The sequence below is a fragment of the Myxocyprinus asiaticus genome, chromosome 3 (genome assembly GCF_019703515.2).
Source record: "Myxocyprinus asiaticus isolate MX2 ecotype Aquarium Trade chromosome 3, UBuf_Myxa_2, whole genome shotgun sequence".
NCBI classification, from domain to species: Eukaryota; Metazoa; Chordata; class Actinopteri; order Cypriniformes; family Catostomidae; genus Myxocyprinus; species Myxocyprinus asiaticus.
Window position 1 is genome coordinate 47,139,955 of NC_059346.1, and position 288,358 is coordinate 47,428,312.

The 288,358-nt window shown below is 39.0% G+C and overlaps 5 protein-coding genes across 19 annotated transcripts; 3 read left to right on the forward strand and 2 right to left on the reverse strand.

Moving 5' to 3' along the window:
* Positions 1 to 14,771: 14,771 nt before the first annotated feature.
* LOC127425693 (regulator of G-protein signaling 3-like) lies at positions 14,772 to 59,182 on the reverse strand. 4 transcript variants are annotated; one of them, XM_051671925.1, is made up of 23 exons: positions 59,157 to 59,182; positions 55,029 to 55,079; positions 54,454 to 54,512; positions 52,309 to 52,403; positions 51,875 to 51,943; positions 51,431 to 51,491; positions 49,012 to 49,102; positions 47,096 to 47,163; positions 41,384 to 41,465; positions 40,892 to 40,997; positions 37,937 to 38,300; positions 37,531 to 37,579; positions 36,715 to 36,971; positions 35,968 to 36,051; positions 31,766 to 31,877; positions 27,654 to 27,697; positions 26,601 to 26,723; positions 21,428 to 22,222; positions 21,222 to 21,292; positions 19,946 to 20,050; positions 19,305 to 19,366; positions 18,340 to 18,506; positions 14,772 to 16,643 (listed from the first exon to the last, which is right to left on the reverse strand). In XM_051671925.1, exons 3-23 carry the CDS (start codon positions 54,490 to 54,492, stop codon positions 16,449 to 16,451), a joined length of 3,039 nt encoding a protein of 1,012 aa, XP_051527885.1. In that variant the 5' UTR covers positions 54,493 to 54,512; positions 55,029 to 55,079; positions 59,157 to 59,182; the 3' UTR covers positions 14,772 to 16,448. The 4 variants fall into 4 exon arrangements, with proteins under 4 accessions (XP_051527885.1, XP_051527905.1, XP_051527894.1 ...); XM_051671945.1 differs by lacking the exons at positions 49,012 to 49,102; positions 51,431 to 51,491; positions 51,875 to 51,943; ... (2 more) ...; positions 55,029 to 55,079; positions 59,157 to 59,182 and adding an exon at positions 47,255 to 47,287; XM_051671934.1 differs by lacking the exons at positions 47,096 to 47,163; positions 49,012 to 49,102; positions 51,431 to 51,491; ... (3 more) ...; positions 55,029 to 55,079; positions 59,157 to 59,182 and adding an exon at positions 43,771 to 43,952.
* An 8,819-nt stretch (positions 59,183 to 68,001) lies between these two features.
* LOC127427691 (dynamin-1) lies at positions 68,002 to 164,122 on the reverse strand. Of its 7 annotated transcripts, none has more exons than XM_051675453.1 (22): positions 163,750 to 164,121; positions 143,302 to 143,375; positions 142,998 to 143,147; positions 142,334 to 142,537; positions 141,038 to 141,136; positions 137,671 to 137,831; positions 116,359 to 116,501; positions 113,616 to 113,751; positions 112,570 to 112,637; positions 112,354 to 112,492; positions 111,386 to 111,472; positions 111,185 to 111,255; positions 108,783 to 108,834; positions 102,172 to 102,183; positions 101,406 to 101,519; positions 80,460 to 80,569; positions 80,194 to 80,305; positions 79,551 to 79,724; positions 78,301 to 78,542; positions 74,900 to 75,097; positions 72,284 to 72,320; positions 68,002 to 70,105 (listed from the first exon to the last, which is right to left on the reverse strand). In XM_051675453.1, exons 1-21 carry the CDS (start codon positions 163,908 to 163,910, stop codon positions 72,299 to 72,301), a joined length of 2,529 nt encoding a protein of 842 aa, XP_051531413.1. In that variant the 5' UTR covers positions 163,911 to 164,121; the 3' UTR covers positions 68,002 to 70,105; positions 72,284 to 72,298. The 7 variants fall into 7 exon arrangements, with proteins under 7 accessions (XP_051531413.1, XP_051531421.1, XP_051531404.1 ...); XM_051675461.1 differs by having other exon boundaries at positions 68,002 to 71,097; XM_051675444.1 differs by lacking the exon at positions 72,284 to 72,320 and having other exon boundaries at positions 79,551 to 79,721.
* Positions 164,123 to 165,465: 1,343 nt separating this feature from the next.
* On the forward strand, positions 165,466 to 180,022 carry ciz1b (cdkn1a interacting zinc finger protein 1b). 4 transcript variants are annotated; one of them, XM_051676944.1, is made up of 16 exons: positions 165,466 to 165,544; positions 166,097 to 166,298; positions 169,729 to 169,823; positions 169,939 to 170,102; positions 170,234 to 170,345; positions 170,497 to 170,572; positions 170,687 to 170,775; positions 170,906 to 170,967; positions 171,155 to 171,334; positions 172,781 to 172,905; positions 173,191 to 173,284; positions 173,391 to 173,504; positions 174,521 to 174,646; positions 174,737 to 174,806; positions 174,898 to 175,019; positions 177,792 to 179,803. In XM_051676944.1, exons 2-16 carry the CDS (start codon positions 166,159 to 166,161, stop codon positions 178,371 to 178,373), a joined length of 2,151 nt encoding a protein of 716 aa, XP_051532904.1. In that variant the 5' UTR covers positions 165,466 to 165,544; positions 166,097 to 166,158; the 3' UTR covers positions 178,374 to 179,803. The 4 variants fall into 4 exon arrangements, with proteins under 4 accessions (XP_051532904.1, XP_051532913.1, XP_051532897.1 ...); XM_051676953.1 differs by lacking the exon at positions 166,097 to 166,298 and having other exon boundaries at positions 165,469 to 165,544; positions 177,792 to 179,804; XM_051676937.1 differs by lacking the exons at positions 165,466 to 165,544; positions 166,097 to 166,298 and adding an exon at positions 166,313 to 166,916 and having other exon boundaries at positions 170,497 to 170,565; positions 170,683 to 170,775; positions 177,792 to 180,022.
* Positions 180,023 to 183,671: 3,649 nt separating this feature from the next.
* polg2 (polymerase (DNA directed), gamma 2, accessory subunit) lies at positions 183,672 to 194,085 on the forward strand. 3 transcript variants are annotated; one of them, XM_051676460.1, is made up of 8 exons: positions 183,672 to 184,369; positions 186,307 to 186,424; positions 186,597 to 186,702; positions 187,305 to 187,490; positions 190,866 to 191,006; positions 191,131 to 191,211; positions 191,902 to 192,002; positions 192,115 to 194,085. In XM_051676460.1, exons 1-8 carry the CDS (start codon positions 183,898 to 183,900, stop codon positions 192,125 to 192,127), a joined length of 1,218 nt encoding a protein of 405 aa, XP_051532420.1. In that variant the 5' UTR covers positions 183,672 to 183,897; the 3' UTR covers positions 192,128 to 194,085. The 3 variants fall into 3 exon arrangements, with proteins under 3 accessions (XP_051532420.1, XP_051532412.1, XP_051532427.1); XM_051676452.1 differs by having other exon boundaries at positions 192,086 to 194,073; XM_051676467.1 differs by lacking the exon at positions 187,305 to 187,490 and having other exon boundaries at positions 192,086 to 194,084.
* Positions 194,086 to 195,659: 1,574 nt separating this feature from the next.
* On the forward strand, positions 195,660 to 204,916 carry LOC127427069 (surfeit locus protein 4-like). The gene is made up of 6 exons (XM_051674420.1): positions 195,660 to 195,870; positions 199,349 to 199,535; positions 199,673 to 199,749; positions 200,743 to 200,786; positions 200,885 to 201,071; positions 203,529 to 204,916. The coding sequence occupies exons 1-6, from the start codon at positions 195,823 to 195,825 to the stop codon at positions 203,793 to 203,795; spliced, it is 810 nt and encodes a 269-aa protein (XP_051530380.1). The 5' UTR covers positions 195,660 to 195,822; the 3' UTR covers positions 203,796 to 204,916.
* Positions 204,917 to 288,358: the final 83,442 nt, after the last annotated feature.

Consider the following 288,358-nt stretch of genomic DNA (forward strand, 5'->3'; position numbering starts at 1 on the left):
ACATGGCAAACAGGGGAATTGTTTGGAAAATATTTTTGAAAACCATGATTAGTTTTCCAATTCTATTTGGTGACAATAGTGTCACAGAAATTACACATTTTATTTAAAGAGTAGGTTACTGGCATGGTTAACAACACTAGATGAAATCTTAACAGACTGTAAACTCCACACCATTTCTCAGGGGGCTTTCACACTTGCAGTTTAGTCCGAAACAGAGCTCGGTTCGCATGAAAATTGGTAATAATGAAAGCTGACCAGGGAACTAGCCGTGGTACCGAACCCGAGACTACATGTCGGAAGTGGACTGAGCTCAGTTGCATTGGAAATGTGGTACAGTTCGCATGAGTGAGAAAGCAACCTGTACTCAGGTCCGCACTTGTTTAGGAAGTAAAATAACTTGCGCATGTGTTTTTGTCAATTTAAGCATGACGACATCATCAGTTACACATAAGTGTACCATGAGTGGCAAGGGAACATAAGCAGCGTTGCAAATATTGTTCGCAACCAGCTGTCCCCTATTCTCCTAGACCTGTGTATCTGCTGAATTGTTGTATGCGAAGCACAGAGGCGTAAGTGTCGTTCACTCTGGTGTGCATAATGAAATAAAAAAAAAATAATAAAAAAACACAAATATAGCGACCCACGTTGTGTTCTCCATCATGTGCATGTTTGTGATGATGCAAGTTGATGACGGAAAATCACCAGGGTTCAACAGAATCTGAAGAGTCTGAAACCAGACCAACGCTGCAGGGGGCGCTGGGAACAATTGCACTCGGATTCAGACTGCAGCAAATATGCCCAGTATGAAAACCACCTCAGTTTAGGCAGCTGTGAATACTTTCAGTGTAGTCAGAAGTAGATCACTGTCAAACATAAGGCTTGATCCACTGATCTGGACAGCTGCCAAATGACCTAAAATAATCTATTGATGGAATTCTCTTTGAATAATAAAGTAATGAAATAGTGTATATACGCTGTGTCCTCATGTAGCTCAATGTTGAGGTGGTCGGAAATGGCACTACAGTCTGTCTTACATAGGGTGGCCAGATGTCCCATTTTTCCCATGACAGTCCTGTATTTAAGCACCTTTTCTAGTGTCCCGATTTTTCTGAAAAAATTGTGTTTTGTCCCATATTTCCCCTCTCCTAAAATGTCTCTATCGCCTATGCAGCTTTCTCAGACACATGAGTATTCTAATCAAAGGTAGCCAAGGATACGGCTTGTAAAACCAATAAAATCACACTGTGTTATTTGAAGTACATGATTGGATTAAACTATCCAATCACAATCCCCTATCAATAGACGTCCAGTTAGTGAACTTATTGAAGAGTCAGTTTGAAAAAGCACACAGATGAAACTGCAGCTGGAAAAATGTCAAGGAAGCTTGCATGTACATTTAATGAGGATCTTCAAAAAGAGTTTATATCTTTAAAAAAGAAGTCACAGACAGAGTCTAGTAAAGTGAGGTGTGAGATTTGTGGAGCTCGCTTTTTTATCGCCCATGGAGGCCGCACCAACATCATGCAGCATGTTCATACAAAAAAGCATGTGGATGCTGCTAAAAGTAAGTGTGCCACATCAAGTGTTAGCGATTTTTTTTGTGAAGCAAAGTTCCGAATCTAACAAGGTGCATGCAAGTGAAGGACTTTTTGCTTATCATCCTGTTGTGCACAGCCATAGTTTTCGGTTGGCTGACTGCACTGCAAAATTTAACAAGAAATTGTATGATCTGAAATTTTCTTGTGCCCACACCAAATCTGAAGCTGTCATATGCAATGTACTCACTTTTGTGCTGCTGGACTATCAGAAATTACTGCAGCATAGCAACACACATTTCCTCTCTCTTGGTCCAGCTCTTGAAAGAATACTACACATTTTCAATGGTCAGAGTGCATACTTTCTTTTTCAAGAAAAATGCCCAAAGTTTCTAAGAGACATTTTCAGCGATCCTTGCACTTTGGATTGGCTTCACAGTCAAGCAAATAGTCACTTTTAACCATGCACTGGAGACAGTAGAGCAAGACCACACATCAGCCACAGAAGTGGCTTTGCACATTCATGACCTGAGAAACGTCTTGCAGGCCAGGCTGGAGGAATCATTCATACCCTCTGACATTAAAAAGCAGTTGGATGCCCTGGTTGATACTGGTGACATGCGAATGGATGATTTCTTTTGTGCAGTGAGAAACTTTTATTCAGCATCAGTGGATTACCTCCAAAATTGGAGCCGCTCATTGGATAACACAGAAAAATTTGAGTGGGCCCTACTGAGAGACATCCCAGAGTGGAAAGACATTCAGAGCAGCCTCAAACACTTCTACTCCAGAATCCCTGCTCTCAGTTTGATAGACGAAACCACTCTCTTTGATGAGTGGGCTTGCACGAAAAACATTGTCACTCAGGGCATCACAGAGTGGAACATGAACAAGATGGCCATGTCTGAGAGATGGACAGGTGTTTTTTATGAGCTGGAGAGCAAGACCATCAACTTCGTTTACTTCAGTTACAGATGCGGATGCACCCTTTACTTCGCATTGATCTGCGCCTAGGTAAGGATATGTCAATTTCATTTTAGCTGGGAGGGGGCAGTCCTTTTTTCCACAAGCAGGAATCTGGTCACCCTAATCTTACAGTGAATAATTCTCTATCATCACTATAAGAGCAAAACATGCTTCATATTTACTCAAACTAATCATTCCCTCTCAGACATTTCAGTTGTTTAAAGTGCAACTGGCTTGAGTTGGATTCATTTCATAACATACCCATAGAGATCCAGCTCGGAACAAAATATGCCTCTGCCTAATGACTCTTAATGAATTTTATAGCAAACAGATTACTTGTGTGTGTGTGTGTGTGTGTGTGTGTTTATATGAGCAATTCTTCTGTGAATGGTGTGTATGCATTTTTGTAAGCAGATACCTGTGCATTTGTAAAAATTCCATGTCTGAATGTGCGTAGTTCCTTACTAAACAGTATTCAATAAACAGTATTTCAAAGGAGTAGGATGTCTGAATACGAAGTATACATAATGTATTGCATCCTGAGATTCTGAAGTGTGCAACCAGTGGACACTTTACCATTCCATAAGGCCATGGAATGATGTTACAACTTTATTCTCAAAAACAAATTTTTTTTAATTATTATTATTAATTCAACATGGCACAAAATGCTGTCGTAAAAAAGCCATCAGATTTGAAAAGTGGAAAAATAAAAAATGGCCACGAACCGTGAGACGGGCAGCTCTTTTCAAGCATAATTGCTAAAGGTATTAAGAAAGTTGTTCCTTGTGGTTAAATTATAGGCCTATTTGTTTATCTACACTCGACTACATTATTTTTGTAGTATGTAATAGGTCAAAGAACATACAAGTCAAAGGAAAGTACTAAAATGGCGGATGTAGTATGTCCAGGAATGTACAGTATTTATACTACACATCTGCATACCTGAAGAATTTACTTTATTAAAGAAACATTCTGGATTCGATACAAGTTAAGCTCAATAGACAACATTTGTGGCATAATGTTGATTACCACAAACATTAATTTCGACTCGTCCCCCTTTTTATATATATATATATATATATATATATATATATATATATATATATATATATATATATGTATAAAAAAGCAAAAATCTGGGTTACTGTGAGGTACTTACAATGGAAGTCAGTGGGGCCAATCCATAAAGATTAAAATACTAAAGTTTATAAATTTCAAAAGTATAGCCACAAAATGTAAGCAATATGCATGTATGTTAACAAGATTTTATTGTGATAAAATCACTTACAAGCCTTTTCTGTGCAAAGTTATATCCAATTTTACAACTTTGTTACCATGATGATGTAACGCTATACACCCTAAAACCCTAAAACGACTGTAAAATCAACGATTTAAACAACTTGTGTTAAAACCCTCTAAAAATTTCATTCCAGTCTTCCATTGTAAGTGCTTGTGCCTCTCTGTAACAACCATTTTTGCTTTTTTAAGAAAAGGAGGGACGAGTTGAAATTCATTTTTGTGGTAGTAAAAATTAAGCCACAAATGCTGCCGATTAAGTTTAATTGTACTGAACCCCTAAATATTCCTTTGACAGTTGAGATGTTCTTTATCAAATTCAATGCGTACTCTGAAAGCATGGGTATTCGGATGTGACAAGAGAGAAAACATAAAGAGATGGAGAGAGAGAACAAAGAAGAGGGCTGGGTGCCTTTAAGAGATGTAGAATCCTGGCTCATCGCCCATTCTCCAATCTGCTGATGATGAGGCCTGTGATGAGGAAGGAACCAGGATCCATTTTTAGCGATGAGTTCATCCTTTACAGCAGGAAAAAAAAAGCGGAAGAGTGCAGCCATAAAAATTGCAGTCAACGTCGTTCTGACATTCAGTCTGCCAATACCTGACAGGACGTAGCATCTACACTTATGTGAATTTGGTTATCAATCTATGGCACCTTCCAATCCTGAACACACACTGCATAAGAACACATTAGTTTCAATAATGATGGACCTAGGGGAACAGTACCTTTTCTAGAATGTTCTACACATCGCCTGTTGCATTTCTGAGTAAGAAACCGAGAACTTTTGGTTCAGGGGCATTTCTTCTTCCATCATGTATGTATGTATATCAGTGGGGACAATTCTTCTATTATCCCTGGCATATTAGGGTATAATTATTATAAGTTTATATAAACAATAGGGGTCTTTGGTATGTCCCCATATAGATAGCTGTGTATGTGTGTGGGTGGGTTTGGGTTTACGAGGACATTTTTTTAGGTTACAAACTGGTAATTACAAGGGTATTTGAGGACATTTCTAGTGTCCCCATAATTCAAATCACTTAAAAAACATACTAAACAATGTTTTTTTGAAAATGTAAAAGTGCAGAAAGTTTTTTGTGAGGGTTAGGGTTAGGGGATAGAATCTATAGTTCGTACAGTATAAAAATCATTATGTCTATGGAGAGTCCTCATAATGATAGCTGCACCAACATGTGTGTGTGTGTGTGTGTGTGTGTGTGTGTGTGTGTGTGTGATGCAACTTGCATACTTAATTTAGTGCTCTTCTTTTCTAAGAATGTCAAGGCTTTATTGATGTTTCCGAATAAGTCAAGTAGGGATTGAGCTGATGAATTTAGAAGTTAGGAGAATTTCTGTCACATTCTCTCCAAACTGAGAGTGCTTTCCTACCCCTCAAATGCAAACAGAGAGAGAGAGAGAGAAACACAGAAACACATCCCCATCATTTCCCTACCATCCCTCTATAAGTCCAAATGTAGACTGTCTGGTGAGACAGTACAGCGCTTCAATAACAGCTAAACTTATGATTGTAGCACCATCTATGGGTATGACTTAATGTTTCCTGAAATCACAGACATTCTGTGACATTCAATACTCTATCTTACAATATTTTAAACAACATTATGATAAATCTTTTGTAATAATTATGCAGTTTCTATGACCAAATTCACTGACTACATGGAATATTTGTACTTTTAAAAATTTCTTTGTCACACCACATGACCAGTTTTAAAAGTATAGCCACAAGATGTAAACAATATGCATGTATGTTAACATGATTTTAGTTGATAAAACTGCATACTAATCTTTCCTGTGCAAAGTTCTATCCATTTGTACAACTTTGTTAACATGATGATTTAACGTTGTAAACCCTAAAACGACAGTTAAAATGACAATTTTGAATGAGGCCCCATTCACTTCCATTGTAAATGCCTCACTGTAACAACAATTTTTGCTTTTTTTGGTTAATTTAAAATGAACTAATGAAAGCAGAAGGGTGATTAAAAATGGTGAAAAATGTGAAATTGTGACCAGTCAGAGCACCTAAAGAATACACATTTCCTATACATTAATTTCAATTTTAAGCTAAAATCTTGATAAAAAAAAAAAGGTTAATGGACATGTTATATGTCAACAATATCTAATGGCAGTGATTTAATGCCACCATGCAAAGTATAACAGTGACTTTATTTCTTTTTCAATTCATGAAAATAAAATATTTTTTATTTTATTTTTTAATATTTATTTAAGTAATGAAGAAATAATTAATCTCAAATATTTACTAGATAAAATTGCAAGATAACATGATTGGCACTTTTTTCTTTCTTGATAAATACCTAAAGGGAAGCAATGTTTATTTTTAGCAGTAGAACACATTTTGGTTGACATTTCTGGATCTGGATAACCAGCCCCTTTAAATACTAGATTTAAACCATCTTTACATCACAACCTCCCTGTGAAAAAAGCATCCTCCTCATTCTACAGACATCTGGATTGTGTGCGTCATCACTATCGTCTCTTTGACCTCCTGCCTGTCTGTGTCTGAGACAGCGTGTCCTGTGTGAGTCCTTTCCTTCACCTACAGGATCATTAATATAGCTATGACTCATCAGTGCAGGTAATTTGTGCTCAGTAAACATCTGCTTTTAGAAGCTCATAATACACACAAGATTTTCTGTGACTTAAAGAGGCTTTCTTATTGATTGACTTTCAAACTGCATTTTTTTTATTATTTATTTAATCTGTAAAATACAAATGCAAAATCCAGTAGTCATGAGTGCTGTGCTGCATTTACTAACAGCTCAGTAATTCAATGTCAGTGGCGTGCCTACAGAGCTGCCTTAAGGAAATAACTCTTACAGTAATTGTAGATGAAATACTTGGTAAACATGTTAAGGTGTAAAAACACTGCTGCACTGATGGTCATAAAACGTATTCATACACTAAATAGTTGTGCTGACGCAGCTGCGTGTATCAGAGAAACGTTTGGAAACAGAGGTAGAGCGAAATCAAAAGCTTTCATTATAGCCTACATAACGCAAAACATGGTTTTCACTTTCCTCCAATTATGTAGCTGTTTTCTTACACACGGATAATTTCCTTTAATTTGTTTTTGTAGAACATTAGCCTCAAGTTAAAAGGAGTGACTTCTACACCTCCCAAAACTGCATGAAGAGGTAAAGTTCAACCTATAGAAGAGGAATCTGTTCTTGCACTAAATATTTACACACCTCTCAGCTTTCATGGGACATGTTTAGACAGTGAAAGAATGAATGAATGAATGAATGAGTTATTTGCACTATGTTTTTTCTAAGTTCTGATATTACAAAGTTATGCTAAAAATGACAAAACCTTCTGACTGACTGACTGACTGCCATATTTGTAATGTACATAAAATGGCAGTGGCCCCAGAAATATTTGGACACTTAAGCTGCATTTGAAAATATATGTATATCAACATATCAACACTTTTTTCTCAGACCTTTTTTAGACATTTTACAATTCCTTTCAACCTCGTCCTAGGTTCACACAGTTCACACATGTCCTAGCAAAGTAACCACTGGTGTTGTTCAATCTATTATTAATCTACTAATAATCTATATATTAGTAATCTGTTGTTTTATCATTTTAAACCTGACTAACTTGAAAATGTTAAAACATGTGCTTGTGCTTATTGAATGTAATTAATTTTAAAAAAAAATAGTTAAATCAATTGACAGCTCTAGTAAAAAGTGAAAACACTGATGTGCAAAAATTAGGTGATTGTCATTACATACCAGGGGCATGCACACTCCTGGGCTGAGGAGAAAGTAATTTCACTTGTATATAATTAATTTTGCAACTGCTTTTTATGCAAAGCGTCAACGCGATTTATATATGATGAACAGCACATGCTGTACATGAATAGAGCATAGATTAATAGTAAAATAATTTTCTGCGTTCACTTTACACCTCTCTAATCTTAAATGAAATGCCAATTATGTCACTACCACTCCACACCCCACACAACACCCCATTCACTTTGCAGAACTTTCTCCCCAGAGTCATCTCCTCACCTGAAGACAAGCAAACCTGGTGAACACAGGCTTTATATAGTTGACAGACGTTCCATCACAAATTCCAAACTTTATGATGTCACGAAGGGCCAGCTCCAAATTCTATGACAACGGATGTCATAATAGTGGTGGATGCCAAAGCTGAATGTGTGCGCGCGTGAGCAGGGTCAGTGTAATCAATGAGCAGACTAGAATTTTCGACGCAAAGTCGAAGACGTATGCTCCTATTTACAAGAATCGAGTAGCAACGAGAATAAACAGTCCAGATCTACTCTGCTTAAAAAAATAATTTGGACACATTCTGAATCATCATGAAGACAGCCTCTCAAGTTTTTATGTATTAAATAAAGCATTGTGGGCCTAATTTAAAGGGATAGTTCACCCGAAAATGAAAATTCTCTCATCATTTACACTCAAGCCATCCCAGAAGTGTGACTTTCTTAAGCAGAAAAAACCCAAAGATTTTTTAGAAGAACATCTCAGCTCTATCAGTCCTTGCAATGCAAGTGAATGGTGATCAGATCTTTAGTTCCAAAAATTACATAAAGAAAAAAAAAGCGACATATATTCAGAAGCGATATGATAGGTGTGGATGAGAAACAGATCAATATTTACATCCTTTTTACTATTAATCTCCACTTTCACTTGGAAAATAAAAATGTATCTGTTTCTCACCCACACCTATCATATTGCTTCTGAATATATGGATTTAACCACTGGAGTTGTATTGATTTCTTTTGTGTTTCCTGTGTTTATTTTTTTATTTTTTTTTTTATTTTTTTTAGCTACATCTGGTCACCATTCACTTGCATTGTATGGACATACAGAGCTGATATGTTCTTCAAAAATCTTTGTTTGGGTTCAGCCAAATAAATAAAGTCATACACATCTGGGTTGGCATGAGGGTGAGTAAATGATGAGAACATTTTCATTTTTGGGTGAATTTGGTATCAACCAAAACAACTTGTACAGTGATATGAGCTCTCAACAATCACCACATAACAAATAACTGAAAGTGATGCAACAGCAGTATAAATTACAGTAAACAGGCAAAACGTAAAATAATAAATAGTGCACAGTAATCTGCATTAATTATTTATGCTCCGGTGCATTGCTGGGAATCCTCTTTGGACTTACTGTCCACAGATTCCACATCTTGCTAAAAAATGCTTCTGTATGACCGATATCCAGAAAATAAGTCATGATATATTTATTTACTTTTTGGGGGCAGTGCCCTCTCAGCCAGACCACTGTTCCCCCTCTGTCAAAATGTTATATCTGAACCAATTTTGATAATTTAGTTATCTTTTAAATTAGTTTTACTTTTTTTTTTGACAGCCTGAATATTCAACTCAATTGTAAAATAAATTAAATAAATAAAGCTAATTAATTCTTAAACTATTTGTGGTGATTACTTGAACATTTCAGGTGAAAAATGACTATCAATTGACTGCTCTCTTCTTAATTAGAAATATGTTGTCTGCCATATAATTCAGTCAGAGCTCATAGGCTCAAAGGCTAAAAGAAGGAAATGGATTTTAGAAAAGGAATTTAACTAGGATAAGGATTTAAATAAAAGTGCAAGCATGAAGAGATGTGGTCCTCAAGAAAAGAGTTTTAACACCAGCACACGGCACATTCAGTTGTTCTAATGGCACTTTTCCACTGCACGTTACGGTTCAACTCGACTCTGCCCGCTTTACTTTTCTGAGCTTGCTTTTCCACTGCAGTTTAGTGCAGCCTCAACGTGGGTGGGATTATAGGCTGATCGTCATAGTTGCGCCGCCTCTACTGCTGTAGAGCTACTAACTTACTCCTCGGCTACTTACGAGAGGAACGTCTGCACCTCGTTTATTGACCACGGCGTGGTTTTGTGCACAGCCATTTCTTTTTACAATTCGAAAGTCGCGTGAACAAATGATACTGCTATCGCTGTTGCTAACTTTAAAACTAGTGGGTTGATGTCCCGTGTCGCAAATCTAGTGACGCTGGTAGTGACTATTCTCTCTGACCAATCAGTGATCTGCAGGGATTTGACGTCACATTTAGTATCGGCTCGGCTCGGTTGGAACCTCGACCGAAAATTGATTTTATTTATTTTGAATGTTTGGTGATGTTTCAGTTGAGCTTATGCATGTGCATATCTATCAAAGCCATGACTCGCACTGCCATTCAGATGACAACAAAGGTATTGGGGGAAAAAACTTCATTTTCACTTCTTAGGGTAAAGTAACAAATCTGTGGCCCCTTTGAAATTTCAAATGCCCCCTCGGGTAAATTATCTTTGCTCCAACTCTGACGGGAGAGTCGAACCACTCTGTAAAGCCTTCTCCAGCACATCCCAGAGACTTTCAATGGGGTTAAGGTCAGGACCCTGTGGTGGACAATTCATGTGTGAAAATGATTCCTCATGCTCCCTGAACCACTCTTTCACAATTTGATCCCTATGAATCTCGGCATTTTCGTCCTGGAATATGCCCGTGCCGTCAGGGAAGAAAAAATCCATTGGTGGGATAACCTGGTCATTCAGTACATTCAGGTAGTCAGCTGACTTCATTTTATTGCCGCATAACGTTGCTGAGCCTAGACCTGACCAATTGAAGCAACCCCAGATCATAACACTGCCTCCAGAGGCTTGTACAGTGGGCACTATGCATGACGGGTGCATCGCTTCATGCATTTCCCTTCTTGCCCTGACGCGCCCATCGCTTTGGAATAGGGTAAATCTGGACTCATCAGACCACATGACCTTTTTCCATTGCTCCACAGTCCAATCTGAATGCTCCCTAGCAAATTGAAGTTGTTTTTCCGATTAGCCTCACTAACAAGTGAATGAATGTTACATTTATATAGAGCTTTTCTACACTCAAAGCACTTTACATGAACAGGGGTCTCATCTGAAGGATGGCTTTCTTGTCAGTTGGCTTTCTTGTGGCCACACAGCTGTTTTAGTCCCAATCCTGTAAGTTCTTGTCGCATTTTGCGTGTGGAAATGCTCTTAGTCTCATTATTAAACATAGCCGTGAGTTCTACTGTCAATTTTTTACCAGTTGACTTCACCAAGCGTTTTAGTGATCTCCGATCACGATCATTCAAGATTTTTTTCCGACCACATTTCTTCCACGAAGCTGACAGTTCACCACCATCCTTCCAGGTTTTTAATAATGTGTTGGACAGTTCTTAACCCAATTCTAGTGATTTCAGCAATCTCCTTAGTTGTTTTCTTTGCTTGATGCAGGCCAATAATTTGCCCCTTATGAAACATAGTAACATCTTTTCCACAACCACCGGATACGTCTTCTGACATGGTTGTTTAAGAAATGAGAAGCTACACACTGTATCAATTAGGGTTAAAAGAATTGTTGCCAACTGAAACATATCAAGCACTGCAATAAGTATCTGTATCTGCTTATTTAAATCCAAACGGTGACTGTTTTTTTGGCCAGGCTGTGTATTTTAAGCCTCATGTTGCAAAAATTTAAAGGTGATTAAAAATGGTGAAAACTCAACATCAATGGTGACAACTCCTTTGTGAGTCCTGATTTATTTTTTTATTTTTTTTTATTTTTTTTTTGTCATCTGCTCACCCTAACCTTAGGAAATTGAGGAATTAGGCCAGTGATAGGCAACTGTTCAATGATATGGCATTAAAAAAAAAAAAAAAAACCAATCTCTGTCTGTCCTTGCAATGCAAGTGAATGGTGACCAGACCTTTAGTTCCAAAAATCACATAAAGGAAACATGAGGGTGAGTAAATGATGAGAGAATTTTCATTTTTGGGTGAATTATCACTTTAACACACAAGCCACAATAATGGTATCAACCAAAACAACTTATACAGTAATATGAGCTCTCAACAATCACCACATGACAAATAACTGAAAATGATGCAACAGCAGTATAAATTACAGTAAATAGGCAAATGTAAAATAATACATAGTGCACAGTAATCTGCATTAATTATTTATGCTCCGGTGCATTGCTGGGAATCCTCTATGGACTTACTGTCCACATCTTGCTAAAAATGCTCCAGTTTGACTGAGATCCAGAAAATAAGTCATGAAAAAAATACTTTGTGACTTTTTGAGTTTTTAACTGCACAAAATATGCAATGATCTGCTCATTAAAAGGTATGTGTAGCCTATAGTTATTATTTATATTTGCATTTGTTTATTTGTTATATATTTTTGAAGCGTTGTGTTTCTATGTATAGGCCCTAATTAAGTAATTAAATGTTGTATTTTTTTTTTAATTCACATTTGCACATAGTTCTGCCTCACCTTTCATTTGCCTTGCGCTAAATAAGCATTTTTACATAGTTGTAGTATTTGACATGGAATTTCAAGCATTGTCAGGACTTCTAAATCCACACTGTATCAATTAGGGTTAAAAGAATTGTTGCCAGCTGAAACATATTAATCACTGCAATAAGTATCTGTATCTGCTTATTTAAATCCAAATGGCGACTTTTTTTTTTTTTGGCCAGGCAGTGTATTTTAAGCAGCATGTTGCAAAAATGTAAAGGTGATTAAAAATTGTGAAAACTTAACAACTCTATTTTTTGTTATTGTCATCTGCTCACCCTAACCTAGGAATTAGGCCAGTAATAGGCTAATGTTCAATGATCTTGCAATAATAATAATAATAATAATAATAATAATAATATTATATATATATATATATATATATATATATATATATATATATATATATATATATATACACACACACACACACACACACACTACCGGTCAAAAGTTTTGAAACGCTTGACTGAAATGTTTCTCATGATCTTAAAAATCTTTTGATCTGAAGGCGTATGCTTAAATGTTTGAAATTAGTTTTGTAAGACAAAAATATAATTGTGCAACCATATTAATTTATTTCATTATAAAACTAAAATGTAATTAAAAAAATATATATATATTTTTTTTAAATTGATGACTTGGACCAAATAATAAAGAAAAGCAGCCAATAATTGCCCAACATAGATGGGAACTCCTTCAATACTGTTTAAAAAGCATCCCAGGGTGATACCTCAAGAAGATGATTGAGAAAATGTCAAGAGTACATGTCTGCAAATTCTAGGCAAAGGATGACTACTTTGAAGATGCTCAAATATAACACAGTTTTGATTTATTTTGGATTTTGTTTAATCACAACATAATTCCCATAGTTCAATTTATGTTATTCCATAGTTTTGATGACTTTACTATTATTCTAAAATGTGAAAAAACAAGTGTTTCAAAACTTTTGACTGGTAGTGTGTGTGTGTGTGTGTATATATATATATATATATATATATATATATATATATATATATAAAACAGTTAGTTCTGGTCCTCGAATCTGATTGGACAAAAGACGTTCCATGAGTACTGATGGTCTCACACCATCAGTGTGTATCACTCCGCTTGTATTCGTGCCATTCTAAACTAAAGTGTAAGAGCAGTGCAGATGTGTTAAGAGCTATCTGTCTCTTTATATTTAATTTTGTGACATTACATATTTTAGTAAGCAGGTGGTGGCAAAATACCATATTTGTGTGTAAAAAGAGTCAGTTAGGTGATGTGAAGTGAGTCAGAGTCAGTCAGTGTTTTTATTCATCAGCACTCCGTGATCGCTCGTATTACTGCTACACTACTAAAGCTAGGAAATAGCTTTAAATGGCTTTAAACTAACAACTTCAACATAAAGGCTCATCACAGCTGAGAGACACAACAGACATTAATTACACAAAATCAAGGCACTTACCTCTTACTTGACTTTCCACATTCCACATACTGTTCAAAATGTATAGTGAATGACTCTTGCGTACCTGGGTAGGGTTGCACCAGCTGTGCGTAAGGTTTCACGTAAGTTGGGACGTAAAGTTCACACTAAGGGCTTAGTAACTATTAGTTAGTTTGTAATTAAGTCAGTGCTTAATTTGGTTGCACCACCTGTTCTTAAGGCAAGACTTAACTAGTAGGTCATAAGCTCTCCATAAAGTGATGCGTAGTCGCATAATATGACGTTTGCCTGTATTGATCGAATAAGCAGCCTTCAAATTTGACACAGAAGTGTTAAAAAGCCGTGACTTTAGTTTTATCTTGTTATGGTTGATGTTCAGACCTTATTTGTTCACGTAACTGTCAGCTGTAATAAATTATATCGCCATTAAAATACGATACATAATAAAAGTAGATTTGATAAATAGCATATTTGCCCTGTGTAAATAACAATATATAGGAGCTGTATCTAAAAGAAATAAGTAGTGATAAATAAATACTAATACAACAGGCTGGAAAAATAGACATTTATTCATTTTAATATCCTATATATATTTTTGAATGTGTTGAAATTTGACACCGGTCGACGCACCCTGAAAACGGCACCATTAGATCGCTTTCATGCTGAAGAGCCGCTTAAAAATCTTTTTTTTTTCTCTCTCTCGTAAAAGTAAATGAGTGTAAATGTCAATGTCGGCTATTTTTCCACTGAGAAAATAGGATGAATTTCACCAAAATGACATTATCTTCAGAAAGCTGACTAACAGCATCATCGACAGGTGATCGCACATGCTTCATATCTCTCTCTTCTCTCTCTCTCTCTCTCTCTATCTCTTTCTCTCACACACACACACACACATCCTTGTTTCTCCAATAACATGTTAGAAACAGTCCAAGCTGTGATACACGTAGTTCTGAATTGATGTTTTTGAAAGGCTTGGACGCATTTGTTTTCAACCAGCAATGGTAGATTCTGGTCCGTGACGTAAGAAAACAGTTCCATGCACAAATGCGTTTTTATGACCGTACACAGTTTTTCCAAAAACTGTTGCATATAAGCAATATCATATATATATATATATATATATATATATATATATATATATATATATATATATATATATATATATATATATATAAAATATATATATATTCTAAATCATTTGATTATTAAGCGTGAATTAATGATTAATCAACAAATAAATGTTTCCTAGAATGTTTTCCTCTTGCATTATTGTGGCGCTTTGCTGCCCTCTGGGGATTTTTAGTGGGACACACATCCTCTACATGAGGAGGCTATCATACAATTATTCCCAAATATGTGTCAAAACAACAACAATATAATGAACAGACCAGTTTTTTTTTTCTTTTTTTTTTTTTTTTTCTAAAGTGATATAAAAATGTGGAATTAACTTGCCTGAATGTATTTTTATTCGATCATTGTTATGTTACAAAGGCAGCAATGAGTGTAATATGAACCCACAAATAAATACAAGAAATAATTATTATTAGAGCAAGAACGATATTGTTAGGATGAAGGCAGGAGAAAACTCTCCCTCTGAACTGACTAGTGCCTTGTAGATCAACATGAAATACAGACTTCTGTTTACAAAACATGCTCCTCTATGTTCAATCACTACACAGCTACTACTAAATAGAAATGTGGGTTTTCTTTTTTGTTTCTTTGATTTGTGACCAATTGTCTAATAGCAATGACAACAAACAGAATACCTTTAGACTTTTAACATCACAACAACTGTTAGTTCATATATTGTATCTCAGTCTCTATTTACAGAAGGAATCACTTCTTACTTTTGAACCCAGAAACTGACTGTTATGATGCATTATGGCAGAGCATTGATACAATATGTATATAAAGAATGAAGTTCTGGTCTCTTGTTTGATATAATGTTTTTTTTTTTTTTTTTTTTTTTTTTAAAGAAATACTACTGTAATAACCAACTATATATTGCACTTCTAAAACATGAGAGGGTTAGATCCAAGTCCATTATACTAATAGAAATGGGTGTTCTGTTTGTAAATATGTTTTTCCAGAGTAATATTGAGAGCATATAAAGAATACACATTAAAAACAATGGTGAGGTGTGGTCTAAACCTTGTTGAATTCCACATATTTGATGTGAAACAACAATAGTTGTTAACAAAAAAAAAAAAAAAAAACTGTAGTTTATGCAAAAGATAAAATAAGAATTTAGACTTACATGTCATCTTTTACATACTGTGTCGACTGCCTTCCAGAAAAAAAAGGACATTAATGTTAAACAATACTTAAGCAATCCTTTTCCCCCAATATCATCTCAACATGTAACTGGAATTTATCTTTGTAATGGCATTTATTCTCTGGCGTATGTTGAGGTATAGTGTACACAAGAAAATCTATCTGAAATAACGAAATATCTTGGTAAAGCTAAACAAAACAGTACCAAATTGTCTCTTTGCTCCAATACTCAACAACTTTGCATCTTCCATGATGTTGGATCTTCCATTGTTTTGGGCACTGATAAATTGACTTCAGTCAACCCTTCCGGGCACATTCATGACGCATCACTGTCTCATAGCCAAAACCATCCAACAGGGTGCAGCAAAGCATCATTCAAAAGCAAATAGTACAAATTGACGTAAAAGATCTAACAGTCTGAGCTCTCCAAGGTGCTTAGCGACTGACGTGTAAACATGAAGCCGTGCATGAAATGGATAGTGTGAATGTAGACACGTCCTGTTGTACTAAATCCACATTTCATACATCTGTTGCCTGTCTCCAGCAATACTGATCTGAAAAGTTCTACAGTTTGTTTTCATAGCTTTAAGATAAATCTGTGGAAGAGTTGGGTCTCTTTTGGTTGGATAATTCCATGTAAATGTCAGATCGGAGGAATCGAGGGTACGAATCTCTTTCCATGAGTCCAAAGATTCTGCTTTGAGCCAGGTCAAAGCAGTCTGCACAGATGTTCTCCATCTTTTCCTTGATGTGCTCCCTGGTGTATGAGTCCAGATTAACCTTGGAAACAAAACAAGAGTCTGCTTAGGATACATCACATATTCATTTTGGACTCGGTTTCTAACTCATCTGCTCCCTGGAATCCATTAAACATTGGAAATGTCTGATCATTGACTGCTGAAAATAAGCAGACTAAAGAGTTTAATTTTAATTGCTAACATTTGAATAATTTCTATATATTTTATGTACATATAATAGCTTTCTCTAACTAATATCTATAGTATTATTGATTATTTGCTTTGCTCTACTGCCTTGTTGTTACAAAATATTATTTTCTTAATCAGTATCTTTGGATTGTTTCCAGTAAAAATAACTTAAATCAGAAAGGTGCACAAGATATCAAGACTCTTTTCAGAGAATGTATTCTGTTTTGTTCCAGTGGCCATTTATTTACTTTAGCATAAACTTCATTAAATGTACAATTTTATTTCTCATTTTCAATCATCAATTTTTGCAGTGTGGTTCTATTACGCAGTTATGGTAACTTATAAGAAAAGAAAACATTGCACTGTCTTAGAGGTTGAGCATGTACTCAATACAACTTTGAACTTTTCATTGTGAATTCTGTTTAAGCCTTCACAAAGGTATTGAATGTAGTGCTCATTGTCTTGTGACAGATCTGCTTTTAAAGATACGTTTCATCAACTAATACAGAATTAATAATATCACAATCTGCAAAATGATAGCCCTTCATATTAGTGACCAACAACTACTATAAATAAACAGTCAATCTCATAATCTGTTGGTAGCTGTTATTAAAAGAATCATAATTTACTCACCCTCATGTCAAGAGATTCCATTGTTTAGGGCTAAAAACAACGCAAGTTCCTGCGTGAACATGCGAGCCACTGTAAACGAGGCTCTGTCATGTATCATGAAAGAACGCGGAATGGATTTTTGTTTATATTTTTGTTTGTAATAGGCTGGTTGTATTCTACTCTTTGAGAGCTTTGCAATGACATATGACACATGGCTATTTGATCAGTTTTATGTTTTTACTGAATACAATAATCTGTACAGTGCAAAATTATTAATAAATTATCAAAACGGAACACTTCTGATTTGTCTGCAAATTTTTTCATTTTGGTCAGTTTTGGTCATAATGCCTACGTGCATTGTAAAGTAGAGCTTCTAAGCTTTAAAAACGATACCTATTTTGTGTTGGTCAAGACTGTAGTTATTCATATTTTGATCATAATTTTTTTCTCGATGGGCCCGAGTTTAAACGAGGGACGTGTCGAAGTTATTTTTGTGGTAATCAACATTAAGCCACAAATGCTGTCGATTGAGCTTAGCATGTATTGAACCCAGAACATTCTTTTAAATTTCAGTTATTTCTCATCAAAACCTATCGTATGCATTCAGAAGACTTGGAATATGTAGTATGGGACGTACAGACTACTTTTATGATACTTCTGGGTCATTTTTTAAGCTTTAAAATGACTAACTATCAGCTGCCATTGTTTTGAAAAGATGGACTGGGCTATTCATTAAAAATTCTCCTTTTGTGTTCAGCATTAGAAAGAAAGTGATACAAGTTTAGAACGACAGGAGGGTAAGTTAAGAGAGTTTTCATTTTTGGTTGAACTATTCCTTTAATATGAACATGACTTGATAACATAAATCCGTTATTTGATATGTATATATATATAGAGAGAGAGAGAGAGTAGGCACTGTAAAGACTTTTTCAGCTTACCTCTTTACAGGATTGTATGGAGATGTACTCAGTGAATATCTTCTTTGCTTTGGATGCCATTTTGGACAGTGATTTGATCCTCTTGAAGTCCTCACATGCCAGCCAGAAATCCAGATTCTCTTCGCTGAACTCTGTTTGTAGGAAAGAGCGGAACACTGCCAGGCCATCTGAAAGAGGACAAAATTATTCTTAGTTTAGTTTATTTATTTCCCGTTATACAACAAAAAGACGTAAATTAATAAATAATCATAGGTTTATGCAAATTGACGGAAAAAGGTGTATGCTGAAGCCTTAGCTTATTACACCTACCCTTTATACATATATTATTTTATGCAGATCTCTTTAGAGATATACACATTCTAAACATTTATTTACCCAAAAAATCCAACAACAAAAATTTACTTACTAGTATTCATACCTCAGTTTGATATTTGTTAATCATCTTATTTTTAAGTTTTTTTTTTTTTTAATCTGTTTAGTGTTTTACACATTTCATTTCTTTATCAAAACTATTCCACAAATTAACTCCTTTAACTGATATACATCTTTGTTTTACATTTGTTCTAATCTTAGATTTTGTAAACATGCAAAATCCTCTTAATTCATAATGACAATTTGAAACAACCTCTGGACACAGTCTGGAAGCATCTTATTTTTTACTTTATACATTATTTGTGCAGTTTTAAACTCCATCAAATCTCTAAATTTGAGAGCATAAGAGTTTATAAATAAATTGTTTGTGGGTTCATAATAATCAGCTCCATTTATAATTATTTTATCTTAGCACTATATAAGTCTGAAAGAGAATGAGAATCTGGGGTAAATCTTTGAAAATCTGGATTTGGAATACAGTGTGAATCCTGATTTGAAAAACTCTGCTGACTACAATTTTAAAAAAGTAACATTTGCTTCAGTGCAGAGATCAATATAGCTGTCATTTCAAATAAGAGAGAGGCAAATCTTACATTTGTGAGAAAGCAGTGCATCGAGCGACTCTGCCCATTTGAGAGCTTCTTCTGGAGATGCTCTGTGAACGAGAGCATACAAAGTGGTCAACAAAACTATTACTCACACTAATGAGCCATACAAAGCTAATTATAGTACACAAAGTAGGTCATCTACTCAATATCTCAAAACGTCATTATTGTTTTATTAGCAGAGATCTTTCAATTCAATTATTAGGCTTCACCTAATATAATTAAACAATAGATAGATAATAAATAGATTCTGCTAAGGCAAGCATCACTATTACCATTTCAACAAATCCCTACCCCTAAATATTAAACTTTGTTCTACGAACATAAACAGATGTTTGATTGACACCTAGCAGAAGATAAAATGGGCAAAATAATACCATAGATTTACATTGAAGGAGGCGGTCAAGTCGTATCTAGGGTAAAGAATATCATAGAGTGTTTGGGATGGGCTCTTTTGACATTTTGTCAATAAACAACCACCCAGAACACACTAGAATGCACATTAATGTTGGTGTTTTTTGCATTGGCAAGCACCACTAACATATTCTTCCAACATTTAAATGAGACACAGTATTTGTGCTGCCCTGAGGTCAGTTCAGGTGAAAGAGGAAACAATCACGTGTACTCACTTATCTGACTTGAGGATTTTCTCAAGCTTGATGACTGGATTGCTGCCATGTCTGTCGTTGCTCTTCTTCCGCAGGAAAGTCAGTCGATTTTTCATGTCTTTGGCCCTGTGTGAGGAAGACAAAACACACTATATCAGGTGACTAATTGGCTACCGTAATTGTGTTCTTAAAGAGCCAATGGGAAGAGATCAATTGTCCGTGTATTGTGGCTACAGCCGTGAGATTTATTGTGGAAGGAATACTTATAGTAAAGGCGTTGTGCTTTTGCCCAATAAACATGAGAATGGAAAGTATTCTGTTAGTATCTCTTAAAGGAATATTCCAGGTTCAATACATGTTAAGCTCAATCAACAGCATTTGTGGCATAATGCTGTTTACCAAAAAAATAATTTCGACTCGTCCCTCCTTTTCTTTAAAAAAAAAAAAAAGCAAAAATGGAGGTTACAGAGAGACACCTACAATGGAAGTGAATGGGGCCAATTTTTGGAGGGTTATAATTTTATAAAAGCACTTACATTAATGCTTCTGTTAAAACTCTTGTATTATTTGAGCTGTAAATTTGTTTAAATCATCATTTTTACTGTCATTTTACAGTTTGTTGACTTCACATTGTCATGGCAACAAAGCTGTAAAATTAGCTATAACTTTACACAGAAAAGGTTAGTAAGTGATTTTATCACACTAAAATCATGTTAACACATGTTTACAATATATTACTATACTTTTGAAATAATTAGTATTTTAATGTTTACAGATTGGCTTCCATTGTAAGTGCCTCACTGGAACCCAGATATTTGCTTGTTTTAAAGAAAAGGAGGGACAAGTCAAAATGTATTTTTTTGGTATTTAATATAATGCCACAAATGCTGTCGATTGAGCTTAACTTGTACTGAACCCGGAATATTCATTTAAACCAAAAAAAAAAGAAAAAAAAAAGAAAAACACATTTATTTATATATATATACTGCATAAAGAAGCCTATTTTATTTTTGCATTGTGAATTATTTTCATTGCAATTAAGCACATTTCCCTCCAAAATTATCACTACTGTAATGTGGAAAAAATCTCTAATACAGTAATGAAGACCATCCAGTCCATCCACAATGAGCAGCATCAGGTAAATTCAGTGCTTTAAATACTACCATGGTGTAAACTGGAAAAAATATATCCAGACAATTCTTAACAGTTTTTGTGAGATTCAACCAATAAAACTGCAGATGGAGTTCTTGGTTATACATATGGAAAAAGAAGAAAGAAAGAAAGTGGTTTGACTCACAAATTCTTGGATTTCTTCTTTTTAAAAGCACTTTTTCCTGTGTCACATTTACAGTTTGGCATGCCACAAACCTGTGGAAGATATCCAACACCATGTTATGTTGTTACACTGATATTTAAATATACTGATATCAAGTAATTCTTGAACTCAGAATGCATTAGTATTTGCAGTTTGACTTTGTTGCGGTGTATAATGAAGATACACACCCTCCTCCCAGTGAAGAGCAGACAGATCTGGTGAACAGATCCTCCATTCTTGGTCAGCTCTTTCCTTAGAGTCTGTGGCGAGGGGATGGCCCAGCGCTCTGGAGTCTCCCGCTTGGCCTCTATACAGTCGATGGCCTGATCGGAGATGAAGCGAGGAGATCTGGGCTCTTGCAGCAAACTGCCCTCACTGTGCGTGCGTCTGTGGAGAGACCTCTGCACACACAAGCCTCCACTCTGCTGCCCACCAGCAGGAGATGGTTCTACCATACTCCTCCTCTTCAGAAAGCCTTCATCACTGTCTGCTTCCTCATCATCTTCCTCATCATCTTCATCATCATCATCAGTGGATGGTGAAGTCAAAGCATCTGCGTTGAAGGAGCGATCCAAACACAGCTTGGGAATGACGAGAGGAGATGAAGAGGATGATGAAGATGTGGGTCTGGCGCCAACACTGATCGTCTCGGATGCGCTCTCACCCTCCCCCTGCTCCCTCTTCTCCAGATCTGACTCCTCTCCACCTCCTTTCACCTCCTTCGGTCTCTCCTTCCAGATCTCGGAGGTCTCCATGTGTGCAGGTTTGCAGCTGTCTTGTGAAGGTGGAATAGCTTGGCTTGCATCTCCAGAGCTGCAGTGCAGGTCTGGGTAAGAGAGTCGCTGAGCTGGAGAGCTGCAGTTGGTTCTTCTCATAATGGGCGATGCAGAGGGGCATGATGGGGAACAGGGCTCAGACACACTGTGAGAGCTGAAGCCCAGCAAACCCAGATCAGTCTGTTCGGCTGCTTTTGGTTCCAGCATCTGTTAATAAAGAGATTAATCTGAAATTGAACAGATGGCTTTAGATTCAACAAACACTGAGTACGTCTGGTTGTGACTCTGAAGAACCATTAGAGGAAATCTCTGTAGCTTGGTGCAAAAAAGCATTTACTTATTCAGAGTTTTCCTGTAAAAATATCTAAACATCATTACATCAAAATATAAATGTACTTAAGCAAAGATATGGAGTTTATTTTTTTTTTTATCACATTAGCTCATATTTTGTTATTATTTTAAGTGTTAAATTTAACAAAATTTAGTGAAATTTACACTTAAAGGAATAGTTCACCCAAAAATGAAAAAAATTTCATCATTTACTCACCCTCATGCCATCCCGGATGTGAATGACTTTTTTTCTTCTGCTGAACACAAACAAAGATTTTTAGAAGAATATCTCAGCTCTGTACGTCCTTTCAATGCAAGTGAATGGTGACCAGACCTTTCAAGCTCCAAATATCACATAATGGCAGCATAAAAGTAATCCATACGACTCCAGTGGTTTAATATATGTCTTCTAAAGTAATGCAATCACTTTGGGTGAGAAACAGATCAATGTTTCAATCCTTTTTTCCTATAAATCTCTACTTTAACTTTCCGTTTCAAGTGAAAGTGAAAGTGGAGATTTATTGTAAAATAATATTGAAACATTGATTTGTTTCTCACCCAAAGTGATTGCATCACTTTAGAAGACATATTAAACCACTAAATATGCTTTTTGGATTGTTAAGCAGCCAGCAGGCATTAGATTTCATTGTATGGACAAACAGAGCTGAAATGTACTTATAAAAATCTTCATTTCGGTTCTGCTGAAGAAGGAAAGACATACACATCTGGGATGGCTTAAAGGCAAGTAATTCATGAGAGAACTATCATTTTTGGGTGAACTAATCCTTTAAATACACATTGAGCATCACCTTTGCCTTTCAGAGCATGTATGCACATAACACGAGACCAGTTGTAGTCCGATAAACGTATTACTTTCTCTAGGTCTGTTAGTCTGACTTCACAAAAATCGGACTAGTACGATGTCAATCGGACTAAAGTGTTTACATGACATTTTAAAAAGAATAATTAATATTAGTTTGACTGAAATTGAACTATTAAAGTGCATATAAACAAACGAAATTATTTTTTTGAAGTGCTTTACACAAAACATCCCAATAAAGAAAATGTATCCCATATAAACCATTTTCTTTACACAAACTGAACTCTTTGTCAGCTGTGGAGGTAAATCACTTGACTACTGCCTTACACGATATCACTTTATTTTACTGTGTACTTGTTATACATATTACATGTAATGGCTATGGTAATAACAGTAAATTATGCATAATTACAAGCAACTAACCCTAAATCAAACCATAACCACAAACCTATAGTAAGTACAGTACATGATGTTACTTAATATTACTGAATACTTACGTGTGTAATTGCACTGTAATAAGGACACTGTAAAATAAAGTGACCCCTTATACTTTACTATGTAAAACCCTATAGCATTTTAGATTTTTAAATTTTCTGAAGAAAATTTGTGGTGCTTGTCCTTGCAAATCTCTGTGCCACGACGCTAGGGTGTTGTGGGTGGTTGCCAGGGCATTGCTATGCAGTTGCTAAGGTGTTCGGAGTTGTTTTCAACACAATGCTATGTGTTTTTTAAAGGGGTTCTCAATGGTTGCAAGGTAGTTGTCAGAATTTTTGGTGGTTGCTTACTGGTCCAAGTCAAAAGAGCTCACTCCCAAGTCTCTATGATATTCTGGTCCCTAGATTGGGTCGCTTCTGTAAATCTATGGGATTTTTTCTTTTCTTTTTTTGTCCGCCAGGTGGAAATTGAAAATAGTACATCAGATTGCTTAGAAAAGTGATAGCACACCTCTCCTCAAGAGGCTGCATGATTTGAGGTATAAATCATGTCTGTAACACAAAGCGTGCAGGTTGAGATTTTGGGCAGAAGAATAATATGGATCATAAATAATTCTGCTATTAAATTAAATTGCTAAAGTAATTAAATTACAAATTATATATATTAAGTAAATGAAAAAAAAAACAACTATCATTTATATATATAAAGTCCCTTGCAGTTACAGGGGTTTCACAGAAGATGTAAGTAAATCAATAATCATCATAAAAGCAGCATATTAAAAGACCATGAAATGTGAAAACAGCATTTACAAACATCTAATATCCTAGACAACTGAATAAGAAAGCATATCATCAACGCTGCAATATTGCATTATATTGGGTATTGCTTTCTAAAGCAGTAGGGGTAAAGGAAAGGTGAAGAGAAAGAAAATTAAAAAGGGAAAAATTCTTTTAAGTGGAAAAGGTTAATGTATTCATGCACTTTACAGACCTAATAAGCTCATAAAATAGTTTGCTGGTGGAGAGACTGACTCACAAGCTTTTAAAAGAAACAGCACAGAATATGTGGCACAAGGAGGTAAACAAGAATTCCTGACATGAACCAACATTAATGCATTAAGCAGGCATTTCTACGTAAGCTCATTCAAGTGTATGGTAAACATTACATGAACAGACATATCTATTATTAAATATTAATATTCAAGATTTAGTTTTCACAGTCCTTAGATCAAAGTCACGTTGTATGTCTTGTGTCAGGTTAAGATACAATGAAGTGTTTAAACTTACATACATCAATAATAATTAATACATCTTACTCCACCACACCTTCTCCAATATCACGCACGCCAATCAAATCAGAATGGAGGTGCTAAATATAAATAAAATCTTATTTCCGGCAATCAGACAGCAAAAGCAATTCTGTTCTGTTCCTTATTTGTTAGTAACTTTGGAAAAAAATTGTCTGCTAAATGTAAAATGTAAATGTAAAAGGATGAAACACACAGGACATGCACAAAAAACATCTATTCCATGACCTTACCTTCACAAAGATCCAATGTTTCTCCCTTACAAACAAATAATGTATTCCTCCATCATACTAGCATGCATTACAACAGCCTTGTTCTCTCTCTCTCTCTCTCTCTCTGCACTCTCTTTCTCTCTCTTTCACGCCGTCACATGTGCGTGTCTGTTTGTGCTAGTCTGATGATGATGCCGCTGCTCTCCCGATGTCACTCGCCCAACGAGCGAGAGAGAGAGCATGAATAAGAAACAGAAGACCAAAGGTCTTCACTACACTATGTTTAAACTTGTATGTACACTCTATTGAGTGTAGTGGAGAGAGCATCTGTCCCTTAGACTGTTAGAAAGTCAACATGAACTTAAAATTGATCCTGTTTACTTTCTTAATATACATTCATGTTTTTTTGTTAACAATTCATCCGTACACATTATTGCAAAGATAAAAAAAACCTCTTGTATTTATCTTTCTTAAAATTGTAATAACTTGCTCTGCCCAGCTTTCCTTTTTTGATGACATTGCCAAGCCCTCTTATTTTTCAACCCCTCCCCTCAAATTATCTGTCATACAGTATACACAAAAAAGTGCTAACCTGCAATTGTTATCTCAAGGATCTATTTCTACCTTATCTAACCCATAAATTTTACTTAAGTTGGTGTAACCTTACATTCTCAAGTAAATTTTGTCCGATTAAATGAAATTTTTAATGTTACTGTAATAAATTTAGAGGTTACTATACCTCATGACATACATGTAGAAATAACAGCTCATGATCAAATCAATCCCTGATGATAATATTAAGTAGGGTAATATTGAGTAATATTACAGGTTTTTTAATTACTGTATTGGTCTGATTAGGCTGATATTTTAAGCAAATAATATCAAAGCTTATTGTTTCCAATTCCAACAATATACTCTTTATTTTTAAGGCAAATTTCAAAAGTACTAAAAGGTTATCCATCTTTTCTACTATACATTAACATTTTTTGTTGCTTTATTTACAACTTTGCATATAAAATTCTCTAAAAGTGCTTTAGTGGGAACATATTAAAATAACTGGAAAAACAGTGTAGATTTATAATATTCTTCAATATAAGCATTTCTTTAAAATAATAATTTAATCCGCCAACATTTTTAAGCTGTTGCATCCCTAAACTCAAGTCCTATCCTTTTAGCTATTATTTCTCATTTAATATCCTGTTTCACTTTGAAATACATCACATTACGAAAGTAAAATATGTTGTGAATGCCATTTCACGTTGACTTTTGAGGAAAGAGCAAAGCTACAAGACATTTGAAGGTAAAATATGGAAACAGCCCTCGGGAGGCAACGTCAGATCGCATATGTTAGCCCTATTTATGAAGCACTACCTCTCCTAAGCTATTATACTCCATATCTGCTAGAGAAATGCAGACAGGCTTTGGCTAAATGTGAAATCCAAGCATGTGTGTGAGTGTTTGTACACGTGTTTGATTTTGTACCTGATCAGGGCCGATTCTGTCCCTTAGGGCAAGCTGCTTGTCAATATTGTCTCTTAGACACTGGACAACCCTCCTCTTCTGTTCAGCTGAAAAGGCTTCCAGGCTGAAAAGACACTCAGTTCTCTACAGAGATACAGAAACAGAGTGTGTAAGCGACACTGAGGGAGTGTTTGTGAAAGAATGTGTATATTTGCACGAAAGGAGAGAATTACTCATCACAGTCTAATTTATTTGGGAAAAAGGAGAGAATTGAAGGTTCTTTCATCTTTAAAGGTTTATTCAAATAAACCTTTTAAAGGTGTGGCCTCCTTCATGTTACATCCATAAAAGACCATCTTTTAAAGACACATCAGTGTCATATGCTGTTATGCAGGAGAACGTCATAAAAGATACGCACTCATACACACTCACACATTCATATCAGTGTGTGAGTGTGTATGTGCGAGGTGTTGTCAGGGAGATGGGCAGATGGCTGGGTTGATGAATGTGTTTGCTCAAATGAGCTGGCTACGTCTTTCAGGCACGTTTACTCTAGAGAGAAATAGCAGCTTTAAGGGCTTTTACATGTGACGTAAACCCTGAGAGGCCCTCCATTTAACAGCCTCACACTATTTACTTCCCGTAAATATTTACCGCAGGGGCATCCTGTTGGGTCACTGCTTCGGGAAACACATTAAACCGCATATGATTTTTATTGCAGTGCATTGTGTTAAAGAGATTGTTCACTCCCAAATCAGAATACATCATCATGACTATTTTTTTTCCCATGAACGCAAAAAAGGAAATGTTAGGCAGAATGTTCAGTAATATTTCACTTTCATTGTGGAAAAGATGCAATGATAGTGAATGGTGACTTAGGCTTACATCCTGCCTAACATTACATCCTTGTGTTCCACAGAAGAAAGAAAGCCATACGGGTTTGTAAAAACCTGAGTGTGAGTTAATAATAATAAATAATGACATAATTAACATTTCTGGGTGAACTATTCCTTTAAATTGCACTGTAGACAAGGATCTGGGCTAAATGAGTAGGTTGGTGGTGCAGGATCTCACCTCTATCCAGTAGGAGATGTACAGCCGTAGTTTGTCAGCAGGAACTGGAGAGAAGGAGAAAGAGGTGTGAATTTCTTCATCCTGAAGCTGCTATGATATGAAAATGGCTGTCATGGTGTATGTGTGTTTTTTTCCCCATTTCCTGACTCTTGGGGTATATATGTGAACCCCAACATGTACATCGATATATGCCACCCATATGTAAATTAGATATACTAGAATAATTTAAATTTACTAGAAAACCTGAAGCACTACAAAACACACATATGCTTTGAAATGAATGTGTAGTTGATATGCTAAGCAGTGATAAAAGTGTCCTGCAGTGTGACATGCTGTTAATCATCAAAACTATGTAATATTTTTCTAATTCTTTATAAGTGTTATGCCTGCAGATTATTGAGATACTACATTGAATATTTGGACAAAAATGCATATCACATCACAGGAAATCAAAAGTGAACTTCAAAAAAGATAAAAGATTACACATTTTGAAAACTTAAAAGAAATGGTCACCAGTTAGAGAACACCAGTTACAAAAAATATACACATTCCCTTATACAAATATACATTTTAACCTAAAATCTTTATGTTGAAAAGGAAGGTTCATATGTTATGGTAATTGTCAACTACCCCAAATAAATACAGTTGTGCTCAAAAGTTTGCATACCCTGGCAGAAATGTTTACATTTTGGTCTTTTATTTAAGGATAGCGATCATATGAAGCCATTTATTATCACATAGTTGTTTGGCTCCTTTTTACATCATAATGATAACAGAAATCACCCAAATGGCCCTGATCAAAAGTTTACATTCCCTTGAATGTTTGGCCTTGTTACAGACACACAAGGTGACACACACAGGTTTAAATGGCAATTAAAGGTTAATTTCCCACACCTGTGGCTTTTTAAATTGCAATTAGTGTCTGTGTATAAATAGTCAATGAGTTTGTTAGCTCTCACGTGGATGCACTGAGCAGGCTAGATACTGAGCCATGGGGAGCAGAAAAGAACTGTCAAAAGACCTGCGTAACAAGGTAATGGAACTTTATAAAGATGAAAAAGGATATAAAAAGCTATCCAAAGCCTTGAAAATGCCAGTCAGTACTGTTCAATCACTTATTAAGAAGTGGAAAATTCGGGGATCTCTTGATACCAAACCAAGGTCAGGTAGACCAAGAAAGATTTCAGCCACAACTGCCAGAAGAATTGTTCGGGATACAAAGAAAAACCCACAGCTAACCTCAGGAGAAATACAGGCTGCTCTGGAAAAAGACGGTGTGGTTGTTTCAAGGAGCACAATATGACGATACTTGAACAAAAATTAGCTGCATGGTCGAGTTGCCAGGAAGAAGCCTTTACTGCGCCAATGCCACAAAAAAGCCCAGTTACAATATGCCCGACAACACCTTGACATGCCTCACAGCTTCTGGCACAATGTAATTTGGAGTGACGAGACCAAAATAGAGCTTTATGGTCACAACCATAAGCGCTATGTTTGGAGAGGGGTCAACAAGGCCTATAGTGAAAAGAATACCATCCCCACTGTGAAGCATGGTGGTGGCTCACTGATGTTTTGGGGGTGTGTGAGCTCTAAAGGCACGGGGAATCTTGTGAAAATTGATGGCAAGATGAATGCAGCATGTTATCAGAAAATACTGGCAGACAATTTGCATTCTTCTGCACGAAAGCTACACATGGGATGCTCTTGGACTTTCCAGCATGACAATGACCCTAAGCACAAGGCCAAGTTATCCCTCCAGTGGTTACAGCAGAGAAAGTTCTGGAGTGGCCATCACAGTCTTCTGACCTTATTATCATTGAGCCACTCTGGGGAGATCTCAAACGTGCGGTTCATGCAAGACGATCAAAGACTTTGCGATGACCTGGAGGCATTTTGCCAAGACGAATGGGCAGCTATACCACCTGCAAGAATTTGGGGCCTCATAGACAACTATTACAAAAGACTGCATGCTGTCATTGATGCTAAAGGGGGCAATACACAGTATTAAGAACTAAGGGTATGCAGACTTTTGAACAGGGGTCATTTCATGTTTTGTTTTATGATTGTGCCATTCTGTTTTAACCTACAGTTGAATATGAATCCCATAAGAAATAAAAGAAATGTGTTTTTCCTGCTCACTCATGTTTTCTTTAAAAATGGTACATATATTACCAATTCTCCAAGGGTATGCAAACTTTTGAGCACAACTGTATGTATAAATATTTACACACATATATATATATATATATATATTGTAATAATGTTATAATGTTATTATATTTATTGTTATTACATTTATCCATTGTAAGTGTGGCTTAGTGTATATATATATACACTACAGGTCAAAAGTTTTGAAACACTTGACTGAAATTTTTCTCATGATCTTAAAAATCTTTTGATCTGAAGGCGTATGCTTAAAAGTTTGAAATTTGTTTTGTAGACAAAAATATAATTGTGCCATCACATTAATTTATTTCATTATAAAACTAAAATTTAATTAAAAAAAATACGTTTTTGAAATTGATGACTTGGACCAAATAATAAAGAAAAGCAGCCAATAAGTGCCCAATATAGATGGTAACTCCTTCAATACTGTTTAAAAAGCATCCCAGGGTGATACCTCAAGAAGCTGGTTGAGAAAATGTCAAGAGTACATGTCTGCAAATTCTAGGCAAAGGGTGACTACTTTGAAGATGCTAAAATATAACACAGTTTTGATTTATTTTGGATTTTGTTTAGTCCCAACATAATTCCCATAGTTCCATTTATGTTATTCCATAGTTTTGATGACTTTACTATTCTAAAATGTGAAGAAAATAAAATATAATAAAGAATGAGTGTTTCAGAACTTTTGACCGGTATTATATGGACACTTAAGCCACACTTACAATGGATAGATGTAATAACACTAGATAACAAATAGTTAACCAAGTGGCAGCTGCCAATGTATATTAAAAATGGTCACAATAAGGGCTACACAGTTAATCAAATAAATAATCGAAATTACAATTAGAGCAGCCACAATTATATAATCATGAAAAGTGTCAATTACAACATTCCAGTTAGGTCTACTCCTAAACAGCATGTCCGTTGCTCAATTTCTGTTTATAATATATAAAAAAATTCAATAACAACTTTGGTTTTCATGAGGGACAATTTGAAGTTGTTTAGGCAATGTATTGATTTACTTATGTATAAAACTGCAAGAAATGACCTTATCAGTTTATTTTGGATGCAAAGCTTACATAAAGTGGGTAGCATCAGGATGCCACACACAAACTACGTATTTTGATGTAAATTCTATCAATCTAAATTACGATACAAAGGGACTTCAGCAATTACGATTTTTGTCCTATTACATCTAGTAACAACATTAGTAACAACAATGTTATTAATACATAACATTCACAGGCTGAATAGACTTTCACTGTAAGTGCCTGAATCACATATTAAAGGGCAAAGTTCAGCACAGTGATGGTTATTTCAGAAACTGAGATGTCAAATAAAGACTGGTTCAAGATAAAAATGACCTCTGTGCCACATGCTGCTGTACAGTATTTCTGTCTGCAGGAAGGTAAAGAATACACAGACCCGCCCACCCTGCCTATAACAGGCTATACCGGAGACATGACCATTGTTCACAGCAGACAGAGAGGGTGAGGAGAGCTGGACTTTCATAATACACATACACACACACATTCACACAGCCCTGACACCTCCTTCCTGACTGTCGCTACTAACACATAGTCACAAATAACACAGGGTGGAACTCCTTAACATCCCCTCCACTCAAAACAATCAACCCAGGGAGAGATACTTCACACACACACACACACATATAAACAGACAAACAGAGGGATGGATCAACAGACAGACAGATACTGTAGAAGATAGACAGACAGACAGACAGACAGATCGATAGATAGATAGATGCTGTCCGACTTCTGAACCCAGTAAATTTGAAGTTTTGTGTATTTCCATATGTTTATCTTAGCCAGATGTTATGCTGCCTTTGCTTTCACTCTAAATTATGCAAAAAACATACAGTATACTGTACAAGTGTCCTTATTTTTCACCAAATAATGCAGTAGTTATAGTACAGTAGAGCGTACCATCCTGCAGGTCTATCTGATGGAGGTAGAGTGGACTCTGCAGTACATTACAGCGGCCTGGTTCATCCTCCCTGGTCAACAGCATCAAGTCTGTGTAGATGAACACTGTTGCCTATAGGGGGCGATACAGTCAACAGTCAGTACCACACTGAAACATCACCGTCTGACCTTCATGTGTCACTCAGCTTCTGACCAGGTAAAGACAAAGATGATTCAGTAATATGAAAGACATGAGGCTATTTCTTTCATTAATTACATCTTTAATTTAAACTAGAGTCAGCTAATGCAGATATATAATTACACAAATCTAACATAACAATAAACTGTCCTTTCCTCAGTGATCTGCTGGTAATTGTGCCATTCTGCTACAGTTTTGTGATTTTTGTAACTGGGTGTCACAGTCTGTCTCCATCATGTTCTTCAAGGACTCTTATTTTGAAGTGTTACGTTGAGTTATTGAAGTGTTACGTTGAGTTATTGAAGTGTTACGTTGTGTTAAGTTTTGATGTTTAGATTTATAGTTTGTTCTTCTCCAGTGTTTGTTCCATTCCACAGGAACATCCCCGTAACCACGCTCCCTGCTGGCCGGAAGAGGAGGAGAAGGAAAAGGACTCCTCCTCCCCAGTCTCTGCCTATGCTCATTACCACGGTGGTCGTTCCCCAGGCTCTGCCAGTGCTCACGACCACGGAGGATGTTCCCCACTCTCTACCCAAATCAGCCCCGAGCCTTCCACGGCTCTCAGCCCCGAGCCTTCCATGGACTCTTCTCTCGATCCTCTCATAACTCCGCATTCCATGGCTCTATCCCTCGAGCCTCCCACAGCTCCGCCTTCCATGTCTCCGCCCCTTGAGCCTTTCCTGGCTCTGCCTTCCACGGCTCCTCCACCTTCCATGGCTCCACCCCCAGAGTCTTCCACAGCTCCGTCCCAGAGTCTTCCACAGCTCCACCTTCCATGGCTCCACCCCCAGAGTCTTCCATGGCTCCGCCTTCCACAGCTCTGCCCCCAGAATCTTCCATGGCTCCGCCTTCCACGGCTCCGCTCTCAGAGCCTCCCATGGCTCTGCCTTCCTCAGCTCTGCTTCCCTTGGCTCGCCCTCAGAGTCTTCCATGGCTCCACCTTCCATGGCTCCACCCCCAGAGTCTTCCACAGCTCCGTCACAGAGTCTTCCACAGCTCCGTCCCAGAGTCTTCCACAGCTCCACCTTCCACGGCTCTGCCCCCAGAGTCTTCCACAGCTCCGCCTTCCACGGATCCGCCCCAGAATCTTCCACGGCTCCGCCTTCCTCAGCTCCTCCCTCAGCTTTGCCTCCCTTGGCTCTGCGCTCAGACTCTTCCTCGGCTCCGCCCTTAGAGTATTTCACAGCTCCGCCCACTTCCACAGAGTCTCCTCCTCCAGCGGTTCCGCCTCCTGATCCATTTCCAGGCCTGAAGCTGCCCCCCAGGCCCCCAGATCCATTCCCAGCCCTGAAGCCACCCCCCAGGCCCCCGGATCCTTTCCCAGCCCTGAAGCCGCCCCCTAAGCCTCCTGATCATCCTCCTTGGATCTTTCTTCTTCTGCGTCACCCTACCCTCATCATCCGTTTTTGGGCGCCAGGAGTCGCCCTTTAAAGGGGGGGGCGGTCATGTCACAGTCTGTCTCCATGTTCTTCAAGGACTCTTCTGAAGTGCTACGTTGAGTTATTGAAGTGTTCCGTTGAGTTATTGAAGTGTTACGTTGTGTTAAGTTTTGATGTTTAGATTTATAGTTTGTTCTTCTCCAGTGTTTGTTCCAATCCAGCGATTACTACTGTTGAGCTTTTTGTTTGTTCCACTCCAGCGTTTATTCTACTCCTACGAGTATAATTAAATGATTGAAAGAATCTACTCCTGTGTCTCCTCTCTTCCTCTTACATTCCTAGACACCAACGTTACACTGGGTATATAACATGTCTGGTATATATTTTTCTTTCAATAAAAAATTAGGCTTCATTTTCTTATTTTTTTCTTTTGAATTTGGGGAGAAATATGGCCCATACATGTTCTTAACATGCTTTGTTAGATTCACCCAGTTAAAGTTATAATCAAGTCTAGTTAAAGGTAAAGAGTGTAATTTTTTCACCATCAGCAGCACCAAATAGAATTGCAAAAATAATCATTATTTGCAAACAAGTTTCCCCAAATACTCCCCATATATCATTTAGCCGGTTAGAACAGGTAGTCCCGCCCCAAACACATGCCATTGGTGGATCTAATGTCACTATGTTGGTTTGCTCAAACTGTTGAAAGTGCCAATCTTTAAACTCTTCAGGGGAAATCAAGCCACAAATGGCTTATTTAAAATTGTCTCTACACATTAAGCTGGGAGAATTGAAAGTCAAGTAAAAAAAAAAAATCACATACTGCTTTCACAATGCATATTTTTACAAAGCAGGTTTACAAAAAAACATGCCTCAATGCCCTCAGTCAGCAAAAAACAATAAAAAAATTAATAAAAAAATAAATAAACTTCCATAAGATTTTTTTAGTATAAAAAAATATGCACAGCACCTTTAAAGTTACAATTAGGACCTGAAAAGCCCAATTTGATTCATTTTGGAGCCAGCAGGCTGGTTGGGGTGCTTTGCCTCAAATGGTGCCCATTGCCCAGGCCTGGAATTTGTCCAACTTAATAAAATCAGCCCATCTAAACCTCAGTAAAACACACGCACTCGTTCTTGGACACTGAAGGAATGTGGTTAGCGATGAACAGCTCATCCTTCTTAAACACTCTGATCTTTAGAAACTCTTGACTGCAAGAGTTTGACTGCATTACTCAAACAGGTCTCTAGGCAAAATTGAGGTCAGCAGGCATACAGACGGAGGCCCTGACAGGGAGCACAAAGGATGTGACAGACTCCTAAAGAGAATTGCTATAGATACGAAGTAGATTTTAGGGGCTATTGTGGCACTCTAAGATTTATCTTTGCACAATATTGCTCATGCTGAGGAAGCCAGAGGTCAAGTTATTCCCAAACTGCAGGTTTCTTTAAAGCTGCAGCTGAAAAAAAAAAAAAAAAAAAAAAAAAACTCAGATCAAGATATCTGCTTTTCCTCTATGAGGAGCACATATTTTGTGTCGGGCATTACGGTCACCGAGACAAATATCCAACAATCGTTCAATGAAATGGATCTAATAGAATAGGTAGTGTTTCTTCTAGTGCAAAACTGCTTCAGAGTCTCTAGACTTAGAGGCTTTTAGAGTGGTATTATGAGAACAATCTAAAAACCTTACAGAGCAAAGAAAAGTCAATTATGCTGAAAGGGGACACCAGTTCTTTACAGATACAGGTCACCTTCAGAGCTCACAAACAAGATATTATAAGAATCCCTTCTGCATATTTTATCTAAGACAAGAGATGTGTTTTAGAGTCCCGGAATTGGATTAAGGCCTTACACTGAAAGGATTTGAAAGGCCATGCTATCAATAATTAAAGCAGACAAGTTACATAGAATAATCATGACAATGGGCTACACTGAATGTTGACAGATTCATCACATATAAAATCTCGATCTGCTCCTCTCACAAAGCTATTGTATGGCTTCAGAAGTCATATACACTACTTTTATGTGTCTTTTTTCTTTGGTCATTTTCATTTAATTTTCAAAAAAGAGACAGTCTGCAAAACATCTTTTTTGTGTTCCACTCTATATAGTCATACTCTTGGTGTGAATTATTGGGTGTACTATTCCTTTAATATCTCAATAGTTTTTTGCTAGACAGTAATGAGATTAAAAAGAGAGCAACTGGAGACATTTTTTTAAAGCTGAAGTGCATAATAAAATGTTAAAATATTTTCCCCTGTCCTAGCTTACAATGCAGAGACAACTGTATGTAACTTTCATAGGTTTTCATAAATGTATAGGTTGATTCCCCACAAAAATTTACACATTGTGACTCTGTCGTGCTAAAAAACATTGCTCTGTTTCACCATCCCAACCAACCTAGCATAGGTCACTGGCTCAACAAATAGTGTTAGTTTGGGGCAGGGCTACAATGCAGATGGGGCAAGTGTTTGGGAAACCTGCTTGAAAACAGTTTTATTTGGAGATGCTAGTGGTGCAGACATTACACACTTCAGCCTGTCAGGTGTTTTTCAGATTTTTCCATCAGTCCTCCTGAGATATGAAAGAGCAACCTCTGAGCAATAACATTTTCCACAGGGAAAAGCGAGATTGCTGTTACCTTAAGAGCTATGTGTTTACTGTCATGAAGGATCATTTCCTCTGATAATATCAGGATTTTCTCAGGGCTGCACAGGTCCAGTGGCTGAAATACACCATAGTTAAGAGGTTTAATGACATGATTGGCTGCCAATCACACACAAAATTCTGGCAGAAATGGTCCTTTAATGACGTTACATTGGCAAAAGGCTGTGTATTTGTAAAACTTGTCAAAGATGAAGCTGTAGGGATAATCACATTTACCAGCTCAAATATGGGTCATTGACAAATAAGGTTTTCCAGGGTGATAAAAATGAGAAATATTTTAAAAATTTGATTTTTTTTTAAAATAAATAATAATAAAATATTATTCCAAACTATTTATGCCAACATTTCTTTTTTCAAAAATTTCAGCTTTTACTGTATTGAGACTTCTATTTATTTATTTTTTACTCTCTCCAGACTTTTTTTTTTACTTTAAACCCCATTTAGAAAGAAAATATAAAAATGAATTTGAACTTAAAAATGAAAAACATTTTCATCATAGTACTGGTGTATTAAAGTCATTATTTTGCATGAATTGCATTTTTAAAGTATTTTGAATAAATAATTATCGTTGACCCATATATAAACATAACAGCATATCAGTCATTAGATTATAGTTGATCTTTTAGATCAACCAAATTTAAGCAGACATTATTATGAATAATAAATACATTAAAAACATTAGACAATGTGATCCAATATTAAATGAATAAACTCAATGCACCTGCACAAAAATAGGGAAGATGAGAATCTTAGGGGCCAGACTAACATATGTCCCATAGTTAGAGTGGGGCAGGTGGGACTGGACGATGGTGCAGTTCTGGTAGTTGGCAAAACTCTGTCTATAGGATGAGGGAGCCATGGTGGCAGTCTTACTGCTCATAGACCTGCATAAGGTGGCTTGTGCTTGCAGTTCCCCATCTTGCAGGTATCCTGGACTCTGCTGCAGCTCTCTGCTTGGATGAGTCTGATAGATTCTTCCTATGAATTGACATTATATGTGATCAAACACTTACAAAAAAGTACCAAAGTACTATTACCATTTTGGACATATTCAGTATCATTGAAATATTGTTGGTTGTTTTTTATTTTTATTTTTTTTTGGACATGTACCATGGTAATACCATGGTATTCTTTGGAGTACCATGTACATTTCATGGTATGTGCCATGGTATATATCAAAGTACCATGGTATTACCATCTTGGGGAGTTTTTCCTTGCCAATATTGTCTTTGGCTTGCTCACAGGGGGGCTTGTAAGGCACAATTTTTCTTTTTTTTTTTCTATAAAGCAACTATGGAACAATATGTATTCTAAAATTAACTGAAATTCAACATTGAAAATGATACTCTACCATGGTAAATCCACAATTCTATTTTGTAAATGAAGACTGTGCTTGCATACTGTTTATTTACAGATACTGTTTTCTTTCATTATTTCCTCTTAAAAGCAGACTTGTGTAGAAATGTCAATTTTACACTAATCTTAGATGAGTCTACTAAATTTGTACAAGAGAAACGGACAGCTCTAAATGTCTTACCTAGAGTTCCCAGCGTTCCATTGCTGTCAGAATACACCGGCTGCAATATCTGCAATGTAAAATATTCAAACAAGTAGGATCAGCCTTCACAAAAATGGGTCGGTTAGAATAAATAAGAATATATCTCCTGGCTACTGTTAGTGTGCATGAACTGGCGTGCTGACACAGAAAGAAGCCATGGTTCCTAAAGACCAGCATCATGCTATGATGAATGATCTAAGCATCTGGATGCCAGATAAAGTAATAGCACTGCTTCCACTGAAGAGTAAAGCTCAAATTGAATGTTTGGCAAAGGCTACTGACAGCTGCTTGCCTCCCCAACCTCTAAGAAAAGCACTCAGAATCACTACATGCGATATGCACATTTAAATAAGTTGAACATATATACTGTATTTCAAATTTGTACCTGGTTTCCAGGGCTGACAGGAGATAGGATGATGTAGTTGTCGCCATTTGATGATGTCACACGTGTACCTTTGAGGGTCTGAGTACGTGTTTTGTAGTCATTCTCCTCTCGTTTCCCAGTCCAAGACCACAATGACTCTCCTACTCCATTTCCTGTGTTATTGTGACCACTACCTTTCTTACGCCGACTCGGTTTGTGGTTGGTGGGTCGAGAGAGCAAAGGTGGGGTTTTGTTTTGTGTCTTTGTAATAGAAGTGTCAAAACCGGAGGGTTTGTAAGAAGGCCTGTGGATGAGTCCCTCATAGTAAGGCTTCATAACAGGCACTGTTCTCCATACCACCACTGTGATCTCATCACGACAATTCCTACAAGAAATAAGATCATGTTAATGATCTGTACTGAACGCATTGCAAGAGAACTGTTAAAGTGACCTTTCACCCAACCTTGTTCCAAACGTATTAGACTTTCTTTCTTTTGTGGAACACAAAAGGAGATGTTTGGAAGTATGTTAGTCCCAGTCGCCATTCACTTTCATTCAACTAGTCTCATAGAATAAACTTTACCAAACCGCAGTTTGATTAATTCATCAACATGAGTACAAGCGGTACTGTAACTAGGAAACAACTCAAGAAGTCACTGTGTTTAGTATTAAAGTTTATCTCTTTAGATTTTCCACGAAAACTTGCCATGCACAGAATGACACTTGTGTTTGTCTCCCGTGGATGCATTGTATGTGCAATGATGTGATGAATGATAGTGTCTGTCTGCCGCGAGCCCGTATGCGTTGCAAGTGTTATAAAGAATGTGAGCTGCTCTCTGAACGGGATTTATTTAAACACAAGCAGGTATGAGAAATGCATTATACCATAATAACTGCGATCATGAGCCTGCAAAGACACTAACTGTACGTCATCACAAGCAGTTCAATTACGCGATTTGGTACGATTGCGTTCATATTAGCAGTAGGGCTGCAACTAACGATTATTTTGATAATCGATTAATCTAACGGTTATTATAATGATTATTCGACTATTCGGCGATTATTGCAACGATTAATCATTAGCTATTAACGGATTATTCAGCTTGTGCCCTGACTTAAAAGGTTTTATTAAACATGCTTACTAACAACAAAGAGGATAAAATCATCTTTTAAAAATACCTCTAAATGACATTCACTGAATAAAAGGGAAAAAAAGACTTTTACTAGGTTTAATTCAGTAAAGAAATTCACTGCAAAATAATCCTATTGTTATCAAGTGTTTTTGTCTTGTTTTCCATTTAAAATTGTCTAAAAATCCTTAAAACAAGATACATTTACTTGAGAAGCAACATATAAGATATTTAGACTTGCTTTAAGAGAATGTATCTTAAATATAAGTGTATTTTGTATAAAAGTGTATTTTTTCACTTGGTTATACTTCTGCGAGTGCAGTAAAGACAAAATGTACTTATATTCAAGATCTATTCTCTAAAAGCAAGTCTAAATACCTGATATGCTGCTTCTCAGGTGAATTTCATCTTTTTTAAAGGATTTTTAGATATTTTAAAATATTTGTATTTTTAATATTCAACATTCTCAGATAACAATTTTTTCTTCTTCAGTAAAGCTCCTAAAGAAATGTACGTTGTTTTAAAGGAGTTTTAGATGTTTATATTGGAAAACAAGCCAAAACAAAAACAAATCAAAAACATATTTTGTTGCAGTGTATAATGGGGCGAAGACTACCCTCTCCCACCTTTTTGTTCACTCCAATCCATCTTTAACTCACAAAAAAAACAAAAAACTCTCACTTATTAATAAAGCTGCATATTGACAAATTTCTTCATGATAAGAAACACACAGTGACACATATATTATGATTCAATAAGTCACGAGCCATCACGTTATAATCTAGCTGCATTAAGCGCGCGCGCTCGAGGGATGAGTGCCCCCTCGACAAGAGTGTGCATCAGCTGGGTGCAGTTTCAATCTCTCCCCCTAAGATCAAGACACTTCACGCAACTCATAGAAGAGGCTCTGACCGCACAGAGAAATGTCAGCTTCGGAGTTTGTAGTTATTTACATGACCTGCTTCCATATTATTTTAACTTAAATGCAGTTATATTTAATGCGTTATAGCTTTATTAAAGATGCAACCTAAAGGAGTTTCCTTTAAAGACGCTCGACACGCAAGTTTTGCTTCAGCGGAGCGGCAGCTCCAGCTCCACTTATTCCACAACGAGTGGTTCTGTATTTACTTATTTAGTATTTTTGCATTATAATTCCCTCATATTTTGCGATCTACATCACCTGAAGCTGTGAAAGTTTAGATTGCATCTGGACTGTGAGCTGTGTAATTCTTCGTCTCCTCAGTCAGGCGCAAATTGCAGTGCTGCACTCGCACGTCATCATTACAGTTTAATGTGATCTCATGTTACGTTAAATGAGATCAAACGACTATTCGACAACAAACATTTTTGTCGACAATTTTTTTGTTGTCGACGTTGTCGATAACGTTGACTAATCGTTTCAGCCCTAATTAGCAGCGAACCGTACCAGAGTTCACATGAACCGTACCCCAGACCACCTTTTCAAGCAGACCCGGGTGCAGTTCGTGGGTGCGCACCCGAGTTCGGAAAACAGCGTTCACATTATCCAAACAAACCGAACTTTGATGTCATTCGACCCTTGGTGCGCACCAAAAGTGCTAGTGTAAAAGCAACCTTAATGTGTTTTGAGAGGCTGTCATTCTGCCTATAATCTCCTTTTGTGTTCCATGGAGAAAATAAAAAATCCTACAGGTTAAGAACAACATGAGGTTGAGTAAATGATGTCAGAATTTTCTTTTGGGGTGAACTATCCCTTTAATACTTTTTGACTCCCCAACTATTACCGTTACAGAATCGAAGTGATTGAGACTGTGTTGTGAAACCTATGGCCACAGAAAGGAAAAATAATCAAAACAAAACTACAGACCTGATGGCATGCGCCAGTTCCACACACTTCCAGTGTTCAACTGGCTGGCCATTCAGTTGTAATAATGTGTCCAGCTGTTGTAACCCAGCCTGATGAGCTGGTCCGCCTGAAGAAAAAAAAAAAAAACAACAACAGAGAAAGACACTCGAGCCAATCACACCATAGTCAAATAAAGCATAAGTATACCCATAGGAAAGAACAACCACAGATGGGTTCTCTTTAATATCATAATGAACTGTGCTCAAATTTGCCAAGATACCAAAGTCATTTACCATCAAATTCTTCCAAGACCAAATTATCTGAGCTATGATATCTACACGAATAACTCTATACATTAAGCCCCCGATCTATAAAAGAGCAACCTCTGAGCAATGCAATTTTCCTCCTGGTAAAACATATGCATACATTCACTACATTACATAATTTACAGCCCACAGTACAGGCTAATTATGGAAGTGACATGAAATTTTTATAGAATGTGTTTAAAGTTACCTGGATCAACAGCTTGGACCCGCACAGGTGAGTCAGAGCAGATGGTGAAACCAAAACCATCTTTTCCTCTCAAAATGGTCACCTGTTTGAGAGACCATATTGCATGTTTACATAAGAAAAGTGTGAGAGTTTTCAATCAAAGGTTGGGGTCAGCTCATTTCTAAATAAAGTCGTAAATTGAAGGGACAGTTCACCCAATAATGAAAATTAATTAAGTCATCATTTATACTTCTTCATGTTGTTCCAAACCTGTATGACTTTCTTCAGTGAAATACAAAAGGAGATGTTAGGCGGTATGTTAGTCTCAGTCACCATTCACTTTCATTGCATCTTTTTTCCGATACAATGGAAGTGAAGGGTGACTGAGGTTAATACTTAGCCTAACATCTCCTTTTATGTTCCATGGAAATAAAAAGTAATAAGGGTTTGGAACAACATGAGGACGTGCACAGTAAATGATGACAAATTTTAATTTTGAAATGAACTATCCCTTTAAATAAAATGCAATGTGTTACGAAGATAGCATTTCTCCAATAACAAACCCTAATAAATTGATCATTTGTTTTTAATGGAATATAATGAAAGCTTCAACCTTTAAAGAGACATTCAGGAAAAAAAGACCTTCCATAGTGTCAGAAGACCTACCAGTAACTGGTTCAGAGAGTGTGCCTATATGTGTGTGTGTGAGTGTGTGCTGAAGACACAAACATGGATGGTGCACTGTACCCCAGCAGTGTGAAGACAGAAATGCCAAAGCAGCAAATAGTCAGGGATATTAAAAACTACAAGCTGAGAAATTAGTCAGGGTTGCTGAGTGACCAGGGAGCCTTTCTTTTTCCTGGCAAGAAAAGGAAATGACAGGGGCCGAAAACTGCCCTGGCACTGACAAAACAGCAGAGAATGAATATTTGGACAGTAAAAGTTCAAAATGGCAACAGAACCTGGAGCCAAACTAAATAGGAAATGTAGAGGGAGGGGGGTGTCTCGCATTTAACATGACACTGACCGCACAACAACAAAGAGCCTTGTTTAGCAAGGGAGAGCGAATAAAAAGAGTGATGACAGCTTTAGAACTTTCACTGCTGTTCCTCTTCTCTCCTCTGGGTCGACGCGGATGCCCTCCTTACAAGCTCCATTAATTACTCTGATGAAATAATTATCCAAATCAAATTCCACTGAGTTTCCTCTTTTCCATTGCTCCCTTCTGCTGTTCATTTGTTCTCAATTGTTTCTAACAATGATATTCACCTGTTAGAACATATAACAATGTTGGCAATGCTGAATATAAACTAGCTCTTGTTATGAGAATACTCGTGCTTGATGCCGTATTCCAGTTTAAAATGTAGTAAGGTGAGAGGTCTTGAGTAATCATTATATGGAGATTTAAACACAAGTTTGGGAGGAGCTTGTTCATCTAGTCCTGTCAATCACAGCACAAGGATATACAGTGGGGTCCAAAAGTCTATGACCACTAGTGCTTCAATTTTGCTTCTATTTAGTATTTTTAAAAACAAAACAAAACTACAAAATTACAAATCTTATTATATGCATTACATTTTAAGTGAAAAGTTCAAATTAACTTGACAACAATTTCTGAGTATATGATATGTCTCTCTTTTGCTTCAATGACAGCATGCACTCGAGTTGGAATGGACTCCATAAGTTTGTGCAAAACCTAATGTGGTAATGTTTTTAGAATAATTTTTTTTTTAAGTGTTTCAATGGACGCTACCTTTTAAATACTAAAAAAGTCACATTTACTGACATTTGATTAGTCACCTAGAAGTGCAGTAACATTTCTTCTTCATTTTTACATCCTAACTTTTTTGTTGTTGTTGTTGTTTCAAATTTTTCAAATTCCTAAACCTTAATGTTTATTTCCAGGTTTAAATGACAAAAATCCCAAATTTTCAACATGGTCTTTCAGACTTTTTGACCCCACTGTATATTATGCCATATTCAATCCAGCTTGTTAAACTAATCCAAGAGGTCTGACATGTAGAAATGTTATACCCATCATCAAAAGCATGTTGTCAACCTACATAATACTGAGTTCTGAAGACTTACTACTACTTTACCACTTTGTCATTTAGCTCACACTGTTATCCAAAGTTTACACACTTCACTTATAACAAGTACCCTGAAGCAACCCAAGTGCCTTACCCAAAGGTGAAATCTCATGGATCACCCATTGTGAAGTTCAAACCTGCAACCAGTTCAGAACTTCAACCATTAGGCTTCACAGCCACAATGTCGACTAATAAGAACATTAATATCCCAAAACATTCCCAGACATTCCTAATGACTATCTCAGACCAAACCTGCCATAACTCCTTAAAAACTTTTTCTAACTCCAAAACCAAATAAATTAAAGTAACGGAACAAACCTGTGGCAAGTTTCGTTCGATGCAGAGCCTGCACAGTCCGTGGATTGTATGCATAGCTCACCGTATATACATCCACCTACATCTACGCCACTGTACTCGACTCTTGGTGTCTTCAATAAAAGTAGTCACACAGGTGATGATGCTTCCCTTCGTTGTTGCTGTAGCACGGCTATGCATGCCCACTCATGGGAACTGCTCTGAGTAGAAGAATTACAGGAAGCCACCTTCCAACCCCCCAGTCAGTGGCCAGGCAGTATGTCTGCTCTCGATAAGCCAACATGTTTCCTGAGTAGCTCATAACAGTAGTGGCTAAACTCACTCTCTCTCTCTGCATTGAGATGGAGCTCACACAGCTTAATTTATTGTAAACACAAACATTCATTATGAGCCAGAGACATTAAAGCGTGTTTAATGTTTGTTTAACGAAGAGTAGGACTGTAGACTGAAAGACATGGACGTCTTAATATCTAAAATAAACTAAATTCTGTAACACAACTAGAGTAGTATCTGTGTAAAAAGCAGCACAATTAGGCAAGGACGTAACCAAACATGATTAGAGGGAATCACAGGTAAAATTGTAAGAATTGTTCATTGAAAAAAACTATACTGATCGACCACTAAACTGAATATTGGGGAGGGATCTGTCCCCTTCAATGTCTGAGGTGGTTACAGACCTGTAATCAGGTAATTTGTGTCAAAAATTTCACATTTACAAACTCTACAATAGTCCATATCACTGTAAAAAAAAAATAAAAAAAAAATAACCATATCACTGTAAACAAAAAAATAACCTAACCTAAAAATGTTCTTTATGCGGTAACATAATAACTGGTTTTATTCAAGGTGCCTTAAAGGGATAGTTCACAGAAAAGGAGCATTCTGTCATTTCACCCTAAAGTCACTCAAAACACGTATGACTTACTTTCTTCAGAGGAACACAAAAGGAAAATTTTTAAAAAGTCTACACAGGGTTTATTTGCCATATATTGTAAGTGAAAAATCACTCTGGTCTGTCAAGCTACAAAAAGGACAAAAAACACCATAAAACTGCAGTAAAAGCAATCGATATGACTCATGCACAATAATCCAAGTCTTCTGTAGACATCGATCACTTTGTGCACTTTGTCAATGATTTGATTTGATTTGATTTGAGAGTGAATAACGACTTAAATTTCATTCTGTTTAACAGAAATGGAATGGCTTCAGAAGAATTGGAATATAGTGCATTAGTCGTATCAATCACTTTTACTGTGGTTTTATGTTTTTTGTTTTTTGTGTTTTTCTAGTTTTTTGTTTTTTTCAGCTTGACAGACCATAGTCACTATTTATTTTCATTATATGGTGAATAAACCCTGTGAAGACTTTCACAACATTCACCTTGTGTGTTCCACAGAACAAACAAAGTCATACTGGTTTGGAACAACATGAGGTTGAGTAAATCATGCCATATTTTTTTTATTATTATAATTATTAATTATCCCTTTAAGATCACAATTGCACAATTTCACTTTTAATAGTGTAGTATGCTGATATTTTCCCACTTACAAAACCCCATTACTAGAAACCCTGTAAAGTCACCTACATATTTTGAAAAATGGATTTCGGGAAAAGAGGAAGGAAAGAAAATAATGATTAGCAGCGTATTTGACCGGCCTCCACGTAAAAATGCAGGGAACCAGCAAGAGTGTCAATGAGACGGGAATCAAACAGGGATAAATAATAAGCACCAAGCGGGATTGGGCTTCCTATTACAGCCACTTTGTTGGCTTTCCCATTTCCCAGCTTTGTCTGAGGAGAACAGAGCGGGCGGAGAACAGTCCTGGGAAAAGTTGCTCCCTAAAGTGGATGGGAGGGTTTGATGAGTGAGTGTGTGTGTGTATGTGTGTGTGTTTACGTGCGTGTGTGTCGGAGGTGTGGGCTGATGGCTGGACACAATCATGCAATATCCAAAGCACATCCTCATATATCTACAGTCCGTCTCATTAGTGAATGCAACAGAGGCACTTGTATTTCCAAGCCGATGGAGTCTGTCGCATCACTGATGGCTCTCTGCTGAAAAAATTATCAGCCTGCAAGCAGCCAGTCAAATTAGGCTGGCATTTAAAAGGCCTGCACTTAAAAAGTGAAACTTTGCCTTTGTTACAGCAAATGCAACCTTTATCTGGTCATTAAAAATTACTTTAGTTTGCATAGCCTAATGTAGTCAGGTTGATTATTTACTAGTCATATTTACTTGTTTTTCCTGACAAAACAGTGTGGTTAAATCTAATTTTACTAAATTCAGAGTTTAATCCCATCACATCTGGCAAGTACAACAGCACCAAAGAATTGTGAGAAATCAAACATGAAATATAGGAAACTGTAACTGAAATACTACATAGTAACTGCTCAGTCTATGAAAAAGATGTTACCTCTTCACTGATGTTCATCATGTAGTAACATCTAGATTAACTGGTTTTATTCAAGTCAAATATTATTTAACATTAATGAATCAGCCTGAATTCAATACACAAACAAAACTCATTATAAGAGTTAGATCACAAAGAAACAGCTCCCTAAGGTAACAATTGCATGTTACCATTTTTTTTACAGTGTTCCCCAAATAATGCTAATAGGGCACGACCTTCCGGAGTCATCAATATTTCAAATATCTGTCTTGTTTGTAGAAATTACACAACATTTAAAATTCCAGCAATTCATAGGTCTCAATATACAACCTACACTGTATAATGTAATACCATGCAGATGTACATTATTTAAGTCAAAAATATTATTTAATATGAACCTGACTACATTAATTATAGTAATATTTTATGGGTCAGATCAAGATGAAATACCTCTTCTACCCGATTTGACCAATAAAACTGAATTCCATTGATGCAGACAGGGCGATTCACTCATCTATTCACTTATAAATAATAATTTTGACTTGAATAAAACCAGTTCATTTAGATGTTATTGCATATATGTTTTTTTGTTTTAGTTAACCTGACAAAACACACTGTAAAAAGTGGTAACCTGCCATTTTTACCTTAATGTGCTATTTCTACCCGATCTAACCCTAAAAATTACTTTTATTGGTGTAAACTTCATGTTGATTCAGTAATGCTAAATAATATTTTTACCAGTATAATATATATACCAGTTAATTTAATGTTATCACATAAGGCAAATTTTTAGGTTAAATTTTTTTTTCAGTGCGTTAAATAAAAAATAAAAAAATCAGTTGTTTGCATCTATTTACTCATATATTTATTTTTTTAAAAATCAAAGACTTAAAAAAAGAACAATTTACAATCAAAATAAAAATTCTAATTACACTTACTGTATATGACTGCATGTTCTTTGGACTTGTGGTCTCGGGTCCAGCTTCATAGTTGGACACGGCGGCTTCTGAAAGATACACAAGAGAGTCCCACGAGTCCCAGGATGACAGATTGCTCTTTGAGTACATCTTAGCCCTGGGTATAATTGTCTCTCTAACCTGACACTCTTCCAGCAGAGGAGAGAGGGCAGCAGAACCCGGTCAGCACCGTCTGCAGGCTTTAAATTAAAGTGATTCTATCTACACCATGATGAACTAAGCCTGTATCCATGTGACACAGTGCTTACTACCCCAGAAGAGAGAGACAGAGGGGGAGTGTAAGATAGAGAGAGAAAGAACAAGAAATCTACTCCCCTAAAAACATTACCCCCACCCTAACAACCAGCGACAGACTCCCCCACTTTGTAACCATAGAGATTACGCTCCCAAGAAACAATGTCTTTTAAAACATTCTTCGTGGAAACAGCATTCAAGAGAGACACAATACAGCTGGCTCTTACTCTTAAAGTCAGCACAGTGCCTTGAATTAAGTCCTCTCTCTCTCTCTCCTTCATTCCTCCACTTCTCTCTCTCTAATCAAACTTAATCTCGGCTGAATTTCTCACATGGCACACGTGTCCTTCCATCCACATCCCAGGAGCAAAATCCTCCCTGTTGTGAGTTGGAATTAAGATGATCACTTACATACATTGAATGAAATGCACATTTAGATCTGTCCTAATATTTCAAAAGTTTTCTTGGTAAAGGTCATTATAAGAAAATGCATTGGGAGGGAGAGAAGATCTCTAAAGTGGATTTAAACTGACTTAGACATGGCATGATGCTTTAGCCTTTTAATTCTCATCTCATTCCGACAGTTCATCACAATAAGCCAGCCCCCGGCCCCCAGATCTTTGTTACTTCTCTCTGCAGGGATGCTGTACGTTTCAACACCAAGTCCTCTATAAAAGGCAATGCTTGTTAATTTAACATAGCATTTTCTGAGTAAGTAAATACATTCAAATTCCATTCAGAGCACCTGGTCGGATACAAATAACTTTCGTGTACTTAAAGGGTTGGTTCACCCATAAATGAAAATTCTGTCATCATTTACACACCCTCATGTTAATCCAAACCTGAATGACTTTTTTTCTATGGAAAGGAGATGTTTTGCAGAATGTCTGAGCTTCTCTCTTCCATACATTGAAAGTGGATGGTGACTAGGGGCTGTCAAGCTACAAAATGGACAAAAAAGTAGTCCAAACGACTCATGCACTACTTTCCAAGTCTTATGATGCCATACAATAGTTTGTGTGAGGAACAGACTGAAATTTAAGTTGTTTTTCCACTTAAAATATTACTTTGAAAACCTTGACAGATGTAGTCACCATTCACTTCACTTGTATGAAAAATAGCAGCTTGGACATTCTGCTATAAATAAATGTTTTTGTGCTCCAAGGAACAAGGAAAGTCATACAGGTTTGTAACCTCATAAGTAATAATGACAGATTTTAATTTTTGTATGAAATATTCAGTCTTATATTGCTGAAGAAAAATTATTATGTGGAATTTGTCCAGCTTAATTGAATTAATCTGTCATCATGTTCTCACCCTCATGTCACTGCAGACCCATACGCCTTTTTTTTTTTTTTTTTTTTTTTTTTTTTGGTGGAACAAAAAAAGAACAATCTAGCAGAATGTCTAATGCTGCTCATTTCCATACAATAAAAGTGAATGATGACTACAGCTGTCCCTGGTCCCCATTCACTTTCATTGTGTGGAAAAGAGCAGCTTGGAATTCTTCTAAATATCTCCTTTTGTGTACCACGGAAGAAATAAAGTCATATGGCCTTGTAACGACATGAACTAAGAAAAAACAGAATAAGAAAGAGAGCAAGACAAGAGAGAGAGAGATAGAAAGCAGCATTGAATCTTACCAGCGGTCGGTCTGATGCGACGTGAGGCCACTTTCAGATGTTTGCTCCTGCCCAGCTCTTCTCCCAGGAGATAATACCAACCTTTGATCTCCTGTCAGTATACAATGTGAGAAAAACAGTCAGACAGAAAGAGGAAGAGACTGCAAGCTGCAGCCATGGGAAAAAGCTGCTCTTTTCTTGCAACGTTTTTCACAATCCCAATATCTGTTGACTTGTTCATGCATCCCTCATAGGGACAGAACCTGTGGTTGTTCGCAGCTCATAGCACTGTGTGTGCGTGAGTGTGTGCATGTTTTTGAGACCTTTGCGGGTCAGCACCCGATGCCCCGTTTCTCTCCTGCTTATCCAGATGGTAGCGTGTTATATAAAACCATCCATCTGCCTAAATCTAATTTTTCAAAAATGATCACCCTCCGAGAAATGTTTTAGTGTCTTATTTGATAACGTATGTGCATAGCACTCCTGCTTTTGACAGCAGGACAAAATGCAAACGAACAAGGACATCAGATGCAATATTTCACTCTTTTCCAGGCAAGCGTGCAAAATAAAGGCAGTATGCCAGTATGTTTGCAGTGTGCTGCTCTTGGTAATTTTAGGTCATTTTTCAAGCCTCAATAAGCTGTCCAACTGCAACTTCCCCCACTGTAAGATTATATGATGGTGTGGAGGAAATGCATTGACAAGTGGAGAATGAAATGAAGAGAATAGCTTTAAAAAACAAGAAATTATATCTTCCTTAAAATATATATATACTTAACTATGCGCATAATTATCTACACATGTACTTTATATGTAATTATCATATGGAGCTTCTTATGATTACACATTATTATTGCTTTTGTAATTCTTTGCCATGCATTATTTATAACCTGGAAACTTTGCTACATCTTTATCTATATAATTATTATAATCCACAATTCTTTCATATGCATATACACTCACCAGCCACTTTATTAGGTACACCTGTACACCTACTTATTCTAATTATATCTAATCAGATAATCGTGTGACAGCAGTGTAATGTATAAAATCATGCATATACGGGTCAGGAGCTTCAGTTAGTGTTCACATCAACCATCAGAATGGGGAAAAAAGTGATCTCAGTTATTTTGACCGTGGCATGATTGTTGGTGCCAGACTGGCTGGTTTGAGTATTTCTGTAACTGCTGATCTCCTGGGATTTTCACGTGCAACAGTCTCTAGAATTTACTTTGAATGGTGCCAAAAACAAAAAACATCCAATGAGCGGCAGTTCTGCGGACAGAAATGCCTTGTTGATGAGAGAGGTCAACGGAGAATGGCCAGATTGGTTCGAGCTGACAGAAAGGTTATGGTAACTCAGATAACCCCTCTGCACAATTGTAGTGAGCAGAATAGCATCTCAGGATGCACATGTCGAACCTTGAGGTGGATGGGCTACAACAGCAGAAGACCACGTTGGGTTCCACTTCTGTCAGCCTAGAACAGAAACTGAGGCTGCAGTGGGCCTACCATTTGTGTACCTCAGCAGAAATCCAGATTTGTCAGACTGTCTACTCATCAATTGTCTACTGTCCAGTTTTGGTGAGCCTGTGCCCACTGCAGCCTCAGTTTCCTGTTCTAAACTGACAGTAGTGGGACTCTGAGGGGTTTTCCACCTCAATGTTCAACGTGTTGTACGCTCAGAAATGCTTTTCTGCATAACACTGTTGTAATGTGTGGTTATTTGGGTTACTGTCACCTTCCTGTCAGCTTGGACCAGTCTGGCCATTCTCCTCTGACCTCTTTCATTAACAAGCCTTTTTCACCCACAGAACTGCTGCTCGCTGGATTTTTTGTTTTTGATTTTTGCACCATTCTCTACACTCTAGAGACAGTTGTGCGTGAAAATCCCAGGAGATCAGCAGTTACATAAATAGTCAAACCAGCCCGTCTGGCACCAACAATCATGCCACGGTCTAAATCACTGAGATAAAACTTTTTCCCCGTTCTGATGGTTGATGTGAACATTAACGACATTAATGATTTTCTACATTACACTGGTGCCAGTCTGATTGCTTATTTATTATTACAAGACTTGCTAAATAAATGTACAAAAATGGGCATGAAACATTGATACGAGTTGAAATAATTGTATTAGCTTACTTGTAAAGATCACGGTGATACGAGATCGCAATACCCGGATGACCGGTCTAGTAATCCCTGGATATGTGGATATTATTCCGAAATATCAGACCGCTGGATGGGGCAACTGACCAATCAGAATCAAGTATTCCAGCACTGCGTAATAACTAATGTTAACGTATACTTCATTGTAAAGTTTTACCATAAATATTGTCCAAACCATTTTTCAAATGCTGTAGGTGAAGCAGTATGGATTAATGTTCAGTGAGTGAGTTCATGTAAACATTAAAAAGTGCATTGACAGTGGGATATTTACCTTAGATGAGGTGATGAGAGAGTGGACGCCAAAACTCATACAGCCCAGGAAATCACTGCGCCTGTGGGCAGAATCAAACACTCTAATATACAAAAACACCACAGCAGACAGGAAACTTTTGAACTCCTGATAACTTTGCATTGATGATATTCATATTGGTTATTCTAAATAACATCATGTTCCCTGCCCAGCGACACAGCTGGTATAGAAAATCCAGCCGATAACATATTGATTTTATATTGTATGTTGCACTGCTAGTGCTTCAGATATAACTGTATTATTGTACACCTGAAAAAATGTTAACCTTTTGGTAACATCTAAATCAGCTGGTCTGATTCAAGTCAAAAATATTATTTAACATCATTAAATCAACCTGAATGCATTAGGTTACACCAGCAAAACTAATTTTAAGGGTTAGATCAATGAAAGAAAATAAAGTTTTACCTGGATGTCCGATTGCGATTCCACACTGTCACCAAAAACCTCTTCTTATGATCATCATCATCCACATTTCTGGAACATAAGGGCAACACTTGAAAAGCTCATCCATCAATGTCCAGCTTCATCCAACAACACAATGGCCTTCTCCTCCAAAGACTTCAAAAGTCTTAAAAGAGATTTGCCTTTATTCAACAAAAGAGAAGCAGCAGACCCAAGCCTAAAGTCTCTGTTGATTCTCAAAGGCAGAATGACTGAGTGAGATATAGAGCCTGTCACGCAAGTGGTTAGGAAGCACGTAATGTTTAACATAAATTATTCAACTATAAGATAATAAGACACTCCTCTACTTCCTCATTTTAAATCCCAGAACACAAAGTGTTCAGTTTGAACATCAAACATTGTTTGCTAAACAATAAAACTACAAGATAATCACTCACAACATAAAAGTCTCATTGAAAACAGGACTCTTGCAGTCTAGAACGGTCCTGGATTTCCATCGCTTGCTGTGGTCAACATATGGAGCAATGGCTATCTGCAATATACAATAAACACATGTTAGCGGTTACTATCAAATTCATTAGTTTAACATTGCTAGAGGACATCTTCATCATATACAGAGGGAAAATCAATCAACACTTGTATCTGAATACAAGTGGACAGCTGCCAACACAACTGATGCTTTCTCATGCCTGAAACCTGCCAAAGATGACATGAACACAGGTTCATTTGAAGGGCAGACATTTAAAGAGAATTATGTGACAAATAATGACAAAAATAATATCCTATCATCACCAACTGTGACCAGGACAGTTATCGTTGTTTCTCTATTTAAATATTGTGTCTGAGCTGTGGTCCACTAGGTTGTGCACATGCTCATGACAAATGAAAGCTGTTGGCTCATGGAGACCCAGTTTCGAGTTCGGTCTGTGTCATGTCCTGATTCCATTTATGCTTTCTCTCCCCTACTTTGCCTTCTACTCTGTAAGAACTTGGTTACATGCAGTTGTTATCTTAAGGTGCAATTTCAACTTGATCTAACCTTTAGAAATTACTTTTGTTGAATAAAGCCAGTTCATTTAAATATTACCACATAAAGCAAAATTTTAGGCTACCTAAAATATTTCTTATGATACATGCAGTTGTTACCATAAGGAGCTTTTCTACTTTATCTAATCCTTAAAATTAATTTTGATGGTGTAATCTAATGTATTCAGGTTGATTTAGTGAAGTCATTCAATTATTATAATTTTTTTTACTTGAATAAAGCCAATTAATTAAGATGTTAACACATAAAGCATAATTTTAGGTTATAAATATTACATATATTCATATTTTTGCTGCTTGTTCAGTTTACTTAATTAAAATACAATTTCAAAACAATTCTAGAACATTTTGTCACAACTTTGTTTCATTGCGTTCTATCCATTTAAAATGTTAAAATGGAAGTTTACTTAATCCATTTGAGTTGGGACTACATGAATAATTTTGTGATGTTAATGTAGCATTGATAAAACTGGTTAAAAGGTTTATTTGAGTTACATTTATAGGTCTAATTTTGTTGCGTTTACACAATTCAACTAGGTTATTTCTACACAAAGTATTTGTGTTGAGATTACATAGTAATTTTAAATTATGAACCACTGTCCATGATTTAATCAAGTTCATCCAAAGAGCTATTTATTTTTAGTGTACCTGACCATTTTATTTATTTTTTTTAAAGTGGACATTGTTAAAAGGGGTTACATTTGTTAAAAATGTGCTTCATGTGGTAGCATCTAAATTAACTTGTTTTATTCAAGTAAAAAATTTTATTTAACCACTGAATCATCACATTACGTTTTATCAACAAAACTAATTTTTAGGGTTAGGTCATTAAGAAATAGCTCCTTATTTCTACTAACCTTTAAAATTACTTTTGAAGGTGTAACGTAATATTTTCAGGTTGATTTAGTCATATTAAAGGTGTACTCAATAACGTTTTTGTTTTTGTCATTTTGGACTTACACTGACACTGAGCGGCTTTCATGCAGCATAATTTAAAATCAATAGTTTTCTGTTACAGATGCCATTGTAGAAATGTAGTATTCACAGTCAGCCATGATTAATCAATGAGTGAAAGTGTCAGATAACAGGACAGTTACTGAGATTAAGCGAGTAGTATTTGGCTGGTCATGTGATTCTAACATGGCAGCCCCCATGTGCGGACCCCCTCCATGTAGAATAAAACAGCTTTTATAAGGTTACTGATATGACTGGAGTCTTCATCTCATGTAAATTGTCATGATTTTATACATATGTTTCAAAATTACAATTTATTTCTTTAGGAGTAAAGCTTTTTAAATTACATTTAAATAATATTTTTGACTTGAATAAAGCCAGTTCATTTAGTTCTATACTATACAGCAAAGAAATAAAAAAAAACTGTGGCAAAGAAATAAAAAAAAACTGTGAAAAAGAAAAAAGAAAAAAAAAATGGTTTGAGTAATTTTTTAGGCTCCATCAAAGTCACATGAGCTTATGTGCCATGCTAAATATTGCCTGCACAGTCATAAAAACACACTGCTTATCAAATGTGTACCCACCTTGACATATGAGTCACATGGTCTGTACTCTCTTCCCATAAGTCCCCTGGCTTCCAAAACTGTGAAAGACATCAGTATATGACAACATTAGTGAAAAATACTGCCTGCAGTGTAAAAAGTGGATGTAAGTCATACGTCTTTTATTGTCATTTGCACAGATCACACATGATGGAAACTGAGCATTGAAATTTGTGAGGGTTTGTTAAAATACAAAAAGTATAATGACAAATACTTCTTTGGATATGTGCATTTTTACTTGATCTAACCCTTAAATATTTGTTGGTACAATCCAGTGAAATCAGGTTGATTCATTCATAACTTTATTGAATTAGAACCAGTTCGTTTACATGTTTAGGTTTAAGTTACCTTACAAAACATATTATAGTGTAAGGGATTCAGATTGTTGTTAAGAAATTAAAGTATAAAGATTTCCTGTATGAAATCATTGCAAGCAGAACCTATTAAATACAATTTTATATTGACGCATGAGAAGAGCTTCATTTAGAGCAAACAAACTGTTAAAATTCAAAAGTACAAAGTACAAAAACTGTTCACAGACATGTAATAGTGCTTACTTTGAACACAGAACACCCCATTGCCAGGAGTAACTATCAGTTTCAGTTGACCTGTGTACACAAGATACAAAAACTAATTATATAAAGGGTTCACACACCTTTTGACCGATACATTTCTATGACTGAAATAATTTTATAAAGATTGCACTCACAAAAAGCAATGTCAAGAAAGATTAAGAGCTTTATATTATATTATTTATCATTATATTCATTTCCATGATTTCCATAATAACAGTTTAAAATTCTGATATTTCCAGGTTTTCCATAACCATGGTAAAATAAATAAATACATTTGTAAAAAATGTAAAAAGCTAAAAAAAAAATCCTTTCATGTGAAGCATCTTGCATTGGACATATAAGGAATTGGACGTGAAATTGAAAACATGTAGAAGTACCCGACCAAAAAAGTTTTCCCAGTATTTAGTGCAAAATAATGCTCATTCCAGCAGTAAGAGCGCAAATTATAAGAGCATCTCTTAAAAGAAAAACAATTTTTTACTCAAAGCCTGACACATATATTTCTTCCAAAACATCAGCAAAGCCTGTCACAAACAGGTCATCTTGTGCCACAACGATATGAGATGTGCAGCCAAACAAGTGAATGTTAAAGTCTTTGCCTCAGGATACATTTGACATCAAAAAGCAGATACAAAAATGTTATTGATTATAAAGAATATTTAAGCATGTATCACTTAAACACAGTAGGTCAATAAAGAGTTGAGCCAGTAAGACTCACCATGAGTTTGTAAAATAAAGGACGATCTCTGCCATTGGCTTAAACAGCCCAGTGTCTCTCTCTTTGCCCTCTTACAGTCCATATCATAATAAAACAGCAGCCAAAAATTTTAAAAATGTCTGTAATTGTATGCATCACACATGAATTTTCAAAAGAACTGGTAAATTCATTCAAATTTGATGCCTCACAGCTATTCATGAACTTAACCCCACTATGCATATGTTGCAACTAGAGAATAAAGCACAGCAAGAGAAAACAGGCATACATTTCAACCGCCTTTCATTTTGAATAGCTGATAAGACAGAAAGAGCTGTGATTGGTCAGAGGGCAGCACTGAATGGAGTGAAAGGGGGTGTGCCATGTGTGGGGGAGGAAGGCCAAGTCCACCTGCTGTATAATAATAAACAAAGCCTTTGGCTGAGGTTGCTCTTTTGTGCTTATCTGAGATCAGTTACATGGTTTCGCTTATTATGTTTTAGTGCATATTAGCAAATAATTTTAGAAAAAGAAACAGAACACAAACACCTTGGACTACCCCTCTCCTTTCTTACAAAACATATTAAAAAATAAATAAATAAATAAAAAACCAGGCACAAATGTATTATCCTTATAGTGGAAGACTTTTTTTTTTTTTTTTTTTTTGTCCTGAAGAGAAAACAAAGAATAAATTCCCAAAATACATATAATTGCTTTAAAAGCAGCCTTAAGGGAAAGTCTTTTTTCTTGTCCGTTAAAGGACTTTAATCTCTACGAGTCATTCATTGACACACCATGCAGGAAATTAAATGAATCATTGGCTCATTAATTCCTAGATCTGGCTATCCATCTGCAGTTGTTAAATCTAGATTGACAGATTTCACTGATGAACAAATGGTGCTGCTGTGTAACCATGCTAGCTGGACTCAAAATAACTCAAAATGTTATTATCCCTTGTGTGGCTGTGGATGGTATGCATCCCTCAGGAAGAGCAAAACCATGTTGATTGCATAAAGCATTTCATAGCCTCCTTTGGGAAAGAGAAGCCATGGAAAATGCATGCAACACATCCAGACAGACAAAAATAACAATAAACAGCTGGCAGCGGAGCATGCAGTAATGCTGTCAAATTAATTCGGAAAATGATATTCCAAAAAATGTAACAGACATAAAATGCATAAAGCTTAACATTTGTGAGATCACTGAGATGGGACACTATAACCCCAGATTTTAGCTTTCTTTCTACAAATATACAATTGTTCTGCTATTGTCAGGAGGCATTTACAACATCTGCCAATGACCATTGTAGCAATTACTGACTGTCCTTTCAGTGAGCACAAATGATTTGAACAGAATGTACAGAAGTAGGGATCCATGCATAACAAGATCATGCAATGAATGCTTTATTCATTTAAAATATTAAAAAATATATAAAGGGTGACGTGTTGTCATTTGGATAGTTTTGAGCTTTTCACTAAAGCTTTACAATGTTATAACCAAATGTAGAATTGCTGAGTTTAGCAGTAAGGTCTTAAAGGAATATTCCGGGCTCAATTCAAGTTAAGCTCAATCGACAGCATTTGTGGCATAATATTGATTACCACAAAAAATTATTTCACCCCTCCTTTTCTTTGAAAAAAGTGAAAATCTGAGTTACAGTGAGGCATTTATAATGGAAGTGAATGGGGACAATTTTTGGAGGGTTTAAAGACAGAAAAATGATGCTTGTAATTTTATAAAAGCACTTACATTAATTCTTCTGTTAAAACTCAAGTATTATTTGAGCTGTAAATTTGTTTAAATCGCTGATTTTACTGTCATTTTAGGGTTTGTTGACATTACAATGTCATGGCAACAAAGTTGTAAAATTGGCTATAACTTTACACAGAAAATGTTAGTAAGTGATTTGATCACACTAAAATCATGTTAACACACACATTGTTTATGTCTTGTGGCTATACGTTTGAAACAGTGAGTATTTTAATGTTTACAAATTGGCCCCATTCACTTCCATTGTAAGTGTCTCACTGTAACCACGATTTTTGCTTTTTTTAAAGAAAAAGAGGGACGAGTCGAAATTAATACTTGTGGTAATCAATATTATGCCACAAATGCTGTAGATTGAGCTTAACTTGTATTGAACCCAAAATATTATTACAATATTTACATTTATTCATTTGGCAGACGCTTTTATCCAAAGCAACTTACAAAAGAGGAATAATACATCATAAGCGATTCATCTTAAGGAGACAGTAGTACGAAAAGTGCTGCATTACAAAGTTTCAATTGCATCAGAATAGAAGTATCCAAGACAGATTAGAGTGCAACAAGAATATATATATATATCACTTACTCATTCTTTATTTTATTTATTTATTTGTTTCACATTTTAGAATAATAGTAAAGTCATCAAAACTATGGAATAATAAAAATGGAACTATGGGAATTATGTTGTGACTAAATAAAATCCAAAATAAATCAAAACTGTGTTATAGTTTAGCATCTTCAAAGTAGTCACCCTTTGCCTAGAATTTGCAGACATGTACTCTTGACATTTTCTCAACCAACTTCTTGAGGTATCACCCTGGGATGCTTTTTAAACAGTATTGAAGGAGTTCCCATCTATGTTGGGCACTTATTGGCTGCTTTTTTTCATTATTCGGTCCAAGTCATCAATTTAAAAAAAAAAGTTTTGTAATTAAATAAATTGCATAATATGGTGGCATAATTATATTTTTGTCTACAAAACTAATTTCAAACATTTAAGCATACGCCTTCAGACCAAAATGTTTTTAAAATCATGAGAAACATTTCAGTCAGGTGTTTCAAAACTTTTGACCGGTAGTGTGTGTGTGTGTGTATATATTATAAGTGCATGGTCAAGTGCTCATGGAAGTAATTACAGCAGTGATTTTTACTTGTTATTTGATACGACTTTTAACATCTCTATTTTAACTAATTATTTGATCAGCTATATATTTTATTTAGCTATACAGCTATATATCCTTTAGATATTTATATTTTTAACACAAAAATTGAATTAAAATAGCAAATTAACTATCATAACTGGACACTACTCACACTGAGGTCATGTAACAACAATGTAGGCAGCATACTATTGTTGAAAACGGTTATCGCACAAAAATGCCTGCTGTAAAACAATAGTAGACAGTAGAGAGTGTATCCTGTACCACTTTCAGTAAGCCAGAATTTCATTTCAAACATAGCCAATTACTTTCCAGATTCTCATGCTCTGAGAATTCCAGCATTGCTATCTAGTGGCTGAAAGTGCAAATCATTCCTGTAATAAATGTTCACCCGTCTCTGCCAGAATGGTCTGGGAAACACCAACAAAAATATTGCATGTGTCATTAATGTGTGAGTAACCAATGCTTGCAGAAAGATGAATCTCTTACTCTTTCCTCTGAAACTAGAAGGGTGAATCTTCTTCCTCTTCTTGGGAGCAATTTCTGTATTGTTTCTAGCTGTGGTTCTGACCACTGCAGCCACTTTAACCTGTGCAGATGTACTCTGGCTCACAGCGTTGCCCCATTCCCTCTCATTTGGCCTACCAGCACTGACACTGCAGAAATCACAGGAAGCAGTAACAGAATGAATAAAAGAACACAATGTGTGTCTAAATGATATTCAATATGACACATTGAATGAGTGAGATGAGATTCTATGATTCTATTTTGTATGAGAGCAAATTAACCATCACCTCCATCATCCATGCTATTTGTTTATTTTTACATAGTGACTCTTAACATTAATAACATTTCCATTTATTCATTTAGCAGATGCTGTTATCCGAAGCATCTTTCAAATGAGAATAATATAACCCGCAGTAATTATGTTAAATCTAGATTAGAAGTGTATGTGCAGAAAGTTAGTTATTAATTATTGTTAACATGGAGGACCATACATGGATACGTATTATTCCATTGGTCTGATATATCAAAGCTAAACAGTGGACAGTGTGTGGTTTGTTATGGTCACGCAGCATTAAACAGAAATGTTCCACTCTGGCTCACAAGCCTCAAAGACACAGAGGTTCTTTACTTTGCCTGTTGGCTAGGTGCCAATGCCCTTTTGTCCCTGACAGATCTGATGTATCTCGCAGAAGATCTCCTCTCTCTGCTGTCTGTAAGTCTGGTTCTCTCTCTGCACGGTTTCTTTGTTGATGGGCCCTTGGGGAGGGACAGGTCCTGTAGCCAGAGGGTTTCCCTCTGAAGTCTCTTCCTGCGGGCACAGCCAGAGGTGTTTATGTGTTTGGCAATAACATCTAATGACAGAGTGATAGACAAGTGCACCCAGCAGGAGGCTCTGAAATTATCTTAATCCACTGACAATCATGCAAGAGCTGTCAGTGCTGGACGGCCGTAAAGGTTATGCTATTTTAACCTTAATTTTATATGTGAAATTGGTACAGTTATTTGGCTGATTGTACACACTAAATGTTGTTAATTTGCTATTTTATAAATGATTTAATACCATTTCAACAAGGAATGCCACTCATTAAGTTTAATTAAGGTATTCTGGACAAGTTGAAGGAAATTTCTCCTGACAGCCCAGCAGGAAATCAGGTGCTTGCAGGAGTGAGAGGTCAGGGACACTGTTCACTCCAGACAAAACATTTTAATCTTTAGGTTTTATGGTTGACATGTAATTTTGATTCAATTTAGGTTGCTATTTATTACTTAAACAGACTTTTTACATATTTAAAACATTTTTAAACAGACCCAAAAATTAAAAATGTCATCCCATATGTTAAAAGAGACTTAAATATTGATCTGTTTCACACCCATACTTATCATATCGCTTTTAAAGACATGTATTTAACCACTGGAGTCATTTGGATTACTTTTATGCTGCCTTTATGTGATTTGTGGAGCTTCAAAGTTCTGGTCACCATTCACTTGCATTGTATGGACCTACAGAGTTGAAATAGTCTTCTAAAAATCTTAATTTGTTCTCAGCAGAAGAAAGACAGTCAAACACATCTGGGATGGCATCAGGTTGAATAAATGATGAGAGGATTTTCATTTTTGGGTGAACTATCACTTTAAAGTACCTCATTATAAAGACATTTACGCTACAGTGGCCACAAACATTTGGACACTTACTTGAACAATGTATGAATGTATTTTGCATTAGATAGCAAACATTTCACAAAAAAAAGACTTATAGGTTTTAAATTATGAAACAATGGATATACTATACAAATCAAGAAATAAAAAATATTTGGACATGTCCGTGTGATGAGCTGTGGTTGTTCTGCATGGACGCTGACTATCTAAATTCACAAAAAAATACCTTATGAAAGAAAGAAAGGAAGAAAGAAAGAAAGAAAGAAAGAAACGTTTAGTTAGTTCTGAGAAAAGGTTTATTATAATTTACAGATGGGCTTTTGGGGACACTGTATTGAGTGTTTAACCACAATAATGTAAAATTAGTTTCACGTCAAGTTATATAACATCGTCGAGGTATAAAATGCAGTTGTTTGTGCCAGACAAAAAACAGATGTAAACTTTACAACTTTATCCTGTAATCATGAACTTGCTGCATGAGTGCATCAGTGATCACAGAGGAAGCACAAGAGCGTAAAAGCCACAACATTGATGTGGCACTCAGTTCTATTACACTGTGCGTTTACAGTGGTCTGTTAACATTTAAGTTAAATCTTGAACCGTCACAACTAAACTGAGCTTGAAAGATAGTATCTCTAAGTAGGCGTTTCCAAATGGACTCTGAAATATTCCAAACAGAAAACGTCATTTACAATAGTTCAGTAAAGCTGGAAATGTATTATGAAAAAAGGCTTTTGCATAATTTCGGGGAATTTTTATTGGGAAAAATATTCAATAACTTTACTCTTATACAGTGTAGTGTCACCAAAATCACTTCACACATCAGTGATCTCCTGTTGGTTATACTACAACACTTAGTTTGGAAAAAAAGGCTTTTGCATAATTTTGGGGAATTGTTACTTTTGTGAAGTGTGTGAAGTGATTTTGATGGTACTACACTGTATAAGAGTAAAGTTATTGAATATTTTTCCAAATTAAAATTCCCCAAAATCATGCAAAAGCCTTTTTTCCAAACTCAGTGTTGTAGTATAACCAACAGGAGATCACTGATGTGTGAAGTGATTTTGATGATACTACACTGTACAAGAGGAAAGTTACTGAATATTTTTCCCCAATAAAAATTCCCCAAATTATGCAAAAACCTTTTTTTTCCCTAACTAAGTGTTGTAGTATAACCAACAGGAGATCACTGATGTGTGAAGTGATTTTGGTGACACTATACTGTATAAGAGGAAAGTTATTGAATATTTTTCCTAATTAAAATTCCCCAAAATTATGCAAAACCCTTTTTTTTTTTTCCAAACTAAATGTTGTAGTATAATCAACAGGAGATCACTGATGTGTGAAGTGATTTTGGTGACACTACACTCTATAAGAGGAAAGTTACTGAATATTTTCCCCAATAAAAATTCCCCAAATTATGCAAAAACCTTTTTTTTTCCAAACTAAGTGTTGTAGTATAACCAACAGGAGACCACTGATGTGTGAAGTGATTTTGGTGACACTACACTTTGTAAGAGTGAATTTATTGAATATTTTTGTAGTATCGCTTTTCGGTGTTGCACTTTATAGACGGTCCCTGCGCAATCATCTCTCAGCCGGCTACATGTAGAGACCAGTCTTATTTATCCAGCTTGTTTTTATGAAAATTAGGTTGTAGCTCGTTGTCTACCTTACTACAGTTGGAAAGAGGCATCGTTTGTGTTTTAACAACGTTTCGCTCATGAATTACTGATCCGGGAAGTTCGAAGCTGTAAATGTATTTCCAACTTTACCGAACTATTTACACTTACCTTTCTCGGATATCCATACAGCGGGCGTGTTGTCTGCCATTGTCCATCTCTATAAACACATATGTCCTGCTATTCTGTTTATTTTTGTACCAGCTCTGAGAAGTCCAGATGTTCCGCCGAAAGCATTCAAACTTCAGAACTCCCTCATCAGTTCTTCTCGCTGAAGAGGAAGAGTGTGTGTGTGTGTGTGTGTGTGTGTGTGTGTGTGTGTGTGTGTGTGTGTGTGTGTGTGTGTGTGTGTGTGTGTGTGTGTGTGTGTTCTGCGACAGATGGGGCTGTATGGATTTAACCACCAATCCGAGCGCTGCATTTTAAACGCACGGGGTTTGAGTAAACTCACACTACAGAAGTAGTAAGGATGAGGGAGTAACGGTTACTGTATAGTGTTTTATGTGATTCGTTTTATCAGTTAATTACATTACTGTTACTGGTTTCCAGTCATCCAAATTATTATTTGGTATTCTGCATATTCAGACAGAAATCTTAAAGGGATAGTTCCAGCGGCGTAGCTAGACCCTTGCTGACAGGGTTGAAGCCCCAGTTTTTTTTTTTTTTCTTTTTTTTTTTTTGGATGAAAAAAAGTAAGGCTTAATGTTCATTACATCAGGGTACACAAGCAACAAGGCAGGCTTCAATTCTGGTTTCAAATGTAAATTAATTCTGATCATTGAGCCTAACTTGCATTAATTGACAGTTCACACTTTGATTTTTACCTGCTGTTCCTGCTCAAGTTCATCAGATGAATTGTTATGAACGCCTCGTGTGGGAGCTTTCTATTTTCTCTCACAGGGGTGCAGCTTTTCTGTATCAGAGGCACTGAGGTTTTATTATGCAAGCCATATTTCTAAATATATAATCTATTAGCCTCATTTCTAATTTTTTTAACAATCCACACACCAAGTAGATTTTAATGCTTGCACCAGTGATCTTGTTCAGTTAGTCGGGAGTCGATACACGAGAATAAAGAATGTTTATTGCAATGGAATTTCCTCAAACGCAACTCAAAATAGCAGAACAGTGAGCTAAGAGCCTAAATAGCACAATACATGGGTCTTAAATTGATAAAATCTCACATTAAATTCAAACAAACATGACTGCCTGTATATGCGCTCTGCCTGTGCTGGTTCACATTTCCATGTCATGTGCGTGGAGTTAAACTGCTGCATTTAAATAGCCTCTTTGTGGTGCCTTGATTTTTAAATGGTTTAAAATCAAATGACATTGAACTTGTCAAATTATTGTACTTAAGTCTGCAGAGCAAAAGTGGGGAAAAAACACTGTCTTACCATTTTCCAAGCGTTGAAACTTTACTTTGTTAAAAACAACCTGGAATCAAGTTTAATAGCAGTCATGAAACCCAACGCAGGTGTTTATAAAATTAAAGTGATTTTTTACTTTTCTCTGTAATCCCATGATGGCGTTTTATTGCCACGTTAAATAATAGAAATTAAGATTTCAATAATAAAGTCGTAATATTTTGCGAATAAAGTAAAAATTACGAGAATAAATTTGTAGCATTATGAGATTAAAGTCGTAATAGTTTGAGAATGTCGTAGCATAATGATATAAAATTTCGTATGAGAATAAAGTAAAAATTATTAGAATAAAGTCTTAGCATTGTGAGAATAATGTAGTTGTGACAAGGAGGGCGTGGCCGGGCCGTAAGTTTGGATGCCTGGCACTGAATTACCCCAATCAGCCGGGAGAGGGATAAAGAGCAGCCAGAGACGCCAGTTCCAATCCCGCTCGGAGTGGGTCAAGCAGGACCGGTTACAGTGGTGCCATGACCCAGATGGGAGTGATGTTTAGGGGGGTGAGTGTAAAAGGAGCCAGCTGGTACAGTACGCACTCTGCAGAGTGGCAGATCTCTGCCTTCCTTACAAAGGAGGAAACGGGAGCTGGGTGAACAGTTCACGGAAGACTTTAATTAGACACAGTTTCACTTGGACACAACATAAAACTGCTTTTCAGCACACACTCACCGGCACACACACACATAGATCTGTGTGTCGCTCACACTGTTTGTCTTCCCGGCCCACCGCAGAATGCACACGTTCGTCGGCTGCATGCATATATCTCTCTCTCTCTCCAACTGGTGTCTCTGGCTCCTCTTCATCCCTCTTCCAGCTGATTGTGGTAATTCAGCGCCAGCCATCCATCTTTACAGCCTGGCCACACCTTCCTCGTCATTGTAGTATATTGTGTGAATGAAGTAGAAATTTTAGAGAAAAAAAATCTCAATATTAGGCTAAACAGAGCATCATTATCACAATGATAGAACGGATGCCGAGCCAGCAGTTTCATTAATGCAAGAGATGGATGTGGAGGACGTGGTTAAATCATACTTTAGGATAGGATTTTACAATAAAGAAATCCTTGGTCTTTTGGCGCATCAGTAAAGAGTTATTAGTATCCGGACTCCGCAGTGGTTCAGTAGGAAATTTAATTTATTCAGGAGAAAGAACCAGACAGATTCGATCAATCCCACTCGGCATTGTTATTGGGTTTTCCTCTCTAAACAATACTGTAACTGAGAGGATGTTACCACATATACAATATCTTGATATGAACTTATATAATTCACAGCAGTTTCAATTATTCTTCGCTTCACTTGAGTGTGAGCCTATATCTCACGCCTCCCTTGACAGACACCCACATGTTGAATACTCTTGTACTAATGCACACCTCATTCATGAACAGAGAACATGCAAAAACTTCCCACAAATTCAGCTCAGTTGTAAAGCCAAGTTATCTCCCTGGTTAGTGGTGTTGTATGTCTTTACTCACCCTCATGCCATCACAGATGTGTATGAATTTCCTTCTTCTGCAGAACAGAAACAAAGATTCTTAGAAGAATATCTCAGCTCTGTAGGACCATACATTGTAAGTCAATGGTGACCAACATTTTTAAGTTACTAGAAGCACATAAAGTCAACATAAAAGAAATCCATATGACTCTAGTGGTTAAATACATGTCTTTTGAAGCGATCAAATAGATTTTGGGTGAGAACAGACCCAAATTGTATGAATTTTTTACTCTACATCTTGCCATTGCAGTCTCTGGGAACAATTTCTTTATTTCCGGCCAGATTACACTTCCTAGTGCTTGACGCATGCGCAGAGTGCTAGGAAGTGTAATCAAGCTTGGAATCATGATCGCCAAGGAGACTACAGATGTAACAGTTTATAGTGAAAAAAGAGTTGGTTCGCTTCAGAAGACATGGATTAAACCACTGGAGTCTTATGGATTACTTTTATGCTGCCTTTATTTGCTTCTAGCAGCTTTAAAGTTTTGGTCAACATTCACTTGCAATGTGTGGAACTTGTGCTCAGCAGAAGAGAGAATGTAATACACATATGGGATGGGATGAGGGTGAGTAAATTATGAGAGAATTTTCATTCTCAAAATCAATTATTGTTAGGTGACATTTTTTTTTGTTGGGAAATATTTGTATGAAAAATAATGCTTGCACACATTAATATTTGGTCAAGCCACCTTTTGCTGCAATAACTGCTTTAAGTCTTTTGGGGTACATATGAACCAGCTTTGCACACAGTGACGAAGTGATTTTGGCCCATTCTTCTCGGCAGATTTGCTCCAGGTTGTTCAGGTTGGTGGGGTGACGCATGTGAACTGCAATTCTCAAATAGTGCCACAGATTCTCAGTAGGATTGAGATCAGGACTTTGACTGGGCCACTGTAGGACATTTATCTTTTTGTTCTTGAGCCACTCCAATGTTGCTTAGGCCTTGTACTTGGGATCATTGTCACGCTGAAAGGTGAATTTCCTCCCAAGCTTCGGTTTTTTAGCGGACTGAAGCAGGTTCTCTTGCAGTATTTCCCTATATTTTGCTCCATCCATTCTTCCATCCATTCTAACAATATGCCCAGTCCCTGCTGATGAGAAGCATCCACACAGCATGATACTGCCACCACCATACTTCACTGTAGGGATGGTGTGTCTTAAGGCATAGGAAGTGTTAGGTTTGCGCCACACATAGCGCTTTGGGTTTTGGCCAAAAAGCTCTATCTTGGTCTGACCACAAAACCTTCACCCACATCGCAGCTGGGTCACTTACATGGTTTCTAGCAAACTCCAGAAGTGCTTTCAGATGGTACTTTTTGAGTAACGGCTCCTTTCTTGCCACCCTCCCATACAGGCCAGCATTATGCAGTGCTCTTGATATGGCTGACTGGTGCGCCATTACTCCACTCCCAGCCACTGAACTCTGTAGCTCCTTCAAAGTGATTGTTGGCCTCTCTGTGGCTTCTCTCACAAGTCTCCTTTTTGTTAGAGTGCTGAGTTTTGAGGGACGGCCTTTTCTTGGCAGTGCATGGGTGGTGTGGTGCGGCTTCCACTTCCTGATTACTGATCCAACTGAGCTCACTGGGATATCCAAACATTTGGATATTATTTTGTTCCCTTTCCCAAATCTATGCATTTTTATTACTCTATCTCTAACTTCTGTGGAATGCTCTTTGCTCTTCATTTTCTTTCAGATTCACAGCCTGACCAGTGATCCTTCAACAATGGGTTTTTTTATCCAGAAAATGTGATTCCAACTTTAATGATTCACAGGTGGATGCCAATGGTAAAATAATTGTGTCCGCGTCAGGGCAATTTCTTTCATCGGTGTAACCTGGCAGCTTCCACAGCACAGGGGTTGAATACTTATGCAAGCAAGATATTTCAGCTTTATATATATATATATCCTAACATAAAACCAATGTCACCTAACAATAATGGATTTTGAGTTCCAGTGTTTTAAAATAAAATATCAAACAGAATGAAATTTCATTGCACCATTTGTAATTCAGTAATATGAGATAATTGGTCAGGGGTCTGAATACTTTTGCAAGGCACTGTATATATATATATATATATATATATATATATATATATATATATATATATTATTTACACACACACATACACACACACACACACACACACACATATATATATATATATATACTGTATATATACTCTGGTGCATTTTGGGCTGCCACCTGCAGTTTTTCACATTGCAATTTTAGAGAGTTATTAATAAATAATATTGTATGTGTTTATAATATTATGATAAATGTTGTTGTTTTTTAAACAAAGTCATAAATTTGTAAACATGTAATTCTGGTTCTGTTCACTCTACCTCACTTTGAAAAGTCTCATTTTATTCCGCTAGATGGCAGCAAGCAGTAGAAAAAAAAGTTTTTTCTCTCTCACATTCCATCACAATATACAGATCTGAAATGTAGGTGGCGCTGTAGCTCATTTTAGCCCTCAAAGATATGTTCGTCCATAGATATTCAGTATAATTTTCAAAAGTAATATAACAAAAGATCAAGAGAATATAACACAGTCTCATTGTAATCTACACAAAGACACTTTTATTTCACCAAGAAGCTTTGGCCAGTTTTTGACACCACACCACAATAAGATACAGATATCAGCATTAAGATTCACACATACACTCTTTCCATTTAGAGTCGAGATTTTGGTGATGCCTGTAGACCCCTCTATATATGTATATACACACACATACAAACCATACACTAATATTTTACAATCAGTTCATTTTCAATACAACGACTTAGTAAATGTACATGTCGACACAAAGCAACAGAAGAGCAAATCCCAAAGATGCAGAACAAATATACTAGTGTTGGGTTCGAGTCCACCTTAGTCGAGTCCGAGTCCAAAAGGGTCCGAGTCGGACTCAAGACCGAGTCCATAACAGGCCGAGTCCGAATTAACCTGTTCAAGAATCTGAATTAAAATTGTAACTGTAAACTCAACATCAATATTTTAAGCTTATTTTAACCTTCACAACTAAGAAAAACAATTTGTCAATATAAATGCAAAAAACAAATGATTAGTATCCTGCAGAACAAATTTCAAAGTGGTTTCAGAATGAAAGCATATGCTTTATGTATATGAAGACAAAACTGTCCTTCAACACACTTCTTATTGTGTTCTGTTGACATTTCAATTATTTGTTGTTTTTCCCCTCCACTCAAACATACACCAAAGTAAAAGCTGCATTAGTCATTACAATTGTTATTATTTCTACTTCATTTTCAATTTGTCCATTTAATTTTGTTTAGTTTTATCAAATATTATGGGTGAAATACATTTAATGTAATTAATTAAATACATTTAATGTGTTTAATACATTTAATAAATGGTCATATTTATATTATATAAATATATAATATAAATGGTATATTTAGGTGAATAGAGATTTCTCCCCTCACTTGTGTTCATTGTATTTTCTGTCTTTTTTGGCATTGAAATGCAAATGCCAGTTTTACAGGTATCACACAGAGGTTGCGCTTCAAATTTGTGATGGACTGAGTTGTACAATTTGGTATTGACGTATGGTCATCCTATGTTACATTATTTATTTACTTTTTGTTTGTTTGTTTGTTTTTCATTGCGTCACAAATGCCATGGACTCGGCCAGACTCAGAAAAAAAATCCCAAGTCCGAAAGGCTCGAGTCTGAGTCAAGTCCAAGTAAAAATGCATCTAAGTCCGTGACAAGTCCAAGTCCATTAAAATTGTACTCGTGACTCGGACTCGAGTCCGAACTCGAGTACCCCAACTCTAAAATATACATCAACACATTAAGATAATTTTTTACCATATTCATATACCATATCTGTCACAACAGAGGCTATATTTACTCTTAAACATGTGTTGGGGTAAACGGATGCTTGAATGTATTTTTCAATTACATTTTACCTTTTATTTTATACTAACTAATCCCTTTGGTCTTTAAAACCCCCTATTCAGACATTTTCCACTGTTGCATCAATAAATAAATTAATTGCACTACATTAGGTATTCCCAGTAAACAAAATTGACACTTTTCTCCTTACCAAACACTTCATAATATGCTGTATTTCCTAATGTATATACAGTTCAGTCAGATATTATTAGTATTATTGGGAAATACAAAGGCTATAGTGAAAAGACACTGTGGATGGAACAAACATTGTGGGATCAAAGTATTTTTCTAACTTTCAGAGTTAGAATACATTCACATACAGTAGCACATAACAAGTCTCACAAATCGGTGGAGTTTACTTTGTGTTTGTCCACTATCCCATAGTGCTGAGTAGACAGAAATATACTGTAAGTTTAAGTACGGTAGACACACATTTAATTCGAGTGACCTCTATAAAGAATATGCTGACACTGTCTAGTGTGTAAACACAAACATTACACAGTATCTTCAGTCTAACTAACATTGCCGTGACTTCAGATATTGACACATAATTCCACAATGGGCATGTCACTCAGAGGCCGATAACAAACTGATTAGTGTATACAGTAGTACAGATGGAGGGAGTGATTAACCCAACAGCCCTCCAGAATTCTTCATTTGTATCTTTCAATACAAACTGGAGGAATGGTTCTATGTGTCAAACGAAGGATGTGAACTCTCACTGTGAGAAGGGCTTCCTTTGCTTGGACGGCTAAAAGAAAGAGAAAAGAATTGCAAATAAAACAAAAATGAGTGGGATAGTAAGAACAAATTGTTAACAAAAATGTTAATGTCCTGTATAAAGGGCCCCCCCCCCTTTCTTTTTTTTTTTTTTTTTAAGTAATATTAGCATTTGGTAATTTGTGGTGGGAAACATTCATGTAAAGAATTGGAAAAGATTAAAGACAAATATACGAATATATGAACTACCCAAGAAAAATCAGAGAATTAAAATACATCATATTAGATTTTGTAATTCTGCCTTGTTGATTATTAACAAGTTAAATCAAGAAATAAAGTATGTAAAATCAGAACAAGAGCTGCTCTCCGAAGGACCCTTTTCACATGTGGAAAGTAAACTATAAGAATACATGGGAGACCATAGCGAATATTATTTTAACACTTCCATTTGCTCCAACAGTAAAAGAAAAAAAATCCACTATTACGATTCCATGACTTTTAAAAATAGGAGGAAATAATTGAGAGAGATTTATTATGGCAGTCAGAAGAGAGACATTTAAAAAAAAAATTATGTCACTCACCCAACAGCTGTATTTGAAACCCCAATCACATAAGTGGAGACTTTTATTATCATTATTATTAATTCTATATAACACAAATAACTATTTTATAAGTTTACACAAAATAAAAATAAAAATGAAAACCGTTAAAATGATTGCTAGATTTACACTGTTAAATTAAGGTGGAAATGCGTCATCATTCTGTGAAAAGGGTCCATGAATTTAAATGAATTAAATTCAATAGTGTAAATAAAAGATGAAATCCAGTAAAGATGTAGACAGTATTGTATAGATGGCAGTATAGAAATGCAGGGGAGTAAGATGAAACTTGTCTAAATGTTAAAAAAAATGTGAGAATGTAGCAGTCAGTGGTTATCATCTGTCAGTTCATTGCCAGTGTTAATGCTCAGTGAGCGAGTCTGTGGTTCTGTTGGATCTGGTCAGGGAGGCTGGTGCTCTTCGACTTCAAAAATGACAACAGACAGATTGATGGATGCAGACACACAGAGGGACAGTCAGACAGCAGGGGAAAAGACACACAATTAGGAACAACACATACGAATTTTGTCACTGGACACAAAGACATATGCAGTTGCAATGAACAGTGACGGTATATTGAAAATTAACAGATATATAATAGACACAGTGGCTTTGTCAAAGAATTCATGAACAGCTGAAACTCATGTCTTAAGCTTTAGGAAGCACTTATAGGACTAGGAAATCAGAATATTGCTATTATATCTAATTCAGTGTGAAAAGAACACTGAAGTTATAATTTAAGCAAAATAATAATTTGAGTCCTTCAATGAATAATCCATCTGAACTCCACAAAATTTGCTGTTAATGTAAACTGTTAAACAAATAAAAGAATGTAGTAAAAGAATGTAATCAAGTATTAAAAGCACATGACACACAAAAACAGACAGCACATCACTGAATCAAAATCAACAGTTATGGAAGGACAAAAGTATTAAAATTAGCTAGATGAGTTCCATTGTGGGATCTGTTACACACACACACACACACACACACACATAAGCAAAATAATAAAACAAAAAGCAAAATAACAAAGCAAAAAAGCAAAAAATAACAACAAAAACAGAGCAAAAAAAAAAAAAAAAAATTTACAAAGAGCAAACAAAATGAAATAAAACTGTCGGACTATCCCACATTAGCTTCATTTCTAAGAGTGTATGGGTGTCTTTAAACCAACATTACACTAGACACAGACACATCTGAAATGGGAGGCTGACAGTCTGGCTTGGTGGACTGGGATGAGATTTAATTTGTCACTGAAATGAAATATTAATTTTTGTAAACCTTAAATGCAATGCTAGAACCTAAATACACACAGCAACATACATTAAGACAGATCTGTTTTTGTATAAAGATTTATTACCAAATACATTACCAAACATGGTGGCACATCTTCTTTAAGGATTATGGAAATTAAATGTCAGTACTACACATAGTTAAAATAACATTAGAAACTAAAATACTCAGACGAAAAGAATTGTTTAACAATTGGTGGACTAATTACAATGGACATATAAAGAGAATGAGGGGACAGCAGATGTTAACACATTTAAAGATGGATCCATGCAAAAGAGGGGGTGATGTCACATAAGGACAAAATGTGTCAGACATACCATTTGCGTAACTCCTCATTGGTCACTGATAGAAATTCTGAAAGAATAACCGGAATCATTGTGGGAGCGGTTTAGTGGGACTGAGATTGAGGAGAAAATGGTCAACAGGAAAGAGGCAATGGGAGGAAGCAAAAACGTATTATCTCCATGGTCTGTTCTTTAATTAGTCTGTTTAGGTGACTTTTCCTCCCAAACACTAAAATGCATCACGAGAGAATGATCTCACAAAGCGGATGCAGTGATGTTTATTTATAAAAAAAAATAAAAAATAAAAAAAATGAATTTAATGAGTTCAAACATTATTTGAAAGAATGTGCATGTGGATTACCACATAAATGGATGCAGAGGACATTGGAAAAGAAAACCAGCATAAGTGAGTGGTTTGTTAGTCCAGGTCTGTAGGTTTGACTGTCTATAGGGGTGTGAAAGAGGAGTGAAGGAGGAGAATTGCTGATCTTTCTTGTGTTAAGGATCAGGTCAGGGCAGAAGGGCTGGAAAGGGTGTAAATGGAGGGTAGTTTGTAGATCATTGCTCTCAACCATTAGCACTTGTATTACTCCTCAAAAAACCTGGAGTCTGAATCTGAACAATTACATTGAAACATCATAACTGTGTCAAACAACTCATACATGGCAAAATGGTGATACTGTACATTTTACAGGGATGCAAACTCATGAGAGGTGAAAAAGGTACATTTTCAGTTGATTTGTTTGTTGTATTTAAAGGGAACGTGACATGAGGAATCAAATTTTCCTTGATCTTTTGACATATAAGAGATCATTGTACTATAAAAACATACTGAAAATTTCAGAAAGTAGAAACTTCCTCAATAGAAAAAGGGCATTTATTTAAACCAAGCTGCAAAAACGGCTCGTTTGGAATTTGTGGAACTTGTGACGTCACAAGGAATAAATACATCTGCATATGCAAGCCTTTTTTTCATCATTGCACCCTTTGCCCCATCCACTGTTGCTCAGCCAGTCAGTCACACAGGTGAAGAGAGATTGAGCCTGTCATGGGAGATTCATCCTAAATGGACTTACACAGGAGACCTTCATGTGCTTGTCTGAATTTAAATGTTTTTCTACATAAACATGTACAGACAGACGTCTTTGACCGCTTGATACATATCTCAGGCCGCTTTTAAAAGACGCGGTGTCAAGTTACAACTCTGAAAAGGAGAAGCTCTCTGTCATTCAGCTGAGCACAAATGCATCATGGATGCATTCTTTTGCTCATCTGCACTATTTTTAGTTGCTGGTGTATGAAAACATGAAGAAATGATACTGGAAACAGGATGTGGATGTGTCTTCAGCATATTTTAGAGTGGATTGTATGTTCGGCTCATTACATACCAGCCAATTCAAGCTTTGCAAAGGAACTGTTATTGAAGGATGGGGCAGTTAAAAACACTTGGACGCGATCGCGAAAAAACATGAGTAAATAGTTTAATTTATGAATATTTCATGTCATGACTGTGTGATAGTTTATGGTGCTGTCATCCTGTTTACACCGTGTGAGTCTGTTGTCGCGACGCAACGGCTTGAGGCTGTCTACACTGGGTGCATCGACACAAACTTTCTAAACCATTTATTTGTGTTGTTGGCAGTAGTAGCGCCACCACATGCAGCGCAAAATGTAATAGGTCGGCATGTTTACTGTTGGCACAACGCAATGCGTTGCAACAGACACTTCCAAGGTAGACAGCATCATTGATTATAATGGGTTCTACTGCTTTTTACACAATGTGACTCTCGTGTCTGGTGTAGACAGGGTGTGTGAGTGTTAACATTTGTGCCTGAGATGAACAGTTTAATATATTCGGATGCAATGTGTTGGATGTGCATTATGTGTAAACCCTGACATTTAGTTTTATAATGTTGTTGAGCTGGTTCATTCTCTTCGGACTGAGTTTCAAATATGGCTGTATTTGAGGGGCTGCATGATGTTAGCCAATCATAACATTGGGCGTTTACGTTGATGTTTTAAGGAGGCGCTTAGGCCAAAACTGAGCGTTTCAGACAGAGGGCCAAAAACAGGGTGGAAAATTACAATTTATTACTAAATTTTAATGAAAAAAACAAAAAACAAACACATTTTACTAACAGGGAACCTCTTGGAAAATAATAAAACTATACAAAAAACTTTTAAAATATATTTTTTAAGTGTTTAAACTTAAAGTACCAATTTCAAGTGATTTTATGAGTAAAATGTAGAAAATTGTACCAAACAATTGGGCAAACTGGCTTAAAAAAAAAGTGACTTTAGCCAAAAGATGAGTAGTTTGCATCCCTGATTTTAAATATTTTAAGTATGTTTGACACCATCTCTACAGGGTTCCTACACCATTTCACCAATGAATTTAAAACAAACCAATGGAAAATAATTTTTAAAATAACTTTTATAGAGATTTCTAGCTGATTAACTATTTTAGAGCTGAACTAAAAAATAATAATAATAATAATAATTTCATTATTCCAGGAGATTTTCATGACTTTTCTATGACTTTTTATGATTTTATTCATTTCCATGACTTTTCCAGCCTAGGAAATCACAATTTAAAAATTCCCTGATATTTCCAGATAAACTACAGATAAACTGTCTGCTTTGACTCACCTAGGTACACCTGGTGGGGCACGGTTGGGACGAGAAGGGACCTGGGGTGGAGGCCCACCGAAGGGGTCAGGAGACGCACCAGGTCTGGATGGTACAGGAGGCGCTCCAGCAGTAGGGTGGCCTGGGGCAGTGCGACCACCAGGACGAGGGGCCCCAGGTGGGGCCCGACGCTGGGGAGTGGGACTAGACATTGGAGACCTGTTCAGAAAATGAAAAATAAAATAATAAAAAAAATAAAATAAAATAACATGTCTATAATTTTGCGGCTAATTTTGAGGAAAAATTGAGGCCATCTATATGGCAGTGTACTACTAGAAGTTGACCAAATACTTGTAGAAGATATAAGCATTTAATAGAAGTCTTTCTCTTCTGGGAAAAATGTAACAAAATATTGATGGCTCATCTTATATGCAGGGCCGTATACAATTTTATGTCCAATAAAATGTTCTCTAGAATGAGAATGTCCCCTCCCCCTATTTCCACTGTCTTACAATAAGTAGCAAATCATGGTTTAACCAGGCTATAAACCAAAGACTATTGACTTTTTAAAGAAATGTCCTGCCTTAACCTCCTGTTTCAATAGGAAATATGTCAACACAGGAACTAAAATTGCATTAAAAGGATAGTTCACCCCAAAATGAAAATTCTTTCATCATTTACTCACCCTCAAGCCATCCCAGATGTGTATGACTTTCTTTCTTCAGTAGACCTCAAATGAAAATTTCTAGAAGAATATTTCAGCTCTGTAGGTCCATAAATGCAAGTGAATGGGTGGCAAATTTTTAAAGCTCCAAAAAGCACATATAACCATCATAAAAGTCATCCATACAATGCCAGTGGATCAATTAATGTCTTCTGAAGCGAAACGCTAGGTGTGTGTGTAAGAAATAGATCAAAATGTAACACTTTTTTACTCAAAATGTTTGTTTCCAGCCAGCTCGCTGAAAAGGGTTGAGTTCAAACTGCCTCTAGCGTGACGCAAGCGCGAAAGCCTCCTCTGCATATACAGGTGCATCTCAATAAATTAGAATGTCGTGGAAAAGTTCATTTATTTCAGTAATTCAACTCAAATTGTGAAACTCGTGTATTAAATAAATTCAATGCACACAGACTGAAGTAGTTTAAGTCTTTGGTTCTTTTAATCGTGATGATTTTGGCTCACATTTAACAAAAACCCACCAATTCACTATCTCAACAAATTAGAATATGGTGGCATGCCAATCAGCTAATCAACTCAAAACACCTGCAAAAGTTTCCTGAGCCTTCAAAATGGTCTCTCAGTTTGGTTCACTAGGCTACACAATCATGGGGAAGACTGCTGATCTGACAGTTGTCCAGAAGACAATCATTGACACCCTTCACAAGGAGGGTAAACCACAAACATTCATTGCCAAAGAAGCTGGCTGTTCACAGAGTGCTGTATCCAAGCATGTTAACAGAAAGTTGAGTGGAAGGAAAAAGTGTGGAAGAAAAAGATGCACAACCAACCGAGAGAACCGCAGCCTTATGAGGATTGTCAAGCAACATCGATTCAAGAATTTGGGTGAACTTCACAAGGAATGGACTGAGGCTGGGGTCAAGGCATCAAGAGCCACCACACACAGACGTGTCAAGGAATTTGGCTACAGTTGTCATATTCCTCTTGTTAAGCCACTCCTGAACCACAGACAACGTCAGAGGCGTCTTACCTGGGTTAAGAAGAAGAAGAATTGGACTGTTGCCCAGTGGTCCAAAGTCCTCTTTTCAGATGAGTGCAAGTTTTGTATTTCATTTGGAAACCAAGGTCCTAGAGTCTGGAGGAAGGGTGGAGAAGCTCATAACCCAAGTTGCTTGAAGTCCAGTGTTAAGTTTCCACAGTCTGTGGTGATTTGGGGTGCAATGTCATCTGCTGGTGTTGGTCCATTGTGTTTTTTGAAAACCAAAGTCACTGCACCCGTTTACCAAGACATTTTGGAGCACTTCATGCTTCCTTCTGCTGACCAGCTTTTTAAAGATGCTGATTTCATTTCCCAGCAGGATTTGGCACCTGCCCACACTGCCAAAAGCACCAAAAGTTGGTTAAATGACCATGGTGTTGGTTTGCTTGACTGGCCAGCAAACTCACCAGACCTGAACCCCATAGAGAATCTATGGGGTATTGTCAAGAGGAAAATGAGAAACAAGAGACCAAAAAATGCAGATGAGCTGAAGGCCACTGTCAAAGAAACCTGGGCCTCCATACCACCTCAGCAGTGCCACAAACTGATCACCTCCATGCCACGCCGAATTGAGGCAGTAATTAAAGCAAAAAGAGCCCCTACCAATTATTGAGTACATATACAGTAAATGAACATACTTTCCAGAAGGCCAACAATTCACTAAAAATGTTTTTTTTATTGGTCTTATGATGTATTCTAATTTTTTGAGATAGTGAATTGGTGGGTTTTTGTTAAATGTGAGCCAAAATCATCACAATTAAAAGAACCAAAGACTTAAACTACTTCAGTCTGTGTGCATTGAATTTATTTAATACACGAGTTTCACAATTTGAGTTGAATTACTGAAATAAACTTTTCCACGACATTCTAATTTATTGAGATGCACCTGTATATTCATATGTAGATCCCTTATTAGCAGCTGTTCCTATGGCTGTTACTCTTTCCACTCAAACACAGTTTATGCAGCAGTCTGAGCAAGGAGCTCAGTCTGAGGCATCTTCTCCCTTCACTTGCATTCAAACTGATTCAGACAGCTCTCCTTGTTGACCGTTCTAAGATGGCGCCACAGTTGACTTTTCCAAACCAGCCAAATGAGGCATCTATGTATAAATATCTATGCTCCTCTGTTGTAAACAACACTGTGCTTCCGCGCTTAGACTTATGCACTTACGTCACGTGAGAGGCAGTTTGAACTCCACCCTCATCAACGAACTGGCCAGAAGTGAAGATTTTTAGTTAAAAACATTTTAAATATTGATCTATTTCTTACGCACACCTAGCATTTAGCTTCAGAAGACATTATTTAATCCACTGGAGTCGTACAGATTACTTTTATGTTGCCTTTACGTGCTTTTTGGAGCTTCAGACATTTGGCACCCATTCACTTGCATTTTATGGACCTACAGTGCTGAGATATTCTTCTAAAAATCTTTGTGTTCAGCAGAAGAAAGTCATACACATCTGGGATGGCAATGATGAGAGAATTTTCATTTTTGGGTGAACTAATCCTTTAATCATACCATTTCCTGGGGTCTGTAACTAATAACCAGACCAACATGTAGACAGGCCTGACCCGAAAATTCAACTGGATGAAAATGTGAAAATGAACAGCCCTGTAATTTATATCTTATTTGAAATGTAGGTGTGCATTGAAATTCACATTCAAAAACAAGTTTTATTGATTAAAAAAAGAGGACACAGTACCTGCGCCCTGAAGGTCCTCCTTGTACCTGCAGCCAGGAGTCATCCACTGGTGGGGGCATGGCAGTGGACACAGTGGTGGTGCTAATGTCACCGATGATGTTGAGAGCTTCTCTCAGAGCGTGGTACATGCGCAGCATCTCCTCCCTGTGTTGAGCCTGTTCTGGTGATTCCTCCATCAGAGTGTTCTGGTCTCCACATGAGTACAAATTAGCCAGCAACTCAGCATGGATGAACTCCTTAGTCTATGAGAAGAGGAAGAGAGGCAGAAGGCAAAGAGAAAAAGTGCTGTGTCAACTGCATTTGTCTTATTGCAGGGATAAAAGTATAGTTCACCCAACATTGAAAATTCTCTCATCATTCACTCACCCTCATGCCATCCCAGATGTGTATGACTTTCTTTTTTCTGAAGAACACAAACAAAGATTTTTAGAAGAATATTTCAGCTCTATAGGTCCATACAATGCAAGTGAATGGTGGCCAAATCTTTGAAGCTCTAAAAAGCATTTAAACGCAGCATAAAAGTAATCCATAAAACCAAAATACAAATCCTTTTTCACTATACATCTTGCTATTGCAGTATTTAGGCACGATCATAGTTTCAAGCTCGATTACACTTCCTAGTGCTTGACGCATGTGCAGAGCGCTAGCTAGCTCTAAGAAGTGTAATCAAGCTTGAAATCATGATTGTCAAGGAGACTGCTAATGTCAATATTTATGCTGCCTTTATTTATTTTTTGGAGCTTCAAAGTTTTGGCCACCATTCACTTGCATTTTATGGACCTATAGAGCTGAAATATTCCCCTAAAAAACTTTGTTTGTGTTCTGCAGAAAAAATAAAAGGCAGACTCATATGGGATGACATGAGGGTGATTAAATGATGAGAGAATTTTCATTTTTGGTGAACTATCCCTTTAAAGTCATACCAAGAGCAGGGGTAACAGTCAAAAACAGAATTCTAAAAAATATTCCTAATGAATCATTGTGGGATTTAAATAGGAACCCTTTGTGAACACTTTCAAATTCAAATTAAATTCCTTTTTTTCATCTTATTTTTTAAGAATGTCAGTTAATCCAGTAAGATCTTTTTTCATTCTTAGAGGATTTCATATTTGAACCCATTAGGATCTTTTAGGATTGATTCCAAATTATTATAGATAGATAAAAGGAATACTGATAGGTGAAAGTGGATCAAAAGAGTAAACCAAAACCCGAACAGCAGATGCATATAGTCATGGCAAAATGTTGCTTACGTTGTTGATCATGAGATGCATGATGGTCTTGGGCATGAGGTCTCGCACAGTCTTGTTGACGATGGCCATGTAGGAATCCACCAGGTTCCTGATGGTCTCCACCTGCCTCTCTAGCTGAGGATCCATGGAGTGCATAAAGCCTTCCGAGCTGTTCTCCTCACTGGCATCACTCTGCTGATGACCATCAAAACATACAGATATTTACATATGACTAGGATTAAGAACACTAGTGATATGTTCAAGAACAATAAGTGGAATAATAAAGCTAATATAATTCATCATATCATTAATTACCCAACTTTTCACAAATCATGAAAAGTAGTTCTATAGGCATTGATCAGTGGTGGGAGTGGTGGTGTTTTCATTATCGAATGAAAGTTCTGTGAAATGCAACACATATTGATGTCCATAGAAAATAAGTTTCCATATGACACTGAATTTTGAGACAGTTATCAACTTACCTTATCTTTATCCTGCAAATTTAGGCATGGACCAGCAAAGAAAGGGTTCAGTATTAATGGAATATATAAATCTTGGCAAATCGATGTAGTTTGTTAACATGGCTTTGTTAAAAGTCATTTACATGTGGCAGTTGTTAAGTTACGTGAGTAATGAGAGTTGATCAATGATAGTATGCACGTACAATGATGCGCTCTGGGTAGACACCTGCACGTAGGAAAGATGCTTTCCAGCTGTCCACCTCCTCCTGAGTGTCGCTAGCCAACTCCAGCTGCCTGTAGTCTTTATACACGTTTCTGAGAGACAACAGTTCAACAATGTATGTGAACAAAAATATTCATGATTTCATGCTATGCTGTTCTTAAAATTAGCACAATACTTTCAGAGTAATACATTAGGCATTCTATACTTGCTTACCATTATTTTTTAAGAGTATGTTTTTTCTCTAACCTTTGTTCAGTGTTAAAGAGGGCAAACACGTGCTTGCTGGACATAAAGCTCTTTTCAATGTCTCTGAGCTTCAGGTTGTCCAAGGGCAGCATGTACTTCTTCTCTTTCTCCTGCAGGCGGCAACAAAAACAATTAAAAAAGGAACAAAGAGCAAAAGAGAAAATTTGGAGACCAGGCCCCAATTGTTTCCCTTACATTTAATGACTGTAATTTGCAGTAAATGCCTATAGCAATAGTGGTTAAAAAAAATAAATAAATAAATAAAAAATGCTTCAATGATGTTTGGAATGGAATATGAAAGGGATGGTTCACCCAAAAATGTAAATTCTCTCATCATTTACTCACCCTCATGCTATCTCAGATGTGTATGACTGTCTTTCTTCTGCAGAACACAAAGATTTTTAAATGAATATCTCAGCTCTGTAGGTCCATACAATGCAAGTGAATGGTGATCAGCACTTCAAAGTGCCAAAAAGCACAGACAGTCATAGTAAAAGTAATCCATGTGACTCCAGTGCTTTAATATGTTTTCTGAAGAGATGCAATCACTCTGGGTAAGAAAAAGATCAATATTTGTATAATGTTTTACTATAAATCTCCACTTTAAATTTCACTTTCAGAATATTGATTAAATATCGATCTGTTTCTCAACCACACCTATCATTTAGCTTCTGAAGATATGGATTTAACCACTGGAGTCGTATGGATTCATTTTATGCTGCTTATATGTGATTTTTGGAGCTTGAAAGTTCTGGTCACCATTCACTTGCACTGTATGGACCTACAGAGTTGAGATATTCTTCCAAAAATCTTTATTTGTGTTCAGCAGAAGAAAGAGTCATAAAAAAAGTCATACACATCTGGGATGGCAAGAGAGTGAGTAAATGATGTGAGAATTGTAATTTTTGGATGAACTATTCCTTCAGTGTACTGCTTTCTGCATAGTACTGTAAATTGCTGACTATTTAAAAAAAGTGAAACTATTATTATCTTGGAACAAAAATATGCATATTTTTGCATAAAAAAAATATATATAAAAAAAAAAAATGCATGCGTGTATAAAAGTCTTGGCGGTCCATTCAAATAATGTGTCCAGAAAGAGGTGTTAAAAATCATGGTTGATATTTTGTCACACTGGTCAAGTCATTCCATGTATACAGAGAGTTTGCTTACTGTGTAAAGTATGTATACTGCAAAATTATGAGCATTATGGTAATGCGTTATTGTTATAACCAGACTTAGCACTCTTTTATACTTGTATCATGTGTTTGTGTGTATGAAAAGTCAAATTCAGAGGGATTAAATGGTGCTGCTTAAGTTGTTATGCTTTGGTCTAATCAGCTTTCATACTAAAGGGTTAAAAATAACTTGTGATGCTGAGTATTGATTTCACACTGGAAGCCTGCAGTGGCACACTTAGCATCATGCTTTATGACTCACACAGTTAATCAGCATCAGAGAAGCTGCAGATGGAAACCTGTAGTAGAAAATGAATTAAATAAACTATGCTCTATTAAAGTATGTTTCTCTCATTTTTCTGCGGGGGACAGAAAGAGAAATGATTCATCATTCTGATTGATGCTTATCCCTTTTAAAATTTATACAGGATTTAAAAGCTATAGAGCAGGAGAGATAACAGAATAAAGTGAGTAGGAGGAGAAGAGGCAGTGAAGATGAAATTGTTTGCATGTTAAAAGTGTGATGCATGCATGCAGCTGAAGAGTAACCTACTTGCAAACAACCAAAGGAATGCACTACAGCATCAATGCAAGATTCTGTGTAGTGCTGAACTATTATCAGTTACAAGACAAAACTTAACAAGTCTGTTTTTGATGGGAATTTGTCCTCCTCTTTTTTCCACAACCCATATGGACCTTAGTTAGTGTAGATGGCATATTTTATTTTACATAAAAGAAAACAAAGCTGTGAAGAAAGAAGCAGTGATGGACCAATATATCAGCCAGGCCGATAAATCGGCTAATATTTGGCCATTTTGAGATTATCGGCTAATAAGTCAACAAACAGCTTTGGCAAAAGCTGGGAAAAGTGGGAAAACTCCCATATAGACAAGTCCGCCTGGCTTAGTTAAGTGAAGTAAGCCGCTAGACCCATTTTGCAGTCAGTTGTTCTGTAACATTCGATGGAACGTTAGCAAGGAAGTCACGAGACCTGGATCTAGGTGCGGCAAAACAGTATTTAATAAAAATAAACAAAGTACAGAATAACGGGGTAAACACAGGAACAAAGGAAACATCAATGATGGGCAAAGGTAATAATGCATCTATCTATAATGCAAAATATCATCTGTGTAAAGCAAAAGCTTATGCGCCACACCTCCCGCCACCACCCCTGGAAAATCATCTTCCCTTCTTATCGCGGCTGCTAATGGTTCCAGCGCAACACCTCGCTGGTAAAATGCAAGAGCTGTCCATGGTACTAAAGCAGCTATGCAGCGGCGGGATATAGTGATGCGCATGCGCCCTTGGTGCAAAGCATGTTGTGGCACGCGGTGCTTCAGCCAGCACTGCAGAGGTCTCATGTGTAAGAGACCTAATGGAATGGATGCCACCACCATTAATCCCAATGCTTTCTGAAACAGCTTCAGTGGAAGTGTTCTCCCCAGTTTGAACTGAGACAGACACTGTAGAATGGCCTGAACGCACTCGCTCATGAGGTGCGCGCACCTGCTCGTGGAGTCGAGACAGACTCCCAAAAAGATTTGTTGGCTGGGGAGAGCATGCTCATCACATTGTTACTCGCTGGGCAGAGGTGTGCCGCTACAGCCTCCTCCACAGGGGGTAATTGGGCATAACAGTTTTCTTCCCCGTGATCCACATTAAAGAAGATGGTGTCACTGCGTGAGCTGGCCGAGGCTGTTCAGGTTCTTCTGGGGGAGATTTCCAACAAATGTTAAAGGCTGAAATCAATGTTTATATGGAGACCAACTGGTCCTCAGTATCCTCAGTGGGCATGGCTTGGGAGGCGCTTAAGGCAGTTCTTAGGGGTCGGATCATACAGTATGCCTCATTCTTCAAAAAATCCAAAGCACAAGAACTCGTTGAGTTGGAAGGGAATATTAAAAGTGCGGAGGCAGAACTTGAAGCTCCGAATGTCATCTGATGGTCTCAGAGAATTGACCCAACTGAAATATAGATATAATACTATTTTGTCGCGGAAAGTGGAGTTTTGGTTATTCAGGGCAAGACAGTCATATTTTGAGTCGGGAGACAAGGCAGGGAAGCATTTGGCTAGATATATAAAGCAGAGAGAGTCTTTTTCTACGATTCCCTCACTGAAATCTGCTGGTGGTGAAATTTTTACCTCGGCCATTGATATTAATAATGCTTTTAAAGAATTCTATCTTGATATCTATAGTTCCACATCTTCGTCTGCTGATGTGGATATTAGAAATTTTGTGGAGCCATTAGAACTCCCTAAACTGACGACTGAGCAAAGAAATTCTCTTGATTTTGCGATAACCTTGAAGGAGCTTGGCGAGGTAATTAAGGCCTTGCTCCAGGGCCAGATGGCTTTGCTGCTGAGTTTTTTTAGATCTTATACTACAGAACTGGCTCCACTTTTGTTAGAAGTTTATACAGAATCATTAAAGAATGGAAAGCTTCCGCCAACCATGACACAAGCCCGGATCAGTCTGATTCTTAAAAAAAAACAAAGATCCAAGCGAGTGTAAGAGTTATCATCCAATTTCCCTGATAAAGCTAGACATTAAAATATTGTAAAAAATTTTGGCTAACCGATTAAGTAAAGTTATGACATCGCTTATACATATAGATCAGGTGGGGTTTATTCGGGTCCACAGCTCTTCTGGCAACATTAGGCATCTCATCAATATTATGTGGTCAGTGGAGTATGATCACACTCCGGTCGCTGCCATCTCACTTGACGCTGAAAAGACGTTTGGTATGGTAGAATGGGATTATCTTTTTAAGATTTTAGAAATGTATGGATTCGGGAGTACATTCATTTGTTGGATTAAGTTACTTTATAGACATACTGTAGCAGTGGTACAAACAAATGGACTAATTCAAACCCAGCAGGGTTGCCCTCTTTCCCCAGTATTGTTCTGTCTTGCCCTGGAACCATTAGCAGCCGCGATAAGAAGGGAAGATGATTTTCCAGGGGTGGTGGCGGGAGGTGTGGCGCATAAGCTTTTGCTTTACACAGATGCTATTTTATTATGCGTCTCCGACCCCACTATGCCTTGCCTCCACAGAATTATTAATTCCTTTTCTAAGTTCTCAGGGTACAGAGTTAATTGGTCTAAATCCGAAGCTTTGGCTCTGACAGCGTATTGCCCAGTAATGGCTTTCCAGCCAGGCGCCTTCCAGTGGCCCAAACAGGGCATTAAGTATTTGGGCATTTTATTCCCAGGAAATTTGTCTGATTTAGTTAGAGTTCATTTTGATCCCTTAATAAAAAGGTTTTCGAGCGATGTGGGCAGGAGGGCTTCATTACATTTATCTATGATTGGGAAGGTTAATGTTATTAAAATTAATTGAAGTCCAAAATTTAACTACCTACTCTCCCTGTAGATGTCCCCCTCTCTTATTTCAAGCAATTTGATAGCATAGCGAAGTCCTTCATTTGGAATGGCAAGTGTCCCAGATTACATTTTATTAAGTTACATAGGCCGATTGACAAAGGTGTGCTAGGCCTACCCAAGATTTTGAGTATTATTTGGGAAAATAATACTCAAGTAAAAAGTACTGTTAATTCTTAAAAAATGTAGTTTGAGTACGGTTGCAATGGTATGAGATTTTCACGGTACAATAACCGTCTCAGAAAATATCACGGTTTCACGGTATACGGTATTACACAATTATTATTATCAGTTACAATGAAAACAGAAGGTTTTTTTTGTTTGTTTGTTTTTTTTTTTTTTTGGTTGAACAAACACTTTATTATAATTGAAACTTGAAACCATTTTTACCACAACATTTTTTTTAATTGAAGTATGTGTAAAAAAAGTCTCCCTTTTGAAAATAAATAAAATAAATAGAATAAATAAGAAAGCTAACAGAATTATAATAATAAACCGAATTATAAACATGATAAAAAAAAATAGCATGTAACTATAACAAGTTATATAACTAAAGCATGTTAGTTTACATGTTAGCATAGCATGTTAAATTAACTACTAAATGAAAAATAACATCAGCTGTGTGAGCTTTTAAAGTAATGTTCTATGATTATTAACAATTAACATATACTGTAGGTGCACGACAGCGCAGCCAGACTGCTCCTGTCTGTACCTTTATCTCAGTGGTTTTACATTGGAAATCAAGTGGCGACACACCATAGTAAAAACGTAACCTGTATTTAATGTATCCAATTCCCATTGGCCTTTTCTCAAAGATCAGATGTGTTTGGGGCTCCCAAGAGTGACCCCTAGTGTCACTACATCGACACAACGTCTCGTTCCCTCCATCAGGGAATGGAGGTTACGAAAGTAACCAAGACGTTTTATTCATTTAAGTTTGTTAAAGATTACTCAATTTGATTTGATGAAAATTTGTCATAAAATTTAAATGCATAAATCTTTAAAATGGGCTAAAATATTTTTCTGAGTGGAAGATAAACTTCATTAATTTACAAAAGACCGAAAAATATGTTGCATGTTTTGAAGTATTTCCCATTACATGACACACAACTGCTGCTATTGAGGCCCTATGGCACAATGCAATTTCAAATCCAATTCATAATAAGATCACACATACAATGCCACGGTGGAAATGCCAAAAAATCTGTCTTACCTTCTAACTGTAAATAGTCGTCGATGGAGATTGTGATCCGGTTGATCAAGTCTTTTTTCAGGAACTTCAGTGCAAACCTCCTCTCACATGCCACTTAGGCAATGCCAGAGTTAGGAACTTAAGAACTTGTAGGCAAGCCTTATGACATTTAAAGTTTTTGTGTCTGTTTGCGCTGTTTTTAAATAGTTTTTCTATGTAAACATGCGTTAGACCCACGGTTTTCAGGGGAGGCGGTGGAAATTGATGATAAGTTCACCAAGTAAAATCAAAAGATACATAAATACAATAAAAATTTATTGTTAAGATAAATGAAAATTAATAGCTTAATGGACCATAGTCCAGCTTAATAGACCGCAGCTTTATGACGTTATAATACCATTAAATGTTGTGAACGAATGCATATCACGCGAGAGCGCATCCATCTCTCCGCTCGCATGTGGATATCCTTTGTTCTTGCACAAAATGTCTCGGTTACGTACGTAACCTTGGTTCCCTGAGACGAAGGGAACTAGACATTGCGTAGCAAAGCATATGGGGAATACCTTCTCATATGACCTAGTTGAAACCTCTCTACAATAACGGCAATATTCTAATATTGGCTATGGTGTTTGAGCCTTGCCTGTTTTGGCACGAAACTGTCCGCTATAAAAACAAATGCACAAACACCATTTTCTCAGAATTTCTGACTGAGAACAAGGAGCGCATCGCTCGTACCTCAAGAACACTGAGTCTTGTGGTGCAGCTAGCGTTTGCAATGTTTCGTCCCCTTCGTCTCAGAGAACCGAGGTTACGTACGTAACTGAGACGTTCCCTTATGACTCATTACACTCGATATTGCGTAGCAACGCATATGGAGAACAGAATCCCATCACGCCGCACTACATAACATAACTTCCCAGAGAGGAACATGACGCCGCAGTCTCGTGGGACGGCGACCAACATGAGTATGCTGCAGTGAGTGATCCTCGTTTTGGCCAGGAGGGGAGCACTCATAACACTATATGAACTATAGTCAAATAGTATGAATTAACTCCTTATGAACCTAGTTGGGAAAGGAGTTTATTTATAATGGTAATTTATGGGAAATTATAATGGCGTTTGTGTAAATGATGGCCCGTACCTTTTGTAATTACATTTTTTTTATTGATTCTTACTATAATAAAGAAAAGCAAAAACATATATACGGTATATATATATATACACAATCAACATTTAAACTCCACAACCACCCCTCCCAATCCCCAACCCCGCCCGGTGGTTACACATGAGTTTCCCAACAAACAAATCTAAGTTACCCAGACTTCCAAATGACACCTCTTCAAAAGCCACCACCCTCCCCATCTCCGTGCACCACTCCCGAAATGAGGGTGCACCAGCTGACCTCCAACCCCTCGAAATAATCTGCCTGGCGATCATCACACAGGTCAGAACCCAATTCTAAATGTGACTATTCCCCACATCAATAACCGCCCCATCGCCCAAGACCAAGCCTATACAATCTAGAGGGGGTCCAATAAAATCTATGTAAAATCTTGAATTGCATAAGGCGCACCCTTGCATCTTTAGATGCAGACTTAATGTTTTTTAGAATCCTAGCCCACACTCAGGGGTGTAAAGTAACGAATTACAAATACTCACATTACTGTAATTAAGTAGTTTTTCCCAGGAATTGTACTTTAAGTAGTTTTAAAATGTTTTACTTTTACTTGAGTACAATTTAAGTGCTGTAACTGTACGTTTACTGCGCTATTTTCCCACTGTCTGTGTTTGCTACTTCCCTGTCCTGATTTTATTTTTATCCATCAACATGATTGGATAGGGAGAGTGACTCCCGTCAAATCAAATCACATGTAAAAAACTTGAATGGCAGCTGCAGATCGGCGCCAACTGTTATGGATGTGGAGGATGCCTCAAACACAGTTCAACACCTGAACATCACAGCAGCACCTGAAAGGTCTTTTCGCAGTGAAAAAGGCCAAATGCTTGACTGTGTTATGTGAGTTTAACTTGCTCAAGCCAGATATCAGCATTAATCCTGCCTCTAATTTGAAGAAACATATCGAGGTAAATTTCCTATTTCTGCTTACTAGATTCTGTGTCTATAATGTAGCCTGTAAATTAACTATCTATCACTGAGATTATTGGGCTGATGTGAGAGATCAAGGCGATGTTATCAATAGGGCTGGGCGATAAAATAATGTTGATGTTTATCTGAAAAAAAAAAAAGAGACAGAGAGTAAGAAAGAGAGATGTCCTTGTAATCGATGATAAACTTTTGAGGATCTACACCTTGAACAGGGGTGTTCATTACATCGATCGCAATAGCAAGACAACCACTGGTTGGTTGATCTAGATAAAATAATAAAGATTGACTTTTTATTTCCTGGTGTCTGTAGCTGCGTGCTGTTTGATTGACAGGCAGCTAATGTTTGTGCGCTAATGCAGGTACGCGATTAAATGGTCAAATACACTTTATAATTTCGCCAATGCCCGTCTTGATGAGGCATTAATGTAAATGCAGTCGGTTTGGTCTAAAGTGAACGTAAACAGTGGGAAAAAAAGCATATTTGCATCAAAATGTTGGACTTGAAGTGTGCACGTAACCGAATTGAGCACTATCTAGTAGGCCTATGTCATATAAAGGCTATTAATCAAACAATACTAACAAGGAAACCAGAAAAACACACTACTTTTGGCTGAATAACTTGAGTAGCTTTAAAAGTATTAATGTAATAGAATAAAAAAGTGACATTTTTAATAATATTGTTAGTTTTTTTTTTTTTTATAATACTGACCCCCTGATGTAGAGATTGTGTTCATTTGTATAATAAATTACCAGGAAAGTAGAGATGATAAAATATTTTATAATTATGCTCAGCCTTTATCATGTTTTTTCTAATGCCTGATAGAAAAGTATCAACATTTGTAGAGCAATACTTCAGGCAGAACATTCCACCAGTCACAAACTTCAGAAAATTGTGCATCATGCACTAAAATGAAAACACAACTATTTCTGGACTTAAAAGAAACAATGTTCCACACTGATTTAGTCCTTGTATCTCAAAAGGAGGACAATGTGGCCCCCCATGTGCTACTTAAAGAAATCGTTTTCTCAAAAATAAAAATTATCTTATCATTTACTCACCTTCATGCCATCCCAGATACACTATATTGCCAAAAGTATTCGCTCATCTGCCTTTAGACGCATATGAACTTAAGTGACATCCCATTCTTAATCCATAGGGTTTAATATGACGTCGACCCACCCTTTGCAGCTATAACAGCTTCAACTCTTCTGGGAAGGCTTTCCACAAGGTTTAGGAGTGTGTTTATGGGAATTTTTGACCATTCTTCCAGAAGCGCATTTGTGAGGTCAGACACTGATGTAGGACGAGAAGGCCTGGCTCGCAGTCTTCGCTCTAATTCATCCCAAAGGTGCTCTATCGGGTTGAGGTCAGGACTCTGTGCAGGCAAGTCAAGTTCTTCCACACCAAACTCACTCATCCATGTCTTTATGGACCTTGCTTTGTGCACTGGTGCGCAGTCATGTTGGAACAGGGAGGGGCCATCCCCAAACTGTTCCCACAAAGTTGGGAGCATGGAATTGTCCAAAATCTCTTGGTATGCTGAAGCATTCAGAGTTCCTTTCACTGAAACTAAGGGGCCAAGCCCAGCTCCTGAAAAACAACCCCACACCATAATCCCCCCTCCACCAAACTTCACAGTTGGCACAATGCAGTCAGACAAGTACCGTTCTCCTGGCAACCGCCAAACCCAGACTCATCCATCAGATTGCCAGATGGAGAAGCGTGATTCGTCACTCCAGAGAACGCGTCTCCACTGCTCTTGAGTCCAGTGGCGGCATGCTTTACACCACTGCATCTGACGCTTTGCATTGCACTTAGTGATTTATGGCTTGGATGCAGCTGCTCGGCCATGGAAACCCATTCCATGAAGCTCTCTACGCACTGTTCTTGAGCTAATCTGAAGGCCACATGAACTTTGGAGGTCTGTAGCGACTGACTCTGCAGAAAGTTGGCGACCTCTGCGCACTATGCGGCTCAGCATCCACTGACCCTGCTTTGTCATTTTACGTGGCCTACGACTTCGTGGCTGAGTTGCTGTCATTCCCAATCGCTTCCACTTTGTTATAATACCACTGACAGTTGACTGTGGAATATTTAGTAGTGAGGAAATTTCACGACTGGACTTGTTGCACAGGTGGCATCCTATCACAGTACCACGCTGGAATTCACTGAGCTCCTGAGAGCGGCCCATTCTTTCACAAATGTTTGTAGAAGCAGTCTGCATGCCTAGGTGCTTCATTTTATACACCTGTGGCCATGGAAGTGATTGGAATACCTGAATTCAATTATTTGGATGGGTGAGCGAATACTTTTGGCAATATAGTGTATGTATGACTTTCTTTGTTCTGCTGAACACAAATGAAGATTTTTAGAAGAATATTTCAGCTCTGTATATCCATACAATGCAAGTGAATGGATGCCAAAATTTTGATGCCCCAAAAAGCAAATAAAGGCAGCACAAAAGTAATCCATATGACTCCAGTGGTTAAATCCATGACTTCAGAAGTGATATGATAGGTGTGGGTGAGAAACCGATCAATATTTAAGTCCATTTTTATAGACATTCTCCTCCCTGCCCAGTAGATGGTTACATGCATGAAGAATGTGAATCATCAAAAACAAAAGAAGAAGAAAGTGAAAGTTAAAGTGGAGAGGGAGGAGAATTTATATTAAAAATTGACTTAAATATTGATCTGTTTCTCACCCAACCTATCATATCTCTTCTGAAGACATGGATTTAACCACTGGAGTCACATGCATTAGGCTACTTTTATGCTGAAATATGTGATTTTTGGAGCTTCAAAATTTTGGCACCCATTCACTTGCATATTCTTCTAAAAATCTTAATTTGTGTTCTGCTGAAGAAAGTCATTCACATCCAGGATGGAATAAGGGTGACTAAATGATCACGAGAGATGACGTAAGCCTACAGGACCTGGATGGGAGTTTTGGGCGGCCCCGCCAGGTGGCGGCGCTCTGCGGGCACAGGTGCACCGCAATCGCCTTATCCACCTGTGGAATCGCCAAACACCCCCTGGTAGATCCACCATCGAGGGTAGTGAGAGCGGGGGAGCTGAAAGATCGGAATCGGGTAGTGAAAGGTGCCCTCCACGACCTCGTCAGCTCCTCATGCACCTCCGGGAAGAAAGGGACCGGGGCGGGGCGCGACCATGAGCGGCGCTCTGGGCCAAGGAACCAATCATCGAGCCGCAAGGGTTCAGGGGAGAGTGGAGCATTCCACTCCAGCCTGACGCTCGCAGCCGCCCGGGCAAGCATGTCTGTCAGCTCCGCGTCGGCCTGCGACTGGACGACCATAGCCGAAGGTGGAAGCCCAGCCAAAGCCTCAGCGTCGGACTGGACGAGCCCTCTCTCCGATGCAGCGATCGACAGCTCATCCTCTTCACGATCTCCGAATGAGAGCGCGAACTTGCCCTGAGACAAGCCGGCGGTCTCATCCCAGAACCCAACGGGGGCAGACGAGCGTGCTGGGGAATGGGAGGTCCCCAAATCGCCCCCAGTGCTAGCCGATGCGGCCTCATACCCGTAGGTAGAAGGACCGAGGCGGGGAGCCGCTGGGGTGGCTTTCCCTCTTACGAAAGAAAGCCACATCTGCAACGATGCCATAGTCATGTTCTCGCAATGTTCTCCCGTCCTGAACGATGTCTCCGCGTGGGTGGCGCCCAAACACGTAAGGCAGCGATCGTGGCCGTCAGAAGTGGAGAGGTAACGACCGCAACCAGGAATTATACACAAACGGAAAGGCATCTTTAAAAAGACATTCCCGTAAGTGCCACTCTTTTAGTAGAAGAAAATATACTCTTTTTAGGAAAAGAATATACTCTTTTAGCCTGCCGAAGCGCCCAGGGGTGTTCTCTGCACTCCACCGGTGCAGAGGGGGAGAAGCCGCTAAAATGCGCCGTTAATCCAGCAGATGAGGTGAATGAACTCGGCGGATGAATTCAACTCAATGAATGGAACCGCTCGGCTCCGAACTCAGTTTAATTTGATGGAATTTTGTGTAACACCCTGCCATTCATAAGACTTATTTACTATATTTAAGAATTCGATAGCCATGGTGCCAAGCCTTTGTCATTTTCCCATCTAATTCACCCTCACTCTCTCCCTTCATGATTTACAATCTTCTGTCAAATAAGTGGTGAAATCGCCAATATATATATATAAACTAAACTACTTCAAAGAGTTCTCATCAAAAAATCATCCACGTGCAGCAATGGATTTTTGCAGATCTTTGGCATTCTAGCTGTCAGTTTGTCCAGATAGCACTTGCCATAGATGTGGCTGTCTTGTCGGGCACTTCTCACGCACCTTACAGTCTAGCTGATCCCACAAAAAATCAATGGGGTTAAGATCCATAACACTCTTTTCCAATTATCTGTTGTCCAATGTCAGTGTTTCTTTGCCCACTCTAACCTTTTCTTTTTGTTTTTCTGTTTCAGAAGTGGCTTTTTCTTTGCAATTCTTCCCATAAGGCCAGCACCCCTGAGTCTTCTCTTTACTGCTGTACATGAAACTGGTGTTGAACGGGTAGAATTTAATGAAGCTGTCAGCTGAGGAAATGTGAGGTGTCTATTTCTCAAACTAGACACTCTGATGTACTTATCTTCTTGTTTAGTTGTACATCTGGCCTTCCACATCTCTTTCTGTCCTTGTTAGAGCCAGTTGTCCTTTCTCTTTGAAGACTGTAGTGTACACCTTTGTATGAAATCTTAAGTTTTTTGGCAATTTCAAGCATTATATAGCCTTCATTCCTCAAAGCAATGATTGACACGAATTTCTAGAGGAAGCTGTTTCTTTTTTGCCATTTTTGACCAAATATTGTCCTTAAGACAAGCCAGTCTATTGCATACTGTGGCAACACAAAAACAAACACAAAGACAATGTTAAGCTTCATTTAACGAACCAAATAGCTTTCAACTGTGTTTGATAAAATGGCAAGTGATTTTCTTGTACCAAATTAGCAATTTAGCATGATTACTCAAGGATAAGGTGTTGGAGTGATGGCTGTTGGAAATGGGGCCTGTCTAGATTTGATCAAAAATGACTTTTTTCAAATTGTGATGGTGCTGTTTTTTACATCAGTAATGTCCTGACTATACTTTGTGATCAGTTGAATGCCACTTTGGTGAATTAAAGCACCAATTTCCCTCTGAAACAGCAAAATCTGTACATTATTCCAAACTTTTGGCCGGCAGTGTGTATATACAGTATATACACACTGTAAAAAATTTCTTAATTTTAATGGTAAAAGACTGTAAAAATGCTACAGTAAAAAAACTTAAATTGGTTAATGAGTACTTACTATAAAATATACTTATTTTAAAAAATATATATATTTAAGAAGACAATGCATAATTTTTTTTTAGATGTAAAAATATGATTTTCCCGTATAATTAACGGATAAAATTTATATTATGTTTAACAAGAGAGTTAATTTTAAGGTAAATTATTGTTAGAATTACAGTAAAAAACAGTAATCGGGTGTTCCCAGAATTCCCTGCGTGACCCATTACATTTAATTATATTTTATGGGAACAGTTATATTTCTTCTTATTTTTTTTAAGAATTGTATTATTCCCTTTTCTCTCAGTTTGGAATGCCCAATTCCCACTACTTAGTAGGTCCTTGTGGTGGCACGGTTACTCACCTCAATCCGGGTGGCGGAGGACAAGTCTCAGTTGCCTCTGCTTCTGAGATCTTATCACGTGGCTCGCTGTGCATGACACCGCAGAGACTCAGCATGTGGAGGATCATGCTACTCTCCGCGATACACGCACAACTTACCACGTGCCCCATTGAGAGCGAGAACCACTAATCACGACCACAAGGAGGTTACCCCATGTGACTCTACCCTCCCTAGCAACCGGGCCAATTTGGTTGCTTAGGAGACCTGGTTGGAGTCACTCAGCATGCCCTGGATTTGAACTTGCAACTCCAGGGGTGGTAGTCAGCGTCAAAACTCTCCAAGTTACCCAGGCCCCCGTTTCTTCTTATTTTTTATATCAGTTATGTACATTGGGGTGTTCTGTATTATATCTGATGTATGTTTATTGCACAAGTTTAATTTCACATGTGTTACCCTGATGGTGTTTAGGTTTTGTATAAGTGACACTGAGCTCTGTCTCTACATGTTTATTGGTCATTGCTCCTGGAAGAGCCACTATTGGTGAACTTCATGTCATCATGTGCCCTTCTGTAATTACTACGGTGATTAACAATACATTGTAAAGTTTTTTTTTTTTTTTTTTTTTAATAAACAACAGGATTTCTTTTTTACAGTGTGTATATATATAAACCTCCTTTATTGTCTTCGTATTCAGTATTCAAATTCTTTGGTTCAATAATTTATCCTGTAATTTGTTATAATTTTCCTTCACTACACGATATCCAATAATAACAGACTTCAGAGTGACTCCCAAGTTTGGAAAAACAAAAATGTTGAATCACTCGCACAGTCTCATAAAAACACACAGTAAGCTGTGTCTGGAAAGCCCAGGAACAGAGCTGCTGTATTTGCTTTCTTAGTGAGTGATCATTAGACATTTTTGGCAGATTTGCACCAAACCTCACATTATAAAGATGACTGTACCAAGACTGTGGCTTATTGGTTATGATTCATTTAATGAGCAAACATTTTGTATCTGTATTGCCACAAATACTGAATGAAAATGAGTCAAAATGACACAAAGTGAAATCTTTTTGATTGAAAACACTTGAGTCATTACCACAAATATAAATTGTATATACTAATATAAATATACAATTATAATTATAAAAATACAAAAAGCTTAAAGCAATGTTCCGAGATCAATACAAGTTTAAGACTACTGTGACATAATTCCTGTGGGTGAATTTATATCTATGTGGACAGTCCCTATAACCCTTTAAGCTCTGTAGGTGTTTTTAAAGATTTCCTGTTTCAGTGGCATGCCCAAAATTAAAGGCTTATAATTCGACAAAAAACCAAAGAGGGTCAATTGTTTGATATCATTTTAAAGAAACCTTTTAATTTTTTTTAATGATATAGATTATGTTAAATTATAAGACTCTCAGTCTAAGAAACTGCTGAAAAAAACACAAAAATACTTTAGCCAAAAATGTACTTTTTATTTTTTATTTTTCTGATTTGACATTATATATCTTAGGGTGTAAATAATGTAGCTCCAAAATAAAAATAAATGTTGTGTTGATACAACAAAGCAATCAAAAGTTATAGCATTACAAAAATTATTTATACTAGTTATCAAAAAAGTCTCCAAGTGTCCAAAAGCCTCTCCAAACAAATTAAACATAATAATTGTACATAAAAACTAATTACATATGCAAATACAACAATTACTAAAGGTATGCTCTCTCTCCAAAGCATGCAGGCATGAGTAACGAGATCTCATTCAGTTCCATTTTGTGTCATTTGAACCATCATCGCATCTGTGTCATGTACTTGGTGCCATCTCCTGGTGGCCATATGTAATTAGAGTGAACAATCCTCTCTGCCCATATTTGGATGACTTCCACCTCTGGTTGCAGTGATCTGAATTGGTTTAGCGTTCCATGATGCTGGACATCATACTACATAATTTCCAAGGAAGTCATCTGATCTAGGAAAGCTAACGTGTGTTTAGCCAGATTGCACATTATGTGCTGTGTATCCGAATACATTGTGTGTGGGCTCGTTTTAAAGATAATCACCTTATTTAAGTAATGGTATGTGATATTTTATATTCTATTTATTTTTTGTGAAGTTATAAGCAAAACTTATAAGTAATACCTGTTTACATGTAACATGTATGTCAAAGACATGTACTTCGCTATTACTCGCAAATATTTTGTCTGTAAGTAAAACAAATAGGCTGATTGTATTCTACTCTTTGAAAGCTTTCCTACGACATATGGCACAAGACTATTTGATTAGTTTGTTGCTTTTACCAATTACAATAATAAGTACAGTGCACAATTATTAATAAATAATTAAAATGGAAAACGTATGATTTGTCTGCAAATTTCAGGAGTACTTGTTCAGTTTTTGTCATAATACTTACATGCACTGTAAAGTACAGCTTCTAAGCTTTAAAACTATATCTATTTTGTGATGGCCAAGACTGTAGTTATTAATATTTTGATAATTATGTTTTTTTCTCTGTGGGCCCATTCCGAGCTTAAAGTGTTAAGGATTTACTAACTTTACATGGTCATGATGGGAGTTGATTGATTGGATACAAGTTTAACACTACTCTCAAGATATATTGAATAATGTATAAATAGGGGGCAGTGGTGGCTCAGCGGTTAAGGCTCTGGGTTACTGATCAGAAGGTCCTAGTACTGCCAAGATGCCACTGTTGGGCCCTTGACCCTATCTGCTCCAGGGGTGCCATATCATGGCTGACCCTGCACTCTGACCCCAGCTTAGCTGGGATATGTGAAAAAAAAAAGAATTTCACTGTATATGTGCAAAATGTATAATGTGTGATAAATAAATATAATTATTATAATTATAATGTTTACATCTTGTGGCTATAGTTTCAAAACAGTGTGTATTTCAGACTTCAATTGTAACAGCATAACTAAAATCACAATTTATGCTTGTTCTTACAAACTGATGGATGAGTCCATATTCATTTCTGTGGTAATCAACAGCATGCCACACATGCTATTTATAGAGCTTAAATTGTATTGACCCCATAACATTCCTCTAAAAACCTCACAAATTCTAATTCATTTTCAAAAACAGGGCTTCAGAACCGCTGACTAAGCAGAGAGCCATTACAATAGTTCTTTCTCCAGTAACACAACACTGTGTCTCGTGACGGAATAATTTCTCCATCTAAACTGTCAGTATGAGAGATGAATGTCCACACAAGCCAATGTAAGGGGAGCCCCCGACCCCAGGGACAGATCAAACAGTGTAAAGTTGATTTATGTCTCCTGGTTATAGGTCATCTTTGTGTCAGTGTCTTTAATAAGAACCCTCCTGCATTGTAGAAGAATGTTCTGCGGTGGGACTGAACTTTAGTCCTGATGTGAACTAAGCGAGACTTCCCGTCAGTCACTAAAGCACCATAACTCTTGTCTGCATGCATGTTTAAAAGCACGCATATGTGTGTGTAATCGTTAGGGGGGCTGTAAGCCAGTATAAAAGGCCCTTTATCCAGTATGCAGAGAGGAACTGAGCTTCAGAAGAAATAGAAGCATGAAGAGAGGTACAGGCCACGGGACTGCACATCTGGAGATATTACAATTCCATTTCCATGCCAAGAAACTCAGTCAGCACCACCACCCACACCCTCACTCACACACACACACACACACACACACACACAAACATACAGTATATAAACACACACAGATGCCAGAAATACATCACAGTCTGACAGGTCTTCATTAGTACCAGCTTTCTCTGTGTTACTTTTTTTTTTTGACCTCTGACCTTTTACTTCCTGTTTAACAAGAAAAGTAGCATAAACCAATGGCGGAGGAAAAAAGAAAAAAGCTCCACCTCTTTCGTTCCCTCTCCCTTTTTTCATCTCTAACAGGGGAAAATCTAAAGTCTGCCACGTCGATTCTGAAAAGTCCACTTTTGAGAGTACGAAAATGTAATTATTTATGATAGATCTCATGCGTTACAAACCAGGCTTGCAATGCAATTCAAAATGCTGCATCACTTATAATCTTGTCTTTTTGCAAAATTTCTGTTTTCAAAGACTTTGCTGATGATTTTTAGAGGGATTTATGAGTCGACGGGGGTGAAAGGGCCAGGAAATCCAATGCTTCTTGCCACCCACATTCTTTGCCTTCTACCACCTTCAAACACTCTGAGGTTTAAAAGGGTCCTCCTCTCCTCCACCTCCCCCACTCACCCACCACTCTTTGGCATCTCACATACTCGGACGTCCAGCCCAACAGAGACAGAGAAAAAGAGAGACAGAGAAATGGATGGATGGATGGAGGTTTTCAGAGGACAATCGGATGGTCTGATCACTAATGCCAAATCTGATTGGCACGGATAAGAGAACTTTGAGGTATTTCCTTTTTTTTTCTTTGAAGTATTTATTGTTTGCATATGGGAGAGATGGATCTGAAAGTTAAAAGTTAAGTAGGGACAATGTACTGGATAGACTAAAATCAGAAAATGCTACACTGTAAATTTTTTTTTATCCTTTTCTAATAACAGTATTGTTCCATCCATTTAATATAACTTACTATAACTATAAAACATTTTGTCCAGTTTACTCGATTTTATTAGTTTTCAGAGTTTCAACTTGATTTTCTTCATCTGCAATACAATTTAAAGTGGTCAAAAGTGTAATGAACGTATCACTGCAGTTTTTACTTTGGCCCCACTTCCATTTTACTTCAAATTTTAGGGCATCAATTATAGTATGTTTAAGTTTTCAATTTTAGTGGGTTGATTTTTTTTCACAGAAGGAACTGTTAATGGACACATGAAATAAAAGAGTTGCATTTATATACTGTAAAAATATTGTAAAAAAAAAAAAAGCTATAATGTGTCTTGGCAAATATCTCTGAAAAAATATTAATTAACTGACCAAACACACTGAATGTTTGGATAAAAGTGTAATTTTTACATGGCACAATACATGCTGTGATACTGCATTATTTCCCCGCAAAAGTAGCTTATGTGAAATCCAACCTCATAATAATAATCATTACCTTTCATTTTTTTCTTCTATGTATGCTCATTATGACACCACCAAGCACAGACATTAGTAACATTTTCACTTTGAAGGTGTGTGAGAAATTTCATTTAAATGTTGTGTTCAATAGATAAATTATATGTTCACTGTATGTGCATTAACGCCTTTGTATTATGTACATGTATATGTGTGATCCTAAAGGTTTTGTACATGTTCATTCCAGTGCTGTTGGACCCATCTCATCTCCCTGTGAGGTGTCATGCCTGCCCAGCTTTCCCAGTGTTCAGACTACCTGTTCAGGGCATAGAGATTGTACAGTAGTCTGCACATTGGTTAGGCTGTGTGGGAGGTGCACACACATCATCCCGTTCTGTTCATCAACACTGAAGTCTCACCAAAGTATACATGTTTCTGTACATCTTTTCAAGGAAAACTGCATGCCTTCATGTGCTTAGCAATGTCTGTGTGTGTATGTACTTAACTATAGTTTGTGGCCAATAAAAATATGTCCCCAGAAGCAAAATCTAAATATGAAAACTGTAATGTGCTAATTTAGGAAAAACTTAAAATTTAGGAAAAACTTATAAATACAAAATATCAAATATTATTCTTCCATTTGTAAATTTTAGCAAAATCCAAATCAGAAGCAAAATCTAAAACTGAAAAAATGGAGCAGGATGAGACAGCCTCATTTGAGAAAAAAAGACAAAAAAATTATATATATATATAAGAACTAATTACATATGCAAATACAACAATTACTAAAGGTATGCTCTCTCTCCAAAGCATGCAGACATGAGTAAAAAAATCTCATTCAGTTCCATTCTGTGTCATCTGAACCATCATTGAAGGCGTATGCTTAAATGTTTGAAATTAGTTTTGTAGACGAAAATATAATTGTGCCACCATATTAATTTATTTCATTATAAAACTAAAATGTAATAAAAAATTTTTTTTAAATTGATGACTTGGACCAAATAATAAAGAAAAGCAGCCAATAAGTGCCCAACATAGATGAGAACTCCTTCAATACTGTTTAAAAAGCATCCCAGGGTGATACCTCAAGAAGTTGTTTGAGAATATGCCAAGAGTACATGTCTGCAAATTCTAGGCAAAGGGTGACTACTTTGAAGATGCTAAAATATAACACAGTTTTGATTTATTTTAGATTTTGTTTAGTCACAACATAATTCCCATTATGTTATTCCATAGTTCCATTTATGTTATTCCATAGTTTTGATGACTTTACTATTATAATAAAGAATTTAAATACAGTTATTAAATACTCATTAAAGAATGAGTAAGTGTTTCAAAACTTTTGACCAGTAGTGTGTGTGTGTGTGTGTGTGTATATATATATATATATTATTATTATTATTATTATTATTATTATTATTATTTTATTTATTTTTTTACCCCTTAATTTACAAAAAAATTTCTTTTAGAGGTTTGATTTAGGGTTTACAGGGTTTGGGCTAGGTATAGTCTGCAGTAATCATAATTATCATTATATATACAATAGAAGTCTTTGGTATGTCCCCATTTAGATAGCAAAGAAAGAAAGAAAGAAAGAAAGAAAGAAAGAAAGAAAGAAAGAAAGAAAAAGAAAGAAAGGACAAACTGATGTGAGTATGAGGTTGATTTTGCTGGAAAATAAAAGAAGCATTTTCTCTGATGTTAATTGTAATTTCATTCACTTGGACCATAAGGAACTGGAAGTGAACATAACTGTCGTTTTTTTTTTTTTTTTTTATAAAAAAAATTATATACAAAAGAGGGATTTTATTTAAAACAAGAAGTCATTTTGGATTATGAACTCTTTTGTTTTCAAAGGACTTTCTCTGCATGCCTAAACTCAGTGAGGGCTTTTGGGAAGTGTTGGACCAAAATCTGGTATGTATGGTAATGAAAACCATATGCCACCACCCCAACCCCCAGAGCAGTCCTCTCTCAGCCCCTGGTCTGCTTCTACTCATACCTCCAGTCTGGACTGACAGTGGGGGTGGGGTGGGGGTCATGGTGGTACCTGTGCTTGATCAGACCATTAAGATGGCAAAATGTCTGGCCATTACTGAAATATGAAACAGAGCTTATACACAATCTGAACCGCTCATCTATACCATGTATACTGTATGACCTCATCCGTCGCTTTCAGATAGAATCCATCTTTTCTTGGAACCAATCGAGCAGTGCATTTAAACTGGTGTAAAGATGGTTTCATTGTAAAATAGACTAAATATAGTCTGATCTGATGGCGTAAATAATACTAAACTTCTACAAAGGCCAGAGTACTTGAAAAGAAAACAAGGCTGCTTCAGGGCCACTGTCCCACTGTGCAGTGTGTCTATTGTGTGTTATGCTAGATAAAAAGCACTGGCTCTTTGAACAATTTCAGAGGAACGGAAGGAGACTCACCTCGTCATCTTTGTACCAGGACAGATTCTCAGCCGTCAGGACAAACCAATATTCCTTTGCTCCTCCTTTCATAATTCCAATGTTATTGATGGTCAGCCAGCCCTTCCTGATCACCTAGACACAGGCAAATGCAAGAGACATAAGAGATAATGTACAGTCAGATGATCATTATTTTGTTTATCAAATATACTGTATAGATGAATGGACTGCGGAGTGATTCCAGAAATATGAAACTAGTCACGGTACAGAGGGCCAAAAAAGCATTTGGCCTCTTGAGTCACAGTTAAAATGTATGAATGTCATCAGTTTAGATAACAAATTATCAAACCGAGAGGCATTTATTTTAAGAATTGCACACTTTTCAAGCAAAACATAAAAAAAGAATTAAAAAAAAACATTAATAATATAAAAATAGATATACTGTTACAACAGATATAAATCAAATTTTCTACCAGTTGAGCTTCAGGAACAGCTCTCAAGAGGGCAATGGGTTTCCATTGAAAACTTCATTTAATTTCACAGAAGCTTCTTGAATGCAGTGCCATTGTGCAAAAAAGAGTTAACTTTATTGAAATGGTCAGAAATAAATTATTTCTGTGTTGAATTCTGTGGCAATTTGTTTTAAAAATACATCACAATAAAGCCCATAATAATGAGAATGCAATGCAATTTTATAAAATACATATAAAAAAGGCCAAAGTGCATTAGCAGACACAAACACACACACACAGGCACAACACAGAGGCTGCACACTATGAACACTCACCATTATCTCATCCTGAGGTGCGTTGGCATAGCAACAGCAGCAAAGCAAAAGACAGGGTTTAAGATACAGTAGGTAATTATCAACTGGAAAAGTCAGCAGTAAGAATAGACAAAATGAACACAATACACAAGTAGAAGAAAGATAGTGCTGTGAAAGTTCAGTAACCACTGCACACAGCTGGTAACAAAACATGCAAATATATATATATGTTTTTTAAATACTTTGTTTATTTGAGTTTTTAACAATAATTCTCACAATGAAGGTGGAAAAAAATAAAATAAAATTACAAGCAGATACCCAAAATACTTTCCCCTTCCCCTACCCATGCAGCCATGGCAATATAAAAAAATTGAGTCAACACGTTTCATAAGTATTCAGTACCAACACTCAAATGTCAAATGTCCCTCATTTGTCCAGCTTATCAATTATTGTTCCATGCAGAAGGCTGAACTGAGAGAAAAACCAACAAACAAACAAATAAAATAAAAAAGTATTAAAAATATTTTTGCATACATACATACAAATACATAAAGTGATAATAATTCTAACAATGACAATAACAATAATAATAATATTAGAGAAAAAGGTTGGGAATTTGGGCGTTTCACACTACAGGCAGGTGCAATTCTTCAAAATATGTTAAAAAGGGGGACCATGTTTCACGAAACTTGCATTTCGGACCTCAGATAGTAAATTAGATCTTTTCAAGTTGAATGCAAGTCATTACTTCTTTAATCCATCTGCTGTGTGTTGGGGGGTCAGCCCTTTTCCAATGTAATAGAATTAAACGTCTCGCCAAAAGCATAGTAAAGGCGATAACTGTATACGTGTCTTTCTTAAGCGCTATACTCTAAGGCCTAGTGCCGAAGATGGCTATCAAGGGGTCAGGGTCAATAGGGATACCATAAATATTTTTATAGGACTCGAAGATTTTCCTCCAGAACTCCTCCAGCCTGGGACACGACCAAAACATGTGAGCTGTCATGGCGGGTGAATGCAAACACCTATTACATGCAGAGCTAATGTTGGGATAAATCTTAACTAGTTTTGTGTTAGTGAGATGAAGTCTGTGGAGTATCTTAAATTGAATAAGATCATATCTAGCACAGGGTGATGAGGAGTGCACCTGGTCTAGAACACCATCCCATTCTCTCTCCATAAAATTAATGCCCAAATCGTGTTGCCAGGCTGTCCTAATACCATATAATGTTGCGGATCTATAGAGGTTCAATAGAATATATACATGAAATGAGTCCCCTGCTGTTTGGGTTCAAATCAAGCAATGCCTCAATGGGTGAGGGAGGGGGTAACCCGGAAAGGAGTTAAATACCTCCTTAAGGAAGCTTCTAATCTGCAGGAATCTAAAGAAATGAGATCTGGGCAGAGAAACATTATGTGCAAGCTCTTCAAAAGAGCAAAAACTATTATTTAAGAATAAATCTTTTAAGAGCCTGATCCCTTTCTCTTCCCAAATACAGAATGCAGAATCCACATAGGATGGAGGGAATAGACAGTTAGAGACAATGGGGCCCAGAGTAGAGACTGCCTGCAAACCGAAATGTTTCCTAAACTGGGACCAAATTCTTAAGAGTGTGTGTAACTACTGTGTTTGGAGATCTAACATAATTGTTTCCTATCAGAGGGAGTGAGGTGCAAACTAAGGATCTAAGACGAAATCTGCTACACACCTGTTCCCCTTGCACCCACAGTGGGGTATTTTGTGGGTCTAGGTCAGACACCCAGTATATGATTTTTTGAATATTTCTTTCCCAGTAATAAAAATAAAAAATTAGGCAGCGCCATCCCTCCCTGACGTTTTGATCTTTGTTAAAATGCCTTCCTAATACGGGGGGGGGGGGGGGTTGTTTTCCCACAGGAGGGAAGCTGTTAATGCTCAATTGAGATCACGAATAACAAAGGGGAGAGGGGACACCCCCGCCTGGTACCCTGCTTGGGAATTTGGCATTCCAGGGATGTACTTGGAATACACATTGTTCGTGCACACTGAAGCTACTGGGAGGCGTATAACAACCTAACCCAAGAAATTAAGTCTTCTGAAAAGCTAAGAGTTTACTGTTTAAGAGTGTTAAAGATATATTCCCACTCTACTCTGTCAAACGCCTTTTCAGCGTCAAGAGAAATTATGGCTTCGTGCTCATCTGGGCGAATATTTGTGTATATTACATTAAATAGACATCGCAAGTTATTAAAAGGGTTATGGCCACGAATAAATCCTGTTTGGTCATTTGAGATTATTGTAGGAAGAATGAATTCTAAGCGAAGGGCAAGGACTTTGGCTAATATTTTAAAATATGTACGACTCACAAAGGGTAGCGTCCTTGTAATCTTTTGGAAGAAGAGAAATTTAAGTTTGCGTAAGTGTCTGAGCAAGGGATCTTTTAGCAAAGAACTCTATTATAGACTGCCACAAGAAGAGGGCCCAGTAAAGCTGAGAACTTCTTGTAGAATTCTGTAGGGAAATCGTCTGTCCCTGGAGCCTTACTGCTCTGCATTGCTGTAATAGCACTTGTAACTTCTACTTGCTTTATGAGTTTACCGAGGTCCGAATTAAGACTGGCATTTATAGTTGGTAGATTCACTTTTGTAAAAAAGGAATCTAAGATTGCTGGATCATTAGGATACTCTGAGGTGTATAAAGTAGAAAAAATTGGACAAAGCTATCATTAATATCATGTAGAGTATACACCATAGAGCCTGAGGGGGCTCTAATGTGAGTGATCATTTTCAAGTTATTAGACTGACGAGCCTGAGAGGCCAGTAGTTTGCTGGCTTTGTCCCCAAATTAATAAAATATATGTCGAGTTTTTAACAACTTTTTCTCTTCATGTGAAGTTGACAGTAAGTTATTTTCGGTTTGAAGGTGCAGCCTTTCTTTGTATAAGTCAGGGCTAGGAGATATGGCATACTGCCCATCCAACCTGCTAATTGCATCTGAAAGATCCTTGAGCTTTGTAGATTTGTGTTTTTTTGGCATGGGAAGAGAAAGAAATTATTTTGCCACGTAAATACGCTTTCAGTGCTTCCCATAATGTAGATCTTGAAATATCTGGCATATCCAGGTAAAACTCTATCTCTTTTGTTAGATAAGTAATTAATTTTCCATCCGACAAAAGTAGAGGATGAGTACAAAAGACGAGGGTGCATGATCTGATATGACAATGCTGTGATACAGAGTTGTTGTAATAAAAGGCATGAGACTCTTATCTACCAAGAAAAAATCTATGCGACTGTACGAGTGATGTACAGGGGGAAAAAAGGAGAAAACTTTGGAGGAGAGAAAGGGGAATCTCCAAGGGTCTAGTAACCCATATTGCTCACAAAAATTCTGAATACTTAAAGCAGACTTGGAGGGCTGTACAACTTTGGTTTAGGATCTATCTAGGGATGTATTCAGAACACAGTTAAAGTCCCCACCTATAATTAAAACATAGCCATCAACGGGTGGAATAGTTGCAAAGACTTTACTGAAAAAATTACAATCATCAAAATTTGGGGCATATATTTTAACAAGAATTACTTGCCTTCCAAAAAGGCAACCTGTAACGATCACTTAACGGCCGGATGTGTCACTAATGACATTTTCACTGGTGAATGAAATATCCTTCCTCATGAGAATAGCAGTCCCTCTGCCCTTTGCATTGAAACTCGAGTGTCCTCCCCAGCCCGCCTAAGTTCAATTACATCCGAATTAAGAATGTGGGTTTCTTGAAAGAAAGCAATACCTGCATTTAACTGGCGTAAGTGAGAGAAAATCCTATTTCTCTTGATGGTATTGTCATGCCTTTCATGTTCCAAGTTGTAAATTTAAGTCAGTTTTATTAAACTTGAACATTTTATCAGAAGAAAAAGTGTTTGTGAGCATACAGAACGAGGTGTAATAAACCAATTATAATAAACAACATAAATGCATTGGAATGGAATTGTGTGACTATTCGCTGACTCAAACTAACATAAACTAAAAACTGAAAGGTTGTACAGATACCCACTCCTCCCCTCCCCCCACCCATCCACCTCCCCCCTCCTCTGCCCCAAATGGCACACTATCAACATCAGAAAACAAACATCTGCTGATATACTGAGAACCATAACTCACCAGCTCACATCTCTACTCCGTTAAAACTGATCAACAACTGGTAAAGGAAATTTTCAATGCACTCTGAGAGTGTAGTGATGAGTGGAGACCAGTCCAGACCCTCAGAAAGTAGAACATTAAATCCATTACCGAACTACATATACTTCACTCAAGGTTCAAATAGTCTCTTCAGCACATTTTCCTTAACACGAGCCATGAAATTTCCTGAGTGCTGTTAACAAGAGTTTATATTAGACAAATGTAGAGGTGAAGATACTGTCAGTGGTCAGCCAGCAATGATTCTGTCCACACTAGGAAATGCATCCTTTATTCATTCGTCAAGAGGGGAATAATTCCCCGGACAAACTCCGTAGCTAGTTGTGGGGAATCAAAGAAGTGTCTCGTTCTGCCGTGGCTAATCGCAGGTGCGTGGGTAAAAGCAAACCGAACTTGATACCAGCTTCCCTGAGTTGGGCTTTGATCTGGTTGAAAGCCGCTCTCCGTTTGGTTACCTCAGCACTGACATCCGGGCAGAAATGAATCCGGGATCCTTTGTATAATATCTGTCCCCTTTCCCATGCAAGTCGGAGAATCAATTACCCACCTGGTAATGTTGCGTTTGGATAATGAACGGCCTCGGAGCTTGATTTGGTTCTGGCGGGGGGGGGGGGCAGAGAGCTTGTGATCTGTCAACCTCCGGAGCTTTGATAAAACTCTCTTTCCCGAAAACTTCAAGCAACAGAGTTTCGATAAATGCTGTAGGATGCGTACCCTCAGAGCCTTCAGGTATACCAATCACTCGAATGTTATTTCTCCTGGAGTGGTTTTCCAGGTCATCAAGTTTGGCCCTCAGCTTTTAATTGTCTTTCGACAGCATTAAGCACACTGATTCCAGGGCAGTGACACGACTGTCCACGTCAGTAAGAGATTCTCCCACATACTTCAGCTTTTGTTCCTGTTCCAACAACAAAGTTTTCACGGCTGAGATAGATGACTTAAGTTCTGCAAGAATCTCCGCTCTGAGCACCGCCACCTCAGAACTTATACCTCCAAGGAGTTCTCTGATATCGTCTCCCTGGTCCGAGGCGGCCCCTTCTGCACCTTGCATAGTGTCACCGGCATCCTCTGTGATGTAGACCAGCTTTTTAACATTGGCTCTCTGCATGTTGTGCTGCTAAAGGTCCTGCTTTAAATCCCAGAGGTGCGTCGAAAAATAAGTGCTAAATAAGCAGTTAAATAAAGGGAAATGCTCAGAGCAGAAACTTTACGACTTCTCACACCGCCATCTTACCAGAAGTCCCCGCAAAAATATTTTTTAAATAAATTGGACACAGTTATTAAATAATTTTTAGATAATACTGTATTTGTGAATTGCAGTACATCCAACAATTAAATACTGAGGTTCTGTTTCAAAACATAGTGAGCTGCCTCACTGCCTACTGCCTACATAGGCAGCACATCCTAAGTGATATGGAACTCCATAAGTGACTAACAGGATACATGATACAATATTTCTACATACATAACAGCTCATAGGAGACTTGACTCACCATTCTATACAGGTAAGGTGAGAGGAATGTGATATTCTAATGAGCATACATAGCACACACACATTTTGTGTAATATAGTTAGTTTTCTGGGGGCCTGGGTAGCTCAGCGAGTATTGATGCTGACTACCACCCCTGGAGTCGTGAGTTAAAATCAAGGGTGTGCTGAGTGACTCCAGCCAGGTCTCCTAAGCAACCAAATTGGCCAGGTTGCTAGGGAAGGTAGAGCCACATGGGGTAACCTCCTCGTGGTCACGATTAGTGGTTCTCGCTCTCAATGGGGCGCTTGATAATTTGTGCGTATTATGCACAACGAGCCACATGATAAGATGCGTGGACTGACTGTCTCAGAAGCGGAGGCAACTGAGACTTGTCCTCAGCCACCCGGATTGAGGTGAGTAACCGTGACATACCGGGGACCTACTAAGTTTTGGGAATTAGGCATTCCAAATTGGGGAGAAAAAAACAACAGTCAGTTTTCTATTATTTTAAACAATTATTTATTGATCATCACTGCATTTTTTGATTGCCTTTGAATATGCGATACATGCAATGTTGACTTCAGATTAGAATTTTATCAAAACAAGGTATTTTAGGAGGCAGAATAATTAAGCTGTCGACATTTTTTTTTTAAAGTTCTTTTAAATTGACACAGTGCCTTAAAAACATGACACTCATGCACTGAAAAAACAGCGAGGCACAACACAATGCTCAAATATGTCCATCTAGGGCATGTTTACATAAAAAAAACAGCGCAGACAAACACAAAAATATATTCGTGTGAATGGCCCCTTAAAATGCTTCCTCCAGACAGAGCTCACCAGTTTTTGGAACAGAACATGAGAGTTACAGTATCAGACTACAGACCTTATTCTGGTGTTCTTGGATGTGTTACTGTAATGTTTTAGGGATGCAGCACACAACTGTGAGGTTTGTGTGGTCGATGCAGACTGTAGCATCTGTTTGCTTACCTGATTACCAGCAGCCTTCTTCTTATTCATCTGACTGCTTCTCTGCTGGGCACTGAAAAGACAAACAGATAAAACCAAATGTCCATCAAAATGTCCAGGAAAGCACAAAGAGATTGGAATTATGAACAACTAATGGTCACTAATGCTACAAAATGCACACATGTCCCTGCTGAAAAGCACAGCATAGCTGGAAAACAGTATACGTTGTGTTTAGGATGCTGGTGTCCTGGTGCCCCTGTGGCTTCTTAAATAGCAAGACTTACTTCCTCAACCAGCTTCGCCGGAAAGACCATGCTGATTGACCAGCTTCACCAGCAATGTTTTGTTCGAACAGACTGGCTATGCTGGTCCACCAGCTAGATCAGCACCAAACCAGCATAAACCAGCCTTGAAACCAAATCATCCTGGTCTGAAATGGTCTTTTCAGCAGGTATCATTAGATTTGATCATAAATTCCATGTATTTGTTCTTATACATACATCAACTGAAAAGCATGGTGTACCAATGCGTTATAAATAATTTGTAGGAACATTTAGGAAATTATCATACATTCACATTTAGAATCAGCCTAATCACATGAAAATTACATGACCGTGGCAATATTTTTGCAAAACGAAAATACGTGCTGTATTACGCGTTTTGCTGCAGTTTCCCAGTGAAATTTCCAGTGAGGGGCACCACAGGCAAGTGAAATGGTGTAATCAGATGAGATTTTTAAGGTGAATGCTAGATGTTGCTTTTATTGGAGTAAAATGTACCTCCCTAACCTAAAACTTTAACCTAAACCTAACCGATAGTGCTATAAAAGCAAATGAAAGGTGAACAAAACAGACATCCTAACTGTAAACCAACCCCTAAATCTATACTATAGTGTCATAAAAGCAAATGAAAGGTGAACAAAACAGACATCCTAACCCTAAACAAACACCTAAACCTAACCGATAGTGTTCTAAAAGCAAATTAAAGTAAAACAAAACAGACATCATTACCCTAAACCAACTCCTAAACCTAACTGAGTGTTCTAAAAGTGAATGAAAGGTGAACAAAACAGAAATCCTTACCCTAAGCCAACACCTAAACCTAACTGATAACATTATAAAAGCAAATGAGTGGTGAACAAAACAGACATCCTTACCCTTAACCAAGACCTAAACCTAACCGATAATGTTATAAAAGCAAATGAGAGGTGAACAAAACAGACATCCTTACCCTAAATCAACACCTAAACCTAACCGATAGTGCCATAAAAACAAATGAGAGGTGAACAAAACAGAAATCCTTACACTAAACCAACACCTAAACCTAACCGATAGTGCCATAAAAACAAATGAGAGGTGAACAAAACAGACATCCTTACCCTAAGCCAACACCTAAACCTAACTGATAATATTATAAAAGCAAATGAGTGGTGAACAAAACAGACATCCTTTACCTTAAACAACACCTAAACCTATCCGATAGTGCCATAAAAGCAAATGAAAGGTGAACAAAACAGACATCCTTTCCCTTAAACAACACCTAAACCTAACTGACAGTGCCATAAAAGCAAATGAGAGGTGAACAAAACAGACATCCTTACCCTAAACCAACACCTAAACCTAACTGATAGAGTTCTAAAAGCAAATGAAAGGTTAACAAAACAGACATCCTAACCCTAAACCCACACCTAAACCTAACCGATAGCATCCTAAAAGCAAATGAGTGGTGAACAAAACAGAAATCCTTACCCTAAAACAACACCTAAGCCTAACCGATAGTGTCATAAAAGCAAATGAAAGGTGAACAAAACAGACATCCTTAACCTACAAGTGTTAAAATGAATCTCCATACAAGTCATGATGCTATAGTAAAAGTGTTTCAATATCAAAAAATAGCAATGTGTGAGTAATAGAGCAAAAAATAAGTCTTTATAAAGTCCTTACGAGACTCGTGATTTGTGCGAACGTGAATAAAATGCACAATTTTTGTGGTGCATCTGGTGATAATTTCACCAGGAAACTGCAGGGAAACATGTAATGCGGCACGCAAAACTCAGTTTGCAAAAATGTAGTTATAGTAACATTTATTCTAGGCTAGGTCTAAGACTAGGTTGCTTAGAATGATTCTATGTACATCATTTTAAATGAAGCTCCAATGTGTTTCCTGTGAACAAGTGGGTTCACAGAGAATACAACCCCAGTCTACCATCATTGTGCCTTTGAACAAAGCCTCAGCTGATTTAATGATGGTCCATTAGTCCAGTGGTAAACTGTTCTTCATAAAAGCATTCAATGAATAAGATTTTCAATCCTTGTTTCATTTAGCCTAATGATCTCTTCACAGTCATGTTAGAGTGTTCTAGCTGTTTGCAAGTAAAGTAGTAAACAATAATGTTAGTAAATAGTGCAGGCCAATGTTCTTACTTCGCAAAACCAATGAAATCCTCATGATTAGTGTTCATGTAGGCCAACTCAATGTCAATTAGCAACATGACCTGTCACCAGAAAAAAGAAAAAAACAAAACATGTTTCATTGCTTATGTTTCAATTTAAAATATACTTTGGTTTCATCACATTCGTTTTTATGTCTGAATGATTGGGAAGAGTGTGGTGGGTGGGCTGTACCTGATTCTTAGTGCGACTCTCTCGATCACGGATATGCTGGGTGACAATCCTCTCCATTTCCTCTCTAAGCAAGGGATACTGAGCCAGCTGTCCCAAAAAAACACAAAACACAGACTGGATTAACAACCACTGACACAATTAGTAGGATTTATGAAGCAAATCTTATTAACAGGCAAATTAACAAGGGATTATTAGTTAAAGGATGCATTTTACGAAATAATTTCTGGGTAGTATTTCACCCCAAAATCAAAGGAAATAATAAAAAATTAAAATAAGATATAGTATTTTACACAATGAAAATGAAGCCTATTTTAAGAACAATTAAGATTTTTTGCATTGTAGCATTATTTTCATGACAATTAAGCATGTTTTCTGCCCAATTCCGAATACTGTAATGCATTCAGATGTTTTACTTGAGTTTATTAATAGTTTTTCATTATTCTCAGTGATTATTCTCATAAGATTCTCATTAATCTAATACAATAATGATAGTAAATCTGTCCAGACACATTGATTTCAATAAATATAATGCAAATTAAATGCAATACAAAAATTAGTACCATGGTGTCTAAATACTTTACAATGTAAATAACATATCTTTTTTTTAGCACTGCGGTAATGAGATTTTTCACATACTGTATTGACAATTGTGAAGTAAGCATAACTGTCATGATAATAGTGTAACAAAGCCAATAATAATCCTACTGGTCCTAAATATAGAATTCATTTTTCTATATGTAAAATATAATTTCTTATGTTTTACTTTGGGGTGAAATATGACCCAGTTAATATTGCATGTTTTTGACAGGCTTTGTGAGATTCACCCCAAAATGATGTGAGGTGGGGTTTGACTTTGTACCCTTGTATTGCATTAATGTCTCAGTCTCAGTCAAGTGTACATGAGGCTGAAAGGCATATACAGTACATGACTACAGTGATTTGCAGAGGGTACAGGCAGTAAGCTTTACCTTCTTGGTGCACAGCCTAACCGTATTGACCAGCTCAGTGATTACAAGGTCCACACATTTCTGACAAGGCTCTTTGATCTTGGCGATCTGCCGTTTCACGATAGTCTCAAAGGCCATGTCTGGAGTGAACAGGCCGGTCCTAACAAGTAACAGTGAACAGAATAGTCAGATATCTGAAGGATGTGTATTACTGTGTGTGTGGCAAAGACTGCTCACCTGATACCGTGAATGTTCTTGATGGCATAACTGATCTCCTTACGCAACTCTTTCTCATCAAACTCCATCTAGTCACCATTAAAAGACAGAGACACTGTAGTACAACTTTGCTGAAAAAAACATTGTAATCCAGTCTAAGATGTTTAGCTGGTCTCATTAGCCTGGTCAAGCTGGCTGGTCTGTTTTACTGGATTTAGAGGGGTTTTGGGCACTTGTCAGCTGGTCAAGCAGGGAAACTAGCTGGCCGACTAGCTAAACCAGCTAAACACCAGCTTAGTCAGGCTGGAAGACTAGCGGCGGTACTAATTACCGGCTAAAGGAAACCCTGCTGCTGTCTCCAAGGTTCTGTCACAGCATCTCTTTTTGATAGTGCACTAGCCAATGCAGAAGTTGGAGACATTGCTGGAACCCTGCAGGTAATCTACACTGTTATTATTAATTCCACCGGTAACAATTGTGACCAGGATCTAAAAGGAGTTTTTGATGTAAGAGTTGTCAATCATAAATGACAGTGCAGACTTTATTGCATGTCTGTCAAAACTCCATAAAAAGAAGCAAATAAATCCTGTCATAATACTTACAACTACCATATTTTGTACATAATTTGAATTGAGTTGTGCTGTGTTTATTTTCTGTTATTCAACTCTGTTGGTGGGGTAGGTTTTGTGTGGATGACTGAAAAATACATATCGATGAAGCATATTTTGTCCACTCATGTTTATAAAGATATTGCGATTAATCGCAATTAAAAAAAATGTTTTTTTTGATTAATCATGATTAAATATTTTAATCGTTTGACAGTCCGAATTATAATTCATCCATCCATCTTCTATACCCGCTTGTCCTATGTAGGGTTACAGGTAATGCTAGTCTCGGGCCAAAGGCAGTGAAACATCCTGGACAGGTGGCCAGACCATCACAGGGCTATTAATTATAATTGTTAGTTTAACTGTTTTGTCTGCTGTTTGTTGATTGACCGCTGGAACCATGTTGGTTTTCTCAAAGAAACAACACAGCTATATTATGTGTTACCTGATAAAAATTACCTTAACCAGCTCGAAGGGGAAGCGCTCATGGAAGATGCGATTGATCCTCGCACCTCCGGACAGCTCCACTGTGTCGACCTGATCTCCTGAACCTTCGATGCACTTCTCGAAGTCCACCGCAAACTGCTGCACCATCCTTTAAACCACAGAAAATTGAGTTTTACGAGTGAGTCTCAGAAAAGGCACATACACTCTCACAAAAACAGACACACACAGAAGGACATGTGCGTGGGCAGGAAATGCTGAGGTGGGTGGTAGGTATTTGTAACGTGTGCGCAGGCTGAAGACAGGATGAAGGTAAGACGATGAAGTGTAGAACCCAAGTGCAGTTTTATTTACAGTGCAATAAATCCTAAAAACATGAATCCAAAGTAAAACAAAACCTTGACTTGACTTGACAATAATATAACAAACAATGTTAGAGGCTCAGGGGGCAGAGCCACAGGAGGCGGAGCACCAGGAGGCTCAGGAGATGGAGCTACTGGAAGCAAGGTCTCAGCGGTTACCACGGAAGAGGTATTAGGGAGTCCAGCAGGGGGTGCTCACCCTGTGGACTGTGTAGGTCCTAATGCCCCAGTATAGTGATTGGGACACTATACTGTAAAAAGGCACTGTCCTTCGGATGAGACGTTAAACCGAGGTCCTGACTCTCTGTGGTCATTAAAAATCCCAGGACACTTCTCAAAAAGAGTAGGTGTGTAACCCCGGTGTCCTGGCCAAATTCCCCCCATTGGCCCTTATCAATCATGGCTTCCTAATAATCCCCATCCATTAATTGGCTCTATCACTCCACTCTTTCCTCTCCACCAATGGCTGGTGTGTGGTGAGCATACTGGTGCACTATGGCTGCCATCGCATCATCCAGAGGAGAGTCTCCTGTTCACTAAAAGTGCTATGAGTGTAGTGTCAGAAAAGTGCTATATTAATGTAATGTTCATTCATTCATTCATCTAGGGATTCAGAGGGCTCAGAGATCAGAGCAGCTAGGGACTCAGTGAGCAAGGTACTAGGGGATACAGAGAGCAAGGCACTAGGGGACTCGAAAGAAAGGCACTACGGGACTCATCAAGGCACTAGGGGACTCAAAAGTCAGGGCACTAGAGAGCAAAGTACTAGGGAGCATGGCACTGGGAAACATAGCACTGGGGAACCAGGCACTGGGGAGCATGGAAAAGGGAAGCATAGCACTGGGGAGCCTGGAAGACTCGAGGGGCGGACTCATGGAAGACTCGAGGGGTTGAGCCATGGTAAACTCAAGGGGTGGAGCCATGGGAAACTCAAGGGCCAGAGCCATGGAAGACAGAATCTCAGGGAACTGGACAGACTCGGGGAACTGGACAGGCTCGTTGGCAGCCTTGGGGAACTGGATAGGCTCATCGACAGCCTCTGGGAACTGGACAGGCTCGTCGACAGCCTCTGGGAAATTCATCGACAGCCTTTGGGAACTGGACAGGCTCGTTGACAGTCTCGGGTAACTGGACAGGCTCGTTGACAGTCTCGGGTAACTGGACAGGCTCGTTGACAGTCTCGGGTAACTGGAAAGGCTCGTCGACAGCCTTAGGTAACTGGAAAGACTTGTCGACAGCCTCGGGTAACTGGAAAGACTTGTCGACAACCTCGGGGAACAGGATAGGCTCATCGATGACCACCATGGTCAGGAGCGCTGGCAGCGACCGGAAAATGCCTCAGTGGCTGTGAGCACAGGCAGTGACAGGGGAACGGCCTCTGTGAGTGCAGGCAGTGACACGGAAACAGGAACCCTTCTCCTCCTCCTCCAGATGGCCGAGGCTTCAGGCACTGACTCTGGGACGGTCGAGGCTTCAGGCGCTAGTTCTGGGATGGTCAAGGCTTCAAGTGCTGGCTCTGAGATGGATGAGGCTTCAGGCGCTGGCTCTGGGACGGTCGCGGCTTCAGGCGCTGGCTCTAGGATGGACGAGGCTTCAGGAACTGGCTCGTTGACCGTGGCAGGCTTAAGCGCTGACTCGTTGACTGTGGTGGCCATGACGGGGGACACAGACGTGCCGGCCATGATGGGGAACTCAGGCTTGGCAGCCATAATGGGGAACTCTGGCTTGGCAGCCATGACGGGGAACTCTGGCTTGGCAGCCATGACGGGGAACTCTGGCTTGGCAGCCATGACGGGGAACTCTGGCTTGGCAGCCATGACGGGGAACTCAGGCTTGGCAGCCATGACAGTGAACTTTGATGAGGTGGCCACTGTAGGAGCGCAGGGTTCCTCACCAGCTACTCCCACAGTGAAAGACGATCCGTTCAATTGTAGAGCAAAATCAATGTATTAAATCAGAGTTAAATTAATAAAGCCTCCAGGCAACAAAGAATACAGTGACTCATCCAAGCTACTATAGAAAATGTGTTTAAGGGAAGCCTCACCCACGTCCACCAACTGACAATGCCCACAAAAGTCCTGGACATAGTTCTCAATGGGTCTATTTTCATCACAAAGATGCATCAGTTTAACTGCTGGGTTCATAATTGCAGAAAGGATGAAGGCAATATGATGTAGCATAGAACCCAAGTGCAGTTTTATTTACAGTGCAATAAATCCTAAAAACGTGAATCCAAAGTAAAACAAAACCTTGACTTGAAAATAACATTACAAACAACAATACAAAGTTACACATACAATACTCGATACTCTGGTATTCAAACATGAATCCAAAACAAAACAAACATAAATGACTATGACTATGACTTGACTATGACGTTACAGTATTGCACTCACTGAAGTAGTGCCTTGGTTTTGCGGGTGGGATCATCTGGACGGAAGTGCTTGTACTCCTCCACCTCCTTCTCAATGGACAGTAGCTGGCTCTGCAGTTTATTCCTCAGTCCGGGTAAAGTGTCTCGAATGTGGTTAGTTAGTTGCTTGATGAAAGTGGAGAATCTAGGTTACTGGCCAATGTTTACCAAATCATAGTCTTTCTGGTCAGCATACGCTGATTATCTCTGGCAATTCTGTATTAATTCTGTTTATTACCTTCCCTTGCACAGTCTTTTAAATTTGAGGCCAATTCTTCTAATGGTCCAAGGTGGTCTAGTGTCAAATCTGAAATTTTCTTGAGCATTATGCACCAGTGTCAGAAATCAAGTTTTTTATTTAAAGGAATATTCCGGTTTCAATACAAGTTAAGCTCAGTGGACAGCATTTGTGACACAATACTGATTACCACAAAAATTACTTTTGACTTGCCCCTCCTTTACTTAAAAAAAAGCAAAAATCAGGGTTACAGTGAGGCACTTACAATGGAAGTGAATGGGGCATATTCGTAAACATTATTACTGGCTGGTTTAGAAATATATCCACAAGATTTAAACAATATGAGTGTTAACATGATTTTAGTGTGAGAAAATCGCTTATTAACATTTTCTGTTAAGTTATAGCCAATTTTGCAACTTCGTTGCCATGAAGATGTAATGTTAATAAACCCTAAAACGACCGTAAAACTGAAGGTTTAAACAACTTTACAGCTCAAATAATATATGAGTTTTAACAGAAGAATTAATGTAAGTGCTTTTATAAAATTACAAGCTTCACAGTTCTGCCTTTAAACCCCCCAAAAATGGACCCCATTCACTTCCATTGTAAGTGCCTCACTGTAACTTTGATTTTTGCTTTTGTTTTTTATAGAAAAGGAGGGAATTGTCAAAATAATTTGTGTTAATCAACATTATGCCACAAATGCTGTCGATTGAGCTTAATTTATATTGAACCCAGAATATTCCTTTAAGTGGAAATATTTGACACCTGGAATTGATTATCAGGGGCATTTTTAACCCTTATGAGGGCAAACTTTTTCTAACATATATTTTTCTAACATATTTTCCATCAAAACCACTTGATACTTGTTATACATTCAATAACACTTTTAACAACAGATATCTAATAGCCACAGGTCACTACAGTATCTGAAATACTAAACCCATAAGTACAGTATATAGGTCTAGAATAGCATATTATGAAATACATCAAATGTCAGATAACAGATAGAAACAAAGAAAATAACTATTGGTACACTTTGTTCCCCACATTTTACATATCTGGGCCATTTTTATTATTTTCAGTGGCATTTTTGCCTCCATCCCTGCTTATGTTCTGACTCTGCTCTATCCTGCAGTAATCTTAAGTCTGACATATCTGTGTGGCTACATTGTACCTCAAAACAACATGAAAACAATGTAATGCATCATTAGAGGTAGACCGATATATTGGTTTTACTGACTATTCTGTGCTGATAGTTGCTTTTATTTATTTTTTATTTTCTTACAACCACAACACAAACACGACTATATACAGTACCAGGGTACATACTATAACTAAATTGCCACCCCAAGAGGTGAGAAAAAAGGAATAACAGATATCCATAATAATAACTATATATATATATATATATATATATATATATATATATATATATATATATATATATACACATACATACACACAACACTTAGTTCTGGTCCTCTAATCTGATTGGACGAGAGGTCTCACACCATCAGCACTCCGATGCTTCACTGTTTGTATCACTTTGCTTGTGTTCGTACCATTCTAAACTAAAGCGTAAGAGCAGTGCATATGTGTTAAGTGCTATAAGTGTCTCTTTACCTTTAATTTTGTGACATTTCATATTTTAGCCAGCACGTTGCAGCAAAAGACAATTTTTGTGTGTAATATGAGCCAGTTAGGTGACGGGAATTGAGTCAGCGTCAGTCAGTGTGTTTTCATTCATCAGCACTTTAGTACTATACTACTAAAGCTAGGAAATAGCTTTAAAAGGGTTTAAATTAAAAACTTCAGCATTAAGGCTCATCACAGCTGAGAGACACAACAGACTGATTAATTACACAAACTCAAGGCGCTTACCTCTTACCAGAGTTTCCACATTGGAGAGGACATACTGCTCAAAATGGCAGAGGAGACTGCGATTTCTATAGTGAATGACTCTTGCGCATGTGAAATAGGGAGGAATGCCCCCACTTGGACGGCTATTTTTCCACTGAGAAAATAGGATGAATTCGACCCAAATTACATTATCTTCAGAAAGCTGACTAACACACTACAGCATCTCCCTAAATAAGTACTGCTGTGATTACCTATGGCACTCGGCCTACGGCCTCATGTCTGCGGCCGCAACACAGCAGTGCTGATGTAGGGCCATATTGCACTCTTGCTCGTGTAATATTGCTTAAATATATATATATACACACATATACATATACATACATACATACATACTTATATACAGTATATACACATACAAACATACTCATACATACAGTTTTGTAATGGTTCCAACAGGAAGGAAGCGGGAGGCGGGTTGGCAGTCCAGGTAAATCAGCTTTTATTCAAGCGTTCAGCTCCACAGACAAAGTATAGGCTTTTCAGCTTCATAAACAAAGAGCAGGCTTTTCAGCTTCATAAACAAAGAGCAGGCTTTTCAGCTTCACGCAACACTAAACAGGCTTTCAGATACAGACGTGGCTTTCAGCTTTACGCAACTCTCTGCCTCACTGGCGTTCTCGGCAGCCTTTTCAAGCCCATCTCCGTCGTCACTGTAACGAGAAACAGGTGTTACGCATCATTATTCACCAGGTGATTGTCCTTACTGCTTCCTCTCTCCCCAGTGACAGACACACGACCACATCCCGCTCCACATACCCCCACCCCCCGACTCAGGCCCGGGCAATGTCCGGCCTGCCAACTCCCCCCCATTCCTGGAGAGGAAATCAGCCACAACCATCTGTGGCCCCGGCCTGTGGACCACCTTAAATTTGAAGGGCTGAAGTGCCAAGTACCAACGAGTGATCCACGCATTGGTATCCTTCATGCGGTGGAGCCACTGAAGCAGGGCATGATCTGAATGGAGGATGAAGGCCCACCCCAGCAGGTAGTAGCGGAGGGTTAGGAGCGCCCACTTTATGGCAAGACACTCTTTCTCGATGGTGCTGTACTTAGTCTCTCTCAAAGAGAGCTTATGACTAATGTACAGCACGGCATGCTCCACACTTTCCACCTCCTGCGAGAGCACGGCCCCCAACCCCCTCTCTGATGCATCCATCTGTAAAATAAAGGGGAGAGAGAAGTTAGGAGCATGTAAATGCGGCCCACCACAGAGTGCAGATTTCACTCTCATGAAAGCCTGTTGGCATGCCTCCGTCCACTGGACCAGATCTGGTGCCACCTTTTTGGTGAGATCAGTCAAGGGGCTGGTGACATCAGAAAAATTAGGAAGAAACCTTCTGTAATAGCCAGCCCCATGAACTGTCTCACCTCCTTTTAGGACTTGGGACGTGGGCAGGCCGCTATCGCTGCGGTCTTATCAATATGGGGATGTACCTGCCCATGACCCAAGTGGAACCCCAGATACCCTACTTCCACCCGCCCAATTGCGCACTTTTTTGTGGTTTCGGGTTTGCCGTGAGCCCCGCCTGCCTAAGCGACCTCAGGACGGCTCTCAGATGCTGCAGATGCCTCTGCCAGTCATTACTGTATATAATGATATCATCTAAGTAGGCAGCGGCATACTTAGCGTGTGGCCGGAGGATCTTATCCATGAGGCACTGGAATGTGGCAGGGGCCCTGAACAAACCGAATGGAAGAGTGACGAATTGGTGTAATCTGAATGTTGTGGAAAAGGCCGTTTTTTCTCAGGATAATGGAGTTAAGAGGATCTGCCAATATCCCTTAGTTAAATCCAATGTCTAATAAAATTGAGCCGCACCTAACCGATCGAGCAGTTCGTCAATTCTGGGCATTGGGTATATGTCAAATTTAGACATTGCGTTGACTTTCCGGTAATCAACACAGAACCGGACTGACCCGTCACTCTTAGGTACAAGAACAACCAAGCTCGCCCAATCGCTGTGTGATTCTTCTATTACCCCCATCTCGAGCATTGCCTCTAATTCGTCCCGAATCACCTTTTTTTGTGTTCGGGTACGCGGTATGGCCGACTACGCACTACCACTCCCGGTGGGGTCTCGATATGGTGTTGTATGAGGTTAATCCGACCAGGAAGAGGCGAGAACACGTCCGCAAACACTTTTTGCAACCTGGCCACCTCCGTGAGCTGGGACGGTGAGAGGTGGTCTCCACAAGGGAACGGGGTGAATGGATCGGCTTTGAACTTCACCTCTGGCCCGAGCTCTGCCCTTTCTGGAACTACCGTCGTCATGGACATGGGGACCGCCTCTCTCCACAATTTAAGGAGGTTGAGGTGGTAAATTTGACATGTCCCACCTCTATCCGTTCAACTTCATAATCGAGATCCCCGACTCGCCGTGTAACCTCAAAGGTTCCTTGACACTTGCCGAGTAATTTGGAGCTCCACGTGGGGAGTAATACAAGTACTTTGTCTCCCAGTGCAAATTTCCATAGCTGGGCACCCCTATTATACAGCCGGCTTTGTGTCTCTTGAGCTTGGAGCAAATTCTGTTGTGACAACTGACGAAGTGTGTGTAACTGTGCTCGAAGATCAAGGACGTACTGAATTTCATTTTTGCTCTGGGAAGGTCCTTCCTCCCACGCCTCCCATATGACGTCAAGCACCCCGTGGGGCCTGCGTCCATACAGGAGCTTGAAGGGGTAAAACCCCGTAGAGGCTTGCGGGACTTCCCTGACTGCAAATAATAGGAGGTCCAGCCATTTGTCCCAATTTCTAGCGTCCTCGTGTACGAACTAACGAATCATGTTTTTAAGGGTTCGATTAAATCGTTCCACCAGCCCGTCATAAACGCTGGTGCAAATATATTTAATCCCCAGCAATTCATAAAGTTTGTATAGTGTTCGTGACATAAACGTTGTGCCTTGGTCGGTGAGGATTTCTTTCGGAATCCCCACCCGGGAGATCATTTTGAAGAGTGCCTCCGCTACCCCGCATGCTGAGATGTTGCGTAAAGGCACTGCTTCCGGATATCGTGCTGCATAATCCACCAGGACTAATACAATACGGTATCTGCGTGCTGACCGTTCTAATGGCCCAACGAAGTCCATTCCAATTCTTTCGAAGGGGGCCTCGACTAACGGTAATGGGCGCAATGGCGCTCTTGGGGTGGCTGGTGGATTCACCAACTGACATTCATGGTATGCCGCACACCATCTGCTTACATCCCCGTGAATACCCGGCCAATAAAAGTGGGCCATTAAACGGTGTAGTGTTCTCTCCGTTCCTAAGTGACCCTCCATAGGATTGTAGTGAGCTGCCTGGAAAAGTGTTTCCCGATGGCTCCTCGGGACTAATAGCTGGGTTGTATTTTCATGGGTTTGAGTGTCCTGTGTAGTTCAATTCAACCGGTCCCTAATAACTGAAAAGTAAGAGTATGTGAGGGTGACGTCCGGCTGAAGCTGCTGGCCATCAATTACTCTCACTTGGTCAAAGGCGTGCATAAGGGTTTTGTCATGTGACTGCTCTAGAGGGAAGTCCCCCTCCGGGAGTTCCCTGAGGGCAGGAATATCGGAGGATTCCCCACCTGCATCATTCTGATGCTGAGCAGACGTGGACGGCCCTGGCTCCGCCTCCCCAGCCATCGCATCACACATCACACATCGTGTTTTCGGTTTGCAGGACCCATCCACACACAACGCTTTCAATAATCTTTTAAACCCTGGCCAATTTGTTCCAAAATCAGCGGATGGGTGAGGTGTGAATTAACCGCGGCCTCCACTCTATGTTTTACACCCCGAAATTGAATAACGGTGGTCACTACCGAGTATTCGTAAACATCCCCGTGCGCTCACCTCACCAACACCTTGTGATTTGTACCCAAAGTCATGAACTCCGTCATGAACCAAGCCATGGTGGATCGAGGTTTGATTGCAACCCGAATCCACCAGGGCTTGGTATCTACGCCCCTTAATCCTTACCGGTATGCGATATGTCCCAGCTCGATTGGGGGCAGCCTGTGGCGTGTCGGGGACCCGGATCCACGTCCCCACTTCTATTACCAGACACCTGGATGTGTCCCGGCTCCCCGCAAATCCAACAGACCGGCCCAGGCTCCCCAGCTGCGCCTGTGGCGGTGGAGACATCACCCTGGGAAGGACGACGATGAGGGGTAGGGGAGGGGGTCAGTGCATAGTGCAGCCCGTGGAAGCGGGGCGCCGGTTTGGGTAAATACGCCCCCTTTTTCAGGGGGCGGGAACAGGTCAAGAGGGAGGAGAGGGAGGAGCAGAAGGGGGAGTAGAAGAGAGAGGGAGAGAAAGACTTGGACTGCTCGCCGGCTTCGGGGTAGGCCGCCATGTGGGCTTCGGCCAGCTGGACGGCGTCATCCACTAATGTGGGGCGATGGCACTGGACCCATTCCGAGTCTTCTTGGGTAGACGAACGGTCAGCTGCTCCAGCACCATCAGCTCTATTATGTCCTCCATGGCGCACCCTTCCCTGGCTAGCACCCATTTTCGCCAGGCATCCCGGAGCTGCTGGGCAAATGCAAACGGGCGGCCGACTTCACTCAGCGTAATGGAGCGGAACCACTGGCGATGTTGTTCGGGGGCATGGCCCAGCCGTTGCAGGACAGCGGTCTTCAGTTTCACATAGCAGTCCAGGCAGTCCACAGCTGCCAGTTGTTGCACCACGAGTTGGGCCTCCCCGGAAAGCAGTGATAGCAAGTGGAGGGCCCACTGGGCTTAAGGCCAGCTGGAGGCAGTGGCTAAGTGATCAAAGAGGCCCAGGAACGCCTCTGGGTCATCCTGAGGGCCTATCATCGTCAGGAGGAGGTGCAGCTTCATCGCTGCCTCCAGGGTCGCGGCGGAGGATCCGCCTGGAGTTAACCAGCTCCGTAGAGCCTGCCGAACCTCAGACTGGGCCCGGAGGAGCTCCTGGAAATGATGCTCCTGGGCAAGCAGGGCTTGGTGATGGGTCTCCTGGATGCTAGCCAGGGTGTGGATGACTTCGCCCAGCGGTGAGGTGTCCATGGCGACCAGTCTTCTTCCTTCGATGTCCCAGGTTTCGGCACCAGTGTAAAGGTTCCAACAGGAAGGAAGTGGGAAGCGGGTTGGAAGTCCAGGTAAATCAGCTTTTATTCAAGCATTCAGCTTCACAGACAAAGTATAGGCTTTTCAGCTTCATAAACAAAGAGCAGGCTTTTCAGCTTCACGCAACACTAACAAGCTTTCAGATACAGACGTGGCTTTCAGCTTCACACAACTCTCTCTGCCTCACTGGCGTTCTCAACTGCCTTTTCAAGCCCATCTCTGTCATCACTGTAATGAGAAACAGGTGTTACACATCATTAATCACCAGGTGATTGTCCTTACTGCTTCCTCTCTCCCCAGTGAGAGACACACGACCACGTCCTGCTCCACAAGTATATACATATATAAAACAGAGAAGAAGAAAAACAGAGAAATACCACACAACCACATACATTAAGCATTCATGTGGTCCCCATCAACTCTTTCCTGAGGTCGTGGTCCCCTCCCCACATTTCCCTGCGCACATCTTGGTTGACTAACGTACTCACACGATCCTAACCATTATAACAGCTGTTGAGGCTGATTCTAAACTATAATTAATTATCCTGATGAATTTTTAAGTCAGAAAGGTTATTAATAAAGTCTATCCAAGCCTTAATTGTTCTTGACTTGGCTTTGTTAATCCTCGTTGTTGAATACGCTAACAATACAATATTTTAAAGTTCTATGAGCCACATTTTATTTGCAGGATAATTAGGTTGATGCCATATTTTAAAGATACATTTTTGGCTGCCATTAATGCATTGTGGAGTATTCTACGTTGGCTAATAGTAAAATTTAGATCATAATCATCATTCAACAAACAAAGGCTAGGATGTTTTAAAATATCCATGTTACATAACTCTGACACAACCTGAAAAACCTTGCCCCAGAAAGTACTGATGCATTGACAATTATAAAACATGTGATGATATGTCCCAACTATATTAGAATTACAAATTAAACAAAAGGGGCTGGGTACATGCTGCAATTTATACAAAACACACGGAGTAGTGTAGGCTTTATGGATGAGTTTGTAATGTATGAAATGAAAGAAATACCTTCCCATTTCCAGTCCCAATAAGGTATATATGGACTCAGTAGGTGTGGGAAGTGTGTAGGAGCCATGGTCAAGTAACACATTGTAGATTAAGAAAATTGCTCCTTGTATCTGTGACCTTTTCAAACAGTTAATCAAAGGGTGAGAGTCCAAATTAGAGTCCCAAGGTACTCCATAAGCACGCAGTGCACTTCTTAACCTTAAATACAAAAGGTAGGATTGTCTGGGAAGATTAAAAAACTCTCTCAGGTCCTGAAATTACCTAAAACCTTGATTATTGAATATACTGTATCACCCAGGGTTTGTATACACCTTGATCAGACCATGGCCTAAAAACAAAAGGTTTATTTCCAGATAGTATAAAGTGGTTATTCCAAATTGAAGACTCAGCTGAGAACTTGTAATGGCATCCCATAAATTTACAGACATCATGGAAACATTAAGAGAGTTTGCCACTATTGCATTATGTCCAAACGTCTAGGCTTTCTTTTCAGCACTGGTGCCCCCCAGGGATGTGTGCTTTCCCCACTACTCTTCTCCCTGTATACCAACGACTGCACCGCCAAGGGCCCCTCTGTCAGGCTCCTGAATTTTGGAGACGACACTACTGTCATCAGCCTCATCCAAGATGACAATGAATCTGCATACAGAAGGGAGGTTGATCGGCTGGGTCAATGGTGCATTCATAACAACCTGGAGCTGAACACGCTCAAAACGGTAGAGATGATTGTGGACTTTAGGAGGAACACCCCAACACTGACCCCCCTCACCATTCTAAACAGCACTGTGGCAGCAGTGGAGTCATTCAGGTTCCTGGGCTCTACCATCTCACAGGACCTGAAGTGGGAGACCCACATTGACTCCATTGTGGAAAAAGGCCCAGCAAAGTTTGTACTTCCTTCACCAGTTGAGGAAGTTCAACCTGCCACAGGCACTGCTAATCCAGTTCTACTCAGCAGTCATTGAGTCTGTCCTCTGGACTTCAATAACAATAACTTCAATAATCTGGTTTGGTTCAGCTACGAAATCAAACATCAGAAGACTACAAAGGACAGTTCGGACTGCTGAGCGGATTATTGGTTGCACCTTGCCCTCCCTTCAAGAACTGTACACTTCCAGAGTGAGGAAAAAGGCTGGTAAAATCAATCTGGACCCCACTCATCCAACCCAATACCTTTTTGAACTGTTGCCTTCTGGCCGACGTTACAGAGCACTGAGCACGTCAGGCACAAGAACAGTTTTTTCCCTCAGGCTATCCACCTCATGAACAGTTAAAAACTATACTATAATTACGTGCAATACACAGCCTAGTCAATTATATTATTTAACGTATCTTACCTCTTCTGCATTACATTACCTTGCACTGTATATGGGCCATTCTACAGAATTGGTTCAGAGTTGGAAACATCTTGAAAAAAATGTGTCTTTTTCCACAAATTTTGTATGTATGCAAACTGTATAATATCCAAGGTACACATTTCTAGTAATTGTGCAGTTAATTCTCATATTGTATTTTCAAAAAGTGTTGGAATATTTTTCCTCTCTCCAAATTTGTCACTACTGAAACACAATAATATATAATTTAATAAGAAGGGTTATATTGACCTATTAAGATTTTGTATACATCTACCTTGTAAATATATTTTTTGCTATTTTATTAAAAAGTTTTCACAGGTAAATCCATAACAATTACAATTTTAACAATATTTCAAGTGTAATTTATGAGATTTGTTGTATTTTTAATCCAATCTTTCTTTGTAAAAGGCATTAAGTTGATCATATTGATTTCAAAGTTAAGGATTCATTAGTTTGAATATACATTGAACCAAACACTATCATAACATCTTCGTTGATAATTCAATATACTTTATTTTTTGACAAAACATCCCATGTTTCGGTCGTGACTGCACATTTTCGGTAGTGACAGTAATGTTTTGGTAGTGACCACAATATTTAGTTTGACACGGCTGAATCAGACTGGCAACATTTTATGTTAATACAAATAACTAACTATGTTGCACATATGCAGCCAGCACATAAAGCAGACACACATCTGACAGTAAATATCTGATAAGAACACCTAGCTGAAGAGCTATTCTAACTTTGGGTCTTGAAGAGAGTGCAAGTGAGATAAGGTATGCACACAGATTTTTCTACCTAAAAAAAAAAAAAAAACATCTTACAATGTAGACTGTTTCAGAATCACTTTCAGTTTTATTTTCACAGAATGTCCATTATAATAGACAGCAGTATTATTTTAGTGTACAAAAACAGTCACACTTAACAATGTCAAATAAAATGGATTCCATCTATAGCCTAACATTACAGTAAATCAAGGAACACATTTAACCTCCATTCCACTCTCTCATGTTTTATTTGTTCAAATTCTGTGTTTCTTCCTAACTTATTGTCCATTTCTACATCTCAGATAAATAACATATGAACAATGTCACCAACATTTAGCTTTTGAGTTATTCAGATAAATCTTCAGAACCACTGAACTTGTGTGTGTGTGTGTGTGTGTGTGTGAGTGAATGTGTGTGCTTGCATAAAACATTAATTTCAGGATACTTTTTTTCCTTGCTTCTCAGAAGACAGTTACATTTTTCACATACTGCTTTGAACACTGCTGGGTTGATTTGGACATGCGATTGTGTGTGTGTGTGAGAGAGAGAGAGAGAGTGTGTTATATTTCAGCTGGAATTTAAACCACATCACATTACAGAATTTTAACTCACATACTAAAACACTACTAAAACATACTAAAATACTAATGATTTGCAAAACTGTACTAAAATTTTGTTTATTTCCCCCAAAACAATGATGTCACAACCAAAACTTCACCACATGTTTCGGTCATGACTGTTTTGGTAGTGACAATTTTAGATACTTTTGAGCCTAGCTCAAAGATGCTAATCAGCACATGGTTAGCTAGCACAGTTCTGAACTGTTGTACACACATAAATACTAAATTATATGGAATAACACCCCAAAAAAAGTTTGCTTAATTACAGAAAAAGGTGCTTGGTAGTGACGTTCCTTAAAGTAACACACAGATTTTCAGACTTTTGAACACATTTACCTCAAAATGATGGGAACTATCTACTCACCATGTAGCTATGAGAGAGAGGGACACAAGAATATTTCCTGATCAAAAATGTAGGGGTGTGGTTAAAATCAGTCTCAGCCAATGGACTAAAACATACACTGTTTCGGTAGTGACATGAAAATGCGGGACACATTTATTTACATAAAGTTTCATGATTTACAAAGAAAATATAAAATTTTAAATAAAAAACGTAACTTTTAAAAAAAGCAAAAAGATATTTTTTAAAACAACAATGGATTAATATGCAAAAATTATTTAAATATCATTTTCATAAGTTGAAATTTAGGGGTTAGGATTCGGGACAGCCACCTCCCAATTGAAAGTACCCAATAAATGATGATTTTATATATATTACTCTTACAGATATTTTAAATATTATTGTGGGTTTCAATACATAATAGAAGGATCTTAGTAAACATCTAAGATTTGAATACTTAAATGCTTTTTAAATGTGTTTTTTTGGTTGTGGGACAGCAGTTTGCACCAATTCTGTCGAATGGCCCATATAACAGATTTGTATTTGTACATACTATATATATTTTTGTCTTATTGTGTATTTCTATATATAATTATATTTCTGTTCGCTTTTTTCTATTTTTTATTATTATATCTGTCTTGTTGTTGTATTGTTTGTGCACTGGAAGCTTCTCTCACCAAGAATTAGTCACTGTATGTGTAAGCATACTTGGCAAAAAAGCTCATTCTGATTCTGATTCTGAAATACCTGTGAACAATAAATCTTGTAAGTGGTGTGGAAACACACTTGAAGCCTCTATTTCCCATCACACAACCTCAGAGTCAACATCCAACCATGTGCTAAGTGTTTGCAACTGAAATGCTCAAAAATACAGCTGAAAATTAGGGAACGCCAGTCCTCTCTTAACAGTTCTTCTTTGCAAAGTTTAAGTCTAATTCTTGTGCATTTCTTATTCCAAATGAACTTTGATAGCATAGAGTCCATATCTTTAAAGAAAGTCTTATATGGAGAAAGAGGGATCATAGAAAATAAAAAGGAGTGTCTAGGAAGAATATTGGAATTGTGGATGGCACAGAGACAACATCACAGGATATCGACAAAGGCATAAAGATGGACTTTTCCTAATTAATTTTGTAACCACTAATGCTGCTGAAATCATTGAATACTTTAAGGCACTGAGGGACAGAAGTAGAATTGTTTGATAGATATAATATGATGTCATGAGCAAAGAGGGAAATATGATGTTTAGAACTAGATATAGTAATAGGGGAAATTATTTGATCCTGTCGAATTGCTTGCGCCAGTGGCTCTAAAAAAATGGCAAAAAGCAGATGCGATAAGGGGCACCCCTGTCTCCTACCTCTTCCAAGTTGAAAAAATGCTAGAAAAACATAGCCCTGTTGACACAAAGGCAGAAGAAATAGTGTAAAGCAGGGGTCTTCAACCATTTTCAGGCCAAGGACCCCTTGGGAGAGATGGAGCAGGGACCCTCGTTATATATTGTCTGAAAATTGAGTGTTGCATTTTATTCCTATAAAAATTTGTATGGTACCATATTATTGTATGTACATATTTTATGATGTTTACATTACAAAGCCATTAAAATAATCATTAATTTCAGTATAGAAGAGGTCTGCAACCTTTTCGACATGAAGTGCTATTTTTAATTTTCCTTTCACTGTGCCACACCCCCTCCAAAAAACAAAATAGACAGACAGAAAAACAGAAGGACAGACTGTCCATGCAGAATAAAAAAAACTTTTATAAGGTTACTGATAGGCCTATACCTGGAGTCTTCATCTCATGTTAGTGATCGAATTTATACATGCATATCAAAATTACAGTTAATTTCTGTAGGTGGAAAACTTTGTAATGAGGACAAATTACTGTATGCACCTTTAATTATGTTGATTTGACAGTCACCGTCAGTGTAGCCTATTCCAGCTTGATAATCTCAGCGTTAAATATATATTTCGACATATTACATATACATAGGCCTATACTGTATATTAAGTAAGTATAGGCTATTGTTCTGAAAGCAAAAATCAACTAATAATACAAGAAACTGTAGGCTGACATTTGCACACCGCAAAAAACGCAAAGCAGACGCATTTACTTACACAACCCTCTATTGCAGCGCTGCTTAACCTGATATGCGTTGCATTAATTTGGTCTCTGTGAAAACAGTTTGTATCTATGGCATAATTAATCGAATTGAGAAGTAAGGGTTCAATTAAGTCCCATATTAACAGATACAATTCTGGGGACCAAGCCATCTAAACCAGGGGCCTTTCCCGCCTTCATTGATTCTAAAGCCTCCTTTAATTCTGTCAGTGTTATTGGTGAATCAAGAAAGTTACACTGCTCAACATTTAAATGAGGAAGATTCAATTCTTTCAAAAAAACCACTGCATTGTTGTTCTTCAATGCTCCACACAGAGGTGTAAAGATGAACATAGTTTTTAAATATATCATTCACCTCCTTTGGAGCCGTGTGAAGCATACCCACACTGTCTTTAATGGCTGTTATTGAGGACAAAGCCTCACTATGATTCAGACTCAGGGCAAGCAATTTTGTGGGGCATTCTCCATTGAAGTAGTACTATTGTTTAGTATGATGAACCAAGAATTCTGCCCTCTTTTGTTGAATTGCCTTATAATCAGATCTTAAGTTCCCCAAAATCCTACTTTTTTGATCAGTAAAACTTTTTTTAAGATCTTGCTCTGTTATTTTAATCTGACCCTCAAGATGGCTTAATTCTTGCACTCTAGCTTTATTAATATGAGATGTAAAAGAGATACAATTCCCTCTTTGAAAACACTTAGTTGCTTCCCATAGGGTTTGTGCATTAGCGGCCGAACTAACATTTTCAGAAATAAACACTATTAATTTACTACGGAACTGCTTAATAAAATCTACTTTACATAACAGCGTCGTATTCATTTGCCATCTCTTTTGTCTTTGAGGTCTATTGGGAGGGGATAGGTTACAAATAATAGCAGAATGATCAGAGAGCAAAATAGGCAAAATATCAATATGGTTTAAATTAAATTAAATTATTCCAAGATCCCAAAAAACAAGTGTGGTGATGTGGGCGTGGCCAAGCAATGTCTGTGGAGAGCAAGGCTGGGAGACGAAGAACGGTAAGGATTGACACTTTGGGGGAATTATCTCTAACAGCTGTTTTATGTTACAGTGAAGAGCTGGAGAGAGATAAAGAGCGGCCAGAGTGGCAGTTGAGGGAGAGAGACCTGAGTCTTACAAGGGTATGAACTGCAGTGGCAGAGAGTGTTTTCATTTGTGTTTTGGAGCTACTGATCTTTGTTTGGCTTAATGCTGAAATATAATGCACAGAATAAATCACCATCAAGTGTGTAAGCTGGTTCCCGCTTCCTCATTTTCCCCTGAACTGACCTGAGAGTTGTCACAGTGGTGCCGAAACCCGGGAAGAGGGAGGCATCGCTGTTATGGACTCCTCGCCGCTGGCAGAGGTGATCAAGTCCCTCGCTGGTATCCACCAAACCCAGCACTAGGCCCTCCTGGACCTGTGCACAGAGCAAGAGCAGCGGTTCCAAGTGCTCCTTCAGTCCCAAGCTGAGGACCGTTAGGTGTTACGGAGCTTAGTACCCCAGGGGGAAACTTCAGCCGTGACCCCGGCCACAGCTTCGGCCATCCCCCACGTCACACTCATCAAGATGGGCCTGCAGGACGACCTGGAGGCCTTTATCGAGTTGTTCGAGCGGACGGCCGAGTCCTGGGGATGGACCAACAACCAGTGGCCGGTCCGCCTTTTGTTGCTGTTGACTGGGGAGGCTCAACTCGCAGCCCAACAGCTTCCGGTGATAGACGTCCTAGATTACGAGAACTTGTGACGAGCCATCTTGTAGCAGGCCAGCAGCAGAACAGCATCACCAGTGCTTCCGCTCGTTAACGTTTGGCAAATTTGGCCGCCTGTTTGCATTTGCACAACAGCTCTGTGACTCCTGCCGGCAGTGGCTGCTGGCAGCAGGACCTGACGCTGTGGCATTGATCGATCTGGTGGTGCTGGAGCAATTCATCTCTCAACTGCCGAAAGGGACAGTGGAATGGGTCCAGTGCCACCACCCGGTGTTGCTGGATGAGGCTGTCCAGTTGACTGAGGACCACTTGGCGGTGTATCAGGGGGCCGGAAAGCCCTCTTCTCTCTCTCTCTCTCTCTCTCTCCCCTTCTCCCTCCTCCCCCGTCCTATCCCTACTCCCCGGAAACGGGAAGTGGTTCCCCCAAAACCGGCTCCCCGGTCCCATGGACCTTTTAACCTGTCATTTCCCCCATCTCTCTCCACTCTCCTCCCCACATTGGTGAATTTGCTGCCACGGGTGTGGCCGTGAAGTCTGGGCTGGTCTGTAGGAGCTGTGGGGAACCTGGGCATTTCCAGGATCGATGCCCCGTGATGGATGTGGGGGCATTGGTCCAGATACCTGATATGCCACAGCCACCCCTGATCAAGCTGGAGCATGCCGGATACAGTGAGTATTAAAGGGGGTACATACCAAGGTTTTTTAATCAAACCAGTGGGTGAGGGTAAAGTGTGTGCACGGGGATATTCAAAATGACCCTTTAGAGAAGGTCATCATTCAATTTCAGGACTAAAGCATAGTGTCGAAGCTGCGGTTAGTCTCTGCCTCTCCCATCTGCTAATCTTGGGTATGAATTGGCTGGCATTTACTACTTTATTAAGGGGAATATGTGTGGACGGATCCTGCAACAAAGCGTATTGGTGTATGGTGTGTGATTTGCTGGCTGGGCCATGCAGTGCCAGGGCCGTCCACATCAGCTCCACGTCAGGAGGACATAAGGGAGGGGGAAGTCTCGGCTTACCCAGCCCTTAGAGGATTCCCTGCAGGGGATTTTCCTCTGGAGCAGACATGAGACGAGACCCTTAGGCATGCCTTTGGCCAAGTGAAAGTGCCTGATGGTCAACGCCTCCAGCCAGACACTGCACTTGCATATCCGTATATTTCAATTATCAAGGATCGGTTGTATCGAGTGACGCAGGACACTCAGACAAATGAGGACACAACCCAATTGTTAATACCGCGGAGCCGTCGGGAAATGTTATTCCAGACGGCTCATTATAATCCGATGGCGGGTCACTTAGGGCAGGAAAAGACACTAAACCGTCTAATGGCCCATTTCTATTGGCTAGGCATTCGCGGGGATGTTCGCAGGTGGTGTGCAGCATGCCATGAATGTCAGCTGGTGAATCCGCCGGCCACACAAAAAGCACCATTGTGCTCCCTTCCATTGATCGAGGTCCCCTTCGAAAGAATTGGTATGGACCTCGCCAGGCCATTAGAACGGATGGCACGCAGACATCACTTTGTGTTGGTTCTAGTGGACTACACAATGCGATCTCCAGAAGCAGTGCCTCTACGCAACATTTCAGCATTTCAGCAAGTGGCTCGAGCCCCTATTATTTGTAGTTCGAGAGGTCCCGCAAGCCTCCATGGGGTTCTCACCATTTGAATTGTTGTACTGGAAAATTGGGAGGAGGGACCTTCAAACAGCAAAAAATGAAATTCAATACATTCTTGACCTGAGAGCAAAACTCCACATATTGGGACAATTAACACAGGAGAATTTGCTCCAGGCTCAAGAACATCAAAGCCGGCTGTATAATAGGGGTACTCGACTAAGGGAATTTACACTGGGAGATAAAGTCCTTGTATTGCTCCCCACATCACGCTCTAAATTCCTGCCAAGTGGCAAGGACCCTTTGAGGTCACACAGCGAGTTGGGGAAATTGATTATGAGGTGAAATTAACGAATAAAGAAGGAGCACGTCAGATTTACTACCTCAACCTCCTAAAACTGTGGAGAGAGGCAGTCCCCGTGACTATGGCGACAGTGGTTTCGGAAAGGGAGGAGGTCGGACCGGAGGTGAACTTAAAAGTCACCGATCGAGTCACCCCGGTCACTTGTGGAGACCACCTCTCACCATCCCAAAACACGGAGGTTGCCAGGTTGCAAGGAGAATTCTCCGACGTGTTCTCGCCTCTTCCTGGTCATAGGAATCTCATAAAGCACCATATCGAGACAACCCCAGAGGTAGTAGTACGTAGTCGTCCCTACCAATTACCACAAAAAAAGTAGTTCAGGAAGAATTAAAAGCTATGCTGGATATGGGGGTAATAGAAGAATCCCCATTTGGTTCCTAAGAGCGATGGCTCGGTCTGGTTCTGTGATTATAGAAAAGTCAATGGGGTGTCTAAATTTGATGCATATCCGATGCCTTGGATTGATGAACTGCTCGATCGGTTAGGCACAGCTCACTTTTATTCGACACTGGATTTGACGAAAGGATATCGGCAGATCCCCTTAACTCCCATGTCCTGTGAAAAAATTGCATTTTCCACACTGTTTGGATTACACCAATTCGTGACCCTTCTGTTCGGTTTATTTGGGGCCCCGGCTACGTTTCAGTGTCTCATGGACTGAATCCTCAGACCGCATGCTGCTTATGCACCTGCAGCATCTGAGGGCTGTCCTGAGGTCGTTGAGATGGGCAGGACTCACGGCAAACCCAAAGAAGTGTGCAATTGGAAGGGTGGAAGTACGGTATCTGGGCTTCCACTTGGGTCACGGGCAGGTGCGGACCCAAATTGATAAAACCACAGTGATTGCAGCCTGCCTGAGACCTAAGACAAAAAAAGGAGGTGTGACAGTTCCTGGGGCTGGCTGGCTATTCTCACAGGTTTGTGCCTAACTATTCGACCATCACCAGCCCGTTGACTGACCTTACTAAAAAGGGGGCACCAGATCCAGTTCAGTGGATGGAGCCGTGTCAGCAGGCGTTCACGCAGGTGAAAGCTGCACTTTGCAGCGGGCCGTTATTGCACTCTCCCTTTTATCTTGCAGACGGATGCATTGGACAGGGGGTTACTGTCCCAGATGGTGGAGGGGGAGGAGTGCCCCATGCTGTACATTAGTCGCAAACTCTCACTGAGGGAAACTAAGTACAGCACGATAGAGAAGGAGTGTTTGGCCATCAAGTGGGTGGTCCTCACCCTTTGGTACTATCTGTTGGGGCATGGTTTCACCCTCTGTTCGGACCACGCCCTGCTCCAGTGGCTCCATCGCATGAAGGATGCCAACGCATGGATCACCCGTTGGTATCTAGCTCTCCAGCCTTTTAAGTTTGAGGTGGTCCACAGGCCGGGGGCACAGATGGCTGTGGTGGATTTCCTCTCTAGAAATGGGAGGGGAATAAGTGACAGGCCGGATGGCTCCCAGGCCTGAGTCGGGCGATGGGGGTATGTGGTGATGTGGGCGTGGCCGAGCGACTTCTGTGGAGAGCAAGGCTGGGAGAAGAACAACGTTAAGGATTGACACCTGGGGGTAATTCTCTCAAACAGCTGTTTTGAGTTACGGTGAAGAGCTGGAGTGAGATAAAGAGCAGCCAGAGCGGCAGTTGGGGGAGAGAAACTTGAGTCTTACAAGGGCACGGACTGCAGTGGCAGAGAGTGTTTTCATTTGTGTTTTGGAGCTACTAAGTTTTGTTTGACTTAACGCTGAAAAGCACCAGAGAATAAATCACCCTCAAGTGTGTAAGCTGGTTACCGCTTCCTCATTTTCCCCTGAACTGACCTGAGAGTTGTCACAATAAGTAAACCAACTATGTCAATTAAAAAGGCAAATTTTCTATTCTGGAGTATAATTACTCCCCTGGAAGCAATAGTATGAGATGAGAAGGCAATGAGTTTAAAGTGATTATTCTGACAGCGGGTGACATCTGATGCCCTAAAATGAGATTCTTGTAGGAGGGATACATCAGCTCGTTTACAATGTAGATAATCCAAACATTTCGTCCTTTTAATGGGAGAGTTCAAACCAACACTTTAAAGTCAATCATCATGGTAGTTCGGCGATTTGATAACAATTTATAGAGGAGCAAGGGTTTTCCAATAATGATCGTACACATGCACATAACAAACACCCCTGGTAATGATGTGGCATGATGTGACAAACCCTGGAATTACAGAAAAACATAAAACCAAAAATGGGACCACAAAAAGAACATGTTATGAAGGGCATCCTGCAGAGAGGTAAAACACACTCTCTTATCTGCCTGGAAAATAAAATTACTCAAGAGCCATGCACTCGAACACCAAGGTAGCACAGATACTCACATTCCTCACATCCAAATGTCAAATAGCACTATTATAAAACTTACATCCCTACTTTGAAGTCTGTAGTTCAGTTAGTTCAAATTGTCAAGTTTTAGTCATCTGCCTTCTCTGTTGGCAAGGCAACGTCCATCTGTGGACTAACTTCCAGAGTGGAGACAAACCTCTCAAGGTCTCCCGGGGTCTTGAAAAGCAACTGCTCTTGACCGTTCCTTACTTTGACCGATGCTGGATAAAACAGAAATGACTCAATACTAAGTTGTTGGAGACACTTCCTTTTCTGAGATGTGCCTTTACTGAAATCGGGAAAAAAATACACAAATTACCCCCCTCAAACTGAAGCGGTGCCGAGCCTCTTGCTCCCTTCAGAATTGTTTGCCTGTCGTTGTAACGGAGGAGCTTAAACATCAGAGTGCGCGGCCTGTTTCTGGAGGCAATGTCATCCGTGTACAGGTGGTGTGCACATTTAATTTCAATCGTCTTACCCCGCAAAGCCGGAATCCACATCGGGAGTTGGGTCTGCAGAAATTTTATTGCATCCTTCAGCTCCTTCACGTAAGCCCACCAGTCTTAAGTTGTTTTGTCTAGATTTGTCTTTGTAAAAAAACAACTTCTCCTGAAGTTCATCCAGAAGGGACGTGCTTGTGATTGAGTCCTTTTTAATATCTCACATGGTAGTTTGGACATAATAAAATCTGTCATTAAAAGATTTAACATCTCTTTCAAGCAGATTGAGTCAGTTGGAAATTGTCAGCATCCCCTCACGCATGATTGAAGCCATGCTGATCTTTATGGCGCTCTTTAAGTTGCTTATCTAGCATCTCAGCTATGGCGGAGTGAAGTCAATCATCTTCTTTTGTTTTTTTCTTGGACGGTGAGAATGATAACTCCCGTTTGGATGCCATCAAAAATGTCTCAGAGAGTTTCAATAATAAAGCATGACTTAGTATGATGTAGGGATAACTAATAATTAAAATTAGACATTTGGATTAGAGAGCGGTAGATATACGCGACCATCACCATTCGCTGCGCATGCGCACTTGATGGATGCTTTGAGCTATCGGTTATCGGCCAAAATCTATGCAGATAGTTGGCAATAGTTTTTATTATTATTCCTTCGTGTTCCTCTGTGGGCAGTGCTATTTTGATTAGATAATCAAGTAATCTAAATTGAAGTGAGGGCATGAAATAACAATGCAACTATATGAAAGCGTGCCCTATCAGCACATACATTGTGTCTCCAACTTCATATCTAGTGAATAATAATTGACCTTATTCCTCATTAAACCTCAAGAAATATATATACCAACTCTTCATCTGGTGAATATACTGTATAGGTTATTAAAAGCTTAATTTGGTAAATACTTAAATATAGAGTATTTTAACAGAGCCAAGACTCATGTCATTCCAAAATAAGAGTCCCTTTTTTTGGCTTGTTTACAGTTAAAAGTCCCACATTATGCACCAAATCAACAATAAACTGAATCTGTAATTTTTTTCATGTTGGACTCTTGTAGCCTCTATGTCTGTGCCCATTATAGTATAGTAATTGTTTTAACATTCTTCAAATCAAATTAAAAAACTATCTGCCGATTAATCGGTTATCGGCCTTTTCCACCACTTTAGTTATCATTATCAGCAAAATCCACTATCGGTCGACCTCTAGCATGTAATCCCAATTTAATGTCTGAGGCTAAATTCTGTTGAATCAAAATGGAAGTGGAATGAATAAAGGACTGAAAACATATTGGAAAACATATGTACATACACACCTGATTAAGCACTTTCTGCAGGTAGGGAGTCCCCATGCGATCAGCCAAGTGTCGATAGGCTGGGTGGGTGAGAAAGAACTTCCTCTCTGCTGCCATGGCAGCAGTGATGTCCTTCTTGCCATCAATGTCCTTCTGACTGCGGTTCACAACCCCAATGTAGCCTACAGGGAAGCATCACCTACAGTGAGTCTGATGCAGTTACATTCAACCAGAATGACCGAAACAGTGTATAATGTCACTAATCTATGTCTAAAACAAAGAAACAAGCTAGTTCTATCTAAACCAAAGAACCTTGCTAGTAGTTGAAGCTAGCCTCAGTCACCATTCACTTCATTGCATCTTTTTTCCATCCAAGAAAGTGAATGGTGACTGAGACAAACATACTGCCTAATAGGGATGTGCAGCAAAGCCATTATCTGTATCTGTGTCTGCATCTAATGCTATGGCAAAATTATCTATATCCGTATGTAACCGGATGTGGGTGGGGCTTAAACCGGAAGTGCGTAAAAACCAAATGCCCATTTAAAATTAAATCATCCTGTTCTAATTATTTTTAGGTTGCAATGCCCATTTTTAAATGTAACTCTATTATATTTATAGCTTATTGTGACGAGTAGGAGGGCATGGCAGGGCCATGAGGGTGCACGGCTGACCAGTGGGAGAACGAGATAAAGGGGAGCCGGGGACGCCAGTTCGGGAGAGAGAGAGAGACACGCAGCCGCTGTATGTGTGTGCGTCTTTGTTTTAAGTTGTTTTAAGTTAAATTTCTGTCATTAAAGTTACATTGACTGTTCAGACGGTTCCCACCTCCTCCTTGCCCACTTTACCCGTTGCATTTATATATGTCTAAAATATGCCTTGTATAATCCAGAACATTATTATTTCATAAAATAATAATAATAATTTCACTGTGGCAACCCCTAATGGGAGCAGCCAAAAGAAGTAGTAGTATTAGTATAATTCAAAGATATTATTATTATTATTACCAGATGAAGCTGAATATTTGTTAACTATGGATTGTTCTCTTCGTCCATATTGTCAAACAAAAAACAAAACAAAAAAGCTACAAATAAATGACTAAAAATATTCTGTTTAGATCTGAAATAACTGTGAACTGGCTAAATTTACATGGTCACAAAAGTCAGATTTTGTACTCACTCAAGACACAGATCGGATATTAAGGAACACGTGTAAACAGAAAACACATAAGATTGGATTTTTTCGGATCCCATATAAGCAAATCCCAAATGTGGTTCTAAATTAGATACATACATATCTGATATCTGGACATCTGATCCAAGTCTAAACACTCCTATCTGATTCTTCTCGTATTTCTGACATTCATATCTGCTGAAACAGAATATTCGTTTATATCTGTACATGTATAACAACGTTATTCTGGACAAACGAAATGACAAGCAATTGTGAAATGTCAAACACACATTTTGCAGCAAGAGATATTTTTACCAAAATTAACAAAAGATGACAATAAATCCATATAGCCTACAAACTAGTGAAAGCACCTTAAGCCTATCAGAAAGTTTTACGATACACTCAAGGCTGATTTTGTGAGCACATATTTTAAAGGGATAGTTCACCCAAAAATGAAAATTCTTTTTTTACTATAAATCTCTACTTTCACTTTCACATTCTTCTTCGTTTGTTTTTGGTGATTCGCATTCTTTGTGCATATCGCCACCTACTGGGAAGGGAGGAAAATTTATAGTAAAAAAAACCAAAAAAAACATTGATCTTTCTCATTGATCATTGATGTTTCTCACCCATACCTATCATATCACCTCTGAAGACATGGATTTAACCACTGGAGTCGTATGGATTAACTTTATGCTGCCTTTATATGCATTTGGAACTACAAAGTTCTACAAAGTTCATTCACTTGCATTGTATGGACCTACAGAGCTGAAATATTCTTCTAAAAATCTTCTTTTGTGTTCAGCAGAAGAAATAAAGTCATACACATCTAGGATGGTATATGGGTGAGTAAATGATGAGAGAAAATTAATTTTTGGGTGAACTATCCCTTTAAGTTTACACTTTAGTCATACTGGATTCACAGACTCATCACTGTGTTGTAATTTTGGATATGTTTCTTTAAATTATGTTAAAAAACTTTCTCCTATCACAGTTTAATGTGACGAGACAACTATAAGTAAGCTGACTTTACCAAAGAGTTTTACGACGGTGGATCTTTGGTGCTATCAAAGCATTGCCCTGTTTTTTAAGCAGTCCGACATGTCAACTTCTGGTTCAACCAATGGCGTAAGTTTAGGGTGTGACCTGTTTCACAAAACAATTATAGAAGACAGGGGGAGTGTTTGGAAAACCTGTTTGAAAACCATTTCCACCAAAGCTATGTATGACAGTTACAGTAGTAGTATTCCGAACTCAGCCAGTCATTCTTTTTGCTAATTTTTATGTTTGGTCCCAGATATTACACTCTGCACTTTAACTCCTTTCATAATTGCTAAATTATATTCATCTAGTGGACTTAATAGCATTCCTGATAACTTGTCTTGTCTTATCTTGATCAAATATTCTTTAAAATGTAAAGTTCTGTAGAAATTGGGAGAGTTACTGAGAGAGCCACATCACTGTTGTGTCCTTCAAAGGTACTATGTCTCAATGTTGATCCAAACGGATGATGTATACTTTGCTAAAAAAGCATCTGATAAATGACAAGAAATCACTTTCAGTGAATAAAAGAGGGGGAAAAGGCCATCTGCAAATTCAAACAAGAATACCAGTCACTAAAATCCACAAGTACACTAATTCATTAATAGTGCTTCAAAGGCTTCAAATGTACAAATGTACTCCATAAATGACTTCATCTTGAAGAATTTTGCAGGCATAATAGCCATTTTTGCACTCCTGAGTCATTTGAAGCATTTCTAGGTCTGAGTGCCTTTACAGACAAATAAAAACATAACATACCTCTCTGCTTTCTTATACAAGATTTGTTTAGCTTCTTTGAGAGAACTTTTAAAGAGACCAGAGATGTGTTCCTTCACCATCTTCTAGTGTTAGTGCAATGGCATGCAAGCTGTATCAATGGTACAGATGGGTTTATAGACAGGTGGGCATCTAAAGATTTATACAAGATCAAGCCAGTAAGCAAACAGACCTCATTACTCTAAAATTACTTCCTTTACGGTATCATGATGGCCATTGAGGATTAGCAGCAGTTCATGTTATTATTTTATAAAAATAAATACATAAAAAAGGTAATGTAAGACAAAAAGTGCACTTTAATTGATTTTCTATTTCCAAGAATAAAACAAAGCCATAAATGGATGTGTTATTTATAGGGAACAAATACGAATGCTTGTTCTTTGTAGACTGAATTTACCTCTACGTAAAGGAAGAAGCTTGTTTTCTAGGATATCACGTGCATCAGTTCCTTCATCCATTAGATCCAGCTTAGTGATCACACCAATAGTTCGCAGACCTGTTCAAAAACAAATAAACATTGATGCATAAACAGATGAACAGATGTATCTCTGCAATTATGAGTTATATCTGATTAACAATTCATGCCTAATGTTGTCTGTTGCCATTTATATTATGCAGATGGATTTGACAACAATCACCAAGATCATTTTAGTGACTACTGGATAAAAACATTCCCTGAGGGTCCACAGTTGGCCAGGTTATTTTTGGTCATATTATGTTATTTTGATATTGCAATGATGTAATTCATTTTGAAAATGTAAAAGCAATAGTTCATCCAAAAATGAAATGTGTATGACTTTCTTTGTTCTGCTGAACACAAACAAAGATTTTTTAAAGAATATCTCAGCTCTGTAGGTCCATGCAATGCAAGTGAATGGTGACCAAAGTTCCAAAAAAGCATATAAAGGCAGCATAAAAGTAATCAATTTGACTCCAGTGGTTTAATCCATGTCTTCTGAAGTGATCCAATCTGTTTTGGGCTAGAACAAACTAAGATATACATGCTTTTTCACTATAAATCTTGACATCTGCAGTCTGCACATGCATCAAGCACTAAGAAGTGTAATCGAGCTTGAAATTATGATTGTGCCTAGAGACTGCAATAGCAAGATGTCCAGTGAAAAAGGAGTTACATTTTGGTCTGTTCTCACCCAAAACCGACTGGATCACTTCAGAAGACATGGATTAAAACACTGGAAACTTATGGATTACTTTTTTGCTGCCTTTATGCTTTTTGGAGCTTCAAAGTTTCGTTCACAATTCACTTGAATTATTTGGACCTACAGAGCTGAAATATTCTTCTAAAAATCTTTGTTTGTGTTCTGCAGAAGAAAAAAAGTCACACATCTGGGATGGCTTGAGGGTGAGTAAATGATGAGAGAATTGAAATTTTGGGTGAACTATTCCTTTAAGATGATAAAGCAATTATGATATACAAGTATCTTATTATAATAGCCTTTTATATGAGCATCTTTTAACAGCCTTTAATGTTCACACGTTGATTGTCCTATAAAGTGCTTCACAACTCTTCATTATGTGAAGCAGAATGATGAATGATAAGCTTAATGTTTGTTTAACTGTATGACTAGTCTTTAGTAAATAGGGCTGCTGTGAATTAATTAAGTGCTCTAGTGGTTAGTTAATATCCTCTCAGCTATTTTTTGCAATATATAAAGAAAAACAACCAACACACCCTGAGGGTCCACCTCTTTGGCAATCTTGAGGGCATCTGAGTTGGCCAGGTCAGAATTGGCAGGAGACACAGCCAGCAGCAGGCAATTATCCTTAGTCACAAACTGCATTAGCATGTCCTTGATCTGGAACTCTATATCAGCTGGCTGGTCACCTACGGGCACTTTGGTCATGCCAGGCAAGTCCACGAGGGTGAGATTCAGTACTGTTGAAGAAGACACAATGTGACACTGTTACAACCTATATGAAAAATAATAGAACAGGGGTCTTGGTGGATAGAGGGATGGAAAAGGGGCCCCTTGTTACACAGAGTTGCTTTTTATGCCTTGTGTTTAATACTATATTAGTGTAATGTACAGTATACTTTGTCATGATGCTTACATTACAAATCCACTACAATAATCAATATTGATATACAGAGTCATATATTAATACATTACACTTTAATTTTACTGGAAACATTTGAATGCGAGAGAGGCAATGAAACATTTACCTAAACTTTAGCTTCTCAACTTTAGCTTTGAACTTTTTGGTTGAAGTTAATATTGTATGTTTGTTTAACATATATATTTTCATTGGTAGACCCCCTTGTTAAAAAACTCTGTAATAGAATATGTCAGTCTGATTATGTTTAAATAACTGTCTCTATATAAGTGTGTAGGTACCATGTGGCGAACTGACACGCAGGTTGATAGGGACCGGTGAAATGCCTTTGTTTTGGCCTGTGAGGCGATCTGTTTCAGCCTCAATCTCTTGACGAACTTCATCAAAATCGGTAAACTTCTTCCCCTTGCAATGCAAAAACTCTGCATACTCTGAAAACAAGCAATTGGGAATATTATAGACATTTATAGACAAATAGACATTTTACCAAAACTTTAGTTCAGTTTCGTATTGGAAAAAATGCATTTAAAACAATCACTTTTATTGACAAACACAATAGTGTGCAGAAAGAAGCAACATTTTTACCAGTAGGGCAGTGGATGAGCTGCAGCACTAGGGGGCGCCGAGTGACAATACCAGAGCCACGAGGCAGAAAGTCCCTGAAAGAGAAGACAAAGCAGCATTGAATATCATTCATTTCAATACATAAAGTGTTCAGTATCAATGAGCATTTCAAGCATGCAAATGCTGCATGAAGTGCTGTGCATTACACAAAAACAGTGTGGTTTCTTGTATAAATAAATTATGCAAATGATCAAATAAATGTAGGCTAATGGTGATGCTGCTACATTTCAAAGTGTTTTTTCAAGCCAAAAAGAGAAAAATACATATGGATGTATTTTTTAAATAAATGCAACAACAACAAAAAAACTCTCAATTTAATATATAATGGCTACGTTCATGCCAAAAAAGAGCTCATATTGATAAACAGATGTTACAGACTTTAGAAACATTAGAAACATGTCTGGTTTGGCAGCTGTGTGGATGACACATTTTGTACTTTGCAATTTGATATACATGTCTGTAATTGGGATATTTAATACTAAGCCTCCCTTACAGTAAAAGTAGGAACTGTGAGAGACGGTTATGTAATAAATAGGTTTGAGAAAGAGATTTAAGAAATGTGTTAAAGTTTGTTGCCGTAACCAAACGGTAGGTAGGTTGATTCAGTGATAATATGTTTTACTTGAATAAAACCAGTTAATTTAAATGTTTTATTTCCTTTTTGTTTTTTTTGTTTTTTCCTTCAGTGATCATGATCTAAGCTTGTTAATTATAGGTAGCTAATAAATAGTTAGCTATAATTTAGTAGGGTACAATGGGGCTAAAGGCCCCCGTGGGGTAAAAGGCACTTTTGATTTTATTTTCTCCCAAAACACTAAATAGAAACAAAAACTATCACATTGCTTTCCTTAACACATTGCAAAATATTCCTGATCCATGAGATCATTGCGTGCAGTGTCTAGATTTTGAATTTGAGGTAATTGGATTTAATATTTAATAATTTTTGTAATGTTTCAAATTTATGAGCTAATGAGAATACCTGAAATTATCACATTAATTTTAAGACAAAATACTTATTTTGTCATTTTCATTTTTGTTTAAGGTGATTAAATAAAAGATAAAAAAATAACTGTTAAATAAGTGAAAGGATAGTATTTGGGATAAAAAGCCACCCTGTTTTAGGGGCTAAAGGCCCACATTAAACACACTGTTTTTCTTAAGTAGGGTGAATAGATTTGTTCTGAAAAATGTTCAAAGTGGGCTCACATTGACTGATCCAATCACAATGGAGATTCATTTGTTTATAGAATACTTGAGATGTTCCTAAATGCCAAATGTGATTGAAATGATCAGGAAAAGGTTTCTAAAATGATTATTTTGAATAAGAATTATCTTAATTTTCTATTAAAAAAAAAATTTATTAAAAAAAAAAGTATTTGCCTAAGTTGATAGATTTTGCCCTATAGCTATTGTCCCTTTATTTACACAATTTTTTTTCACTTTAACCCCCCTATGGGCCTTTTGACCCAAATGTGTGGGCCTTTTACCCCAAGTGTGGGGTAAAAGGCTCCCTCACCAACTTTCAAAAAATAGTAATAATAATTTTAATTAAAACAACCTTCCGTTATTATTTATTTTCACAACAAATTATGTTTCCATCAATATTCAATAAAAAGAAATGTATCTTTTCAATCTTGAAACACTTTGTGACCAGAAAAAAAGCCCATTTTCCTTAACATGTGCCTTTAGACCCCATTGTATACTCTTAGAAGAAAAGGTTCTATCGCTTGCTTCATATTTGGAACCCATAAAAGGTTCTATATAGAACCCTTTTTATGGGTTCTATCAAAAGAGCCCTAAAGGGTTCTTTGAGCCAGATGAAAATGTTCTATATAGAACCTTTTATGGGTTCCCAACATGCAACCATAACATTTAGTTTTTGTTTTGTTTTTAAATTTATTTTTTGTTTTAATACCAGGAGAACATTTAAAGGATATGCAAACTGAATAGTTCATAAACTATCACTATGAAAGTGAAATAACCATATAAAAGACATTTAAGTAGTGTAAAGAAAAACATTTTTAATAGTTTGTATTTACAACAACACAAGCAATAATTAACACAATTCATAATGCAATAGTTATGAGAATTGACTTTATAAATCCACAGGTTTGTAATAATAAGTTAAAAGTTAATTAGTAGTAATATTATTTATATAAAAATCATAAACATTAAATCATTTAACTTTAACTATATGTTAACATTATTACCATAAGTAAGATTAATAAACAATTTAAAAAATAAGTAAAAATAAATAAAAACAAATGACCAATGAAAAGCTGTTAAACAATTTTTGCAATGGGGCAGATCCAGAAGCATTTTATTGCCACTGGTCTGACAAACTGAGTGAGGTCTTTTGGATACAACAAATTAAACAAAACTTCAATTCACTTCAGCCATCTCCATGTCATCAGTCTGATGCCGACTCTCTGCACTGAGGGGTCTTGACACCATATAAAAGTTTAGGATGTTGATGGGTGTGCTGATCCCTGTAAGTATGTGTAACATTTAATAGACCTGCTGTCAGTTTGCAGAGTAATTAAAATCAAAGAAATTGGTATCTCTCTAAATTACATCTTAAAACTTACATGAATAGGAGTGTTGTGTTTTATCTGTACGAAGATAGTCAAACTAGTAATGCTGCACTCCAGAGCCACTGCAAACAGAAATTAACCATTATTTGGTATCATAAAAACCTTGATGCAATGCAAAATAATGAGAAATAATAGAAAAATATTTACCTTTTATGACATTGTTTATGTCAATGTTTTGAAGTCAAATGTCCACTTTGACTTCCACTTGTCATGAATCTGATTATGTTGATGGCCAGAACTTCAGAAGTGAAGGTCTTTTCTAAAACCCATGTTAAATTAACATGGCATCTTCAATAAAATATACAACTACAAACACCAAATACTCACAAGTTGAGAAATTGAAACATTTCCATCTCTTCCTTTCTTTGACTTTGGACATTTGACATATTCACACTCTTGAATACAGCTCAATTAATCTCTTTATATCAGTGCAGTTGACTTAATTCAATACTGTGATGTGCTCCTGGAGACTTGTTTATTTTTTTCCATGTTTTCTAGATGCAAAGAGAATAAAATTATAACATAACCTCAGGATTACTAGTCAATTCACAATAGAGATTTTAGTGATTCAAGTTTGAAATTATTTACCTCCTGGCAGAGAATATCACAGGCCTGGTTGAAACAGTTTTGTCAACATTTTTTCTTTGTGCTTGCTGAAATAAACATGTAATTCATAAACGACAAGGAGTTAGGTAAAAAAAGAAATACATAAAATTAATCAACAAATTAATTTACATTTATTACTTACTAAGGTACCATCGCCCTCAAGCTATCAGCTCAACCGCCTTTCTGTGACCATTGAAATTTCAAATAGGATGTTCACGCGTTTTGATCACTCACGTCTTAAATGTGCCTTTGCGCAATGTAGATAGGAGGAAAAAACAGCACTACTTGCTCAAGTTGTTTGCTGTTTATGATAAACACAATTTTTTGCATCTTTTGTTTAATTATGAGTCAAGAATAGACTATACTATAGACTCTAATACTAAGATAAACCTGTCGTCTAAATGAGAAAGGACATTGGATCTGATCATCTGCCATTTATCCTTTTCTAATCAAACCCAAAGCTGTAGAAGTACACTGTATAAGTTTTATTTTTATGCAGTATGAAATGCAAATGCCAATGTAATGTAGTGTAATGTTCAAAATTATTTATAAACAAAACTTTCAATAATGTAATTTATGCATACACATACGCAATACATAAAGTACTGTGCAAAAGTTTTAGGCACTTGTGAAAAATGTTGCATAGTGAGGATGTCTTCAAAAATAATGACATAAATAGTTTTAATTTATCACTTAATGTCATACAAAGTCCAGTAAACATAAAAAAAGCTAAATCAATATTCGGTGTGACCACCTTCACCTTTAAAACAGTACTAATTCTCCTAGGTACACCTGGACACAGTTTTTCTTGGTTGTTGGCAGACAGGATGTTCCAAGCTTCTTGGAGAATTGGCCGTAGTTCTTCTATCTATTTAGGCTGTCTCAATTGCTTCTGTCTCTTCATGTAATCTCAGACTGACACGATGTTCAGTGGGGGGCTTTGTGGGGATCATGACATCTGTTGCAGGGCTCCCTGTTCTTCTATTCTAATCTTTTCTATTTGTAAATGTAATGTTTGGGAGTCTAACATTTATATTTCCTATTGACACACTAAAGTTGAAGATATAAATAACCATCTTAAGACAAATGCTTTTATGAAACATCTTATGTGCCTAAGACTTTTACACAGTACTGTACATACTCACATTAAGCAATTGTCAACCCAGTGAACCCTTCTGTGCAAAAAGTGTTATTTGTTCTGTAAATCTTTGTAAATAGAACCTTTTTGGCATAAAGGGTTCTCTGGAGCTGAGTAAAGAACCCTAGGGTTCTATATAGAACCTTTCTAAGAGTGTACCCTAATACAAATTATGACAGTGCAATTATGTAATTCATCTTGAAAATGTTGATGAAGATGATAATGCCATCATAAAGTTGATAGATAAGTATCTTATCATAATTGCCTCTTATATCACCACCATCATCATCTCTTATGAGCATTTAATGTTCACACTTTGATTCTCCCATAAGCTGCTTCACAACTCTTCAATGTATGATTAAGCTTTAGTGAATAAGGCCAAACACAGTTTATTTTAGGGCTGCTGTGAATTAATTAAGTGCTCTAGTTAGTGCTGTTTGCTAAGGCACACATCACTACTACTGTTGCTCATCCTTGAACAAACCTCTTATCCACATTATTAATTTGTGGTGTGTAACTTCCCACACTTTTTATGCTAAGGACATGAATGTAGAACAGAGATGTCTTTTTACTCTTCTAAGTGATCAAACTTACAATTTCCACCTGTTCGACGATAAAACATCAGAATCAGAATCAGAATCAGCTTTATTGCCAAGTATGCTTACACATACAAGGAATTTGTCTTGGTGACAGGAGCTTCCAGTGTACAACATTACCAAAACAATACAAAAACAGCAGCAAGACATAGATAATAATAAAAAATAAAAAATAATTATACACATATGTACAGACACACACATACATACATACAAACATAAACATGGGTAGTGCAAATCTAATACAATATGTTATGTACGTGCAAATACAAATCTGTTACATACAGATTTTTTTTTTTTTTTTTTTTTTTTTTTAGAGGAATGAAATGGCAGAAGAGGTTGGATAAATATAAGAAAGACTAAACTGTGTATTGCACATCGTTATTGCTCAATGGGGCAATTTAACTGTTCATGAGATGGATAGCCTGAGGGAAAAAACTGTTCCTGTGCCTGACGGTTCTGATGCTCAGAGCTATGAAGCGTCGGCCAGAAGGAAACAGTTCAAAAAGGTAGTGGGCAGGGTGAGTGGGGTCCAGAGTGATTTTTCCAGCCTTTTTCCTCACTCTGGAAGTGTATAGTTCTTGAAGGGGGGGCAGGGGGCAACCAATAATCCTCTCAGCAGTCCGAACTGTCCTTTGTAGTCTTCTGATGTCTGATTTCGTAGCTGAACCAAACCAGACCATTATTGAAGTGCAGAGGACAGACTCAACGACTGTTGAGTAGAACTGTATCAGCAGTGCCTGTGGCAGGTTGAATTTCCTCAGCTGGCGAAGGAAGTACAACCTCTGCTGGGCCTTTTTCACAGTGGAGTCAATGTGGGTCTCCCACTTCAGGTCCTGTGAGATGGTAGTGCCCAGGAACCTGAATGACTCCACTGCTGCCACAGTGCTGTTTAGAATGGTGAGGGGGGTCAGTGTTGGGGTGTTTCTCCTAAAGTCCACAATGAACTCCACTGTTTTGAGCGTGTTCAGCTCAAGGTTGTTTTGACTGCACCAGACAGCCAGCTGTTCAATCTCCCTTCTGTATGCAGACTCATCGTCATCTCGGATGAGGCCGATGACAGTGGTGTCATCTGCAAATTTTAGGAGCTTGACAGAGGGGTCCTTGGCGATGCAGTCATTGTTGTAGAGGGAGAAGAGTAGTGGGGAGAGCACACATCCCTGGGGGGCACCAGTGCTGATTGTACAGGTGCTGGAAGTGAGTTTCCCCTGTCTCACAAGCTGTTGCCTGTCCGTCAGAAAGCTGGTAATCCACTGACAGAAAGTCATGGGAACAGAGAGTTGGTGTAATTTATTCTGGAGTATAGCTGGGATGATGGTGTTGAAAGCTGAACTGAAGTCCACAAAAAGGATCCTTGCATATGTCCCTGGTCAATCCAGATGTTGCAGGATATAATGCAATCCTATGTTGACTGCATCATCCACAGACCTGTTTGCTCGATAAGCAAATTGAAGGGGATCTAGAAAGGGTCCAGTGATGTTCTTCAGGTGGGCCAACACCAGTCTCTCAAATGACTTCACGGCCACAGACGTCAGGGCGACAAGTCTGTAGTCATTAAGTCCTGTGATTTTTGGTTTCTTTGGGACAGGAATAATGATTGAGCGTTTGAAGCAGCATGGGACTTCACACTGCTCCAGTGATCTATTGATGATCTGTGTGAAGATGGGGGCCAGCTGGTTAGCACAGGATCGAAGACACGCTGGTGAGACACCATCTGGGCCTGAAGCCTTCCTCATCTTTTGTTTCCGAAAGACGTGGCTCACATCATCTCCACAGATCTTAAGTGCAGGTTGAGTAGCAGGAGGGGGGAGGAGGGGGGTTGCAGGAGGTGTTGGTGTTTGTGTGAAGTGAAGGTCAAAATGGGGTGTGATATTGGGCCTTTCAAATCTGCAGTAGAACACATTCAGGTCATCAGCAAGTTGTTGGTTCCCTACAGGGTTGGGGGTAGGAGTCCTGTAATTTGAGTTGTTTCATGCCACTCCACACTGATGCATGGTCGTTAGCTGAAAACTTGTTTTTCAGCTTCTCAGAGTATCTTCTTTTAGCCACTCTGATTTTCCTGTTCTGTGTGTTCCTGGCCTGATTTTACAAGACTTTATCCCCACCCCGGTAAGCATCCTCTTTGGCCTGACGAAGCTGCCTGAGCTCTGCTGTAAACCACGGTTTGTCATTGTTGAACTTTAAATAAGTCCTAGTAGGAATGCACATATCCTCACAGAAACTGATATATGATGTAACAGTATCTGTGAGCTCGTCCAGGTTTGTGGCTGCAGCCTCAAAAACATTCCAATCCGTGCAATCGAAGCAGGCTTGTAGTTCCCGCTCTGCTTCATTGGTCCATCTCTTTACAGTCCTTACTACAGGCTTATCAGATTTAAATTTCTGCCTGTAGGTTGGAAGAAGATGAACCAGACAGTGATCAGAGAGTCCCAAAGCTGCTCTAGGGACAGAGCTATAAGCATCCTTTATTGTTGTGTAACAATGATCCAGTATGTTCCTGTCTCTGGTGAAGCATGTGATGTGCTCTTTGTATTTGGGCAGTTCACGTGTGAGATTTGCTTTGTTAAAATCCCCAAGCATAATAACAACTGAGTCCGGGTATTGTTGTTCTGTGTCTGTGATTTGATCAGCCAACTGTTGCAGCGCTGTGTTCACACACGCGTTTGGTGCGATATACACACTCACCAGAATAAACGAGGAAAAACTCCCGCGGCGAGTAGAAAGGCTTACAGTTCATAAAGAGCGCTTCCAAATTAGGACAGCACATCCTCTTTAACGTTGTTACATCTGTACACCAACTTTCATTGATATAAAAGCATGTTCCACCGCCTCTCGTTTTCCCCGTAAACTCCACGATGCGATCCACTCTGAACAGCTAGAAGCCCGGCAGATGTAACGTGCTGTCCGGAATGGCTTCACTCAGCCAGGTTTCTGTGAAGCACAAGGCAGCAGAGGTTGAAAAGTCATTGTTTGTGCGGGTGAGGAGATGTAGTTTGTCCATTTTAATAGGAAGAGAGCGGAGATTCGCTAAGTGAATACTCGGCAGCGCTGTTCGAAATCCGTTCCCATGGAGTTTGACCAGCACACCGGCTCGTCTCTCTCACCTGCATCTCTTGAACAGCAGAGCTGCGCCTCCAACTAAAATGTCTAGCAAAATGTCTGAATATTCGAAAACTGGGAAAAGATTGTCTGGTATATGCTGTCGAATGTTCAGCAGTTCGTCTGACTGGAAAAAGATTACTAAACACAGGACAAACAAACAAAAACAACAAAAGAACTGAGGAGCTCCACACCGAGGCAGCCATCCGCGGCGCCATCATGATGATTTGTAAAAAATCTCAAAGACTAACAGAAAAGGAGCAGTATAGGGACCAGAATATCATTAGGAGATTTGGAGATGGGCTCTTTTGACTTGAACCTTTTGAAGCTCATGCTCCCCACCCTTGGGCCTGATGTCACTTTGCTTACATTCATTTACATTTACTATAAAGGGGGGGGGGGGGGAACGGACATGAGCTTCAACATGTAACTATCGCAAACAGTGTGTATTTTAACGTTTATGGCCCCATTCATGTAAGTGCATTACTGTAACCACGATTTATTTAAAAAAAATAATAATAAACAAGTCAATTATATTTATTTATTTTGAAATCAACACTATGCCACAAATGATGTTGAGCTTAACATGTATTGAAACCGGAACATTCCTTTAACACAGAAATGTCATATCATTTCCATTTCCAGGAAATGACTGTATTGTAGTAGTACTGTGTTGTAATCACACTGATTAGCTGTATCTGTTTTACAATAATCTCTTAGAAATTTACACACTTTTATTAACTGTAATAGTGGGATGTCCACAGTACAATGCTGGCTAATTGCACGCATGGATGAATACATTTTGTGCGTTTTTTACAATTTACTGGTTTATTTTGCTGCTGCTGTTTTTGTTGTCGCTTTTAGTTACTTGTTTTGTAATGTTCAGAGTTTACTTTTTACACTAAAACAAATAACTCTTTTGCTGAACTTGATTCAATCGTGGACAGTATTTCCACATGCTGGAAATTAGTTTTCTTTTCAGATTAACATTTTTATTGGTTGCTCCTCAAGCATGACACATAACAAAGCAAAACATTCATGTACTAAGTGAGCAAAAGATAGCCTGATTTCCAAAAGGCTTAAAGTTAAAGATGACACATTTCTTTAATATTTTAAGCAATTTTACCTTTTTTATTCATCTTTTACAGTTTCAAAATAACAAAAAAGGACCCTGCATGGTCAATACTTAGTAACACCCCCTGGCAAGTATCACAGCTTGTAAACGCTTTTTGTAGCCAGCTAAGTGTCTTTTAATTTTGTTTGGGGGATTTTCACCCATTCTTCCTTGCAAAAGGCTTCAAGTTCTGTGAGATTCTTGGGCTGTCTTGCATGCACTGCTCTTTTGAGGTCTATCCACAGATTTTCAATGATGTTTAGGTCGGGGGACTGTGAGGGCCATGGCAAAACTTTTTGGAAAATCCTGATTTCCAACAAATGTTAAAGACTGAAATCAATGTTTATATGGAGACCAACTGGTCCTCAGTATCCTCTGTGGGCATGGCTTGGGAGGCGCTTAAGGCAGTTCTTAGGGGTCGGATCATACAGTATGCCTCATTCTCCAAAAAATCCAAAGCACAAGAACTCGTGGAATTGGTTCTTGTAGAGGGGAACATCTATAGGGAGAGAAAGTAGCAGGTAGTTGAATTTTGGAATACAATTCATTTTAATAACATTAACCTTCCCAATCATAGATAAATGTAATGAAGCCCACCTGCCAACATCGCTCGAAAACCTTTTAATTAAAGGGTCAAAATTAACTAACTAAATCACACAAATTTGCTGTGAATAAAATACCCAAATACTTAATGCCCTGTTTGGGCCACTGGAAGGCGCCGGGCAGAAAAGCCGTTACCGTACAGTATGCTGTCAGAGCCAAACCTTCGGATTTAGACCAATTAATTCTGTATCCTGAGAACTTAGTAAAAGGAATTAATAATTCTGTGGAGGCAAGGCATAGATATAGTAGGTTCAGAGACAAATAATAAAATATCATCTGCGTAAAGCAAAAGCTTATGCGCCAGACCTCCCGCCACCACCCCTGGAAAATCATCCTCCTTTCTTATCGCGGCTGCTAATAGTTCCAGGGCAAGACAGAACAATAATGGGGAAAGAGGGCAACCTTGCTGGGTGCCTCTATCCAGAGTAAAATAATATGAAATTAATACATTTGTTTGTATCGCCGCTACCGGGTGTCTATAAAGTAACTTAATCCAATAAAAGTATTCCCGAACCCATACATTTCCAAAATCTTAAAAAGATAATCCCATTCTACCATATCAAACGCCTTTTCAGCGTCAAGTGAGCTGGCAGCGACCGGAGTCTGATCATTCGCCACTGACCACATGATATTACTGAAAGGCCTAAAGTTATCAGAAGAGCTACGGCCCCGAATAAACCCCACCTGATCTATATGTATAAGAGATGTCATAACTTTACTTAATAGGTTAGCAAAAATTTTTGACAATATTTTAACATCTAGCTGGATCAGGGAAATTGGATGGTAACTCTTACAGTCGCTTGGATCTTTGTCCTTTTTAAGAATCAGACTGATCCGGGCTTGTGTCATGGTTGGTGGAAGCTTTCCATTCTTTAATGTTTTCGTATAAATTTCTAGTAAAAGTGGAGCCAGTTCTGTAGCATAAGATCTAAAAGAATTCAGCAGCAAAGCTGTCTGGCCCCCGGAGCCTTGCCTGTGGGCAAGGCCTTAATTACCTCACCAAGCTGCTCCAAGATTATCTCAGAATCAAGATAATTTTTTTGTTCAGTCATCAGTTTAGGAAGTTCTAATGTCTTCATCAGTAGACGTAGATGTGGAACTAGAGAGATCAATATAGAATTCTTTAAAAGCATTATTAATATCAATGGCCGAGGTAAATATTTCACCACCAGCAGATTTCACTGAGGGAATGGTAGAAAAAGACTCTCTCTGTTTTATATATCTAGCCAAAAGCTTCCCTGATTTGTCCCCCGACTCAAAGTATGACTGTCTTGCCCTGAATAGCCAAAACTCCACCTTCTGTGACAAAATAGTATTATATCCGTATTTCAATCAGTTCAATTCCCTGAGGCCATTAGACTACATTCGGCGCTTCAGCTCTGCCTCTGCACTTTTACTATTCCCTTCCAATTCCCTGAGTTCTTGTGCTTTGGATTTTTTGATGAATGAGGCATACTGTATGATCCGGCCCCTAAGAACTGCCTTAAGTGCCTCCCAAGTCACGCCAACAGAGGATACTGAGGACCAGTTGGTCTCCATATAAACATTGATTTCAGTCTTTAACATTTGTTGGAAATCAGGATTTTGCAAAAGGGATACTTTAAAGCGCCAACTATATGATCTCTTTTTCTCCGTATGTGGCAACACTTCTAAACTCACCAGGGCGTGATCTGAGACTAAGGTGTTTCCAATTGAGCAATCAACAACGGATGAAATGAGGGACTTAGATATCCAAACAAAATCTATCCTAGAATAAATCTTATGGACTGATGAAAAAAATGTATAGTCTCTACCACATGGGTTCAAAAGTTGCCAAATATCTGCAAGACCAAGATTTTTACACATCCTGAGAAGCGTCAGTGTTGCTCTAGGTGGCTTACACACTTTTGCTTCACTATGATCAAGGACTGAGTCCATCAAAAGATTAAAGTCTCCTCCCAATATTATATCATAAGGTGTGCCAGCGGCTTGCAACATCCCTTCAAGATCTATAAAAAAGCCCTGATCATCAGCGTTAGGTGCGTAAATATTAGCCAAAATAAGATTTGCCCCTGAATTTCTGCTAAAATAATAATGACTCTTCCTAATTTATCTTTGCTCTGTTTGAGACATTTTAATTGTAAATGTTTATTTATCAGTATAATGATTCCTCTACTCTTACTTGAGCCAGCACTAAAGAAAACATGTCCACCCCATATCTTCCCAAATTTTTCAGCTTCCTGCTGGGAAAGATGTGTTTGTTGAAGAAACACTACATCATATGTCTTACGCTTTAGAAAAGAAATAACTTTCCTTCTTTTTATGGGGTGCACCAACCCATTCACATTCCATGTGGAGAGAGACAATCCACTCATATTAACATTTGACATATTGGTATAATATACATTATACAGACCACATTCCCCATTACTGCAACAATCAAATTCCGAACTCCCCCCGAACCAAACAAACAGAAAAAGGAAAAACGTGCGCATTAACCCCGCGCACGACAGCGCCAACCGGCGTCAATCCCTCTAAACTCAAAAGGTACATGTACGCATACGAGAGCCCCCGCGACAACTTTACCATCGGATTGCTCAAGTCCGGTGATTCTGCACAAATTTTGTAAGGCAAAATTACATAACAGAAAATACTTTGTAAAACAGACCCCAGCCAATAGGCAGAATAAACACAAAGAACATATAGATTCATTCACAGAACTGACTCGAAGGTGTGTTCCTCCACAAAACAAATTCCAGCTGATATAAAGCCGTTCAGTTTCCTCGGACAGACAGACAAGGGTTCAGTGAGCCAGTTGTTATGAGTTCGGCAGATGACGTAATCATTCTAATGTCCCTTAAAAATATTCCACAAAAACAAACTCCAGCCAACAGGAGGCATAAGCACAAAGAACGAACAGATTCAACTACAACTGTCCCGAAGGAGTGTTATTCAACAAAAAAAGCACCAGCCACTAGGCGGAACAGCACAAAAAAACAAAAAAACAGAACAGGTGCCCCGGTTTCTCGAATGGTCAAGTGTGTATTGAGCGAGTCAAATTCACTCGGAGGCTGCATAAAAACCTACGCCATGACTTACTCAGTCCGTTAACTTTATAAAAGACATCCTTGTGTAGGCATGAAGATATTTTGCAGTCGTTCTTAGTATCCATTCTCAATCTGGCCGGGAACTTCAGTGTAAAAGCGATCTTCCATCCATGCAAAAGTTTCTTGAAGGAGTCATTCCACAAAACAAACTCCATCCGCTCGACGGAGCCAGCGTAAAAAGAAACAAAAATATTCCTCAGACAGCCAGAGTAAGTACAGCGAGTTAATCCACTCTGGAGCTACATGAAAAACCCCAAATGGCTTACTCACCCATTGTTTTTATAAAAAACAGTGCTTGCTTTGGACACGTAAATACCCTGCGACCATCCTTCGTTTCTATTCTCAGTCTGGCCGGAAACATCAGTGCAAAAGCGATCTTCCATTGATGTAAGAGTTTCTTGCATTCCTTGAACCGATCGTGTTTCTCTCGTCGCATTCGCAAAGTCCAGGAACAAGAAAATATTGTGATTCTTCCAAGAAAGCTTTCCTTTCCTCCTCGCCTCGCGTAACACAAGATCTTTATCGGAAGATCTCAGAAATTTGGCCAGAATTGATCGGGGCCTGTCTCCCTCAGCAGATCTGCGAGCCGGGACTCTGTGAGCTCGCTCGATTTCCAGTTCATGGCCTGTTATGTTGAGCAGACTCGGGAAGAGCTCGTCCAGGAATTTCACCATATCTCTGCCCTCTTCATGCTCAGGAATTCCAACAATTCGAATATTGTTCCTTCGTTTCCTATTTTTGAGATCTTCCAATTTTTCCAAAATGGATTCCAAATCTGTTTTTGACGCGGGCGGATTAGCAGATAATTCCCTGTCCGATGACACCAGGTAATCGATCCGTTTCTCGACATTCTCCACTCTTGTAACCACATCAAGGAACTTCGCCTCCATGGCAGTGATCGATCGCCGTATCACAGTAAGATCCTCCAAGTCAGCAATGATCTTCGTCAGCATTGGCCGACATGTTCAGCATCTCTCGCTGCATTTCCCACACTTCCCTGACTAAATTGACTCCCAGGCTCGCGGCCTGCTCGGGGGAATCAACTTGAGCACATAAGTGTCTTTTAATCTCTCCAGAGCCCGAGGATTTTGAATTATTTGACATATTGTCCTCCTAGAACAGAGTGTATCGAATCTCACCAGTTTATGTCATTAAAAGTGTTAAAACTAGCAAAGTGCGCAGAGCTTGCAGTTCACACATTCGATCCTCGCATGGCGTCAGGCGACCCTCCCTGAAATGAGTTTTCTTAACTTAAAACTACTATGTTATCTCAACACAAACACTTTATGTAGAAAGAACCTACAGTAGTTGAATTGGGTAAACCCAAAAACATTTGACGTGTGAATGTAACTAATTTATATGTCTTTTATTTATTTATGTACTAACTAGTGAATGTGAATGTTAGAATGCTAAATACATGCTTGTTAGAAGCACTACAGTGGTGGCGTGCTTTTCACCACTGCAATCCGACGCTTTGCATTGCACTTGGTGATTTATGGCTTGGATGCAGCTGCTCGGCCATGGAAACCCATTCCATGAAGCTCTCTACGCACTGTTCTTGAGCTAATCTGAAGGCCACATGAACTTTGGAGGTCTGTAGCGATTGACTCTGCAGAAAGTTGGCGACCTCTGCGCACTATGCGCCTCAGCATCCGCTGACCCCGCTCTGTCATTTTACGTGGCCTACCACTTCGTGGCTGAGTTGCTGTCATTCCCAATCGCTTCCACTTTGTTATAATACCACTGACAGTTGACTGTGGAATATTTAGTAGCGAGGAAATTTCACGACTGGACTTGTTGCACAGGTGGCATCCTATCACAGTACCACGCTGGAATTCACTGAGCTCCTGAGAGCGGCCCATTCTTTCACAAATGTTTGTAGAAGCAGTCTGCATGCCTAGGTGCTTCATTTTATACACCTGTGGCCATGGAAGTGATTGGAACACCTGAATTCAATTATTTGGATGGGTGAGCGAATACTTTTGGCAATATAGTGTATTTATCTTGCACAAAAACACATAAAATAACAATTAATTTGAACATTTACTTTCCCTTTGAGTCCCCTGCAAATCATGCTGGGAAAAGCTAATCCCCTGCCCAGTTCCATTAATGCTACATTAACACCACAAAAAGTATTCATGTAGTCCCAACTCAAATGGATTAAGTAAACATCCATGTTAAAAATTTAAATCGACAGAACATAATGAAATCAAGTAACAAAATGTTCTAAAATTGTAACACTGTTTACAACTCCTACTAAAAGTTTTTCAGAGATAAAAAAAATTTAAAAAGCAACTTACTGCAACAGTATTGTAGTATTTCGAAACATTATATTATTTTTGTACTTTAACATTGCCACACAAAATAAAAGTTGTCATTTAGCTTATTTTCTCCAAGTAACACAGAGCAACCAATTACATTCTACACTACATGCATTACACTACTGACTGAAAATTAATTCAAATTAATTCAAATAAATAAAGCTGATGGTCCCAGTCAAAGGGAACACTAATCTTAAAAAAAAAAAAATATTTACAGTATTATCCGACAATGGCATTTATTTCACAGTAAAAAATCTGAAAACAGTATTTTATTGTCAGAAATTTTCTTGTAAAATCCTGGCAATTTGTACAGTGCACACCATTTCATGACAAACAACTGTCACTGCACACCACTGTGCATCCCTTCTTTTAACAGCTGTAAGCATTGAACTGCCAGTCAATGGAGCTGTTTGTGACTGACAAGCTTGACAGACACTTTAGTTTCCACAGAGCTCACAGTGTAGCATGACCAATAACACTGTGTGAACTGTGAAGGTCTTGCTAAATAACAATGAGGGTCTGATGAGAGCACAACCGCATCACAACGTTACTGTTGAGACTTAATATCAACCTCACTCTGATGTGAATGTTTGTTCACATGGCTAAAACTGTAGCATACAAAGCTTACAGTGTTCAGAGCTTATTGAAGGAGGACTGGAAAACTGCTATCCATATGAGCGATGTGTTTCTGAAGTGTAGCCTGAAAATAACCCTTCTGTATTACAAATGCAAACGTTCTTCCTGATCCCCCCCCCCAAAAAAACATCCCTGCAGGCATAAACTGCTCCAAGCAGCCTAAGGTGGTTTCCTGGCCTTACCTGGTTTAAGCTGAAGTTTAGCTGGTCTCCCAGCCTGGCCAATGTGGTGTTCAGGTGGTTTAGCTGCTCGGCCAGCTGGTCTCCAAGTCTGACCAGTTGGCATGTGCCCAAAATCACACTAAGACCATCAAACCTGTCCAGCTAAGACCAGCATGCCACCTTAAGCTGGTTTAAGCAGTTTTTTTTTATTTCAGAAGGGATTGCATCTTCTAAAGGCAGTGTAAGAAAAGTCTCAAAGCTTTAGGCAAGCTTAGGTTTTAGGCTTTGTAAAGCAAATGCCATATCAGTCACTTTGCACAGTTATCATCTTATTTTCAACACATAATGCTACACCGTCCTTGCAGTGTAGGCAACTTTGAATGGTTAAATAGACCCAAGAAGAAAAAGACAATTCACAATTTAGTATGCAAAGAAATGCAAGAAAGAAGACCGATCGCAATTCAGAATGCAAATGTTATAATGCCAAAATTGCTGTTGGTTAGATTTTGAAGGGTTAGCATTCAAACGATGTACTGTATGTGAATGGAAGATTTTCTTTCATTTTTAATCTCGAATTTTTCAAATGGTTTATATAAATCAAAATAGAGCACCTAAAACTTTGGAAATGATCTACAAAACAAAAGCTTTTTTGAAGGATGTACTTTACGAGGCTGGAGCTGAACTGATTACAGAAATTGTGGATAAAAAAATAATAATATCAAAACAGTGCTGCCTTGTAAGTACTGTCATTTATTGGGCTCTAACATGTAATTTTGTGGCCGTCTTAGATCAAGAGATCTCAACCTCCCCAAATGGATGTTTTGAAGAACTGTCCATAGTCCTGAATACAAACAGGGTTCATCTGGATGTGAGCCAGATATAAGATAATGATGATAGTTACAGGATAGCAAACAGTTCAAGAAAAGGGTGGAGGCAAAAATAGTTTATAAAACTGATAAAAAATATGTCCAATTAGCCTATACAAAATGAAACCGGTGACGTGATGAAGAGTAGCTTATCACCAGCCTTCCTCAATAGGACTCTTCCTTGAACTTAAAAGCACACACTGGGGCATCGGACCTGGGATAATAGTGGACCTGAGTAACAGCGGCCCTAACTGGAGCTGAAATCTGACGTTCAAATGAGAAAAGAGCGAAGAAAAACAAGAGGTAGCAGACAATTTATGAGTTTCTTACAGAAGAATAGTCATTCATAAATGTCAACATAGCTACTTAACTAGATATTAATGTTAACAGGGTCCAACATTAACACTCGACATACACCACATGCGGAAAAAAAACATTATGCCTTTGGCAAGTAAATAAAACAGAAATATTCTCCAGTTGGCCAGTAACATTATTAGCAACTGCATCATTACATGCTTTACATTGAACTGTGAAAACAATTATCTGACTCGTGCTAAATAAAGTGTTTTTACCTCAGAGGAAAATTTACCATCAGATGTTTATCTATGATATACATGAGATACATGTGGAATATCCCTCACATTTAAACTAAAGCACCAAAAGAATATGTGAGGAACAAATCATGACAATGTATTAAATTTTTTTCTGAGAGGTAAAAAAGAAGTTACACTTTATTGACACCATGACTAACCTGTGTTGTTTGTCACTGATATGCAAGGGGGGAAAAAGCTATATACACAGCTACTGCATATATCAAATGCTTTGAATTTACATGATTTAATCATGTACATCCATTCCACGCGAATAAATTAGGTTATAGCAACATATTTTTTATGGTTTAGTTCATTAATTCTTTGTCAAAAACATAATTTTTCACATAATTTCAACATAATGGAATGAAGTAATTTTTAAATGACCCATTTAAGTAGCATCAAAGTGATTTTGTGTCCCTAATATTTTTGTCACATTACTGATTTTTGTTTTAAAGTTGTGCTAGTTAGCTAACTTCTAGCTAGCAAAAGCATACATTAACATGCTTAATTCTAAGCTACTTGAGTAAAGCAACATACAGCATGGTGTTTGTGTACCTGTCCTCAACCTTAACAAAAGCTCCACTCTTCACCACGATGGTTCACTGAAATCTATAATTTTAACAGTAAAAGAATGTAAAAGTGCTACAATAAAAAAAAACTGTTAAATGGTTAACAGATAGTTTCCTTAACATATAAGGTAAAATATTATAATATATTTAACAAGACAATAGATGTAATTTTATGGTAAAATTATTACTGGGATGTTCTGTGTTACATTTTATGTAGTTTGGATGTTTATTGCATTATTTTAGTGTCAAATGTGTTACCCTGAAGGTGTTTCATGTTTGTGTGAGTAACACTGTGCACTGTCTCTACATTGCTCCTGGAAGAGCCACTCTTGATGAACTTTAAGTCACTATGTGGCCTTTTGTAGTTACTATCCATTTTAAAGCGAAAAGCAGATTTTTATAGTTCCAGAAGGTTAGTATATTAAGTTTATATAATTAAATAATATAAATGGTAGTGAACTGTAAAGCATAGGGCATCAAAATTACATTTTGTAAAGCCTGTGTAACCGGTCCTGCTCGACCCACTCCAAACGGGACTCGCACCGGAATCGTTGGCATGGGAGGTGGGCACGCTAATGAGGAGGCTAAAGGCTACAACCTCAAGCGTCAGTCGCTAGTGCATCTCTTGTGGCCAGGGGAGTGAGGATTACATACTGCACAGCACCTACCAGCTGGCTCCCATTACACTCACCTCCCTAAACCTCACTCCCTTCGGGGCCCCAGCACCACTGTAACTGGTCCTGCTCGACCCGCTCAGAACGGGATTCGAACCGGCATCTCCGGCATGGGAGGCATGTGTGCTAACGAGGAAGCTAAAGGCTACAGCCCCTAGCATCAGTCACTAGTGCACCTCTTGAGGCCAGGGGAGTTTGGTTTATATACTGCACAGCTATCACGTACCAGCTGGTTCCCGTTACACTCACCCCTCTAAACCTCACTCCCATCCGGGTCATGGCACCTCTGTAACCGGTGCTGCTCAATCCGCTCTGAACGGGACTCGAACCAATGTCTCCGGCATAGGAGGCGGGCGTGCTAACGAGGAAGCTAAAGGCTACAGCACCTAGCATCAATCGCTAGTGCACCTCTTGAGGCCAGAGGAGTGAGGTTTACACACTGCACAACTACCTACCAGCTGGCTCCCGTTACACTTGAAACATGTTCATCTTTTTTTTTTTTTATGGGAAATTTCTGGCAACAACAGCTGCCAGTATTTTACTGTAAATTTAACTGAATTTTTACCATTTTTACAGTGTAACAGAATCAGTTCTAAATCCCAAAATAACAACACTAAACACAACTAAGTCTCGCCCTTTTTGTTTTCTTGCTTAAAAATGCATAAAATAACACAGCTTGAGAGCAGTAACGCCTCAGAACAGACTTAAGAACATGGTGCTCCTCTCTTTTTATACATCTGTGAATTTTCCAACAAGAAAAGTCGTAAATTTGTACATTCATAATTCGTTTAGGCATTTTTTTTTTTACTAATTGTTTTGCTTGATTCAAAGAATATTTGTGTTTGAAAATAAAACGTTATGCATTATTTATAAAAATATATATAGTTTATTATTATTTTTATATATATATATATATATATATATATAATAAAAAATAGCACTGTTAAATGTCTATCTAAAAAAACTTTTATGTGTTACCCCCACCACGAACCCAAATTGTTTAGGGGGTCCTAAAATAATTGGCAATAAAATCCGTCTCGATTCGAAAAACAAATGTCAGGGAACACTATAGGTACACCCGATACGAAGAGCCGGTGAACATTAAACCCAACTGACTTCAATCCGCGTTTTCAGTAACGTCTGCGTGCATTTATATCTTCTGTGTATGGCTAATAACAAACCCTGAAATAACAGTGGAATGATATAATAACGGATCTCTAGATTCTTCTATTATTGTGCATAACGGGTCCTTTTCTTCCAATCACAGAAAGCTATAGAGCACCACACGCGCCTATGATGCCCAAAATGCGCTCTAGTTAGGCAGCTCGCTTGGTTTTGATACACATAAAACCAGAGGACACACACGTCTGCCATCAGCATCATTTTCTGACACTCTTCCCCATTGGGGGATGCTAAATGCGGGTGATGTACACGTCGAGAGACTGGTGGAAGACTTTGAGGACTCTATGTTTAGCATTAAATAAAACATGGAACTGAAAAGAGGTTTATAGTGTCGGTGAGTAGATATCACAAAATCACCTGATTTATAAGCGCAACCTGCCTGAAAACAGGCCAGTAAGAATGATCTCGCTCCTCATTGTTATAGATAGCTCGATGATATTAAAAATAAACATTGATACATGATTATGGTGCTTGTTTCTTGCAGTGCAGTGTGTGACTTCTAAATATGCTTGTGTCTCGATGCACGTAGAATATAATGTTGCACATCAATTTGGCGTCAGATGTCACTTACTTCCCAACGAAGTTCTCTAATACCGAGCTTTTCCCCGCGCTCTGGCCGCCGACCACCGCGATCTGAGGAAGGTCCAGGTTGGCATTTTGTCCGATCGCAGAGAAGGCGTCCTGCAGTCTGTTCACCAGAGGAATCAAGTCCTCCATTCCCCGATTGCCCATCTTTAGGGAAAAATAACCTGCTCTAGTTCACAATGTGGGGAAAAGATGAGGGAATCGACCCTGAATGGAGCACCGCAATTTCTGAATGTTGTCCCTTGCAGCGTTTCCTTTAATTTTACAGGCAGCTTTGCAAATCGACATACGTCCTCCTCCCAACCCGCAGCTCTCTGCCTGCGTCCACTACACTGTAGTGACTACAGCTTCTGTTTGTGATCTGCGGGTGGGATGCGGCGATGAGGCGCCGGCTGCAGTACCTTCTCATGCCACTGGGGGCGCCATGATGGGGACCTGTAGAGACATGACATGGGCGTTTATAAATAAAAATAACAATAAACTTACTTTCGTTTGGAACGACCATTCGAGTGTCGTTTCCTTCATATTTTGTACTAATTTTGTTTTCTCAGGTCAAGCATAAGTGCAAGGCCTAACACGTGTGCAAAAAAGCTAAACAAAATAAGTCATTAATAATTTAAATAGAGTGCCTGTCTCTTGATTTCATGTCACTGGTGTTGTCAGTGTTAAAATCTTGTATTTTGAAAATACAAAAAAAGTTGTGGAAGAGAACCTCTAAAGTCAAAGTTCAGAGGAAAAACAGGCTACTCAAATGTGCATACAGTGATTTTCCCGCCATGTTGAAAGAGTAATTCATTTACATTTTAACAGTATTGTTTTTAAATATGTCATTGTTGTTTAATGTTCATGTGAAAGTTTTTTTTATTTGAAAACATTTGATGGTAAATGGTATGATTTATTGATTTTTGTCTAATCAGTGGTGTTTGTTTTGTGATGCTATTGACACCATCTTAGAAAATTAATCTTTTACATTTATTATTATTATTATTATTATTATTATTATTATCGTTATTGCCAGGGTATTAACAAAAAAATAAAAAATACATGAGAAAAGTGCAAGTGTACGGACTTAGATTAAACATTGTACATTATAAAAGGAAAAAGAAAAGAAATGCACCAGGTATAAAAGCATAAAATGTGGCAAACAGCAATACAAATTTTTTAAGAGAATGTGTCACTGGTGTTACAAACCTTGCTTCATTCGTGAAACAAAATGTCACGATTAACAGAGAAAAAGGAGTTATATTTTGGACTGTTCGCAGCCACAAACGATTGGATCACTTCTGAAGACATGGATTAAACCACTGGAGTCATATGGATTACTTTTATGCTGCCTTTATGTGCTTTTTAGAGCTTCAACGTTTTGGTCACCATTCACTTGCATTGTATGGACCTACAGAACTGAGATATTCTTCTAAAAATCTTTGTTTGTGTACTGCTGAAGAAAGAAAGTCATACACATCTGGGATGGCATGAGGGTGAGTAAATGATGAGGGAATTTTATCCCTTAGAAGAACTATCCCTTTAAATACGGCGCTAATCTATATAAGGTACAACTGTATTGTGCTTGTCCTAACAGATGACTTCGACACGCTTAAAATATTACTAGCAAGTTAATTTATTGCACAGTAATTTGTTTTAATGTTGCATTTTCTCCCAGGCGAGGGAGGGCGCACTAACGTTAGTTATGCCTAACTTACAAAAAAACTAATGTACTAGAAGAAGAGGCGTCTAGACGACCATAAATACTAATGGAGTAAAGCTTGTTTTCATATCAAATGGTGAGCCCTTTCACATATTTAACCCAAGTTGTTTTAAAAATCAAAGCAGAAACTTTATTTGACGTAGATATCAAGCCTTTTCAGTCCTGCCTCATGCTGTAACAACATCATCATCGGGTGTATCTCACATGCAGTTTCGTTTCAAGTGTAAAATAATTCAATTTTATGCTGTCGGATTTACCTTCGTCGAACAAAAATATGATTATTTATAGAAATGTACCACTTACCTAAAAGTACCATGGTATTATTGCCATTTATTTTTGCATATGGTAATACCAATGGTATATAAATATTGTAATCATTCATCATGGTAACTATCAAAGTGGTTTGACAAACTACACAGTACTTTTCTTTAAGTCACATATAGCTAATCCACAGGCCAAGGCATGGTGTTCTGTGTGTGGAGCTAAAATAAGTTTATCTACCAATTGCCGTTATGGACTGGTCATCATATGTTTGTGTTTATATGGACGTAGCACTTGATCATGTCTAGGTGCCTATATCTTCTTATATTCCCTAAAATGTAAATGTTTGCACATGGGAACATTGCAGTGTGCACCTCAGCAGGAACAAGAATACTCAAAATCAAAGAGAAGCAGTTTAACCAGCAACACATGCAGAAGATGCCTGGAACAGCCCCATTGGAGCCTGGTGGACCAATAGCACCAGAAGCTTCACTCGTGTCTTCAACTGATTGTGATCCTCATCAGTCTCCTCAGCAGAGGCTTGAACTACATGTGTTTTCTGGAAGGCAGTAAGGAAGGACCTCTACTATTATGCATGCACACGGTTATTGGTTGCATTTTGTAACTCTCTGTCTCTAGTAGACTTCTTTGGGGTCAGTCATTGTCAAATCAGATAGGGCTGCACCGACTCAGATTTTGTTTACAGCTTGCATATTTGTTGTTTGTGACCTAAAATGAAGGTTTGTTAAGTATTTTTATTATTTGTATTATTATTATTATTATTATTTTTATTTTTTTTGCAAGTTTAAGATATTTAGTATTTATTTCCAGGCCAAAAAAAGTTGCATCTGGAAAGCCATGTGTAGTTAATGAGATCTGAAGGCTTATGATTGGACTCATACAAATTCCATCCATACGTCCATCTTCTATAGCCGCTTGTCCTATGTAGGGTCGTGGGTAGTGCTGGAGCCTATCCCAGCTGTCTTGGGCCAAAGGCAGTGAAACATCCTGGACAGGTGGCCATTCCATCACATGGCTAACACACACAGACATACACATTCATCTACGGGCAATTTAGAGTTTCCAGTTCACTTAAACAGCATGTTTTTGGACTGTGGGGGAAACTGGAGCACCCGGAGAAAACCCACGCGAACACTGGGAGAACATTCAAACTCCACACAGAAACGGTGAGCCGGGACTCAAACCGGGGACCTTCTTGCTATGAGGCAACACTGAGCCACCATTTCAAGATCAAGTTTTACTAATAAATGTGTTTTGATCTTAAACCATTAGGACTGGGTAAAAATATAGATTTTCTGATGCATCGCAATCTTCATTTGAACGAACTCAATATCGATTCTTAAATCAGAAGATCGATCTTTTACTGAATGCGCAACTCTCTACAATGTGAGTAAATGACGAGTCATTTATCCAAATGTCCATGATTAGCCACTGGCTGGTAAATGTTCAGATTTCACTCACCAGTGATTGAGTGATATAGTGGCAAAGAAGTTCTGCATCCTTTCACTGCATGTAGAGAGTAATGCATTCAAAGACGAGATCCACTCAATCCATTTGTTATTGAATAATGTCTCTTTTAATATTATTTCTGTTATTTTAGAGTCAGTTGTTGATAAAAATCAACGAAACATAAACATTTAATTATAATCACGAATAGCATAGATGAAATAAAGAACCAATTTGAGTCCTCTCTCGTTAATGGACCCTTTTCATATACCCGGGTTGGAGAGCGGAAGTAGACGCATAGCAGGATAAACCTGAATGGCGGTGAATGGGAGACCACAAATTTAACTTGTGCTTACCCTTTTGCTCCAACAGCAAAAGAAAAAATCAACAATTACGCGTTCATAGTTTGCAAAAGAAGATCAAAGATATACAGGGCTGGATAACATCAGTAAGAAGAGAGAAACAGGCTGCATTTTCTGACACTCCCTCAGCAGCTGTGTTAAAAGCCTCATCTCAGCTGGTAACTGATTTTTTAAAACGTATTCCAGGGTAGGGTTACTCCGATACCAAAATTTTGGCTTCGGTATGATACCAGCACTGGTACCTTGGTATCGATACTAAATTGTTACTATAATCAATAAATAAAAAGCCTCAGATTTTTGATGAAATTACACAGAAAATGACTTGATTAAAAGAACTGCATTAAGTCTCAGAGATACAAATTATGCGCTTTCCGTTTAAATTTTTCTGGATTCCATGATAAATGTTTTAATTAAATGTTATGATCAAATGGTATTTAATCAAATTGATACATACCGTTTTAATCAAATAATAATATATATATATATATATATATATATATATATATATATATATATATATATATATATATATAATTTTTATTTACAAAAAAATTTCAATTTTAATTTTGGTCAAATAAAATGCTGCACAACAGAGCTGCACAGTATTAATGAAAACATTAATGGAAAAAAAATCTGATTACCTGTGGCACAAGGCTGCTTGCATTTGTGATATTGCTTACAGATTATAAAAATAATAATAATACAGCCATTTGATATTATATAATTGTTATTATGATCGCTACTTTTTGAATATTACATTTTTATACAGTAGTTATATGTTTCTGTCTTCAAATTGACGCATCCATTTGAATAGAGCTTTCATGTTAGCGGGACGTTTATTTTGACAGACCTTTGAGTTCTTCCTGCTTTTACGGGTTAGTCATATCAGGCTTCCCATTAATGCTGGGATACTCCTGTCCCGACTCTCGAGCTAAAGTATCCGAGCTGCACCGGAGGAGTTCATTTAAGTGGTAACAGCCGTTTATACTCTAAACACACTGCATGAAAATTAAGCACCAGTAGTGTTTGTTGCGTTTGTGTGTGTGTGCGCATGCGTGCGTGCAAGCGCGTGTGTGTGGGAGTAATATGACAGAGCATTGGTTGTGTGGGCTTGGGTGTTCGCCCCGTTTCACGGCCGGCCCATCAGGAAAAGCCCCGGTTCTCCCTATGGCCAGTCCGCCCGTGCGCGCAACCCTATTCCAGGGTAATATAATACAAAGGACAATGTTATAAATGTATACTAAATATTTTTAAAATTGGAAATATAAACAGTTTGTTACATTTACATTGTTAAAGAAGGTGGAAACATCATAACAGGTCTGTTAATTGGGTCCAAATGTGCTAATTTGAAGACGCTCTTTACAGAACTGCCAGTTATCTTAAAGAGACAGTACCGATTTTTAGCACATGTTTTACAAATCAATGTATATACTTGTAAATGGTATAAATAATGCATTAAACAACAAACGTAACAAAATGTAATATATGTAATATAATATCATATTTATAGACAGAATACATGGATTTGTACATTTTTAAAAGCTTAAATGTGCCCAAAATGATGAAAAACAAATAAAATATAATTAGTAAAATTAATATTTTCATAATGTACCAAGTTAGAAGATCCCCTGTATAATGAACCACATTAGCTGGGAGATAATTTCTTTCATATGTAAGCAAAATGGACATTATAACTAAAATATACCCATATGAACTTATAGTAAATCAAAATCTGAATTATATAGAATCGAGAGGTTGCGAATCTGAATTGAATAGAAAAATCTATATCAGTACCCAGCCCTATAAACCATTAACTTTGACTGACTTTTTGACTTTTTTTTATATAATAGATTCATATATTTTAATGTGAGATATTAAACATTTTTCGGGTATGGCACAGTTTTTGCTGTTCAAAACAAAGCATGAACTAAATCAGAGTCAGCTGCAACAGCAACAAACTTCTTTTATTTTGCTGATTTGACTTTTACTGACACTTTGTTAAATGTAAGTTCTGAAGCCCTTCAAAGATTGAATATGTTTGCCTGGGTTTATGTACAGTGATGTAAGAAATTTCAGTGTCTTTCGATTGTGCATCCATTGTTAAATGTATTTGTAATATACAGATAATCACCTAAACAAATTATTCTCTTCCTCCAAACTCTGCCAACAGACCGCCAGCACCATGTCCTCCTCCTCTTCTCCCTACAATAAGACCATGCCAAAAGAGCCACCGATCCCCAAAACATCTCATACAACCAGTGCCAGGTAAAAGACACCCACCTCATCCTATATGCTGTTATTTGTATTAGATTTGACTTTTAAAAATACATTTCTACTGTATTAATTTTTTGTATCTTTTTTTTTTTTTTGATCATTATAGAAGTACGATTCACTCATACTAAGCAAGTCCCAACAGTGTTTCTAGAGAGAGGGGTCGGCCAATCTATTCTTGGACCGCCTCCCATAGGCACTTCTGCAAGACATCTCACTATGAACTTTGTGCCTGGTCGTTATCCTTATCCATGTGGATCACACATCAGTAGGGTAGCTAGCATTCCTCTTTACCATGCCCTTACACTAACAGGGGTATAGTGAGTCTTAATGAAACACTTGAAAACATATGATGTTGCATTTCTCGGGTTGAGAGTTTTTGAATTTTTTTATTTTATTTTCAGGAGAGTTCTGTGCAGAGCCTAGACCGAAAGAGGGAGAATATGTTAAACATAGCAGGGAAAAGTGATGTAAAGATGAGAAAATCAAACACCGATTTAGACACGGGAAAGGGGGGTGAGTACACACTGAACGCTTTAAGAAATGCTCCAACAGAGAGTATGCTATTGTCCAATTGTAAAATATGCTGTAACATTTAATTAAAAATTTAGGGAAGCATCCAAGATACATAAACAGTTTTTTCCTTCTTATGCATTGAATAAACTAGAAGTTACCAATGGACAAATTCATTCTTCAGTGCTAGAACAAGGAGAACCAGCTTTGACAAATCAGAGAGGTCAGAGGTAATCTTGATCTCCAGACACTTATCTTGGTTCTTGTGCCGTTAATGCATGAAACATCATTGCAGTTAGACTGGCATTAATTAAACTTTACTCTCTGTGTTTCTCATGAGGTAGACCAAATGAACTGGGGGAGGAGTCTGCAAATGGAAATCAATTACAGCAGCCACCAAAAGCAAACTCAGCAGAGATATCAGACCATGAAGGTATGCAGTCTCATTATTCCAATTACAGATGTACTGAGGAAATGTCACACCTTCTGATTTAAGTACAGTGATATATAACTTTGTGTTGCATTGTAACATTGAAAATATTTATATGTATTTCCTGATGCAGAGGAAGAAAGTGGCACTGCACAGTTTGAAGATGAGAGCATGTATCAGAACAGAGCAGCAGAGGTGCACTATCCCACCATCCATAATACATTTTTCCAGCTTTACCTTTGGGCGTTGTAGATGTCCAATACATTCCCAATAATTCATACATCTATAAAATGCAATTGATTTGCCACCTACTCTTGTTTTGAATAATATTTAGGCACTCTATAAGAGTATGTTGGATATCTGTGAATGTTGTGTTGTTCAGGTTCAGGGTGTTGGTACCTCTCTTAAAGTGACCATCCAGCGCAGTAGTGAGAGTCGAGCCTTCAGCACTAAACCTGATGAGATGACAGCAGGTGCAGGCCATGATGGCGAGAGAGAGAAAAGCAAGCACACTGTCAAATTCACCTGCTACATTTGCAAAGTCACCTGTCCTGACCAGCAAGTAAGACATAACTGTACACTAATAAGGGTAGTAGTCAGTCCTAACCTCCTGCGACCCCACGTACATGTGTGGACTTTGTATTTTGGTTTCGCTATATGCAACACATAATATAAATTCATTTAAACTGACTGATGTCAGTTCAGAAGACTCTGGGCTGTCAGTAAAGGGTTAAACTTTCGACTCTCGGAGTCATGTGACCAAACAACATGGCGCCGACCACAGTGGAGTTTGTCTTTTGGAAAAATTCCAACAAAATGACATCTGGTAAGAAACCTAATTTCGTTTTTACATTGAAACCTGTTTGAGTCAAAAGATTAGAGTCTCTAGTTTCATCCGATATGCCATTTTTAAAATTGTAGCGATTTATTGTGAAACGCCACGCTGCTAAACACAATGTACACTAATGTGTACTTAAACAAATTTTTGACATAGAAATCCTCTATTTACTGCGCATTATCACATTGAAAATCAATGGGTTCATCCAAAAGCTGAAAAAAGTTGCTTTCAGAGGCTGTATATGGAGTTAGGATGAAAATAAGGTGCATTTCAAACTGTTCTGAGATCAGTGCTGACAGACAGCGTGCTGGAGGTTAAGTCATTCACTAAATAGGAAGCAAGGGAGCATCCTGTATCTCTCTATGCAGCTAAGTTAATTCAATCCAAACTTCTTATCAAAAGTTCAGTTTCAGGCTGCAGATGATCATTGGACCACTCAACATGTTTGGGGACAATGGTAATCAGTGCTTAGATTCAGAATGTATAATGTATAATTTTATTTTAACATGGTTGGCAATGATTGGATGATGCTGGTCATTACTTTGAATCAGAATTAATGATGCTAATTTCTGATGTAATGTCTGTAATGTCTCAAAAACATGAATAACCAACACTCCTGGAAGCATAATAAACAATTTGATTAAACAAATCTGACTTTCCATAGCTTGGTATTATTTAACATTTCACAACTTAGTCCCACTGTCCACATATGTTGCCATAAATTTTTAGGAAAACTATTACTAAACGATAAGTAAACTGCTCTCTCTCTCTCTCTCTCTCTCTCTCTCTCTCTCTCTCTCTCTATATATATATATATATATACATACATATATAAATACATATACATACATACATACATATATATATATATATATATATATATATATATATATATATATATATATATATATAATAGTATATATTTTTTTTTTTTTTTTTTTGCATGTTTATTGGGTGCTACTAGTTACAAATCAAAAAGAGAAATGGAAAATACACACAGCAGTCACGCTCGGGTCTCAGGAGGTTAAAGTCATACAGTACACTTGTTGATAATGTCTTCAGCAATAAGGGAGGACCCAGTTTGACTTTCCCTGCAGTATATGTTAACCAATAATTAAAACAACAGCACATACTAAAGATTATGCCTAATGAAGTATCTGACATGTGCAGGGCTTCCAGGCACACATGATCAGTTTGGATCATCAGCAGCGTATGATAGAAATTCAGAATGCAAGTAATGCCTGCTTGGCCACACTGTCACCCCAAGCCCAGGAGCCTCTGCAAGGCACAAACAGGTAAGTGTTTTTTAAACTTTTTTTGTGCTGTAGTATCTGTAAAGAAAGACAGATGCTATGGTGGACAGAGAGAGCAAGGGAATGAGGAACATGACATGGCATGGATTGGAATCCATAAAAGGTGTAAGGAACAACCATAGAACAGGGTGTGTGTAATCATAATGCTTTTATAAGTGATTATTGGGTTTCACAGGTAGCCAAGCATTTTTAGCAAAACAGACAGCATCAATTAATTAATATTCATTTCAACCATTTTACAACACTTCTGTTGTTGTTTTGTAACAGAGGCAGGAGGATGGGTCATCAGCGCTGGTGTCCTACCTGCCAGTGTCATTTTTCCGGAGACCTTATAGAGCACAGACAAACAAAGAAACACAAGGTGACCTTCACAATATTGTGAAAGGGACATCCGGAGAGATGGGGAGTAGTGTTTAAATCATTGACTAGTCAAAGCTGTTAAAAACGCTGTCTTGTTTCCTCCTTAGCTGGCAAAAGTCTCCTCTAGACCTTTCTGCACTCTGTGTGAACGCTACTTTAGAACTCCTCGCAAGTTTGTGGAGCATATGAAGTCTCCTGAACACAAGCAGAGGGTTGAGGAGGTTTGTGTTCATAGTTTGTATATATATATAATTTTAGATATTTTAATTTGAAACGTAATTGTTTTAAACTAGGTTCCCAGGGGCATGGAAAACCTGGAAATATATATTTTTACAATTGTGATTTCCAGGCCTGTAAAAGTCATGGAATTGAATAAAATCTTAAAAGGAAAAGCACATTTTTATTTCTAGTTATGCTCTGCTGTTAAAGGGATAGTTCACTTAAAAATTTAAATTGTCTCATCATTTACTCACCCTCATGCAATCCCAGATGTGTATGACTTTCATTTCTAGAAGAATTTCTCAGCTCTATGGGTCCATACAATGCAAGTTCATGTTGAGGCCAGATAAAAGTAATCCATACGACTCCAGTGGTATAATCCATATCTTCAGAAGTGATATGATAGGTGTAGGTGAGAAAGATCAATGTTTAAGTTTTTTTTTTTTTTTTTTACCATATATCTCCACTTTCACTTTCAAAATGTGAAAGAAGGTTAAAGTGAAAGTGAAGATTTATGGTAAAAAAAAAAAAACTTAAATATTGATCTTTCTCACCCACATCATATCGCGTCTGAAGATATGGATTAAACCACTGGAGTCGTATGGATTACTTTGTGATTTTTAGAGCTTCAAAGTTATGGTCACCATGAACTTTGTATTTGCATTATATGGACCTACAGAGCAGAAGAATGAAAGTCATGCACATCTGGAAAGGCGTAAGGATGAATAAATGATGAGAGAATTTTCATTTTTGGGTGAACTATCACTTTAAAATATTTCATTGACCAGATATTGCTCTTTGTGATTGCCTATGTAGAGTAAAACTTGCTAATATTTGAGACATTTGTGCACTATAAAGTATAATTGCAAATCTGCCCTCAAAATCTCTTTACATTTATGTAAACTATATCCTTATGTGTTAATCACAAAGTACAGCAAAGGTCATGTAAATTCATTGGTCAAAAGGTGTGGGAATCTTGATTAGATGACAAGCATATTACTTTCAATATTTGTTGCAGCTAAAAGACGAGGGTGACCCAGAGGTTATGGAGGAGCTCATAACAGTAGATGCTATCGGCTGCTTTGAAGGGGAGGATGATTATGAAGAGGACAGAAATGAAGATGATGTTCCAGTGTTTGAGAAGGTAAGTTGCTTGACTTCACATGACCCTAGATGCCCTCATGTTCCTTTAAAAGGAGCTGGTATTGAGTGTTTACTCGAATTTTGTGATTAGCATCCTGCTCATAGGGAGATTCTTGAAGAGGTGACTGATTATAAGGTGTATGATCCAAACACACAGTATGGTGAGTATGGCTTAAACCACATATCTAGATTTTTAAAGAACCATTTGTGAGTCACATCACAGCTCTCTGACTCATGCATTCTGACCCTCAGGTACTAGTTTTGTGGTCCCTGTCGCTGGATTCCTCTGTAAGATATGTCATAAATTCTACCACTTTGAGTCGTCTGCACGGGAAACTCACTGCAGGTCTCTTATGCATTTCCAGAACTTACAGGTGAGGAAAATAATGGAATTTAGTAATTTAACGAGTAATAACTGTATAAGTCTTGCAGAGACTATCTACATAAAGTCCGCTCTGCTTATTCCAGCCAAGAACTGGCCAAATAGTCAGAAAGCTGATGTCTGGCCAACATGCAAACGACTAACTACAGTTTTCTTTTTGCGTTGTAAAGGGTGGGCAAATCTAAAATTGATGATGCCACAATATTATACCAGCATGCAATGTGGTAGCTTATTCAAATAATACAGTGTAGACTCGATAAACATACAATACTGAAGGAATTATTTGAAAATGTCCGTGGACATTGTGGTCAGAATATTTTAATCTGTCCAAGTTCTAAGTACTGATTATTCCTGGGACAAATCTGAAAACAAAGCAGAATATACAGTTCTGCTCAAGTATATCCCATCTACTTGACCAGGGTTTCTGCAGGTCCTTAAAAAGTCTTAAAATTACTTTTTAAAATGTAAGGCCATAAAAAGTCTTAAATTACAAGAAGTCTTAAATTTTTTTGCTGAGGTCTTACATTTTGGGACGTGAATAGAGGAGATGCTTAAAACAGCAGAATCTGTGTGAGTCAAAATCATCTCTCTCTCTCATGCATCCATGATTTAGCAGCTGACACTTGAGTTTAGTGTGAGCGCACGCAGGGAAGTGCATTTTCACGGAACTTACGATGTTACACATGTATAAACTTTATAACACTATTGCTCCTGATTACAATCGACAAAGCTGTCAACGTGACAATTTGCAAGTGCGCGAGTTTGGAGCAGTCTTTTGACTCCTTTGAAATCATTGCACTTCCTTATTTTACATCACCTTTGACAAGAATTGTAAAGCTAACAGAACGACTCAGCTGCAGAGTTACACCTGTTATATCTCTCATCTCCACCTGTCTGACATATACAGGGATTTTCTGTGCCATCTGAATCAGTCAAATATATTTTTTTTTATAATATACAAAACAATAATAATATAATTATAATAATAATATACATAATATGAAAATATATTATCTATATTTAATATTTAGTATACAATCTGTTTTCAGTATACATCATAACTAATTATGCAGCATAGTTCTCTTTCATAATTTAATCTGTTAACATTTTCAATACATATTGTCAACTTTAAACCGCCATTTTTAAGGTAACTGACGTGTTTTGACTTTTGCTTGAGATATTACACACAAAAATTAAAATTGTCATCACTTAACTTCATGCTGTTGCAAACCTGTATGACTTTCTTATTTCAGTGGATGTCAGAAGGAGATATAAGGGAGTTTCAGTCACCATTCACTTACATTGAATGAAAAACAAGATGCAGTGACAGTGAACGGTGACTGAGAATAAATGTTTTGCTTAACATCTCCTTTTTCTGTTCCATGGCAGAGAAAAATTCATACAGACTCAAGAGTGACCAGTGATGACAGAAATGTCATTTTTAAATGAACTGCCCTTTAACTGCCTGTTAAAGTATTTGTTCAAGTTATCTGCCAAGAAAAAATATATAAATGTTATTCAGCACATGCTAGACCTTGTTCACAGCAGCGCCATATCACATCTTCGACGAGAATGACAACAAGCTTTGCGGTATAGATGTACAGTCTCTTCGATGAGATGTACTGCAGTTTAAAGTGTTTTTGGATCGTTCCGTGTACAAAACATTGGAAAAAATATATTTTTAAGGACACTCAGTGGACAAAAAACTCCAGGCAACATGAGTTGTGGAAAATCAGATGGGATACTGGAGCTTTTTACAGATTTACATCATGCATGCCATTGAAGAGATGGTAAGTCTATCCCTCACAGCCTCGTTTCCATTCCCATTAAAAATCAAACATGGCGCTATTGTGAATAAGGTCTATAGACCAATCCTCTTGTTTACAGTAAGTGGTGGCAGAAAGCCCGCTGACTGTTGTGTTAGATTTGACAGATTAGATGATTAAACGAAAGTATGACACAAAACCATCATAAATACAAACATATTCTTAGCGATACAATTACTATAATGATATGAGTTAATAACAAACATGTAATCATGTTCGCTATACATTTTTGCTGCAAACTTGTGAGTTGAAATGATCTCCTCAGTCCAGTCAGCTGTGTTGATGGCTTGAAGCCACAGCAGTCAACGAGAGCCCTCGAAATCATTTTTCAACAATGTAATCCAACAAAAGTTTATTTTTTGCACATGGTTTTTGCCAACACTTCCGTGTTTGACATAAGTGGTGACGTTGCCAAAGCATTGGTCTATTGCATCACGTCTTGCTGGAAAGCAAGTGACTAAAGAGAAGGGTCACAATATAGGCTACATACGTTAGGCTACATGCATTCTTAATGAATTCATTTAGAGTTTTAATGTTGTATTAACTTGTTTAAAACAAGAAAACACATGAATGCACAATAAAATATAAAAAAAATGTCTAGAGACATCCAAGTAGTCTCAGTGGTTTTGTATTTACCAGCTAATGAATTATGTAATGTGTTTTTTTAATTATTATTATTATTATTATTATTGCGAAAGTGGTCTTAAATTTTTCTTTTATTTGGCCTTAAAAAGTCTTACATTTCATTCCTTCGAACCTGCAGAAACCCTGTTGACACTTACTGCCTCAAACCGACAGATTAAAAACCTTTGCATAAAGCCAGCCAATCGAATAAGGTTTTAGGATTTTGGCTCTTGCCATGTTTGTGCAGTATAAAAGATAGGATCTAGTTAGAACTGATCCGAAGTCAAATGATTGGATTTTTATTTCATTTTCAGAAGTACAACACCCTGAAGACGCAAAAGAAGCCACCTCATGAGGAGTCTGAGAGTGATGCCTCATGTAGCAGCATCATGGGGAATCCTCGAGACCTGGAGGTCATTGCTAACTGCTCCAATGAGACTGAGATTTCTGTCAGCAGCCAATCAGATCTCAACAAATCACATAGCCGCCCCTCGAGAAAACGCTCAAACTCAAGAAAGCTTAAGCCATTTAAAAGGCATCCCAAATCCAAGACTCTATGCTCAAAAACTGCTGCAGCTTCACAGAACCCAACTGTCATCATGCAACACTTAATATGTACTCCAGACTTTGGCTCAATGTCTAGCAAAGAGTCACTCCATCGTAAAAGTAAGAGGCCTGATTCTGGTGTTCAGCTACAGTGCTCAGAATTTGAATCCAGTGAAAAATTAAAAAGCCCCTGTGACACAAACTGTTGTTTAGAAAAGCAAGAAAATGGGAGCACAACACCCACACACAGTTTGTGTTATGCATCACAGCTGAACTCAGAGAAAAATGTTACACAACCAATGAAATTTCCACAAACAATCAGCAAAGACCAAACAAAAAAATACCCCTAATGTTCAAAATTGTTCAGGCAACAGTAAAAGCCCTGTGAAAACTGTGAAGAAAACCTGAGAGAATGCAATACACCAGTCCAACAGTGTCACAAAATGCCTATTACTATTTTGTAATACTTATGAATGCTTTATAAATGTGTCATTTAACGTTGAATATGAGTGTATTTTAAAAAATCAGTAATGGTTAGCACAGATATCTGTACTCTCTGTACTATATGCATATCTGTAAAAGATTGCATATGATGCTGCTGAAGCAGATAACGTTTTAAGGCATTGCTCAATTGTACAGCTATAGTGGACGCCAGCAAAATTTGAACCTGATCTCCTGTTCATGGTGTGGTGCTTCTGACACTGAAGCACCATAAAGTCTGGCATCTTGTCTATGAATTTAAATCTTTTTATTAACTATTTGTGCATGGGTTTCAATGGTAAAAAAGTGTTTGGTCATTTCGATTTTATACATTTTTTGGGACATTAGACATTTTCTGAGGCACCTTGGTCAGCTTTGTTTAACATTTGTGGCAAAAGAACACAAAACTCTTCAGACTCGCTTCTGAAGAACACTCATTCTCACTTTCCTACATTTCTATATTCCTATTTTTTATGCATTTTGTTGGTAACACTTTGTTTTACTTTATTATGATTTATAAATGAGTAATAGTAATTTAAAATCAATTCTAAATGTAACTGTAAGCCAGTGTAAAGACATAAGGACTGGAGTAATGTGCTCAGATTTTTTGGTTCAGGGAAGAATCCTGTTAGCAGCATTCTGAATGAGCTGCAAGACTTTTTGGGAAGGCCGGTGAGGAGTTCTTTGCAGTAGTCTACCCTACTGATGATGAATGCATGAACAAGTTTCTCTAAGTCTTGATTGGATACAAAACATCTAATTTTCGCAATATTTTTGAGATGCTAGTAGGCTGATTTAGTTATTGCTTTGATGTGACTACTGAAACTAAGTGCTGACTCCGAAATGACACCAAGATTCCTTACTTGATTTTTTTGTCTTTAGACCCCCTGGAGTCAAGGTATGTGTTCATCTTGGGAATTTCGATTTTGTTGCCAAATACAATGACCTCTATCTTGTTGTTTAACTGAAGGAAGTTTAGGCACATCCAACTTTTAACTCAATCAACAGAGAGTCTATGGGGCTGTAGTCATTTGGCGATAGGGCTAGGTAAATCTGGGTGTCGTCTGCATAGCTATGGTATGCAATTTGGTTCCTTTTCATAATTTGGCCTATGGGTTGAACAGGAATGGTGCAAGAATTGAGCCTTGTGGGGCTCCATAGATCATTGATGTCCACTCAGATTCATAGTTCCCTATGTTCACATAGTAGCCTCTCACATCTAGATATGACATGAACCAGTTGAGAACCATCCCAGAGACCCCTACCCAGTTTTAAAATCTGTCTAGTCTGTAATTAAATATTGTTCATTGTTAGTTCATGCAATATATAACATATATTTTATTGTATAACTAGAAACTGGAATCAATGAATTACAAACATAATACCATAGAAAACACATATGGGTCGTATACTAGAACCCACTTATGCATTCTTTACCTATTGCAGTAACTAATTTTAACAGATAAATCATTGGCGAGTTTTGATGCTGACTACCACCCCTGGAGTCGTGAGTTCGAATCCAGGGTGTGCTGAGTGACTCCAGCCAGGTCTCTTAAGCAAACAAATTGGGCCAGTTGCTAGGGAGGGTAGAGTCACATGGGGTAACCTCCTCGTGGTCGTGATTAGTGGTTCTCGCTCTCAATGGGGCGCATGGTAAGTTGTGCATGGACCACTGAGAGTAGCATGAGCCTCCACATGCGGAGTCTCCGCAGTGTCATGCACAACCAGCCGTGTGATGAGATGCGCGGATTGACTGTCTCAGAAGTGGAGGCAACTGAGACTTGTCCTCCACCACCCCGGTTGAGGTGAGTAACTGCGCCACCACGAGGACCTACTAAGTAGTGGGAATTGGGCATTCCAGAATTGGGAGAAAAGGGAAACAAATTAATAATTATATATATATATATATATATATATAAAATCCTTATTCTAAAGTTTTACCATTTTATTATTTTATTTTTATTTATTAATAAATATATATATACACACACACACACACACACACTCTGGTGGCCAAAAGTTTGGAATAATGTACAGATTTTGCTCTTATGGAAAGAAATTGGTACTTTTATTCATCAAAGTGGCATTCAACTGATCACAATATATAGTCAGGACATTAATAACATGAAAAATTACTATTACAATAAAACATAAAAAAAAATCAGAACTTCTTAAACTACTTCAAAGAGTTTTCATCAAAAAATCCTCCACATGCAGCAATGATAGCTTTGCAGATCCTTGGCATTCTAGCTGTCTGTTTGTCCAGATACTCAGGTGACATTTCACCCCACACTTCCTGTAGCACTTGCCATAGATGTTGCTGTCTTGTCGGTCATTTCTCACACATCTTACAGTCTAGCTGATCCCACAAAAGCTCAATGGGGTTAAGATCCATAACACTCTTTTCCAATTATCTGTTGTCCAATGTCTGTGTTTCTTTGCCCTCTCTAACCTTTTATTTTTGTTTTTCTGTTTCAAAAGTGGCTTTTTCTTTGCAATTCTTCCCATAAGGCCTGCACCCCTGAGTCTTCTCTTTACTGTTGTACATGAAACTGGTGTTGAGCAGGTAGAATTCAAGCATTTGTATTCATTCCTCAAAACAATGATAGACTGATGAGTTTCTAGAGAAAGCTGTTTCTTTTTTTGCCATTTCTGAACTTATAATGACCTTAAGACATGCCAGTATATTGCATAGTGGCAACTAAAAAAACAAACACTTTCAGCAGTGTTTGATATAATGGCAAGTGATTTTCTAGTACCAAATTAACAATTTAGCATGATTACTCAAGGATAAGGTGTTGAAGTGATGGCTGCTGGAAATGGGGCCTGTCTAGATTTGATCTAAAATGACTTTTTTCAAATAGTAATGGTGCTGATTTTTACATCAGTAATGTCCTGACTATACTTTGTGATCAGTTGAATGCCACTTTGGTGAATTAAAGTACCAATTTCCTTCCGAAACAGCAAAAGCTGTACATTATTCCGTCTGATATCCAGCAGCCATATCACCCTGTACCTCAAGACTGGTTGCTGAAGCTAAGCAGGGCTGAGCCTGGTCAGTACCTGGATGGGAGATGTCCTGGGAAAACTTAGGTTGCTGCTGGAAGAGGTATTAATGAGTCCAGCAGGGGGTGCTCACCCTGCGGACTGTGTAGGTCCTAATGCCCCAGTATAGTGATGGGGACACTATACTGTAAAAAGGCACTGTCCTTCGGATGAGACGTTAAACCGAGGTCCTGACTCTCTGTGGTCATTAAAAATCCCACTTCTCGAAAAGAGTAGGGGTGTAACCCCTGGTGTCCTGGCCAATTTCCCCCATTGGCCCTTATCAATCATGGCTTCCTAATAATCCCCATCCATTAAATGGCTCTATAACTCTTTTATATTTTATTATTATTTAACTTTTTCTCATCTTTTAGGCGATATGGTATTTGAAAAGTTTTAGGAAGTGCCTTCACGTGTTCTTGTGAATTTAAAGGAATATTCCGGGTTCAATGCAAGTTAAGCTCAAACGACAGTGTTTGTGGCATAATACTGATTACCACAAAAATGTATTTTAAATCGTACCTCCTTTTCTTTAAGAAGAGCAAAAATTTAGATTACAGTGAGGCACTTACAATGGAAGTAAATGGGGCCAATTTCTGGAGGGTTTAAAGGCAGAAATGTGAAGCTTAAAATTTTATAGAATTACTGCTAATTCTTCTGTTAAAACTTATTATTTAAGCTGTAAAGTTGCTTAAATTGTAATTTTTAGGTGATTTGGAGATTCAAAGGCCTGATCACTATTCACTTGCATTGTATAGACCTACAGAGCTGAAATATTCTTCTAAAAATCTTCATTTGTGTTCAGGCAGAAGAAAGAAAGTCATACACATCTGGGACGGCATGAGTAAATGAGAGAGTTTTCATTTTTGGGTGAACTATCTCTTTAAAGGAATACGTTTTGACGCTCTGCGCATGCGTCAAGCACTAGAAAGTGTAATTGAGCATGAAATCATGATCCTGTAGAGACTGCAATGGCAAATACAGTGAAAAAGGAGTACTATTTGGGTCTGTTCTCACCCAAAACCAACTGGATTGCTTCAGAAAACATTGTTTAAACCACTGGACTAATGGACCCTTTTCACACGTCTGCGTGCCATGAAGCGGAAGTCGTCATAGTTGGCTAAACTTGAATGGCGGTGAATAGGGGACCACTGCAAATTTAATTTTTGCTTACCCGTTTGCTCCAACAGCTAAATAAAAAAATCAACAATTATACTTTCACAGCTTTGCAAAAGAAGATCAAAATATACAGCGCTGGATAACATCAGTAAGAAGACAGAAACAGGCCAAATTTCCTGTCACTCCCTCAGCAGCTGTGTTAGAGAAGCCTCATCGCAGCTGTGGTAACTGATTTTTTAAAACGTATTCCAGGGTAATATAATAAATATTTTACAAATTGGAAATATAAAAAAGTTTGCTACATTTACATTGTTAAATAAGGCAGACATGCGTCATAACAGGTCTGTGAAAAGGGTCCATATCGATTACTTTTGCGCTGCCTTTATGTGCTTTTTGGACCTTCAAAGTTTTGGTCAACTTGCATATAAGGACCTACAGATCAGAAATATTCATCTTAAAAATCTTCATTTGTGTTCTGCACAAGAAAGAAAGTCAAACGCATCTGGGATTGCATTGCATTGGAATTTTCACTTTTGAGTGAATTATTCCCTTTAAAATTCCTTTTGGTCTAATATATATATATATATATATATATATATATCACACACACACACACACACACACACACACACACACACACACACACATTGATTAACTCGTTTTAATCCTACAATAATGTAATAAATAGGCTACTTTTTAATCTATGAATTGCATTTGCTTTTGTTTATTCATGGAATGATTAGTTATTTCAGAAATGAAGGTATTTTCTGTTACTAGCACTTGGCTGTGTACTCTGTGAATTATATGTCTACTAATACTATGCAAACCACCGTGTTGGCCATTACACTGAGCCTACGGCGTACGCAGAAGTATAATTCAACCTTAGGTGAAATGTAAATTGATGATTCACAAATAAAATTACCAGTTAGTACACGTGCGGTCAAGAAAAATACCTTCCGGGTAAAAAAAGAAAAACCAACAACAACAACTTCCGGGTGGAGAGACTCACGTGCTCGCGGAGCGCATGAAAACAAAACTGATCGTCTCATGCAACAGCAACGGAACACCACTATATGGATAGATTATAAGCTGTTATAGTTGTTTCAAATGTTGATCCAATTGAACACTTTATATGATGTTAGCAGTTCTAGACAGCTGCAGAAACATTCACGCTTGATCTAGAGTGGCTGGAAATATGAATTATGCTGCTCTTCTGCTTTCTACCTGCTAATGAGTAACGTGAAAACCCTCGGGAAAATGTTCCCTTGCTGCATTAGAAGGCGTTTTCTGCTTTTAGTCCAAAAAATGCCTCAATATCATCAGAATAGATTTAAGTGTAGTGCAGAAACTAGTGATGACAGTTCTGATCAAACCAGCCTGCTGATGCGACTGTTCGCTGATCGCTATTACATTTCTCCTGGTGTTTTCCACAGCAAAACCTGTACATATGGACCTTTAGGAACAGAACTGAAGAAAAACATTCACGAACAGTGGTGGACGTCTGTAGTCAGATCAAGAGCACAAGTGCTGGGGATCAATACTTCACTGTACGGTGGAACATGTGAGGAACCTGTCAGGATTGTTAACTGTGGGGCCATTCAAGAAATTCTCAACCAGAACAGTTTCACGAAAGAAGAAGCAACTCAAAAGATTCAAAAACTTCTTCAAGACAGTGTGCCTGTTCGGACGAGTCTCCTGCAAGGTGAGTGTAGAGAAAGACCAGACTCCCCCATTCCTGTCTTTGGGACATTGACAAACAACTTTGTCCAAAGTGATAAAAATTAGAAATCTTTTAATAATCTAGTTAAATAAATAAATAATAATAATAATAATAATAAAGTTTCGAGTTCATAGAAACGTAATCTGTGTGTTCTGGTTTCATTGATTAATTTTTTTTTTATATATATATACAAAAATATTGTTAAAGGAATGTTCCGGGTTCACTACAAGTTAAGCTCAATCAACAGCATTTGTGGCATAATATTGATTACCACAAAAATGTATTTCGACTCGTCGACTATTCTTAAAAAAAAAAAGCACAAATCTGGGTTACAGAGAGGTACTTACAATGGAAGTGAATGGGGAAAATTTTTGGACGGTTTAAAGGCAGTAATTGTAGAAAAGAACTGACATTTTCTTTTAAAAATCGTGTTTTTTTAGCTGTATAATTGTTTATGATTGTTTAAGGGTTTGTGGCGTTGTGTCGTCATAGCAACAAAGTTTTAATATTGAATATTACTACACAGAAAAGTTTAGTAAGCTATTTTTATCACACTAAAATCATATTTACATGCATTTTGTTTATTTCTTGCGCAATACTTTTGAAACGGTATTTTAACGTTTACAGATTGGCCCCATTCACTTCCATTGTAAGTGCCTCTCTAGAACCACGATTTTTGCTTTTTTTAAAGGAAAAAAGGTTCAAGTCTAAATAAATTTTTGTGGTAATCAATATTATGTCACAAATACTGTTGATTGAGCTTAACTTGTATTGAACCTGGAATATTCCTTTAATTAATCATGTGGTGTATATATATTTGTATTTATATGTATTGTTGTTGTTTTGTTTTTGTTTTTTTACATTTTTCACAAATTTCTGAGTCAAGAATATCAAGAAGTTTTCTCAGGGTTACACCACATGACCTGAACTAAATGTGCCTTTTCAAAAAAAAAAAAAAAAACTTGACACATAATCATGATGGTTTAAAGGGACCCTATCTGTTTTATGATCTTTGTCAAAATACACCACAAAATGGCTGCCTTCGATTTAGTGGACAAAAGCTTGTTTCACTGCTTATTTTTTATTTTATTTTTTTTAAGAAATATTAATACAATTATTCTTCACTACTCATGCCAAACAAATTTCAAAAATTTCAGGATTTAATGATACTGTCTCTGGATGGTTATACCACATGACCTTTTTTTAATTTAAGCCCAAGAAAAAATATCAAAATGACTTTTAACTCAGAAATTTTAAATGTGTTCATCATAGAGGGGTTTATTCAAGTAATTGTTTTGTGTGAAATTGAATAATTTAATAGATCATACAAACAATGTCACATCATTTACCCATTTACTAGAGAATCGGTAGAAGTATTTTTGTGAATTGCACACATGGGATGTAAAGGTAGTATGGATAAATATGAAATTGTATATGCCAGAGCAGTATAGTTTACATTTTTAAATATATATATATATATATATATATATATATATATATATATATATATATATATATATATATAAAATTTATAAATATATATATCAAATTGACTTTAAAATAATGAAATGGATATTGCACACATATGTTTATTAAATAGCATGTTAAATTTATTTACATATTGCTCAGAAGTTTATATTGCACTCAGTGTAGAAGTTGCACTGCCAGGAGACCTTATTTGGGGAGAGTGAACCTGCAACACATGCGTCAAACTTCACTTAGGTCCTCTGTGACTTCGTGAATATAATTAGGAATAAGGATTGAGGGGTTTATGGTAGATCCTGATATGATTTACATATTTAGGCAAAGATTTGTATAAGAACAGAAAAGCTTTTCCCCAGTCCCAATCTTGAGGAATATTTCAGATATCAGAAGATATCATTATGTATCATCTGGAAATTTGCTGTTTATCCCTCAAGGTGCTTTGCAGCAGTATATTCAGGCTTTGGAGCTTGTAAATAGGAAATTGCCCTTTGGATTAGCAGAGATAGGTTGGTGCCATCGACCTGATGAACAGCTCAGACATGCACCCTTTTGGTAAGGCCTAATTATCAATCTCTCTTTTTTCTGCATATCTGACTTTCACCAAAGAAATACTAATATCCATATTTAAATCATGTAAATTATGTAAATTATTAATTATTAATTAATATAACTTATTTGTCTCACATATGATGAAAGATGTAACTTTTTCTTCAACTTCTGTTAGTTCCTCTGAGGTAACTGAATCGTTGTTGGTCTGGTTCTGTTCTGCTCGAACCTCCTCACAGTGGATGGATTTCTGGGCTCGTCAGAGACTGCAGTGGTGGAGAAAGGTAAAGCATGACTGCATATAAAGCTTGAGCTTACTTGCATTTTCACATTATTCAAAGAGTTATTTAATTAAAAGGGGCTGGTTAAATTAAAGCTGATGCGTGTAATTTTTTCGATGTTAAAATAATTTCTCGTATCCCAGCTTAGTATGCAGAGTCAAATATAAGTAAGCCTCTTGTAGGTTAATTTCACCTAAAAGTGTAACGCTGTGGCTTTGTGGCGCTATCAAAACATCCTCCATTAGTTTGAAAAGTCATCCAGCCAAACACAGTGACATTGGTCAATGGATTGAGTGTGGGGCAGGACTCTCTGTACAACCAATGGAGGACGCGTGGAGCAATCTGTTTGAAAACGGATTATTTTTGCAATTATATGTGGTGATGCTAATGATGCAAAATTATACATTTCAGCTTTAAGGTTTTAAGGGTATTGTCCAAAAATGCTTTAGAGATAACCAGAATTGTAAACTTGTAATGTAGTAAGACAAGAAAGAGGTGTCAAGGAAACAGGCTAATTAAAGTCATGTAGAAGAGGCATGGAATATTTGATTAATAGCATGCTGAAACACAGTTATGGAACATGAGTACAAGACCACCTGCTGCAGTTTGCTTTAGGTCCGTCTGACTTTAGTATGTGTGATGTGGTGGATGAGGAACTGAAAGAGGGGGCAGCTCATGGCATCAAAGTCCTTTATAAATTCCCCTGGGGCCCAGAGACCCTAGAGACACTTTGGAGCCTGGGGGACGCTCATCTGCTGAAGACTCACCAGGGAACAGGCACAATACTACAGGTCAGAGCAAAGTGTGTGTGTGAGTTGAGTGTGTGAGGTGAGTGTGTGAGTTGAGTGAGTGTGTGTGTGTGTGTGTGTGTGAGTTGAGTGTGTGAGTGTGTTAAATGCAGTAACTGTATATGGTATCTTTATAAAAACTATAATTTAGTTTATATTCCAATGAAATATTACTAACTTGAGAAGTAGAATATTCCACAAGTGTAAAGTATACAAGATTTATTGTTGGATGAAAATAAAATTAGTTTTTACAGAAATCACTAGGCTCAATACAAGTTAAAGGAATAATTCATCCAAAAATGAAAATTCTCTCATCATTTTCTCGCCCTTATGCCATCCCAGATGTGTGTGACTTTCTTTCTTCTGCAGAACACAAACAAAGATTTTTAGAAGAATATTTCAGCTCTGTACGTCCATACAATGCAAGTTAATGGTGGCCAGAACTTTGAAGGTCCAAAAAGTACATAAAGACAGCATAAAAGTAATCCATAAGACTCCTGTGGTTAGCTCTATATCATCAGAAGCGATATAAGTGTGGGTGAGAAACAGATCAATATTTAAGTCCTTTTTTTACTATAAATCTCCACTGTCACTTTCACATTGTTTTTCTTTTGTTTTTGCTGATTCGCATTCTTCGTGCATATCGCCACCTACTGGGCAGGGAGGAGAATTTATCGTAATAGAGAGTAAACGATGAGAGAATTTTCATTTTTGGGTGAACTATCCCTTTAAGCTCTATCGACAGCAAATGTGGCATAATATTAAATATCATTGATGTCCTCCGTGTATTTAGAAAAAGATTTTAAAAAAAAAAGTTAAAATCACAGTTACAGTTAGGCACTTACAATGAAAGTGAATGAGGCCAGTCCATAAACATTAAAATACACACAGTTTGAAAAGTATAGCCACAAGATGTATACATTATACAGTGGCCTCAATAAGTATTTGGATACTTAGGCTGCGCTTAAAAATATATACATATTCCTTGCATTAGAGAACAAAATATCAAACCAAATGGCATTTATTGTAAAGAAAGATAGCATGAGCACACTTTTCAAGCAAAAAAATGTAAATAAGCTTGTTAGGTTTTAAATGATAAAACAATAGATATACTGTTTAAAATATGTGGACACTTGATAATGGCTTCATTAAAGATCACTGTTCAAGTGTTTTAGTATTTAGTTTGCAATCCTTTCTTTCACAGAACTTCTTGACAATGTCATGGTACATGGGTTACATTTGAAATGTTTTCCACTACAGATTACAGAATACATGCTGTGAAATGTAATTTGTAAAGTATTCCTTTAGATTATTCAAGGTCAGTAACATAATCTGAATACTTTGGATTACTTCAGCACAGATGTTTTATTTGTTTTAACTGTAAACCAGTAAATAACAAGTGAAAAAAATCTGCCAGTACAGAAAGACAAAATATACTTAATGTGTATTAAAAATACATTTTCTGAAAAAAGCCTAAATATATCTTATTAAAACCTTAAATATATCCATTAAAGTAAATATAGCTTGTTTTAAGGATTTATAAATATTGTTTTCAGGAAAACAATACAAAACTTCTCATGAAGACTAAGATTTTTGCTGTATATCTTTGCCTTAATATCAAAGGTCTTACTAGAGAAAAGAAAATTATGATCTAACGTGGATTTTCTTAAAAGAAAAAAATATATAATTGTCCCTGGTAGCAGGTACATGTAAAAGGGCTAGAAATACCATTTTAGCTCAGCATAAAGCTAAATGTTAACATGGCAGTTTACACAAAGTTAACTTTTTGCTGCTCCAAACTTATTCCAAAACCCAACAGACTGTACATGACAACATGTTTTTCTGATTGTATGTGGATTCTCTCTGGGTGCTTCTCATTTCTGAAATTGTGCATCCCCCTTTCCTTGAGTCCTAGCTCCACCCTTTTAGGATGCAAAGAAAGGAAACAAGGATGGAGCAATCGATGCGAGATATTTGATAATTAAAAGGTTCGCGCAAACGTTCCTCTGATCGCATCATTTATATGGATAAATGTGAACAGACTAAATATTAAATGGAACAAATGATGGGGGCTGGGTAGCTCAGTGAGTATTGACGCTGACTACCACCCCTGGAGTCACGAGTTCGAATCCAGGGCATGCTGAGTGACTCCAGCCAGGTCTCCTAAGCAAGCAAATTGGCCCGGTTGCTAGGGAGGGTAGACTCACATGGGGTAACCTCCTTGTGGTTGCTATAATGTGGTTCTCACTCTCGGTGGGACACGTGGTGAGTTGTGCGTGGATGCCGGGGAGAATTGCGTGAAACCTCCACACGTGCTACGTCTCCGCGGTAACGCACTCAACAAGCCACGTGATAAGATGCGCAGATTGATGGTCTCAGACGTGGAGGCAACTGAGATTCGTCCTCCGCCACCTGGATTGAGGCGAGAGAAAAAACTAAAATGGAACAAATGACAATTAATTGTAAAGTAATCTCTTCAGTAATCAAAGTACTTTTTGAATGTAACTGTAACTTGTGATTACCAGTTATTTAAATTGTAACTGTAGAGGAATACAGTTCCTGATATTTTGTATTTTAAATACGTAATCCCATTACATGTATTCCGTTACTTCCCAACTCTGATGGCATAGAATCAACAAGTTTCTGTAAAAGCTGTGGTGGACGTTTCCTCCAAGTTTAAACCCCCACAGTGCATCCACACTAGAACATCGACGATCTGACATTTTCTTCTTAATTTTATTCCATAAGTGTTCTATATGCTTTAGGTCAAGGCTCTGTTGATTCAGTGTTGTTGTGTCAGGCTGAACAGGTCACTCCAAAAAAGAAAAGAGGAATTTTTTTTAGCACCCCAGAGACACAGTGTTTACAGTTTGAGAAATGAACATACAAATGGCTTACTTACAGTTGTCTCTGCGAATTGGCCTCATTCACTTCCATTGTAAGTGCCTTACTGTAACGATGATGTAAAACAAATAAAATAAAGAAGGGATGATGTGGCAGGGTCCGGGTGGGGCCGGGTCATGATTCCGCACACCCAGCCCCTAATTAGGCTGATTAAGCCCGAGAGGGATAAGGGCGACCGGAGACGGCAGTGCGAGAGAGAGAGAGTTACGGGCAGCTGCCCGACACCTGTGTGTGTGTTTGTCTTTTTGGTTCAGTTTCTTATTAAACTATTATTTAATTATCAAGATGGTTCTCGCCGCCTCCTTTCCCTCCAACCCCTTTACAGACGAGTTAAAAATATTTTCTGTGGTCATCAACATTATGCTACAAATACTGTTGTTTGAGAGTAACTTGTATTGAACCTGTAATGCTGTTAACATGTCAATGCATCAAGTCACAACATTGCATTGAATGTTTGTTTGTTTTTTCTTCTAGTGCAGAGATGGAAGGAAGTCTGTAGTTCCTCATGTTATCTCTATCAGTGGGAATATGGACCGAGGCATGCTGGCTTACCTGTTCAACTCACTACAGCTGCTGAAGAAAACTGACAGAAATATGAAACTTTATCAGAGGACAGTAAGCAAGCTAACATTCTCTGCCATTTTTCAGTTTTCTTAACTGGGTGAAAAAGAGCGATGTAACACATAATTTATAATGGAACAAAATAGAGAGACTGACAGGGTTTTTTCTTTTTGTTCAGGTTTTGAAGCTGCATCCCACTTTAACTCCTGTGAAAGTGGCCCTAGATATGGGACGGGGCTCTAATTTAGAGCTTAGACAGGTACTTACTATAAAAACGAAAAGATCTTCAAGGCATTTGGGGTTCCTCAGCTGCTACACCAACACAACCCTCTGGAGATGATCCAGAGGAGCCTCAAGTATCCTATTTAATGTACTCGAGGAACTTCAATATATATTTCAAGAGCCTTGAAGCCTTTCCTTTATGGTGGGGTTACTGAAGGAACCGTTGACAGTGTCTAGAGTTCTTAAGAATTCTTGCAGGAACTTAGTGTACGTTTTTCAAGCCAGATCCACAATAATCCATTTTTATTTGAAAACACCATTCCCAGTTTCCTAATGTCATCGTTTCCAAAGTATGCGGAAATAGAGAGCATTTTCGAAATTCTTCTATTCAGAAACAACGCTGTTCTAGTGTGGATGATAAGTTAATGTAGCGAAATCAATGCATTTTCACACAAAAATGTATTCGAGTGAGAGCTTCAGAGATCTTAAGATATACTAAGAGGTTCTCCAGAGGGTTCCACTGGTTGTGCAGCTGAGGAACCCAAATTGGGTCTCGAGTGTCTTTTAATGTGTACAATGAAGGCTAAACATTTAGGACCATTTTGATGTGTTATCTGCCAAAAACACTTCTAACAAAATGACAGAATATTCATACAAATCCATTTATATCAGACAAGATCAAGATTTTGTAGAAATATGTTAAGACAATCCAAATGTGTCTCCTAAGGTTTGTGAAGGTCTGCTCCAAGAGTTTCTTGACGCTGGAATTTCCACCTGGCCTGGATACCTGGGCACAATGCCATCATCTCTGGAGATTTTACATACAAAGTAACTGAATCTGTTCATATTTTTAAACAATATTCTCTGACAATACAGTAAATCAGTATTTAGAGGTCTTCTGTCGGCTGCAGGTATGATGAGATGGGTGTCCTCTTCACAGTGATGGTCAGTGAAAGCACACTAAAGAATGGCCTTCTGCTGATCCGCAACAGAGACACCACCATCAGAGAGACTATGCACATCTCAGAGATCAAACACTTCCTGCTCAAATACATATCTGCCTCAGACAATCTCTGATTATTCTCATCGGAGTCTCAAAGATACACAGCCTTGTACTGTAATAATATTATTAATATTAGTCTTTTGATAACTATGTTGGTAATAAAATTACTGTAACCAAATTGTTTTTCTACTGGTGTAAAATGTTGTTGTATGCCATTTGTAAAAGTTCTTTATGTTAAAGAAAAAGAAGTGAATAAAATTTCATATAAAGCTATTGTATGATATCAGCCTCAAACCACATTAAGTTTTGATCACTCTTTATAATATCTCTATATGCCAGTTTGTGGTCTTGCTCCAGAGGCAACAGTGAGCGCATTTACAGTACATGCATGTTTTTACACCGATTAATGAGCAGACAATGCGTGTGATCATGTAAACGACTTGAACAGCTTTCCTTTATCGGGGTAAGGTCATAAACCGTTTAAGCAAAAACCAATCTGCACACATAAGCTGCATCCATGTACTGTTAGAGTATGTTATGTATTTGATGAAGAATTTGATACGTTGTTTATGTGTGCAGGTGAGTAGTTTGAAAAGATGCTGGATATACCTCATCCGGGAATGTGGGCATTGTCCCATGACCCGAATGTATGACGTAATAGCAAAAAAATAGTTTACTATGGTTTTGTTAAACCAGCCCCATTTTTGCACAAGGAATTACTTTCATGGTGTATATAACACTCATGGTCTCATCTCAGCTCCTGAGGCATGATGGGACAGAACAGTGTACAGTGGATGAGCACTTCAGAATCTCGCCAGAAGTAGTGGGTCATCCGGGAATTTCACGATTATTGTTTTATGAATATTGAGGATTCGGACATACAGTACTACTCCATTGGCATATTTTTGGCATACTATATAGTAGGGAAATACCGTATGCATATTTGGACACAGCTAGACATTTTTGCCCATTACCCCAATTTTGCGTTGTATATAAACATCCCTAGCGGCGTTATAAAAAGGCTTTTCTAATGTGCGCAAGTGTTATGTGCATGCCTGTTTACATTTTAACATCAAAAGCAAAGAACAATCCAATGATTTCAAGTCTCAAGTAAACACAATTTTCTTGCTTTGTTGGATTGTTTGTTTTTTTGTTTTTGTTTTTGTTTTTTTAATAAGATGTTTTTAGTGTAATTTTTTCTCATCAGATGAAAAATGTATCTTTTTGCACTGAATTCCAAGGTCTATATTTGGAGAAAATCAAACATAGCACATCACCCAAAACATACCATACTTACTGTGAAGCATGGTGGTGGCAATTGTATGTTGTGGAGGTGTTTCTATTCAGGATTGAAGGGAAATGGATGCTGCCTTGTACACTCTTGGGTGGACTTGAAGAGAGCAGTCTATCGCCACTCACCCAGTAATTTGACTGAACTCGAACAATTGTGCAAGGAAGAATGGGCAAATATTCCCCAATCTAGGTTTGCGAAGCTAGTAGAGACTATCCAAACAGACTGATGGCTGTCATAAAAGCAAAAAGTAGCTATACGAAGTATTAAATCCAGGTATATTACCTTTTTTTATTACTTGAATATTTTAAGGAAAAACTTGTAAAAAAGTAATAAATAAATAAATAAATTTTTTTACAAAAAAAGCTGAAAATTTATATTTTTTAATGGGTTTTGATTTCAAGCTGTAAGACAAATAAAGTGACTATTCCAAAGGGGTATGATCGTAAATGGTAAATATTAACACATTGTCTTATATTAACATATACATAAGAATGAATGGTTATTTGTTCTATTTGTGTATTATAATGTGTTATCTGTGTATAGTGACATTGTTTTCCTACTTAGAAATATACATTTAAATAATTTCACGAGAAAAATCACAAGAAAAAAAGGCATTTAATCAAGCAATTCAAAAGTCCTTAAATTTGAGTCATGTAACTTGGGTCACCTACCTCTGCTATTTTGTAATACTTATAAATGCTTTATAAACATGTCATGGGCTCTTAATGACCTTTTGTTTCCCCTTGATATGTTGAATATGAATATATTTAAAAATCAAAAATGGTTAGCACGGATATCTGTACTTTCTGTACTATATACACATCTGTGAAGTGTGTAAAAGGTTACATGTGATGCTGCTAAAACAGATAACGTTTTAGGGCATTGCTCAAATGTACAGCTATAGTGGTGTTCATGTGGTGCAGTTTAATCTTTTCATTAACTAAACAGCAAAGGACATCAAAGCTTGTATTTGTGCATGTATTTCAATGGTTAAAAAGTGTTTAGTTATTTTAATTTAGTGCATTGTATGGGACATTAGACATTTCCTGCACTGAAACAAATTATGTGTTGGATTTACTTAAAAAGCATGATGCAAAAATGCTACATATATATTTTAAGTAAATTCAGCTTAGAGTCATTTTATGTTTAGATTATGTTACTGACCTTGAGTAATCTAACGGAATACGTTACAAATTACATTTTACAGCATGTATTCTGTAATCTGTAGTGGAATACATTTCAGAAGTAACCCTCCCAACCCTGACTATAATACACTTTGAAAATTCATACACTACATGGCTGAGCGCATTGTATATTTTATAAGTGCATAGAGTATAGTGTGTCGTTTGGGACACAGCTCATGTCTTCTATAGGTGTGGGTGAGAAAAAGATCAATATTTAATTCCATTTTTACCATAAATACACATCCCTGCCCAGTAGGTGGCAGTATGTACGAGAATGCGAATGACCAAAAACAAAAGAAGAACGTGAAAGTGAAAGTGGGGGACTTCGTAAAAAGGACTTAAATATTGATCTGTTCCTCACCCACACTTATCATATTGCTTCTGAAGACATGGATTTAACCACTGGATTCATATGGATTAATGTTATGCTGACTTTATGTGCTTTTTGGAGCTTCAAAATGTTGGTCCCCGTTCACTTGCATTGTGAGAACTTTTAGATATTCTTCTAAAAATCTTACATTTGTGTTCAGCAGAAGATAGAAAGTCATACACATCTGCAATGGCATGAGGGTGAGAGAATTTTCATTTGTGGGTGAACTATCCATTTAATGCATTATGAACTAACAATGAACAGTAGTATTTTTCGTAAACTAACATTATCCGAAATTAATACATGCCGTAATGAAATATTGTTCATTGTTAGTTCATTATTCCAAATGCATTTATTATTTTTACCAAATATATAACCTTATAGTAAAGTGGTGCCATTTTATTTTATTATAATTTATTCATCATATAGAGGTATTTTTTATTTTATTTATTTCCGTTTATTTTTTATGTATATTTTCTATAGGCAATATGGTTCTACAATGACAGTAGACTGTAGTAAACACTAAACAGTCAAGACTTCTCGGCTTGAGCTCTATATTCTGGCTGCAGTAGTACACGTGGCATGCAGACACCTTTATGTCCTACAGAGGGCGACAGATCAGACAGCGGGGCATTATGGGGCGGAGATGGCATTCTAGCACACACATACAGACGACAGCAAGGCAAAGCTAGTGCGAAACCTGTAACACATCTGAGAGTGGGCACAGATATCGACAAACACAACATAAAGCATCAAAGGCGTCTTGGCGTGAGGAACCGTCGCTTGGTTTTGCTGTCATGGCGCAGAATGATTTGATGAGCAACGCGGAGGACGTGGCGGATCAGGTGAGAAGAGAACAGAAGGCCCTGCCAACTGACACACAAAATCACGGAGAGTTCACGGCATTTGTGTCGTTTCCGAAACCAGCGGATGTTTCTTACTCAGAGCAAAGTCCGCGAAATGTCCGTGTCTCTGTTTGGAGTTAGACTCATGTTTGTATTGTAGGAACTCAACCACTAGTGTTTCTCTTATGAAATGTTAAAACCGTAGAAAGCTTGAGTAATACCTTCAATTGGCCTCAAAGTCAAATATATGTCTTTATCCTAATGATTATGCTCTACTTTACAAGGATGCTTTCGAGTGGTGATGCACCCCAAAGTGTTACAGTGACATGTAAACTTGATCCTTGAACGATTTTAGCTAATTAAACGATGCATAAATGCAAAGGTGATGCATTATGTTGGTTTTTACGGTAACCATTGTAATGTTAAAAAATAAGGTTGTATTGACCATATGCAACAGGAAAATGACATCAGGCCATCAACGTTAAGTACATTAGCATTGCAAAAGCAGTTTACCCTCCCAGTAGATTTGCATGATTGTTGCATGTGTTAGGGGTCTTATTCATACTGACTGTACGTTTTTGCTTATTTTGAGCTAAATAGCAGTAAATAACTTTAAACCTTTAGTTACTAAGGGTTTGGTGAATGTTTTGTGCTTGCATTGGTGCATATGGCATCATTTGATCAGTCTTGGGATTGGCAAGTCCATGAAAATGCCTTTAATGTTATCATCCCTGTAGATATATTGCTTTATATCCTAATCTTCATGGTTTTTAGTTTAGTAATTAAGGCCAGTGTCAATGACATCTGTAATCCTAATTCTTTATTATGCTTTTTTCAACTTGATCTGTATCATACAGCTACATATGTATTGTTAAACGCACAATATTGCTTGATTAAGGAATTATGCCATGTAACAGATGTTTCCTCAAGACAAATCCATGCTGAGAAAGGAGGCCCTCTGATAGCTAGTATGTGCTGACAGACAAACAGACATTGCCCCTGAGGTCTCTTCCCATTCATTCAGTCTTGCTTGGTACTTGTTGAATGCTCATTGGCTCATTCTCGTTTGAGTGCTGATGTGGATAGTCTGGAGGCGGGGCTTAGCAGTGCCAAGTGTCAAAGCTCAGTGTTGTGTTAATCATAGGCAGATGTAAGGAGTATTATTATCAAAGTCTGCCCGGCATTTACTAAAGTGTTATAATTCAGTGCTAACAATTTGAAGTACTATTCAGTAATTCCTTGAACATTAGTTCATCACAATACGAGTTTACCATTGTCTATTATAAACACATACTAGGTTATCACTTTTAGCATCATTAAGTCAATTCAAGAATCAGACAGGTGATAATTGTCCTTTAGGCCTTTCTTCCTGACCTTTTTCCAGATTTTAGTTATTTGGACTAAAATTTGACTTTTTGCTGGTCTGATCATTTAGGTCACTTCTAATAAGCTACCTCATGTTACGTGTTTATTAATAGAATAGTCAGTAGTCTATGTAATAGATAATATCTATATCCTTGTTCTTCTCTGTACATCTCTACTGAACACTTATAGCATGAGGAAGTGCTAAAGATTTATTGCTGGAATGTAGCCCTTGTGTTCATGAGTCATCCGTGGATGTATGCTTGGCAACCTGTTCTCTGATATTGGCTGAAAATGTGGGGGAAAGTGAAAAGGGTAATTGGAGCTCAGAGGTTGAACATTAAACAGCACACATTTAAGAAGCTGCCTTAGCGTTTGCTTGATGTAATATGCAAGATGTGGAAAGCCCAAACATTCACTCTAGTAAAATCAGTGGATTTATAATTTTGTAAAATGATTTTGTGGAGTAGCCTAAGATTTTGTCACATTGTAACTGCGCTATTTGTTCATGTTCTATTGGTTTGATAGTATCAGATTATTGAGGTCATTAGTTAAATGTAACACTGGGATTTAAATAGCTTTTTGAAGTCCAGAAATCTGGGCTAGACACCAAAAATGAATGTCCTTCCATTGACTTTTCCTTTTAACATTGTTCTGTCTCAACACAGTCCTGAATGCTGACCTATAGGCCTTAGACAGGTTTTCAAATTGTAGTCTGTAGTTATTGCCTTAAAGGGGATTTCTGTCCTCCGTGGAACACAAAAGGAGATGTCAGGTAGAATGATAGCTTCACCATTCACTTTCATTATAGGGAAAAAGATGCAATGAAATTGAATGGTGACTGAGAATAATATGCCACCTAACATGTCCTTTTATATTCCACATAAGACAATATGTTATATGAGTTTGCAATAGTATAAGGGTGATTAAACACAATTTTCATATTTGGGAAACTATCCCTTTTAAGTTGTCTTCAGAATGGCATTAAAGGAATAGTTTGCCCTTAATTAAAAATTGTCTCATTTACTCACCCTCATGCCATCCCAGATGTGTATGACATTCTTTCTTCTGCAGGACACAAACAAAGATTTTTAGAAAAATATCTCAGCTCTGTTGGTCCATACAATTCAAGTGTATGGTGACCAGAACTTTAAAGGTCCAAAAAGCACATAAAGTCATCATAAAAGTAATCCACAAGACTCCAGTGGTCAAATCCATGTCTTCTGAAGTGATATGATAGGTGTGGGTGAAAACAGATCAATATTAAAGTCCTTTTTACTATATATTCTCCTCCCTGCCCAGTAGGTGGCGATATGCGAATTGCCAAAAACAAAAGAAGAATGTGAAAGTGAAAGAATGTGAAAGTCGAAGTCTGCAGATTTCAAAGCATTTTGAATGGTTTCCCCTCATGATGTAAGTGCTGCTTTCACAACTTTCACGTCCGTAACGCTGGTTTATCTCCATTTATGTGAAAACGACAATGAATAAAAAATAAATATTACATGTTCTTAGGAGTCCCAAACCTTCTAAATTCTGTGGCTATTATTATTTCTGGATTGTGCATTTCAGTTTTTGCAAAGTGTGTGGTCTCACAAAAACTCGTGTCCATTTTTGTCACATCCGTAATGCAAGCTCATTTCCCGATCGAAACTGGGAAAAAACTTGTCCAGACTGAAACTTTTCTGATATCTGGACTCTTTCTGTGGGGGTCTATGATTATACTTAAAAATTGTTTTATATACTGGTAATGATTTTATATATATAATAAAGTTACTTTTCACATTTTAACTGAAAATGTCACATCCATAATGCTGGAATTGCCCTTTTCCGGTGTTCTTACTGGCTTATCTAATGTATGCAAGTTTTGGGTGCGTACCTCTTCAAGTTTTGACCTCAAAGGCAGAGATTAAATCGATTATTTCAAATCTCATGTAAATGTGGTTTTCTTGCTTTGTCTGATTTAAAAAAAAAAAAAAAAAAAAAAGCTGATTTTGGGGAGTTATCTGTGAATTGGTGTGCATGTAAATGGGCTCAAGTATTCTCTTCTGATAAACAGAAAATGAATAAACAATCAATTTTATCAACTAAATATCTCTGTCCTTTTTTTCATCTCTAGTTCCTACGGGTAACGAAGCAGTATCTGCCTCACATAGCGCGCCTCTGTCTGATCAGCACGTTTCTGGAGGACGGCATTCGGATGTGGTTCCAGTGGAGTGAGCAGAAAGAATATATCGAGACAACGTGGGGATGTGGGTTCTTCCTTGCCATGCTCTTTGTCTTAATCAACTTGATAGGGCAGCTGGGTAAGAGTGATTCAGTTTATTCAGTGGAAAAATCTTTGACACAATTTAGATGGCTTCTGTAAATGTCTTTAGATTTCTGTTGAATAGTTTGTTTGTTTTTATTAGAAAAATATTTTATAATCTTATCTGTTGAACAGGTGGCTGTATACTGATCCTGAGCAGAAATTTTGTGCAGTATGCCTGCTTTGGATTATTCGGAATCATCGCCTTGCAGGTGTGAGCAGGATTATTAAAGGAATATTCCATGTTTAATACAAGTTAAGCTCAACCGACTGCATTTGTGGCATAATGTTGATTACCACAAAATATTATTTTTACACGTCCCTCCTTTTCTTTAAAAAAAAAAAAAAAATAATAATTTTGGTTTCAGTGAGGCACGTACACTGGAAGTGAATGGGGCCAATTTTTGGAGGGTTTAAAAGCAAAAATGTGATTCTTATAATTTTATAAAAGTGCTTAATTTAATTATTCTGTTAAAACTCGTGTCTTATTTGAGCTGTGAAGTTGTTTAAATTATAAATTTAACAGTTGTTTTAGGGTTCATGCCATTATGTCATCATGGCAAGTTGCAAAATTGGATATGAGACTTTACAAAGATAAGGTGAATAAGCGATTTTGTCATACTAAAATCATGTTAACATACATAACGTTTATGTCTTGTGGCTATACAATTGAAACTGTTAGTATTTTAACATTTATGGATTGGCCCCATTCACTTCCATTGTAAGTGTCTCACTGGAACCCAGAGTTTTGCTATATTTTAAGAAAAAGAGGGAAAAGTCATAATTAATTTTTGTGGTAATCAATATTATGCCACAAATGCTGTCCATTGAGCTTAACTTGTATTGAACACGCAATATTCTTTAAGTTCTTTTACTTCAACATAGAACAACCTTAAGGGCCATTTAGACTGACTGAGTTCTTGCATTAAAATGTTTTTAAAAAAAGTTTTTAAAAGATCAATTATTTTTTAACTTGACACAGAATTTTAAAATAGAGACGCTGACAAAAGCAGCAAGACTCGAGGCAACATTCAAAGACATCCGTCTAGCGCATGTTTACTCAGAAAAACAATTCAAAATCAGCACAGACAGACACAAAGCACGCTCCGTGTGAACGGCACCTAAGACTTTAATTAAACATCTTTGAATAGTACTGTAATTATGTTAAACTGTTTAATTACAATCATGATCTTTATCCGTTCCAGACTGTTGCCTATAGCATTTTTTGGGACCCAAAGTTTTTGATGAGGTAAGCTTTTTTGAATGATATGGTAGATGGAAATATATCATCCAACATGGATTATGCTTTGATCTCATCTATATTGATTTCTGTACTCTCTCTGACAGGAATTTGGCCCTGGGTGGAGGTCTGTTGCTGCTCCTTGCTGAGTCCCGCTCTGAGGGCAGGAGTATGTTTGCTGGAGTTCCCACTATGAGAGAGAGCTCTCCTAAACAGTACATGCAGCTCGGAGGTAGAGTCCTGCTGGTGCTCATGTTTATGACGCTGCTCCACTTTGACACGAGCTTCCTCTCGGTGAGCAAACATCCACTGCTTGGTTAAATGGTGAATCTCATAAAGAAGTTTCTGGGTCATATTTCACCCCAAATCAAATTAAAAAAATAAATAAATAAGAGATTATGTAGTGCATAAAATAAAAGAAGCCTATTTTAGGACCATTGAATTTTTTGCCTAGTGACATTATTTTCATGACCATTAAGCAAATGCCCCCCCAAATTATTATATTGTAATGCAAAAAATATCATAAAAAAATCTTTAAAATAAGATTAAAATCAGCATAAATGCAGTACAGCAAATATTACCATGAGGAATACTTAAAGGTATAGCTCACCCAAAAATGAAAATTCTCTCATCATTTACTCACCCTCATGCCATTCCAGATATGTATGACTTTCTTTCTTCTGCTGAGCACAAATTAAGATTTTTAGAAGAATATTTCAGCTCTGTAGGTCCATACAATGCAAGTGAATGGTGACCAAAACTTTAAAGGTCCAAAAAATACTTAAAGGCAACATAAAAGTAATCCATGGTTTAATCTATGTCTTCAGAAGCGATATGATAGGTGTGTGTAAGAAACAGATCAATATTTCTATCATTTTTTACTATAAATATCCACTTTCATTTTAACATTCTTTTTTTTTTTTTTTTTTTTTTTTTTGGCAATTCACATTCTTCATACGTATCGCCACCTACTGGGCTGGGAGGAGAATTTAAAGTAAAAAAAGGACTTAAATATTGATCTGTTTCTCACCCACACTTAACGCTTCTGAAGACACATATTAAACCACTGGAGTCTTATGGATTACTTTTATGATGCCTTTTTGTGCTTTTTGAGCTTCAGAGTTCTGGCCACCATTCACTTGCATTGTATGGATGTACATAGCTGAAATATTCTAAAAATCTATGTTTTTGTTTAGCAGAAGAAAGAAAGTCATACACTTCTGGGTTGGCATGAGGATATGATGAGTAAATGATGAGAATTTTAATTTCCTTTAAAGATGTCATTTACAAGTATTACAACTTCAATGTCACAAATACAGTTTTAAAAAATCTTACTATATGTAGATTTAAATTGTTCCGTATGAAGATTATTTGTTTGTTTATCCTTTTATTCATTTCCACTATTTATTATTATTTGCTTGATTGATGGATCTCACCTTGTTTTTGCCGTGTAAATAGCATTTGATGCTGATATGGCATTAAACAATAAAATTCGTGCATACATTCTAACTTGAATAAAATATATAATTTTTTCACTATATTGTTATGGGAATGACGGGAAAAAATCTTAATGGTCCTAAAACTGGCTTCATTTTCTTTTTTTGTAAAATATAATAAATTTTTTGTCGTCTTTCCAAATAATGCATAGTTTTATCACACACTAATCAAGGGCTTCAAGTTAATATTGGCAGCTCCTGTAAAAATGCCTACCAAAATGGCAGCAGAAATATGGCATTCAGAATATTACAAACATTTCCTTAAAGCACCTTTTTAGATAGGCTTGCATGCAGATCTTTCAACAATTGTTTTTAAAAACAATGTTATAATTGATTGTAAACTTGAAAACAGCCTTCACAAATGAATGTGGAGAATCATTATCATTTAAAGTTAGCCTTTTTCAGCATGTTTATTGGTGTTTTCTCATAAACACAGCTCTGTGCCATCTTATGAGTTGGCAGAATGTCCAAAACTTTATTTCACCAGTTTCAGCTGTTTGTGAGGGTAAGTGTTTCAGGCTTACTCATCAGGATACAGATGCTATTATGGTTGGGTTGCTTTAGATTGAGGTGTTTTTGCAGCTTTTTTTCAATGGATGCTTTTTTTTTTTTTGCGTTGGGGAGGATGTTTTGAGTTCTGAAACTTAGTTTGTTTTTATAGTACAATGACCTCTCATATGTCAAAATATCAAGAAAAATTTGATTCCTCATGACATGACCCCTTTAAAAAACACACCCAAAAGTTTAATTAAAAGTAGTACATGCAGCCTGTGCGCCATATTCCCAGTCTTCTGAAGGCATAAGATAGGTTATATGGTTTTGCAATGACATGAGGGTGAGTGATGACAGAATTTTCATTTTTGGGTGAGCTATTTTTTATGGTGTACTTTGTCCATTGTACTAAGCCATTTTTGCCACTAGAGGTCAGACTTGGTTAGATATTTTACTATCACACAGATAATTGGAGTGTTTCTTTGTCCCATTTAGTTTTGCATTAGCCACATGGCTCATTGACACAGTTTTTGTTATAGTATTATTCTTATTGTCCTAAAGCTTTTTTTTTTTTCTGTCTTTTTTGTATACTACTATTCTGATGCTAGTGAAACTTTGTAATGCAGCACTTGTTGTACTGCTGTCTCCTTAAGATGAATCGCTTATGATGTATTATTCCTATATTAAGTCACTTTGGATAAACACGTCTGCCAAATGAATAAATGGAAATGTAAAGTACATGTATATCTGTGTTTTGGTTTAGATCTTGCAGAACCTCGTGGGTACAGCTCTCATTGTCCTAGTAGCTATTGGCTTCAAGACTAAGCTGGCTGCTCTCACCCTGGTCATCTGGCTGCTGGCTATTAACGTGTACTTCAATGCTTTCTGGACCGTACCAGCCTACAAACCCATGCACGACTTCCTCAAGTACGACTTCTTCCAGACCACATCTGTTATCGGAGGCCTTCTGCTGATAGTAGCACTAGGTCCAGGTGGAGTGTCTATGGATGAGAAAAAGAAAGAGTGGTGAGACTGGACTGAACTCAAACTGCTCACTCACTCGCTCTGTAGTTTTCCTTTTGACAGTAGTATTTCCATGCATTTATTACGCAATCCAGGTACCCTACTTGGGGAGGACTGAGCTGAATTAAGACGTGGCCTAATAAAGAACCCAGGACCAACAGAATGACCCATTCTCCACATCTCATGCACTGCCTGTTTTTTCATCTTGCCTGCGTACTGAATTATTTCTACCAGCACTTTTAGACATTAGTTTATCATATTTATTTTCTAAGGATCGGGTCAGATTCTAATATTTGGAAAATTTGGATTATCCACGTTATAAACATGTTATAAAAGTTTAACTGCAACAATTGATGTAATAACAAATTGTTCTCCATTGCCCTGTCATTTTTTTTTTGTCTTTTTCATCTAGGTGCCAATTACAGTCAGCTTACCAAAGACATAACCATTTCCTTAGCATGATTTCCTTGTGATTCTGTATAGTAATGTTCTGCCTTCAAAGTTCATCAAGAGGAGAGGTACACAAAAGTACATTTGTGTTTCTATATCAGCAAGAAATTTTTATTTAATGGGTCATTTTTTGTAATTTTCTTTCACTGGGCTGGTCTTAAACTGATGTAATTGCTGTGTTGAAATTTGCTATACACTGGTTATTTTATATGGCACAATGTGTAAATCCCTGTCAACAGGCCTAACAAGTCACAAACTAGTCAAAATCAATTAATATTCTCTATCATTTTAAAAGGGTGGGAAATAAAGATTACGTAAATAATGTTAAATGGCCTTTAAATATATAGCATTCCTTTTACAAAGATTTGTTGGCTTCTCATGTCAGTGTAAGTAATTGTTAGTTTTGTGTTTGCTGTCTGTTGTCAGGTCACTTTAAAGTATGCAAAAGGTGAATTATAGTATTTCTCAAAACAAGCAAGAGAGTGAGATGCGAAAAATGAAACCCTGTGGTTTGTCAAACTCTGTTTTTCCTCTTTGTACAATAAGAAATAAAAAAAAAAATATATATTGGTTTTCTAAATGTTTTAAAAATGTGTTTTGACATATAAAGGGAAAAGAAAAGAAAGTGCCAGTTGTTTAGTTTTGTTTTATCTTTACAGCTAACCATATCTTTCTATCTGTCATTAAAAGATAAATTAAAATGACAGAGATATTCTCTGTTTGAAGATAAACACTGTTTGAAGGAGATCCCATTTTAATTTGATAATACAGTAGCAATAATGTTTGTGGTAATTGTTTTTTTTGTTTCCTTTTCTTTTTTTGTCTGAATCCTTCGTTACCAAGACAGATTTCCATGCCAATATTTTGTTTATTTGAATGATTATCTATCGACAACAGGTGTTGTGCCAAACACAGGCATTGGAGATGCTTGGTAAACTATTGCAGCTCTTAGTTTGAGCAGCAGTAGAGGTCGCTGCGGTGTTTCTAATGGTTTATATCAAACTTCAGGACCACCACTGATATATTAGTCACATGGTGTTGGCGTAACCATAGATTCAATTACTTTACCCTGCCAAGTCTTCAAATAAGGTACTGCTTTCCTTTTATAATACATGTTCTTTGCTACTCTTCTGTTTCGTTGTAAATTACAGATTGTCACAATGCAACGTCCAAAAATAGGCCTATAGCTACATAATGATTAATATTCATAATGAGCATGAAAGTGTATAAATATCTCATTTGATAGCATCTTGTTTTTACTATGTGATAAAATCCGATTTGCAGTATACCAATACAAAATATTGATACTGCTAAGTTCCAGAAAGTACCACAATACAGTAGTTCTCAACCTTTTTGACTCCAAGGTCCCCCATGTCAGAGAAAATATTCGAAGGCCCCCCATGAAGGCAATGAGATATTTATATTTTCAGATATATCTAATAAAATATATTTTCATTTGATACTTCTACTGTAATGATGACAAAGCTTGTTTTCAAAGTTTTCTAATGAAAGAAACTACTGGCATCAATAGATTAAAACAATTAATCATGATAAATTAGTGATTCCAGAAATGTCTAGAACTGTATATTCTTCAAAAAAAAAAAAAGCAAGTTGTTGAAGGGATATATTAAATTTTTTGCATTTTCAGTAAGTTGAATTATAATAATTATATTAAAAATTGTAATAATCTACCTTATTTTAGAAAATATCTTGAGGCCCCCTACTGGGTCCCGTCCCCCTTGTGAGAACCACTGCAATAGAAGACAATGAATTGCCATATTTCTTTGGATATGCACCATGATATTCCTTGATTAACCTTAGAGTACAATTTATATACTATAGTATATGAATATGATAATCATTCAGTACCATGGTATATATAAAAGTACCATGGTACTCCCATCTGATACCATCTGTCATGTATTCCCTGTGTTTTTGCTTAAGACTTTTATTTTGAAATTCTTGTTTAGTTCCCTGTTCCTGTTTCCTGTTAATTTTGTAGTCCTTTGAATTTTCTTTTCATGATTGGTTTTCCCCTGATTGTTTTCCCCAGGTGTTCCTCCTTTCCTTGTTTGCCCATTTGTATTTAAGCCCTTGTTTCCCCTGGTTTCTTTGTTAGTCTTTACATGTGTTGTCATGTTCTGTGCTTGGTTTCCCTGTGTTTTTTGTTTTGTTTTTTTTTTTAAATATTCTGAATTTCTTTGTGTATCCTTTTGTTAATAAAGCTGTGTTTAGATCCTCATTCCTCGCCTGCCTCGTCACAGGAAGACTGACCAAAAAATGGATCTAGCAGCCATGTTCACTCAATTGAGCCGGGCGGATTTACCCATTAGGGAATACTCCTGTTTCTTCCATTGCTAGCCTCACAGGTTTTGAGGACTCCCATCTCAAGGCAATATACCGAATAGGTTTAACCTATTATCGGTGGAGGGAATTGCCTGAGATGGGAGACTACACATGGAGGGAATATGTGAGGTTAACCCAGGACACTCTAGAATCTGAGGATCCTCCTCTCCCTACGTTGAACCTGGCTTTAATTGTCTCGAAGCCTTCCACGGCCCCTGTCTCCAAATTGTATGATCTGCCACTGATGTCGGTGTGTAGGTCCATGAAGACCCTACTTCAAAGATTGTCTGCGCCCACGCCTGCCATGGCCAGCGTTGCCAGCCTCGTCCGTCCCAGAGCCAGCGTTGTCAACTTCGGCCATCCGGAGTAGAAGTTTCTGTTTCCGAGTCTCCGCCCATGCCCGCGACCACGGAGGTCATTTCCCAGTTTCCGCCCATGTTCTCTACCACGGAGGTCATTCCTGAGTCTCTTCCCGTGTTTGCCGCCACGGAGGTAGTTTCCCATTCATCCAGGACTCTTTGTCTCGAGCCTGCCATGGCTCCAGAGCCTATTCCTTCTGCGGCTCCGCCCGCTCCCCCAGAGACGACTCCTACAGCGGCTCTGCCACCTGACCCTGTCTCGGCCCTGCGGCCACCTCCCAGGGTTCCTGACCCTGTCTCGGCCCTGCAGCCACCTCCCAGGACTCCTGACCCAGTCCCCACCTTGAGGTCATCTCCTTGGTCTCCTGGCCGTCTGCCTGATCTGCTCTGGTCTACTTGGTCCTCTGAGCCTGCAGCTTCGCCCTGGCTCTCCATCCCTCCAGCTCCGCCTTGGTTCTAAGCCTCCCTGACTTTGCCTTGTTCCTCTGCTCCCCTTGTGCCCCTCTGAACTACCCGTTTTCCCCCACGCCCCATGGACAATTTGGTTTTTTGTTTTGTTTTTGGAGCATCTGGAATCCGCTCCTTAAAAGGGGGGGCTCTGTCACGTATTCCCTGTGTTTTTTGCTTAGACCTTTTATTTTGAAATTCTTGTTTCGTTCCTGTTTCCTGTTAATTTTGTAGTCCTTCTAGTTTCTTTTCATGATTGGGTTTTCCCCAGGTGTTCCTCATTTCCTTGTTTGCCCATTTGGATTTAAGCCCTGGTTTCTTTGTTAGTCTTTACATGTGTTGTCTGTTCTGTGCTTAGTTTTCAGTGTGGTGTTGTTGGGGGGGTTTCTCGTTCTTTTGTTAATAAATCTGCTTTTAGATCCTCATTCCTCGCCTGCCTTGTCACACCATTGTACCACCAAAGAACTTTTTGTAAGTGTGAGCTGCATGCGTTTTTTTTTTTTCATTTTACACAAGCAGTTGTCTTTATCCACTTTTATTGTAATTTTTCAGGAGTCCATCCTCACTTCCTCAGCCTTAAGCCAAGCAGTGATTGCTCTGTAAAGAAAACATTATTTGTACACAAATACAGCCTGCTTTTCTTGGCTGCAGTAGCTCAGGTTTGAAAATGTTGTGGGTGTGGTTAGCGTTCCGATACAGGTCAATGGAGATACCCCAGTGCTCTGTTTTACCATATGCACAATTAAAGTAGGGGGTGGGGTTATATACACCAAAATGAAAATTCTGTTATTTACTCACCATTTTGTTCCAAACCCATATGATGTTTCCCCTTTTGTGGAAGATGTAGTGAATGGTGGCTGAGGCTGTCAGTCCCTAATATTCTCCCTAACATCTCCTTTTGTGTTTACGGAAATAAAAAACACACCCACAAAAAAAGCAACACAATTATAGAAAATTTTCTCAACTTGATTTCATTCTATTTATTTTTATTTGTAAAATGGTTGAAGTTTACTACACCATTTGTGTTGGGACTACATGTGTACTTTTTGTGGCGTTAATGTTGTATTGCTGAAACTGAATTTCCATTTCCTAGCATGCTTTACACAAGACTCAACAGAAAGAGTAAATGTTAAAATGAAGTGTTATTTCGTGTTTTTGTGCAAGATGAATATAAATGGGGATACTTGTTAGTGTTTTATGTTGAGATCTAGAGTTTGTATGTTAAAGTTTTGGGGGTTACCATGATAGTGAAGGGTGGAGCTTGAGCTAACGAGGACAGGTAGATGTCTCGCATGAAACTGGTTACTTGCTTCGTTGAGCAAATGCTGTTCTAACCTTAGCCTAGTTACTAAGCTATACTCTTTAGTACTTCTAACCAGCATGTATTTAGAATGCTAACTTTCACTTTCACTAGTTGGTACATAAAAAATAAAGATTTATTTTGAGTTACACTGACACGTCTCATTTTGTAGGGTTTGGCTAACTCAGTTAAGTTCTTTCTACACAAAGTGTTTGTGTTGAGATACCATAGTAGTTTTAAATTAAAAACACATGGAGCCATGTCTACGATGGAATCAAGTTCAGCCAAAGAGCTATTTTTTGAGTGCATATGGGTTTTGAACAACATAAGGTGAGTAAATGAAAACATAATTTTAATCTTTAGATGAATTATCCCTTTAACAGGGAATCTTCTAGTTAAAGATGCAGACAGACAGATCTAAGAAAGTTCCAGCATTCCTGTTTGCATGTTGAAGGTTTCGGTTCCTCTCAAGGAAATGTGTGAACAGTTAAAGATGAATGTAGTACTTTAAGAGTCAACCTCAGGCCACACTTTGAGTTGGTCTTCGTGGGGGTCACACTTTTGAAGGAAGAGGGTGACAAGGTCAGCCTTCAAGTCCCATCAAAAAGATGTTTCTTCCTCGCTTCGGTCTGTTCACACCCTCATAAAGTGGCAGGAACACACAGACAATGATTTGTCACCAGAAACAGCCCTGATAATGTCCAATTTCATGGGAGCCAGAGAAGAGGCCAGGATGGTCAGCCACAGCTGGAAGTGTGTGTGTCCACTGTGGGCCAGGCCATTGTTGGAGGCCCAGCCGCAGGCCACTGTGTGTGGGGGACACTTTTATTCTGCCAAATGTCACCATTAACCATGTGCTGCAAAATCGAAGGCATTCATGAGCGATGCTCCTCATAAGCCATAAAAGGGGTCATCGGTGAGGGTGACTCAAGTTCAACAAGTCAAGTTATGGCCAGATTCAATGGTGTCATGCTTGTACTGCTCTTTGATGTGACGTGTGTGGAAATGTGGGTTCTTTCTCACACTTGTTAGTGCTGTCAATCATCTGATAGATTCTTTGGTTAAACAGTTGTCTGTTCTCAATGCTGACACTGTGAAATCAATGATATTGTTGACAGATCGTCAGATAATTTCAATCAAGAGTTGTGCAGAGTTGGTTTGTGATTGCTGTCTGGTAGGTTCAATGTGCTTTTTCTTTTTTCTCCTAGTCTTAGGCCGAGAAATTTTCGCTGTACACCTCCAGCTTGTACCGGTTCTGGATGCTGATTGGTCAATACAGCGTTCTGTGCTAACATACACAATATAGTAACAGCTATGACAGAAAACACCTGTCCATCTATTGTGTATATCACTGCACAGCATTAAGGCCAGCTATTAACTTTAGCACAAGGTAAGAAATTACTGTTTCCTAATTACTGTTTTACTATTTAAGAATAAAATTATGAATCAAAACTATGAAATATCACAAATGGAAGTATGGGAATTATGTAGTGATTAAAAAAATGTTTAACAAATCAAAGCTATTGTAGCTATCTTCAGCTTCTTCTATGCAGTAGTCACCCTTTGCCTGGATTACAGTTCTGCACACTCTGGTCATTCTCTCAACCAGCTTCATGAGATATCCACCTTTGGATGCTTTTTTAACTGTATAGGATTTTACATAAATTCTGGCCACGTGTTGACTGCTTTACCTGCACTATTTAGTCCAACTCATCCATTTAAATGTTTAAAAAGTATTTTAGTTTTGTAAAGAAATTCATACGAAGGCGCAATTCTTTTCATCAACAAAACTAATTTCAAGCATGCATTTAAGCATACCTTTAGAACAAAAGGTTTTAAATTTCATAAGAAACATAAATTCAGTCAAGTGTGTTCAAACTTTTGACTGTATATGTTCTAGTGGAAGGATGGCACTTAATTAAGACTTTAATAAAAATGTGTGTCCTTAACACTTTTTTAATTATGTAACATTTTTATAAGAACAATAAGGTACTCAAAGCCATGCTATTTTGTAAATAAAAGAGGTTGCAACCCTCACAACATAGCACTCTCATGGTCCTGTCACCTTGTCAGGTTGAGTTTTTGTCTGATGGGACCGTGACATCATCACCCCATGTTCTGTCTTGTGTTTCGTGTCCTGTCTTTGTGTGAGTACCAGACGGGGTGAGTATTTCTGTAACTGCTGATCTCCTTGGATTTTCATGTACAACAGTCTCCAAAATTTACTCAGAATGGTGCCAAAAACAAAAAACATCCAGTGAGTGGCAGTTCTGTAGACGGAAACACCTTGTTGATGAGAGAGGTCAGTGGAGAATGGCCAGACTGTTTCGAGCTGACAAAGTCTATGGTAACTCAGATAACAGCTCTGTAACTGTGGTGAGAAGAATAGCATCTCAGAATGCCATTCTAAGATGCGGGTTGGCGCTGTTTTGGCAGCATGAGGGGGACCTACACAATATTAGGCAGGTGTTTTTTAATGTTGTGGCTGATCAGTATATATATATATATATATATATATATATGTATATATATGTATATATATACACACACACAGGGTGGGAAGGTTACTTTTGAAACGTATTCCACTACAGATTACAGAATACATGCTGTAAAATGTAATTTGTAATGTATTCCGTTAGATTACTCAAGGTCAGTAACGTATTCTAAATACTTTGGATTACTTCTTCAGCACTGGTAGATTTTCTTGTTTTGACTATAAAAACTCTGCCAGTACAGTAAGACAAAATACACATGTTAAAAATACATTCTCTGAAAAACCTAAATATCTTATGCTGTGTTGTTTCTAAAAGAAGATTAATCAAACTGATCTTGTTTTAAGGATTTGTAGATATTTTTACAGGAAAACAATACAAAAATTATTATCAAGAATAAGATTTTTGCCCTAATATCAAAGGTCGTACTAGAAAAAAAGAAATTATGATCTAATGTGGATTTTCTTCATAAAAAAATATGATCGTGTCTGGTAACGTGCATGTAAAATGGCTAGAAATAGCATTTTAGTTTAGTGTAAAGCTGACAATTTACACAAGGTTTATTTCTGTTTCTTCTGCTCCAAACTTACTTCAAACTTCTCTGTCTGCTCGTATGAATGTAACACATCATAAGAAAGTGTTTCACTGCTGTTCAAATGCACTTTTGATCGCATCATTTATATGTATAAATGTTTTCCATCTGAAAGGACTAAATATTAAATGAAACAAATGACAATAAAATGCAAAGTAAACTCTTCAGTAATCAAAATACTTTTTGAATGTAACTGTATTCTAATTACCAATGATTTAAATTGTAACTGTAGTGGAATACAGTCACTTATATTTTGTAATTTAAATATGTAATCCCGTTACATGTATTCCGTTACTCCCCAACCCTCTATATATATATATATAATGTTGCAACCTTATTCTAAAATGCTTTAAAAAAAAATTCACATCAATCTACACTCCATACCCCATAATGACAAAGCAAAAACCAGATTTCTGATAACTTTGCAAATGTATTAAAAAGAAAAAAAAACTGAAATCACATTTACATAAGTATTCAGACCCTTTGCTCTGAGACTTGAAATTTAGCTCAGGTGCATCCTAGTTCTCTGGCTCATCTTTGAGATGTTTCTACACTTTTTTTGGAGTCCACCTGTGGCAAATTCAATTGATTGGACATGATTTGAAAAGGCACACACCTGCCTATATAAGGTCACACAGCTGAAAATGCATACCAGAGCAAAAACCAAGCCATGAGGTCAAAGTAACTGCCTGCAGAGCTCAGAGACAGGATTGTGTGCGAGGCACAGATCTGGGGAAGGCTACGAACAATTTCAGCTGCACTGAAAGTTCCCAAGAGCACAGTGGCCTCCATAATTCTTAAATAGAAGAAGTTTGGAACAACCAGGACTCTTCCTAGAGCTGGCCGCCTGGCCAAACTGAGCAATCGGGGGAGAAGGGCCTTGGTAAGAGAGGTGACCAAGAACCCGATAGTCACTCTGGGCTCCAGAGATCACTGCAAAACTCCACCGATCTGGGCTTTATGGCACAGTGGCCAGACGGAAACCTCTCCTCAGAGCAAGACACATAAAAAAGCACCTAAAGGACTCTCAGACTGTGAGAAACAAGATTCTCTGGTCTGATGAAATGAAGATTGAACATTTTGACCTCAATTCCAAGCATCATGTCTGGAGGAAACCAGGCACCGCTCATCACCTGTGCAATACTATCCCAACGGTGAAGCATGGTGGCGGTGGGGGTGTTTTTCAGCGGCAGGGACTGGGGGACTGGTCAGGGTTGAAGGAAATGTAAACACAGCAAAATACAGAGATATCCTTAATGAAATCCTGGTCCAGAGCACGCAGGACCTCAGACTAGGCAGAAGCTTCACCTTCCAACAGGACAATGACCCTAAGCACACAGCCAAGACAACACAAGAGTGGCTTAGGGACAACTCTGTGAATGTCCTTGAGTGGCCCAGCCAGAGCCCGGACTTTAACCCAATCGAACATCTCTGGAGATACCTGAAAATGACTGTCCATCGACGGCCCCCATCCAACCTAACAGAGCTTGAGAGGATCTGCAGAGAAGAATGGCAGAAAATCCCCAAATCCAGGTGTGCAAAGCTTGTCGCATCATAGCCAAAAAGGTTGTAATCACTGCCATAGGTGCGTCAACTAAGTACTGAGTTAACAGTCTGAATTCTTATGTCTGTGTGATTCTTCAGTTTCTTCTTTTTAATAAATTTGCAAATTTATCAAAAATCTGGTTTTTGCTTTGTCATTTTAGGGTATGGAGTGTAGATTGATGTGAAAAAATAAATAATTGAAAGCATTTTAGCATAAGGTTGCAACATAACAAAATGTGAAAAAAATGAAGGGGTCTGCATACTTTCTGAATGCACTGTATATAAATGTATTTTACATGGTGTAAAAATATGAAGGGAGTTGCATTTTTCCCCCATGATGCTGGTAGAACTCTAGGCCCTCCATGATAGACTCAAATATGTTTGAGTTTAACAGGCATTTCTTATGGGAGAGCTACTACAATTATGGACAGGTGCAACGAAAAACTCTGTGATGTTATCACAAAATCAAAAGTGCATTTAAAATTTTAAAGCATGCAGAATGCAAAAGTAATTTTTGATGATAAAAATATCACTGAAAATTTTTTATGATAAAAAAGAAGAATTAGGGGATCAGTACATTTTGAACAATTTACTGCCATTGCCTGATTAATATGTAATTATGTAATCCATAAAAAAGTAACTCTAATTTGAGTATGAGTATTTTAAAAGTATTTTATAAGTACTTGATTTGGCATTGTTAATGATATATAAAGTATGGTAGTGAAAAATGCATATGCACCAAAATCACATCCCGTCATGCCTGAAGCATGGTTTCTGTATTATTTACGTTTAAATTCTGGCTACCGCAGCTGCCATTTTTTAGCAGTTTACTTTTACTTACTGCATGATTCAGACCCACTAACAGTCATCTTGGCAAGTCATTTTTTTTTCTTGTGGTGTCAAACTTTGATTATGACATAGATCCACCTTTTGCCTAGTCCACATTGCTCTCAGGTGATCTGTTCATCGAGTGCTGCTGGTTCTTCCAGTCTTGAGGGATCTGTCAGTATCAGCCACTCCCTGCTAGACACACTTCCTTCAGCCCTTTATCCCTGACATGAAATGTAACATTTGCTCTTATTATCAGTGTTTGATAAACACAAGAGTCTCTTTGATCACGGCAAGGGCAACCTGTTGATGTTGTGGTGGAGGAAAGGAAAGAGAAGGAGGGGTGGGTGCTAGAGAAGAATGCCTCACTGTGCTGCACAGGAAGTAAAACCAATCTACCGGTGATTTCCATTGTTTTCTGTTGTTTGATTGACATGATGCCAAGAGGTTCTAGCCTGAGGGACTCTGTCCTCAGATTTCTCTATAGGTCGTGAGTTAAATCAAGACCATTTTGATATAAAGTGGCCCCCACAGCTTAAAAATGTATGAATGTCATTGCATAGAGAACAAAATATCTTCTGCATATGCAAGAGCTTTTCTGAGAACTTCACTTCTCTTGGCCATTTTTGCAGTTACTTTCAACCAGCTGGTCCCGAGGTGATTTTTGGTGGAAAACAATAACACTCAGGCCACACCACACTAATACGTTTTCGTAAAAAAAAAAAATAATAATAATAAATTTAAAAAAAACTTTGTTTTGGCCATGTTTATGCCCCTTATCTACACTGGAATGGCATTTTCCTCCAACAAAAACGAAGACTTTCCATAACCGCATACTTTAAAAAAACAATGGCTTTGGGAAACTGAAAACGATGTTTTTAAAGCAAAAATGGATTAGTGTGGACGTGGCCTCAGGTGCCTCTAGCAGAGTAACCACAGGTGTGTTAATCACATTAGCTATGGACATTTTTCACTTAGCATGACAATCAGAAAGTGTCCAAATACTTTTTGTATTATTAAGCAGGAGATCTATGGTTTTTATGATTTGAAACCTCAAAAACTTCTTTTTTGTGGAATGTTTTGCTTGTTTAAAGTGTGCTTGTGCTATCTTTATTTTCAAAAATGCCACTTGGTTTGATATTTTGTTAGGCTATGTCATAAAATGACTTTATACATTTTAAAGTGTGACAGTGTCTGAATACTTTTTGGGGACCTTGTCCCTCAGAAAGAAAGCATTTGTTGATAACTGACATTTGTACTGACAGAGTGTGAGAGTTGTAATTGTCAAGTGAGCAACAGTTTCCATCTTTACAGTCCTTCAATTTATTCAGCTCACTCTCCTTTTTCTCCTTCACTCGCTCTCTTTTCCATCCTATCTGGCTAACTGTCCTTTCTATTCTCTCCCTCGTTCCCCTGCCACCAGTTTATTTTCTCTGTCCTCTTAAGGACTCAATTGAAGGGCAATGAAGCAGCTAATGTGCAGAAAGATAGAAATTTACTTGCTTTAAGTTCATGCTGCAGACCCCTCTGAAAGAGAGCATTCAACTGCCCATCGCTCCAAAATAAGATGTGATTGAATAAAGCCTGCAAGCAGGTTCTTAGCTGCTACATGATGGTTTAGTTCATGGCCCATTTGCCTCCAATGCTCTCCTCTCGCTCCCCCACATATTTTTATCTTTTCCTCTCTCGCCGAATGACATCTTTTCGGCCAGGCCCCCTGCTGAGGAGGTTTAAATGAAATGCATTGATACAGGCACAAGAAGCAATTTGTCTCTTGAACTGTTTCAAGGATTTAAAGTGAGTCAGAGAGAAAGTGAGAGAGATTGAGAAGGTTGTCCGTGATGTTTCCATCCGAGAGAACTGGCCTGCCACGTCGGACAACTGGACAACAGGATGAATTGAGTTTTGACAACACAGGCTGGCAGCAAATGTACTGAAAATAAATGTACAATTTTTTTTCCTCCTGGAATTTTTGGAATAACTGGTTTTTTTTACAACACTTTTTATATATATATATATATATATAAGTGGCAGGTGCAAGTGCTTGTGAAGAACATCTTCTCTTCAAATTCAAGTAGATTCTGCTCTTGTGTATTGCACCAAAGCACTCCATAACGACTCCAGGGACAAGTATCTTCAAGCAGAAAATTACTTTATGTTTCTCTTTTCACGCTCACCCATGTGCTAAATACAGTTGGGAATAGCACCAATTGATTACCCTCCACTTCAGTGTAATTGAATGGCTTTAATTAAGGGTAGAAATACATTTTCTTCCTGTAACTGTTACATGTTCTCATCAGATCAAGCATATGTGACCTCACAAACTAAGTGGCACAAAGCAGCATTTAACCTCTTAGACCATCTCTGTCTACATGTCACACACTGTTTCGCTCTCATTTACCGTTTCTCACCCCAAGTCTCTCACTCTATCTGTCTCTCTCTCTCTATATCTTTTCACTCTCACACCTCCTGCTGTGAATGTTTGTTCAGGTGGAGTGAAACCATCAAGACAAGAAAATATCATTGTTTGTCTTTTTTCTATTCTTGCTGCCCCATTCCATTTTTGTGACTTTATTTCTCTCTCTGATCATCTTGTCCTCCACACCAATCCCTGTACTTACAGCCCAGCACAGAACTCGCATGAACTATCAGAATGGACAGCATTAATACAGTCTGAGACCACACTGAAAATCTGGGTTTCAAAGTCTAAGTTTAACTATAAAATAAAATAAATGTTATTATATAAAATGAATAAGAGATATTTAATAATTAAATAAGCAGTTTTGTGACATTGACAGTGTTAACTCCTTTAAAGGTCAGATTTTCTTGCTTCCATTAACCCTTAAATGCATGGGAATTTGCCCAAACACTGTTACATATTCGGGTCTTTAGAGACCCCGCACTCATAACTATCACAAATGAATCTACAAAATGCCCAGATAGAGTAAAATTAACAAAATATTTTCAAGACAATTAGAAAATAATAGAATTGAATATATTTTGATATATTTTGATGTTTTATTTGTCATAAATCAAAGAGATAATGCAACAAATCAGGACGACTAGAACAGGATTCATGACTTCCACATTGAAATTTCATTTGATGTAACTGGCTGTCAAACACATATTGAGCTACACATAACACATAAGATAAACACATGCTGCACATAAGTTGCACATAAGTATTTTCTCAGGCACTTTTTGAGTCTAACTAGATTCATAAGTAATTTCAGTAGTACACACAAATGACAATAGTCAAATCATACTGTTCATGTGTTGTACTCACTATAGTTTACTTCCATGTTGTTTCTTCATCAAAAGGCAATGTCAATCAGTGAAAAATCAGCACCACCTTGAGTAAGAAATAACAGAAATGTATACATGCATATGGGATACTAATAATTGAAAATTTTTGATAATTCATTGATAATTATACTTTTGGTACTGAAACCATTTTTTTTTTTTTGTAATCATTTTTTGTAATAATTTTTTTAATTAATTTTTTATTTTGGATTCTTTTCTTTTTTTTCCCTTTTTGTTTGTGTGTGTTACACTATTTATAAGGGATAGATTGAGGAATACTAAAGAGGTGTGAGCACAATGAGATCTCAGGTCATTAAGACCCGAGGTATGGGTTAAAGCTCACAAGATGTACAGTACATTATGCACATTATTAAACATTATTCAACAATGTTAAATCATGCTGGATAACATGGATCATCAGGCTTTGCACCAACTTGTGAAATTTTTCATTAAAGAAAAAGGGGAACATACCAAATACTAAGTAATTCTGAAAGTCATGTTAATTTTTCAATTCAACTTTTCACTCAAATTGTTATTGTTGGAAAAGGCAATTGTATTAAATAAAAAAAAAAGCAAAAATATATATATATTTTTTACTAGTGGTCTCAGAAATTTTGACCTCACTGCATGTGTTGCACTTGCAGTTCCTAAAAGCTGACTTCAGAAAAAACCCTTCTTATGAAACCACTTCACAATAAGTAGAAAAACTCATAAATGTGTATATATATACAAATGGCAGCACAGTGTTGCAAAATATTAAAACAGCTAAATATTTAATTTAAATGTCTCAAATGAAACCCAGCAAGAGATTTATATATTTTGAAAAGCTGTTTTATTTTCTCTCTTTACTTACACACAGATGAATCTTTGTTTGTCACTTTCTACTCTTAACCTTAATGCAAATCACAGCCATATAATCAGCAAATGAAACCAATTTGAATAGACTTTAGAACAACCATTTAACCACAAACACTCTTTTTAAAAGGCATGCCTTTGCCTCTGCCTCCTCATTTCTTGGAAAGACCATGAATTCTCATGCTGCAAAGAAAGGACACATGGCTGTAATATTTTCTTCATGGCTGCATCTGCAGTGACATTGTGCACGTGTTCTGAAAGCAAGAAAAAAGAGAGATTCCAGCATTCCATATTGATAGACTGCGCGACAGATTGCATGTAGCGAGACTACGCCTGGCTCATTCATAGCACCACTTCATTTATTTGAAGTTTTAATCTAATTATTAACTATTTTGGGGGATGATAAGCTTTGTGGCTGTAATAGGCAAATTGTATGCCCAAGCTCTTGTGCCGTTAAGAGCACCAGTACAGAGGCCAATCCCTGGGGGGGTGAGGGCGATGACAAAAGCACTTGTCCAAAAATATTTTGTCAAGTCTTTTATGTGCCATTCTAACAGGGCTTACATTGGATGCCTGAAAGAGGATGAGAAAGGCTCCTTTAAGGCTTGATTGGCAACTGCAAACACACTAAATGCTAATGAAGCCCAGATGGATTGAAGATTAGCACCATAGTGTTTTCTGCTCTCTTTCTCCATGTCCACAAAAGTTTCTCTCTGTCTCCGCAAATCCCCCCTGCCACATCACCTCTGCAGTCTGCCACCCCTGTTCCCAATCCTAAGCCCTTTTATTGCTCATTTCATACTATTAATAACCGGGCCAATGGAGCCCCCCTTTTCAGGCGGAGAGGCGGACAGTAATTAATTCATGAGATCTGGCCAGAGGAGGGGCCTTTGTGGTGGGGCAGAGACTGGGACCAGAGTGAGTGCAGGTGGGGGAACTGTCCCGCATCCATATTCCGACTGAAGTTCACTGTGTGATCGTACCTTCCTCATTATACTTTGAATCCTGGATATGGGTAGTCAACGCAAAACATGTCCATGAGCTATTTTATAAAAATCAACTTTAGGAATTTGGAATCAAATTTATAGATAGTATATATTTTAGGTTTTGAAACTGGCCACCATTTCTTTTAAATTTTCAATCAAATGGTGGCGGCGTAGTGGACTAAAGCACTGAACTGGTAAGCTGAAGGTTGCTGGTTTGATCCCCACAGCCACCACCATTGTGTCCTTGAGCAAGGCACTTAACTCCAGGTTGCTCCAGGGGATTGTCCCTGTAATAAGGGCACTGTAAGTCGCTTTGGATAAAAGTGTCTGCCAAATGCATAAATGTAACTTTTTGTGTTCACCAGGTAGTTTTAAATGGTCCTGTGGTGTGACAAATATTCCATATAGTCTTTCCATTAATAGGTGGTCATACAATTCTAAAATGATTTGCAATATGCTGTTTAAAATAGTTTTAGATGTAGTTTAGAGTGTTACACCACAAAATACTGTATGTCATTTTTGAGTATTGAATCTCAGCTACCCATATATGAATCAATTATACACAATTGCAGTTATTTATTAGACTGCTTCCACTTTTATATATCTCTTGACACTTTTAGACTAGAATGCACACACACTCATACACACATCACATGGCCTAGGTCTCCCTCCTCTTTGGACCCTGCTGCTGTATAGAGCTGGTGGGACAGAAGGTGCAGTGGCACATGACAAAAGCAAGGCATGAAATTCAATTAGGAAAGGGTCTGCTCAAGATTTCACAGCCTTCACTGTAGAGAATAGCTTTTGATATATTGGTATTCCTATTTACAGCCCATCTAGGCATTGCTCTCATTAGTAAGCACCCCACCTCCGGCCCTCCCTTTCCCTTTCTCTGCTCTCTCGCCAAATCTCTTTATATCTCTCTCCATTTTCTCGTTCTTCCTCTATCAGAGATCTGCCTATTCTATTAACACTAAAAATTAAATTCTCAGAAATTTCAAAAATTGTTGGCCCACAAAGTTTTTATTAATGGAATTATTGAAATGCACTTTAAAGAGCACATTTACATGCATTTCATTTCAATCTGTACCTTGCGATTGTACTTCGATTGTCAAATTAATTCTAGCTCATGAAAAAACTCTAGTTTTTAGAGCTGAATTCAGGTCAAATTGTCATTCTTATGTCAAAAAGTGGCACAATTTACCTGAATTCTTCCTACAAAGAAAGTGTTGTTGTTGACATGGTTTTTAAGTTTTTATGGAAGGTCCTGTATCCCAGTAATTGTTTAAGTAACGATTCAATCTGCCACAGCCTACAAATTTTGAATACACAAGCTGTTGTCCATGAATTTAATATTTATAATATGTACTGTACACAGTGCCAGTCCTAGCCTGTGTGGGATCTGTCAGTGTGTTCGCAACCCACAAAATGATCCCCCCACCTCTTAAGCCTTTCTCGCAGAGCATTTTTTTTTTTTTTTTAAGTAAAACAACATACAGTAAGTCAATTATTGACTCACTGTTTGTTGTTTTACTTTGAAAATTAGTATTTATAAGTTTTTATACCGACAATAAGCCAATGGTATCTAAGGTGGCAAATTTCAATAAATAAAAGGAACATAAGGCCTGTCTGCAGGGTTAGTTAGTAGGGCACTTGCGGGCTGTATATTACCGGGGTCTGTTCTGGGTTTTTTTTCACTTCCTGAAACCTCACTTATGTTTTTTCCCACTTCCTGTGGCTAAAATTGGCATATGTAAAATTTGCAGGAGGTACATGCTTGACTCGAACTGCACATCCTAGCACAGAAACTGATTGTGTGGAACAGGAAAGGCTTATTTATAACGGACATAAACACGGGAGCAGATTTACTGTACAGAAAATAAAGACTTAAATCTCAAGCGGTGAACCAGGTGTGGGAGAGATATGGACAAGCTGTTGTATCTCTTCACGTCACCCAAAAATGCTCACTCTGTCATCTGAAGCAGTGTTAAAATCCGTGCGAGAGAGAACCAGCATGTTCGCGAGAGAGAATGAACACAGACAGAGAAAATAGTTTTGAGATTTAAACTTCAGCAAATTAAACTTCGGCATTCAATTTGTTTTATATCTGTATGTATAGTGTCTAATAATGAATTGGCAATGTAAACTTACGTTTATCTTAACAAATCTTGAAATGAATTGGTTCTGCCCATTTGATTGTAACGAGTGGGTGCTGGCGCTGGGAATGATAAAGACGATGACGATGAAATGAAGAACCCAAGTGCAATTTAATCCAAACGTGAAATCCAATACAAAAGTAGATCCAAATGTAAATAAAACAAACTTGACTATGACATAAATTTGACTTAACATGGCATGACTAGACTATGAACAAACATTACATCAACAATACCTGACAAGGGACAATGGAAAACATGAGGACTTTAATACTAGACATGGGAGAACACATGACAAAGATGACCAATGAACAGACAGAACTGATAACAAGATAACAAGACAATGAACCAATGAAAACAAGACACATGAACATGGAGGGAAAACAGGACATCATATGACTAGGGAACACATGACATGAAACAGGAACTAAGCTTTTCAAATAAAAGACATGAAAAACATGAATCAACAAAATACACATGACATAATATTCCAAAGTTCTGTAGGGAGCTAGGGGGGGCGGTCTTGAGGCATGGCTTGAAATGGCATGGCGTGGGGCGTGGCCTGGCGGACAGGGCGTGGGGCATGGGACCAGGGCAGAGTCAATGGAAGGTGGGGCCCTGAGAGGCTTGAGGGGTGGAGCCGTGGAAGGTGAGGCTGTGAGAGACTTGAGGGATGGAGCCATGGAAGGCGGAGCCAAAAGAGATTTTAAGGGTGACACCAGGGAACTTGGTACCCAGAGTAGCCGAAGACTTGAAGGGCCAGGGTGGAGCCGGAGGCAGGGAGGACCAAGGCGGCGCTGGAGGCTCAGAGGAGCAAGGCGGAGCTGGAGGATCGGAAGACTGAGGCGGAGCCGGTGGGGCTGAGGACCAAGGTGGAGCCATAGTGATGGAGGTCCCAGGTGGAGCTGACGGATCGGAGGGACGAGGCGCAGCCAGAGGATTGGAGAGTCAAGGCGGAGCCAGGTGACCGACAGACCAAGGAGGAGCCGGAGGAATGAGGGACCCTAGCAAAGCCGACAGGCTGAAGGACCGCAGTGGAGCCAAGGGAACGCAGAGCTGAGGCAATGTCGAGGGACCGACAGGCCAAGGTGAAGTCCAGGGCTCGGAGGGTCCAGGCGGGGTCGGAAGGTTGAAAGTTCCCCTTGCCTGCTCAGGAGAACTAAGGGTGGGTACAAGGGCGGGAACCATCTCCAGGTCCAACTGCTCAGATGTGGCCATGACATGGCATGGAACAGACTCAGGCGTGGCTGTGACGTGGCATGGAGCAGGCTCAGGTATGGCTTAAGATGGCACTGGCTCGGCGGCCATGACGTGGAACTCTGGCTCGGCGGCCATGACGTGGAACTCTGGCTCGGCGGCCATGACGTGGAACTCTGGCTCGGCGGCCATGACGTGGAACTCTGGCTCGGCGGCCATGACGTGGAACTCTGGCTCGGCGGCCATGACGTGGAACTCTGGCTCAGCATCCGCCTCCCCCACAGTGAACATGGAACCAATAATCTGCAGGGCGAGATCTTCATTTGCGGTCAGGTGTTCTGTAACGAGTGAGTGCTGGCGCTGGCAATGATAAAGACAATGATGATGAAATGAAGAACCCAAATGCAATTTAATCCAAACGTGAAATCCAAAACTGTAGATCCAAACGTAAATAAAACATAAACATGGACTTGACTTGACTTGACTTGACTTGACTTTGAACCAACATTACATCAACAATACCTGACAAAGGACAATGGAAAACATGAGGGCTTAAATACAAGACATGGGAGAACACATGATAAAGATGACCAATGAACAGACAGAACTGATAACAAGATAACAAGACAATGAACCAATGAATACAAGACACATGAACATGGAGGGAAAACAGAACATCACATGACTAGGGAACACATTGCATGAAACAGGAACTACATTTTTCAAAATAAAAGACATTAAAAACATGAATCAACAAAATACACATGACATTGATCCTATTATTAAATAATTCTACTAGAAAATGCCGGATGATTTTGTCAAACTTTTAATTACAGCATGTCCACTGATTTTATTGCATTTATACATATACATAAAAAGATTTATACCTGTAAAAATATGTCTAATGAATTAAAAATTGAATATTTTAACATTTTTAAATAATTAAAATAAATTATGACTGACCAATTTCTTGCAAGTTCTTTGAGACAAAGTATAAAGTAAATATATTTATGATTATATTTTAATGTTGGTTTTAATGTACCATGTACCATGAATAATCATGATTAATCACAGAAAACTGTGCAATTCATTCATTAAAACTGTTTAATTGATTCACAGCCCTAATATAAATATGTCGGCCTTTAGTAACTTTAGGTTCTTTGCAATCCACAAGCATTGTACAGATTGTGCTGTCATATTATTGGTGCTTGTGAAGACGATGATGTAGAGACAGAGGTTGGAAGTGAAAGTGGGTGTGTAGCCTGGCTAGTTAGTGCGGACAAATGAACCTCTCTTATGAAAGCACCGTGAAGTTATGATCCCCACCCCACTCCTTTTGTTGTCCAGGGCCCATTGGGTAACTGATGACTGGGAAGTAATTAGTCCAGGCTTGAATGTTGGCAGGTACGGGCAGCTGTCCTTTGTATGGATGTCAGTGTGTGGTGTGTGTGTGGATGGTAAAGAGAGAGAGTTTGTATACATGTGTGTGAGAGGGAGGGGCCCATATAGGGCGGAGGGCAGTCTGAGCCCATCTGTTTGAGTGAACCCCTCACAGCTGTGGCTGTGCAGGAGAAACCAGAAAGGGTTTGTGGGGACCCACCTCACGTACAAAAAGTGACATGTAATTGTTACAAATTGTAATATAAATTGAATAGAGGGGCTGAGGTCCCTATTGGTCATGCCTTGTAATGATCCAAAGATTATGAATATGGCTTAATCACCTTTATTATTATACACTTGTTTGCATTTAGAATGTTGGTATGTCAATAGATTTTGTGTGTGTGATCACTAAAGAGGTATTGGCTATATAGCCCTTGCTTTGTTGGGGAAATGTCCAAGTATTTGGACATTTATGACACACTTAAAAATATGAATGTCACTGCAATAGACAACAAAATATCAGTGTGGCATTTATTTGATAGAAATACAGCACAAGCAAAACACTTCCAAAAGAAGTTTGTTAGGTTTGAAATTGATAAAACAATGGATTTTACATGTTAACCTCTTTGTACATACTTTGCAACATGGCAAGTGATGGAAGCATGTCAAATATCTCATTATATTTGAGCAGTTTGACCTGTAGTAAATGGGTTTGTGTAGGTAATCAGGCCTTCAGAGCACATCTCAGTTCAAAAGCCTCTTTGGTCTGATGATTTGAAGGCAGAATCTATTTTGTATCCATCATTAGCTCCATTTAACCACTTTCACTTATCAATAAATATTTCATCAAATCTCTGCATTATTTACCTAATTGAATAAAATAATGGCTTACAGCTACAGTTAATTTACAATTTACAGCAAACATTTTGTTGCTTATTAGTACTTAATAGAAAACTTTGTGTTTACCTTTGTCATTTGAAATGGTAAGAATTTCTGTTCTTCATATTGACAATGCAAAATTATTTTCTCTCTGTTGCCAACAAATGAATTATTTTCATCTCCTTGTGTGCGCTGCATGTGAGTATGTTTGTGTGTGTGTGTGTGTGTGTGTGTGTGTATGGAGGGGGGCTGTTTTCTGGAGGACCACTCTTTGAGATAAAAGGAGTATGTCTAACTGCCAATTAAACATTTGCCCGATAATAGCAATTATATCCAATTAGATTATGTTTTTTCAATATCGTTTAGATTTGGTCATTTAGATTAGCCAATATAAATATAAATGCAACACTTAGCACAAAGCTGTCAAGCTCTGACTGCCTGTCTCATACAGTGCATCTGGAAAGTATTCACAGCGCTTCACTTTTTCCACATTTTGTTATGTTACAGTCTTATTCCAAAATGGATTAAATTCATTATTTTCCTCAAAATTCTACAAACAATACCCCATAATGACAACGTGAAAGAAGTTTGTTTGAAATCTTTGCAAATTTATAAAAAATAAAATTTTTTTTTAAAAAAATCACATGTACATAAGTATTCACAGACTTTGCCATGACACTCAAAATTGAGCTCAGGTGCATCCTGTTTCCACTGATCATCCTTGAGATCATCCTTACCCACCTGTGGTAAATTCAGTTGATTGGACACGATTTGGAAAGGCACACACCTGTCTATATAAGGTCCCACAGTTAACAGTGCATGTCAGAGCACAAACCAAGCCATGAAGTCCAAGGAATTGTCTGTAGACCTCCGAGACAGGATTGTATCGAGGCACAGATCTGGGGAAGGGTACAGAAAAATTTCTGCAGCATTGAAGGTCCAAATGAGCACAGTGGCCTCCATCATCCGTAAATGGAAGAAGTTTGGAACCACCAGGACTCTTCCTAGAGCTGGCCGCCTGGTCAAACTGAGCGATCGGGGGAGAAGGGCCTTAGTCAGGGAGGTGACCAAGAACCCGATGGTCACTCTGACAGAGCTCCAGCATTTCTCTGTGGAGAGAGGAGAACCTTCCAGAAGAACAACCATCTCTGCAGCACTCCACCAATCAGGCCTGTATGGTAGAGTGGCCAGACGGAAGCCACTCCTCAGTAAAAGGCACATGACAGCCCGTCTGGAGTTTGCCAAAAGGCACCTGAAGGACTCTCAGACCATGAGAAACAAAGATTGAACTCTTTGGCCTGAATGACAAGCGTCATGTCTGGAGGAAACCAGGCACCGCTCATCACCTGGCCAATACATCCCTACAGCGAAGCATGGTGGTGGCAGCATTATGCTGTGGGGATGTTTTTCAGCAGCAGGAACTGGGAGACTAGTCAGGATCGAGGGAAAGATGAATGCAGCAATGTACAGAGACATTCTTGATGAAAACCTGCTCCAGAGCGCTCTGGGCCTCAGACTGGGGTGAAGGTTCATCTTCCAACAGGACAACAACCCTAAGCACACAGCCAAGATAACAAAGGAGTGGCTACGGGACAACTCTGTGAATGTCCTTGAGTGGCCCAGCCAGAGCCCAGACTTACTTGAACCCAATTGAACATCTCTGGAGAGATCTGAAAATGGCACCGACGCTCCCCATCCAACCTGATGGAGCTTGAAAGGTCCTGCAAAGAAGAATGGGAGAAACTGCCCAAAAATAGGTGTGCCAAGCTTGTAGCATCATACTCAACAAGACTTGAGGCTGTAATTGGTGCCAAAGGTGCTTCAACAAAGTATTGAATACTTATGTACATGTGATTTATATTTTTTATTTTATTCATTTTTTTAATAAATTTGCAAAGATTTCAAACAAACTTCTTTCACGTTGTCATTATGGGGTATTGTTTGTAGAATTTTGAGGAAAATAATGAATTTAATCCATTTTGGAATAAGGCTGTAACATAACAAAATGTGGAAAAAGTGGAGCGCTGTGAATAAATTCCGGATGCACTGTATATTACTGCCAGTGTTGCTTATATTACTGCTGATAACATGCACACTTTAGCCTCCCTTTTTTTGACCAACATTATTTTGAAACAAATTGCTGTAATAAAAAGCTTGCATCTATATCTTTACATTAACTCTAAATTTAGCAATTTTTCGTTGCATTCTAATTAAAATAATTTGATTACACTGCTTCCTTGAGTTCTTCATTCTGATTGGTCAAACGATGTATTCTGCTATCAAATATGTTTTAATAATGACCGCTACTTGTCCCAGGCAACTAATTTCCTACCAGACTGATCACACTGTGAAATTGGTCTGTTCCTTCTGAAATTCCCCCAGTGGCCGAAGCTGGAAGTGTTGTGAACGTATGGGCAAGTGTGAGCTCCAGGTTTTGGGTGAAATGTCCACAGAGTGGCACCAAAGTTGTGTTATATTTTTATTTGTAAGTAATGTAAAACAGTCAACAGAAATGCATATTTGATTGACTCCCTAACACTAAACTTTTTCATTTTAGAGCAAAAATGCACCTTCTGAGTTACACTCGTCAGTGTTAATGTGAAGGCGAATACTTCCTGGTTTCTATGAGACCAGAACCTGTTTTTGAGGCTGCTGTCAAAACAAGCTGTCAGTAGCCCCTCAGGAAAAGATGCTTGCATTTGAATTGATGCAAAAATGTTTAATGGTGGATGGCGCTTAAATGTAATTTAGCAGAATAGGATTGAATTCACCGTGCATGAAATTTCAGAAGTAACATGTTAATTTTAAATGAATATTTAATACCAGTTTTTTTTATTTATTTGGTAAGTAGCCTTGTAATAAGCCATATAATGTACAGTCAGCCAGTCATTATCATAAAGTAAACCCCTTCAGGTTGATAATGTTCAGCTGACTGTATATTATCCCTTACTTATTATATGTAAAGTGTGTCAGCATTGCCTGCTTGAAGTTGTGAGTGGGTGCCCATCGTTCTTTTGATGCTCTTTGGTTAACACAGTGCAGAAATGAGGCCCTTTCCCCTATCCAGATGAGCTGAACCTAATTACTGGTTTAAGTTTCCCTCTCGAGTTGCTCCCTGCTTTTCTGACAGGGTCAGAGTCACCCCAGATGACTGAGCATGTGACGGATGAGGTACTGTTAGGGGAGATGCAACTTGCAGATAATCAGCTCAGATTAGGAGCACCTTTTTTCAGACACACATACACCTGTGGAGGAACAAGGACATCCCTTCCCCACTCCTTCTCTTCCTCTTTCCCTCCCTAGCTCCTGTTCCGTTGTTCCTCCTGTCTGGACAGCCACAAAGCCCCTGGCTGTGTCTACTGCCTTGCTGCCTAGTCAGTCAATGACTTCAGGGGCAGCGTTTTGTGTATAAAGGTATCTAGGATGGAAACTAGTTTCAGACAGACGTCCATGGCATAGTAACATTATATCTAATGATCTAAAACAATAAAACTAACTTAAAAGGATAGTTCACCATCATTTACTCATCCTCATGCCATCTAAGATGTGTATGACTTTCTTCTGCAGAACACAAATTTATTTTATAAGAATATTTCAGCTCTGTAGGTCCTCACAATGCATGTGAATTGTGACCAGACCTTTGAAGCTCCAAAAATCACATAAAAGCCACATAAAAGTAATCCATATGACCCCAGTGGTTTAATCCATGTCTTCAGAAACAATAAGATAAGTGTGGGAGAGAAACAGATACAATATTTAAGTTCTTTTTTTTTTTTTTACTATAAATCTCCACTTTCACTTTCACATTCTTTTACATTTTGAAAGTGAAAGTGGAGATTAATGGTAAAAAGGGACTTAAAAATTGATCTGTTTCTCACCCACACTTTTCATATCACTTCTGAAGACATGGATTATACCACTGGAGTCATATGGATTACTTGGCCTGTTTTTGGAGCTTCAAAGGTCTGGTCACCATTCACTTGCATTGTAAGGACCAACAGAGCTGAAATATTCTTCTAAAAAAACTTTGTTTGTGTTCTGCAGAAGAAAGAAAGTCATACACATCTGGGATGGCATGAGGGTGAGTAAATGATGAGAGAATTTTCATCTTTGGGTGAACTATTCCTTTAAGAGATAACCAAGCAAATATTTAGCAGCTACAATAACAAAAAATTTAGTTACAAGTTTAAATGTAAAAAAAAAAAAAAATTTAATACTCCTTGACAACATTTTTGCTCTTTCCACAAACCATTGAACCGCAAATACAGAATAATGGGTAACCATAGGCAGTGAAGGATACATTTATGCTGCCTTAAAAAAAAAACTACATGAAGTGGTTGCATCTTAGTAGACAGTATATTTCTTAAACATTGTATTCAGACGTGCCTTGGTGCCTTCCAACCTCTGTATACTGCCTGACAAGGCAGCATTTGTAAGCCCCGTGTTGCCTGGTACTTCTCTTCTCTTTGTGTAAAAAGGCTGGTCCTGGGGTGGGGTCAAAGGTGACCTTGAAGGCCCTGTGCCTCAAGGTTTAGATGCACCGTCCTGTCCTAAAGCTTTAGCTTTATGGGCTTTAGGTTATTGAGGCTCCTCTGAAAAGGCCATAAGGCTGTGTTGTGCATGAGAGGAGACATGTAATGAAGTGGATAATGGACCTGGAGTTTGCTGGACAATGCCATGCAGTACGACCCTGAGAACTGATGCTCGTCACTATGCCACATAAATGAAGAGCATGTTAGTGAACTTAGTAATTGCAGGTAAAACGTTAGATCAGAGGTCCAAAAATTGTATACTGCTCACTGTTAGATGGAAACAGAAATTTTGAAGAATATACTGGTCACTCTTTTCCTTGCAATTACACTGAATGGGGACTGGAGGTTTCAAGCTTAAAAAAGAATACAAAGTAGCATCACAAAAGTAGCCCATGTGAGTGGTGCGCTATTTTGCGAATCTTCTGAAGTCATGCCATACTGTAACTTTTCATGAGAGTACAGCCTGATCTAATGAAATTACGTGACTGTGGCCACATTTCTGCAAAATGATATTATGTGGTTCATTCCATATATTGCGGCAGATTCGAGGTGAAATGTCCACTGTGTGGCACTAAAAGTGAGTTTAATGTTCTCCAAAACAGATGACGTCTTTAAGGTTAATGCTTTATCAAGTTTTAAATAAACAAAACCAACCTTCCTAACACAAACCTTAAACCTAAACCTAACCGATAGTGTCAAAATCAAATGTAAGATGAAAAGCACAATTTTTAAACAAGTTTAAACCAGATGGCTGCATTGCAGTCTCCGTTTATTGTGCACAGCTCAGAAACCTGAGCTTGTCAAAAGTAACATTATACCTAAGATACTATTTCATACACATTTGCCACTTTTTGAAATGTCTATGTTAATGTTTAAAACCTTTCGAGCAAGATATATGAGAACATGAATCTACAGTGCATCCAAAATGGATTAAATTCATTATTTTCCTCAAAATTCTACAAACAATACCCCATAATGACAACCTGAAAGAAGTTTGTTTGAAATCTTTGCAAATTTATTAAAAATAAAAAACGAAAAAAAATCACATGTACATAAGTATTCACAGCCTTTGCCATGACACTCAAAATTGAGCTCAGGTGCATCCTGTTTCCACTGATCATCCTTGAGAACATCCTTACCCACCTGTGGTAAATTCAGTTGATTGGACATGATTTGGAAAGGCACACACCTGTCTATATAAGGTCCCACAGTTAACAGTGCATGTCAGAGCACAAACCAAGCCATGAAGTCCAAGGAATTGTCTGTAGACCTCCGAGACAGGATTGTATCGAGGCACAGATCTGGGGAAGGGTACAGAAAAAATTCTGCAGCATTGAAGGTCCCAATGAGCACAGTGGCCTCCATCTGTCAGAGTTTTTGCTTTAATGGTATATTTTGGCCACTAGAGGCCCTCATTGTGTTTCATTTCAGTTTCCCGCCATTGTATCATGTGTTATTGTTTTCACATGTGCCTCCTTCTGGGCTGTGTATTTAAGCTGATCACTTCCTTTTGTTTCTTTGCTTGGTTATTGATGTTCCTAGCCAGTTGCTGCCGTAAGTCTGCTCTAGTTCTAAGTACTAAACTTTGAAAGCCTTTTGGATTGTTTTTTCCCTGTGTTTATTATTGCTGTTTTTTGGTGTCTTTTACCTGAGTTCTTTGGAGATTATTTTTTCCCTCCTTTTGGATCCTTTTTGGACTAAAGATTTTTCTGTTTTGTGATTGTCAGTAAGAAATTGCTTTTTGTACCCTTTTTGCTATTTTTGTTAATAAACTCTTCTGAGTTCATTTTGAGAACGCGTCTGACTATTGGGTTGAACTCCCTTCTGTGGCTCAGTGGTGGAAATTAAGACTCTTGCGCCAGAGACCCAAGTTCGAATCCCAGCTCTGACAGAATAACCAAGCCACATTATGAACCCAGAGACACCTAATGCTCAAGGACTCCTGGCCACAATTGCTCAGCAGGAGTCCACAATCCAATGCCATGAGTTAGCACTAGTCCAACAGGAGACTGTGATGGCTAAACACTCACAAGTGCTGTCTGATCTTATGATTTCTGTCTGTCAGATCCTGGACCAGCTGCCCTCTACTGCTGCCTCGGTACCCCTTCTGGATTCTCGAGTGCTCTCTCCTCTGATTGAACCACGCCTACTTCCACCACAACAATTCTCAGGTGATCCCAGTGCATGTGATGGGTTCCTGACTCAATGCTCTCTCACATTTGAATTACAACCATCTTCCTTCCCCTCAGATTGGGCCAAGATCGCATATGTTATCACCCTCCTTTCTGGCAAGGCTCTTTCTTGGGCAACAGCGGTCTGGAAGGCACAGGCACCCTTCTGTTCAAGTTATTCTGTGTTTGAAAATGAGTTCAAGCGTGTCTTTGACCACCCCCTCAGTGGCCGGCAAGCCTCTAAGAGACTCCTCACCCTCCGACAAGGTAATGGCAGCGTGGCTGAATATGCCATACAGTTTCGGACAGCTGCAGCATGGAGCGGCTGGAACGACGAGGCCCTCATGGTGTGCTTCCTGAATGGTCTGTCTGAGGCAATCAAGGATGATATGGCTACCAGAGAACCTGCTCGTGATCTCGAGACCCTCATGGATCAAGCAATCTGGCTGGATAATCGCCTGAGGGAGAGAAGACTGAACCGGCCATCTGTTTCCACATTGTCTGCCAGTCCAGCACTTGCTCAAATGCTACCAGTGCCCCACAAGTCCTCGGAACCCATGCAATTGGGAAGAACTAGGCTTTCCCCATAAGAACGAGACCGTCGCATGAGAGAGCACTGTTGTCTATATTGTGGAGCGTATGGTCATTTTCGCTCCGCCTGCCCCGAGCTTTCGGGAAACGCCCAGTCCCGTACAGGCAAGGAAGGACTGTAACGGGAGTTACACGCACAGCTTCACCTTCCAACTCTGGATTGTTCCTTCCCATCACACTCACTTGGGGAGATCAAAAACACCAAATCCAGGCTTTGATTGATTCTGGTGCTGCTGGGAATTTCATGGATATTTCCTTTGCCAAAAGTCTCCAGATTCCTATTAATTCCCTTCCTGCCCCCCTAACTGCGACAGCCTTGGATGGAAGACCGTTAGCTCCAGGGAAAATAACCCACCTCACTTCTCTCCTTTGTCTCGTCACTTACCAGCACCAGGAGAGAATGTGCTTTCACCTTATACAGACTCCAGAGTTCCCTATTATCCTCGGTCACCCCTGGCTCCTCCAGCATAACCCACACTTTGACTGGTCCACTGGCGCTGTTCTCAGTTGGGGTCCCACCTGTCAGACTACATGCTTGGCCCAGAACTCCCCTGATCTTGTTCTCGAGTCCCAAGAAGCCCTAGATCTGTCTCAAGTCCCTGCTCAGTACCACCACCTCAAAGCAGTGTTCAGCAAAAGGAAGGCCACCTCCTTACCTCCTCATCGCCCCTATGATTGCGCCATTGAGCTGCTCCCAGGAACCTGTCCCCCCAGAGGTCGTATATTCTCTTTGTCTCCCCCGAACAAACCGTTATGGACAAATACATTAACGAATCCCTTGCGGCAGGTATCATCCAACCATCCACTTCCCCTGCTGGAGCTGGATTTTTTTTCGTTGGGAAGAAGGATGGCGGACTCCGGCCATGTATTGATTACAGGGGCCTTAATAAGGTCTCTATTCGAAACCGCTATCCCTTGCCGCTAATGGCCACTGCTTTCGAAATTCTGCAAGAAGCCTCCATCTTCACTAAGATTGACTTGTGCAATGCCTACCATCTCGTGTGCATCAGACAAGGAGATGAATGGAAGACCGCCTTCAAGACGCCCACTGGGCACTATGAATATTTAGTTATGCCCTTCGGTCTCACTAATGCTCCTGCAGTATTTCAAGCTCTCATCAGTGATGTTTTCAGAGACATGCTCAACCAATTTGTGTTTGTCTACTTAGACGATATCCTCATCTTCTCGAGTTCCCTCCAAGAGCATGTAAAACATGTCAGTAAGGTTCTCAGACGTCTTCTTGATAACCATCTTTATGTTAAACCTGAGAAATGTGAGTTCCATGTGACCAAAGTTCAGTTCCTGGGGTTCATTATCAAGCCTGGCCAGATACAAATGGACCCTCAAAAGGTTCAAGCAGTTGTGGATTGGCCCTCCCCCTCGTCGGTAAAGGAAGTACAGCGTTTCCTTGGCTTCGCCAATTTTTATCGCAAGTTCATCCGGAACTTCAGTACTGTGGTGGCTCCTTTATCTGCCCTCACCAAGGGGAACACAACCAGCTTTAATTGGGGACATGAAGCAGAGTTGGCCTTCAGCAAACTCAAAAGCCATTTTACCTCTGCACCTATTCTCATTCTCCCTAACCCAGATAAACCCTTCATCGTGGAGGTCGATGCTTTGGATGTAGGGGTTGGAGCTGTGCTGTCCCAAAGGGGGGGGGACAACAAGTTGCATCCATGTGCATTCCTTTCCCACCACCTTACACCGACTGAGATGAACTATCATGTAGGGGATCGAGAGTTACTGGCAGTTTAGCTAGCGCTTGAAGAGTGGAGGCATTGGCTTGAGGGGGCCAAACACCCATTCCAAGTATTCACGGACCACAAAAATCTGGAATACATTCAGCAGGCAAAGCGACTCAACCCCCGCCAGGCACGTTGGCCCAATTCAAGTTCATCTTATCCTACCGCCCCGGCTCTAAGAACCTAAAACCTGATGCTTTGTCCCGAGTATATGTAAACACTCTTCAGGAAGATTCTATTGCATCGATTATCCCCAGTTCCAAGATAATAGCTCCTATCAGGTGGGATCTGGAAAATACTGTAAAACAAGCCCAAGCCCGAGAACCTGACCCAGGAGGGGGGCCAACCCACTGCCTGTTTGTCCCTAAAGCTGTCCGCTCCCAGATCCTCCAGTGGGGACACTCCTCTCATCTCACTTGTCATCCTGGTACCTCTCGCACTCTTGAGTTCATCCAAAGACCATTTTGGTGGCCAACTATCAAGGAGGATGTGACAACATTTGTAAACGCATGTCCCACGTGCAACCAAAGTAAGGTCCCTCACCGTTCTCCTCAGGGGCTATTGCATCCTCTCTCCATACCTCATAGACCTTGGTCTCATCTTTCCATGGATTTTATCACTGGACTTCTGCTATCACAAGGCAACACCACTATCATGGTCATAGTTGATAGATTCTCCAAGGCCACCCGATTTATTCCTCTGCCCAAACTACCCACCGCTAAAGAAGCTGCTGAATTGGTTATAAACCACATCTTCCGAGTCTTTGGCATCCCACAAGACATCGTCTCTGATCGAGGACCCCAATTTTCCTCCCAATTCTGGAGGGCATTTTGTCAGTCTCTGGGGGCTACAGTGAGTCTATCTTCTGGGTTCCACCCGGAGTCCAATGGGCAAACGGAGAGGCTTAACCAAGATCTTGAGACTACACTGAGGTGTATGGCAGCTAACAACCCACCCTCTTGGTCTTCCTTCATTATGTGGGCAGAATACGCTCACAATACCCTTTGCTCCTCTGCTACAGGCATGTCCCCTTTCGAGTGCCAGTTGGGATACACCCCTCCACTATTCCCTGAGCAAGAAGTGGAGGTTGCAGTTCCCTCTGCTCAACAGTTCGTTAAACGTTGCCGCCAGACATGGAAAAAAGCCCGACTCAAGCTCTTGAAGGTCTCTCAGCAGTATCAGCACCAGGCCAATCGCAGACACAGACCTGCCCCTAAGAACATTCCCTTACGGGTGGAATCTCATAAACTTTCCCAGAGGTTCTTTGGCCCCTTTAAGATTGCCAGGAAAGTAAACCCAGTTACTTATCGTTTATACTTGCCTAAGTCTTTGAAGATAAATCCCACTTTTCATGTCTCATTGTTAAAACCTGTTTTGTCTTCTCCTTTTTTTGCGACAGGTAAACCTCCCCCTCCTCGTGTCATTGGTGGCCAGCCAGCTTACACAGTCCACAGAATACTGGATGCCCGTCGAGTACGTGGGTCCCGGCAGTATCTTGTGGACTGGGAAGGCTATGGCCCTGAGGAGCGCTCCTGGGTTCCTGCCAAAGACATCTTGGACCACAAACTAATTCAAGAATTTCATGCTCGCAAGTCCAGTCATCCGGGAGGGAACGTCAGGAGCCGTTCCTAGAGGGAGGGGTCCTGTCAGAGTTTTTGCTTTAATGTTATATTTTGGCCACTAGAGGCCCTCATTGTGTTTCATTTCAGTTTCCCGCCATTGTATCATGTGTTATTGTTTTCACATGTGCCTCGTTCTGGGCTGTGTATTTAAGCTGATCACTTCCTTTTTGTTTCTTTGCTTGGTTATTGATGTTCCTAGCCAGTTGCTGCCGTAAGTCTGCTCTAGTTCTAAGTACTAAACTTTGAAAGCCTTTTGGATTGTTTTTTCCCTGTGTTTATTTTTGCTGTTTTTTGGTGTCTTTTACCTGAGTTCTTTGGAGATACTTTTTTCCCTCCTTTTGGATCCTTTTTGGACAAAAGATTTTTCTGTTTTGTGGTTGTCAGTAAGAAATTGCTTTTTGTACCCTTTTTGCTATTTCAACTCCCTTCTGTGGCTCAGTGGTGGAAATTAAGGCTCTTGCGCCAGAGACCCAAGTTTGAATCCCGGCTCTGACACCATCATCTGTAAATGGAAGAAGTTTGTAACCAGGACTCTTCCTAGAGCTGGCCAAACTCTAGGAGACGGGCCTTAGTCAGGGAGGTGACCAAGAACCTGATGGTCACTCTGACAGAGCTCCAACATTTCTCTGTGGAGAGAGGAGAACCTTCCAGAAGAACAACCATCTCTGCAGCACTGCCAGACAGAAGCCACTCCTCAGTAGAAGGCACATGACAGCCTGCCTGGAGTTTGCCAAAAGGCACCTGAAGGACTCTCAGACCATGAGAAACAAAGATTGAACTCTTTGGCCTGAATGGCAAGCGTCATATCTGGAGGAAACCAGGCACTGCTCATCACCTGGCCAATACCATCCCTACAGCGAAGCATGGTGGTGGCAGCATTATGCTGTGGGGATGTTTTTCAGCGGCAGGAACTGGGAGACTAGTCAGGATCGAGGGAAAGATGAATGCAGCAATGTACAGAGACATCCTTGATGAAAACCTGCTCCAGAGCGCTCTGGACCTCAGACTGGGGCGAAGGTTCATCTTCCAACAGGACAATGACCCTAAGCACACAGCCAAGATAACAAAGGAGTGGCTACGGGACAACTCTGTGAATGTCCTTGAGTGGCCCAGCCAGAGCCCAGACTTACTTGAACCCAATTGAACATCTCTGGAGAGATCTGAAAATGGCACCGACGCTCCCCATCCAACCTGATGGAGCTTGAAAGGTCCTGCAAAGAAGAATGGGAGAAACTGCCCAAAAATAGGTGTGCCAAGCTTGTAGCATCATACTCAACAAGACTTGAGGCTGTAACTGGTGCCAAAGGTGCTTCAACAAAGTATTGAGCAAAGGCTGTGAATACTTATGTACATGTGATTTTTTTGTTTTTTTCGTTTTTTATTTTTAATAAATTTGCAAAGATTTCAAACAAACTTCTTTCACGTTGTCATTATGGGGTATTGTTTGTAGAATTTTGAGGAAAATAATGAATTTAATCCATTTTGGAATAAGGCTGTAACATAACAAAATGTGGAAAAAGTGAAGCGCTGTGAATACTTTCCGGATGCACTGTATGTCTCACACGCTGTATAGGGCTAGAATCTCATCGCAATGATTTTGCTGGTGATATAAAATGAAGGAATATTGTTAATATCATGATGATTTTAATGTGCTTTTTATTTGGCCACTTGATTTCCTAAAGAGTGCAACATTAGACTAATTTCATGATCCTTAAAGGCTGCACAATTAATCAAAATAACATCAAAATTGTGATATAGTAATATATTTATTAACCTGCAAAATGTGGGTCATTTTATGAATTATTCCAGGCATTTTTGCAATATAAAAATGGTAAATAGAATATAGTTTTATGGCTTTTATTTAGATTTGACGCACTTCAGGTTTATGCCCCGCTCACATACGGTTATATCCGAATACAGATACAGATAATTTTGCCATTGCAACAGATACAGATACAGATAATGGCTTCACTGCACACCCCTAATAGTAATATGTAATAGTAATCACATCCAGGTTAGAGAAGTAGCAGTGTCTGATTCATAAAGGAGTTGTTCTTTTGAGTCAAATCTTTTCAGTGAATTGGTTGATCCGATAAAAATTCTCTAAATTATAGTTTACAAATTGGACGATTTTCAAGTTAAACTGTCAGTGATCCATCTGAGCAGTGCTCTAGTTTACAGGTCACTGAATGGAAAGATTTTCAGTGAATAACAACTTCAATTTTGGTCTGTTACTCACACAAAGTTATTGCAAAACTTAGAATATAGCAGACAAGATGTATGGACTATTGTATGATACTTTTATGGTGCTTTTTCATCCTTTTTTAAGCTTAAAAGCTTCAGTCACCTTTCATTGTAATTGCATGGAAAAGAGCGACCAGTATATTCTTCAAAATGTCTCCTTTTGTGTTCCATGGAAAAAAGAAAGCCTTATGTAACAACATTAAGGTGAGTAAATGATGACAGAACATTCATTTTTCGGTGAACTATTCCTTTTATCCTGGTTTTTAGTCTGGCTGTTTCTCTTCAGTTTCGTTTTTTCTAATGTTATACAGGAGATGTGCCCCTGTTGCAAATGAAAGTTGTCATTCAGGTTTGGCGCTTCTCTTCCATTCATAAACAAACACATCAATGCTCTTTACTGATTGATCTGGTATTGATAACTGTATGACAATTACATTAACGAGAGCATACACTTTCATCAGTCAGTAAATTAACATCTTAATATGGCTGCCTTTATTTTGGCACTCAGCTGCAGATCATTAAATGGATACACGTTGTTTTCTCCACCTTGGAGCAAATGCAAAGAATGTTCCTCTTTCTTTTTCATCCCCCTGTTTTCCCCATTTGTCTAGAAAATAATCATCCTGGTGTCTTTCTAATGAAAAAATAATAAAGGAAAGTAAAATTTGTCTCTGCAGTTTGCATATTGCATATGGTGTAATCAAAACAAAAGATACAATATGCTGTCAGTAAAACATAATTTAGATAAGCACAAAGACATTAAGGCATCAAGGTAACAGAAAGCAGAGAATTGTTCGTTGTGCAAACAAAAACATTAATTACGATTTTTTTTTCCATCTCTCCTCCTTGTGAAACAGCAGAGGCCCTTCAATGAATCAGCCTTAGAAACGTCTGTCCTTTCAGGCCCGCATGTGTGCCTAACAAATGAAGCGACAGCAATTTCAAAGAATTGTCATTTTAATGAGAGCGATTAATTATGGTGGCTCTGTATAGCTTACAAACATCAAAACTGTGGGAAAGGGTGAGTAGGCTTCTCCCTGCTAGACTCCATACAATATCAAATACATTCATATGCTTTATTCACTGGCACAAAACACCTTATACAGTCTCTTAGACAGTCCAACACCATACCGCGTCTGGTGGAGTGCTCTGAATGGCGGAGTTGCTGACCTTGGGAGGAATGATAGAAAAAGCCTCCTTTAAATATTTTATGTGTGGCTTATTCATCAGCTTACCTGATATTCAACAAATAGAATTCACAGGTCTGACCACAATTATCTGGTAATGTGGCAGGAAAAAAGTCAGGATAAAATAATTTACATTTAAATAAGAATGAAGCAAAAGGAAAAAAAGAAAGAAATGTCAGTGGGTACGGAAAGAAAATGCAGATGTGTCATAAGGTGAAGAGCCTCCAACACAAGCTGCCAGTAGGGGTAAAATCTTTCCGTGGCAGGGAGAGCCGTCATGGAGAATTGCCACCACCACAGGCAGCTCTCACTCGACTCGACACCGTTCTTTGTGTCTCCCTCTCGATCCGTCACCGTTCTTTGCATCTCTCTCTCGATGCGTCACCTTTCTTTGCGTCTCCCCTTGATCCGTCACCGTACTTTGCGTCTCCGTCTCGATACATCACCTTTCTTTGCGTCTCTCTCTCGATGCGTCACCTTTCTTTGCGTCTCCCTCTCGATCTGTCATCGTTCTTTGCGTCTCCCTCTCGATGCATCACCTTTCTTTGCATCTCCCTCTCGATCCGTCACCGTTCTTTGCATCTCCCTCTCGATGCGTCACTTTTCTTTGCATCTCCCTCTCGATCAGTCACCATTGTTTGCGTCTCCCTCTCGATGCGTCACCTTTCTTTCCCTCTCGATGCGTCACCTTTCTTTGCGTCTCCCTCTCGATCCGTCACATTTCTTTGCGTCTCCCTCTCGATCTGTCACCGTTCTTTGCGTCCTCCCTCTCTATGCATCACATTTCTTTGCATCTCCCTCTCGATCCGTCACCTTTCTTTGTGTTTTCCTCTCGATGCATCACCTTTCTTTGTGTCTCCCTCTCGATCCGTCACCGTTCTTTGTATCTCCCTCTCGATGCGTCACCTTTCTTTGCATCTCCCTCTCGATCCGTCACCTTTCTTTGCATCTCCCTCTCGATGCGTCACCGTTCTTTGTGTCTCCCTCTCGATCCGTCACCTTTCTTTGCATCTCCCTCTTGATGCGTCACTTTTCTTTGTGTCTCCCTCTCGATGCGTCACCTTTCTTTGCGTCTCCCTTGCGATGCGTCACCTTTCTTTGTGTTTTCCTCTCGATGCATCACCTTTCTTTGTGTCTCCCTCTCGATCCGTCACCGTTCTTTGTATCTCCCTCTCGATGCGTCACCTTTCTTTGCATCTCCCTCTCGATCCGTCACCTTTCTTTGCATCTCCCTCTCGATGCGTCACCGTTCTTTGTGTCTCCCTCTCGATCCGTCACCTTTCTTTGCATCTCCCTCTCGATGCGTCACCGTTCTTTGCGTCTCCCTCTCAATGCATCACCTTTCTTTGCGTCTCCCTCTCGATCCGTCACATTTCTTTGCGTCTCCCTCTCGATGCATCACCTTTCTTTGTGTCTCCCTCTGGATTCGTCACCGTTCTTTGCATCTCCCTCTCGATGCGTCACCTTTCTTTGCATCTCCCTCTCGATGCGTCACCTTTCTTTGCATCTCCCTCTCGATGCATCACCTTTCTTTGTGTCTCCCTCTGGATTCGTCACCGTTCTTTGCATCTCCCTCTCGATGCGTCACCTTTCTTTGCATCTCCCTCTCGATCCGTCACCTTTCTTTGTGTTTTCCTCTCGATGCATCACCTTTCTTTGTGTCTCCCTCTCGATCCGTCACCGTTCTTTGCATCTCCCTCTCGATGCGTCACCTTTCTTTGCATCTCCCTCTTGATGCGTCACCTTTCTTTGCATCTCCCTCTCGATGCGTCACCGTTCTTTGTGTCTCCCTCTCGATCCGTCACCTTTCTTTGCGTCTCCCTCTTGATGCGTCACTTTTCTTTGCGTCTCCCTCTCGATGCGTCACCTTTCTTTACGTCTCCCTCGCGATGCGTCACCTTTCTTTGCATCTACCTCTCGATCCGTCACATTTCTTTGCGTCTCCCTCTCGATCCGTCACCATTCTTTGCGTCTCCGTCTCGATGCATCACCTTTCTTTGCGTCTCTCTCTCGATGCGTCACCTTTCTTTGCGTTTCCCTCTCGATCTGTCATCGTTCTTTGCGTCTCCCTCTCGATGCATCACCTTTCATTGCATCTCCCTCTCGATCCGTCACCGTTCTTTGCATCTCCCTCTCAATCAGTCACCATTGTTTGCGTCTCCCTCTCGATGCGTCACCTTTCTTTCCCTCTCGATGCGTCACCTTTCTTTGCGTCTCCCTCTCGATCCGTCACATTTCTTTGCGTCTCCCTCTCGATCCGTCACCGTTCTTTGCGTCCTCCCTCTCTATGCATCACATTTCTTTGCATCTCCCTCTCGATCCGTCACCTTTCTTTGTGTTTTCCTCTCGATGCGTCACCTTTCTTTGCATCTCCCTCTCGATGCGTCACCATTCTTTGTGTCTCCCTCTCGATCCGTCACCTTTCTTTGCATCTCCCTCTTGATGCGTCACTTTTCTTTGCGTCTCCCTCTCGATGCGTCACCTTTCTTTAAGTCTCCCTCGCGATGCGTCACCTTTCTTTGCATCTACCTCTCGATCCGTCACATTTCTTTGCGTCTCCCTCTCGATCCGTCACCTTTCTTTGCGTCTCCTTCTTGATCCGTCACCGTTCTTTGCGTCTCCCTCTTGAAGCGTCACCTTTCTTTGCGTCTCCCTCTCGATGCGTCACCTTTCTTTGCGTCTCCCTCTCGATCCGTCACATTTCTTTGCGTCTCCCTCTCGATCCGTCACCGTTCTTTGCGTCCTCCCTCTCTATGCATCACATTTCTTTGCATCTCCCTCTCGATCCGTCACCTTTCTTTGTGTTTTCCTCTCGATGCATCACCTTTCTTTGTGTCTCCCTCTGGATTCGTCACCTTTCTTTGCATCTCCCTCTCGATGCGTCACCGTTCTTTGCATCTCCCTCTCGATGCGTCACCGTTCTTTGTGTCTCCCTCTCGATCCGTCACCTTTCTTTGCGTCTCCCTCTTGATGCGTCACTTTTCTTTGCATCTCCCTCTCGATCAGTCACCATTCTTTGCGTCTCCCTCTCGATGCGTCACCTTTCTTTCCCTCTCGATGCGTCACCTTTCTTTGCGTCTCCTTCTCGATCCGTCACCGTTCTTTGCGTCTCCCTCTCGATGCATCACCTTTCTTTGTGTCTCCCTCTGGATTCGTCACCGTTCTTTGCATCTCCCTCTCGATGCGTCACCTTTCTTTGCATCTCCCTCTCGGTGCGTCACCATTCTTTGCATCTTCCTCTCGATGCGTCACCTTTCTTTGCATCTCCCTCTCGATGCGTCACCTTTCTTTGCATCTCCCTCTCGATGCGTCACCGTTCTTTGTGTCTCCCTCTCGATCCGTCACCTTTCTTTGCGTCTCCCTCTTGATGCGTCACTTTTCTTTGCATCTCCCTCTCGATCAGTCACCATTCTTTGCGTCTCCCTCTCGATGCGTCACCTTTCTTTCCCTCTCGATGCGTCACCTTTCTTTGCGTCTCCTTCTCGATCCGTCACCGTTCTTTGCGTCTCCCTCTCGATGCGTCACCTTTCTTTGTGTCTCGCGATGCGTCACCTTTCTTTGCGTCTCCCTCTCGATCCGTCACATTCCTTTGCGTCTCCCTCTCGATCCGTCACCGTTCTTTGCGTCCTCCCTCTCTATGCATCACATTTCTTTGCATCTCCCTCTCGATCCGTCACCTTTCTTTGTGTTTTCCTCTCGATGCATCACCTTTCTTTGTGTCTCCCTCTCGATCTGTCACCGTTCTTTGTGTCTCCCTCTCGATGCGTCACCTTTCTTTGCGTCTCCCTCTCGATGCGTCACCTTTCTTTGCGTCTCCCTCTCGATCCGTCACTGTTCTTTGTGTCTCCCTCTCGATGCGTCACCTTTCTTTGCGTCTCCCTCTCGATGCGTCACCTTTCTTTGTGTCTCCTTCTCGATCCGTCACCGTTCTTTGCGTCTCCCTCTCGATGCGTCACCTTTCTTTGCGTCTCCCTCTCGATGCGTCACCGTTCTTTGCGTCTCCCTCTCGATCCGTCACCTTTCTTTGCGTCTCCCTCTCGATCCGTTTGTTTTGAGCGACCTGCTTAGACCCACCCAACAACATACTCAACCAAATACGTGAGTTGGGGGAGGGACTATCTGAATGTTTGAACAACAGAAGAGGAGGGGCGTATTCGGAAAGCTGTTTTGAAAACATAATTTTTGGAATTCCATTCGGTGGGGCTAGTGTTGCAGAAATAACATACTTCAACTTTAAATCCAAAAAGGTCAGATGTTTAATACATTTGTTGAGTTGTTTCAAATGTGACGCGTTCTGTCATGTTGAGTCAGAAGTCTCAATGGGCTATTTATGTAGGAATGTTATTTTAGACTAAAACATATTTTTGACTATTTTGTGTTTTATTTTATTTTTATTTTCAGCTTTGAAACCATGTAAGTATTATCACGAAAATATTGATATTTAAGAACTTTTTAAAAAAAATCAAGAATTTTTGTTTAAAACATTCTTGCAAATTTCTTATAATTTATATTTATATTTTAAGAACTTTCTTATTTTTTGTCTTAAGAACATTTTCCTGAATTCCGCCCCAGGAGCAATGTTAAAGGAATAGCTCTCCATGAAAAAAGGATGAGGGATGAAAGGACTGACAGTAACTGATTGTTACTGTTAATCTCCAAAAGCACATAAGCGCATGAACATGCCAACATGCTTACTCTGCCCTCTCGTGGACACACATACGATAGCTGGCCAGAAGTGAAAATGAATAGTTAAAAAATATTTAAATATTGATCTGTTTCTCTCACACACCTATCATATCGCTACATGAGACATTAATTAAACCACTAGAGTCTTATGGATTACTTTTATGCTGCCTTTATGTGCTTTTTGGAGCTTCAGTTTTTTTGATCCTGATGACTTTGGCATTGTATTGACCTACAGAGCTGAGCTATTTTTCTAAAAATCTTCATTTGTGTTCTGCGTGATGAGTTTCAGGGTTGCACTTGCAACTCGAAGGACCGGGTTATGAATCTAGAAGAGCACACGAGTCAACACTTTATTCAAAATTGTCATAGAAGCAGCACAAAATTATGTGGTTGCTTCAGTAGTTGCATTTTTCACCTCACATATGCTTTAATGACATTATCGGTTAGGTTTCGTTTTATCCTCCTGAGACCTAAGCACAACTGCTGTGTGCAGTTGTAACTAGTACCACCTAATAAACATGCAAAAAAAAAAAAAAAAAAAAAATTCTAGAGCAAATAAACTCAGCAAAAATAAACGTCCTCTCATTTTCAACTGCTTTTATTTTCAGCAAACTTAACATGTGTAAATATTTGTATGAACATAAAAAGATTCAATAACTAAGACATAAACTGAACAAGTTTCACAGACATGTGACTAACAGAAATGGAATAATGTGTCCCTCCCCCCCCAAAATCAAAAGTAACAGTCAGTATCTGGTGTGGCCAACAGCTGCATTAAGTACTGCAGTGCATCTCCTTCTCATGGACTGCACCAGATTTGCCTGTTCTTGCTGTGAGATGTTACCCCACTCTTCCACCAAGGCACTTGCAATTTCCCGGACATTTCTGGGGGGAATGGCCCTAGCCCTCTGTCACGTATTCCCTGTGTTTTTGCTTAGACTTTTATTTTTAAATTCTTGTTCCTGTTTCCTGTTAGTTTGTAGTCCTTTTGTAGTTTCATTTTATGATTGGTTTTCCCCTGATTGTTTCCACAGGTGTTCCTCGCTCCCTTGTTTGCCCCCATGTATTCAAGCCCTTGTTTTCCCCTGCTTTCTTTGTCAGTCTTTACATGTGTTGTCACGTTCTGTGCCTGGTTTCCTGTGTTTTGTTTAGTTTTATTCTGACTACTTTGTTTATCTTTTGTTTTTCATTAAAGCTGCATTTAGATCCTCATTCCTCTCTTGTCTCGTCACAGAAAGACTGACCAAGGAATGGATCTAGCGGCTGTCAGAACTCCGTCCAGTTGAGGATCGTGTCCGTGAGTTTTTAGAGCTGGCAAATGAAGTGCACTATCCAGACCGCTCTATGGTGGTTTTCTTCCGGTCCGGTCTGAATAGTGCATTGAGGGAACTGATGTCTCCGGCTGATCGTCACTGGACGCTCGGCGAATATGTGGAGAAGGCTCTGGAACTAAACCTTCGTCTTCAGCTCCCTTCTCGAAGCCTTCAACGGCCCCTGTCCCGAAACCTTCCACGGCCCCTGTCTCCAAGTTGTATGATCTGCCACTGATGTCGGTGTGTAGATCCATGAAGATCCAACCTCAAAAATTGTCTGCGCCCACACCCGCCACGGCCAACGAGCCTACGGCCACGGCCGCCATGGCCAACGAGCTAGAAGCCTCATCCAACCCAGAGCCTGCGTTGCCAGCCTCGTCCGTCCCAGAGACTGCGTTGCCTGCCTCGTCCGTCCCAGAGCCTGCGTTGCCTGCATCGTCTGTCCCAGAGACAGCATTGCCAGCCTCGTCCGTCCCAGAGCCAGCATTGTCAACTTCGGCCATCCGGAGGAGGAGAAGGAGAAGAAAAGTTTCTGTTCCCAAGTCTCTTCCCATGTACACGACCACAGAGGTTGTTCCCGAGTCTCCGCCCATGCCCACGACCACAGAGGTCGTTCCCGAGTCTCCGCCCACGACCACAGAGGTCGTTCCCGAGTCTCCGCCCACGACCACAGAGGTCGTACCCGAGTCTCCGCCCACAGAGGTCGTTCCCGAGTCTCCGCCCACGACCACAGAGGTCGTTCCTGAGTCTCCGCCCACAGAGGTCGTTCCCGAGTCTCCGCCCACACCCACAGAGGTCGTACCCGAGTCTCCGCCCACAGAGGTCGTTCCCGAGTCTCCGCCCACGACCACAGAGGTCGTTCCCGAGTCTCCGCCCACGACCACAGAGGTCGTTCCCGAGTCTCCGCCCACGACCATAGAGGTCGTACCCGAGTCTCCGCCCACAGAGGTCATTCCCGAGTCTCCGCCCACGACCACAGAGGTCGTTCCCGAGTCTCCGCCCACAGAGGTCGTTCCCGAGTCTCCGCCCACACCCACAGAGGTCATTCCTGAGTCTCCGCCCACACCCACGACCACAGAGGTCGTTCCCGAGTCTCCGCCCACGGCCACGACCACAGAGGTCGTTCCCGAGTCTCCGCCCACGCCCACGACCACAGAGGTCGTTCCCGAGTCTCCGCCCATGGCCACGACCACAGAGGTCATTCCCAAGTCTCCGCCCACGCCCACGACCACAGAGGTCGTTCCCGAGTCTCCGCCCACGCCCACGACCACAGAGGTTGTTCCCGAGTCTCCACCCACGCCCACGACCACAGAGGTCGTTCCCGATTGTCCACCCACGACCACAGAGGTTGTTTCCCAGTTTCTGCTCATGTTTTCGACCACGGAGGTCGTTCGCAAGTCTCATCCCATGAACATGACCATGGAGGTCATTTCCGAGTCTCTGCCCATGACCACGGAGGTCGTTTCCCAGTTTCTACCCATAATCTTGATCACGGAGGTCGTTCCCGAGTCTCATCCCATGAACACGACCATGGAGGTCGTTTCTGAGTCTCTGCCCATGCCCACGACCATGGAGGTCATTCCCGAGTCTCTTCCCATGTTCGTGACCACGGAGGTCATTTCCCATTCATCCAGGACTCTTTGTCTCAAGCCTGCCACGGCTTTGCCCCTCGAGCCTGCCACGGCTCCGCCTTCCACGGTATCGCATGGAAAACATTGTTTAAACCATTTACAATAAAGATCTGTAAAGTTATTTGGATTTTTACAAAATGATCTTTAAAATACAGTGTCCTGAGAAAGGGACGTTTCTTTTTTTGCTGAGTTTAGTTTTTTAGAAAAAAAAAGGCATATCGGATGAAACTAGAGAGTCTGACCTTTTGATTCAAACAGGTTTCAATGTAAAAATGTAATTAGGTTTCTTACCAGATATAGTTTTGTTGGTGTTTCTCCTAAAGACTCCACTGTGATCAGTGCCATGTTGTTTTGTCACATGACTTCGTACATTGAAAGTTTAACCCTTTATTAACAGCACAGAGTTTTCTGAACTGAAATCAGTCAGTTTAAATTAAATTAAATTATGCGCTGCGTATAGCGAAGCCAAATTCAACATCTACGCATTTGTACAAAGGGTCGCACAAGGTTAAGGTGTAGGGTAGGGAGATTGGTTGTGTTGATTTAAAACTCGATAGACCATTAACCTTAAAAACCTCATCTGTTTGGGAGAACATTTAATTCACTTTTAGCGCAACACAGTAGATATGTCACATCGAAACTGCCGCAATATGTGTACCTTGAATGCACTGTAAGTCACAAACAAATAACTACAGTACATCTGCTGTATGCATAAACAATTAGTGGAAGTTTGGATGTTGTATTGGTATATTTGTTCTGTGGAATTTTACAGAAATGCTTTACATTACAGCTTCATCAGTTCTTGGCTGTGTATCTCACCATTCTCTTTACTTTAGCAGAGCCCCCTCCTCTATTACATGATTACAGGACCCTAGTTTTTTGTGACAGCACCACCTATCGAATTGGATGACAGAAAAAAGTGCAACCAAGGCAGTATTCCCACCAAATACTATCGACTTATCGTTTTAAAGGTTTATTCCAGTCAAATACTACTTTCTGTCTTGCAATTCAACTTGGTTGCTAAGAGCTGTATGTTGAGCAATTCATGTAACTAATTAGCATAATTAACTCATTATCAGGTAAAAGAAAGATGGAATCATATGCTATGGCCTCTGCAGTCACTAGATCTCAACCAGATATTTCTAAGTTTGGAGAGAGGTAAGACACAAGGATGACTCTGGTCAGATTCATGATTGTGTATATATTTTATACAATAATAAATAAAAACAATAACAACACTCACAACCCCCCCCCCCCATAAAAAATGACCCCTCTTTTGCCCATGGACAGGCTTCACTGACTTCTAAGAGAGAAAGACAGAGAGACAGAGAGAGAGAGAGAGAGAGAGAGAGAGAGAGAGAATGAAATAGGAACATAGAGCACACGCATGTATCCACACACACATGCATGATATATTATACGTATAGAATTAATATATTTAAATCTTAATGTTAATTAATGTTCATATTACTGTGTACTTTCCAAAGATTTGGACAAATTGTATTTTGATGCCTTGGCAACACTGTTTATTGAAACTTTCATGTCAATAAAGCCCTTTGAATTGACCAAAACAAAAAACTGAATAGAGAGAGAGAGAGAGAGAGAGAGAGAGAGAGCGAGAGAGAGAGAGATCCAAGAAATCTGAATAGAAATAACATGACATCTGACTTTTCCTGACCCTTAAATATTCAAACCCCAGATTGTGAAGTATGTAACAGCACTAACTACCAATTGAATGTTCTCCCTTCTTTCCTCAATTGTTTGTCTATGCCTCTACTAAATTCCTCCACTTCTGAAATAGTAAAAGGAGAACATAATCACTGCGGGGTTAACAGAAATATTGGTAACACTTAAAAAAAGGGTACATTGGGCATTGTGTAAAAAAATTACATTCTGCACTCTTACCTGTGATGATAATCCGGACCAGAGAGGAAGACCTGCTCAGCCTCCTGCAAGGACAAATTCTGCAGCACAGCCTGGCCATATATGATGGCATACCAAAAGAAAATGGTTAATTTAAATATACCATTATACCAATACAGAACAGCAAGCCATTATACACTGGTTCGTACACAAGTAGCACAAAGTGCAGGAGCAGGAACCCGCACAAATACATTACATGGTTAGGCATACCTCTGGAAATAGAACACCACAGATGAACTGCACTTCATCCGTGAAGCTCAGATATGTTGGTGTTCTATGCAGTACTGCCTTCAGATAGGCGAAAAGGGTGTCCTGTTTTTCCTCACTGTCGAGGTAGACAGGCACATGGGAAGAGGACTTCTGATGAAACCACTTAGAAGGCTTCCTGTTGAGTACACCCTATGAGTAAACCAAGGTGCAGAAACAATTATTTTGTGAGAATTGGATTTTTGAGTGTATTATATGGTAGTTGTTAGTCATTCATGTTTCTTCATGATGAACAGGAGAGGAGGCATAAGATGTACAGTATGTTACTGATTTGAGGTGTATGCATTGATATGCTTTCAACCCACTCCTCCATGCCAACTCCATGTTCACCTGGCACTCAGTGGATACACAGGAAACATGTTGATTTTCCCCCCATACTTTAGTTTGAACATACAGAGGTGTATTGGTACCATGAAAAGATTTGTGGACAGTACAGACTCCATTCTCGGGATCTATACATTCACTCTGAAGGTCGGAACTTGCTGTGATGTCCTTATGTTTGCCTGTGTGCTTCCTTTCTATGTGCTTTTTTAAATTTTTTTTTTTTTTTGTTATGAGACATTTTTTCTTTAGTACTGGCTTCACACGGACCCTTTGCACCTGTCCACTTGGGGTGGTTGGCACAGTGAGGGTTGTTGGAGCTGGAAAGTTGGGAGTTGTTGGAGATGGGATGGTGGTGGTTGTTGGAGCTGGGATGGTGGGGGTTATGGTAGGTTGCTTCTCTTTGCACAAAGACAGGTGGTTAATGAAGTCCGGTTTACAGCACTGACTGGCAGTGGATGCAGTGGTAATGCCACTGTGGTCGGCAATCTAACCCACATCCGTGAATGGCATACCCTGAAACATAAGAACATAGTACTGTAGTATTATTATGATCATATTATTTAAAAGTGTAAATTCTGAATACCCAAAATCTGAATCAAGTATCTGGTTACCAAAAACAAATCAGAGAGGAATTTGTTTTGATTCATTGCTCAAATGGAATTGATCATAACATTCAGGCTGCTTTTAATGCATGGACACATTGTAACTCCCTTTGCATTTCCCAAGAGAATGTTTGCAAACTTTACCTTCATGGAGAACTGCACGATTGAAATGGCTCTCTAAATGTGTTCTGACCTTGCTCAACTTTGTTGGGTGGAACAAAGCTGAACTACAGAACGGGCAGTGGAAGTCCTTGCAGCATGTGGTGCATCTCTTCAGTTCGGGCAAGAATCTTATTGAACATTTGAAGATCATTTCACAGACATAAATAGACATAAATTAGGCCTAAGTCTAGAACTGGACTTTCTGAATCTTCTGTCCTACATTGAGCTTAATCTGTGTCCATGAAATCACTTCATACAGGCTATACAGTACATGACAGAATCTAACACATGGTAACCATGGACTGTATGTGGTGTAGGCCTGTAGAAAAGGCCTACATAATAACTGACTATTAAAAATGCCAAATGTCTCATTCAACATTACAAAACAATGTCAAAATGAAGAGACAGGCTGATAACACATATTGTGGGGCAAACAGGCAGTCAACACAGTTTAATTATTAAGATTATTTAAACTTAATTAAAATGGTAAAACGTCAGGGTTACTTGCGTAACCCCATTCCCTGTTGGAGGGAACGAGACGTTGTGTCGATGTAGTGACACTAGGGGTCACTCTTGGGAGCCCGAGACACCTCTGGTCTTTGATAAAAGGCCAATGAAAATTGCCGAGTGGTATTTGCACGCCACTCCCCCGGACATACGGGTATAAAAGGAGCTGGCATGCAACCACTCATTCAGGTTTTATGCTGAGGAGCCGAGACAAGGTCCGGCCATTTCAGTGGGTAGTTCAGCGCTGTGGCAGGAGGGACACAACGTCTCATTCCCTCCATCAGGGAACGGAGGTTACGCAAGTAACCATGACATTCCCTATCTGTCACTCACTCGACGTTGTGTCGATGTAGTGACACTATGGGTCCATATACGAAATGCCACAACTGGCTGAACTGTGTTATGTGAACTGGCAGTGTGTGGTGGGCAGACCACTGTGTGCCTCGTAGCCAGCACACCAGGTCGACATGTAACCTCCCCCAACATAGTTATGAGTGTCGAACGGCCCTTTGGGGACAGGTCGACTACCCAAAAGATAGAGACAGGCTAACCCAGTCGTGGCCTCTTTTCCCCTTCTCTTTTTCCACTCCCTAAAAAAGAAGGGGGATTATCTGACTGGGCCGCCAGGTCTAGTCGGGGGGTGTCCCTCCCAAGGGGAGGTCACCGCGGAGACCACACCTCGCCCAAGGGGGGGGGTATTTAAGTGGAAAAATACATCACATGGTCTTTCCGACCATGTGGAGAGTCTTCATGGTAGATCCTACCCAACGGGGGAGGAGTTACTACAAACACAGAGACTGGGGCAGAGGGGCTCTGCCCAAGGAATACGCAGTTTGCCAACAGGGAAACGAATTAGCGGAAGATATTTATTGCATGGGTTAGCCTTACAGGGAACCGCCACATGCGGAGCGCCTTACCCAGAACAGGACTCTTAGTTAGCACGTGTACTGGGCCGGCAGCGAGTCTCTCCGAAAACTCGACTGCCACAGGGCTTGGAGGAAGTCAACCAGGGAACAAAGTTTGTGAACACTACTGGGAATTAATGGCGCACGTCTTCAGCTCAAAAGGAGGTGGAAGGCGCTATGTGCAAGCGATACACTCGGCCGGCTATCCCGGGCTTATCTGCTTGTATTGCGTGCCACTACCTGGGATGAAACCGGTTCCACCCGGAGGTTGTAGAACCTTGCAAAGGGTTGGGTGTTGCCCAGCCTGCTGCTCTGCAAATGTCTGTTAGAGAGGCACCCCTGGCCAGGGCCCAGGAGGCCGCTACACCCCTGGTAGAATGGGCTCGTAGCCCTACAGGGGTCGGCATGTCCTGGGCGTGATATGCCATAGTTATGGTGTCAATGAGCCAGGGGGCGATCCTCTGCTTGGAGACAGCACTTCCTTTCCACTGTGCACCAAAGCAGACAAAGAGCTGCTCAGAGATCCTAAAGCTCTGTGTACGATCCAAATAGATGCGTAAAGCGTGCACCGGACACAGCAACGACAGGGCTGGGTCTGCCTCCTCCTGGGGCATCGCTTGCAGGTTCACCACCTGGTCCCTAAAAGGGGTCGTGGGAACCTTGGGCACATAGCCCGGTCGGGGCTGAAAAGACGGTGACAGACCGGCGTGATGACCACGCGATGTGTCCCGTGGCGCCATACCCATCTTGGGACTTGAGTCTGAAGCCAGTGCTGAAGCGGTCTCATATGCTTCAGTGCTGAAGTGGTCTCATATGCACCAACCCGAGCGGGGTGGCCAACACTGAGGATGCCATATGCCCCAGGAGCCTCTGAAAGATTTTCAGTGGAACCGCTGCTTCTGTTTGAACACCTTCAAACAGGCCAGCACTGACTGTGCATGCTCATTCGTGAGGCATGCTGTCAAAGAGACTGAGTCCAACTCCAAACCGAGGAAAGAGATGCTCTGAACCGGGTGGAGCTTGCTCTTTTACCTGTTGACTCGAAGCCCTAGTCGGCTGAGGTGTGAGAGCACCAAGTCCCTGTGTGCACACAACATGTCCCGAGAGTGAGCTAGCATTAGCCGTGAAGACTGTCACATTGGGGGCGGATTTGTGCCACAGCTGGGCGCTCAGGGGTGGGAGACCGCCGCTGGATCACGAAACCTGCCAAATAGAGTGGTGGACGGTGGTCGTGATGACGGCCGTGCACACTGGATACATGACCCAGGGAACAAGGAAACCGCTCTTGCTGAACTCTTGAGTACTGCAGCCACTTGGGCATGCAGCGCAATTAAATGCAAAGGTAACAAAAAGATTCTCTTCCTGGCCTTTGACCGGGGGATGGAGGGGTCTGCTTACCAGCTCCAGAGCAGCGGGTTTCGTCGTCCCTGGGCCGCCCGTCTCAAGGGCGCTTTGAAGCCTTTCACGGGTTCTTGGCGGCCGCGAGACGGGTGGCGTCTGCTTCCTGCGGTGCAGTCACCGCAGGGGACGCCCTTGGCGATGAGCAGAAGGGGTGTGGGATCTTGAGCTGTGCCGGGGCAGGATATGTCAGATAGCTTCCATCTGCTGCTCCACCGTCGAGAACTGCTGGGCAAAGTCCTTGACGGTGTCGCCGTATAGGCCAGCCTGGGAAATGGGGGCAGCAAGGAACCATGTCCTGTCGGCCTCACCCATCTTGACCAGGTTGAGTCAAAGTTGGTGCTCCTGGACCACTAATTTGGACATCGTCTGCCCAAGAGACCGCACCGTGACCTCCATCGCTCAGAGAGCGAGGTCGGTCGCCGAGCGCAGTTCCTGCATCAATCCCGGGGCGGAACTACCCTCGTGCAGTTCCTTTAGTGCCTTGGTGGACTTGCTGGAGAGCCATGGCATGCAGGGTGGAGGCGGCTTGTCCAGTGGCACCGTAGGCCTTGGCCGTCAGAGACGGTGTAAGCCTACAGGCCTTGGACGGGGGCTTTGGGCACCCGCGCCAGGTGGCGGCTCTCTGCAGGCATAGGTGCACCGCGAGCGCCTTTATCTACCGGGGGATTGCCGAATAGCCTTCGGCCGCCCCACCATCAAGGGTAGTGAGGGCGGGGAAGCTGAAAAGATCGGGACCGGGCAGTAAAAAAGTGCCTCCCATGATCTTGTCAGCTCTTCATGCACTTCTGGGAAGAAAGGAACGGGGGCAGGGCGTGGCTTTGAGTGGTGCCGCGAGCCCAGGCACCAATCATCGAGCCGCGAGGGTTCAGGGAAGAGCGGAGGGTTCCACTCTAGCCGACGCTCACGGCTGCCCGGGAAAGCATGTTGTCATCTCCGCGTCAGCCTGTGACTGGGCAATCGTCCCCGAAGGGAGGAGCCCAGCTATGTTCGAGAGCTCATCACTTTCGCGGGCTCCGAATAAGAGGTCTAACTCGCCGTGAGACGAGCCGGCGGACTCATCCGGAAGCCCGATCGGGGCAGATGAGCATGCTGGAGAATGGGAGGTCCGCGGGGGGATACCCGGTGGAAGCGGTCCCATTGGGGCCCCCAAATCGCCCCCAGTGCTAGCCGCGCTGGCCTCATACCCGTGGTTAAAAGGACCAAGGCGGGGAGCCTCTGGGGTGGCTTGCTTTCTTACAAAGGCGAGCCACGACCACATCGTTGCCATGGACATGTCCTCACAATGAGTACATGACCATCCACGAACGCTGTCTCCGCATGAGCAGTGCCCAGACATGAAAGACAGTGATCGTGATCATCAGAAGGCGAGAAATAACGAGCGCAACCAGGAATAACACACAAAGGAAAGGCATCTTTAAAAAGACGCGTCTTTAAAAAGACATTCCGTGTGTGCCGCTCTTTTAGAGAAATATACTCTTTTATAGAAATATACTCTTATTTCTGCCGAAGCGCCCAGGGGTATACTCTGCAGTGCACCAGTGCAGAGGAGGGAGTAGCCGCTGAAATGCGCCGTCAGATCCAGCAGAGGTGAATGAACAGTCGTGGGAATTCAGCTCAGTGAGCATGACCGTTTGGCTCCGAAAATCTGAATGAGTGGTTGCATACCAGCTCCTTTTATACCCGTATGTCCGGGGGAGTGGCATGCAAATACCACTCGGCAATTTTCATTGGCCTTTTATCAAAGACCAGAGGTGTCTCGGGCTCCCAAGAGTGACCCCTAGTGTCACTACATCGACACAACGTCGAGTGAGTGACAGATAGGGAACAATAAGTATTAAACAAGCTTTCACACTGAAGACAGTAGGCTACTGCTGAATTAATGTAGCTGACAGACACAGATCATATCGACATGCTTTTATCATCTTTTGAAGTTTAATTAATGTGCTGGCTAGAATTAATTATCATAGTCATTAAGTCAACACATAGTTGGGCTTGCCAAAATCACGCTACAGTTTCATTAAACAACAAAAATAGGCTAACAGTTCATTTTGCAGCAGGCTATCAGAAGCTAATATATGATTGTTTGTAGTGCCTTTAAGACTATATTTAGCAACTCTCACTTCTGCTACATTAACTTTGCTGTCCAATTCAAGACACCACAATTATTTTTAACTTTAAACAAATAAAACATGATTCAAATTCAGTACTCACACTCTGATTGCTGTGCATCTTGTATTAGAGTCCTATTGCTAGAAATGCGGTCCTTGGTCATCCAATTCGTTATGTGGCGCTGTCACAAAAAAAACTAGGGTCCTAAAAATGTGGTCCTAGGACTGCAGTCCTGAAACTGCAGCCTCCTCTACTGCAGGATCATGCTACTCAGAGGAGGGCCAATTAGGAGGCCGAATCGTAGACACATGCACCTCTGCATGACTGTGTGTGTGTGAGAGAGATTGTGCACTCTGTGGATGCATGTCTGTCCCCCCTTTAATTAGTTCAGAATATTCCTCCTTTCCTGATTGACTGCTCTGTTATGTCAAATATTCCATTCTGTCATTCTGGAATTCTAAACTTAAATCAAGATGCATCATTTTTTATTTACTAGACAGATTTTTTTTATCTATTTGCTGGACTTACATAACAACTAATGAAGACATGATAGCTTGTGAATGTGTGTGTGATCCCAGGTAGTTGTTTTGCAGTGTGTGTTTGATTCAGAAAGCCATGTCAAACTCCCCCTATGCAACACAACACACTGACTGGCAAATTGCCAAGCATATCCGCCACAGCCTGAGTAGCGAGTGGCAGGTAGGAATTGAAAAATGTGAAGCACACTTTTCCGCTGATTGCTCAAAAGATTGCCATCTCTCTCTCTCTCTCTCTCTCTCTCTCTCTCTCTCTCTCTCTCTCTCTCTCTCTCTCTCTCTCTCTCTCTTTCTCTGTGTGGCTCCTTGTCTTTTTGTACATCAGGTTATTTTCCGCACCTTCCTTTTTATATATAAACACAATAAATACTTAACAAGCGGTAACTAGCGAGTGTGGTGATAAGCAGTCTATTGTGTTGGAAGATGGGAACTCTGGTTGGAGAGAGGTAAAGGAAGAGATTGTGTCATATATGACATTGTGTTTTCAATGTATGATGGCTTGAGAGAATAGAGCCATTGGCAGGTGTTGTCATGTGCTGTGTCACTCTGAATCTAGCCATCCATGACTATGTGACAGACAATCCATCCTTCCATTGATCTTGTCACTCAAGTGTTGGTTTATTTGCCCTACTCTAGCATTTAAGCACCTAACAGACTGAAAATTACCCGGGTGGCATTGATAGGTCTTCGTCTGACTCCAGATCTTCCCTATTGTGCAGGTGACTGTCAGCTGCTAAGTCCATACAGTCCTCGATGGGCATTGGCAGCCTCTAATTTACCAAGATAGGTCTGAGAGAGTGGTGGCTTTCTCCACAGCAGGTCTACCTTTTCTCACTCAATTAAAATTCTCCTCCTAATAAAAGCAAATTTGATAAATGCCTTTTCTACCTGTTCCATTACGGAGCCCCTGCTGTGCAGTCACACAAGAGGCTGAAAAGAACCCTCTCGCAGTGAGTCAGGCCACCAAGAGAGCAATTAAATGAGGTACACTTACCTTACTCGCCCTTCTCTCCATAACCACATTTAAACATTCATTTCAAAAACCATGCTGCTTTTTCTTAGTTACAGAGTGGGAAAGGAAATGTCTGACTACTTGTGCAACTTTGTATCGTTGTCCAGTCCACGTTTATCCAAAGCTAACAAGGCCCAGATGGAAACCGTGGACTTTTTCTGCATTTCCTGCACTTATTTTGGGACAGAATTGATTTAAACGTGATAAAATGTGTTCAATGGAGCTGATAGTACTTCATTCTAATTGGTAGCTAAATGCATAATCAAATTAATCCATAATATTTAATTAATGAACAACCAAGGGGAGGGGATTTAGGGAGCATGGTGGACAATAGGCTGATATAATGCCAATATATATTGCATTATATCACACAATGTAGTATGACAGTAAATGCATAAATAGCTAAACATTAAATAAACTTTTATTCAGCATCATATTTAGGCTACTAAATATTCACACAAAAACTAACATAGAAGATAAATCTTTAGGAAAAAATATGATTTTTGTGCATTTTAGATGCTTATTGTAATTTAGTAACAAATCTTGTCATTTTTCTTACACACAGATAAATTATTAAAGCATATTAATAAAAGGAAGTACAAAATAACAGCAACCATAGACGGTATGTGCACATTAGCAAACACATTTTTCTCAGAAAAAGAATAAAACTAATTAATTTACCAATTACCAATTACACATCAGCTCCTTCACATGCACAGCTTCCACAACTAAATGTCCAAATGAGAACATTTATCGGCCGATGTGGTCATTCAAAAATACAAAAATCATCCGATCAGTTGACCACTAAATAGTATGGCTTGTAAATATGATTAAATGATTAATGAGGCACTCGTTGATTAAAGGGATAGTTCATCCAAAAATGAAAATTCTGTCATCATTTACTCACTTTCAGGCCATCCCAGATGTGAATGACTTTCTTCTGATGAACACAAACAAAGATTTTTTGAAGAATATCTCAGTTCTGTTGGTCCTTACAATGCAATTGTATGGTGACCAGACCTCTGAAGCTCCAAAAATCACATAAAGGCAGCATAAAAGAAATCCATATGACTCTAGTGGTTTAATATATGTCTTCCGAAGTGATGCAATCACTTTGGGTAAAAAAATCTCCTCTTTCACTTTCAGAATGTGAAAGAATGTGAAAGTAAACGTGGAGATTTATAGTAAAAAAAGGACTTAAATATTGATCTGTTTCTCACACACACCTTTCATATCGCTTCTGAAGATATAGATTAAACCACTAGAGTCTTATGGATTTCTTTTGTGCTGTCATTATGTGATTTTTGGAGCTTCAAAGGTCTAGTCACAATTCACTTGCATTGTAAGGACCAACAGAACTAAGATATTCTTCTAAAAATCTTTGTTTGTCTCAGCAGAAGAAAGAAAGTCATACACACCTGGGATGGCATGAGGGTGAGTAAATGATGAAAATTTTCATTTTTGGGTGAACTATCCCTTTAACTTATTTAATAGCCATCATGACTTTGCTAATTGATTGACTGATTGACGAGCTGCTGATTATTTTCATGTCTAGTTTGCAGGTTCAGACACTGATTTATTAGTTTATTGCTCTGGTGGTGCAGTAATATTCATGGGTTTTTAAACACACAACTCTGGGTGGACCCCCAGGCATCTCTTTCCATGCCTGTCTCTTATATCTCTGATTTAATGAGGGTCTCTGTTCTCCTTTTTAGACCCCAGGGCCTTGAGAGTGGAGCAGTTGGATTGTTTGCAGACCCTCCATTTGGAGCAATCTAGTGCAGAACTTGTTTGTGACTTGCTTGGTTTCAAGTGAATCAGTAGATTGTATGACACAATGGAAGATATAATTTTTTGGGAGGTGTGGATCAGTGATTTGCTCACCACTTCACTGAACCATTTTACACAGACCCTTTACACTCAACACAATACACTCGGTAACACACATACAGCACTTACACCACAACCACACCTCCTTAAAAACCCAGCACAGCACTTAGAAGTATTTTAGCCCGAAACGCACAACCTGTTTGGTGCGCCAACTGTCGAAAACATTCAGGCTGGGTGTAATTCATGTCTTCCTTAAACAGGTACTGCCCTGCTGAAAAAACAGACTAAACTAGATTTACTAGATGGTTTGTTGGTCTTAGCTGGTTTAAGCTTGTCTCTCAACCTGACCAGGATGGTTTTCAGCTGTAGCGGTTCTTCCAGTGTAACCTGCTGAAAAGATCCCCAAAGCACCTCTAAAACCATCCAATAAACCAGCCTGACTTTACGCTGGTTTAACCTGTCATTGGGGGTAGAATCTTGAAAAAAGATAAATTAAAAAAATGAAAGAAATCAAATTAACATTATTGTTCTTGCCCTAGTCCTCATCCATGCATCCCTACCCACTTTTATGGATTCTTCAGTCCTAGCATCATTTCACAGTAAAATGTTCATTTGATTTACTTTCTCTTTGTGTTGCCCACCTCTTTTAACACTGCCCCCTCTCTTTCCTGCTGGAGAGGTTTAATTGCAGGGTTAAAGGAGTGAGGTGCCCCTGGATGCTGCACAGCCGAACAGGGCTCTACCCTGTCATTTATTCGTGTCAAGCTCGGCTCAGCCATGGGGATTTTCACTGCAGGTCCCGGTAGAGTGGACTTGTCTGCCCCACAGCGGGGCCATAATGACAGATGTCTTTTAACGGCTACACGGAGAGAAGAGGAGGGTGGGCAAACTGTGGGGGCACCTGTCAATGTGAAAGGTGATCATTTTTGTCATCAACATGTGACCTTTTTTCTGATTTGCTCTCTTGATGGCTTTATGAGTTAGTTTGTGAGTGCAATAAGAGAGTTCATTTGTGTCTTACAGTGTCAGTCTAATGGATGAAGACAGTTCATTCTCATGCACATGGTCAGATTATGATTAACTTATCACTGTCAGAAAAGTCTATGCATGAAACCTTGTATCTGAAGGATGATTTGAAAATCAATAATTAAAAATTTACAAATGAATTCTGAAAATAATACATTATTTTTTTAAATTATTGTTTTAATTAACTTATTCATAAATTTGCTAAACAAACTAAGAATAAAGGTTTATTACATGTCATCATCATTATTATCATCACCATCTGTCACGAGTAGTTGCTGAGATGAGACAGGAGACGTAGGATCTATTTGCATTAATAAAAATGACAGTGAAACAAATGGGAACTCAAAACAAATAAGAACTGACAAACAAATGCAAGTGCATACTGGGTAACATAGTCCAGGAGAAACACTTCAAAATAAGAGTCCTAGGAAACACGAGGGAGACAGACTGTGACATAATCCCCCCTTTAAGGGGCGACTCCTGGCACCCCAAAGATGGCTGAGGAGGGCAGGAAGATACAGGTGAGGAAGGGGACCCAGAAGATGACCAGGTGGCCAGGGAGGAGACCCCAGGGTAAGGATAGAGTCGGGAGGCCTGGGAGGTGGCCACAGGGCCGGGTCTGGGTCAGGAGGCAGCCACAGGACGGTGACTGGGTCAGGAGGTGGCCACAGGGTGGGGACTGGTTCGGGAGGCCTGGGAGGTGGCCACAGGGCAGGGACTGGGTCGGGAGGCCTAGGAGGCGGCCACAGGGTGGGGACTGGGTCGGCAGGCCTGGGAGGCAGCCACAGAGTTGGGACTGGATCAGGGGGCCTAGGAGGCGGCCACAGGGTGGGCACTGGGTCGGCAGGCCTGGGAGGCAGCCACAGGGCGGGGACTGGATCAGGAGGCCTGGGAGGCGGCCACAGGGCGGCGACTGTATCAGGAGGCCTGGGAGGCAGCCACAGAGCAGGGACTGGATCAGGGGGCCTGGGAGGCAGCCACAGAGTTGGGAACGAGTCAGGGGGCCTGGGAGGTGGCCACAAAGCGGGGACCGGGTCAGGGGACTAGGCGGTGGCCACAGGGCAGGGACTGGGTCAGGTGGCGGAGCCGCTGGAGGAGGGGCGGGCAGAGCTATATTGGCTAGGATTAGCCAGTCATCAAGATAATTGAGAATGCAAATGCCTTTCTCCCTCAGCGGGGCCAGGGCAGCCTCTACGACCTTGGTAAAGACGCGAGGGGACAGGGACAGACCGAAGGGGAGGACCTTGTACTGATATGCTCGTCCCTCAAAGGCAAACCGAAGAAAGGGACTGTGTCGAGGAAGGATCGATACGTGAAAGTACTCGTCCTTCAGGTCGATGGCCGCGAACCAATCCCGATGTCGTACTGACACCAGGATGCACTTCTGTGTTAACATCTTGAACGGAAGCCTGTGTAAGGATTTGTTCAAAGCACGCAGATCCAAGATTGGGCGCGACCTTTCCCCTCTCTTGGGCATGATAAAATAAGGGCTGTAAAAATCCTTGCACAACTCGGCTACGGTGACGTGCTCTATTGCGCCATTCGCCTGAACCTGGGCGGGCATCTGGTGAACAGGATCGCGCAGCCAAGGTGAATCGTCCTGATGAGCCACAGCGAGGGGCAGGAGAGCAATAACCAGGCCTCCAGATTCCGCGCCAGCGGCACCTAGGGGACGACTGGACTTACCGTACTCGGGCAGGGTGGTTCGCGGCAAGCCAGAGCAGGCACCCCACCTGGAAGACAGCCCAGGGGGGACGTGCTGCTACACAAGCCCGCAATGGTGGACAGTGACTGGGACGGGCGAGCAACCCCAGAGACCAGCACACTTACCTGTTCGCCGGCTGTCTCTCGACGGAGAACGAGGGAATGGGAGGTACTCGCATTCGCCTGATTGACTGGAAAGACTTCCAGCGCCTGGCCGTCACGAGTGCGCTGACCCAGGGAATGAGGAAACTGCTATTTTACCGATATAATACTTACCATGTTCTGGCCCATGGGTGATGGTGGAGCTGGAGAGTTCACCTGGGCCAGACCGGTTGGAGTCAGTCACCTCATCCCCGGGTTGCCTGTGCCAAGGCCGCCTCGAAGCCCGTCCAGGGATCTTGGGGGCCAGTTGATGGGCAGGTGGTGCTGACTTCCCATGGGAGGATCTTCTTCTCTGAGGCCGACATATGGGCTCCGATGGTACGGGAGCCAGGGCCGGCACCGCAGGGGAAAGGCTCTGTCAAGAAGCAGATGGTGCGTGGGACTTCGGAGGCCTGAAGGTGGCTGAGTTGCACTGTGGCAAGATGTGCTTAATTGCCTCGGTATGCTTCCTCACCGTCAAGAACTGATGGGCAAAATCCTCGAAGGTGTTGCCAAAAAGCCCCCCTTGGGAGATGGGCGCATCGAGAAAGCAGACTTTCTCTGCATCACGCATCTCCGCAAGGTTGAGACACAGGTGCCGCTCTTGGACCACAAGAGTGGACATCGTCCGGCCCAGGGCACGCGCCGTGACTTTCGTCACCCGTAAGGCAAGGTCACACTCTGAGCCCAGAAACCAATCATCCATCCGTGAACGCTCAGGGCAGGATGGAGGGTTCCACTTCAGCCCAATGTTCACAGCCACCCGGGCAAGCACGGCTGCCATCTCAGTGTCCGCCTCATCCTGTGCTCTACTGCCCATGGGCGGGAGCTCAGAAGATTCGTCCACTTCCGACAGCAGAAGCCCACCCTCCGATGCTGCAACTGAAAGCTCATCCTTGTCGCGAGCCGCAAACGACACATTAAATCCGCCCTGAGGCGGACCGCCTGTATCGCTCGACAGCTCTTCCGGATGAAACGAGCATGAAAACACTCCCATATCCACATCCAGATCGCCCGCAGTGCTTGCCAACCCGGCCGGCTGAGCAACAGCCCAGGACGGAGCGGGTCGGGGAGCAGTCGCGGTGGCTCCTTGCTTCATGAAGAAGGAAGTGAGCCAAGACCGCAACGTTCTGATGGGCATGTTCTCGCAATGAGAACATAACCCTTCCACGAAAGCTGCCTCGGCATGCTGGCGCCCCAAGCACGCGAGACAGATTTCATGGCTCAGATAACAGCCACATCCAGCAGTGCAAAGGCGGAAGGACATCTTTAAAAAGATGGCAAGAGTTTGCTCGAGCTCTTTTAGAAGGAAATATACTCTTTGAATATACTCTTTTAGCACCCTTGGACTCAGCCGCCGAAGCACCCAGGTGAAGCACAACACTCGACCGTACGAGGGTGACCACTGATATGCGCCATAAAATCCAGCAGCATAAGCGAAAGGTGAGAGGACTAACATAAGCATGCATTCGGCTCCGAAGAAAAAATCTGAATGAGTGGTGCATGCCATCTCCTTTTATACCCGTATGTCCGGGAGCGGAGAGTGGCATGCAGATTCCACTCGCCAATTCTCATTGGCCTTTTCTATTTTATGCAAAGGTGACTGGGGCTCTCAAGATCGAACCCCTAGTGTCACTACATCGACACAACGTCGAGTGAGTGACAGACAGGGAACTAGAGGGTATATATATACAAAAAAGAGCTAATGAGGGAATGGAAAACAGGTGAGAATGATAGGGAACAGATGGCAGTGATGAAGGCAGTGCATAGTGGGTAATGTTGTCCGGGGGAAACACTTCAAAATAAGAGTCGTAGGAAACACGAGGGTGACATCATCGTCATTTAAAAAAATATATTTTTATTAATACAAATTTTTGTGTACGTTTTCAGGTAGATGATATGTAAAATATTATAAAAATATTAAATTATGGAACATTTTAATTAATTGTAATTAAATGCGTTAAATAAAAAATGTTCTTAAAAGGCATAATAAAAAGAATTATCGTCATTATTATTGTAAAATACAAATTATTTTTATTAATAGTTTTCATGTCTTCCAGTTGATGTATGTGCTTAAGGTTACTGTGATATATTATATTGTTAAAATAATTATATATATAATGTATTATGTTATATAAAATAATATTAGATAATTTAATTGTATATATATATATATATATATATATATATATATATATATATATATATATATATATGTGTGTGTGTGTGTGTGTGTGTGTGTGTATATATATATATATATATATATATATATATATATATATATATATTAATAATCATTCCTATTCAATAAGTTTGAGATAAAAATGAGATTTTTATAGTTTTCAGGTCTTCCAGTGTGTTGAAGCAGCAGTGCGTGTTGAAGGTGAATAGCTGTGCTCCGCTATCCTCAGGCAGTGTGTGTGAGAGGTACAGAACAGAAGGGGACAGATGGGCCCAGTGAAAGTCCTCATTGAGAGAGAGTGTCCTCAGGCTCCAGCCCAGCTGTCAGAGAGCATTGAGAGGGAGGGAAAGTTGAGATTCACCTATTTGAAAAGCAGACAAGTGACATATGTGTCAGAATTACTAAGCTTACACAGAGGTGACTCAGTGTTTGGTATCTGGCAGACCTGCCCCTGTGTATATGATAGGCAGATTATTGAATTTAATGGCCAGGGATTATCTGTTGGTCATCTGTTGATTAGGAAGGTAAAGCAACTTTGTAACCTTTAAATACACTAGCAGATTGATTCCCAATCAGGGGTATGTGTACCGCAGGGGGTACTTGGGCAGGTTCCATGGGGTAGTAAATTAAACTTTGATTTTGCTTCTTTAAATAATAATTTTAAAAAAAAATAACAGTAAATTTACAATTGATAAATTCATGAATTATAAATTGTTTTAGGGCTTTTAATATATTTAAAGTCAGAATTCTGTGAGTGACCATGCAGGATCAAGTATTCCAGAGAGCCGTGTGTTAGTTAAATATAACAACCTTACGCAAATTTTATTGACTTAATTTTACATATATAACCAGGATGTTTTGCCTCTGGCCTGTGGCAGAAGTCCCTTAAAGGATTTCTCATTAACGTAAATGACAGGCTTCACTCAATATTTCATAATTGTTGGTATGAGTTCAAATGAATAGATTTCTGGTTTGGTGGCCCTTAAACACTGGTGATGGGGATGTAGGGGTGTATAAGATAAAATAGGTTTGGAATCACTGCACTAACAAAACTTTAGTTGAAAAGTTTCACATTTAAACTGTTTCCATTGCAAGAGTAAACATAAAATGACTACCTATGTCAAAGTGTGTGTTGTTCCATACTCAAACTAACTTCCTAACTCTTAATCTCTTAACTTGATGACAGAAAATAACAGGTTGGACTTTGGCAGGAGTCACGCGGATTGCTTTCCTTCAGTTCATTTATTGAAATCACTCTCGGTTGAATACAGAGATGCAAACACTCCCTACACCTTTAAAAGCAGCAGGAACCAGGTTTGCAGTGCACAGGGCCCTTGTCAGGTAACGTGCAGGTTTCCTCTGTGTTTATCACATCCACTGTCTTCAGTGTCCTTCACTCTTCATCACTGTCTTTTTATTTCTGCTCAGCTGCTCTCCAAAGGCTTTGATTGACGGTGTCACATTAAGCATGGAGAGACGCGGCCGCTCAGGGAGGGGATGAAGAGGGGTTGGCGCTCTTTGGCGCAGTAGGTAGAAACTACCGTAATTATAGAGCACAGACACACTAAGGAGGAGAAAAAGAGCCCGAACACGCAGCTCACATTAAAATAGAAAAGCATAAAAATAAAAGCAAGTGTGTTTTCTTGCTGAAAGAAAAGAAAAAGGGGAAATAAGTGGAGAGAGAGGAAAGTAGGGGTTTGTAATGGGGGAAAGAGTTTAAACTGGACGAGAATGGCCTGTTTTTGGTGGATGCATGCAACTCTTTGTTGTTGTCTAGTGTGCGTGTGTACTTTCCTGTTCAAGTTTGAATACTTTTTGCACTAGTAGCATTTTATTTCTTCATTGTTGTGCTTACATCTTCTGAAACATATATAGACGGCCACAAATATCTTTTATATTTACTGTAATCTTTCTTTTGATTTCTAAGTCAAGACCTAAATGTATAAATGAAGTTGCTGTTTACCAACAAATACTCCACTCTGCCATTTCCAGGTTCTTTTGGCACCGAAGAAAAGAACTGCTGTCAATGGGCGTTTTGCTCAAATTGAGCTGAAAATGCTCAAAAATTGCTGTTTGTGATCGGGACCCCATCTCTACCATTGTAGTGCTTAGGCTACTTTTTGTGAAAGGAAATATGAATAAAAAAATTAATATCTGTACATTTATTTAGACTCTAGTAAGTAGCTTGTTTAATTAAAACCGGCTGTTAATAAGTTTGAATATTAAATATGATTTTATTTACATAACATTTTATTATTTACTGTATGTGGACCAATAATTTCAGCAGTAAAGATGGATTATATACCCCATTTCTCAGGCTTCAGAAGTGTGTTTTAACGTGTGAGTATGTGTATTCAGCAACCTGTCACATGTCCGTCATAATCATAAGTGCATATTTAACCAAGTTAAAACTTGTTTTTTTCAATAGTTCAGAAAGAACCTATATATTGTGTATTTCTTCACTTTAAAACATATATATCAATTTATAATAACATTCATTAACATTATTGCATTTTATACCATGGGTCTATTGAATGCTTGATTCTGATTGGTTGACAGACATTCTAAAGTGTGCAATTATTTTCCAGTAAACACACGGCTATGAAGTAGTTCCAGGTCTTGACCGCATAACAGTTCCATATCACTTCTCCAAATTATTTCAGGTATTTCAAAGAGCCATACAGGCTACTATGGCAAAATAACCATATAAAAACAAAGACATTAACTAAGTTAATCAGATAAGAACGACTCTTGTCTCATCCACGCATACACTCACTCACACACATGCGCTTGCACACGCACAAACGCTTAACCTTGTTACTTCAGTAAGTGCTTCAGTAAATTGCAGCGCAATCCTCCATTGCTAGTTCTAAAATTATGTTTTCAAATTAGCAACGGAGGCTCGGGCTGTATCTAAACAAGACTGAATCCGTGGTGGAAGAAAGTACTTCCACTTACAAGAGCCTTTTACGGATGAAAACAATGAATATATGTCTTGATATAAAACCCTAAACAAAGTCTTGAGGTGTTGGAACCATGGGATAAGTGGAATAATTGACTCCGGACGGAAAATTAATGCACACCCGAGGTGTAATGGCCACTCCGTGGGTGTGCATTATTTTTCAATAATTAAACGGTCTGTCGTCAATTATCCCTAACATATAAGGCTTAAAAGATTATTAAAATTGCAGATCTGCCCATATCCATCATAGAAATCTGCTGCTCAAAAGATCCCGGAAGCGCGGTTGCCTGCGGTGTCATGTCACTGTAATTTCATCTATTTTCTTTTTTTAGGTTATCTTTGCTTATACAACAATGAGTGCTGCTATTAAGTATAACAGCACTGGGACGCTTCACTGTTTGTATCACTTTGTATGTTTGTGTGTGTTCATGTCTTTCCAGGCAGGCTGTCAATCTGTGCTCAACAAGATGCAGCAGTTGATCCTGATTTGCCTTCTTTTGGAAGTATTTTAGTTAGCAGAGCAAAAATAGACAAAATAACTGGCCATATTGTGTCTTAAATGTAAGTTACTCAATATTAAAGGTGCTGTAAGCATTTTAGCCATTCTAAAATTTTCACAAGATGAGCCGTTGGATTAGCCACGGCCATTTTCCAAAACGGCACACTCCAAAGATAAAAAAATAGCTTTATTGAGACCGACATGAGCAGAAACTTGTCAAAAACAACAGTAGCAAATTAGCGCCCTCAACTGACAACTGTTATGAGCAACATGGCATAAAAATGGCATTATGCCTCAGTAATTCGCTGCAACTACAATACTATGAGAATGTGGAAAATGACAGATAGGCAGAAAGCGTCACTGTCTGCGAACCGTGGACACATTTTTGTTTGCTGTTTACAGAGTCTAGAGCTGTCACAGAGACAGGTGAGATATCTTAGGACACTTATTTCATTAATATCTTTCAGGGAGTAGTAAAAAAAATTGCATACCTTTCCATGAAAAAATCACTTACAGCAACTTTAACCTCTTGTTTATAAAATGGTGGTATACCATTTTGGGTAAATTACTCAAAAAGTAAACCACCACAAATTAGTAATTACTGCAATTACTGTAATTCAATCACTGACTTTACAGATTACAAGTAATCATGTTACTAATTACTTTTAAGTTACTCTCTAAAACAATTTTCACATAAAAGTGTTTCTTTGTCTGCTTAGCAAATGTGAAAAAAAAAATATTTATTTCCTCCTTGTTCATTGTCACACACAAATTACTCAGAATATCACGTTCCTCCCTTACCTAAATGGGCCCTTCCTTATCTGTTATGGGACACACTCCCTTCAGCTGTCACAGAAATGCAAGCAGACGTACATACGAAAATAATAATTTATGTGTTAATGTATTCTACAGAAATAACATTCTTTTAGAAATATGTGTAACCCAAGTAATGTACTTCAAACTTAATTGAAAGTCAGCGACTACGTTTACATGAACACCAGAAAGTGGCTTATTATGAGAATGTGGCATTCTCGTTTACATGCAGAGTTTACAGCAGTGTAATCTTTACTCCCATATACATGCGGCTCAGTCAGTAAGCAGCTTTCTCCACAGCAATGTAAATTCCCTGTGACACTTGTGAAAATAACAAGCATGGGATCCGAGGAAGACTTTGCTATTTTATTCTCCTTTGCTTTGCTTTTTTCCAGATATTCCAGAGTTGTTGCTGTGTTTGCTTCCTTAACTTTATATTGCGACCTTCAGCAGAACTGCACTGCAATAGTGGGGTTACCCTCTTACGTAAAAACGTCCTGGTTACTTGCATAACCTCTGTTCCCTGATGGAGAGAACAAGACATTGTGTCGATGTAGTGACACTAGGGGTCACTCTTGGGAGCCCGAGACACCTCTGGTCTTTGATAAAAGGCCAATGAAAATTGGCGAGTGGTATTTGCATGCCACTCCCCTGGACATACGGGTATAAAAGGAGCTGGTATGCAACCACTCATTCAGGTTTTATGCTGAGGAGCCGAGACAAGCTCAAGATGGCGCCGACAAGCTCAAGTATGGCTGCTGCGTTGCGAGCTCCGACACAACATAGTAGTGTTTTGTTTGTTTTGTTCACAATTCTTATGTTTTTTGTCTTGGATGTTGTCTGCCTTATTGTCTACGACAGACAAACACTTTTGGACATTGGTTCAGCAATTTCACACCGTAAACCGGACTTAAAATTTCTCAATGCCGACCCGCTGTTTACAAACACGCAAGCGGAGCCCTTTGTCTGGGCAGCACGGCTGCGGAAACGCAAAAGGAAAAGGGGAAACAGAGCCGGCGTTCTCATCAGAGTAAGATGCCGCACAAATCGACCCCCGCTACCCAGTATTCTACTGGCAAATTTTCATTCTCTGGATAACAAGCTCTGCGAGCTGAAAGCGCTGATCTCTTTCCAAGATCTCCGTGCACCGAGCGGACAGAGCGAAAGACCTCTCAGGTAAAAGCAGAGGAGGTGGTGTATGTTTTATGATCAACAAATCCTGGTGTAATCAGAGGAACGTACATTCTATCAAGTCTTTCTGCTCTCCTGATCTGGAATTTCTTATGCTTCTGTGTCGACCATTCTGGCTACCGAGGGAATTCACAGCGGTCATTATCACAGCTGTGTACATCCCCCCACAAGCCGACACAGACCGGGCACTCAAGGAACTGTATGGGAGTATAAGTGAGCAGGAAACCGCGCACCCTGAGGCCGCATTCATTGTGACCGGGGACTTTAATAAAGCCAGTTTAAAATCAGTCGCACCAAAATACCACCAGCACATTAGTTTCAACACACAAGGGGACCGGGTTTTGGACCATTGCTACTCTCCCTTCCGGGATGGCTACAAATCCCTCCCCCGCCCACCATTTGGCAAATCGGACCACTCTTCCATTCTGCTTCTGCCCGCTTAAAGGCAGAAACTGAAACAGGAAGCACCCACCCTCAGAACGATCCAGTGCTGGTCGGACCAATCAGATTCTACGCTACAAGACTGTTTTGATCACACGGACTGGAAGATGTACCGGTCCGCCTCTGATGACGACACCAAGCTTTATGCTAATAGCGTAATGTGTTTCATCAGAACGTGCGTGGAGGACGTGGTTCCGACCAGAACAATACGGATCTATCCGAATCAAAAACCATGGATAAATAACGATGTTCGTGCGGCACTTAATGTGCGGACCTCCGCTTTTAATTCCGGGAACGCGGAGGAGCATAAACAAGCCAGTTATGCCCTCCAAAAAACTATCAGAACCGCAAAACGCCAGTACAGGAACAAGATTGAAGGACAGTTTAACACCACCAACTCTAGAAGCATGTGGCAGGGAATTAACATCATCACAGACTTTAAAGGGAATAAAAACTCCGCCATGAACACCGCTGCCTCTCTCCCGGATGAGCTAAATACATTTTATGCTCGTTTCGAGGAAAATAACACGGCCCTCGCGGAGAGAGCTCTCGCGGCTGGAGCAACAGAGGTTAGTTCACTCTCCGTCTCTGTAGCGGATGTAAACCGATCCTTCCGACGGGTGAATATCCGCAAAGCCGCGGGCCCAGACGGCATTCCGGGCCGCGTCATCAGAGCGTGCGCGAACCAGCTGGCTGGTGTTTTTACAGATATTTTCAACCTTTCCCTCTCTTTGTCTGTAGTCCCCACATGCTTTAAAACATCCACCATTGTGCCTGTTCCAAAACAATCAAAAACAACTTGCTTAAATAACTGGCATCCTGTTGCTCTGACCCCCATCATCAGTAAATGCTTTGAGAGACTAATCAGAGATTACATCTGCTCTGTGCTGCCTCTCTCTCTTGACCCGCTGCAGTTTGCTTACTGCAACAACCGCTCCACTGATGATGCCATTGCATCTACAATACACACTGCTCTCTCCCACCTGGAAAAAAAGAACACTTATGTGAGAATGCTGTTTGTAGACTACAGCTCAGCATTCAACACCATAGTGCCCTCCAAGCTAGATGAGAAACTCCGGGCTCTAGGCTTAAACAGCTTGCTGTGCAGCTGGATCCTGGACTTCCTGTCAAGCAGACGCCAGGTTGTTAGAATAGGCAGCAACATCTCCTCATCACTGACCCTCAACACTGGAGCCCCGCAGGGCTGTGTTCTCAGCCCACTACTGTATTCCTTTTACACACATGACTGTGTGGCAACACATAGCTCCAATGCCATCATTAAGTTTGCTGATGACACGACGGTGGTAGGTCTGATCACTGACAATGATGAAACAGCCTACAGAGAGGAGGTGCACACTCTGACACACTGGTGTCAGGAGCACAACCTCTCCCTCAATGTCAGTAAGACAAAGAGCTTGTGGTGGACTTCAGAAGAAAAGACAGAGAACACAGTCCCATCACCATCAATGGAGCACCAGTGGAGAGAGTCAGCAGCTTCAAGTTCCTGGGTGTCCACATCACTGAGGAACTCACATGGTCCATCCACACTGAAGTCATTGTGAAGAAGGCTCATCAGCGCCTCTTCTTCCTGAGATGGCTGAGGAAGTTTGGAATGAACCGCCACATCCTCACACGGTTCTACACCTGCACTGTAGAGAGCATCCTGACTGGCTGCATCTCCGCCTGGTACGGCAATAGCACCACCCACAACTGCAAAGCACTGCAAAGGGTGGTGCGAACTGCCAGACACATCATCTGAGGTGAGCTTCCCTCCCTCCAGGAAATATATACAAGGCGGTGTGTGAAAAAAGCTCGGAGGATCATCAGAGACTCCAGCCACCCGAGCCATGGGCTGTTCTCACTGCGACCATCAGGTAGGCGGTATCACAGCATCAGGACCCGCACCAGCCGACTCCATGATAGCTTCTTCCCCCAAGCAATCAGACTTCTGAACTCTTGATCTCCCATGATCAAAATACATCAGCACTGCACTTTATTACCCTTACTCTTATATCTCACACCGGACTGTCATAAATTATATTATTAATAATATAACGCCCTTGGCGATGAGCAGATGGGGTGCGGGATCTTGAGCCGCGCCGGGGCAGGATATGCCGGATAGCCTCCATCTGCTGCTTCACCGTCGAGAACTGCTGGGCAAAGTCCTCGACAGTGTCGCCAAATAGGCCAGCCTGGGAGATGGGGGCAGCAAGGAACCATGTCCTGTCGGCCTCACCCATCTCGACCAGGTTGAGCCAAAGGTGGCGCTCCTGGACCACTAATGTGGACATCGTCCGCCCGAGAGACCGCACCATGATCTTCGTCGCTTGGAGAGCAAGGTCGGTCGCCGAGCGCAGTTCCTGCATCAGATCTGGGGTGGAACTACCCTCGTGCAGTTCTTTTAGCGCCTTGGCTTGATAGACCTGCAGGAGAGTCATGGCATGCAGGGCAGAGGCGGCTTGTCCAGCAGCGCTGTAGGCTTTAGCCGTCAGGGACGACGTGAACCTACAGGGCTTTGGGCCAGGTGGCGGCGCTCTGCGGGCATAGGTGAACCGCGAATGCCTTATCCACCGGGGGAATCGCCCTGCCATCGAGGGTAGTGAGGGAGGGGGAACTGATGAATTGGGACCGGGCAGTAAAAGGTGCCTCCCACGATTTCATCAGCTCCTCGTGCACTTCCAGGAAGAAAGGCACTGGAGCGGGGCGTGGCTGCTTTGAGCGGCACCGCGAGCCCAGGAATCAATCATCGAGCCGCGAGGGTTCAGGGGAAAGTAATTCTTACAAAAGCAAGTTGCGACCGCAACGTTGCCATGGTCATGTTCTCACTGTGAAAACATGAACCATCCACGAACACTGCCTCCGTGTGGGTCACGCCCAGACACGAAAGACAGTGTTCCTGACCGTCTGAAGTTGAGAGGTAACGACCACAACCAGGAATAACACACAATCACAAAATTGATGGGATAACTGTCCGCAACCCCCCACCCCTTGGGCAATGGACTGGAGGGGGGGCCCGCTGAAAACATTTTGTACCAGGCCCAAGAATTCCTAACTGCAGCCCTGATGTGTTTTGCCCACTTTACTCCGAGAAATGTTTTATTCTCTCTGCTGTTGACTTGTTGTTGGGCCCCGTTCTATGACGTTTTTTTTCCAGTCTATATATGCACATGCGCACTCTTCAAACACCCATCAGAATGCCGCTTATGTGTTTATATGAGCACATAATCCACATTCTGTGGGAGAAACCTGGGTGTGTTAACCATTTTTGGTGTAAGGAAATCGGCGTTCACGTTTACATGACGTTTCACGTGGTCACTAATTGAAATCTGATTACAAGAGTTAAAAATGTAATGTGTTACACTTGTACTTAAACTAATTATATTACAGTTATTAATTACACCTAACACTGGGTATAAAAGCAATATCACACTCACAATTGTGCTGTTATCAGTGTTGGGGAGTAACGGAATACATGTAACGGGAATATGTATTTAAAATACAAAATATAAGTAACTGTATTCAACTACAATTACAATTTAAATAATTGGTAATTGTATTTTGTCTTACTGTACTGGCAGAGTTTTTATAGTCAAAACAAGTGAAAAAATCTAACAGTGCTGAAGAGGTAATCCATTTAAATTACGTTACTGACCTTGAGTAATCTAACGGAATACGTTACAAATGACATTTTACAGCATGTATTCTGTAATCTGTATTGGAATACATTTCAAAAGTAACCCTCCCAACCCTGGCTGTTATCCTGAATATCAGCACAGCTGTAATTACCTGAAGCTAAATCACAGCAGTGCACAGCACATTCAGTAGGCTATAACAGCACTCTAACTCAACGTGATATTACTTAATTGCAACACACAGTTGGCCTATTAGACCAAGAAGACCAATGATTCAGTGGAACACAGATTGTTAGACCTCTGAACCTCCTGAATTTCGAGGCCAAAACTGGTCAGAACCATAGTGCTGTGCCTAGTGCACATGCTTATGTTGTGCTCACAGGGATGCTAGTCATGCGTCATGTCTTGTTCCCATTCCCCTTTATCTCCATCCAGTTTTCTGTCTACTTTCCTGAGCAAAATTTATTACACCGATTACATTTTTTTTATTCAATAATTGAAAATCTAAGTATTATTTTGCAGAATAAGATAATAGTTTCATCATACTAAGAAGAGATATTTGGAGGCAGTTGTGCATTAATTTTTATATCTATTAAAGTGCCTGATCAATAGCGTATTGAGATGTGATATACCGCAGGCAGAATAAATGAAATCTCCCTATTAGCATTGACTGACTGAGCCTGGATGAGCAACAGTAAATGAGCAAACTGACACTACAGTCTATTTTGTGATCATAATATTAGATGTTTGCCTCTTGACTGTATATTAACACTGTATCACCAAAGTGAGGGTAAAATAGTTGTCCACGAAACATAATAGTTAATATTCTCATAATATTGATTCAGAAAACTGAGTGGATTGCTACTACAAAAGAAAGATTTCCTCTAAATGGACCCAGTTAGACAGGAAATCACTCTTAAGTTGTGGTAGCTATTGTTATAATTGCTGGCTTAAAAGCCCCACTTTCCACTGAAGGCTTGAGAAGTTAAAGTGAATGTGAAGGACATTCTATTTACATCAAGTTTTTTCTTCTGCTTCAGTGGCTTTTTATAATATCTCTTCTAAGAAGTACTAGTTGCTCTGACCCCTGTTTTTTTAATCAAAAATGAGAAAATTACATGTTTAATTAAAAGAAAGTTTGTGTAGTTCGAAATAAGTTATTTAGCAGATTGTCCAAGCTGTTATTTTCCAAACAAAGAAGGTTATCTTTCATTGTAAGGAAATGACCAGCTTGAATATTCTGCTAGATAGTTCAATTTGATCTGTTCTTTTCCAAAAAAAAAAAAAAAGAAAAAAAGAAATAAAGTAATATAGGTTTGGAACAACATTAGGATGAATAAATAATGATAGAATTTTCATTTTTAGGTGAACTTGTAGATTAACAGGTATTAAACTATAATTCAAAACAACTGCCTACCTCAGACAATCCTGTTTAAATGTGAATTATTATAAATATGTCTGAGATTCATTGTACAGAATTTTACATCTTTTGTTAGTGTTTTGTTAAAGCTTGTGAATGCAGCTGCAACGTGATAGTCTGTTGGGTCAAAAAGCGGAAAACAGGACATTTTATTGAGGCTTTGCTTTTGTCATGACATTTCTCTGCTGTATTGTAATCTCTGGGTATTATTTTATCTTTCCATCTCGCACGGGTCCAGGTCATGTTTAAAATATTGTCAATTACCACTTCAGTCAAGAATAAGGTCCACCTCACATAAAAATTAAGTGCTTTGAAACCCACTACTTTTTCCTCACACAATTACTGAAATTTTGCTTTCAGTTGTAAATAATAACCGTCTCATTTTAGTAATTCACAGCAGAGAGACCAGCTCTCTTCTCTTGAGGGCAGGCAGGTGCAATAATGGGCAGGAATGAGAATCTTGTTGCATATATCTTTATGTATAAAAGATATGGGGTCAAGTCTGGTCAATAGGCAATCTCTCAGCTCTAGCGGAAGTGATGGGACTATTTGAGGCTGGAATGGCTCTGTTGTAGTGGAAGGAAAGGCTAATCTGTTGCAGATGGGTTTGGACCCAGCAGGTGTGCTGGTCAGCTGGTCATGAGACCTGTTTGGACATGAGCACACAGAGAGGGGGTACGGGGGGCAGCAAAGGGTCTAGATGGCCTGTCTGTTATTTTGACATCCTCTCACATAGTGTTTAAAATTGTGAACTCTCGGATGTCATGGACTATTGTTGAATTGTACTGTAGCACAACTGACATTTTTTTCTGCTCAGATGGTTGAAATTCCTTTTGTATGATTTTTTACTGTTTGTTCAAATGCTGTTCAAATGTTGTTGTCTATGTTGCTAGATTCTCTGTTTTAACTTGCTACTTATTATTCTCACAGAACCAAAAAGTTTTAAGCTTTGAATGTAAATCAGTTTCATATTTTAAAATAGCTATCGATATTTAATAAACAGCTACAACTGAATGCAAAGAGACTAGAATTACAAGGTTTTTTTTCTTCTGAACTGGACAGTTATTCTGAACAAAAACAGCTCAGTAGTTCAATATAGTGGCAAATAATTAATGTCCTGAAGTCTCCCCATCTGTCATATCCCTCCATTTAAGTAATCTCTCAGTTACATTAGTAGTATGTTGCCTAAAATGCTTACATAAACCACATCCTCTCAATTGCTCTGCCATAATTACTAATTTAAGAAAAAGTGGCTGATCTTAAGATGAAATCAGTTTTTTAATGTCTAAGTGACTAGGCTATGACAAAGGTTTATGCGGATGTCTGTGTTAAAAATGTCCAATGGTGCTGCTTTTCTAGCATAACATTAACTTTACCACTAAGAGTAATGTAAAATTAATTTAAAATTGTGGACTCTGGCACAAAGTTCTGCCCCTGCGCTTTTGTAAGAGCCTCAGTTTGGTTCAGTTGCACCAGCAGATTTTATGTTTCTGAAATGCCAGGGGATGTAAGAGGTACCTGTCAGTGGTGGGAGGTCAAATTAATGATGCTTGACTTGCATCCATTATATCCCATTAATAACAGTACACAACCCTCTCAGCCTCCTGTGGGAGTCCTTAGACACTCATTAAGATATTAGCTATTGTTTCAAGGGGAAGTAAGTTTAAGATAATTCACCTAACCCATCTAGTTTATAATAAAATCTCACTCTGGCTACTCAAAAGCTAGCTCATTTTGTTTTGTTTTCTATTGTTTTGTTTTATTTTGTTTTGCTTTGCTTTGCTTTTATTTTGTTTCTCTTTGTTTTGTTTTGTTTCTTGTTTTGCGTTTTTGTTTTGTTTTTCTTTTGTTTTCTTTTGCTTTGTTTTGCTTTGTTTTGTTTTGATTGGATTTGTTTTGTTTCGTTTCACTTTGTTTTGTTTCTTTTTTGTTTTATTGTTTTGTTTCTTTTTTGTTTTGTCTTGTTTTGTTTTGTAGTTTTGTTTTGTTTTGTTTGTTTTGTATTTGTTTCGTTTTACTTTAGTTTTGTTTCTTTTTTGTATTATTGTTTTGTTTTGTTTTGTTTGGATATGCTTCGTTTTGCAAAACAAAAACAAAGCATATCCAAACAAAACAAAACAAAACAAAACAATAATACAAAAAATAAACAAAACCAAACAAAACTAAAAAATGAACAAAACAAAACAAAAAATAAACAAAACAAAGTGAAACTAAACAAATCCAAGCAAAACAAAAGAAAACAAAAAAATAAACAAAACAAACAATAAAACAAAAAATAAACAAAGCAAAACTAAACAAATCAAAACAAAAAAAGAAACTAAACTAAACTAAACTAAACTAAAAAAGAAACAAAACTAAACTAAACTTGCTTCATTTTTGTTTTGATTTGTTTCACTTCATTTCATGTTTTGTTTTGTTTTGTTTTGTTTTGTTTGTTTTTGTTTTGTCTTGTCTTGATTTGTTTTGTTTGCTACAACAAATATCATGGCATATAATTTCATATCACTCATTTATAAAGTTTTTTGTCTAAAAGTTTGTCAGTATCTAAGTCAGTATCTAAGGTTTGTTATATGACAAAGTTTTTCATAATATAAAAATTCTCTCAAATGTTTAAGTGACTCCTTAACTAAATGTATTTTACAAACTGCTGATTTTTAATTTTTTCTGTCATAAATTTCATTTTTCCCTCTTTTTCCCATTTCTCTCTCATTCTCTCTTTTCACTTCCATTTTCCTCCATCTTCTGTCATTCAATCTCTGACACTCAAGTATCAGGACCTGGTCTGATGTCCTGCCTGCTCATGAACTAGATTCCACGAGGTCTATGGAGCAATGCATGCAGGTGCTCAATTGTTTTGTTTGGATTTGTTTCATTTCGCTTCGCTTTGTTTTGTTTTGTCTCTTTGTTGTTTTATTGTTTTGTTTCGTTTTACTTTGTTTTGTTTCTTTTTTGTTTTATTGTTTTGTTTTGCTTCTTTTTTGTTTTGTTTTGATTCATTTAACTTAATTTAAAAGTTTGTTTTTTTGTTTTTTGTTTGTTTGTTTGTTTTTGTTATGTTTTGTTTGGATTTGTTTAGTTTCACATTGTTTTGTTTCTTTTTTGTTTTATTGTTTTGTTTTGTTTTGTTTTCTTTCTTTTTTGCTTTGTTTAGTTTTGTTTGGATTTGTTTCCTTTTGCTTTGTTTTGTTTCTTTTCTTTTTTCACTTTGTTTTGTTTTGTTTTGTTTCGCTTTGTTTTGTTTTTGTTGTATTGTTTGTTTCTTTTTTGTTCTGTTTTGTTTATTTTTTGTTTTGTTTTCTTTTGTTTCACTTCATTTCATGTTTTGTTTTGTTTTGTTTTGTTTTGTTTTGTTTTGTTTGTTTGTTCTTGTCTTGTCTTGTCTTGTTTTGATTTGATTTGTTTTGTTTTGTTTGCTACAACCAATACTATGGCATATAATTTCATACCACTCATTTATAAAGTTTTTTGTCTAAAAGTCTTAAAGTTTGTCAGTATCTAATTCTAAACTTTGTTATATGACAAAGTTTTTATAAAATAAAAATTCTCTCAAATGTTTAAGTGACTCCTTAACTAAACTTATTTTACAAACTGCTGAATCTGATTTTTAATCACTTTCAATTTTTCTCTCATCAATTTCATTTTCTCCCTCTTTCTCTCTTTTCGCTTCTGTTTTCCTCCATCTTCTGTCATTCAGTCTCTGACACTCAGGTATCCAGGTCCTGGTCTGATGACCTGCCTGCTTGTGAACTAGATTCCACGAGGTCTGTGGAACAATGTGTGCAGGCGCTCCATTACTAAATGGGGGCAGCAAAGTGTTTGGCTGGTGTAACCTGAGACCTGGAGCTGTGTTGGTCCTCCTGTTAAAGAGCAGGAGAGGACTGTGACATGGACTTGGGACATTAGTCACACTATCTGCTCTTGTGGAAACTAAGGTGGGCTGGGAGGTTTTAAAAAACGAATTATTTTATACATTTTAGTCTTTGTAAATACGGTAACCCAGTAACCCACTGTTCAAATAATTCTCACCTAAACCAAAAGACCAGGAGAATTTGTTTTGTTTTTATGTTTACTTTTATACTAAAAAGAAATTATATCAACATCAACAAAATAAGAATAATACAAAAATATCCATTTATTGTTGTTGTTGTTGTTGTTGTTGTTGTTGTTGTTGTTTGTTTGTTTGTTTGTTTGTTTAAATTTAGTTTTAAAGTTATATTTACTGCTCTGTCTGCAAGATGATGAGGTGGTTCATTGCACCCCTGGCCAGTGTGGCAGACATTCTTTTCTTACTTTAAGGCTATGATATGCAAGTGCAAGTATTTGTTCTGTATATGTTTGGCATGTAATCTTGCTCCTAGACTGTTAGAGAATGATCTGTATTCTCTCCAGGCTGCATATATAAGGAGATCTGAGTATGGTTATGTCTTCAGTTATGTAAGAGAATCTGTCGGTGCTCTGGTTGGTGATTCGCACAGCTCAGACTCAGTGGTTCCATTAATTCAGAGGACCATCACACTCCTTCACGGTCTTCTTCACTGATGGAAGCTGATCTTAGATCAGTTTTGCTGTAACTACTTTATTTTTTGTGTGGGGTTGGTGTAGCTGGACCAAGATCAGTATGAAAAGGGAATCTTTCCCTATTAAAGAGATATTGTGATGCTCTAGAAGTATAAATATCACCTCTTTTGATATTTAGAGGTAAAGTGTTTAGTTTTTAAAATACTTTAAAATACTTTAAAATATTATATATATAAAATGGAATACATGTAATGGGATTACGTATTTAAAATACAAAATATAAGTAACTGTATTCCACTACAGTTACAATTTAAATCACTGGTAATTAGAATACAGTTACATTCAAAAAGTATTTTGATTACTGAAGAGATTACTTTGCATTTTAATGTCATTTATTTCATTTAATATTTAGTCCTTTCAGATGGAAAACATTTATACATATACATGATATCAAATTTATCTTGTTTTAAGGATTTTTAGATATTTTTACAAGAAAACAATACAAAAATTATTATCAAGAATACGATTTTTGCCCTAATATCAAAGGTCTTACTAGAAAAAAAGAAATTATGATCCAACGTGAATTTTCTTGATAAAAAAATATGATCATGCCTGGTAACGTGTGCATGTAAAATGGCTAGAAATAGCATTTTAGTTTAGCGTAAAGCTAAATGTTCACATGACAATTTACTCAAGGTTTATTTCTATTTCTTCTGCTCCAAACTTACTTCAAACTTACTTCTCTGTCTGCTCGTATGAATGTAACACATCATAAGAAAGTGTTTCTCTGCTGTTCAAATGCACGTTGGATCGCATCATTTATATGTATAAATGTTTTCCATCTGAAAGGACTAAATATTAAATGAAACAAATGACAATAAAATGCAAAGTAATCTCTTCAGAAATCAAAATACTTTTTGAATGTAACTGTATTCTAATTACCAGTGATTTAAATTGTAACTTTAGTGGAATACAGTTACTTATATTTTGTATTTTAAATACGTAATCCAGTTACATGTATTCCGTTACTCCCCAACCCTCTCTGTCTCTCTCTCTCTCTCTCTCTCTCTCTCTCTCTCTCTAGAGAGAGAGAGAGAGAGAGAGAGAGAGAGAGAGATAAACTCAGCAAAAAACAAAACATCCCTTTTTCAGGACACTGTATTTTAAAGATAATTTAGTAAAAATCCAAATAATTTTACAGATATTTATTGTAAAGGGTTTAAACAATGTTTTCCATGCTTGTTCAATGAACCATAAACAATTAATGAACATGCACCTGTGGAACGGTCACTAAGACACTAACAGCTTACAGACGGTAGGCAATTAAGGTCATAGTTATAAAAACTTAGTACACTAAAGAGACCTTTCTACTGACTCTGAAAAACACCAAAAGAAAGATGCCCAGGGTCCCTGCTCATCTGCGTGAACGTGCCTTATGCATGCTGCATGGAGGCATGAGGACTGCAGATGTGGCCAGGGCAATAAATTGCAATGTCCATACGGTGAGATGCCTAAGACAGCGCTACAGGGAGACAGGAAGGACAGCTGATTGCCCTCACAGTGGCAGACCACATGTAACAACAGCTGCACAGGATCGGTACATCCAAATATCACACCTGCGGGACAGGTACAGGATGGCAACAACAACTGCCCAAGTTACACCAGGAATGCACAATCCTTCCATCACTGCTCAGACTGTCCACAATAGGCTGAGAGAGGCTGGACTGAGGGCTTGTAGGCCTGTTGTAAGGCAGGTCCTTACCAGACATCACCGGCAACAACGTCGCCTATAGGCACAAACCCACCTTCGCTGGACTAGACAGGACTGGCAAAAAGTGCTCTTCACTGACGAGTCACGGTTTTGTCTCACCAGGGGTGATGGTCGGATTCGCGTTTATCCTCGAAGGAATGAGTGAAACCCCCCCCATCTGTGAAACTTGTTCAGTTTATATCTTAGTTGTTGAATCTTTTTATGTTCAGACACATATTTACACATGTTAAGTTTGCTGAAAATAAAAGCAGTTGAAAGTGAGAGGACGTTTCTTTTTTTTTTGCTGAGTTTATATATCTCAGTTGAATGGGCAGAAACAACAAGTAAGCAAGTTGAAGCTGTTTGAGTGGTCCAACATGTGAACTTCTGGCTCAAACAGTGGAGTTAGGGGCAGGACTGCCTGTTTGGCTGAACGTGGAAGACGAGGGAAGGAGTGTTTGGGGAACCTATTTGGAATGTTTTATTTGTGCAGTTCTATGTGGTGATACGAATGTTGCTGAAATGACACCCTTCACCCTGAAATAATTTTTACATAAATCAGTAAATCTGGTTGATCAAGAAAAAAACTGTTTTATAGTTTTTGCAACAAGAGTAGAATGTTAAAATGGGGTAAACTGAGTGTTATAGTTGAAGGCTGTTTCTTTAGCCATGCATTTTTATGAAAAGAAGTGCATTACTGTGCATTATCACATAAATGACGAATACAAACATGGTCTGTTTAACTGCACTACCAGAGATCCAGAAATATTGATAACATCATTACCCTGTCTTCAAGAAAATGTAAGAAATATATAAACTGCTCAACTTCCGTTTTCCTCTGTCACGCTTAAAGGGATAGTTCACCCAAAAATAATGAAATTCTGTCATCATTACTCACCCTCATGTTGTTTCAAACCCATATGACTTTTTTATTCTGTGAAACTCAAAATGAGATGTGTGAATGGTGACAGAGGAAAGAAAGTCATACGGGTTCGTAACAGCAGACATAATTTTCATATTTTGGTGAACTATCCCTTTAATATTGTCCCAAAGCTCTGAGTCAATGCCCCACTACCAACCCAAGTTCTTTAATAGTTGATTAAAGTCACACTTAATCTCACTTCATTCATAGCAGCCTCTCTTTGAGACTCCAGAGTAATGATATTCTTATCAATCATGTGGGTGATGTTAGAGCTTTAGTCCTAACTCTCCCTCCTGCTGAGACTTAATCTTAGCCTAGACACAGTCCCACAGTCCTCTTATGAACACCCGAGTGTAAGTCTAGTGTCAAGTATTGACTAGCCACTGAAAAGAGGTGAGTGCATGAGGGGTGTCTAACCTCTCACCAGCTGCTTGGCTGTTCAATCGGTTTGGTCTTTGTAACACCCCGGGGTAGCAATAATGCAACAGCAGCTTATCCCAATCAATACCTTCATCTCACTTTTGGGGGCTTTGCTGCCGAGCCCCCAGAGTGCAGTTGTCTGTTTGCAAGCACAATTATGAGGATGTTTGATGTCTTTTTGATGTTTTCGTCTCCTTTGAGGGATCACTGGGAAAATGTTTTCAAAACAAATCTGTGCGTTTATACGGTTATGTATTGAATATGCTTATTTCAGTTGTATATGCAGTTGAAATACAGTATGTGCGTTACAGGAAAGTTGATGTCCTGTGGTGTGACATGCTATGCTCCATCTAAAACTATTTTGATCAGCATTTTAGTAAATCTGTTATAATTATTGTCCCTAACTTTCTGCTTTACCTCTCTTTTAAGTCATAAATAAAGTCATACAGGTTTGGAACAAAATGAGGGTGAGTAAATGTTTTTTGTTGTTGTTTTTAATTTCTTAACTATCCCTGGAGTATTTGTACTTGTAAAATAAAATAAATTGTCACACTGCAGGATGTCTTAAGTGAAATTTAAAGACTATTTAAGTAAAGTCAAAAAGGTGATTAAATATGAAGAAAAACAAACTGTAACCTGGCTCCATTTCATTTTTGTTACCTTAATCCTTACATTTAAATGACCTTAGTCCCTAGTCCTTAAAATTAACTTAAATAGTACTGCAGTGTAAAAAAAAATAATTTTGAGTACAAATGCTCCATGTAGTATTTAGGAAAGTGCCAAAGATATAAACTTTCCCTTATACATTTTTTATACATCTTGACCTTTATTATTGATGTCAATATAAAAAGTCCACATGTTATGCATCAACTACCCTTATACAGTAGCAAATAGTCTGCCAGTTCATTGCACAGAGATCTGTTTGTGAGACGAGTGAGTATAAAGTACATGGAGTATGCATGCATGCTGTTGCTCACTCAATTGTTTATCTAAGCATGTGAATGCAACAGTGTGACATCCTCAAGCATATTTCTATGCAGGACTCGCTGTTGACTCAATCAACACAGCCTTTGCTCCCTTCCCGATTGTGTTGGTCTGTGTAAAGAGGCCCCACCAAGTGGAAAATCATAGACACTCAAGAGCTCTCCAGACAAAAGCAGACAAAACAACCTTAAGAGTGCCTTAAGAATGCCACGCAGGTCACATGTGACATCAGCCCACTAACTGTGCCACTGCATAACCACTTTTCTTGCCTCCCTCCTCGCAGTGGGATAAAACAATGATAACCAATAAGAAATGCAAGTGTGTTCTTAATGTCTAAGGCCTCTTAAGTATTCTGGCATTTCCAGATTGGACTCAGCAGAGGACGGTCTGTTGATGGTGTCTTGCAAAGTCAAACATGTTCCTAAGGTAGCATTTGTGTGTGTGTGTGCATGTGTAAATATCGAAGATTTCAAAGAGACAATGGTAAGCCAATTACCACAAACAAACTCCCGAGGCAGAGATGGAACATACTGTAGAAATGCATAATGACTCCACTAAAAAGCCATTTCTCTTGAAAATGGACAGACTATTGTGAAAGTGCTTCAGTTCAAGGATGAAAAGCCTTCCATTAATAGAGACAGATGGGGAAACTAAGGATGTTAATACACTGAAAAATTGGTTGAGCGTATAAAATAAGAGATACGGATCTAAAGCATTAAAGAATTAAATGGATTTTCATCCGCTTTGGTTTAATTGCAAAATATTAAAACAAATAAAGCAAATTCACGGCCTGCAAAACACGTCACAACGCAATATATGGACTGATTTCCAGAAAGTTCATAAGCAGTTTGATGGGATGGAAATTATTATGATGATAATGATTATTATTATTATTAAAAAGCTGTAAACTGGCCTACTGAAAGAAAGAAAAAAAAAAGACCTGTGCTGTTATTTTGTTTCTCGCCGTGGACTTGCGCTCCATAATTTTTGTTCATTTTGCAACAGATGGAGCAAGAGGATGGAGAGATGAAGAAAGGAGATCCAGAAAGATTGGGTGGGGGAGGGGTCCGGGCACATTGAAGTCTCTTGTGCCCTAGTCCCAAAAAGGAAACATGGGGGAAACATGTGTAATTTTCACCACAGGGTTCTGGGTAATTGAGTCATTTAAAATACAGATACATAGATGAATAAAAGCTAAAGGGGAAGGTAATAAGACAGAAGAGTACCCTCCGGAGATCCAATTGAGGATTTCTTACAAGAACAGAAACTGTTTTCTTTCTTTTCTTCCATAGCTTTTATGTGTTGTCATTTCAACCCGATACCTACCTCAAGTAATTTTGTTTTCATTTGGCTCCTTTTGTAATGCTTTCCTTTAGAAAAAATGAAGGCAATTTGTCTCGATGGCCTCTTGCCTTTTGAAGACAGATTTCACTTAGTGAATGCAAGTGAGATGTGGGGTTTGTTCTGAAAGGAAATATAGTTTTGGGGACATTTCTCTCTGGACAATTTGATAATTTACCAAATAAATCTGTAGAGACCAGCACTGTTGAGTTCATCTTTGAATAGTGCTTCTTGATTATACTGTGTTGTCTTATATGTCCATTTGACTCTCTTATGAATTCTGGATTTAAAACACTCACTTCTAATGCTGGTGTAAAGCAATATACATTTTATGTGGATATCACTTATTGATCATGTGGTTTAAAAGGGTCTGTTTGGTTAATTTTAGTTTAAATTGGTTAAAATGGTTAAATTAAGTTTTATAAATATTTCACAGACTCATTAGTGTTGTTACTCTCACACTGATCACAAGTTATTTTTGTATTTATTTGGTAAACACTGCCATCTCTATGTTGCACAGCCTTTAGTGGCTTATTGCTTTTACTGTTACCACATAATACAAATAATACACCGATTCTAATTAAAATATTGGTTTATTAAGCAAATTAATAAAGTGTAATTGGTCTGCTAGAAGATATAAACCTTGACATGTAACCAATAACAGAATGTTATTTTAAGTATCCTGTTTAATGAAATGCAGTATCTAGGTCAATGGGGTTTTTAGATCATGTTAAGTTATATTTTAATATTGAAATAGATATAGCAAGAAGAATTAAACATTCAAATTACCCGTTTAATAACATTAAATTACATTATATATAAATATATATAAAGTACACTACTGTACATACATAATATGTACTGTATATATATATATATATATATTATACTTTTTTCACCAATGATGCTTTAAACTGTTCAAGATTTAAAGTAAAGACATTTATAATGTTACAAATGACTATTTCTGTTTAAATAGATGTGGTATTCTTTAAACTTTCTCCAGCTGCTGCAATGACACCTCTGGCATTCTAGCAGTCAGTTTATTCTAGATCTTCAGGAAAAGTTTCATTCCACGCTTTTTGCAGCACTTCTCAAAAATGTAATTGGCTTTTAGGGCACTTCGAACAGATTTTCCAACCAAGCCTTTCTTTTTGTTTTTTTTTCTTTTTTTTTGTTTTTCTTTTTTATTTGATTTTTTTTATTATAATTTTTTTTTTGATTTTTCCCCTTTTTCTCCCAATTTGAAATGCTTAATTCCCAATGTGCTTTTAAGTCCTCGTGGTGGCGTAGTGATTCGTCTCAGTCCGGGTGGCGGAGGACGAATCCCAGTTGCCTCTGCGTCTGAGATCGTCAACCCGTGCATCTTATCATGTGGCTTGTTGAGTGCGTTGCCATGGAGACATGGCGTGTGTGGAGGCTTCATGCGGCAACCGAGAACGAATCACATTATAGCAATCACACGGAGGTTACCCCATGTGACTCTACCCTCCCTAGCAACTGGGCCAATTTGGTTGCTTAGGAGACCTGGTTGAAGTCACTCAGCATGCCCTGGAATTCGAAACTAGCAAACTAGTGAACCCCAGGGGTGGTAGCCAGCGTCTTTACCACTGAGCAACCCAGGCCCCCCCAACCAAGCCTTTCTAACAAAGTGCAGCACCTCCAACTTTGATTCATCCATACATTATACTAATTTCTAATCATTTACCACTCAATCTTTTAAGTTGTTTTGCACTGTCAACCTTTTTTTCTATTTACAAATGTAAAATGTGGCCTTTTCTATGAAAGTCTACCTAAAAGGGCAACAACCCAGAGTCTTCTCTTCACTGTTGCTGATGAAACTGGTGTTTGGCATGTACGGGTCATTGAAGCTGCCAGTTTAGGACTTGTGAGGAGTCTGTTTATCAAAACTAGAGACTCTGATGTACTTGTCGTCTTGTTGTTGTGCATTTGGGCTGTCTAATTCCCTCTCTATCCTAGTCAGATCCAGTTTGTTTTATTCTTTCAATTCAGTAGAGTATGGAATAGCCTTCATCTCTTCACTTAGTTTATGTAAAGTGACTTGCAAAAAAATCAGGGGCGTAGATTCTGGGAGGGATTGGGGATGTAACCCCCCAATAATGAAGACTAGGAAGTACAACCGCCAATCCCACACCCTCCGTTTCACAATGTATATATATATATATATACACCGATCAGCCACAACATTAAAACCACCTGCTTAATTTCGTGTAGGTCCTCCTCGTGCCACCAAAACAGCTCTGACCCATTGAGACATGGACTCCACAACACCTCTGAAGATGTCCTGTGTTATCCGGCACCAAGATGTTAGCAGCAGATCCTTTAAGTCCTGTAAATTACGAGGTGGGGCCTTCTATCTGTCTCAATTGCTTCTACCTCTTAATTTAATCCCAGACTGACTCGATGTTCAGTAGGGGGACTGTGGGGGCCATGCTATCTGTTGTAGAGTTCCCTGTTCTTCTATTCTAATCTATTCTATTTAAAAAAGTAATGTTTGGGAGTCTGAAATTTATATTTTCTATTGACACACTAAATTTGAAGATATACATAACTATCTTAAGATAAATGTTTTTGTGAAACATCTTATGTGACTTTTGCACAGTACTGTATAAAAATGCTAATGACTTTTGATAATTTTAGTCAGTTGTTGTGACTGTTCTTGATTGTGTGATCCTTGGGTCAAGTTGAGTTCAGTGACAACACATTTGTCATGGTCGGCCAAACGTCCTGTTGGCCATTATTAATTTAATTGAAAACATACTTTTATTAAACTCCTCCCACAGCGATAATCAAATTTTCACCAAATTTTGCTCAGGTCATCTTCAGACCATGCTAATCAAGTTTTTGTGAGCTTGCAGTCTAACATGAATGTAACAACACCAAAAAAAACATGTACCACAAAATAATACCAAAAACACTTCTTTGTTGTTGTCATTTTCACTCATTCCACTAAATTTACTCAAATTAAAAAAAAAAAAAATACTTTATTGCATCACCTCTTTAAATAATTCACTCTTACTCACAAACATGCATGTTGATTCAATCTGATAAATTGTTCAGCTGAATGAGTGGAATCACTCAGGGCTTTGTCAACCAAAAGCATTGTTAAAAAGTTGCTTGTAAAGACTATTGGTGCCTATGTGTAACGATGCTGGCAATGACAGGCAGATGATGACGATGAAGTGAAGAACCCAGGTGCAGTTTATTTACATGAAGCGTGAAAACGAAAAACGTGACTACAAAACATAAACCTTGACTTGACTTGACTTGACTTGACTTGACTTGACTTGACTTGACTTGACTTCCAAAAAACATTACATAAACACAATACCTGACAATGGACAATGCCAAACATGAGGCTTAAATACATGGACAAGGGAAAAACATGACAATGATAACCAATGACAAGACAGAACTGATAACAAGGTAACAAGACAATAAACCAATGAAAGCAAGACACATGAACATGGAGGGAAACATGAAATCACATGACCAGGCAGGAAAACAGGAAATAACATTACATGGAACACGTGACTATAAAACAGGAACTAAACTTCCAAAATAAAAGACATTAACACAAAACATGAACAAAAACACGTAAAGCCATGACACTATGGTACCTATGATCAATTTTCACTAACGATACTTTTGGGAAACACAGCCCAGAACAGCTAATAAATGAACATCTGATTTACTGCACTGCATTTCTTTACTCTCAGTCATCTCTGACTTCAAAGTAACAAATGTTCAGTATACTATCCCCTTAACTGGCACTCCCCTTTTTTAGCATTTACCAGAAAATTAAATGTTCTACTTTAAATGGTTGTTACTCTTGAATGCTTATGTTTAATGACCTAATTTTTGTCTCTTTTTAAAGAAGACACTTGGGAGATTATTGTGCAAGTGAAAACAGTAATTTAAAAAAGTTATAGAAATTTAAATTTATTGAAATGAAAATGCAATGTACTAAAACTGTATTTCATTTATTTAAAAAAATTATATATATATATATATATATATATATATATATATATATATATATATATATATATATATATATATGTGTGTGTGTGTGTGTGTGTGTGTGTGTGTGTGTGTGTGTTTGTGTGTGTATTTGTGTGTGTGTGTGTATAGTGGCCAAAATAAATTATAGAAAATTAAAGCCATATATCAAACCAAGTTGTGTCCCAAATT

Coding starts and splice junctions, on each gene's coding strand:
- LOC127425693 (XM_051671925.1), bottom strand. CDS start 54,492: ATGGGAAGAGAGTACAGACCATGTGACTCATATGTCAAG. Junction 52,404..54,453: donor CATGTGACTCATATGTCAAG/GTGGGTACACAT, acceptor TGTATATTGCAG/ATAGCCATTGCTCCATATGT. Junction 20,051..21,221: donor AAGAAGAAATCCAAGAATTT/GTGAGTCAAACC, acceptor TTCCTCACACAG/GGCCAAAGACATGAAAAATC.
- polg2 (XM_051676452.1), top strand. CDS start 183,898: ATGAGTAACGTGAAAACCCTCGGGAAAATGTTCCCTTGCTGCATTAGA. Junction 184,370..186,306: donor TCGGACGAGTCTCCTGCAAG/GTGAGTGTAGAG, acceptor TTATCCCTCAAG/GTGCTTTGCAGCAGTATATT. Junction 186,703..187,304: donor GACTGCAGTGGTGGAGAAAG/GTAAAGCATGAC, acceptor CACCTGCTGCAG/TTTGCTTTAGGTCCGTCTGA.
- LOC127427069 (XM_051674420.1), top strand. CDS start 195,823: ATGGCGCAGAATGATTTGATGAGCAACGCGGAGGACGTGGCGGATCAG. Junction 199,750..200,742: donor TCGGAATCATCGCCTTGCAG/GTGTGAGCAGGA, acceptor TATCCGTTCCAG/ACTGTTGCCTATAGCATTTT. Junction 201,072..203,528: donor TTGACACGAGCTTCCTCTCG/GTGAGCAAACAT, acceptor GTTTTGGTTTAG/ATCTTGCAGAACCTCGTGGG.
- ciz1b (XM_051676929.1), top strand. CDS start 166,762: ATGGCTAACACACACAGACATACACATTCATCTACGGGCAATTTAGAG. Junction 166,917..169,728: donor TCAAACTCCACACAGAAACG/GTGAGCCGGGAC, acceptor CTCTGCCAACAG/ACCGCCAGCACCATGTCCTC. Junction 172,906..173,190: donor CCTCTGCAAGGCACAAACAG/GTAAGTGTTTTT, acceptor GTTTTGTAACAG/AGGCAGGAGGATGGGTCATC.
- LOC127427691 (XM_051675436.1), bottom strand. CDS start 163,910: ATGGGCAATCGGGGAATGGAGGACTTGATTCCTCTGGTGAACAGACTG. Junction 137,832..141,037: donor GCTTCTTCCTTTACGTAGAG/GTAAATTCAGTC, acceptor GCTTCCCTGTAG/GCTACATTGGGGTTGTGAAC. Junction 111,256..111,385: donor AGAGTCGCACTAAGAATCAG/GTACAGCCCACC, acceptor TTCTGGTGACAG/GTCATGTTGCTAATTGACAT.